At 46.4% G+C, this 288,358-nt stretch overlaps 10 protein-coding genes across 16 annotated transcripts in view; 5 read left to right on the forward strand and 5 right to left on the reverse strand.

The window, feature by feature from the left end:
- Positions 1-15,603, forward strand: part of LOC142557189 (serine/threonine-protein kinase ICK) — a 62,466-nt gene extending 46,863 nt beyond the window's left edge. The window contains exons 3-6 of the mRNA XM_075668870.1: positions 3,413-3,747; positions 5,145-5,484; positions 9,122-9,229; positions 15,468-15,603. Of these exons, the coding sequence (XP_075524985.1) occupies positions 3,413-3,747; positions 5,145-5,484; positions 9,122-9,229; positions 15,468-15,587 (903 nt within the window). The 3' untranslated portion in view covers positions 15,588-15,603. The remainder of the gene's footprint in view (positions 1-3,412; positions 3,748-5,144; positions 5,485-9,121; positions 9,230-15,467) is intronic.
- Positions 15,604-19,314: 3,711 nt separating this feature from the next.
- Positions 19,315-26,613, reverse strand: eIF2Bbeta (eukaryotic translation initiation factor 2B subunit beta). The gene is made up of 4 exons (XM_075668875.1): positions 26,138-26,613; positions 24,062-24,328; positions 20,872-21,045; positions 19,315-19,689 (listed from the first exon to the last, which is right to left on the reverse strand). Exons 1-4 carry the CDS (start codon positions 26,342-26,344, stop codon positions 19,375-19,377), a joined length of 963 nt encoding a protein of 320 aa, XP_075524990.1. The 5' UTR covers positions 26,345-26,613; the 3' UTR covers positions 19,315-19,374.
- Positions 26,614-26,779: 166 nt separating this feature from the next.
- On the forward strand, positions 26,780-51,617 carry LOC142557190 (protein-L-isoaspartate O-methyltransferase domain-containing protein 1-like). 4 transcript variants are annotated; one of them, XM_075668873.1, is made up of 7 exons: positions 26,780-27,309; positions 33,496-33,711; positions 37,046-37,204; positions 41,379-41,588; positions 42,676-42,787; positions 43,054-43,355; positions 50,442-51,617. In XM_075668873.1, exons 2-7 carry the CDS (start codon positions 33,499-33,501, stop codon positions 50,535-50,537), a joined length of 1,092 nt encoding a protein of 363 aa, XP_075524988.1. In that variant the 5' UTR covers positions 26,780-27,309; positions 33,496-33,498; the 3' UTR covers positions 50,538-51,617. The 4 variants fall into 4 exon arrangements, with proteins under 4 accessions (XP_075524988.1, XP_075524987.1, XP_075524989.1 ...); XM_075668872.1 differs by lacking the exon at positions 26,780-27,309 and adding an exon at positions 27,639-27,842 and having other exon boundaries at positions 50,448-51,617; XM_075668874.1 differs by lacking the exons at positions 26,780-27,309; positions 50,442-51,617 and adding exons at positions 27,639-27,842; positions 43,812-44,290.
- Positions 51,618-56,947: 5,330 nt separating this feature from the next.
- LOC142557195 (inositol monophosphatase 3-like) lies at positions 56,948-67,513 on the reverse strand. Its single transcript, XM_075668879.1, has 5 exons — positions 67,193-67,513; positions 66,406-66,565; positions 65,169-65,264; positions 62,352-62,516; positions 56,948-61,377 (listed from the first exon to the last, which is right to left on the reverse strand). The coding sequence occupies exons 1-5, from the start codon at positions 67,511-67,513 to the stop codon at positions 61,127-61,129; spliced, it is 993 nt and encodes a 330-aa protein (XP_075524994.1). The 3' UTR covers positions 56,948-61,126.
- Positions 67,514-68,136: 623 nt separating this feature from the next.
- Positions 68,137-76,399, forward strand: LOC142557193 (uncharacterized). Its single transcript, XM_075668877.1, has 2 exons — positions 68,137-68,608; positions 74,008-76,399. Exon 2 carries the CDS (start codon positions 74,012-74,014, stop codon positions 76,211-76,213), a length of 2,202 nt encoding a protein of 733 aa, XP_075524992.1. The 5' UTR covers positions 68,137-68,608; positions 74,008-74,011; the 3' UTR covers positions 76,214-76,399.
- A 5,273-nt stretch (positions 76,400-81,672) lies between these two features.
- mtTFB1 (mitochondrial transcription factor B1) lies at positions 81,673-93,813 on the forward strand. The gene is made up of 5 exons (XM_075668878.1): positions 81,673-82,227; positions 82,846-82,928; positions 83,942-84,216; positions 86,938-87,091; positions 91,959-93,813. Exons 1-5 carry the CDS (start codon positions 81,925-81,927, stop codon positions 92,140-92,142), a joined length of 999 nt encoding a protein of 332 aa, XP_075524993.1. The 5' UTR covers positions 81,673-81,924; the 3' UTR covers positions 92,143-93,813.
- Positions 93,814-95,544: 1,731 nt separating this feature from the next.
- Positions 95,545-112,550, reverse strand: LOC142557199 (ubiquitin-conjugating enzyme E2 W). 2 transcript variants are annotated; one of them, XM_075668884.1, is made up of 7 exons: positions 112,287-112,550; positions 112,029-112,108; positions 111,847-111,938; positions 111,148-111,250; positions 105,012-105,167; positions 102,586-102,661; positions 95,545-96,185 (listed from the first exon to the last, which is right to left on the reverse strand). In XM_075668884.1, exons 2-7 carry the CDS (start codon positions 112,104-112,106, stop codon positions 96,172-96,174), a joined length of 519 nt encoding a protein of 172 aa, XP_075524999.1. In that variant the 5' UTR covers positions 112,107-112,108; positions 112,287-112,550; the 3' UTR covers positions 95,545-96,171. The 2 variants fall into 2 exon arrangements, with proteins under 2 accessions (XP_075524999.1, XP_075525000.1); XM_075668885.1 differs by lacking the exon at positions 112,029-112,108 and having other exon boundaries at positions 112,287-112,546.
- Positions 112,551-113,382: 832 nt separating this feature from the next.
- cora (erythrocyte membrane protein band 4.1 like coracle) lies at positions 113,383-172,345 on the forward strand. 3 transcript variants are annotated; one of them, XM_075668881.1, is made up of 18 exons: positions 113,383-113,565; positions 119,549-119,717; positions 122,272-122,376; positions 123,702-123,744; positions 123,834-123,909; positions 125,834-125,878; positions 130,085-130,258; positions 131,701-131,941; positions 141,787-141,884; positions 143,354-143,526; positions 144,213-144,397; positions 148,758-148,874; positions 157,777-158,520; positions 160,521-161,108; positions 161,911-162,090; positions 163,269-163,388; positions 167,951-168,149; positions 168,659-172,345. In XM_075668881.1, the coding sequence occupies exons 2-17, from the start codon at positions 119,565-119,567 to the stop codon at positions 168,131-168,133; spliced, it is 3,225 nt and encodes a 1,074-aa protein (XP_075524996.1). In that variant the 5' UTR covers positions 113,383-113,565; positions 119,549-119,564; the 3' UTR covers positions 168,134-168,149; positions 168,659-172,345. The 3 variants fall into 3 exon arrangements, with proteins under 3 accessions (XP_075524996.1, XP_075524995.1, XP_075524997.1); XM_075668880.1 differs by having other exon boundaries at positions 113,384-113,565; positions 163,269-163,541; XM_075668882.1 differs by having other exon boundaries at positions 113,384-113,565; positions 158,410-158,520; positions 163,269-163,541.
- On the reverse strand, positions 172,319-178,911 carry LOC142557197 (splicing regulator SDE2). The gene is made up of 5 exons (XM_075668883.1): positions 178,672-178,911; positions 178,101-178,330; positions 177,257-177,408; positions 174,131-174,241; positions 172,319-172,581 (listed from the first exon to the last, which is right to left on the reverse strand). Exons 1-5 carry the CDS (start codon positions 178,780-178,782, stop codon positions 172,337-172,339), a joined length of 849 nt encoding a protein of 282 aa, XP_075524998.1. The 5' UTR covers positions 178,783-178,911; the 3' UTR covers positions 172,319-172,336.
- Positions 178,912-217,076: 38,165 nt separating this feature from the next.
- On the reverse strand, positions 217,077-259,409 carry Fife (regulating synaptic membrane exocytosis protein fife). Its single transcript, XM_075670101.1, has 14 exons — positions 259,247-259,409; positions 258,317-258,734; positions 254,651-254,764; positions 252,281-252,538; positions 246,364-246,726; positions 243,582-243,798; positions 239,207-239,444; positions 237,438-237,605; positions 233,976-234,382; positions 231,132-231,260; positions 229,734-229,826; positions 228,474-228,569; positions 220,948-221,145; positions 217,077-218,826 (listed from the first exon to the last, which is right to left on the reverse strand). The coding sequence occupies exons 1-14, from the start codon at positions 259,390-259,392 to the stop codon at positions 218,489-218,491; spliced, it is 3,183 nt and encodes a 1,060-aa protein (XP_075526216.1). The 5' UTR covers positions 259,393-259,409; the 3' UTR covers positions 217,077-218,488.
- Positions 259,410-288,358: the final 28,949 nt, after the last annotated feature.

Here is a 288,358-nt window from a genome sequence, read left to right on the forward strand (position 1 = left end):
TTCCCTCCGCTTTGAAGGCCGGTGCTTCTGGAAGGTGGACGTTTCCTACGGGTCCCCCTGGGTGAATAGCCTCGCATGACACTACGATGTGCTGCTTCACACACATGCTTCAATCAAAGAAAACAAACCAATTAATCCGTTAAATATAATTTGCAGTTCCATTTACATATCGGTGTGCTTTGGAGATGCCTGCGAGCCGGCATTATTATATATCCAGCGAGATAGCGGCCGAGTATCCAGGCTGATCCTTCTGCGTATGTTTGCTCTGACTATGGACATCCTACACCTAACTTCTCTCTCTTTCACTCCCCATTCCCCTCCCAACGTGTAGGGTAGCAAACTGGACTCAGTCTGGCTAACCTCCCTACCTTTCCTTCTTCCCTTCTCTATCTCTCTCTCTGCTCCGGTATGATTTTGTCCTCGCTTCAGACATCCAGCTCGGGCCTCAAATAGCAACGCATTGTCCTTTAAGTTACCGCACAGATTTTCCCTCTCAATTTCTTTCTTGTCGCAATTGTAAATCTCATTGAACTTCTTTGTTTCCATCTTTTGCATCCAATTTACCGTCTCTTTCTGTTCCTCTATCTTTTTGGTGACTGCTGGTTGTCTAGTCTATTTACACTTTCAATTACCCTGTATTTAGTTTGCCCATTTTCTTGACTTCCTCACCTCATTCTCCATTCCGTGCAAACGCTTTCGAGGTACAGATGTTTGTATACTTTAGCTGCCCATTTCTTTTCATCCATGTTCCTTAGTGTTTCTATGACTTCAACATGAATCCCTTAAGAAGCACAAAAGCTTTTGTGCTTCTTAAGGACGACGGGCTTGTGCGACCATCTGTGACTATTAATGCAATTTCTGTAAGAACACACATGTCAGTGAACTCACCGCAATTTCCTTCTTTCCTTCCCTCCTCTCTCTCCCTGTTATCTTTGTTTTCCCCCTTTCCCATTCACCCGGTGTAGGGTAGCCAACCGGACGTTATTCTGGTTAATCTCCCTGCCTTCTACTTATCTCTTCCCCTCCTCCTTCCTCAACAAGAATCCCAACCTGTATCACCCTGCACTGCCTAAATTGTCATATTACCGTGGGCCCCCGACGCAGATCTGCCCACCGACCTTTGGTTTTAACTTCCAACCGCCATGGAACGTCTGAACTAAAGCACGGAATTGTATTTGCGAATGCTGGCACCATTACTCCTTTCCGGAATTTCTAGCCCACTTTCATGTACGTTTTTTTTTTTTTTTTTTTTTGTAACCCCAAAGTGTTTTGCGCTGCTCTGTGTGAGAAAGGGTTCTTTCTACGCAGCACAGCTAGAGTACACTCTAGCGCCGCCGTCGGTGACGCCCTCCCGCGGACGATGAGCTTACTAGGGCAATCTGATTGGACGCGGCGCGAGATCCGAAACGTCCCGACTGGAGACGCGCCGTCGCTTGCGATGACACGCCTCGTTCCCGCTCCGCCGACCCTCCGTTCCATCCAAAAAGTAGAGTAGTAGTTCGACTCCTAAGCCTCGCCGTGAGCGACCGACCTCCGGTTGAAGTCATGGTGCCGCACTTCTTGACCGTACATTCTTTCGACCGGTCCGACACGGTTCTTTCCTTCTTTCTTTCTTTCTTTCTTTCTTTCTTTCTTTCTTTCTTTCTTTCTTTCATTTAGAGGACGGGTTTAATCGCCGTACTGTTTCCGGGTTTGGTTGCTGGCGATGCGCCGGCGTGCGGGAGTTGTGCTTGCTGTAGCGATTACCACACTGAATTGGTGTTGCTGCGTGGATAGCTGGAAAAAAAGAGACCAATCAAAGCAAAGCACACCAGGCGCTAAGATCCGAAGGAACACTTTATCGACGTTCGAACGAATGACTACTGCAGAGAGGAGAGCGGCCATTTCTTGTGTAACCTGCTGCATGACCATACGCCATCCGTGAATCACGAAGCCTAATGGGCTCATCATCAGACACGCGAAGTGCTCATCTCGTTGCCAACCAGAATGCCGAATGATACCGTGCTACTGTGTATTGGTTTCTGCCACAGTACATCACATACGCAATTCCGAAGTTGTCTATGCAGGCACATATACAGTGGCTCATGTTGTCTGCTCGGGAAAACAGCAGTCAGTGCATACCTAATGGCCAAAGTTGACTCTCCTTAAGAGAGTCAACTCCTTAGGTCGGAGTAGCATTCACTAACTCCTACCGCTATCGTATTGGAATGGCGGACTCACCAATGTGCGCCAAGTGGGAAGAGACCATCAGTCATCTTCTGTGCCACTGTTCTCGCTTGGATAACCAACGTCAGACACTCCTGTGTGCCTTGAATAGACTGGACGACAGGCCATTTACAGAAGCAAAGATCTTGGGAGCCTGGCCTCACAGTTCATTAGCCCAGAAAGCAGTTCGAGCGCTTCTTCACTACCTGAAAGCAACAGACTTGAGTGCCCGACTATAGACATCCTGTACCTAACTTAGTGCATGTGAAAGTGCGGTATAGACTCATGTTATCCCTCTCTCTCTTTCACTCCCCATTCCCCTCCCCACGTGTAGGGTAGCAAACTGGACTTAGTCTGGTTTTACTGCCTTTCTTTCTTCCCTTCTCTCTCTCTCTCTCTCTCTCTCTCTCTCTGACGGTCCTTCTGGTTTTTATCGTGCGAGATCAGCCAACGTACATCCAAAGTGGGCGAAGTGAGTAATAAAAGCTATCGCTTAAAAAATACCAAAAATGCTCCGTCTGTGCCTTTTTCATAAGTTATTTGATCACCCACTATCACGCAACAAACTTATTTCCCCGCTTCCGTATGTATCGCCTAGACTAGATCACATTGGTAATGTCGGCATTCCATTATGCAGATCCAACGCTTTCTTGCAGTCGTTTGTACCACGCACTTCCAATGAGTGGAATCGCCTTCTCGCCTCGACGGCCACCATCGCAGATCGCCAATTATTCAAGAACGTCATAGCTAGCAACCTTTTTCTTCACATTGTTCAACCTGTACACACAAGCGCCACAGCTAACTTTATATATCTAGGTGACATTTGTTATTTGTCCTTATATCTACATATATATATATATATATATATATATATATATATATATATATATATATATATATATATATATATATATATATATATATATATATAGAGAGAGAGAGAGAGAGAGAGAGAGAGAGAGAGAGAGATTTCTGCTTTATTAACTCCTGTTCGTTGAATTTACCCGTTTTGCTTGTATCCACTCCCATCTATAACGCCGCAATGGCCCTGAGAGCACGCTAAAGAAACAAATAAATAAATAAAATCACAAGTTGTAAATGTCCCGTCCGTGTATACTCATTTAAAACTCCTTGCGTCTGCGTCGACGTACTCTTCTTTCTTTTTTTTTTCAAGTCAATTAGTCCTAAGCGCCTCCACTTCTCGCAGTCTCTGCAAAAGCTGAGCCACGCCAACCTGGTCAAGCTCAAGGAGGTGGTGCGCGAGGACAACACGCTGTACTTCGTGTTCGAGTACATGCGCGAGAACTTGTACCAGCTGATACGCGAGCGGGACGTCCCGTTCCCGGAAGCGGCCATCCGGGCCATCGTGCAGCAGGTGCTGCGCGGCCTGGCCTTCATGCACAAGCACGGCTTCTTCCACCGCGACATCAAGCCCGAGAACCTCCTCTGCATGGGACCGCAGCTCGTCAAGATCGCCGACTTCGGGCTGGCGCGCGAGATCCGCTCGCAGCCGCCGTACACCGACTATGTGTCCACCCGATGGTGAGCCGCTTTTTTGAGCGTGCGTGCGGGTGTGCGTGCCGGCTGCCTGCGCCTAAGAGTTCGCGTACTACGTTACGTCTTTCAATAGATGAAGCGTCAATAGTGACGGCACACTAGGAACGAACAAGGACAGGAAAAGGCACATTAACAAGGAACAAAGACAGGAGCGCCTTGTCCTGTCTTTGTTCCTTCCTAGTGTGCCGTCACTATTGGCGCTTCATCTATTGGAAGCTATGCACCAACTAGCCCCACAACGTGTTTTACTGCAATACGTTACGTCATCGATCAAAAACGTGTTCCCCATCCGTCGCCATTGCCATGAGTGATGCTGGCCAAGACTCCCAGGACTATGTCTCGTACACAAGAATACCCAAGAGGGTGGACGTTGGAACAGCCTTCGCCGTTGCAGTTGACAGTGCGTGTAATGTGGAGGTTGTGGGTTCGCCTCCCACCGGCGGCAGGTTGTTGTTTTATTTTCGTCCACTTTCAATTCACTTTAACTTATCATTTCCGCACTTCAATTAATAACAGCAGCTGATTTCCCCTGTGCTTTTCCTGGCTTTATTACCTGTTGGCTCCATATGCGTGTGGCTAAGAAAAATCGGGCAACTCGGTTTCCCTTCTCGTTCTTAGCCTGGAGGAGGAGTTTTAAGCGACAGTGTCATTTCGCTAATCTCCGCTCCCTTCCGGTATAATGCTTTCGCATTAAAATATGTTCTCTGCCAATGTTCTCGCGCGAGGCCTCGCAGAAAAGCTTACCAAAAAAAAAATTATGTGGCGAAATTAGCGGTAAATGCGAGAGAAAGGCGTCTGCATTATGCATGGATCCGGGACCTCTTCGGGGTCCCGGATCCATGATGTAAAACGCGTTCAAACCATTCTAAAGTGTTGTTCAGGAGCTCACTATATATATATATATATATATATATATATATATAATCTGTGAAAGAGGAAAATTTGGCATCCACCCGAATTGAAGCGCGAAGCCACAGAGGAAATCCATACGGGTTTCTCAGAAAGAAAGCCTCGCAGTTAAATAAATATTCGTCTTGGTGCGGGTCAACTGAGAGGATTTCTGTCTGATAAGCCCGTATGGGTTTCCTTTGTGGCTTCGTGCTATAATTCGGGTGGATGCCAATTCTTTCTTCCTTTGATGCACTTTCGTCCACCTTTCAGGCTTCCGCAGAACTGATTTGCGATATATATACACCTCTACCACGTGACTGGCATCCCACACTCCACACGCACGCACTTTTTTCCCCCACTTCGACGTTCCTACAATGCTCACGCATTAAAGGTCTGTTACGGCCGCTCTTGTGAGTATCGGGTCACTTTTCGACTTAAGTTCCACGCGCGCCCCGTGCAGCACCACGAGCGAAACTCGCGCACTCGCGCAGGTACCGCGCCCCGGAGGTGCTCCTGCGCTCGACGACCTACAGCTCGCCCATCGACCTGTGGGCCGTGGGCTGCATCATCGCCGAGCTGTACACGCTGCAGCCGCTGTTCCCCGGCCGCAACGAGGTGGACCAGCTGTTCCGCATCTGCGCCGTGCTGGGCACGCCGGACCAGCGCGAGTGGCCCGAGGGACACCAGCTGGCCGCGGCGCTGCAACTGCGCTGGCCGCACTTCCCGCAGGGATCGCTGGCCGCCGTGGTGCCCAGCGCCAGCCGCGAGGCGCTCGTCCTCTTGCGGGACCTGCTCCGCTGGAACCCGGCGAGGAGGCCCACCGCGCTGCTGGTACGTAGACGCGCATGCGCCAAGGAGCTAGGCCTCCCGCGGCTATTGAGCGCCTACGCATGTTGCTCTTCTTTTCCTGTTTCCTCCCCTCCTTCCTATTTTCCATTTCTGTGTTGCTGTCACCTCCCTTCTGAAGAGTAGGCAGGCGTTGCGCCCCTTCCGGTGGCAGTTGCCAGCCTTCTCCTCGCTTTCCCTTTCCTGTTAATTGTTTATATGTGTTAAAAACAAATAATAATGGTAATAATGCGGCAGTGACGCTATATACCTTTCGCCGAAAGAAGGACTTGGGAAAATGGGCGGTCAACATTTGTCACGTGGCTGTGGCGGCAAACCGCGGCAGGCCAGATGGTTTACGAATGTGACAAGAAAGAAATCTGGAGGGTATACGGGGATTGACGTCCCGCACCTCCTCCGCGAAAAAATACCACGGGGTGGAATCAGCGAAGCGCTTACGTAAAGATGTGCTTACAGGTTATTTACAAGCCGCGGCAGTGCTTCGTGCGCAGGATGGCTGCCCCAACCAGCGGAGCGTTCTTGTTGCTGTGTTGTTATTGTTGTTGCCTCAAAACAACAACAACATCGTTTTTCCCGCAAAATCGTCTTGTTTGTTGACAGTCAGCGCGTGTTCAGCACCGTTCCCCACTGCTATACGTAACATCATGTACTGCGAAACAAAGGGCAGGGAATGCGTTGCTATTTGAGGCCCCCGAGCTGGCTGCCCGAGCACAAAAGACATACCGGGGCAAATATTCGCAACAAGATGAGGCATGCGTTTGTTGCAGCAAAAGTTCGGAAGCGAGTCGGCACATCGATCGTAATTATTATTATTATTTGTATTGAACACGTATACACATATACACAGTTAACAGGAAAGGGAAAGCGAAGAGCAGGCTGGCAACTGCCACCGGAAGGGGCACAACGCGTGCCTACTCTTCTGAAGGGAGGTGACAGCAGCAAAGCAATGGAAGATAGGAAGGAGGGGAGGAAAAAGGGAAGAGGAAAGGAAGAGCAACAGGACAAATCTAAAGACTAACGTAGAACACTGCAACGGGACCAATCTAAAGACTTAAGTAGAACTCGTAATGGAATGCGAAGGTAATTCACCCAGCGAAACCCGTAGGAGACGCCCTCTTCCCTGAAACGTTGTGATTCGAAGAAGATGGAACGATTAACTGGCCAGCAGTCGAGCTAAGCAAAAGACGTTTAGAGTATTGGTGGGTAAAAAAAATGAAACATGGAAGAGATTGATAGAACTGAAGTCGTAACAGGCGTTGGTGGTAGTAGTATTAAACTTTATTGAACAACAATTAGCAGGCGAAAGTCGTCGTCCTAGGCGAACCGTGTCATCAGTTCACGCAGCTGTTCAATATAGTACAGATGTTCAAGTAGTAGAGAATATAGTAGACGTTTTGATGAATAAAGAAAAGACGAAGGTGAGGTAGCCAAAACGCCAGACTGGGATAGATGTATCAAAACCTGATTAGATCAAACAGGCTAGGTGGTGACTGTTTGTCGCCGCCAGGTTTCAAAGGGGGTCCCAATAAAATATGCAATTATCATGCAGGCAAGCACGGAATAAACTGTAAACAGCTGTGTGGTGGGCATGTTATAAGCATACCTGGAAAACGTTACAACGCTGGCAGACATGGGACTAGAGGAATACACAGATACCGCAGTAGCACGACCGCGCAGCACATCCTTGGCCGTGTCTGTCAGCGGCATCAAGTGGAAACAATTTTATTTGGCGAACTTGTGCCCTCCGTAAGATACCGCTCATCGACGGCGATAGCAACAAGTGTGGTCGGCGGTCGTCGAATCGGATGACGGTCGCTTACGTCTGCACGCTTTCATACACGCGCCATCGAATCTTCCGGATGCGCTCGCGGCGACGAGGTCAATTCTAGAACGTGTCACAATCATCTATCGGCGCACCTGAAAACTGATACACGATACAAACTGACACGCGTAGTCTTTCCGGAAAGTATACGACTCTACGCTCAAGCACCATGGTTATCTATGATATGGTGAACGCGTTCCCGCGCGACTTCAGAAACGTGATTAAAGCCGCGCAGAGAAACAGAGTAAAGCTCGCGTAAAGCTGTGTTCTGTTTTCTGAGACAATGTCATTTTCTCCTGGTTATATGCTTTCTTCTTGTCGAGAGGCATGCCGCCAGTCGATCGCTCATTGCTTAAGCAACAAAGACAGTCTTCTTTCTCATTGCCTATCTCGTGCCATGCGTGGTAAGCAACAATATTCAAGTCAGTACTCGGAGCTCATGCCAGTCAGTCAGTCAGTCAGTAACGAGAGCCGACTGCGAATTCCCGAAAAGGAAGCAGGGATCGCCCAATGTGCGCTTGTAATCCTTCCGTGAAGCTTCCGTTCAGTCGGCGTCACGCGGAAGGTGATCAGCGGCGGGCGATGGAGAAACCCCTCACGTGGTCGGTTCTCTTTTGTGATTGGACGACGCGACCCATATCTCTCGCAGCACTGCGTGGAGTCGGTGGGACGCAGTAATTTACACTTTCCTCGCCGCGCCTAGTTCTTCCGCCTGCGAGTGTCGTCTTCCTCCCACGACACATCATTCATGCAGTGAAGCACCCTTTAAAAAAGTAAAAAAGGATACTATGTCAGAGAAAAAAAAAATCATGAGCCATTCCACTCTGTGAAGGCGGATGACCAGCCAAGCTGTTAAGCAATCGGCACAGAGGTGACGCAGAATTTTGAACAAAGGTACGAACACATTTATTGTCTTGATCGGTAATCATCGTGACGAAAGGTACGCACACACATTTATTTATGCACATTTGCGTGACTATATATATATATATATATATATATATATATATATATATATCCTCTGCATTACGAGAGGGATCAGCCATTGCATTTTTGCTTGCTTAATGGGGTACGAGTCATTGCTGATGATGATAGATTTTTGCTTGACGCAGAACAAGAATGCACGGAAGCCTAGTCACAAACACCTTCACTTTAAACAAAAACAAACAAACAAATGTGACGCCGCGGTGGGTGTGCGTCTACGTTTGTATCCTGCTAGAGGGCTAAGGAAAAAAGGAATGTTGCGTTTCCTTTTGTTAAGACAGGCGAGGCAATGTGTCGAACGGGAACGTGAGAAAAGAAATGACAACCCGTAATCACTGTGATTGTACCTAAGCTACAAACGTAAAAAAAAATCACCTGTAATTGGACGCTAACGATGCTCGCACCACACGGTGTAGATCATACAGTGCAATGTATACTGACGCCGGGCCTCACGCAATTGCAATGATCGCACTCTGCGCTAGCATAAAACATGCAGACAAGCCGCTGTTTGCAGACCGCCGTCCATATAGACGCCATTGATTACGTGTCCCAGCAGTCAGCTGCCACAAATCGCTACTATGACAACACAAAAAAACGTATCGACAGCGAGCTAAACGGGTAACGTCCGTTGTTTTGTCACTCACTACGTGACCAAAAAAAGTAGGGCAGCGAGACGACCTACAGTTCGAAACGTGGCTCGGCCGCTCACCTTTCGCGGTTCGCGCGCGTTTGGCACAGTCGTTTCGTGTTGAACGTTTTAGCGGTTAAATTGCGCTGATCGTGGTATGCTTCGTTTTCTTTCTTTCCCGACAACAGGCACTGCGCTACCCGTACCTGACGGGTACGCCGTCGACCCACTCGCAGTACCCGTCGCCTCACAGTCGCCAGCAGAGCGTCGCCTCGCGCCGGTCACACGTCGGACACGTAAGTAGACCACATGCATGTTCGCGTGACTGCGGCCACGTGCCGGATCGACCGCGGTATCGACCATCCTCGTCGTCGCCGATCAGCACCGCAGCCGAAAGCGGGGCTACGAAACTACGTGAGCATTGATCGGTGCCGCGTAGTCGTGTGAACGTTTTGCTTACTGCTCTGTTTCCCTTCGCACACCTGGTAATGTTTATTATACTCCTGTGTTCTCTGCATGATGAATGGGACGCTGTCATTCAGCGCTGCATCGTCGACACTCGGAGGCCCTGCGCTATGACTGTCGTGTTTACAACGTGATGTTCTCAGTTGCCTTCTTCTATAATTCAACTTTCTTGTGCGTTTTCTATAACGAATGACATCCTCGAAACCAGTTCTGGAACACCACCCTCTGTGTAGTCAGGAGGTGGCACCGGGCACTTGCCTTCCCCCACCCTCAACCCCGAAATTTCTGTGTTAGTCTGCTGCTTTCCCAGCACCCTCTCCCTTCCTCCCCTTCTCCGTCCCAACTGCCCCCCCCCCCCCAAATATGTCTGGATACGCCGCTGCCTTCGTCAGTATTAAGATACTTTGAAAGCATACCAAGCATATTTATTATCATGCTTGGGGAACTGGCGTTCTTGGTGTCTGAGCGTATGCTTTGACTGCAACTAAGTTTCGGGCAAAGCAGGCGCGGATCTAGGATAGCAAGAGAACAGAGCGGGGCTCACCAAACATATAAAAACTAAAACGAATACGGGCCCACTGGACGCTCAGTTTTGCTAGCGCACGAGTGCTCTGACCTAACGATCGATATTTTGCTCGCACATATCCTTCGTTTCTTGCTGCGCAGCACACCAAGGCCAAGTCATGCCCGTGTATTGGAATTGCCTGTGTTATTCCGAGGCATTCGTGCAGTTGAGCAGCAAGCTCGTAGCAAAGACCCTGCAGAAATGCATAAACGCTTCCGCACGTCTCAAACAACTTGCTAAAAACAACGTTGTGTACTCTCAATCCGCCACCCCCTTTTCTAAAAGTAAAGAACGAGAACCAGAAGTATGCATTATTCAAAAAATTGATTTCTTGAGTCATGGAAATTGCTATATATATAATTCAAAGTTCACTGGATAAAACCAGGCGCACCGGTGTTGAATTTGGGAGAGTTAACTCCAGGTTACAGCTGAAAACACCCTCTTCCGAAACGTACTGGGATATTTGTATCGTGATTAAAGTGTTTCCAATGTCATGTACAGGTCGAGACAGTCAGTGTTCACATTCTGTTCGCAGAACCCTCGTTGTAGACAGACACGATGACGGTACACAGGTGGGGAAACGGGATAGCACTAATGTAATGGGGGGTTAGGGGTCTGCGGCCAGACTGCTCGGAGCCAATCCTGCTCGCGTGGAGCATTACAGGCGCTCTACGTTAGGAAGCGGGAATAAATTTCCGGCGAGAATACCGGAATGCCAAGGATGCATATTTAAAGACAGGCAATATGGTGCAGTCAGCCCCCTCCTCTCGCAAAAAAGGGGCATGTATATCAAACAGGTTTGATCCCGGTTGATGTGTTTTAATGTAGTTAGTAAGTTAGTTAGTTATGTAATTAATTATTTATCAGTTAGTTAGTTAGTTAGTTAGTTAGTTAGTTAGTTAGTTAGTTAGTTAGTTAGTTAGTTAGTTAGTTAGTCTAGCGTATCATTAATATGTTAACGTACGCAGTTACTCACCTGCATAAACAACTCGGCGTAAATCCTGTCGTCTGTAAAACGAGTGCACTCGCAGGAGTGGGCTTCTCCTCTTAAAGCATCTTATTGTGAAAAAGCCAGCTTTCACAAATGATTTCCTTTGGGGGGGGGGGGGGGGGGGGGCTCGCCAAAGCCCTTCTGCACGAAAACTGTCGCCCGTAATCAACCTTCAATTGAGCGCCAAGCTCTGCTAAGCCTTTTCGTATTTCTTCCGTCGGCTCTACACATCCTCCAAATGCAAGTGTGGCTTCCCGGCGTGACGTTCAGTAGGTAGACGACATGAGGCGAAGCCAGCTTGTCGTACTGAACGCTGCGGCGAATATTTTTGTTATTTGTTTGTGGCTTATTAACTACAAACCGCCGCGGTAGATTGGTGTCTCTGGCGCATGCGCTGCTGAGCTTGAGGCCACGGGCTCGACACCAGCCGCGGCGGGTTCATTTCGACGGGGGCAAAATGCAAAGACGCCCGTGTTTTTACAAGGACACGAGTGTTAATCACGAGAGCGTTATAAGGACAAGAGAGCGTTATAAGGACACGAGATTCAGGTGCACGCGCTAAGGAACCATAGGTGGTCGAAATTATTCCATCTTCCCCCATTACGGTTTGCCTCGTAATCATGTCGTGCTTTTGGTACGTAAAACTTCGTAATTTAATTATTTTTGATAAAAAATATTCGCAGTTCCGCCCGATAGGCGAAGCAGTGATTGCAATAGCAAATTAATAGATAGTTGTACGAAGTAAGGACAGTAGTTCTATCGGCCGTATAAACTTGTAAACATTCGCTTACTAACTAAATTAACAATGTTAGAATGTGTAAGCGTGACTTAACGAAGACGTAGAAAGAAACAGACAGACAGAGACAGCGCTGTCTTTGTGTGTCGGCTTCTTTCTACGCCCTTGTTCAGTCGCGCTTACACATTCTTTCATGGATTCAAACCAACCAGCCCGTCAACGTATTTTAATTAAATTAACCAGGGCGGTGTCACGCGCGCACAGGTAAGCATGAACACATCTCGCTCGATGAGCGCGGAAACTCGCAGTGAAAATTCTGGAATGAGGAATCGCGGCAGCAGCAAGCGAATTGACCTTCATGCATGTTTCGTTACCGGGGGGGGGGGGTTATCTGCCCCCCCCCCCGCCCCACGAGAACCTTCGGAGAGGGCTCGGGCACCGGAGCCCCCCGTATTCGGCGCCTAGGCTTGAGCACGTGGTCGATCTTTTCCGCTTCTGACAACTTCTCGTCAAAATTGCGACGAAGTGCAAGCACTTCTTCAATGGGGACCACGTAGGACTCAGTTCAAGTTCGAACGCAGCACACAAGATATTTCTGTGCAGCACTTCGGTGGCCAACAGGCTTGCCAGACGAATCCTCGAGCTTCTGTTTGCACACGTCCCAGCTGGCGAGTTTCTTTTCTTGGGTCTCAAACCAGACCCGAGCCGTTCCCGTGAGGTAGAATAGCAGGTTAGGCAGCATGATCCCAGTTGTAGTGTGCGCTCACCCGTTCGTATAGTTGAAGTCAATCGTCAACATCTGTGCTGTCGGTGCCAGAAAACGTTCCTGGGTCACGTGGTGGTTGTGCCAGGATGGCCGTGGGCAGGCTCGACGACGCGCCCGAAGCATTGTCGCCTTGAGCTGGCATTGCAGATGGATACAAGGAGCGCCGGCTGCATAAATTGTCCTTGTGTCTTGAAGAACCCGCAACCTCCACCAAAATGTTACGGGGAGAAGAGGAGAGAGACAAATATACGCGTATTTACAGGTTATATACAATGGTGGAGCGGCATACCAGGCGGCGGGCGAAGTTTTTGTTCCTCTGCACAAATTCCACATAACTCACCGTGGGGTATTGGTCAAGAATTGGGCGGTTCGCAGAAAATTAATAAAAGAAGTTTAGAAGAAAAAAAAGATATTAGGGAAAGATGTATTCTGCTCGGTGTTTAAAGTGGAACAAACCGCGCGTACAGTCTGCTTCGTCTTCATCTGTGCTGGCCTTAGTTTCTGCTCTTGCAGCGCACTATATACGACAATATAAATAAGAATTTCTCACCCTAGCCGCGTGTAAATGAACATAGTGGCGGCGGTTGGCCGGTTGTTCTTATTTATCAACCGCGTGTCCATTAATGTGCACCTACTGTGTGCGTCTGAGATACAACACTAGGGCTTTTTCTTCTTCAGGACGTATTTGACGAGTGCACTTCTTCAACGGTAAGCAACACTTCGTTTGCCGGCCGAAGAAGTATGTTGCAAAGCCAACACAACGCAGTTCAGCGAGCATGCTCAGGTTGAGATTCAAGGCTATATACAAATCCGTTTTGACGTTTTTGATGTGCATGAGGTTCGAGTGTAGACGCAGTCCGCGTTCTGTAGCCGCAACATAGATGAATCAATGTAGTAGGGTACGCGGAATGTTTCCGGTTTCCGTAAGACACGAGCACGAAATTGTGAATGAGAGATTAGCTTACGTTCCTCTGCCATGTGCAAGGTGTTGTAGTGGAGAAACAGAAACAACAGCCTTCACGTTGCTTTTGAAGCGATAGCTATACAGAAACGTCACGACATGTCTGCGAGAACACCGGGTGGGTCGCTCTCCTACAGGGATAGACCGACCTCAAACTCAAAGCACCACTGAGGATAGCCACCACACTGAGGACATACCTCTTTCCGTCGTCAAAGGACAACTTTCTACTTGCGCAAAAAAAAAGAAAAAAACGAAAGAGAGAGAGAGAGAGAGAGAGAGAGAGAGAGAGAGAGAGAGAGAGAGAGAGAGAGAGAGAGAGAGAGAGAGAGGCGCGGCACGTGCAAGGCGTGTCATCAGCTCTAGGCTCCAAAGTCTGGGGAGGAACGTCAGTTGCGGGCACTGTTCGAACTTCGAGGCCTTCGCTGAGGGGCGAGTTGCTCGCCTGCTCGCAACATTGCTCTACGTCAATGTTACGAGGGCCCCTCACCAGGACTGGCCATTTTGAGCTGACAAGCGCAGAGCGTACAATGCGGGCTAACGATCGTGTTAGCAAAGAATTACATCGCTACGTGCCGCGGAAAGGTCTGGAATTTCAATCCGAACGCCGTTTTCCCTTTCCCTCGCGGCGACCGCGCTCCAAGCCGGATGGTGACGTAGTCGTGTCCCTGCGCCTATGTAGTCGTGTCCGCAGTGTGACGTCGCCCGTGGTGATACGTGACTTCGAGAATTATTCAAGGCAATATCTGTTATTTGTGTGATCTGTTGCTTGAATTGACAAATCGAAGTTTAGAGAAATAATAAAGCACACAAACGGAATGTCTGTGTTTCTTTCTTTTTCTTTTTGCTTGTTCCCATGGTCGTGCAGACACGTGCGCAGGTACCGAAACTATGCCATTTTTACCGTGCTCCAGCACGTGATGATGCTCTGCAATCCGCTTGGTCTGCTTCAGTATTTGTGTAGAACTGAATTACACCGCTAGTCATGTGTCCTGCACAGCGCGTAAAATCATGCGCTGTGCGAAACAATCACAACAGCTCGCACGCAACGCCACTAGCGCAGTGCCATAAAAAAAAGTAAGGAGAAAAAAAAATGAAGGCGGGGCCCGTGACACGCATGCGTCGTGCGGTTTTCGAGGTCCGGTGTGGGAGAACGCAGGGAAGGAACTTCGCTTGAGGAGGCGTGACAGGGCGAGTGGAGAGAGTCTCGCTATGCAGTATAGCTCACCTCCTGAAATCATGGGTCCGCGGCACTGAAATATTTCTACCTCGGCTATTAATGAGCCAATTTGAAAAAAAAACTTTGCGGCAGAATCCTCCCTAGAGGACACATAACACCTTCCATCGTATAACCAAAATTTGCTATGGGGCCTGATGAGGGGCCCTTTAAAAAATTATGCGTGACTCTGCTATTGCAAACACCAGAGACCAGTGGAGCTGGGGGAAAGACAGTAAAGTAGTGCCAAACCGCACGCTTAGTCCAACTTTTGCTGGGCTTTCCCCAGCTCCGCTGGTCTATGGTGTTTGCGATAGCAAAGCCACGCAAATCTTTTTTTCCACTGCGAGAAAGAGGACCGCCGAAGCGAGCGTGTGGGTTTTTATCGGAGAGCAATGACGTCACACACCTGTGTCCCCGCCGCGCCGCTCCTTCTCCCCCGCTAGGTACCACTCGCCCTCGGCGCGTCGCTATGCTGCGCGATGCTATTTTTATACTCTGCTTTCACTCTCTCTCAGCTCTCTCCTCCAGCATGGCGAAGCTGCAGACGTCAAGAGAAACCCAGCAAGGTTCTAACAGCTACACTGTAAAAAAGATATTGCACTGCGGCGCTCCCTCGACGGCGCTTTACATCTTTCGGTGCATAGCGACAATTCCCGGACGCAGCCTAGTGAGCGCCTGGACGTACGTGCAGAATTCACAGACGTAGAAAGCGCAGCACTCAACGGACACGATCGTTTCTGTCGCCCACGCGTTGTGTAGTCGCACGTGCTCTTGAGCGTGTAGCGTGTACGTGGTGGCGCACCAACAAGCCGGCGCGTTGCAACCTTCGTGCAGGACCAAGGGTCCGGGGCGGCCCCGCAGCGCGGCGGGGGCCGGCCGCTTTGGGCGCTGTCCGATAAGCCGCTGGCTGTGCGGCCCTCGGCCAGGATGCACGACTTCGGCGCGAGATGGTAGCTGCTGCTCAGTCGGGGACAGGTACGTTTTCATTGTGTAGGGGTGTTTGAACCGCGGAGCTTGATTTCCAAAATCGAATCGAAGATTCGAATAGAGTTTTCTAAGGGTGCGGTGAAATATATATTCTGGCGTTATACGTGCCGAAACAACGATATGATTACGAGGCAGGCAGTAGTTTGGTGGGCTCCGCATTAATCTGGCCACCTGGGGTTCTTTACTGTGCACAAACATTTGTGCTTCAAATAATATATATATATATATATATATATATATATATATATATATATATATATATATATATACAGTGGGCTTTTATTGTCATCTGTACATGTTCATCATCATGTGGGGTTCGCTCGAGAGTGTGATCCATGCTTATGGAGGTGGTCGGTTCGCCACATCTCCAACGCGTAATAAACATCGTGATAACTGCTGCTTCACAATGTGTGTGTGTGTGGGGGGGGGGGAGAGAACAATGTAGGTATAGTGTCGCCCGAAGGACGAAGCAGGCGATAGCAAGGTTTAGCGTTGCGCTGAAGCTGCTAGGAGAGACGGTGCTCTTAGAATTCGCGGGAGCGTCATGTCAGCATGCCACAGCACGCAAGGCATTCGCTGCTGTGCAAGAGCAACAGCGCCCTGGCAGCTATCGGGCATCGCACAACGCTCCCGTAATCAAGAGCACCGGCGTTGCGCGCACGTCACACCTTAATGGTGCGCTACATGAAAACAGTCGGCGTTTGTAGCTTAAAGTGCGTTCCGCTCAGACCGCTGTATGAGCCAACATTAGTTGGTATGCACCTTGGGGCGTCGTGTGTGTGCATAGCTGCACAGCGGAAACGCTAGCGCTCATGTCAGAAGCGGATGGAAGCCGCTCGCTTTCCGAACGCTCGCTTGCGCGCTCGTGATTCGCCCGCAGCGCCGCGCTTTCGTCAGCGGTCGTCGACACGGCGAGGCGGGAACACTGCATATTCAGTGACGTAGAAGGCAAACCGAACTTTCGGAAAGCTAGGTGCTTGGCGATCTCGTTCCAGGCTCCGCCGCAAAACCGACTTAGCGGAGCGTGAAGGTGCGTCCACCATGGCTTCGTCGTCCTCGCAGCCGAACGCGCTGCGCCCGTCATTGGCGACATTTAACCTACCCCCCCCCCCCCATCCACGGGCCGTCGATAGCTTGACAGCACGGCGACGCCGGCAGCGCGAACTCGTCTCGAGGGTACATGTAAATGTCATCGCAATAAAATGACAAATGACAGAACGCATGCGCGATCTGGCAAACGGCATTGGTGACCTGCAGCCGGTAAGCCAACTCGCTGATCCCATGTGATCACACTGATCGCACGGTTATATGTTATAGCACCGCATATTATCAACGGTGCTTGCAGAGTGCATTCGCACTTCATTGTTCATGTGCCACCTATCGGCACGGCGGCTTCAATGGGAGACCCTTTCCTGGCCCGTCGGAGGCATATCACGCTTTTGTTTCTTGCGCCTATGCCCAATCGCGTTATTCCGCCTATGTCTCCATCCACGCTCTCAGCGAATATCGGATATGTAAATACCTTCCGATATTGAAAGATATTTTCGTGCTGGATGCGACCTCATTATAACGAGGTTCAATCTTTCAAGTATAAATGCCATTGCAAGCGATCTTGCAAGCGACAAGTGATGTGATGGATGGCTGACGTATTTTACTGTAAAAAGCAGCATAAAATATTTCTGAGTCTTGCAGTAGGTTCTTATTTTTGCATGTATAAAAATTCGTCTGCTTGTTTCGTGTGACAACCAATAGTACTTGAGTGACGTACATCCAGTTCCGGCTTCGCACTATTGGCTAATCTCTCATAGCACTTCCGGGCGACGAATTCTAGATTTCTAGAACCGAGCGATCGCGCGACAAAACCGCGTGATCTGTTCAAGCAACACCCTGTTTTGTCGCTCCAAGCCGTCGCTCATTGCTGTAGCGCACAAAATCGCTCTCATTGGGTTGTCTTCAAGCTACCTTGTTATAACGAACTAATGGATATAACATTAGGAACCCATACATAAACATTCTCATTTCAATGAAGCAAGATCGTTCCTTATGTGGATACCACAAATATTTTTATTTCTTTAGTTCAGTCTGAAATTTAAGGATATTTTTTCACCGACGAGACAAATGTGGCGGCGCACGATACTGCTGGTCGGTATGACAAATTCTAAACTCCCGCGAGCTGTCGGTTACCTGGCAACCCACCAAACCAGCAGCGCCACCATAGTTTATGCACACAATTTACCACAATCTAACGCAGCTGCCTTCGCACCGTACTCTGTTGACCACCGGCTATCCCCTGCACTCTGGATCACGCTTAGCCTTAATCGAAGGAACGCGTGGCTGCGCCTTGCAGTACAAAGGCATATTTTTGTGGTACATATGTGGTACATTCTGCGCCGTCTGATCGCAGCTGTGATAATCTGCTTGACTGCGATAATTCGCAGTCAAGGGGACGTATTTTACCTACAGCGATCAGTTTAATTTGCCATTATAATCACACGTCGTCATTGGCTCCGACAAAGCAGCGCCGACTGTATCACCATGATCGGGCACTCTGCGCAACAAATGAAATGGATCATTACAATATTATGATCACTGCTTATGCTCTCAGAAGTCACTCGGCTTATTAGCGTCTGTTGCATGTTTTTCCATTGTTTATAAGCATCCGTTGCACACAGCTATGTATGACGCAGCACTCATCCAGCACGCTCACTTAACTCCACGAGAACGACACAAAGCTGAGCTAGTTGGTAAGGATTCATAATGCAAAAAATAAGTGAGGCGTGCAGACAGGACACAAGAATAGAGAAGTGGACATTGGCGTTCGTGTTGTCCACTTCTCTACTCTTGTGTCCTGTCTGCACGCCTCACTTCTTGTTTGCATTACAACTCCGCGAGACGCGTCACGCCTAAAACTGCGGTATCTTCTAAATGTAGCGACAACTGCCAGCAGCGTGCACCAACAGAAAAATATTTTAAAAAGCCTGCGCCACATTAACCGGCCATGTGACGTTAGGCAGCCAACTTGCGAGTTTGGCATATTTTTCAAAGCCGTGACCTCTTTACCTGCATGAACAAGTGGCTAACAGCCAGGCAACTGTGAAAGGCCGGATCCTCATGCGCGGATCTATGTACATTTACGACTGTGTAAGCTATGCTCCTACATTTGTTAATCAGTTGATTACGGGTATGCAACGTGTGCGTGGCCTGCAGTTACTCCTGGTCCAAACGAGGTGGCGCACAAGTTAACGTCCAACCACGTAGCTCAGCGGCGAGATCACAGCATTCCGCTACCTTAAGATCCAGGGGCTTTAGTCACGTGGCCACTTGAGTGCGCACGACAACGGCGAAGATAGATTAGCACTGACAGCTCCATAAGACAGAACAGTCACCTTGTTGACGAAGACACGGCAGAGCGCAGTCTCTTGCATACCCTGACAGCAGTCCGCAGTGGGCTTTGGCATCGGCTTACATAGCGCATTTACTAACTACTTACGCTCCCCTTCCCCGGCACTTAATGTCGGCCGTGAGGGTGGACAAATGTTGTAACGATGCAATGGGTATAACAATGTGCGGCTCCCCTTCAACTTAATTATAGAGACGTATTACGGGACAAGCAAAAGAAGCAAAACGGTGTGGCATTTCGATTTTATAATCCTGTTTTGGACACTCCCCAAGTGAACATATTGTGAGCATGGCCTTTAATAAAGGTGCCCATTTATTTCAACGCGCACTCTCGCTGTATTGTTTATTCCTCCTTTCAGGAAGCAGTCAATGCGTGGTCGTCGGGATGGTAGACCTCGCTGAGCAGCCTGTAGACGTAAGAGGGGGCGTGCCCACCGGCGCTCGTCACCAGCAGCGGAACGAGGTCCGGTGGCACGCAGTCGGAGGCCGGGTTGAGCAGGAGTGCTCCTGACCGCGGCTCCGGCCCGAGGGGCTCCGGAGATCCCAGCTGCTGGTAGGCACTCTCCGAGCAGGGCAGCTGCGGACTCAGCGTGGCCCCTGGCGCGCACACCAGTAGCGGCACCGCACAGTGTCGCGCAGCCAGGGCCAAGGCGTGGCTGCCGCAAGGAGCCTGTTGTGCATAACGCCAACCACGTCGCACCTTAGCGCACTTCGAGGTGTTGGGAACGATCGCCAGGAGAAGAGTACACATAGAGAGAATGGAAGTCGTAATGATGTGTGACTACAGTTGCAGCTTAGGCAATTCTGCAACAGTCCTCATTGGCGGTGCTCTCACCTTTGGTTCAATGTGAGAAAAAGAAAAATGGTGCTCCGACAGGGGGTGAGGGGAAGGCTAATGGGAGAGACAGTGAATGTGCTTTAAATAAGAGTGCCACACAGTCAAGTAAAAGAAGTATGGCAGAGTTGTACATTTCCCACTACATATTATATAGCTAATATGATTCTTTGTATTCTTAACGTACTACAGTATATTCATTGAGAATTTGCAATACACACTCAGGTTGAGGTCACAAAGATACAAAGCAGCCATTGCATTTTAACGAGAATTTGAATTGCAGACTGCGGAGCCATGATTTACTCATGGCTTTCATTTTCAGTTTGATTTATCTATACAACCGCTGTTCTCACAACAGTTCTTCTTTTCCCATGCTGTTTGCACAAGTTTTTTTCTCACTCCTAGAGGCAGCACTTTAAAACTGGCAAATAAGTACCAATCAGGAGGTTCACCTCAGGAGGTTGGAGTCCTAATTTTCATTGGCACCACCGAAAACTACCATACAGTTTGCAGAAGACATTGCTCAGAGAAAGTTGCAAGGAACTGGGCACACATTGGTATTAGTTCACATAGTACATTCTGCGACAGTACATTTGTCACCAAGAGGTAGCCCCGTAGCAGCCCAGATAAAGTTGACACAACAGAAGCACCACCTATTGGTGGCAAATATCTGTTATTAAAATTTAATGTTGATATATACGATGTTATTAAAAAAAGAAGAATCCTATGTTTTCCTGCGCATCATCTTGCTAATTGCAAGATGATACATTTTGCATCTTGCTAACAGCATCTTGCTAATTTTTGTGCTCTCTAAATTACTAAATCGTTTGTTACCTTCGCATCACCCTGTATATTTGAATGGCAAAATCGTATTGGCCCCAAGCTGATGCTCCCTTTTAAGAATTCAGTATAGCGCACATTCTTCAAGGTGAAAGTTCAGGACATAGTTGATAGTTCAGAACCTAGAAGGATGATGCAAGCAGGCCCCCAAGACGACCGCTAATCCAGCAACCTCACCTGAAGGCCTCCGTCCGCCAAGACACAGTCCGTTCCCAGGATCACCTTGCTCACCCGAGGCATTAGAGCCAGGATCGCAGAGTCCGGGACCAGAGTGGTCGCGATGCCCACACGTGCCAAGGACTCCGCGAGCTGCACCCCCTCGCAGCGCGGTCCCCCTTCTGCCACCAGAACCTGTTGCAGAAGAGCACCATATAATCAATGTGTTGAACACAATTCACCGTTACAGCGAGAGCAATATGTTGAGCACGTTTCACTGTACGTTGTGGCCAGCAAAAGAAGCCTGGGTGAACACCCTCAACCGTCTGCAACAGTGCGAGGTGAATGCGTATCTTCGAACTTGTCGCAGTGCCTGCAGGCAAGAGAAACCTACGACGCAACAGGACTGTCACATCAACAGCAAGGCTTGCACATCAATATCAACTCTTTGAAAAGTGAGTGAGTGCACCCACACCCCTGGCAGTGACATTTTGTTTCAATGACAAAAGGTGAGCGACAGAAACCAAGAAATGACTGAGTGCAATGTTAAACATCTGAATGCTTTCTGTATAGATAGAGTGCTGTTATGGCATTCACATGTATGCGTACTACATGGCCTTCTGATCATGAAAGTTATAATAAAAAAAGAAGAGATAGAGCACTTTAAACACCATGTCTATAAGTTGTGTCTGTGTCATGAGTATGGCGGTATTAATAAAAAAGTCATCATTATGGCAGTGCCCACAGCATTGTATAGACTATGATGCAGCACTCTTCTGGATGCTGATGCGAGACATGTTCAAACATTGTCACCAACACTTGCGGACATGTCTATGACTGTGCACAACTTCCCGAGGAAGTTCAAAGGAGACCATACGGACTCGTGTATGTCTTGCGTAATGCCTGTTCCAGGTAGAGTTGTGCCGCTTTTTTAACAGAACTTTTTTCTTTTTTGATAAGTCAGTTCACCATGGTTCTTGTAGCAAAAAGAGAAGCTGTGACTTCCGAGGAATGTTCAGGAAGAAGTGATGCTGCATATCTTCTGTCACGATTATTTCTGTAGAACGATTGTGTGCTATGTGAGGGTTATAATTTTGTAACACTTTAAGAGGACTACAAATGGTCTGACCTCAGAAACCTGACAAACGTTCCAAATGTGCCGAGGAAACCCCCTGAGCACGCTTGGCTATGTATGCGTGTGTGACCCCTGAATGAACATAAAAACTTAACTGAGGAAACAGTAGCACAAGGCCTTATCAAGCATGGATGAAATAAATTGCATAATTGCGAGTGAAGACTATGCATCCACATTAACAAAGTATTGGCAGCGTTTACTACTTCAACGAATACATTTTTGACTGGTCCAAGCATACCACACCACCTTGCCCCGTACATATGTTGATGAAGCTACTACTACTTCATTACGCTGTTTATTATTCCGCTTTTGTATCAGAAACAGAACATGCAGCGATGGCAACAAGCTTCTTGCAACACTTGTGTGATTATACCACCTTATAAAATGTGTGTGGCATTTGGGTGCACTTATTTAAGAACGCGATAAGAGTTCTTGATAGGCCACTCCCACAGGCAATGCCCTAGGCTCAATCCGAAGGCAGTCAGGGATTTTCGGTTACATTTGGTCACCGTGGGGAGGCCAAATAGTACCACTGACCAGCTAACGGCAGCAAAAATGTGAAGACGACCAATGCTAGTGCGAAGGGAGCATCTGGTTTCCTTCATGCAGGGATTCAGTGCATGCTTTCCTGCTAGTTTAAATCTAGTTTCAAGCCTGCTGCTATGCCTCACATTGCTTGTTGCTTTTGCATAGGTTAGGTCTTAAAGCTTCTTACCACTGCAGCATGATTTATTTTGATGAAACAAGCTGTGAATATACAATGTAGAAACACAGGGAAATCTCTCGTACACTAACCTGGAGGCTTGGACGCAATGCCCCAAAAACGCTTGCTGGGAAATCCCTTGCTTTAGTAACTGACAATCGGAGCCCTCGCGTGTCAGGGACTTAAAGCGAGCACAATGAGGGGCCTGCAAACTTCTGGATGCTCTTGTGTACAAATCAGACGGGGCAATGTGATTCTTTTGGACGCCACTGGTGAGATGGCACTCCATATCCAGAGTCAAATGTGTAAAATTAGGGTGTAGACCCCAAAACATTTCGAATACCAGAGTGAGAAAATTTGGCAACATTCATTGCTGGTGCCGTGCGTAAGTGCTCACACACTTTGCATCTATTGCTATGAACAAGGCCCCCAAGTGAGCCCCTCAAAAATTTATTTTGTGTTTTTTTCCATATGGCAGGCAACCACTTACTCTGTACACTGAAGGTGACTTACGTTGAAAAGACCCAAACAAGATGCACCCCTAATTAATTAATTAAACTTAAATTCTGGGATCTTACATGCACGGACAGCAATCTGATTATAAATGGGGGACTTCAGATTAATTCAGACTAAATGCGTGACACTTTTGCTCGTTGATAAGACCAGTGTACTGCCATGTGTTGCGGGGCCACTTTACCAAGTGCTCTGGGTGCGACGCTCACTCTTCTTGGCTATGCCACTTTCTCTCCACACCAACTACCTCTACATATAGCATGGTGCCAAGCATATCACATGACACCGCTTGCGCATGCGTTTTGCCACCACTTGCTGCCTTTGAGAGTGTTGCACCATCATGACCAAGACGATAAGAGAGTGCAGCTTATCCTAGATTGACCCTGCAACACCGAATTACCATTAAATGTATTTTGGCCCACTAATATCTGCCTCCTAGGCCACACACTCCTAAACTAAAGCCCATTTTCCTCTATAAAGATGTTTAATTCATTCCAGAATATTAACGAGAGCACTTTGGAATGTGAAACTTGTCTGTGGCATTCCTCATGCCGTATATTTTACATATCTGGCACTCTTTAGTGACTATAAGCACGCTAATGTGGCCCTTTCGAGGCTGACTGAAAAACCACCTCAAGTCCCCGGTGTGAGTAGCCGTATAATGCTTCGCCTTAATAATTGAAATGATTGACAGTGTTAGAACAAGGGGTTTCCTTGGAGCCAACATTGCAACACGGGACATCCTGACGATAACAAGTCCCCTTGTTGGAATGTTGGCACCACAGACATCGCATTTGACTGCTGCTGACCCCGAAGAGACAAGATGTCAACAAACACTTTGCTTGACACCACATCTTTACCTGAAATGTGCGCTGGTTCTGGGCAGCCCTTTTGAGGAAAGCCTCCACGGTGCGTGATCTCCCCTGAGTAAGAAGCAGGTCTCCGGACTGGATGTGCTCAGGACCCTGGGCGGCCACATTCTCGGCGCTGTGCCGCAGCTCGCGCTCGAGCTCATCAAGACTGTCCAGCAGCTGTTCACGCAGCCCTGGAAGCGGTCGCGTGTAGTCGCTGACCGAGTCGTCACGTGCCGACAGGAGTTTCTGAAGAGAGTCCCTGTCGGCCTCCACCTGCGGGTGGGAGTGTAAAGTTCTTTTTTTTCAGCACCATCACTCTAAATAAATTGACTGCACAATAGGGACCTGTCACAGAGATAATTTATTACACCTATTTTTCTTCAACAGAATCCACCTGATATTTGCAACTTCCATGATCTCTTTTCTACACCTAATTCTCTACTGATCTCAACTGCACCTTTTCTGAATACCCTACCTCTTACTCTAATATGGGTATCACACAGTGCACTTTTGGTAGTGATCAAGCCCTATCAGGGTCGAATTCCTTGGTCATGATTGGCTCCTTTGAGGAACCTGCGGGAGGGAGCCAATCAGGCTCGATCACAATTGAAAGAGACTGTGTGACACCAGTAAAATAGGCCACGGTTTGTCTAATCTATGCATTATGTGCCTGGCCCAACTCTAATTCATTATTTTGATCTGAACTACAATACAGCCCACTTGGTCCACTCCCCTCTTCAAAGCAAAATGAGGATTGCTTTCAGTCTAACATGGGCTTGCTTCTAACAAGGGTAATGAAAACACAGCCTTTTTTAGCTCAGCAAATTCTAGATACACAGATAAAACTGTGTATGCTCCTTTGCATACTTAGAAGGCAATGCTGCGAGAGTTACGCTAACAGTGCAATCGTAGAAGTGTACTCCGCATTTTTTGCAGTTTAGGTCGTTATTTGTGACACTTTTTACAGACTAACTACTTCATAGATTACAACTAGCGGATGTAAGGTCGCAACAAATCACATATTACTTGTGCACCTTCGTGTTTCCAGTACACAATACACTATGCTTTGGTAGCGAGTGCAAGCAGTACGCCATGTCCGTTAGTTGCAAAACCATGATATTCCGCTCATTCAGTAGTAACTAGGTTAAAATCTGCCATACCTTCGCATCACATTTTGGTGCATAAACATATGAGGCCTAATGTTATATCAAAGTACATGGATGCATACTTAGGTCTTTCTTTTATATGTGACGTGCTATATTTTGGTCCGAGCAGTGAAAGAAGTCTCGCTAGCCTTCATGGTGCGGCTCGCTATGTGTGATACGGAGTACTGTGCGTACAGAAGCATGACATGTTCGCACAATTATACACTATCTGAAAAATGTCTTAACATCATAATGAAGTTCCAGGTGACTCCGTTAGGGTGTAGACTAGAACGTGTCTAAACAAGGATAACAGTGAAAACGAAACAATGAATGCAGACAGCATAGCCAGCAGAAAGGCAAGGCACTTGTCCCTTTTTGGGGAGGGAAAGGACGAGACAGTGGTGAAGAATAATGGCCACCGTCTGGCTAGAAAGAAAGGCCGTAGCGCCACTATTTTTGTTAACACGGCAATGCTAGGTGCTCACGAGACCAGCCGAGAACTTGCCAACACTATTACCCGTTCTTGTTTCTTTGCTCCCATTTAGTGTGTTATGAATTGCAATTTCTGTCATTTTTCCCGTCTGCTTTTAAATACAGATGTACCGATTCGCTGCTTCACTTTTTACACAGCTGTGCACTGAAACGTACAGTTGAGACATATCACGCGAGCGAAGCACGGACGCAAAGCAGATTTGAAGTTGCACCCGTCACTGATCCGGTTGTTAGTGTAAACCTACTTCCCACCAAACCTGCGTCTGAATGATCAAGAGTCACGGCTACAAGCTTGCTGCATAATTACTAGCGCTAATTTATAGCTCTGCGGTCCCCTGCTCGGACCTGAACGCAAAGACACCACGAAATCGAAACAGTTCATTGGCACCGGCATTTCAACTTAAGACATAACAGTGGCAGTCGTTTCGACACCGATCATTTGTACCTGGCGACCCCAGTAGGCGCTGGCATACTCGTCGCGAATGAGGCGCAACACACGTCGGACTACGTTGGCACTGGGTGACAGGGGCGCGAGGTTCTTGCCGCGGGCCCTCACGAGGTCCAACAGCTCTTGGGCTTGCTGCCACGGTTCTTCGCGGACTAGCCGCAACAGCTCCGTAAGCGTGAGCCGAGCCTCTGCTTCAGCGTCCATGCTGAGTAGCTATGAGCAGAGAACGCTGTTTTAGAAGTCCCCCCAGCACTCCGTAAAAGCGCCGGCTGATCGGTCTTGTCCTGCCGATCAGGCAATCGACGGTAAACCTCAGTAACTGTCGGCTTTGCGGGCGCACTGTACGGGATGCCAATCGAATGCCGAAAGCAAGTTGAGAGCAATTCACTTTGCGATCACGCCTCGCGACATTTCAATTACATATGGGAACAGCAGATTGCGTAGAAAGCAACAGAAATACTTTTAACTGCTGTACTGGTCTTGGCTAGACTATTATTGGCTTGTGCAGAACAACATAGCCAGCATGGCCAACCATTGCACTGAGCGGCTGCTAGAGATGATGGAAGTGTGGTTTACATAATGCTAATACTTATTGTCAGGTGCTCTGAAACGTTTCATTAATGGTAGTATTTAACCGTGAGCTACTTATTAGTTCTTGTTTTACGCAGTGTAAAAGGTAGGTATGCTTGATAGAACGCTTTCGCTTTTCCTTTGGAAACGCCATCTGCAGGTGTTGTTTTGGGAACGAGCATCTAGTTGAGAGTTGTTTATGGTTGTTTGAAGTTGCACGCGCTGTGTTCTACGCCTACACCTAATAGCGTTATCGGAATGCCTTTCTAAAACGGAACTTGCGGACGCAGAGACGAGGTGTGCGGCGTGGTGAAAAGCTGCTGGACCGGTGCCAAACGATCTCGCGGCGAACTGTTATTCGCCCCCACGCTCGATCGCTGCTGTGTATCTCCAGCTGACTGCACTCCGCCTGTGCCTTCAGCTCAGTGAGTCTTGGAGGGGAAAAGGAGAGGAGAGAGTGCGACAAAAGCCGATATGCTTTCTTGACTTGTTCGGCACGATGGAGGCTTCCGAGGACCAACGGCTGAGCAGCGCGCTGCCTCGACTAGTCGTCAGCTGAGCACCTTAGCAACAGCGGCTGATCTCTACACAACTTTCGGGCAAGTGCTGGTATAAACCTGTGCGCACGCACAGGCCATCCGTCGTCGTGCTTTCGAGGCTTAACTTGCGGAACCGATTGTTTATCAGTTTCCGCTGCGTCGACGTTTCTTTTCTGCATGACGCGTTGCGGAACAAGCGTTAAGAGGCGCAGTTTAGGCACGCGTTTTGCCTTGTAAACTGAATCAAGGGCGCGTTTGTATTCCTGAACCGTAAATCTGCCAGCTTTCCTACCGTGTCCGTAGGTTTATGGTTCTCTTGTTTTTCTTGGGTTCGTTGTCTGTTCGCGCCCACAGCTGTTCCGAAGTTATAGTGTGTCGACGCGTTACTGAAATGCGCAGTGCGTCTTTCGTTCGATTTCCACTTTGCGTTTGGACGGCGTCCCTTATCTGTGCATTTTCTAAACGTCTTCGCATGCTATCTCGGCGCATGTAAAACGTCTCGAGCTGCTATATCCTGTGGTACTATCATCTAATGCTTTATATATATTTTGATGGATACGTTCTTCTTTCTACGATTTGTTAATGACTGGCCGGTACGTATATCGTGCTATGTTCTGTGTCTGTAAAGGTGAAATTGTGCGCTCTTGACAACCTTCACTTCCGTGATCTGTTCTCTGTCGTACTTGGGAAAGTGCAAGATAACAGGATAAAGATATGCGCATATTCGCTGCCAATCGTTGCGGTGCTGAAAATAATTCCAGTGGCGACTGTGATGATAATTCCAGTGATGATAACCGACTATAGTAATTTTGCTTCTGCCCATTTAGGTATGCGTGCTTTTCTGTTAAATGTGTCGTCTAACACCATAAACAAAAAGGACACAGGGGAGATTTTGATCTCACAAGGGAATCCCATTTGGCCTGCTTAGAGGCTGTGCTAAGGTTTATCAAGAGACTTTATGTGTACAGCTGTTACTTCCGTGCGTCTCATAAGCGTCATCAGTGGTCGTATTTGCGTTTGTTGAGTATATGGCATTGTACAGTCTATCAACTATACGCTTGAGCTAGCGTTAGTGCGTGCAGCCATGAAAAGCATGGTATAAGATTTTTGGGGAGGAGGTTTTGCATATTTAGGAAATTGAAACATATTAAGTGTAGTTGTTTGTGCTAAGGAGAGCTCTGAAAAAGAAACTCGCGCATTTATCACTGCGCGACAATCAACACCTTTAGTATTTTTTTTTTTACGTACCAAAAGAGAAATCCGTACATTATTATCGTTTATTTGCACCAGTTTGCATTATAGTGACTGGTGCATGGGCTGCAGGTTTTTTAATATAAGCTGCGGACAAAATATTCATTGCAAGACAGACTAGCGTATTAGATTGTAGAAGTGTCATAAGCAACTATTGAATAAATATTATAGTGTTTAGTTTTTCATTTCTCATTCACTGTCTGTGAAATGACCCAAAGTGGATAGCATGCAAATGAGAAAGCCAATGAGGGGGCACTGTAATATAGCTTAGCTCCCCTGGTGAAAAGCCCTATGCATACCCATGAGTGTTACAATGTTCACTTGCCATATTAAAAAAAAAAAAAAAGCCCGGGAAGTCAAGGAACTGATAAAGTTTGAACGTGTAGCCCATTTCCTTTGTACGTATGGCCTAGATACAGTTACAATAAGTATTGCTGTTTCTCCTTTGATTTCTACTGATTTCTTAGAGAGGAAACTCACTGAGGTGGCACACATTAGGCCTTTGCATTTTGTACGGCCTGCACAAAAGTAACTGGAGCGCAGTTCAGAAAACGGGAGTATGCATGTTGACTGGCAGTCTTGGCTCGCAAGGACTCGCAATGCATTCAAGTATGAGAACATTTGCTGTGGCTTGTGCACTGTCGTACTAATTCACCTGGTTTCCACTTGGTATGAGAAGTGCATTCTGTTGGCTGAGTACCGCATGATGCCTGCTGTGCCATGACAACACAGGAACAAGAAATCTAAAAAGCAAAAAGCATTTGTGATGCCCTTGGTGTTAGTACCAAAGCAGACTAGACTTCAAATGCCTTAGACAACCTTGATGCAATGTCAACACGTATAATTTTAGCACAGATAGTTGATGTTTTTATGCAAAACAGGGTGCCAGTAGGTGGTGAGGCCTTGTTGGTACTCACAGCTGTTTGCTTGTGCAATAAATAACTTGCTTATGCTTGAGCTTATAAACTTTATCTGATTTCAGTTATGCAAGTGTGGCAATGTTATTGAATGAAATTAGAAAGCTAAAGAGGGAGACAGCGATACAAGATACAGCAAAGAGGATACAGATAATATAGAAGATAAGTAGGATTGTTCGAATATTCAAGAACTTCGAATAACGAATCAGATATGGCCCTTTTCGAGGTGGTATTTGAATCCAATAGTCAGTACTGATAAATTCGAAAAATCTTGAGATAGTTAATTCTTATTTAAATATTTGAAGTCACCAACTGTGTGCATTTAAATATAAAACTGGAGCAGAGTGCAATCAATTTCATCACGGCAGCCATAGTAGACATAAAATGCGAGAGTTTACACGTGGACCATACTAGGTGGCTCAGGTAGCCAGACTTATCTGCTCCTAATGCTCCATTTGTGGTTTTAATTAACAACGCTTCATAATGTACAACACACTAACAGAAACATGCTGACATTGTGAACATACTAGAATGTGAAGATTGTTTTATGGTAATTGCAAAAACAGTTGTTCATTATTCGAAAACTATTTGAAAAGTATTCATTATTCCTTAGTAAAAAAAAAAATTCCACATTGCCACCAGGCATTATTGCAGGGGGCGTAGAACAGTGTGAAACAAATCTGCAAAATTTCGCTTCACAACATCTGCCGGTAACGAATTCCATCCTGATATGGTCCTAGGAAAGAAAGAAAATTTTTAAAGATCTCAGCTCTATTCACTTCTGGCGCCGTTCGATTTGTACATGTTTGCTTACCCCTGAAGACAAGGCAAAAGAGCTACACTGTTCTAAATGTGATCTTTAGCTGTTGTACCATGGAATGGAAACAGTAGCCAGCGATTAAAGATGTACGGAGATGAATATTGTACTGGTTTGCTTTGTCTGAACAGGGAAGACACATAGATGTAGAAGGAAGAAGGCGAGCGTAACCGTTAGACGGTCACACATACTTTGAGGACAGTCTATAGCCTACTACTTCTCAGTTACGCAAGGATCTTTCACAGCTTTAAATGTAAAGCATTTCTTGGCACAAGTCTACAAGTGAGTGGAGTCCTGTTGAAACGGGCGTGCCAGCATTAATAACATTGGGCGCAAACTCGCCCTGCAGCTCCTTATTCCCTGCACTAGTGAAGATAGATTAAAAGACATCTGCCAATGGAACAGTGCTTTATCACTGCTATAGACGCTCCATTTTAGATTTATCAAAGGAACATTTGGCAAAAGCTGAAGAGGAAGGACGACAAACAACAAAGGCTTTGCAAGATAGTGTCATGAAAGTGAGATAACTGCACTCTGACTGTTCAACCGCCAGCAGCATTTCAGTAGACCCTTTCTATGTTTACAAAGAGAAGCCCTGCAAGACGTACAATTTAGTTTTGCCCACAGAAATAGCCCAGCAAGTTTAGTTGGCAAGAATGGCACAGGTTTGCATTATTGTTCATTCGCAGCTAATCCTAATTTGCTGAGTCTGTGTGTCTGAGGTATCATGCGTTTTGTTTACTTTGAAATGTGACAGAGAAGTCTCATATATTGAATGCTCTAAAAAAATGCACACTTTTTGGCAACGGTGTGGTCTGGCCCAGTTGGTGCTTGCGGAGGCTCATGTTGTTTGGTGCTAAAACAAACAATAAACCGAGACACAGAAAGAACGCACTCAGTACCTTACATGCTGCACTTTGTGTTCATGATTTTTTATGTTTTAGTGACTTGTCATTTTAGCACTAAATAACATGAGTGTCAACGAACTTCTTTCTTGGAGAAGTGTGCTACAAAGCTATGGGACTGGAAGTCTCATGAGGCTGTAGGTTCACTTCTCACCACAGTGAATGTGAAACCAGTTATAGATGCTGGCAGGTATCCCATGTTCTACAGAACTGTGGTGAGTGTTCATTTCGGCATGTTGCTTGTGTGAAGAGGCTTCCACTGTGTCGCTTTGCTTTTAACAGGGCAAAGGGCTTCATATAAGACACATTCAAGATGGGCACCTTTGTATGAGATTTCCAATAAAAATTTTGTGCTTCGAATTACTGCAGCACATTGCAAGTAGTACAGTGTAGATGATGAAATATTTGCTATTATATTTAAGGCCAATTTGTTTTTGACACTTATGTTGGAACAATATACATAAAGTTCTTATAGTGCCATGGCCGACTGTGTTTCGTGAACCTGTTCACACTGATGTGCTCAGATATTTTTCTTTGTGATTTTTTGTAGCTCCTTTATGTGAAAAGTGGTTATGCCTACGAAAACATGGTACATGTTGCATTTTAAATTTCAAACCTGCCATTGGATACAGCAGAAAAGTACTGTCAGGAAAGGCCACCCCGCATAGGAATGTTTCTTTTTTCTAGAGCAAAGTGTGGTTGAGCTGGTATTTTGCCATGCAGCAACATGTTCCATCTTCAAAAACACAGAAGTATGTAACGTGACATTTCTATAATTCTGACACATAATATTCTTTTATTTTTGTTAGAATAATGCAAGTTTAAAGCAGTACTGACAAGACATTCTTTTTTCCTGTATTTTTTTTCTTTAACTGAAGGTCCTCAACCCCAAAGCCCTGAAAGAAATATTGACAAGCCTTGGAGTGTCCTAAGTAATTTACTCTAGTAACTTTTCTACTAACCAGTTTCTGTTTCATTTCCCATAAGATCTGTGTGTCACAATGTCATGGCGTGGCAGGTGGCCACATGGTAGCAGGACATTGTGACGTTTTGGCAGTCGCTCTGCCTCCTTCGCTCATCTCTTATGCCGCCACTCATTATGAAGCCCAATGTACTTATTGAGCCAGAGTGAGTGCCGAAGAGCCACCGGTATGTTATCTCAGTATTTAGCCATCCTGGTGCTGGAAAAAGTCTCTAAACGTGCTAGGTTGAATCTTGTTTCAGTAAGCAACCTAGTCTTGTTTGACTAATTGACATTTGACTAGGTTCAAGTGGGTGCAGTCAAAATCTATAATTACAGTGGTGGCAACTTCAGGGCTGCATCACCACCTGTCTTTCATTCTTGCCAATCTTCTGGCCTACCAAGCCTCCCCTCTCAACAGTTGCCCTGCCATAAATTATGCACGTCTTTCTTTATTTGCATAGTTTTGCTACCACTTCCGTTAGAGTATGTCATAGTTTGCTTGCTTGCTTGTTTGTTTGTTTGTTTGTTTCAGTCTCCTTTTGTATTTGGCATGTTACTAACATTCACTGTTCACTGTAGGCAAGCAGGACTTGATTAACCTATGGGCTAAGGGGCCTGCAGCCCTGGGCCCACTGAAAAGTGTTTCCTTGATGAAGCCTCTCAACAATTTTAAAAAGCCCCCCTCGCCGGGGCCTCATTGCAAATTTTGGTTATACAAAACAAGTTGTAAAATGTCATCCAGGGAGCATTCTCCTACAAAACATTTTTTGAAAGGGTTTATTAGTAGCTGGAATAGAAGCAAACAGTATGTGGTGTGGCTAGGTCACCTGCTTTTTGTGCACAGAGCTTTCTTGCTCTTCTCAACTAGTGCCCTCACGATCTTCCACTCTTGCCTTCCTCCATATAAGAGCCCAAGGGTTTGCATACTTTCAGTTTGCAGGTGCTTTCTGGCATTCACCTAGATTGTATGCCATGTATGCAGAAGTGCCCATAATAACTAAACAGGTTTGTAGCTCTACAAAATGTAGTTCTCTTTTTGCCAAATGAGTGAGATAGAGCAGTTCATGTTTTTGTGACCATCTTCACGGTTAAGTGATAGCAATGTGCCGGTTAGACAATAAGCATCAGATAACAACCTAACAGAAGAAAAGAAACATGCCTTCTCAAAGCAATCATGTTGCAAACATTGTATCAAGATGCAAGATGGCCTCGTATGTCTGTTTGTAGGCATGCAACCTTTTATCTGAGGATAAACTTGAAATCAGAAGGCAGTACCCATAAACATATGCATACTTGGCATCCTAACTGATCACTATGATTGTCGTCATCATCACTGGAATCCCGAGGCAAGTTTAGCCCCGGGCCCCATAATTTCTTAATCCATCACTGCAGGCTATGGGTGGTGCTGTGAGTGCGGGTGAAGACAATGACGAGCTTGTGGACCACTTGGTCGAGGCCGACTACATCCGTAGTCCAGATGTCGAGAGTGCATTACGCGCCGTCGACCGTGCCCACTACTATGCTGATGGGTGCAAGGAAAATGCCTATAGAGACCTGGCGTGGAAGCAAGGAAATTTACACTTATCAGCACCATGCATCTATTCAGAGGTGTGTCTAGCTTGCAGTGCATTCCGTGTGTCACAAATTTCGTACACTGATCAAAATAAAGCCAGCACTCTCATAAAGTCGAAAGAAACAAACATATTGCTCACGTTACAGAGCTGCTATGGGTTCCTTATTCACATTGAAGAGCAACTTGACAAAGTCTGGTTATTCCTGCGGAAGGTGGTGCAGAGTGGAGGTGTGTATCTCGAGATTACCTCGTGTCAGGTTCACTGTCATGCATCCAATTAACAAGAGTGTGCGTGTATTTCTCAGGAGGATTACTGGTGGGTTTGGTCTGTTGTGCATGTTGTCGATTGGAAGCATAGTGAGTCTGTAAACTGAATGTGAGGTAATCTTCTCAAGATCCCTACTCGGCATGTTTTGTCGACGAAGTCCAACATGGACAGTCGTCTAACTTCGCCATTTCCCTCATTGTTCACAATGGACAGATAGTGAATGGGGCTTTCCTGAAGTGCTCAACACCGTCCAGAGTGGAGCAGGTAGCAGTTGCTATAGCACTCCTAGGTAACAGCAGATCACAAATCTTCACTGATTCGAGATCGGCGGTCAGGGCTCTCGCTTGAGGTTCCATCGCCGAGGAGGCTCACGAGATTCTCAAGAACAAGGTAATCTCTCCGTACACCACCACATGGTTTATGGCATGCCTGGACCCCCAGTTTGACTCCTTGCCCAATCTCAATGACATCGCCCACGCCCAAGCACACACACTAACCCACCGCACGGGAGCAGGATCGAGCTCAAACTTCGGGGTTCTCGAGTTTCAGGACACTCGCACTACTTTTAATGAAATCACTAAGCACTATCACCTGGGTAGAAGGACTTATCCTCCCCCTCATAGCAAACTGGCTAGACCTTTGGCATCCACTTTACCCATGCTTCAGACTAAGTCCTATCCCTACGTGGCCCTTTTCCATACAATCACTCCAGGGGCTTTTAGCTCTACTTGCCCCGACTGTGGGGCTACTAGCAATCTCGCACACATGATCTGGCGATGCCCCTCGTTACAGGGACCCCATCGCATCAGGGAAGAAGAATGGAGCTCTCAGAACTTTCGCGGCAAACTTGGGCTGTCCAGAGAGCCCACGATGCAGTGGTTAGGCTCGGCCTGCCAGTCCCCACGTGGGAGTGGCCCGCAGCTCTGCGCTAGGTCAAAGCTTCTCAGACCTTGTAATTAAAGTTCTATGCCTGTTTGTCTGTCTCAAATATACAGCCGTACTCTGTGTCACCCAACACATAAATATTTGGGCTCTCTTGCGTTGCTCTTCAATATAAACAAAGGACCCGCAGGAACTTCGTAATGTGAATCATATGTGAATTTCTTTCAACCTTAGGCGAGTGGAAGCTTTATTTTGGTCATGCACCGCCCTCATCTGATATGTTTTCATCGAACATCAGACGAGCACTTTGTACTGTCTACTGCAATAGTTTCCTGGATCAGAGGAAATGTTGACTTTCCGAGCAGTTTATGACTGCAACCAGCAAACCTATACAGTGCTTTGCTGCTTGCACACTAGTACAGGTTGAAAATCTGAAAACCATGTTGTGTTTTGAGGCTGTGGAGATATTCAACATTTTCTCAGATCCATGGTCTAAAATATTGTGGTCGACTGTATGTGTCTGTGATGGATGTTTCAGTAAAGACTAATTATGGGAAACGGGGGATCCAAGACAAAACGGGGGGGGGGGGGTACTTTTTGCTGACCATTTCATAGCAGCGTCAAAAGTTGAAGTTTGTGCTATAATTGGCAGTACATCATATAATTAACAAACTTTTGCTAATTAGCTTAAGGTGGCTTGTGGTAATTACAGAATTTGTCTGTCTTTGTGCAAATCGTAACTGCTAGCACCAATCTAGGGAGCCAATCTAGGGAGTTACAGACTCTGAATGTGTGGTAAAATGCATTCTTGTTCTAGTGAAAATTTTTCTCCAGTGCAGGAGCACGTTAGCTAGAGGAACAATCCATTTTTCCGTGCATATGGGTTTGCATTTTTTTTAAAACTGGCACAAGGCAGTTACATTTCTGGATGTCGTAGATCCGCACTACAGTGCACAGGTGGCAACCATTGGACAGTTTTTTGACTACGAGTTAAGTAACATCGAGCAAAAGCTCGCGCATGAGTGCGCACCAATCCTGTCTTGTAGCAAACATTGAGGCAGTGGCTGTTAGCACGTCCTGCCCATCCTATTACTTTTCCTTTGTTGTTGTTGGGCAGTTTTGAATGAGAAAAAGGGGAACAGACGCCCCAATTTTTATTGGTCACAGCCATATAAAGCCACACAATCAGACTTGAAGGTTACCATAAGTGCAGAGCAGAATGGAAGAAAAACTAAGAAAGGAGCAATCAACAAGGCACTGCTGTCTGAGCCGCACCAGCTGAGAGGAAACATTGTGTTGAGGCGTAATGGATAAAGTCTGCTGCCCAAAATCATCTACTTCGAACATCCCTTCTCATCACCACTTGTTAGCCCACATTGCATTTCCCGCCGTTTGTACAATAATCTCGGTTATCAGCATCTCTAAGGTTACACCAATGCTTTTAACACATCTGCATTGCCCTGTGCCATTGTATCATGAAATAATCTACCTTATAATTTAGCGAAAATTCAACATTCTGTAATCTTTAAGAAAATTCTGGATATACAATGGCTCTCAAGCATTAAAAAAATATATTCTTGGCTAGATGTTGCTGTTTATATAGACTCAACAGCTGAATCATTCTTAAAATTGCATAATGTGTTCAGTTTCTGTGTAAATTCTATGTATTTTCTTACAAGGCAAACATTTCTCACTTTCTTTCTCTTTGTTGTATGTAGTTTTGACTGCTTGTAAGTACAAAAGTGCAACTCCCCCCTCACACAATGTTCCAATGTTGAAACTGCAAGAGGTACCTGCGTAAATAAACGATAATGATAATAAATAGACATTTATTGAGCGGACGATTGTGCCATCCTATGGTGGGAGGCCTCCCTTAATCCAGGAAGCCTTGGCGCCAATGTGAAGTAAACAAATAAATAAATATATAAGCAGTGCACTCAATTTATACTAGTCATTGTTAGGTCCTCTTCAAAAGCTTCTTTGGAAGTATGTTCACTGAAAGGCATTTCACTCACTCCTATTCTGTTCTCAGTTTAAAAGAAAGAAACAAAGAAACTTGTTGTAGGGCCACCTTAAGAAAATCGATTTATGCAAACGTGGCGTAAAGTAGTCCTCCTACTTGCTGGCTGTAACAAACTGCCGCAGCTCATGACTTGCACTTGCGTGACATTGCATAGTGTGATGCACCGTGTGCCGCAGAAAGTCTTTGTTTGCCACAGGTCCTGGAGGCACTACAGTTGCGTCCAGGCATGACCTTTCTCAACCTGGGTAGCGGCACAGGATACCTAAGCACCGTGGCTGGTCTGCTGATCGGTTCCCACGGCGTCAACCACGGCGTGGAGCTGCACGAGGACGTCGTGCAGTACGCACAACTCAAGGTACAGGAGTGCACTCAATGAAACATTCTGCATGCGAGGTCCGCCATGACACCAGAGTTGCTTTATCGCCAACGAATGGCGTCACACACCGGATCCCCGGAACGATGGGTTCGCAGCGCTGTAGCCAGCTACCTGGATTGAGTGAGGTTCTCACGTGCTCTCTATTGTCATAAATGGCTCGAATTACGTACTGCAATGTGGATCCTATTGCAGGAGAAATTAAGGGGCAAAATGCGTAGCTGAGGGTTGGTTGCAATGTGTATGCTCATTTAAGCAGACGACAGCGACAAAAACGTGCACTAACCAAAGCTGGCTGTAGTCACTCCGGTCTGCGCCAAACCCATGTAGCATGTTCCCCACTTATTGTCTAACATCGCCATGTTTATTTATTTTAGCCTCGTGCAGTGTAGGAAGAGAAAAAAAGCAGTTAAATGAAAAAAAAAGAAAGGGGAGGGGGAGCGCTTGTGCCCACAAATAACAAACTCGGCAGCAATGATCGTGATAATTGCAGTAGCTGTTGGTGAATCAGAACTGAAGTGGCCCGCGGTCAGCTGCTGTTTATATGTCTGGCCTAAATTTGCCAATCGCCTGTGTACAGCACAGTGAATATTCACGACGGAACTAGAAGCTTTGTGTTGAGGATGCAGTTAGATACGCTGATAACAGAACGCACTGATAGCATCAGTATGTGCAGGCAATGCAAGAACTCTCATTTTAAAACACAAAATGATGAAATGGTGCACCAACGTCAACCACAAAACAAACTAAAGCGAGTATATTGCACGGCAATATTTCTTTATGGTATGTAAAATATCCCAAGTGGGACTTTATGTGAGGGGTAGACGGGTTACGAAATAATTACAAAGCTGCAAAAAATATATATATGTACAAACCAATGAATATACTAAATAAGGATTAGATTTATTGTCATCTTTTTTTTTTACCGTTCTGTTTCTTAATTTCTGTCATTTGGCTTTCAAAAACTGCTCACATGTAGTATTAAGGTTTAAAAATTCTTAGGGTACATCAAGCACTTTCCGAGGGCTAATTTAGATGTACCGTATAGACTGGGTGCGAGGGCTGCACTTTTTTTTTCACAATTCTGGCAAGGCGCAGCCCTTACGGGGGCCAAACATTTTAGTCTGCAGTCGGTTGCAGTCGGCAACTTGTGCACACCCCGGAGTCCTGAACGTACCATTGCATCAGAGTTCAATGCACAGCTCCCGTCATCTAGTGGCAGCACACGGAAGTATATATCAGCGCAAAAAAATTTGCCAACGCATTCACAGCATCGTGGCACCAAACACAATTGCTTCTCTGTTGAAAATTTTCGTCATGATGCAATTGTGGAGGCCCCCTGGGCAGTTATTCTGTAAGAGTCCACCCAGTGGACATGTCCGTTTTGTCTGCTATTGAAGTTCTGATTAGCCATGGCACCTGGCTGACTGTGGACGCGCAGCCCAGCCCAGCCAATCAGAACTTGGGCAGCAGACAAGATGGACATGTCCACTAGGTGGACTCTTACAGAATACATCCCCTGCAGTCCCTGAATAATAAGATAGAGAGATAAATGACGGGCGAGAGGTTCAAACAACGCTGGCAGACCTATAAAAAGAAAACCTGCTTGGCCAGAGACCCTACATGCAAGCACAGGGAAGCTTTCATACCAGTCAAGCTTGAGCACCCAACCCACTTGAGAGGGTTTGGTCACGTGATGCGGACACAGTCTGGCCAGCCATAACAAATTCCTAGATTCAGCACATTTCAGTATAAACCAAATTCCTAAAATTGGGATTGGCACGTTCTTTTTGACATTTTGTGGTAAATATTTAAAACTACAATCCCTAGCATAAATATCAGTACATGCAAGAAAGTGTAATACGCTGGCAAAATGAAATGAAAAATAAATTGCAGGGTTTAACATCCCAAGGCTGCTCACATGCTTTCAGAGATGTTGCAGTGAGGATCCCTGGAGTAATTTCACCACTTGGGTTTCTTGAATATGCACCAAAAGCTTAGTACACAGTGGGTTGTGGGTGGGTATGTGGGTGGGTATGTGGGTGGGTGTGTGGGTGTGTGGGTTGTGCACCACACAAAGATTAACTCGTAACACTCCCCGGACAAGAATGCTTTAACAACGAGGATGCGCATTTTTTCGCTGCCAAAACAACATTTTGCTTAACTTCTGCCAAAAGTTTTTCATTGCTAAGGTGTGCAGCCACGTCACATCAAATTACTCTATCATCCTTGTACTATTTTTGAAAAATGATCCTAGTAAAAAAAAAAGCAAAACTTCATATACGAATTGATGCATTTATAAATGTTTGTCGATGACCTAGCTGGTACATGACTTGGAAAAATGAACAGCGCTAAAAACGGGGCCACACGAAAACAAGACAGCGCACTATCGTGTGCCTTGTTTGAAGGCCAGGCATGTTGCAGCCCAGGTAACAGTGGAAATAGCTGTTGTTTTCCAGCCAGATCTTCTAGCGAGTGGTACAGTCACAGCTACATACAGAAGGAAGCTGGCACTATTTTGCAAGTTGCCTATGACTCAATCACACTTCCAGTGTCGTGGGCATGCTATATTACTCTAGATTTAAAAGTGCAGGAACAGAGCTTTGCGCTAGAACTTCGATAGTATTATATGATGCAAGTTTCACGCACTTTTGGTGACCTGTTGTCTGACTTGTTGGAGGAGATGTTTGTAAGTAACTTGCGATTGTGGTATTGCAGTCATAACGCGACGCATATTGTTATTTGATCACACTCTCGAATTGATGACGCAGACAGTCCAAAGCAGGGCAACTTCCTGTTTAGAAGCCTTTGTGAAAATTACGTCACACATAGTTTATAGTAAAATAAGGGCCAGTAGCTCCAAGAGATTTGAAAGTGTCGTGTCTCCTGGCATCCGTCTATTTTGAAAATTGCCGAGATGTTTAGTTAGAATGGGCTCTCTGCAGCAAGCAGCACGTGTTACAGCAGGGTAGGTGAGCCTCACAGCTAGGTGACTGGCCACGGCCCTCTGGTGTTGAGTGACGGGGCAGTGACGAGACACTCTCCCTATGTCCGTAATTATCCACAAACTTCTTTCTTGACCCCTTTTGTCCATGTCACCCCCCCTCCTTGTATCCATAACCCCACTCCTTTTCTTAAAATTCTTTTCCGTTACTCTAACATTCACCAGATTGTTGAACAGTGCGGTGGTCCCTAACATTCCTATATATTTCTGTTTCTGCGTGGACTTTGAGGCCATTCACCTACCTGCCCTCCCACCTGTTTCTTGTGGTAGTTCCTTAGCTCCCTGGCCCAGCACCCCCATTCTCGACGTATTTTGCCGTGCGTGCAGCGTGGTTGACGATTCTGTCAAGTACCAGAAATGAGAATCTCTTCGACAACACGAAGGCCTGGTGGGGAGCAACAATGCCTCCAATTTTTATGCACGTGCTTGTCCCATCTTTATTTGTGGGTGGAATTTTTAGGGCCGATCCCCCCTTAGCAGTTGTGGTTAAGGCGATCTGGAATGAGGTAGAGGTGCGCCATTAGTGGGGCCGTAATGTTCTGTGCATGGGAGAGGGGATCATCCTCTCCCCTTCTTCGGGCTGCCACTAGTCCTCGCCTTGCTTTCATATTCAAGCTTTTCTCTTCATCCATGTTGCTCCTTTGGAGCCCATCTCCTGACACCTTCTGTTCCATGGGAAGGGGGAGTGGGTAGGTTCTGGTTCCTCCTACCCCCCCCCCCCTGCTATGCCAGTGATGTCACGCAAGCTTTTGTGCATACTGCCCCCATCAGAATACGACCACCGCAGTTGGCAATCTTAAGTTTCAACCTTATGCTCGTCACTCGGCAATATGCAGAATAGATAACAGACATAACGTTCATAGGCACAATGATAGACAGATGACAAACTACAAAGAAATTGGCAAATAAACTGTAATATAGCTAAGAATTGATGTGACAATATTCAACAAAACTAAGCAGTATAAAGAAACACGCATGCACTTACGCACGCACACACACACACACACACACACCCTATAAATGCTACTAATGGGCATTGGCATGCTGCAAACAACTTTTTAAAAATCATGCACCTTTGTAGTTTGGCTAAAGCCTTCGTGCCTACAGTGCGAACAATCACATAATTGTTTTTCTCTCTCTCTTTTTGAACAGGTGTCACAGTTCTTGCGCTCTAGCCAGGCGCTGGAAGAGTACGACTTCTGCGAGCCGTGCTTTGTCGTGGGCAACTGCCTATCACTAGAGACGACTGGCCGCCGCTATGACCGAGTCTACTGTGGGGCCTCTTGTCCCGTTGAGAAAGTGGCCATTCTCACAGCCCTCCTCAAGGTTGGAGGCGTGCTCGTCATGCCCTGCAATGATCAGGTATATCATAGTTATGAAAAATAATTTTGAGTGAGAAAAATTCGCCATACTAGGCACAACACAAAAGTGCTGACAGTTACAAGTTAGAGCATTTATCATACACAGACGATGCATGAAATGTCAGATGCGTGCGCAGAGCCTTCTAATATGTCTTTGAATGCAATAGCATTAAAGGGCCAGTTGTGGTAATGCTAGTAGTGAGAAAAACTCTGTGCACAAGACACACGGAACATATACAAAACGCAAAGCGTTGGCACTTCTTGCTTACAGCATTTATCAGATACAAACGATACGTGACTCGTAAGTAAGTATGTGTACAAAATCCTTTTATGTGCCTTTGCATGAAGGACAGTGAAAGCCTTGTTGAAGCAAAGTTGAAGGAGGCAAAATTGCTTTGTTATATCCATTATTGCACGTGCTGCAGCGTCAATCTCTACGGGGATTTCTAGGGAAATTTTACTTCATTTGTTACATCTATTATTAAATTATATCCAGTTTCGTTATAATGAGGTTTGACTGTACTGTACCACCTCATTTTCGGATTTCACAGGACCGTAAAAAAAATGCCCGAATTAACCAAATGTTGCACTTTCCAAGGATATCACGACATTGGATGCTTACTACATCAACACGCCTTTATTAACTGAAAGCATGGGCAAATCCTGTTTCTATATTGCGCAAGAGCAGTGCGGAAGCTGCGATCTTTTGTCATCTTGTAACTGATCCACACTCACTGTGACAAGTCCTCGCCACCTGCCTCGCAGTGCAGCTGCACCGCAAGGCCCGCGTCTTCATCCGAGACACGCTTTTCGCTGCCGTGAACACGCCCCAATCATTTTTTATCCAGTGCGTTGGTCGGCAGTGGATCGTCAGTCCAGCGCAGTGTAGCCAACGGGTGGGATGCCACAGGGTGGGCCGCGGCGCACTGCACTTGTTTGTTTGCAATGCCTAAATCTGGTGAGAGACTTCCTCTAAAGAGGGGGGGCAGTCTCTTACCTGTTGGCACCACAAAGAAATAAAAACCGAAGTCCAGAAGAGCGGTGGTGGTCTGAGAAATTGAGGTCACTCTTGTTCTTGTCGCTCTCAGCTGGTGCAGGTCAAGCGCACAGCCGAGGACATCTGGGTGGAAAAGAACATCCTTCCCGTGTCGTTTGCCAGCCTCGTGCCTCCACAGAAGGGCTGCCCCGAAGTGGTGCTGCGTGAGTGGCCTTCTGCTCTCTCTCTTACACTGCAGTATGGCCGACTTACATTAAGTCGACCTTGACGGGACCAACGAAATTGGTAAAATTATTCGGCGGGTCGAATTAATCGAGAGGCAGGACAAAAAGAATGCCGAAACAAGGTGCTGGGGCTTCATATGGCAGTAGGTAACTATTCCTCTGTAGTGTTCCTTCAAAAGGTCCCCGCAGGAAGACTCCGCAAAACTAAAATACCATCACGCTTTCTTTTTGGGGGGGGGGGGCAGCCGACTACCAGCCGGGCAGCCTCCAGGAGTTGAGCCGTGGCGTGATCCGGCGCCTTCTCCGTGCCCGGCTGGATCGGGAGAAGCTCCCGAAGCCCCGCCGCCATCTGGCTCCCCCTCGCCTGCGCAGCAGCAGCAGTAGCAACACGGTGGTGCCCTTCAGAGGCACCGGCAGTAGCACCTCCACTGGTGGTGACTCTGGCAGCAGCAGCGGTGATGAACCGCACCGCAAGCGCTCGGCCGGCGGAGAGACTTCGCTCTTGTGGAAACGCGCTGCTCTCGACGATGTTTGCCCACAAGCCATGGTAAGAGGCTCTTTCTTTTCCTTTTCCTCTCAAGTGGCTGGTGCCAATAGCAGGCACGAACAAACGTTTATTGAGTTGGCTGTTTAACTCTTTCTGTACCGCGCCCATTGGGCATCGTTAGCCCGCTAACTATGGTTTGAAATGGCAGTTTCTAGACTTTCTGCGCCGCTCATGGACACACTGCGCTTTCAGACGTGAAGGAGGAGAACTGTTTTTTTCTTTCCTAAGCAGTTCACTTTTTTCCCCCAGGCGGTGACTTTTGAATGCACTATGAAGTTTTCGCGCTCATTAAAGTAAAAAGCAATAATGGCCACCTGCTATCAATTTGAAATGCTGCTTTCGAGACCTTCCGCACTGCTCACGGACACTCTGCGCCATAGGGCGTGAACGAGAACTATATTTTTGTTTTCTTAGCAGTTCATTTTTTCCCCACCAAGCGTTAATTTTTTAACGCAGTCTGAAGTTCGGTGATCATCAAAGCAGAAAGCAAAAATGGCCACCTCTGGGAGCAGCGTGCGCGCTTCAAAAGATCGCAGATCTCGCAATTCCACTGCATTTGCAGCTGGCTGTATCCATGGATCAAGCAGGAGCGAGTCTGAGGATGCTACCTTTTCGTTGGACTTTGAATCTGAGACCGACGATGACACAAGCCACCCAGAACATCAACAGCCACAGCCTGGCACGCCAAACTGTAGTGCTTGCACTTAAATTTTTGTAGTGGGATACCTCCTCAGTGAAAAATTTTGATTTTTTTTGAGGTAGTGCCAATTAGATGGCAACACATTTTGTATATCTCATAATTCTTTTTATTTTTTTTCTTAACAGATACAAGCATGTCTTTATGAACTTTGAACAAACTTTGTTCAATCTTATTCTACGATCTTGATTTTGGCAATTTATCTCTTTCTTTATGACATACATCTCGTTAATAAAACTTATATACGTGAAAAGTGCATTCATTCTGGCTTTTGTTTATGTATTACATAAAATATTGAGTGCAGTAGTTCCTTCAGAAAAAAGGAATCTGGCGTAACGTACAAAAAACACCTATTTTTCCCATGGTAGGGAAAGAGTTAAGTAGCTGCCTGCAGCTACTCAAGTAGCCACACACGTGCTGGTGCCGTTGACTGATGATGCGTCATTGTCGTTTGTCAGCAGCAAAGCTGTGTATATATCGGGAACTACAATTGCAGATTGAATGCCTCCATTTCAAATCCGATATTAAGTTTGATACAGTAAAAGCTGGTTAATTCACAACTTGTTAATTCGAAATTTCATATAATTGGAAGTAGCCGCCGCGTACCGTCCAGCAATGTATTGAAAGCAATATGCAACACATCCCGCTAATTCACCCTGAAATCCGCACCATCACCGATAATTTGAACTCCGCATCATTGTGGTTGGGGAGAGTGCTGACATGTAATGTGACACGTTGGTTACATGCACAAAGCCGCGCGGCCCATGCGGCTTTGCATTTTCCATCTGCGGCCCTTTGTTTAGGCCTGACTGGATAGAGATGTGTTTGCGCCTAGCCAGGGATGGCCAACGCCTCTGTAGCAGGTCTCTTCTCTCCCGTGAGGTTCCGTACAAAGCTCAAGGGCGACAAAATTGTCGCCGTGCACCGCATGTGCTAGCAAAAGCATGCAAGGGTGAGGCGGCGTGCACGAGCGAGGAAGGTGGGGAATATGTGCGCCCTCTCCTGTCGTGCGTGAGGGGGGAGTGCGTTCTTCTCTGGCTGCTGCTGCTTACGGCACAGCCATGCAGGCACCGTATTTGAAAGCAATGCGCGACGTAGCCAAAGTGTGCACCCACGTGGGCCTCATCTTCAAAGCGATCTGCAATGTTTGCGGAGTGTGCGTAGTGCCGCTAGCTTCGTATGCGCTGTGCCCTCTTCATTTCGTTCGCATTGAAGCGAGAGCTGTACGAAGGTCAATTCTCTTGCTGCTACTGTCGCGATTCCCCACTCCAGCATGCGAGCTTCCGCAGTCATCGAGCAAGAAGTGTTCATGTTTACCTGTGCGCGTGTGACACCGTACTTGTTAATTTAGTTAGTAAGTGAATGTTTACAAGATTATACGGCCGATTAAGCTACTATCCTTACTTCGTATAGCTATCTACTAATTGATGCTTTGCTTTTCATGTGAAACTGCGACATATTTTTTTTCTCCACGCCAATGGAGCAAGAGCCACCTTGACATCGGGCACGTCGGACCGCTTTGACCGTGTCCGGTTACGTTGGCTGCGTCATTGCTTCGAAGTATAGACGTTGTTCACACCAATGTGACTTAGCGTGTGTGCGTGCATGCTCACGTCACGTCGGACTATATATATGCACCTTAACCGTGCGATTTGTTTCCCTGACTTTCATTAGTTTGAATTTTGTATAATATGAATTTTTGTAGCATCCCCGCAGAATTTGAATTAACGAGCGTTTACTGTATCTCCTAATATTCTAATGTGGCCAGACGCATGGAGAAACACCAATAGGTTGGCCAGCCACTCTCAGACCAACATTAAACTGTGTTGTTACCTAATCCTGGTTCTGTGGCTGTAGCATTAAGTTGCTTGAGCATGCGATCGCTGGTTTGATTCCCAGCCGTGATGGCCACGATGCTCATGTAGAGTCATGGACAGTTTAAATCCAGCAAATTCTGTTAATTTGATCTTGACAAGATTGACAAAGTTGATTGAACTACCTGGCAGGCCGAATAACAGAAGAGGTGTAAGAAAAAGTCCGAACACGTCACTACTTCGTGCAGAAGTATATTTACTAGATTCTAACGCTCCGCCGAATCTTATATAAAGCAGTATGTACCCGAATCTAACGCGCACCAAATTTTATAACGCGAAAAAAAAAATTTATCATGCCTCTGATTCTGGCAATCACAAATAAGATATACTTCAGGAGGACAGTCTATTGGGCTTGTTGATCTTTGGCCATCCAACAAGTTGATGGGTGCCCATCAGCGCCATCAACTAGCCCAACAGCACCTGTTCATGTCTGTTTTATTGTTTTTGTGTCCGTTTATCCTTTGCGCTGAGCTACCGTAGGTATTTCAAATTAGATGAAAACCTGTAGAATTTACCTTCACAGAATGGAAATTTATTTGCACTTTATCTCCACCATCGATCTCAAACAGCTTTTTTATCGCTGTGTATGGACTATGTGTCCTCCGTGTGATTGAACGTGTTTGACGTTCCACACTTCTTGAACAATTCTGTAAACATCGTGAACAGGACGATGGTCTACACCTAGACAAACCACTACGCCAGTTCATCCTGCGATATCCATGTAAGTCTCCAAAGTGCCGAAAAAAATGTGGTGCGACTCTGTTGCCACTGCCTTAGCATGCCACGTGATCCGTAGGTGAGCACGGTGGGGGCTCCTTCCTGCCTTTTTAAGTCTGATGGAAAAGGATGGTGCATGTCGCTCTGCTTGCTCTGGTTCACAGCCTTGGATTCCTGCACGACTTTCCTTGTCATTCTTGCGGCACACGACATTACAGTAGCCAGCGACGCATCAAAACTTCGCCTTTGGCTCGGGTTTGTTTCAAAAATGGTCCATAGGAGTGAGAAATTTTGTTCGAAATAACTGTTGGTTTCTTTTTGGAGTTTGAATTTGCAGAAGTGTTTCTCTGTTCGAATACATAGGACTTTGCCGAGATCAACAGAGCAGTTCCAAGTTTGCCATCAGTTCCATTTATCAGGATTGCACTGTATTTGTCTTGGGTATAGAAGCCTGTGATCAAGCTTCTAATAAGCCTTTGTTGAAAGTAGTGCTTGTGTGTGTGTCTCGACTTCTGTCTCAGGCTTGTGCACTAAGAACTAGAAGATATGCCACCTTGAAGTACTTGCGTCAGCTAGCCGTGACGTCATTACCGTATTTACCCGACTGTAACGCGACCCCAATTGTAATGCGAGGGTCGACTTTGCGAGGGCGAAACCGGGGGAAAAAAAGAACAGGATTGTAACGCGAGGGTCGACTTTGCAAATGCGCAAAATCAAAGACGCAAAAACGCGAATGTAACGCGAGAAACCGAAACTATAGAACACGAATGTAACGCAGGAAACTATAGGAAAAGTCGAGAGCAGCTTTATTGAAGTACCTGCAAACTATGCCTAATCTTCATCCTCGCTACACTGATGTCGCCGTCGCTGTCGTCATCACAACTGGACTCCTCTTTGTCACTAGTTGTTTCCCACAGCAGATCGTCCTCACTTTCGTCGAGGGCACTTGAAATGGAACATTTCTTAAATGCGTGGTAGACTGTTTCATGAGACAGCCCATACCGAGCAGCTGAAACCCACTGGGCAACAGTAGATGCATTCGGGCGTTTCAGTCTCCCTGCAGGTGTTGAGGTAGATCCACATTCAATCCAGTCCCAATACAGCTGCCGCAAGCGATCCTTGAGCGGCTTGTTCAAGCAAACATCCAAGGGCTAAATAAAGGACGTCATTCCACCCGGTATAACAACCAAATGCGTTCGGTCATGCTGCAGCTTTTCTTTCATGCCGGGTGTGAGGTGACCTCGAAAAGAATCCAGCACCAATGTTAAAAGGCCAGCAATGCACCTGGTCTTTGGTCCCAAATGCTGGAAATCCAATCTATGACAAGTTCCGAGTCCATCCAGCCTTTTTCGTGGCAGCGTACGACAACATTGTTCGAAAATGTTTCTTTCGGGATAGTCTTCCGGCAAAAAATTATGAAGGGAGGGAGCTTGCGACCATCAGCCAAACATGCGAGCATAGCCGTTATCCGATCCTTTTCGTTTCCAGTGCTTCTAATCCAAACTTTGTGTTCACCAGACTTGTGCACTGTCCTAACCATTGGCATATCAAGGTACATGGGGGTTTGGTCCGCATTCCCGATGTGTCCAAGTGGCATGATGGTAGAGCGGCGGAGGTCAATGACATACCACTGAAACGGGAGAAGTTTCAACTCGAAGTCCTCGGGTAGTTTCTGACAAATCGAGGTAGTGCGTCGAAGGGAAAAACACCCTTCGCATGAACTTCCGTATCCAGAAGAACTTTGGCCTAGTTGGTATTTACTGCATATATTACTGGTATTTACTCCTCTTTTTGAGGAGATAAAGATTCTGGGGAAAAGCCATGACCAGACTGCACGTGAACTGATGGAGGCTTATCACATAAAAAGGAAAGGCGAAGACTGTGTTAGCGATACCTCCATTAGGTTGTTTCAATCAGAAATAGATTTTTTTGATAATTGGTTGCCACGCTAAGCTGATGTGTATTCTTGTTTGCTGCGATCTGCGCATGTTCTTTTTGCCTATATATGCCCACGGGCTGCCGTGAATAAAACAGTTGAAAGTTACCGCCCGTGCTGTTTATGCATTCTCTCCCTCGGTCCCCGTCTTTCTTGCGGTCAATATGATATGCAATATATTCTATATCCAGCTGCGTGATGCCTTGAATTGGTTTGGTGCCAAACCCGCGTCTCGTGCAAGTTCATGTGCTTTGCACTGAAACATTTCAATGGTCACACCAAGAAGCCAGGAGCATTGTTCACCAACAAAGTGCGCAAGACGACGCTCCAAATCCGGGAAGTGGCCTTTCTTGGGCCCACGGAAACCTTTTCTATGACTGTTGCAATTGAACAACTCCTGGCGATGCTTCCTCCACCCCCTTATCGTCGATTCGTTGATGTCCAGGCTTCTTGCGGCCGCTGAGTTACCAACTTTTTTGGTGAGTAGAATAGCGTTGCGTTTGAAGCCAGCGGTATACTGAGTGCGAGAGCATGCCATTTTGGATGTAGGCACATTAAGCCGGCAGGAATAGACCAATGTGTCGAAGCACTGAACAGACAATGCGGCTATGAAGTGCTTGAGGAATCAGTGGCGTAGGTCACGTGGTACTATCGTGGAAACGTGTGCCCAGGATGTGCCGCCAGTGCCCCCCCCCTCGAACGGATCGCTACGTCACTAGAATCACCTAGTGGTGAGAAAAAGGCGCGTCCATTTCGCGCGCCAATCGTTCGCCACTCACGCGCGTGTTTGGTCCCTCCAAGGTGACTCGTCGCTGGCGTGCTCTCGTTGTTGTCGTTCGCTGTGTCTTTTTCGCGTTTGCACCGCATTCGCGACTCCCCCTGGCCATGGTTCGCATATTGGTTGACCGCTGAATTTTGTGCGCGCGACTTCGAAGGAGCAGGTCAGTCAACACGCACGTAAATGCGGCACGTTAAGCAAGCTTAATAATGGGTGTTTGGTGCCTTTCTTAGCATTTTTATACCTAGTATTCGAATGTAATGCGGGGGATGACTTTTCACTTCTATTATTGGTAAAAAAACTCGCATTACATTTGAGTAAATACGGTAATTTCTATGGTTAGTGCTTGGGCCTAGTTAATCATTTATCATTGAAGGTGGACTACATTGCATTCTGACAGAACTGAACACTGAACTTGGCAACTTTCAATAGCTTTTACTCAGCCACAGCTGTCCAAATACTGTGACAAAATGTACTTTGGAATCAGTGGCATCACACTGGTTTACCAGCACTGAGGCTTCGTCACACAATTTTTTTTTACGTTTAGCTTCATTTTCTCTTGTAATCAATCTTACACAAAAATTTAAGAAGTTGGGCTTCGAAAGAATACTTCACCAGTCTAGACTGATTAAATGTTTCTCTTTAGTGACCTTTCAGATGATCTGTGTATGATGGCTAGTTTGATTACAGCAGAAACTCCAGATAACAAATATGGATATAACAAATGATCTGTTATAACGAAGCAGATAAAATGTTTCTTGTCTATATTTAGTGGGCAGCGAATATATGCTTATAACGAATATAGAGAATAACTAAAGTTCTTGTTTAAAAAAGAGAATGCCTACCAGGAAGAAACAGTGAAAAATTTAAATTCCCAAGGTTCTAGCATGGGAGCCAAAACGTCTTTTAATTCTTCACTAAATATATATATATTTTTGGGGGGTCGGCATTGTCTTTCTTTTCTCACGCCTCTTTCCGACCAGACGGGATTTTGTCAAACCCTCGATTTCAATGAAGATATTTTCGTGTCAGATCCGAGTTCATTATAACTAGGTTCAACTACACCTTGCCCTTCTTGCCGCAGCAACAGGACCGACCCCCCTTGCTGTGCCAGAGGATCCTCGAGTTGCCCTTGCCACCTCGGCTCAAGACGTACCTGAACTTTGGCCGGCAGCTCTGATTGGCTGCAGGCCTCCGCCGCAGTCGTCCACAGAGCGCGCAGGGGCGCTGTACACGCACAATCGCATGGCGACAGCAGCACGAGTACTTCAAGTCAACGTGACCCATCTCCCGTTTCTATTCGCATGCCAGGGGAGCTAAGTTGTAAAGAGCGGCAAGCACCCCGGTCGTCAGTGCTCGACAAACTTATCCTTGGTGCAACAATGGCCTCTCCTCCAGGGCTGTTGTTCACGCCAATCGGTATGCTCGGAATAGAGGCCTAGCTGTGCAATGGTTTCAAGTCTGCGATGAGAAGTCTGCTTTTCTGTGATGTGTTGAAGACAGAACACACTGTTGTGTTGTGGTCAGTCAGATTGCCTGCTCACGTACGAAGCACATGGACAGTGCTTGGCGAGCATTTTACTGAGGAGTTTTAGCCAGTGGCAGTTTTTTTTAGATGATATGTACGTTGAAGTCCTCTTACTTTACCATTACGAAGGTCTGCGAAAGAACTCGCAGTTTTGTGATGAAAATGTGCGTCGTGGCTTGTTCTGTTTCATGCTTGGCATGCCGCTGTCTTGGAAGTCATGCGGCCTTTGTCCACAATGCAGAATCCACTATGACGAAGAGTGCCGCATTTTCTTGTTTGCAACGTGCACTATAAGTTTAATTCTCCAGTACAAAAGTGGGGTTGCGAGGAGTACTGCTTTTGTGTGTACATGATCCAGGAACTTGGCAGCAGTGCGCTCTACACTGCTGTGAAGCCTCCCTTCAGCACATCAACAGAGAGCAGTGGCGGAAGCAGTAATTCAGAACGACTGTTTCTGGAGCCCTGCGTCGTGCTGAAGATGTGCTGGGTCACTTTTATAATGATTTCAGCATTGTTATACGTGATTGTCTGCGCAGGCTGCTTACACATTTGTTTTGTTTCTTCTCTCTCTCTCTCTCTCTCTCTCATAGTTATATGTATGAGCAGATTATGCTTGCAAAAATAAAGCACACACTTGTGAGAGAACAAAAACGTCATCCCGTTGGACAAATTTAACAACATACAAATTTGTGATACCGATTTCTGTATTTTGTAATTTGAGCATGTACTTCAGGAAGAAAAAAAAAATATTCGTTGTTTCTGTGTGTGTGGGTGTTTTTTTGCTGTGATGACAAGCTTGCAGGTGAAGGATTGCTTTGCAGAGAGAGCCACATCCATGGTTGCCCATTTGCATAGCCACTGTTTGTATTTTCTCTAGTTATCACTTGTGGCGTGTGTTATGTGTTTGTGTCTGAAGCCAGGTTTCTTTCTCACCCCTTTTTTTTTATGTAAAAAAAAAAAGAAGAGACAAGTGTACAGCATGTTGTGGTATAGTGGCTTTTCTGGCTAAGCCACCAAATTCCTGCGCTCAATTCTGCACAGAACTTGAAACTTTCAAGATGGGTTTCGTTTAATGCCATGCTTCAATGCAGTACTTTACTTTTTTGTGTACAGGATAGATCAAAAGGGCGTGTTGTCTGTGGCAATGCCAGGGCCAAAAAAGTAATTTTCTCAGTGACGCGAACAGTGGCATCACCTGCCAAAGGAAAAATGCCCATCGCAAAGATAGGGAAAGGGCAGTTTGTTTCCAGAAATATAAGGCTGCATTAGTGAAAGAATTTGTTTTCTTGTCCATCATGACTGCAGATGACATGCGCCTCTGGGCTTGTGTTCATGAGACTTCACTTGCACAAGTACCGCCCATGATCAGCCATTGCCGTGACAATTGTCTCATCACGTCTGTAGGTATCGTTAGTGACAGGCACCTGAATGCTGCCGGTCACTGACGAAGCACAATTGTGCTAGGAGGATCCCTGTGAACGCGGACGGCGGTTTACTTTAAATGAAACTGTCAAGTACTGCATCCAAACATGGCATTGAACAAAGTCCACCATGAATTGCTCGTCATGTGTGAAATTTAAGCCCGAATGAGCAAACACGAGCCATCAAAACCAAGTTCAGTTATAAGCACGACGTTTGGCACACTTCCCAGCGAAGCTGGTCCCCACTGTGTTGCCACGCTACAGCCAAAGTTGCCGTGTAGCTGCCAAGAAAGGAGTCGCCAGCCCGATGACAATGTGGCACGCCAAGTACAAAACAGAGCACGGGAGACGTGTACTTTGGCCACAAGCTTCACAAGCAGCGTTAGCACGACTGTGACGTAGCCAAAGCAAGCAACTGTGTGTGATCTGTGGCCTGGCCTCCCCCCTATGGCCACAGGAGTTCACCACTTTCTTGCTTGTTCCGAGTTAGTGCCGAGGCATTAATGTGACTACTTGGTGGTCGCTGAGGAGCCTGGGGGCTAACACCCAGTGTAAGTCATAATAAATGGTGGGATATGAAACTATACGTCCCTGTTTTCTTTATAGCGCACATGGAGGTAGTGGTGGAGTACACCTACTTTCGAGGTGTTAACAACTGTGCCACATGTTTCTTGCATGTAAAAGGATGACACTTGTGTACTTTCACATGTAGCAGACCACACTGCAAAAGCTAAGGAAGTGGTGCGGCCATAACCGTTTCGATTTGAGAGTTTCGCGGTGCAATTGTTTTGATCTTCAACAGTTTCTGCCCAATAAGTACTTCATATATGTCACAACCACAATTTTCGGACGTAAGGGTACATCAAATTGCGTATTATTTGCGCACCTTTGTGCCCCGAGTATGCAACATACTGTATTTTGGTTGTAAGTGCAAGCGGAGCGCTGAGCCATCTGGTTGAAGATGCATGTTGTTCCGCTCATCTTGTGGTAAATAGGTTCAGATATATGATGCTTTGCATGTAATAAATACATCATATTTTGCGACACAAAAGTATAAGACATTTATGTTGCATAGGTGGGCCAAGAATAGTTCGATGACAGCCACTCTGGCGTCTCTCATGGCCCATTGTGCAATTTTGGCAAGTAAGAACTTAGCAGGTTAATTGTTAAAAAATGGACAACAATACTGGCAATACAGTGCAAGTATGCACTGTAGTTTTTTCTCGTCTAGCACATATGCTTGATATTAGTGTCTTCTGCAATGTGGAACAAAAGAAACGGGCATTTTCAGAAACCTTTACTTCAACTGTATGCATTTGTAGCATAATTTTAGCCGCAGCTTGAGGCACACTTTTTAGCAGGAAATTGACTCGTTATATTTTAATGAAAACGCACAGCACCAGTGTCAGTCAAAGCTGCTTGTATAATGAATTCGAAAAAAGAAAATTCCACACAGTTCAGAATATCTACGTATTTGAACTTTGGGATGGCAAACTGTTCAATATTGATAATGAATTCATTATAGGCATCCCCTGCTAACCATCGGCTGGCGCTGTACTCCATAGCTGCAGTGGTGCTGGATTAGTTTCGCTTTGATGATTTCTTGCTTGGATCAAACAACATTGATATTTCTGAGGAAACGTTGCTACAAGAAGTGGTGTGCCATTAGAGGAATACACAAGTGAATTCTTCCTCCGTGCTTAAGGGGACACTAAATGGAAACGTTCAGCTGTATTAGTGAAGCATGTTTTGACAATAGCAAAACAGCCACTTGTAAGAGGTTTGGTAAGCCTGAATAGGCGTAAGAACAAAATACGGGTGGCAACACTACTACAAAGTCCCTGTGCCAGCTTGCCATGAGCATGCATGAAGAAAGCAAAACTATAATGGATGCAGCATTTAACGAGACACAATTGAGGTCAAACGAGTCGGCCCAATATGTGATCGTTGCGTCGGAGCGTGCAGTAGGTTTTACTGTTCCTGGTCCATCTGTGCTCTGCAGGCACATCAGCCGAACAACTGTGCATATATAATAAAAATTTGCTGGAAACCAAACATTCTTGGCCCATACGCCGAGACTCTGAGGTCACGTGTCGGGCCGAATTTTTGAGGAAAAAAAAAAGCAAAAGGAATGGCTTCACAGGGAGTTGGCTTGCAAAGGCTAGCAGTGTTACGTGATGTTCCCTCCTAGTTTAATTTCATTTCCTTCCTCCATGAATTCCAACAGCACTTGCTTGGGTCTAGGTAATGGTTTACTGTTAATGAAGGACTAAATTGCATACTAGAGGAACAAAAAACTTCACCTTGCAAGTTTCATTAATTTTATTGATGCCAAAATGGTCCAAAAATACCATATTGCTTTAATTAAAATTCATGCATGTCGTCACATTGATATACCAATTTTTTGGCATAAAATTCAAGAAAGGGAAGTTGACATTCAATTTTTTCAGAATAGTCGCCATCCTTTGGGAAGATGAGTGAAGATATTTTTGAAAAGATACACATCTAAATTGAATTAGCGCTGCTCTTTAGCATTGTGTCTACTTTTCAATTTGTATTTTGCTTTAAATGCAGGTCCTTGAGAAACCCTAGCAAAAGGATGCTATAGGGCAAACCCCAGCAAGCCCTGAATAATTTACATTCCTACTTCCATTAATTCGATTTACAGAATCGACGCGATTGATCGAATCATCCGGCTGGTCGCAAGGTGCAGAAAAAAAAAACATTGGAACACTGCCGATTCATTTGTCAGTATTTGCCCGATTCTAACGCACCCCGAAACAAACGCACCCACTGTCTACGTGCCTAAAGAACGTAGAAATAACATTAAAGCTCCTAAACAAAGTAGAACTCTTAACGCACAACTCTTTAGCAAGAAAAAAACGGGCTAGGACCTAATATGTATTGCACCAATGGCGGCCGGTTTCTCAAAAGTCCGCTTCGCCGCACGGTTTTACAATTTTATGGACACGCCAGACGAATTTTTGCCGTCGCCGTCGCCGTAACGTTCCGCATAAAGTCCGAGGCCGGAAACACCGTCGCCGCGCGTCGTATGCTGTGTGTGCGAGTGAAATCACGCGAGGGAAGCTGACCATCGCGGCTCAATCTGGCGTGCGTACGTAAAGGAAGAAAGCGGAGAGCTGGCGCGCCGTATTCCGCCGCGCGATAGGCCTTGAGGTGGATGGGAGGGCGGCGTTGTGCTCCCGCAGCAGCTGCGCATTTCGCGACCGGGCGCAAAGGGAACAGACGATCGCGGCTCAATCTCGCGCGCTGTACATGGAGAAAAGCGGGGAGGCAGCGCGAGAGGGCGGCTTCGACTCCGCCAACGAGAGCGCACTTTGGACGGCCGCGCGCGCGCTGTATATTGAAAGGGATCTACAGACGGCTCACACCTTTGTGCGCGCTGTGTTCTCGCCGCTCTTGAGTTGAAGCGATGGACCGCACCAAGGTCACTTCGCACGCTGCTGCTGCTGCGCTTGCTCACACCAGTTGCTAACACCAGTGTCCGCACTCGTCGAGTGTGATATATAGGTTCACGTTTGCTTGTGCGCGCTGACACCATGCTTGTTAATTTAGTTAGCAAGCGAATGTTTCCAAGTTTATACGGCCGATAAAACGACTATCCTCACTTTGTATAGTTGTGCACTAATTTGCTATCGCAATCAGTGCTTCGCCTTTCGGCCAAAACTGCGAAGTTTTAAAGTTAGCTCCACCGCAATACACTTACGCTATGCGGTAGAGCACACGAACGCCTCGAAGGCGGCTTTGGTTTCGTATCCGACTGCACCGCGCAGGTAATTTTCTGCCGTCTTTACGAAGACAAAAAAAAAAAAGAAAAACAGGTGCGAGTTAGAATAAATGCCCTAATCAGCCATATTGAGCTACTGTTATTACTTGAATATCTTTCTAGGACAGGCCAAAAATAAGCATTTTCGACATTTTTTAAAAATTATTGACGTATGTTCAACGCATTCACTGTTAGCTAAGCTTCGCCGCGACACACACTGCCCCTAAAGGGGTTGCTATTAAGGTTACCATAGGGGTCAGGCACGTGCATGCTCACTGGTCAAGTTCGAATTATCAAGTGAATTATCAAGAATCGAAATAACGAAAGTTTGGGGAAATGCATGGGCGCCGGCTGGAACTTTCGGTTGGGATCGACTTAACCGAAAATAGAATTAACCGGTGTTAAATTAAAGGGCGTATATTGTACTATAATAGGTTTTCTACGAACCAGTTCTGGTTTCATTTCTCAAGAGGTGTATACATATGTGCCACGACCCAGTATGTGGTCACGTGGGACTGGTACAATATATGCTAAGTTATGGCATTGGCTCATTCCGCTGTCTACAATGCTGTTACTCGTTGTGCAGTACTATGTAGCAGCATTGCACGTTTCTTCAACAACTCCTCTGAGAAGGGATGCAGGCTTTCTTCCACAAAGCTTCACTTTCATTTCCTTTTTTTTTTGGATAATCTAGTACAACTCACATGAAACGATACAAGCTGCAGATAGTTTCTAAGGTCAGATACCAAGGGCTATGCCAGATTTTAATTCCCATAAGTGAGCTCGCACCTGTGCTAAGGAAAGCAGACTAGTGAACAGCAGTGACATTGACTTGCTTAAAGGAAAGGCTGATCCAGTATAAATGGAAACAAAATTTTAATCAAAAGTGACAGCTATACACGCACAGCACAAAGGGGAAGATCACTATAGACACATTATTTATGTACAATATGGCTACAAAGCTACATTTCCGAGATTGGAACTTTCCAAACTGCAGCTCTTTTATGGTGCCCCTAGACTCAAACAAGCATGACAGTCTTCAAGAGCATTTAAAAGTGATGCAAACTCAACCTCATGTGCATTTTGAATTGCCCTTGTTGGGCAGTCTTGAATATCAACAACTGAGTGTCATCCAGTGCTACATTTAACAACGCACCCAGACACCCAGAAACACGTAATTAAAGCTGGAAATATGCAACTACACATATATACAATAAGCTTTAAGTTGTCCAATATGCCTTGACACAGCCTGTCTTATGCATGGATCATTGTTAAAGCACTAAACTTTAAACAAACAAAGGGTACAGTAATACAGATGCAGCTACCTACTGAAACCAAGAAAACTGAGAAGCTGTTAGGCGAGTTCCTATATAGTGTGATCACGTAGCACCGTTGCAGTAGTACACTTTGAGCACTTGGCACTATATGTGTATCGCCAGGCAATATACAACGCTGCACACATAACACCGCACGCAATTACATTTACGTTGAAGTATTCCTGTTATCACAAGAACACCCTTTTGTCAAAAAACAATCGTGTTGTACAGAGTAGCACAAACATTTTAAAAAGGAAGTGAACATAGAGTAACAGTGAAAAACTCACATTCATGCAAGTCGTTTCTGAACACTAAAAAGTTAAAGATTGAATGCTATATAACAGTTGCTGCAAGATTACGTCCTTAGATTCAATTGTGTACATCAAAAGTAACTGGAATACACTGCTGTGATCCAAGTGCATTGGTACATGAGCTTGTATGGGTGTTTCTTTTTTTTAGCATAAACAGAATTTTTCAAAAATTTGCTGTGGCGAGTGGCGCAATTAGGCTCCTGGAGCTGAATCACCCAAACAGGCAGACATTATCTGCAGGAGGAGCCAAATGCATAATCGACTAATTTGCAAAATTTAACTTGTTCACTGATTACTTTAGGGTAAACATCGCAACTGACTTGTCGCTGGTGAGCTTACAAGGCACATCAACTTTGAATTAATTCTGAGGATGGCACCAGTTTAAAGACGAGCATGCCCAAAGTCTACAAAGAAACGCAATGGTGTTCCAGTTTTGTGCCGCCATGTATACAGACGGTGCTTTGTTACAAAAGTTACAGCAGTTCATTTTACCTTCAGCTTCGACTACACTTATCCCAGCTGTTAATGCACCTTGAGAGTTCACCGGGTTCAGTTTGTAAACTGCAATGTGTGCCCTAAATGAATTGGTTAGAAAGTTTATTAGTGAACATTTGGTAATCAGTTGATTATGAATTTCAGTTTCTTGCACAAGTAATTGCAAGAAATTATTAACCCTTGAGTAGTCCAGCTCAAGGGTTAGGATAGTGATATCTGCCAAAGGTGATGTTCAAAAATTTTTTAGCTCTAAAAAAAAGAAAGAAAGAAAGAAAGAACACCATGTGGTATATTGGAAACTGACAGTTCCTGTCATTATGAGCAATAACAGCACTGGTATCGCCATGAATGCACAGAATATGTCTGAAGTTACACAAGATTGAGCAACAACAAATTTTGATGTGTAAGCACCATGCTCCATTCACTTTCAATTTACACAGCCACTCAGCATGTAACTGCAAATATACTAGCTCTTCAAAGCAAAGTGATAATACTAGAACCACTTGTGCGTCAGTACACACTGAATACAGATCTAGCATAATCCAATCAACTCCCTGTGCAGTGAAAGAGTAGAACAAAGCAAGTGGTACAACTAGTTGCATATTCGTTGGATCTAGATGCATCACCTGTTGCTCCTAATGCTTTCTGCCAACCACTGCACCTCAGATGGCATTTCTATTAGTTGACAATAGAAAACAAATTTAGCACACTACAAAAACAAGGAACAGAAGACTTGTGTACGCTACAAAATAGCGCACAGTCACGAGCAAAAGTTTGAGGACCACAGATGCCATGAAAAAATTTTTTTGTTGCAGCCTAGGCATGCAGGCTTTACTCAAGCCTGCTAAGTGTTACAGTCGGCTAAGTGTTATAGTTGGCTAAGTGCTATAGCCTACCTGCACCTGACCGATCAGTGCAATCTATTGAGAAAATTCCAAGTTGCACGGCACAGCTAGAATAAATTTAATTTTTTTTTTATTTGATGCCATGGCCTCTAGACTTTTGCTTGCAATTGAACTTTTAACGTGCATGTGTAGAATACTGTGCACATATGCTCTATAGACTTGTTATTATGCCTGCTGCATATGTAACACTTTAGCATAAACACTACTAAAACGGTCGAAAACGGTGGAATCCCCTCTTACCCACGAACCAAAAGGAACTGGCAAATACACTATTTCATAGATATATGCCATATATATCACATTCACGATCCAAATTAGTACACTTAGGCCTTCTTCCCTTAAACAGGTAATTTAGCACACACTTCCAGACACAAACTGACCATGGTTAGCAAATAAAGCTACCAGAGACTAGACACGAATCCTCTGCTGGAGTCAACTATCAAAGAGGATGTACAAGTTGCGCGAGGCTTGGCTTCACATGGTGAAATTGTCGAAGACACGCTTTCTATTTCTACATCACCCACCGCATGACTAAAATGTGCGCTGACCAGTGTTCAGCGTTGACACGATAACTTCGCTATGCCGGGACAACGGAGCCCTAGGAAATTTCACAGCAAGAGAAAGATAAATGCCTTACGCTAGTCATAGGCACATCCACTTTCAGCATTCATCATCGAATCCCACTGGCAATCCTTTTGATAAATAGTGTTCCCACTGCTCCTTTTTCTTATGGCGAGTTTCTATAAAGAGAGATGCTTTAAGTCACTTTTTGCTTTTGTGTTGCTACGCTGACCTAGCATACAGCTACCGTGATGATCAGTAAGGACATGGTCTCATTACTTCATCAGAGAAGAGAATTCTTTAGAGCAGGCCTCTTTAACTATTACTGAAGGAAAACTAGCTTTTCCCCGCACAGTTCCATGCCTCTGAAAGGCATGTAAAAGAAACTAACGGTAATTAATGCACAGGCTAGACTGGGCTGTATGTTGCTATTACATAAACAAAGATAATAGATCTTCATATAATGATGAGCACTTGATTGTTTTAACATTATTGGAAAAAGAAAATACAGGTCTCTGTTATTGTTTGCTTTTTTTTTTCTTTGCTACCAGCTTACAGTTCCACCACACATATTCAAGTGCACATAAAAGTGTAATGAGAATATCAAGATGTAGTTTCTGTTAAATCTGACTTGTATTGCAACAAACCTTAAGGTTGGTGAGTTATTTCAAGTTCATCACTTGAAAGCGGTACTGCAGATAACACAGAGACAAGGAAAAAGACATCGCATACCAAACTTTTTCTATTAATTGCCTTCTGTATGCGTTGTCTGCTTTGCATCTTTCCAAGGGTGAATTGACTTGCACTGTTGCAACAGCAGCCTCTTATCAGGATCCCAGAAGTAATGCCTACGTCATAACTGCTTCAGAGCTTCTTCTGAAAAACAGATCACCCAACTTGCATTCCAGGTCACCACATCAAGTATTCTGCTCTTTTGGCGTCATGAGTTACCTACAAAAATTGCTCTAGGGGAAACTGACACTGTTATCTGCATGAGCCACAGGTACGGTAGTTCAGCCAGCATGGAAATGCTAGGGTACTAGTACATTGATTTACCTAAACTTCATCTTTCTGGCATCAAATGACTTTGTCACATTGCAAATTGATCATTTTCAATGAAATGCTGAGTCACAAATGCGGTGATTCGCAATGAGTACGCATGTGTCCAGAGACTTATTGCCTTCGTGCACATCACAAAATGTGATTGGTCGGAAATTTAGAAAAATAAAGCATGGTAAATACAGTCAGAAGAACATTCGAAGATGCACGCATGAAGATTGGACAAATCCATCTTTCACCAATCATTCTCATAGTAGCTGAATTATTGCAGCGCCAGATTTCCCTGTACTAATAACCTTTGTAGGAAACTCAATGTCTGTCATTGTCCACCAGCGGCAGTCCAGTCGCCTGACGGCTTGCTTGATGTAATGGTATCCGTGTAGGCCTCAAGCCTTTGCACGAGCCTTGCGCACGGAGTCCAGCATCTGTCCGTGATTGCTCAGGGCGGCCAGGAGGCCTCCTAGATGTACCGGCGTGGCCTCTATGCTGTAGCTCAGCGGCGTGCCATCGAGTGCGGTCATGTGGCCTCCCAGCGATGCGAGAAGGGCATTGCCTGCGCACACGTCCCACTTTTTGATGGCACTGCTGTGCAGGTATGCGTCTGCGTGGCCTTCCACCAACTGTAGCACCTTGTAGCCTGAATAATAGCGAGAGAAGAGTTTCGGAACATGTAAGTGCAGCTTTTTGTCAACGCCATCGCTAAGCAAGGTTGCCAAACTGGCATCAGCAAAAGTTTGCAGGGAATGTGGGTGCTGACCGAACTGTGCGAGATAGGAAAAGCTCACATTTGTAAGAATGAAATGTGAAGCTGGGTGACGTATTTTTTTTTTCTTTTCTTCTTTCACGAACCTGTACCTGAATGCATATGGACAGCCCCAATGTCCAAGTACAGTCCGCCACAAAAGCTTATGGGGCACGGTCTCCACAACAGATGTGAACTTTTGCTGTGTTGAGGCATAGAACTTCTAATTTCATGAATCACAGTGCAGGTTGCAAAATGCTACTAAACGATAAAACATTTGAGTTCAATGACATGTGCCCATGTCAGGAAAAACAGGAATTCAGCATTTTCGCAAATGCCATGTCTCGTAAACTTTTGTAGCCGATTGTACGAGTGCAAGTCGCTTTGCAACCAAATTGTGACATTCAATTTGGCAACAGCCGAATAACTTGAACAACTGACTTGAGAAGGCACTACATCACTAGGCTTTTTGCAGATGTGAGAAGGTTAGAACATTTTTTTTTGTACTAAGCGACTTTACAACAGGAGTAGCTACTATCATAAACTCACTTTCGGGGATACACTCACTTTTACAAGATTTTGTCTGACTCGGCACGGGGCGCATTGGCATCAACGGAATTCCTCCTCGCTGAGTGCCAGGAATGCTGCCACCCATTCGCACCAACACATCCGGTTTTAAAGTTGCACAAGATCTCACGAAAGTGATCATGTCCTTGGAAGTGATCGGGCGGGAATACGACCCCGGAGCAGCACTTCAACCAATTTTCCTTAGTTGTTTTATGATTTTTCACTGTAATGATGTCTTAACTGTGCTATGTAATGAACAAGATACAAGCAAGCTTTCAATAATTCAGTGATAATGCTCTCACCTGCACCCCCAGCCGGCACTACTTTGACTTCTGGCCCAAAGGCCTTCTTGGCCAGGGCTTGCACTTCCCCGGGGTGAGATCGTGACACCACAACCGTACGAGTCTCGGTTGCGTCACCTTGAGCGGGGGAATGGACATTGCTGCCATGGCCAACCCAGCCCCAAGCTGTACAGAAAAGAAACAGCGGCATATGGCGTCAGTTTTATTATGTGTGTAGTTTTATGTATTTCATGAATACGTATATAAAAAGTAAATTCTAAATCTTCATAGCACTCTCCTTCAAATCTCTATGCTACCCATTTCACATTTTAATAGCACTCTATGGTTACAGCAACAGCCTGGCTTAACTAATGCATTTAACTAATCATGTCTCTGTGACACACCTAGTGATAAAACACACTCATTCAACTCAGATTTTGTAGGACCAGTGCTTACACAAAACACAAGGGAAAAGATACACATTGTGCTTACACACAGTACAACGCGCATCTATCTTTTTTTTCTTGCACTTCGTCTAACTACTAGTCTTACCAAATCTGAACTATGCTATACCAATTAGCACAAGCTTCTACATTACTGAAGCTCATTCAAGGGGCTCTGCAACACTTTCTTTCAGGTCACTGTATTCACTCTAGATCTATTCTCAGCATGTTGCAGAACACAGAGAGAAAGAGGAATTATGAAAATTCACTTGCATGAACCCAAGTTATCGATCAGAAAAAATTCTAAATCCAAGCAAAACGAGAGTTACCCTTCACTTAAATTTTTGAGCCTCTAGATGCCCCATTTCAATCTCCCATGACATCATGTGTTAACACAAGTTGGCACACCCCAGCTGCCAAGCCTGCTCTGCCTGTTGATGGCATTCCCATGGCCTCAGAGACTTGGCGCTGAACAGTCTAATCTCGGAGGCCATGGCATCACTTCTATGGCAACAACAGCTTCTGCGAGGCAGCCGTCGGCGCGCCAAAGTGCTCGACATGTAACGTGTCGTTTCCACGGCTGCAACACCTCGCCCGTGGCTATGCGATGCCTAAAATGGTTGTAAAACGCAATGCTGTAACTTTTTTCACAGTACTTGCAAAACCGTGCAAACGAAAATTGCACATTAGATTTTAAGCCAATGATCACAACATCACACCTTGACGTCACGTTCTGTCTACGAAGTACACAGAATTGCTGCATCGAGGCAACGCTGCCGGTGTCGCTCGACAAGCTTTTCCTGGTGCCTTGCAGGGCACCTTTAAAGGTTCAACGCAATGAAATATTAGACTGTGTAAAGTCAGTTTTCAGACACTACAGATACCTATACTGTCTGTATAGGGCTCTGTGCAAAATTCTATGTTTGAAAATGAGTGTACTGCAACGAAGAGCTAGCAAATACAGAACTACCTACTTATAGCGAAACCTCAAAATTGCAAGTCACATACACTATGCGAATTGATGCACATTAATAAACAAATTACAATTCCAGCTCTGCGACTTTGCCAAGCATGCTTTGAATTACTCATTTATAACTAATTTAAGCAAAGTGATATTTCACTGCAGCTGGCATTTTTGGATTGGTAAATTAGTGTAACAAAACAAGCTTCAGACACTTACATGCTAACTACTTCAGCCTCTTCAACTACAATAAAACTGCTAGTTAAGGGGGCCCTGAACTACTGCTTACCCAAGTGGAGAAAGGCATTTGAAGTGAAGATAGGCTATTTCTGAAATACTTTGCCGCAAGAAGTACTTCAATGCGTTCAGTAGAAGTGGAGTTATTGGCATTCAAACACGGCTTCCACTGTGCTCCTCTTCCTTCTTCAATGTGTTGCACTCCAAAGGCTATGACGCAGTGGGGCATGCCCGCAACGCTTCGCCTTCTAAATGTCACCGTGGCACACAGTTTAAATTTCATTTCGGATATCAACATAGACTTCCACCTTTGGTGCCTATGACGCGCTAAACATAAGCCAAACACGGTCGACCTCAGCAAGCTGCAGCGCGCTTAGCCAGTGGACTCGTGGCGACACCCTGTGGCGGCTGCAGTATCTATGCCATATAGCTGACCGCAGCTTGATGTCGGCTATCGCTCAATAGCAGCCATCTAAGGGAATGACGAAATAGTGCGTCCGATGACGAAATAGTATGTCTAGGGGAGAGAGTGGACAGGGTCTCCTGTTGAAAAAAAAGGCGACTTCGTGATCCACTTGCGAGCTCCACACACCACGTACAACAGCAAAACTTGGCTGAGATGTTCATGGCAGCATATGCTACCCGCGGACTATGCTATTTCACCAAGCTCGAGGGGTGGTTCAGGGTCCCTTTAAGTACTTCTAAGCTGTATGACAGTTCGTTTTCTTTTCTCTATATATTTCTGCCTCTCAGTAAAACACCACAGTAAATTTCAATGTCTGAAGTACCTTGTAAACTACTACTTTCTCGGCCCGTACTGCACCAATGTACCGGTTTTATTTATTTATAAAAGAACAGAGTAAGAAGAGATGTCTCATAACTCCATTAAGATTGCCTGTGAGAAGTGATGAATGAACAACATGCACATGATTGATTGATGCTCCCAAAGAGGCAAAATTTATGAATACCCTGTATCCACAACTTTGTGCTTCACAATTTTCCTTAATCATAACAGGACACAACCTTCTGTCTGTGTAAAACAAAATAAGGCAAAAAAGCATCTCCATATGCACACTTCGTTTTAGTGTACAACTAAGGTAACAAAAACATAGCGGATTTGTGAGAGACAGGAGCTTCCCTAATCCAGATCTGAGAAGTGTCAAAAAAGTGCTATAACTGCTGCGGCCAGGTTCATACTTGTCTTATTGAGGAAGGGCTGGTGTATGACGCCAATTACTGGTGAGCCGTGTACAGCCACACAGACCATGGTGGTGACATAGTCAAGCAGGTTTTCTGCAAGAAAGAAAGCAACATTTTTTTTTCTGTCAATTGTGCGACCCTGCATTGAATATTTATTCAAGTACAGTGCGGTTCACTCCTGTGTAGAGTGCGCGGGCAGCCCACTCAGCTGTACGTGGCGAAGGGTGCTGGGTTTGAGACAGTTCACTCAAGAGCATGTCACGATAATGGGCATGCAGACACACTACTGTGAATGTTTTCTGCAACCTGTGCTGCAGAGACCCTACAACTCCCGACCTATCATACTTGATCGGCTGATATTGATACCTCGAAATGCTATATTAAGCTTGGGAAACTTAAAGCAAAAGCATGCAAAAGCTATATAGTACCATTTATGACATGCTAGAGCAAAGTTTCAGTAGTGGATATCTCGGCAAACCAATTAGCATTTAACCAATTACCGAATTAAGTAATTCAAATAAAATTTAATTGATTTTTTTGGTAGAAATGTGCTCTCCATGGCTAGAAACAAGCTCAAGTTGTATTTAGCTTTCCTTGACATGGAATGGTGTTTGGGTTTTGCAGGGTTAAATGCCACAAATTTTACTGTGCATAATAATGTGCTAGCTAGTGCTGCGACTGCTTTGCATTTCTGGCAAAACTGCAACTTCTCTTTCACATATGCAACTTCCCTTCAAGAATGAAATCATCACTTCACCCCATGATCTAAGAGTGATAGCAGCTTGGAACTCTTGCTGTTGGCATGTTTACGATTTGCAGAACTGCATGTTGCAATATCGCTGCTCCAGCAGCTTGCATAGTGCGCTAACCTTCTTGATTTAAAAAAAAAAAAATCACAGTCTGGTGATGATGATGATTGGATTATGAGGCATGCTGTAGTAGGGGATTCCGGATTAATACTGACCCAGTTGGGTTTCTTTAGCATGCACCTAAATCTATGTACATAAGCGCTTTTACATTTCGCCCCAATCGAGACGCTACCAGGATTGAACCTGCAATCTCGAGCTCAGCAGCGCAACACGATAGCCACTGGTCTACCGCGCCACTGATGAGTGCACTTCAGCACGCAGAAGGGCCAACTTAGCCTGTTTCAAGGTTTATGTTCGCCTGTGCACTTAACTACACTTCTGTTTCTTTCTTTCAAGGCACCTGATGCTGCTCTGACTCCACATACCTGTGTACTCCTGAGTAGCGTCTAATGGGTCAATCCACACTGTGATGGCCTCTGCTGGAACAAGGACGTCATCTTTAATCAAGCCTCCCAGAGTACGTGCTCTGGACTGCAAATTAGTGGCTGCATCACGGTCTCCTTGAGTGTGTTCCTCTGAGATGATCTGAAACACAGCAATGTGCTGCTTCAGCGTTTTCTCCTAAAGAGCTATCCGCGCAGCTTTCTCATCAGCCAAAAGTGCCACAATCACTACAAGGGTCCGGTATCATCATGTGGTAACAAGTCTACCTGCTGCTGCAGTGGCTGTACTTGTACACGACACAAACATACAATGACAGTTGTGCCAGAAGAAGGGCAATTCGGCCGATCTTAGGCCAACAAGATTATTTTTCTTGGTGAGCACAAAAACAGATATAGATGCTATATCTTATTTGCTCTAGCGCAATGATGCAGTGTTTTTGCCCAGAGAAAGGAAACTACGAAACTATAGAACACATAACTCGCAGAGCACCAGAGTGCCCTTACCAAGCATGCTGCTCCCGAACCCATTAGTTGAAGGACCTGCATTCCTATAGCCCTTCTTGGCAGGCCCGGCGTCAGACTTTATGAGTAAGTCGAGTTCCACATTTCTTCTTATCTAAAGTTCTGTTTGACTGCACCTGTGGCCTAAACCACAATGCATCTGTTAATGCCTTCGCAAACAAGCAATGCATTCGCAAGCAAGCGGTTAGGCAAACACAGCACACACTGGGGCATGGCGCTATCGAGGTCGTCGCGCCTAAGGGCTCACCGAGAGTCCCGGAAAAGACGCCGACAGACCGCCGTACATGACGCGGTGCGAGCTGAGGTCCCCCGCCGTGAGTGGGTCGTCGGCGCCTTCGCGCGTCTTGCCTTTGCTCTGCTGCGCGAGGCGGTTGGTGAGGCGCACGCGCCGGACTTCGTCACCGCCCGCTTCCGCGGCGGCCACGCCGGCGTCCAGCAGTTGTCGCAGGCTCACCAGAGCGGGCCGCGAAGTCCGTATCCGCGCCACGTATAGCAGCACGAGCAGCGAGACGGCAGCGGCCAGGACGACCACCATCCGGCCGCTACCTCGAAGTGCCAACCAGGCCATGACGGAAGAAGAACGCGCGCACTTTCGCCACTTAGTACGGCAGCAGTACTCGTAGTACTAAGTGGTGGTGTACGGTCACACTCAGACGACGGCGGAGAAGCGGACGCAGCTGTGCGTGACGGCGCGTCGCACGGCGCGTGACGACGATCTGCTGCGTTGGGTCATAGCCGGCGCACGGAGACGCTGAAACCACGTGCTTGCCATAAACACCAGTCTGGCGAGCCGCACCTGCGTGAAATGTCCTCCCCGGCTTGGTGCTATCGGCGGCTTGAGCGAGCTTCACCGCTTCACTTCGAGCAGCTGACAGCCATGACCTTGTTTTTCTGATTTTGTATTGCTCTCCGTAGGTATGGTTCCGAAACTGCAGCGGAGTGCTTTTGCCATAGTCCCATAGTGCACAGAGTCAGCGCGCCTGAAATCAAGTTGTACGTCTGAGACTACGGTACACGTGAGATCACAGCAAGAACTCGAGCTGCTCAAGCATTCACATTCCACAAGCGTATCGCGAGCGGTGCCGACACAGCCGACACCTCTTTCTAGACAGTTGGCGCAGTTGGCGTTCGAGGTCGACTCGCAAAAGACCGAACGAGCCAAGGGCAGTCGAGTCGAGTCGCACGTGCGCGCGTTCTTCAAGCGCTCCCAACGTGCTGTGTACCTCGTGCGCTCGCGTTTCCTTCATGGAAAGTTTTAGAACATCCGCACGCGGCTGCCGTGCTTCCCTCGCTAGTCGCATTTGTGAATCTAGGTTCTGTTTGCACTGCATTCGCTCGCAGTTTTCACTCTCTGTCACACACGGTGACCACAACCCCTGGGCCAGCTGGCACAGACACCAATTAATGCGCGAACTTTGTTCGCAGTATAATTGTGGCACATGCACAGTGAGTCATCAGTTGTGTATTGTCTGCAAGCAGTGGTGATGTAACGCGGTCAGGAGCATGCTCGAGGTGTCGCGTTGATCGGACGTCGCACGAGCTCATAGCGTGAGACTTGGTGCTCGGAGATTCGAACAGGTGCAGCTTTCGTGGCGCTCATCGGTACTGTCGGAAGCCGAACGCCTGTGTGAGTGCCATCTCTGGAAGAATCACCTTCATAAAGGTAACGCTGCTTTTGTTATTTGAGTGATTGCACGAATAATGCAGTTTGTAAAAGTAAGAAAACGTGCAAAAGTAAGCAGATCTTGACCACGTTAGGTTTTTATTATTATTATTGTAAATCTAAGTACACGATTTTTCACATCGCTCCTATCAATGTGCGGTCGGAAATCGACGATGTCGTGCAGCCGAACGAGCCTGCGCGGCTGGCGCTAGACGCGCTCGTGCGTTAGCTATTTCATGACTGAGAACGCAGCGGCAGCGTGTCGGAAATTTCGAACAGTCCCACTCGAGACCTTACGACGAAGTTGGACACGCGTGAAACGCCTCGCTCAAAGTAAACTCGGGGCGCACGCTAACACCGCAGACACGTCCGGCAGAATCTATCGCGCACACCGAACTGAACTCTCAAATCTGCGCGAAATATTAAAAGCCGTTGCTTATGCGCATTGATGCCGTCTGTAACTGCGTTTACAAGAACTTGTGCACTCGAGCCCCATATGCTGCTCCGTTTCGCGTTTCTGGTCGGTATGTTCCATAGAGTAGATTCCTACATAAATTTTAGTTATGTTATCGCACTACTCTTGGTGCTCGTCAGCGTCGCTTCTCGGACAGTCGCTGCTTTCGGGGATATCACTTTCAGTGCGCGCTGATCAGTTGTTTGAGCAAAAGCGGATGAGCTGATTGGCTGGTTCGCCAAAACCGCTCGAATCATACAACGCGCCGTGTACTACGTCGTGCGAAAGCGATCGTATCGCCGAAAGCATTTAAGTAAGAACAATTTTCTTCTTCCTTCATGGCCGAAAGTGATCGCCCATTCACCCTCGCATGCGCTCGTGTTCTAAGCCACGCGTCACGCTACGTTTCGAATATGGTTTTGTTCCGCTCGATTTTTGTTTACAGCCTCCCTCTCCTCCGCGCATGCACGCACAGGTCCCCAAAAAATTCCGGTTAAGTCCTCTGGAACGACAAAAAACTTGGAACGCGATAGCGTTATCGCACCCCGTTCGCACCGCCCACTCATTCGCACGGCATGCTCTTGAGCCACATTAAGACGAAACGTGCGCCTGAGCAAGCGGAACGAACCAAAGAACTCGGTGTCTCGGAGGGAGAAACGATCTACGCGAGCCAAACGTCGTCATCGGCACGGACAGCCGGGCCGCGACGTGCCATGAAGGCGGACGCGATCATGGGGCTGACGCCTTGATGGGATCGTCCTCTATCTCGCTTGGGAGCACCACGCAGACGCATGACTCCTCGCCAGCAGCATGGCACACATCGTAGGAGGGGACGCTTTCCCACCAGACGCGCTCGCAGCGATCACGTCCGAGGAGTCCCGCATCGGACGCTGCACCTAGGAATCGCGCTGTGAACGGAAAGAGGAGCCGTGTCGTCTAAACACAAGGGTACGAGTGACGCACGCCGGAAGTAGGAAGGGGAGAGATCGAGAAAACTTATTAAACGCAAGGGTATTGGGGCAACCTCGCACCGGTCCCCGCACGGCCCCAGTGCGCTCAAACGAGACGAAGGGGAGAAGCGGGCGAGTGGCGCGCCACCTCTCGGGGCAGTGCCGTACATTGCGAGGAGGGGGTCTTCTGTGTTTGCCGCAAGATGGCTCTGCGTGTGCACCAAGCGCAGAAGAAATGTAGCGGAAACGTACTTCGCTACTCATTTAATTGCGACTTCTGTAATTTACATGCTCATAATTACCGATATACGCCGCAGTGTAACTTTCTACGGCACGTTTCTAAGGCAACACCGCATTCACTAGAGGCGCCTTTGTCCCGCTTTGAACGTTCGAACTCATGGCTGTGCGGTAGTGTCTCCGTCTCACCCTCCAAAGACCCTGGTTCGATTCCCACCCAGCCCATCTTGCAAGTTGTTTTTATTTATGATTTGCCTTCCGGGATTTTTCGCTCACGGCCAACGCCGCCGACACCGGCTTTTCTGCGACACGACCTTTTTAACGCTATCGCGTTAAAATTACGATAGCCTTTGAATACATATCATTCTACAGGTGGCACCAATTTTGCAGTGAAGTTACAATATTTTACAAATTTTACTACTAAGTAAAACAAGAGCACTACATGCATGAGCTCGACCAATTGGCTGGATGCATGGAGCAGGTTCCTTACATCTTAACACATCAAAAACATGTACCTATAGTAAACTATGTGACAAAATAATTCTTTTTCCTTCACTCTTAAAAAAGTTTGCACCCTTTGGGGTGTATCTTGTTCCACAATGATAATAGTCATCTGTCTTCCCTGCATTTCCTTTCTTTAACGCTGCGAGCCCGATATTTCCAAGTAAAACACGGCATGTGTCATGGCATGTGCGTTATCAGCGTGACATAGCATTCTCAGCAGGTAAGTAACGAGCACAGCATTTTCAAGAAATAAAAGGCAAGCAAGGCAGATGACAATTATCATTGTGGGACAAATATACACCCTAAAAGGTGCACACCCTAAAGAGTGTTGGTTAATTTGGCTGTCAAAAATGCATTACCCTACGTTTTCCGGGGTCATGAGCACACTACTGCAACAGGGCTGATAGAAGGGTCTATACCATCTGGGGCTTGCCCAAACGATTGTCATTTGTATGTATTGCATACCTTTGCTTTCTTTAACGCTGCATGTCCAGTACTTTTAGTTTATGAACAGCATGCACATATACAAACACCCACTTTTTCCATACTTTACTCTTTCCTCTACTCTCTCTCTTTTTTTCCCCTCTCCTTTTCACATGAAGGATTTATGATTCTCATGGTATAGGTTCAAAGTCAGTGGCGTAGCTAGGTCTGTCGCACCCGGGGCTCATAGGTCTTCTGTCACGTCAAAGTATTGCAAATTATGAGAAGTAAAATGACAAAAGTTTTCAAGTGAATGCTGAAAGAAAATGGATAAAGCAAGTTTCGATTTACGTTTCGCAGCGGAAGCCTACATAGCAAACTGAGTTTGGCTTGTGGTCTCTGACCTTTAGTGTTTTTGGCAATCTGGTCAAGTAGCATTTTTGTCGTTAACACTGCAACCAGTCATGTTTTTCTTGCAACGGGCCCTTTTCCATGTGCTTATGGCACAGAAGTCCATCAGCAGTTTCTTCTTTTCGTTCTTTTTTTTTTTTTGCAAGTTCTGGTCGATTTTTGGCAACAATTTATTTAGTGTTTTTCCAAGCTCCATTTCATACAGCAGCCATTAATTCTTAGAAAGCTTGTTTGAAAACGGGCTCAAAAGAAGTTGAAACATTATTCGTGCAATGTTTTTATTACATATAATAATCTTGTTTTTAAAACTGATTCTTTGTCCCTACTAGTTAGCTGTATCGTTCGGACTAGTGACTAGGACTAGGGCATGACACCTAACTATACAGAAACAAATAGCCCTGCTGTAAATATGTACATGCATTTATTTTTTATTATTCAATGTTTACTGTTAGCTTAAAAAAAAAATTGATATTTGGCCACCTTAAAGCAAAGTCAAAACACCATCAGAGGAAGAGGCAAAGGAGCCCTATAAAAAAAAAAAAAAACTATTTGAGTCATATCTAATAATACCATATATGATCATATGAGGGTTCATATAAAAACCTGTGTGTTTGATGAAGTTCCACATGATAGGAGTGTTTGGGGATCCCATGCAAAAATTTGTATATTAGCATATATCATATGTGGGTATGCTTTCTTATGATATATGATACAGCACGCTGGTGTTGTTGCAGAACATTGTGTTTCCAGCTGCTGTCTAAATACTGAATCTCGCTGCATAAAGCACTGTGTGTGCTATTGCAGCCTGTACATGACTTTTACATTGGGAAAAAGACTGCGCTGACATTAGTCTAACATCTAAAAATAAGTCGTTTTTGTGGCTGTTTGTGGATTTGATCCTGGTCACAGCTGCCATACTCAATGGGGGACAAACACAAAAATGCTTGTGTACTTTAAACAACCCCAGGTAGTAAAAATTGATCCGGAGTCTTTCACTATAGCATGCCTCATAATCAGATTGTTGTTATGGCATGTATAGCCCCAGAATTCTTTAGTCTTTTCTTTTTTATCTTGTCTTGTTATTTGCACCCATGATAGACAGTAAGCATAAAGCAAATATTCTTGTATTGTTCTTGGGAATTGGTAAAAGGTGGGAGACTGAATTTGCCAGCCATTAAAGGACAGCGCTTGTCCTTCGCCATTCCTTTTTCGTCTTTTTCTGTCGGCCGTGCTGTGCACATCGTAATAGGATACCAACTGGCACAGTCTCACACCTTGCTTTAAAGGACAGCTTATGAACAGCAGTGTGCGCTTAGTGAGCCTATCTAATATTGAACTACTACAATAATCTTGTGCCAGTGTACATGGTGATGAAAAAGTGCTGCTGCCGACAGCCCAGAATTTTACAAGATGGTTGTGTCTAGGTTGATCCTGAAACTAGCATGGGCTGTGTGCAGTTTTATTTCCACAAAAATCTTGGGAGATGGGGGTGGGGAGTACTTGTTGTTTCTTCCCCCTGAATTGTCTTTATTTTTTGTGTGTGTGACTATATATTTTCCTAGATTGCCTTTCATCGACTTTGTTCGCTGGAAAATTTTTCCATGTCGAGCTTACCATTATTTTCTTTGATGAATAGTATATCTGGTTCACTAGTTAATGTGGAGATATGTTGTATCATGCACATACTACTACTTGACACTGTTGTTGTGTCCAGTACACAAATTAACTAAATTTTTGAGAAGCCGTCTATGGCACAGCACATTATGACAATGCGGCTGTGCAGGAAGGAAGATAATCCATTTGATATTTAAGCACAAGTGCAGTGAGACTAATCAGGACATTGTGCGAGTACAGCAGAGCCCCAACGAATAATATAAGGAAAAAGAGTTACACATTAGAAATGGCCCTGCATTGCCATTAGAGAACTTACCCTGTTCACCCACCACAGCACAAAGACTGCAAGGACTGCATTTGTACAGCCATATGTTAGTTCTATGGTGAATTTGCTTTAACTGAACTTTGTTGGTTAAAACTGAAATATGGAGAATAGACTGATGTACCTTTTTTTGTTCTTTTCTTTTTCGTTTTAAACTGAAAACGCTGAACCCTGAGTACAGTCCACTGTTAAAGGGAACTTCTGATCACATGGTTCATACTTTGGTGTCAGTAGCGGCATAATCTAATGTTGATTCATTGCACAGGTGACTAAAACGTGCTGTCACTTACAAAATATTTGCAGCTGCTCCGAACTTGTGCATTCCTTCGAATGCAGACCACAGCGTGTCATTGCGTTATATTAACCCCTCAAACTTTGTCATACCAGCCTAGCAGCTAGGTTGCCTGCACTTGTACAATTTCTGGAAACTGTAGAACTGAAACACTGTGTTGGAGGCACTCCTAAATTGTCGCTTTTCTTTCAGAGGCATGGAGCCAGAGGAAAGAGCGCTGTGGTCCTATGCTGTCCACCTCGAAGGCTTGGGACTCTCCCACATGAAAGCTGCCGACCTGGTGCTTGCCTTTCAAACGGCTGGAATTGGGGCTGGAGGACGCATGATTCCGTTTCCCACCGTTTGCACAAACGGCAGTGGTACCCGGGTGTGCCGCATATTTGAGCACCTCACCCTTTGGAATGAACTCCTGTGGTTTGCCATGGCCGAGCTCAGGGAGGTCCAACCAGGCAGATTGGCCTTTCTGTGCCGGCACTTTCTTAGACCCTTGCAGCAGAATTGCCAGGAGCAGCTTGAACGCACATATGCACTGATCCACTGTGTGCTTGCCAAGCATCACTGCGTCATTTCGGTTGTGGTCGATTACGACATGCTCAAAGGCTACCCTACACTATTCAGCGATGCATTGCGACAAAGCACCTCTCTTGAGAAGCTGCGGATCGACACCTCTGGACTGGAGTTTGAGGAGGTCGGCAAGCTCATTGTCGACGTCTGTGCAAACTGTCGCCTCAAGGAGCTGATGTGCAGCGAGATTAGGCTCCTGGAAAGTGGCAATGAAGTACAGGCACGCTTTGCAGACTACTTGAGAAAGTCGACTACCCTGAAGGTACTGAGTGTCATCAACATGTCCTGCCATTCTGACTACAAGGTTGTCATGGGACCTCTGCAGGAGAATTCGACCATTACTAGTCTAACGATTGACAGCGTGTGCATAGAACTCGACAATGGTGCTTCCATGTCTGGGTTTCTTTCTGCTGACTCCGTGCTCACAGAACTGACTGTGGTAAAGCAGACCTGGCGTGCTGTGTGCAACATAGAGCCCTTGTTTAAAAGCTTAAAAAGAAACAGTGTGCTCCGGAAGCTCAGCCTTCAGCGATTTTTGTTTAGCCTGGCTGATGCCAATTTAATGTCAGATACACTAACTGTGAACACCACACTCCAGGAGCTTGACGTCAGTCATACTGAATGGACATTCATAGAACCGTGGCTCGGTGGGGACAGCGAGAACGATTCTGCTGTCAAGAGCGCCAGGTCTGCATGGGGCAAATGGTGGCGTGTTCAGCCATTTGTCAGTGCTTTACAAAGGAGTGTCTCTCTCCAGAGGCTGGAATTTGGACACATCTATTTTTGCGACTATGAATTGCGAAGGCTGCTTATGGCGGTGAAGGAGAGCAACTCATTTCGTCGACTCCATTTCTTACAGCTGAGCTATGCCTGCTTCTACGAATTTGTCGACCTCGTTCGGGAGACGGGCACCTTCGATAAGGTTGCTATCCGGAATTGCTACTCCAATGCCACACTCTTTGTTAAATCTCTGAATAGATGCGAGCGGCTTCCGTTTACAGGAAACCACAGCTTTAGGTCCCTTGACACGAAACGTTTGCGGGAAATATGTACCGCGCTTACATTGCACGACAGCATCACTTCAATTAATCTGCGTACTGACCGGCCTTTTGAACCCTTTGATGAACAATGCGCTACCTCGTTGGCAAAATATGTGTCATCGACAACCACACTGAGGGAGCTGGACGTCACCATTAGTGCCACAGACAAATCTGTCAACAGGATTGTCATTGCTGGTCTCTTGGCAAACAAAAGCCTTGAGAGGCTTGGAATATACAGCTGCTCTCTGTATGACAGCGACGTGCGTGTGTTCACTAAGTGGCTGCAGCAGAGCAAGACCTTGTACTGGCTGTCCGGCTCTTTTGTGCCCGAAGACGTGCGTGTCCTTCTCGTGTCGGAGCTGGTTGGCTGCCTTCGAAGTAGCTACACACTTACATCCTTAGACATCTCGAATCTTGAGAGGAGTCATGCACACTGGCAGGTCATCCAGGGTCAACTATGTCGAAATGCCTCACTGGTTGTACGTGCCACACACTTTGTCACAGGTTCCACGCTAAAGAGGTGTGCAAGTGCATTTGAACTTGTGTCATGGCACCCCTTGGTCTTCTATAGGCTTCTGCAGCTGTCATCAATGTGCGTGGATGAGGTGCAACAGAAGCTAGCACAGAGCAAGAAGCGTCTCTTGATCGACTTTTGGCAGTTGGCTGGTGTTGTAAAAGAAGAGCTCTGCTGCCATGAGCGTGATGATGGCAAGCTTCAGATAGACCAACTAGGCTTTGATGCCTGGATGGCATTGCGCAAGTTTTTGAAAGTGGGTGACATTGCAGATGCTTAGCTCACGCAGAAAAACAAAAATTAATATACGTGACTGTCCTGAGTGTAAATACAGCTTGGTTAAATGAACAACTATTTGTTCCCAATGTATTGAGTGTGTGGCTAAATAACTGTACCGAGTGTGTGCTTAAATGAGCAACTATATGCTCAGCACACAGTCACGCTTGCTGTGTAGTGCAGTTTGTATGCATGTAAAATTTTGATTGTTACATGTATAGAAAATTTGGATAACAGATAATAAACAATTTTGATGAAATGTTAGAGTTGTTCAGACAGCTTTATTGAAGGCATAGCTTGTGACCGCGAGGATGGGGAATTAAACCATAATTTCTTCTGTGAATTAGTAGTTGGCTCACGATTACTGCAAAGAATAGGGCTAAATTTATATGTACTATGTATATACATTTATATATATAAATTTAGGCCTATTCTTTGCACTAATCGGCAGCCAACTATTAACACAGAAGAAATTATTGTTGCACTCTTCATCCTCGGTCACAAGCTATGTCTTCAAATAAACTGTCTGAACAACTCTAACCTGTCATCAAAATCATTTACTATCTGTTACCCAAATTTTCTATACATGGAACAATCAAAATTTTACATGCATAAAAATTGCACTACACACACACACACACACACACACACACACACACACACACACACACACACACACACACACACACACACACACACACACACACACACACACACACACACACACACACACACACACACACACACACACACACACACACACACACACACACACACACACACACACACACACACACACACACACACACACACACACACACACACACACACACACACACACACACACACACACACACACACACACACACACACACACACACACACACACACACACACACACACACACACACACACACACACACACACACACACACACACACACACACACACACACACACACACACACACACACACACACACACACACACACACACACACACACACACACACACACACACACACACACACACACACACACACACACACACACACACACACACACACACACACACACACACACACACACACACACACACACACACACACACACACACACACACACACACACACACACACACACACACACACACACACACACACACACACACACACACACACACACACACACACACACACACACACACACACACACACACACACACACACACACACACACACACACACACACACACACACACACACACACACACACACACACACACACACACACACACACACACACACACACACACACACACACACACACACACACACACACACACACACACACACACACACACACACACACACACACACACACACACACACACACACACACACACACACACACACACACACACACACACACACACACACACACACACACACACACACACACACACACACACACACACACACACACACACACACACACACACACACACACACACACACACACACACACACACACACACACACACACACACACACACACACACACACACACACACACACACACACACACACACACACACACACACACACACACACACACACACACACACACACACACACACACACACACACACACACACACACACACACACACACACACACACACACACACACACACACACACACACATATATATACGCACACTCAAGTGAAGCTAGCTTAGCAGGACTCTTTGAGGAACTATATCAGATATTGTTGGATTGTTTGGAATACCATTGACCTCAGCGAGGTTAGAAGAACTGTGAGGCTTGTACAGTGTTGACTAATGGCCATGTCCTCTGCCATAGAGGACTTCCAGATAAGAAGCAGTATGGAGTAGGATTCTTAATCCATAAGGACATGGCGGTCAACATTGACAAATCCTACAGCATCCATGAGAGGGTAGCCGTAGTCATAATAAAACTTAATGAGAGGTATAGAAAAAAGGTAGTACAAGCCTATGCTCCAAGCACCAGTCACAGTGATGATGAAATAGATCAGTTTTATGAATATGTCGAATTAGCGATGAGAAAAGCGCAAACTCGGCATACTGTCTTAATGGGCGAATTCAATGCAAAAATGGGGAAAAAGCAGGCTGGTGAACAAGCAATTGGCAACTATGGCGTTGACTCTAGGAAAACTAGAGGAGAGATGTTGGTAGAATTCGTGGAAAGCAATAAGCTGCGAATAATGAACACCTTCTTCAGGAAGTGTAGCTACAGATAATGGACCTGGAAAAGTCCTAACGGTGAAACAAGAAATGAAATATATTTCATACTTTCTGCCGATCCCAGCATAGTGGAGGATGTACAAGTGTTAGGTAGGGTAAAGTGCATTGATCATAGGTCAGTGAGGTCTAGGATTCACCTCAATTTGAAGAGAGAAAGAGCAAAATTGGTCAAGGAGAAACAGGCCAACTTAGACGCAGTAAGGGTAGAAGCAGACCAGTTCAGGCTGGTACTTGCAAACAAATATACAGCCTTAAAACAGAAAGACGAAAATGACATAGAGGTAATGAATGAAGCTGTAACTCTGCTGGCTTCAGAAGCAGCAATTGAAGTGGGAAGTAACGCACCAAGCCAATCAATAGGTAAGCTCTCCCAAGTAACGAAGGACCTAATAAAGAAAAAAAGGAGTGTCCAACTCAAGAGATCAGATAAAATTCGTGGAACTGTCAAAACTGGTCAACAAGGCGAAAATAAGGGCTATTCGAAATTATAATGTGAGAAAGACTGAAGAAGCAGAAAAAAATGGATGCAGCCTGAAATCAGTGAGAAGGAAACTTGGCATAGGACAAACCTAGTTGTACGCACTGAAAGATAAGCAGGGTAATATCATCGGCAATCTCGAAGGTATAGTAAAAGCAGCGGAAGAATTCTATACTGACCTGTACAGTGCCCAGAGGAGTCGCCCCATTCGAAGCAGTAATGAACAAGATACAGAAACTCCTCCTATATCTAGCAATGAGGTCAGAAGGGCCTTGCAAGACATGAAACGGGGAAGAGTGACAGGAGAAGATGGAATAACAGTGGATTTAATCAAAGATGGAGGAGACATAATACGTGAAAAACTGGTGGCTCTCTATACGAAGTGTATCGACTTCAAGGGTCCCAGAAAACTGGAAGAATACAAACATTATACTAATCCTCAAAGAGAGAGACATTAAAGAAATGAAAAATTATAGGCCCATTATCTTACTCCTAGTATTATATGAAGTATTCACCAAGATAACTTGCAATAGCATAAGGGCAACGCTGGACTTAAGCCAATTAAGGGAACAGGCTGGCTTCAGGAAGGGATACTCTACAATGGATCACATCCATATAATTAATCAGGTAATTGAGAAATCCACAGAGTACAATCAGCCTCTCTATGTGGGTTTCATAGATTATGAAAAGGCATTTGATTGAGTAGAGATACCAGCAGTCATAGAGGCATTATGTAATCAAGGAGTACAGGAGGTTTACATAAATATCTTGGAAAATATCTACAGAGATTTCATAGCTACCTTAATTCTTCACAAGAAAATTAGAAAAATACCTATAAAGAAAGGGGTCAAACAAGGAGACACGATCTCTCCAATGCTATTCACTGCATGCTTGAAAGAAGTATTCAAGCTATTAACCTGGGAAGCTTAATTAGGATCAAGAATCAACGGTGAGTATCTCGGCAACCTTCGGTTTGCAGATGACATTGTCCTGTTCAGCAACACTGGGGATTAGTTACAACAAATGATTGAGGACCTTAACAGATGGAGTGTAACAGTGGTGTTGATAATATGCAGAAGAACAAATATAATCATGAATAGCTGGGCAAGGGAACAAGAGTTCAGGATCACCGGTCGGCCTCTAGAGTCTGTGAAGGAGTATATATGTTTACCTAGTGAAGTAACCGCAGGGGATCCTGATCATGAGAAAAAAAATTTATAGAATAATAAATATGGGCTGGAGCACATATCACAGGCATTGTCAGATCCTGACTGGAAGCTTACCATTATTATTAAAAAGAAAGGTGTACAATCAGTGCATTCTACCGGTGCTAACATAACGGGCAGAAACATGGAGACTGACAAAGAAGCTCGAGAACAAGTTAAGCACCATGCAAAGAGCGATGGAATGAAGAAGGTTAGGCATAACATTAAGAGATGGGAAGAGAGTGGTGTGGATTAGAGAGCAAAAGGGGATAGCCGATATTCTCATTGACATGAAGAGAAAAAAATAGAGCTGGGCAGGTCGTGTAATACATAGGTTAGATAACTGGTGGACCATTAGGGTTACAGAATGGGTGCCAAGAGGAGGGAAGCGCAGTCGAGGACGACAGAAGACTAGGTGGGGCGATGAAATTAAGAAATGCACAGGCGCTATAGTTAATTGGAATCGGCTGGTGCAAGACAGCAGTAATTGGAGATCGTAGGGAGAGGCCTTTGTCAATAAAAGGATGGTTGCAACAAAGAATGTCGCTGCAGTCAATGCTTCGACAAGGGAACTTACTTTCATCAAAGACACACCTTGCTGAAGGCAAGTCTTGTCTGAACGTAGCTCCGGTGACATTCCTAGTTCTGCCCCTTGCTGCTCACTTTGAGCCTCTACCGCGTTGCAAACGTGTTTTCTTTGGATATGAAAAGGTAATGAACACAGCAGGTGAAGAAAAGCAGCAGTAGAAGTCATGATATCAGAGGCAAGGTTTTTATTAGATTTCATTGATATTTCGAGAAAAGAAAGGAGGCTCGTGATTTAGAACTTTGCTTCCAGGCATACTGTTTATTATTCAAGTTATTCACAAATCGCAAAGGTAAGTTACTCGCCTTTTGTTTATAAACAACCCTTCACCCAAAGAGCTGTCGCCTTAGCAAAGTTAACACCGAAGGCCGGTGGATTGCCGCACCGAAAAGTGGTCAGTGACAGTGCGCATGCGCAGGGTGTGAAGTAGGTGAAGTTAACGCCTCGTAAAGTCTGCTCGAGTTCTTTTGTGAGCACATCTGAGAGCGTTCAGAAAGTCTCCTTAAGCACGGGGAGTAAGACCATATCTGCAACTCGGCCGTGCTAATGACGTAACATTTTAATTAACAACTAGTGTACTTATTAGTGTGTTCTTTTTATCATTCCCTGTTCGTGTCTTTCTGTGGCGCCGTTTCGGAGACATGAATAGTCCACGATACACTTTCTAAATATGCGACATGCAGGTTTGGAACGACGAGTAAAAGCGAAACCTGCACCATGCCTGCCCTCCAAGTAGATATCCTCGCACGCGTAGCAGTCTGTCGCGATGTAACATTTTTGTTATTGTTGTTTATTTTTGATGTTAAATTGAAAAGAAATATTCTCAATGTTTTCTTGCTTTTATTTTCTTCGTGTTCAGGATCTGTCATGCTTCGCTCCCGTTTAGCCTTGTGAAAACATAGCCATGCATAGCCATAACATGGCCATAGTGCCATAGCCGCAGCCGCTTGCGGACGCCAGTTTCGGTGTCGCGAAAAGTTTTTCTCTAATGAGCATGAGCCCGCACAAGACCCGTAGAACTGTATGTCTAATGATGTGACTCGAAGCCCTCAGTAGTCCGTGACCCCTCTGGCAGCGCATTGGCTGATTCGTCTACATTGCAAAGTTTTCTGCCGCTTGCTTTCGTGCCGCTCGAACTTCTCGGGGACGCACCAGGGAGGCAATGCCGGCCGCGCAGAGCGTGCGCATGGTAGGAGCTGCGGCAGCATGTCGACTGCCGCCGATGCCGTCGACGCGCGACCTTCTACGCATGTACGGCATCCGCGCAATGCGCAAGTTGTCCCAAAACTTCCTGCTTGACCCCAAATTGGCCAAGAGGCTGGTGCGCGCTTGCGGCAGCGTGCGCGGTAAGCACGTCATCGAGGTAGGACCCGGGCCTGGGTGTCTCACCAGACCCCTGCTAGAGCGCGGAGCACGGCGGGTCGTGGCCATCGAGAAGGACAATCGATTCGCCCCTACGCTGGATGTGAGTAACCACGTGCTATTCTACCTGCAGCAAGCTGTGGCGGCGTTGGGCGAATGAAGTGCGTGAACTGCATTTACTGAAGGCAGCGCTATCTCGCCGTGAAGTGTTGCTTCTGTTCACTGAATTTGCTGTTGGTGCTGTTCGTACAGTGGCGTTTTACGCGCTTCCGTCCGTGAGCGTAGTTTGTCACTCGCGTCGTGTGGGGTGTTTAGACAATAAGAGCTCGTACAGCATTAATGAGCTTCTCTGCCCCGACTGCCCAGAAGAGCTAATAGGAAAGCAGCGTCGATCAGCTCACCGATGTGCCTGTAATTGCCAACTTGCCGACGAATGATCTATCAGTAATGCTTGCGCATTTATTTAGCTCGTCACGTAACGAGAGAGGGGAAAAAAAAACAAGGTTAATAACATCTGGGCATATAAAAAAATGCCAAACTTGAGCGCTCGCCGTTTGTCCTCTTTTTGTAAGTCCACTTTAGAGTGCTGTTTCCTCTCCGTTACCTGCGTATACATACATCAAAGGAGTTAGCACTCTCTATGGCGAATATATCTGAAAGTGTGATCAGAAACCCTCATTGCTTTTGTATTGTTCTATCGGTGGTTGCTTTTTGTTTGCAGATCCTGTCTGAAGCCAGCGAGGGCCGACTGCAGGTGGTGCTGGGTGACGTCTTTCACCAGCATTTGCAGGAGTTCATACCAGAGTGAGTGAGCGTGATGCGTGATACTGTGTACACACAGAGCTCGCGCTATGAGGAAAGGAAATCACCGAGGAGCTGGCGGCAAAGCGTTTTGTTGAGCTGCGATCCCGATGAGAGAAGTCTTGCCCGATGCTCCAACTCTTCCGCACACTTACCTGTTCGAAGTTGAAGCTCCGAACACAACTCGCTAGAACCTTTCAGGTCTGATTGTTTACTGCAGCTAATGAAATGTCCAAAAACAACACGATTGTGACACTGAAAAGGCAGGCATCATTGATGTGTCTGCCCAACACCGTGACACCATTTTTAAAACCTAGAAGGTCCATACTTCCACTGCATCTCCGCCAATCATGTCCACACACACAGACACGCACGCACGCATACGAAAGCAGCGGCATTAACACAAAGGTAATAAAATTGGTAACTCATCTGTGACTTTCAGTAGAGGAAAAAAAATCCTTGGACGAGTGAGACCTTGTCACTGGAGAAAATGCCTAGACTAGTGAAACTCGTCCTTGGCAAGAAACGGGTTGAAGGCCAACTACAATGAAATTTCGCTTTGGTTACCTTGGTTATGAATCAGTGTAGCACATACTATTGAGGCAATCTTAGCAAAGCGGCAAGGCTGGTAATTGTCTTCTTTTTCTTATTGGCCACCTTTAAACAGCACCTAAACAGGCGATGCATGTACCTGATGGTTAGCGGATTTGACATAGTTGCCAGCACGTCGCGTCCGAGATCTGTCAGCTTGTCATGGGCAGTGCCTATGCCAAGGAGTCATGCATGCCGAGTTGTACGTCACTTCCAGCGAATGGTAAGGGTGGCATTTTCTTACAGTTTCAATATCTGAAATGTCTACTTTTGTGAGCATTTTGCAGTGCATCCGCCTTTATTTCTAACGTAGAATTTTGGACGGAGGCTGTTCCATGACGAAACTGTCTGAAGCTAGGCCTCTTACATGGTCTGAAATTTCGTTCCGATTGGCTTTGAACCTTCTTGCCTTTCATTCCTCTCAGGGAGCTAGGTGTGCCGTGGGACTCGGATGACATACCCGAGGTCTGCCTGGTGGGCAACCTGCCGTTCAGCGTTGCCAGCCCACTTCTGGTGAGCTGGCTCAGGCAGATATCGCTACGCGAGGGCCCCTTCCAGCGTGGGCGTGTGCCTCTCAGCCTGACCTTTCAACTGGAGGTGGCCGAGCGCATTGGTGCCCCTATCCTAGACCCACAGCGCTGCCGTCTCTCCATCCTCTGCCAGAACTACTGCACCACCCAGCACAGGCTTACACTCAATGGTAGGGTGACACGTTCGCTGCCTACAACCCTACACACGCTTACACCCAATAGAAGGGTTACATGTTCCCTTTCTGCTACAGTCTAATGTAAACACTTTATGCCCAATTTGTATCCTAGTGTACCTACTTTATGCCTAGTTCGTACTTTTTACAGTGTAATTGGCAGGATCCCAACTAGCCATTGACTAGGGATCCAGATGTTTGTACAGTCGAACCCACTTATAACAGTATTCAAGTGCCATGAAAATTCCATCTCTATGACTGATAATTGTTATAACCAGGTTGCTTGAAAAAAAAAAGCAAAATAGAGGGATAGCAGAGCTGTTGTGAGAAAACTATAATGGCACTGAGGCCAGTGCCCTTCCCCACCACCTTCCTCCATCTGGCTGCTGATTGTGTTGACTCGTTTAACTGTTTAACTCTGCTTCTTGTGCACACCAATCGTGTGTAACAAGCCACAGCTGTCAGCATTCAACAATGGCGCTGCTGTGACAACTGCTAAGATGGGTCACGAGCGGCAAGTGACATGCGAGCTCCGCAAGGCATGCTTTGTTGGCCTCGAAAGGGGCCTGCTAAAAAATGCAAGAAGGTTGCCGTGGCAGCCTCTCAGATGGAGAAATACAGAAGAAATGTTGGGGCGAGATCGCCACAAGCATCACGCCACATACCTCTCACTGGCCTGCACGAGAACGCCCCATGTGAATGCCCTTGCGACGATCACCTCATCGGTTGGCAGTTCTGATGTTTCCAACGTGTTGTCTGCATGCAGAGACTCTTCGAGTCCTGAAGCATCCTCGTCGACTGTGGACCAAAGTTCAGGCATCACTTTGTCGGTGGGAGCTTTGCAGGCTCCGTACAAGTCGCTGCTGCCTCGGCCAAAGCACGCTTTCCTAAAGTAGTTCTGCACTGTAGAAGCGCTCACTTCAGACCATGCACTGAAGATAAACTGCATGGCCATCAATAAATTGATCTTCGTGTTTGATTGCCCCCTGCTTATCCTCGTGGCCGCGTCCATCAACACGACTAACTTGTTCAGGAAGCAGCGACGATACATAACCTTAAAATTGACAATCACGCTGATGTCCGTGGGCTGCAAGCCTACCGTCGTGTTTGGCAGCAGGAAAAGAACTTCCAAGCTTGAGAGCTTAGGCATGGAGTGATGGGCACTACACTTATCTAGGATGAGTGCCACCTTTCTCTACGCTGATCGAACTCCAAGAGCTACTCACAAAAATGTCCTTGCATTATCCATGCCTTGCAGTTGTGGCAGTAGTGTACCTGTGCCGGCATCCTGGCAGCACTGCGGACGCAGTGTGGATATTTAGGGCACAGCTCTTAAGCACCCGTTCCCGCGTTGAGCGTTGGCATGCCTCGGCGTCAACATCGTCGATGTAATTGAGCGAATGAGCAGAGCGAAGAATAAAATAGCGAATGCAGAGTACAGTGGGGGATGAAAAGTGAGGAGAGTGCGAGGAGGAAAGCGGAGGAGGAGGCTACAGTGAAAGCGTGAGGCAGAAAGTTAAAGAGGAGAAAGCGTGAGAAGAAAGGCATAGTGCCGCTCTGCGGCTATGATGACTATGAGATGACACAAACGAGGCAGAGAAACCACGTGGCCAGGAACAACTTCGATGCAACCAACAAAGATGAACACGAGCAACTTAATCCATTGCAGAACTGCAGAATGAGGAGCCAGCAAGCAATCTGGGAGCAGCACTGTCAGCGCAGTTGGCATGATCCATTCATGTTTCAGAGGGTGGTACGGCATAGAGCTATGTGTGCAGCCCATTCATGTTAAAAGGCTGGAAGGGCAATGGGAGAGAGGTGTGCAAGGCTGGTGATGCTCAGAAGGCTGGAAAACAGGTTCTATTGTATGAGCACGTGGCAGCATTGTAGCGGTGGGGAGGGTGTAGCAGCTTAAATTTCTCTTTTTATTTTTTATTTACAAGGATTTTGCATTCCATTACCTTTCAGCACAGACATCCAGCAGCCAGACATCATTGTTATAACTGATACTGTGGCATGGGGGCATATAGTAAGCAGATTATTTCACCGTAGAAAACATACAAAAGTTCACCATGCAGCAGCTTCTCATTGTCATACCTGATATCGCTATTAGTGGGTTCGACTGTATGCACTTTTGCTTGTTCCTCTGTCCTCTATGAACAGTGATGATGGTGATGCTTGTTGCCTTTAATTGGCCTGTGTCTCAGCCATCTATGATTAAAAAGGTGTGCTCTAGAAAAAATGACTGAAGTTCATTTCTCTATTTCTTTGAGTGCCCATAAATGGGCACAGGGCTTTGGCAATGGTGCAGCTAGCAAAACCTTAGCAAGTTTATGCCATTTCATAAGCTGCTGGTTAGATTAGTGCAATACATTCTGCTGCCCCAGCAGGCTTTGTTGGCATACTTGTGTTGGCTTCCATGGGCAGCTCCTGCAGCTGCCGAGCGGGAGCTTGAAGATCATTGCTCTTACATATATTGAACCCACATATAACGAATTATTGTGTACATCGAACAGTTGTAAAATCTCCTTGAGAACTTTTGTATAAAATTTGTATATATTGAATTACCTGTATATCAAACTTTTTTGTGATCCCCTTCAGATTTGATATGGTATCCAGGTTTGGACTGTACTCTTAAATATATGTCACGACCAAGATATTTTTGTGTCAGATGCAAGTTCGTTGTGATGAAGTCCAGCTGTGTATTTCTCCTTGTAGGAAGTAGCTTTGTGCCGCCCGCAGCAGTGGACGTTGGGCTGGTGCGACTGGTGCCATTGAAGGAGCCGGTCATTCGGCATCCCTTTGACCTGATTGAGAAAGTCATCAACAGCCTCTTTAATGGCCGCCAGAAAGTGCTCACAAACGGTGCAAAGTGAGTAACGGATCTGCATTCCACTTCTTCAGAGAGCGGGTTTCCTAAACCAGTAGGGTGACTGCCTTTGTTGTGACCGGAAGCCAGTGAAAAGGAGCATAATGTGGATGGGTGTCAGCCCTAGATACAGTGTGAAAGGCAGAAAGATGGTAAACTGAGCTTGTTGATACATCCCATCCCTATGATGAATACTTGGGGTCAGCGCAAGAGAACAAGACAAGATTATATACTACACGCGCATAGCTTGTGCTGTATAATGTGCTTGTGTAGCTGGTTGTCTAATATGCGTGCTTTTGCTGCCTAATCTTGTTCCAGTTTTCCGTGCTGTCAAATGCAGCTACACTCCAAGGTAATTGTAATGAAGCTGCATCGGACATGAAAATATCTTTGTTGTATACATCATTCATTGTAACTTTATATGCTGTTGTCAGCAAAAAAGAAAGTTCACCCTTAGGTCTGTGCGAGACCTAAGCATGGTGCCTCTTGACAGACCAGCTAAGGGTCGATTTTGATGTCTCGTCGATTGCCTGCTGTTCTAATGCATGGCACATGAACAATGTTCAAATTTAAGGTACACTTTGCGCCATCATTTATATGTAACTTAGCGGTCGGTGTAATCAGACTAGAATGGCAGATCGGCTTGCCAGCTGTGGGCCGGCCATTGGACATAACACGCACGTGTATTCAGAATGTGCCATTTTAAGTGGCTATTGCTGAGCGACATTTTTACTGCTACTACTACTTTATCCTATAATGCAGAACTGGCTGTATTGCAGTCTTTTGCATCCCGTTTACCCTTCCATAGAACTACATATGTACGCATAGTTGTGCAAGACGAATTATTGGTTATAATGTAGCTGCCGTGAAATCCCGCAGATAAGTGAGGATGCGAGGCAGCAAGCAGGCTTCCCAGTGAGCTGAGCTGGTTGAAGGGAGAGTGGCCAAGGGGAATGCGGAGGAAGAGGAGACGCAGATCCATGGAAAGAAAGAAAAAAAAAATTAATAATGAATAAAAGACGCCGCGCCGAGATTGTTAGTAGTATGCGCTCTGTGAGCGCGCTTAGGTTTCCTAGGTAACAGAGCAGCATCCGCTCCAGCCGCTTGTCGGTGGCGTGCACACCGCAGCAAATGCACGCACGTTATCACTCTTTGGCTCTTCGGTTTTTGTGTGGAAAGTAAATAAAACATTTTAAAACAACAGCTTCACAGAAAAATCGTTTACAAGATTTTGCTGTATGCTGCGCTCTATTGAAAATTATTGGTACCTATTTGAAATTTTATGACGGTCGAGGCTATGGGTGCCTTTTCTGTGCAACGTTGACGTTGTGGTGCTGTCAGTTTAGGCTGCGTTCCGCAGATTAAGTTTGGAGCTTGTTGGCTTTGTGAGCCTTTGCCATTCCTGCCAGCACGAGTACGTAGCAACTTGGGTGTTTGCAGTAGTTGCTGCTACTGACCGCCTGCAAACCCAAATTTCTCAGTTGAGCCCGTGAGCATGATAATTGTCAACAGGTACAAACACGTCAAGGATGAGCTTCCCACAATAACGTGCTGTCTGACACTCCTGCCGGCTAGGTGGGAGTGTCCTTCCTCAGAAAATTTTTGAGGCAGGAGATTCATGAGCCAGTGTAATTTAATAGTGATGTCATTCTATTAGTTAGAAAGCTGTTTCAGGGCCCCTTTAGCATGGGAAAACAGTCAATTTCTTCTTTACTTTGTTACTAGTATTTTTTTACTGGGCCATAGGAAATCAATCAATTTGATTGATAGCTTTTCCATGCGGCGCTAAACATTTACTTCGTTGTTCATTCTACAAGCAACACTATTTACTGTATGGATTAGAGATGGCACCTTTATTTTTAGTCAGATTGTCTATATTTGGCAGGCTGGCAACTGTAGAAAAATAATTGTTTTAAGAAGTGGTTGAAATTGACCTCCACTGTCTGTTGCACTGCCAATATAACCGAACACGAAATGTGTGTTTTGACAGATCTGGCTTAACAATTTTCAAATGACAGCAGTGGTGAAGACTTGACTAGTCTAGTGTTATTGTCATTTTTTGCTCAAACATTAAGATTAGAAGTGGGTGAACGTCAAGTTTTTTGAATGCGAATACAAATAATAAGTGTCCAATATTAAATAGTCGGCCGCAGATGCATTAATTTACAGCAAGAATATTTATTGAAGTATAATTAGCTACTGCGCTTGTACTGACTAGAAAAACAAAAAGCAGCCAACTATCATAAACAATAGGGAAGGTTTCAAACACAAGATCGCGAATTGCAATTAAAAGAACTGCGTGAATAGCTTCTCAACATCTTGAGAGCCTTTCTGCAAACAAGCTTTCCAAGAATGAGCGCCTACTGTATGACTAGCTTTCCAAGAATGCTTAATAAATGGTTGTTGAAAAAAAGATCTGGGCCCGTATTCACGAGAACGTCTTATGCCAGAGTGGTTCGTTAGAGGAAATTCCAGAAAATCCTGATGCTGGACATATCATTAGCTAAGCCAGCTGGCCAATGGCAAAGAGCACTTACACATCAAAAGCTTCGTGAATTCGGCCCCAGAGGTTGCAAAACAGAAAAGAAAAAAGCAGCTCGAAGTCTTGTGCGTCATAGACACACGTAAACAGGCACGTTGCAAGGAAAGCATCACTGGTTGTAACGTAAAAGATAAAACTGATGCATGACTAGACTTCAAGGGACACTAAATTACGTACTACAAGCAATAATCGCTGCTTATCGTGTAGGCTTCCGTTGCGAAACTGAAAACAAAGCTTGCAATACCCATTTTGTTTCTTCATTGCTTTGAAAACATTTGTCGTTGTTTCACTTCTGATAATTTACAATACTTTCTTTAGCGAGCAGAGAACAATAACTCAATTTTATTATATACAGTGGAATCTTGATAAATGGAAATCACTTAACTGGAACTGCCTCTTGAACGGAACACCATCCCCATGGTTGGTTGGTTTTGTATTCATGAAATTGTATTCAGCTTTTTCTCTCAATAAATGGAACTCCTGATAAATGGAACCAATTTCCCTGGTCCCTTGAGGCTCCGTTTAAAGAGAGTACACTGTAGTTGATTCTTGCAGAATATTTGTTTAGTTTGGATATGCAAAAATATTGAATAGTTCATTTGTAAATATGAATAGTTAGTGTGTAATACTTTATTTATATTCGAAACACTGAATATTTGCCCATTCATAATTAAGGTACCTTGAACATTGACACAGTCTGTGTAGTGCATATTGTTCTTGTTTTTTTAACTTATATATACACTGCTATCTTATACAATGTTTCTGCAGGTGGTAAACATATGAAATAAAAAAAAAAATATTACTCAACGCAATTGGTATTGCTCAATACTACACAAGAATAAAGAACAACACAAAGGCAAATGTAGATGTAAACAATCTCATGAATGGAGATGCATTTCATAATTTGACAAGGAATCCTGTGCTACTGTTTGTTCGGACTGGTTGTTCTATTGAAAACGTTGTAGTAATGCCTAGTTCGATTTAATTTATCTTCCTTGTAGCAGTTTGCATTTCTTTTTTTTTTTTAATGCATGTTTCAGCAGTATATGTACAATATCACCACAATACTGTATATACTTGTGTAATAGGCGCGCTACGCAAAAGATGCACACAGAACTTTCTAAAAGAAATCCCCCCAAAAATATATTTAATAGTTATCCATGTATATGTAGCACCCTTGATTTTTGAGAAGGTTGGCAGTGTGGTCTGTTGTGTGGTGCGAGAATTCCGAAGCTTGTTCTTTTAATCGGTGGCAAAGCAAGGCAGCTGTGCTGATTTTTTGGTGCCACCAGGTAGCAAAAGCAGAGCCTCCGAGATTTAGCGGCTGCCTCCGAGACGCTGTGTCGCTGGTCTGTGGGGCGTCACCAGCCAGCAGGTAATGCGCTATGGGAATAGCCAAGAATAGTCGGAGCCAGTACAAGCGAGTACTGTAGTTCAGTAAAGGCAAGCACCACCGAAAATATATACGAAAAGGAATGCTGCGTTTTTCTCCACGTGATGGCCCCACCCCTTATTTTCACCCCAAATCGCGGAAAAAGCCTGCGGCCATTGCACGAGTATATACGGTAAATGCTTTCTGTTGTTTAGAGGTTTCACTCAGACAAGAGCACGGAGTCGATTTGAGCCAGACGTTCTGCAGAAGCTTGGCTAGCAGATCGATCTCTTGAGGCTTTAAAGGGGACACTAAAGAGAAGTGCTTAATTTGACTGATGAAATATTCTATAAAAACTCAATTTTCCTTAATTGCATGGTAAAAACGTTTACTTACTAGAAGAGAAAATGGAGGCTATACTTCCATTTTTAGAACTTCGCGCCAAAACCCCAGGGCTGGTATTTCACTGCGACATCATGGATTCAAAAGTTTTTTTTTTTTCTTTCCCATATGGGCCATTGTGGTGTAGTAAAGGTTCTCGGAACTTTCCAAGCTCTGTCCTTGGTTTCTTTAGGAAGCTGTATAGCCTGGCCTTACCAATAAACACTCGACTAGGCCCGAGCAGACGGCATCAAAGCTTATGACATCACGCCTGTGTTTCGCTTTTGTGTCTTTTCTGGCTTATAAAGTGTCCCCTGAGAGTAAAAGTGGCTTTCTTTGGTATTGCAGAAGGGCAAGTGACTAATAAATCTCAACTTGTTTTTCTATTCACTAAACGTCACCCCCTATTGTAATGCTGTTGTGGTTTATGATAATGCAACACTTGTAAATGGCTTACGGTGAGCTCACTCAGTGTGGCAGTCCGCTCGCCACTTCTGATAAACGTCTTAAAAGTTTGAGAAACGGACTTGACGCGTGGAGTACCGTTTAACGTGTGCCGCCACGTTGTGGTGCAGGAACCTGTTTCCCCGTGACCGCGAAGAATTGGTGCCGCGCCTCGTAAAGTTGGCCGATGTTGATCCCACAACGAGGATCCTCCAGTTGACTGTGGAAGAGATTGGACGCCTGTGCGACGTCTATGAACAGCTTTGCTCGGAGGAGCCCGAACTGCGACGGTACCACTTCAGGCTGGGACGCTGACGGTGCGCGCCCGTAGGAACAAGTGATTCGTGGTGAACGCAGACGAAGAGTTCAGTCATTTGCAGCACTTGTCAAAGTATGTTGCAGCTCGTCTCATTCACCATTGCGTTTACATGTAGCCAGTGGCGTAGCCAGATGGCTACATGTTCATGGCTCCCCCCTAAAGTTTCTGTCAGTATGTGGCCTGCCCAGTCTCCCCTGCCACCCACCACACCCTCCTCGTCCCCGGTCAATTGCACCCACCGGAAAAGAAATTTCTGGCTGCACCACTGCACGCAGTTGTAGCCAGCGGGTCTTATTCAAACGGCAAATTTCGGGGGTTTGATACGGAGCAGCATTTGTTCTATACTGGTTGAGCCAGAGTGGCTGTACATGTTTAATGTGCTATTTTCAATTGCCTCGCTCCACAATGGATTACTCCCTCTCACTCAGCCGTTTAGGCACGGATTCAGCCAAAAGTTCTAGAACGCGCCGTCCTTTTGCTGGCTGCGTGTGAAAACTGCTGGTGTGGTCGAGCATAGAGCAGAATGTTTTCCTCTGGCAGATACGGATTTATGAAATGTGAGTGGAATTCAAGTGCTTGATTGATAACCCCATGTTTTGCTTCATAAACAATCTGTGGATTCACTACAAGATTACTGGAGGGAAGCCTGATGCGGCACTTGTTGGACCACTGTGACGAATCATGGGTAGGTCATAGAGTTTTGTACGATTTGGCATAAATTTGTAGAGAAGGCACATAGTGGCTTCTTTATAGTTTTTTATGGTTAAGATCTGTTTCATGATAGTCTGAAGTTTCTTTATGACAGTTGAGCATTTTACGTTCACTACTTTCACTACGGTAATCACCAATGCATAAATAAATGGCGACACTAGGGAGTGTCTGTGTAGCTAAATTTAAATATTCTTTAACAATCATCGTGGATAATTATTTATAAACAAATATTTTTGTTTGCAATGTTTTTAAGACCATCAGGTGGCTGAAATTAAACTTTGAATGAGACTAATTATTGTCGTGCAGCAAATTTGCGATGATAAATTAGCTGTTAGAAAGCTAAGGTAAGAATTCACAATGCAAAGATGGGGTAAGGTATGCAGACACGTACATACACAAGAAAAGAGAAGCAAACAACACAAACGCCGGCATTCATATTGTCCACTTCTCTTGTATCCATGTCTGCAAGCCTTACCCCTTCTTTGCATTATGAATCCTTACCAACTAGCCCAGCTTTCCGACGTTCCAAGAATTCACAAAATTGTTTGAAGCCAGAAGGACAAAAGTTAGGTAAATTCGTGCACTGCCTGTAATTTGCATGCTTGATGTGCATTTCTCTCGGTTCACAGACACTAGTTCCAAATTTCCCTCTAGTAGTCTTAGCACGAAGCTTTGCGACTGAAGTGATCTGCCTGAAGTGATGTACACTGCGTATAGGTTCCCTCAGTTTTCTTGTGCTCCTGAACTGCTTGTACGACCCTATGCAACAGATGACAGCTGAACGTTTTGTTACGCTGTAGAGACAGTAGCACCAACGAGATAGGAAATGCAAAACGTGACTGGGCCCCTCTGACACATCAGACGTGTTCCTGAAGTGTGTGTCTGTGGAAAGCTTTACTGCAGAAGCGTGAAAATAACGGAAAGAAGTGATGTGATAAAAATTGTTGGACGCTGTTTGTGGCTTGAGATGGTGTTTTTTTCATCCTGTGACATTACAGAACTGACTTCTGTAGAGCATCTGTAGCCACCAGGAGGCTATGCTTAGTCCTTCATTCTGCAACGTCTTCTCTAGTTGGGCAGTGGGAGTCAACCAACTTGCCCACACTGCTCCTTGAGTGTGCATTTGTGCCTGGCTAGACTGACGAGTGCAATCCGTTGAATCCACATGCTAAAGAAGTGCCGACATATTTTCGAAGTTGTAAGAACTCTACCACATGCGTCTTGCTTGTGAAAGGATGGCACTTAGCAAGCATACTAAGGCAAGTGTTGAAGTTAATCTCAAAATGCCGGACCTGGGATCAGTGACATTAACTTAACATTAGCTTAACATTAGCTTAACACCGTGACACAACAAAACTAGGGGCGAAGTTGCTAATAAAAAAAAGTAAACAATGTTGTGAAAGTTTTGTCTGACTGTGCTCGGACGTGGCAGCCACAGGAATCGCAAGAACAAAGTGCGCGAGTGTACACAGACATCCACCTGCTGCATACAACCACATCAGTGGCAGTCTGTCACTTGCTCATGTTAAGGTTGGTCTTCATTTAAAGAGGCCTTGAAACACTTTTAGAACTAATCGCAGAATAACATCACCGTTAAATTACGTTGCCTCATGACTATCCTGCTTGGGACATTTTTTTTATCCTTCGAGCACAAGCGAAGTTAGATGTACTCATCAGACCAATCATCAGCTTCTCTCACCCAATTTACACTAGCGCGCTGGAAGCTACACAGGGGAGGTGGCAAGTACGTGCAGGGGAGCAATGCCCTGCTGGCCCCACCGAACACGAGAAGGCACGTGGCAGCCACGGTGTCTACGCTAAGCTTTCCATCTCTGAGACCACGCACATCAGACGCAGCAATGCACAACTGTTGCGTTAGACTGGCAACGCAAAGGCGAAATGTTTTTTTCTGTCTTGTCAAGATCACGCATACACGTTTTCATTTCCTTTCATTAACTCAAATGAGGAACTATTGTATTACTGATGCTGAATTCTGATGGCAGATCTGGAGTGCTCCTGGAACACAAGTTTCTACTTTCCTTGGAGCAGCTCTGTCCCAAAAGGAGTTTGCGTCCTCGTCCACGATGATACTAACAAAGCGTCAAATTTTTTTAGCAGCGAAATGGTGGTGCCGTCCGTCGCTGTTTAGAGCACAACAGTGCATTTCTTGGCAACACTGGGAGATGGCGCCACCATTTTGTTGCCCTACAATTTGGAATTTTTCATTAACATCATGGCAGACGGCACAACTCAATTTACTCTGAACGACACCGGCAGCACTGCGTTTTATGGCAACAGTGATAGATAGAGCCACCGTACTTTTCACAACAACCAATACTTTTCCATTTTGTTGTAGCCGCAAACGTGTCAAAGTTTATTATGGACGAAACAGACAAGTTCTGCATGCTTGCAACCGAACATATCAAGAAAAAATGAGCAGTTTAGCATGAAATGCCATTTTAGAACTGTTCTGCAGTTGTAAAATGGCATTTGATGCTAAACTGCTAGTTTTTATGAATTTCACTACAAAAAATTAACCCCAACAGACATGGCTGTGGCAATGCTTCCATTAGCCAGTGGACATGGTTGGCATTGGTAAAAAAGCAATACTGGTCGTAAATTAACTATCTTTAAGTCTCTCTACAGGTCGCTGAAATTTTCTTTTGTAAACAGAAAGACCACCGGCATAAAATTGGCATGGTCTTTATTCCTAGACGCCATACATCGCACAACAATGCTTAAAAGGGAAAACACACATGTCCGCGACTGGCGGCACTACTACAACTTGTCTTTCCAACAGGCTTTTCGCTTTCATTTTTTTGTGTTATCTGCACAGGTTTTGTCCGTTCACTGATGGTGGTCACATTGGCTGGCTAGAGCCACCTGACCAGTGAGTCATCGGAGGTCATGGCAACACGAGTCACTAGTAGACAGTGGCTGCCATCCTAAGCTTGCGGTGAAAATAAGAAGAAAAAAAAAAAGAAAGGTTTATTCGTCCAGTGCGGTAGTAGCTGTAGAGGCTGGTTTGGCCCAACCGAGCGCCTCGGGGCCTGCCCCAAGCGAGGCAGCACGTGGAGCTAGCCAGATGCCATTCTTGGAGCCCTGCCACATGGTGCGTCGCCCGTTCCAAGTGAAGAGAGGTGAGGCTTTCTTTGCTGTTCCCGACAGAGCCTGCTTCTGCTGCCTCGGGGGCACAGAGACGTGCTGGACGAGCGATTTATTTCACTGCGGCAGACGGCGGGCACCGACCAAGCGATCAGGGCAGCGTGACTAGAGGAAGTGGCGGTGGTGAGATAGGAGGTGCCCCCCTGGCATCAGACCGAGTCGTCTGCGGCGTGGCAAAGCAGAGGAAAAGAGAGCACTGAGGTTAGCATGTCTTGTTCCAAATGTGGAACATTTCTTCGCATAGGTCTTCCGGGGAAGTGGTTCTGCTCATGCCGTCATTAAAAGAGCACTTTTTTTCACTACCTGGGATTTTTTAAAGCACAATCAACACAAGAATTGAAATTCCAACAGGAAATGACCAATCAAAATGCCTGTTACATGTAATTACATTGGAAGTGTGACATGTAATTACTCTGTAGCCAGTTTCTAAGCGTGTAGTAATCCCAAGTGTACGTTTCTGTGCGTGAATATAAGTCACTGTTACAAATGCATGTGAACCTGCTAGCAGAACAATGCATTGGAGTAGTTGCGGAATCGTTCACGTTAGAATGTATGCTGATAGTACACCACATGAATGTAATTATTTAAATACAGTCAAACCCACTTATAACAATATTAAAGTGCCATGCAAATTCCATTGTTATCACCGGGTTGCATGAAAAAAATCACAATAGGGAGATGGCAGGGCTGTTGCTCAACAATTTTCTCACTGACATTGTTAATCTAATTATAACACTTGAGAAGTTGATTAAATTAGACTAAATTGTGTAATCAGGCATAATGTAAAATAATCTGAGTATCTCCAAGCGAAAGCAAACAACATTAATGTGAGAAAACTATAATGGCAGGGAGGCCAGTGCCCCTCCCCACCACTTTCCTCCATCCGGCTGCCAATTGTCTTCGCTCGTTTAACTGCTTCCTGGGCGCTCTTATTGCGTGTAACAGGCCGCGGCTGTTGGCGTTAAAGAATGACAATGCTACGTATAACAACTGTGAAGCGGGGTCACAGGCTGCGAGCGATATGTGAACTTCGCCTTTTCGCCATTTTTTCTGGATTTCTCAAGCTGACAGGCTGCCGCAGCAACCTTCTCACATATTTTAAAAGGCCCCTTTTTGGGGGCCTTTTGTGGCGAGATCGCCACAGGGCACCTCGCCACATACTTTTCACTGGCTTGCACGAGAAAACCTCATGTCTGTCAGCCTTGCATGCTTTATGCAAAGCTTGCCTACATCCTTCTTGAAGGTAACCAGGTGCTTCGTGGAAGGTTCCTCACGAAAACGAAGCCCCGGAGGGACCAAATCATCTGCCGGGCATCCTTTGAGGCAGCCTGCCCTACCGCGTCATCGCCATCGCTATCCGGTGCAAGCACGTTTGTGACGACCGCTTCATTGGTTGGAAGCACTTAGTTTCCGAATCTATAGCTGTGCGCTTTTATTTCACCGGCAACATCGTGCACTGCTGATGACCAGCGGGCAGATCAGCCATCTTCCGTTTCGGCAGCCAGTCAAATGAGGTTGAGAAACCACATTGCCAGGGACGATTTCAACACAACCAACAAAGACGAACGCAAGCGATTGAAGCTGTTTACAGAACTGTGCTGAATGAGGATCCAGCTAGCAATCTGGGAGCAGTGCAGTTGGCACGGTCCATTCGTGTTTCGGAGAGTGGCGCAGCGTGGAGCTATGGGCACAACCCATTTGTGTTTGGAGGGGTGGAAGGGCGACGGGAGAGAGGCGTGCGGAGAAGGCTGGAAAAGTTGGACCCTCAACTTTTGGTGTTAACTAAGGCAAAGTTAATTAAAGTACAGTTAACTAAAGGGCCCCTCACCAGGCCACATAGCAAATTTAGGTTATACATTAGAATGTGTCCGGGCTACGGCGGCCGCAATTCGAAGGGGGCGAAATGCGAAAACACCCGTGTGCTTAGATTTAGGTGCATGTTAAAGAACCCCAGATGGTCGAAATTTCCGGAGTCCTCCACTACGGCATGCCTCATAATCAGAAAGTGGTTTTGGCACGTAAAACCCCATAAATTAAAAAAAAAATTTGCAAATCGGTTCATTAATTGCCGAGATATAAATAGTTCGGTGCAGCGAACCCACGATTTCAGGACGCGAGCGCCACTGCAAAGCGAGACACTCTCTCCACTTGCCCCATCTAGCCTCCGCAAGGGAAATTCCTTCCCTGCATTCTCCCATATTAGAGCTCAAGAAACACGGGCCCTGCCTTCATTTTTTTTCGGCGCGGTGCACTTCTGCTGATGGCATCGCATGTGAGCTGTTGCGATTGTCTTGTTTTGCATGCTGTGCTACACGTATACTGAGGCAGACACAAGCGGATCACAGAGCATGATCCCATGCTGGAACACAGTAGAAAATGACAGTTTCAGTGTCCTCGCCTGCGACTGCACGACATGGGAACAAGCAGATGAAATGGAAGTACATCTCTCTTGCTGCTGGGCGAAGCAAAACAAAAACATACAGACATTCGGTTTGTGTGTTTTATTATCAAGCAACAGATTACAGAAATAAGAACTGTCTCGAGGTCATGTGTCACTACGAGCAGCATAAACACGTGTATATCACCCTCCGGCTTGGAGCACAGCGGCCGAGAGGGGAAGGGCAAACGGAGTTCGGTTTGAAATTTCAGATCTTTCCATGGCGCATAGCGAAGTAATATTTCGCGGACACGATCGCTAGCGCACACTGTATGCTCTGCACTAGTTAGCTCAAAGTGGCCAGACCTGGCGAGGGGCCCTTTAAGAGTGGAACGTGATAGCATTCAAAGATCCCTGACTGCTTCTGATGCTTTCCGGCAACTGGAGCATATGTAACTGTAATGTTTACTAGGAAATACTGGCCACGAAGGCATGCTCTCTGCTAGAAGCGTGCGCTGCGATGTGGCGGAGGCAAGTGCCATCTGGAGGTATTTCAAGGAACTGGGTGCACCGTGTGGTCTTCAGGATACTTGCGAGCCGACGTGCACAAAAAGCAAACACCGTGGCCGGTCTATGAATGGTAGAAACTCTGGAAAAGGGTTTTTTTTTAGTTTTTGCATAACAGAATTACGTTTTCTAGTCAAATTGCAATCTGACACTATCATCACACAAGTATTTCAGCTTGAGAAATTCAATTATTTCAGTAACTTCCTTGTGCCACATGGAGGGCCTGGGTATGGGTGGTTCGAAAATCTTTTTGCTGAAACCAAGTCGGACGCGGGACAGCGATGCCGGATTTTTTGCAACACCAGGCCCTTAACACTACCACGTTAAAATGAGCGTGCAGCGGTTGTTGTGGCAGCGGGCCATCGTGCAGCAGCTCGAATTTCTTTTTTTTTTCAAGGATTTCGTATTCAATTACCTTTCGGCACGGACACCCAGCAGTTAGACTTCATCATTATAACCGATAATGCGGCATTGTGGCATTGTAGTAAGCAGGTTATTTCGCCATGAAAAACATACCATAGTTGATGGTGCAGCAACTTCTCATTGTTATCACCGATATATTGTTAAAGCCAGTACGGTTATAAGTGCGTCCACCTGTATAAGGCCATTTCTTTTTTTCTTCCCAGAATCGTTAGTCTTGAAGTAGACCCCTGATGTCCTTATATGCAAAGCTGATAGATTCAGTTACTACTTCAACGTGGTGGCAGGAGCTCCAGATTTTAGATGGCAGCGCAAATTTTAGCAACTAATATGCCTTCGCAGGTGATGCAGCACCATATTTTTGTGCACATAACCCACACTGTGAATCTGAAAATGGTAAAGGAGGGGTGCGGGTTCTATGCAAATTTTTGCCTTGAGGTGCAACTTCATGGCAATGCAAATTCTGCCTTATTGATGTGCCTTTGTCGCAGTACTGTCACTGCCACAGAGCTGCTGTTGATTCAGTATTTCAAGCGATTCCTGTCAGTTCTGAATACCAAATAATCCATCAGCTAATTTATATCGGCCTTAGATATATATATATATATATATATATATATGTAGACCCGTATAAACTCATGTAACGGCCACACCCCTAACATGGCAGCCCCAATTTCTTAATGGAGAAGCTATTGCGTGCGATGCACCAATGTTGCACGCACCTTTCGACGAATTTGCGCATGCCACTACTACATAGTGAGAGCTGTGCGTTAACCTCTGATCCGGGGTGTGCACAAGTCGCCGGTTGCATCGACACCATTTTGACCAAAAGGTTCAGTCCCGTGTAATGGCCACACCACGTCAAAATTTTGAAAAAGAAAAAAAGAGAAAAGGTGCAGCCCTTACGTGCACGTGTCTGTAGGGTATTTAAGTTTTCTCTCGTGTCCCCTAACCTAGTAACCTTTCTCATGGCCCCCTTATAATCGAATAAATACAGTAACTACCACCACCGTCAGGATTAACTCGGGCATGAAGCACATGGCTTATCACATGTGAAATTCAGTAGCCCGCACAAGGAGCAATCATGCATGCTGCCCCATGTTGCCAACTAAGGCCCAGTGGTTAAAGTTCTGGTCATGTCTAATTTCAGCAGTACACGCATGCTCAGTTTCATACATAGCAGGCAATGCTACAAACACTCGAATGACTTCTCAAACTGTCCATATTCCCTAGAAAATAAATAGCGTTTCACATGTGAAAAAAGATATAAATAGCATCATCAATCCGACGTAACACGAAGTGCATACTTTTATGTAGCGAAATGCGACATGTTTATTACAAAACGTATCGTAGATCTGAACCTATTTACAACCGAACAAGCGGAGTGACAATTTTGTGTGACCAGTGGCCACAGCTTCTGCTCGTGACCGAAAAAGTATGTCGCACGCAGAGGAGCATCAATGACTGGCAATTTGACGTACCCTTACGCCCACAAGTTGTAGTTGTAATCTACAGAGTACAGCAGAACTCCGCAATAATGACATTCTCGCCAAAACAAAATATTCTCTTGTCCCGGCGAACGTCCATGGGATTCAATGCACTTTGTATGTCTCAACAATGAAACGTCACGAAACTGCAATCCCTCATTAATGAAACCTGCTGGAATATTAGTCCCCACATTATATACCCATGTAACAATGCTAACAGAGTACAGAAAAGTGCTCACATGCACCTTCTGCCGACTTTAATTGCTTGAAATACCGTCGCAGCACACTTGTGAGATACTTGTGAGGCCACTGCCATTTAAATTTGATCATAAACACAGCGAAGCACTGCTGGCACTGGAAACGCTTTGTGCCCACCATCTTGTTTGTCGACCACCCATTTCAAATGTTGCGGCAGCATCACCATCGACCTCTACAGACATGTGACGACTCTTTTCACGTACTGTGCATACTGCGCAGCTTCGTGTGCAGATGGTGCAGAGAAAACGAAGTACAGCGACAGCAAAAACCCACGTCCCGCCAACGTGGATTTGCTTATGGCGCCCAAAATGGAGGCCATGATTCAGAACAGGGGTCGCACATATTTAGTCCTTAAATGTGGTCGTCTGAGAATACACCCCCCCCCCCTCCCCCACCGCCCTTTCTCTTCAATACGTTAGTTTTGGTAATGCCCAACGAGCTTTGCGAGTGCATTCAGTGTCACTGGATGTACATTTGCCACCCGCCGTATTTGCTCAGTGGCTATGGTGTTAGGCTGCTGAGCACGAGGTTGCGGGATCGAATCCCGGCCACGGCGGCCGTATTTCGATGGAGGCGAAATGCGAAAACACCGGTGTACTTAGATTTAGGTGCACATTAAAGAACCCCGGGTGATCGAAATTTCCGGAGTCCTCCACTACGGCATGCCTCATAATCAGAAAGTGGCTTTGGCATGTAAAACCCCATAATTTAATTTTTTTTGCATTTGCCACATGGGGCCATATTCTCGGTCAATCACTTTTGGACACGTCGGCGCATATGGGCGACGACACTCCTGGTGCCATGCCACAACAGCGTGCTTATCACAGGAGGAACGCTGTTGCGTGCATGGAATGCTGCTACTCTCCAACGCAAATCTGTCCGCTGCCGAGTCGTGAGAAATCCCGTGAAAGTGATTGTATCCTTGAGAGTTATTGGGTGAGAATACTGCTACGTGGCATGGCTGTCATAGCTGACCGACGTATGGGGCGCTCTTCGTGCTGTTGCCAATGTGGTTCTGGATAGCCTCGAGCAAGGCTCGCCAAAGTAGGCTAATGCTATCATGACAGTTGACTTTCGTTTTGCAGCGCATTCCCTGTCTTTGCTGTCTCATTGTGCAAGGACAAAATTCTTGCGAAAGGGAGTTTTTTCACTTTCCCCGCCAATTTCGTTATCGATGGGTCAACTGTAGTTATTCTGTACAGTGTGTCGCAGGTAAGGAAACCACCATCAGAGCCATAAGCCCAGAGTGAGACTTGTACGACCGCACTACTTTCGTAACTTCCACATCATTGCTTGTCAAGTTATGAAACGGAGTATGGGCAATTTGGCACTACACTCCTGTGAGGATGCCAGTGCTGTAATGATGACCTGATCCTTTGACTCGACAGCAAAACAGTGTGGCTATTTAGCCACCATGGCAGATACAGACAAAGAAGAGTGGACAGCAGGCTCACCATGGTACCACCACTTGGTCTTCTTGGGGTTCTTGTTGCAGGTCTTTACATAGAGCGAGTTGTCAGGGGGTCGCTTCTGCAAGAAAAAAGAAAACAAGCATTATGCGGCAGTCTGCCTAGAAAATGCCTTGCTTCTGAAATCTCTGACCTCTCCCCCAAGTATACTTTAGCAGAACCGCCACAAACAAAAAAGCAAAGCACTCGTAAGAGTTCAGCTCTTTCTTGGGGCTGCTACATCATATTTGCACATTAGTACTCAAAGTGGAGAGGGGAGTCCACCTGAACAAATAATCAGGCTAAGGAGGTCACGGACAAGTGCAACTACCGTATATTCTCGCATAAGGTTCACACTTTTATTCCTCATAAATTTGGGTCTAACTTTATGTGCTCTGCCTCGTGCATAAATAAAATGTAAATAAATTTGTATCTGCTTTGACAAACCGACATGCTTGCAGCGCTGTACGACCAGTTTGTTGGAAGCCTTTCATTCAGCTTCGTTTACCACTCCATCATTGCTAGCACGCAACTGTGGAGCTGAAGCAGCTTCAATCTGGTGCCCCGCAATCGGACTGCTACAAAATGAAGCTGTACACGGACGCAGACTTGGATGTTGTGCCATGCGTAACGTTGTGCAATGAAATAACTATAGCTTCGCATGCACTGTATGTGTAATCATCATTATCAAAAACATTTATTGGTGCCTGCAAGGTCTTTTGTTGTAGTTTGTCAGAGTCTTCTCAGACACTCTTGGCTGGGTTTAGCAGGAGTGGGGCCCTTTGTCCTTGGCTCCAACGGCCTCAGTTACCCTGCGTGCTCACTGCATGAGACCAATTTCGTCCTCACAGTGGTCGCTGGCCAGCAGTGCCTCCCATTGCTCCGCACTTGGATTTGATTGTGGGGACTGCTGTTATAAATAAGATGGCACTTCCACGTGGTGTGATACAAGGTGGGCTTTTGACCGCACCCCGGGCATTTAGCTGCGTATCTGGTGGGGTACGTTTTACTCAGTAAGTTGGAAGTGTAAGTTGAAGAAAGTTCCTGACTGGAGCTGTCCCCAATCAGTGGCCTCCGCCCTCGTGAGTGATTTATGTGGGGGAGGATATCACACCCTGGTTCCCCTGTAGTGTGCTGATAAAGCCGAGTATTTATTTGGAACAGATGGTAGACTTTCGAGTATAGATTCTTCGGGTGCTCGGACTGTAAACCCTAGAGCTACCCTGTCCACCTCTTCATTCCCCACTATTCCTGCATGTCCCCGGCACCCACAATATCTAGTGTTGAATCGGCTGTGGTTGTGTTGTGTGGTGTGATATGCTGCCAGTCGTTTCAAGGAGTGCATGGAGTGTATGGTGGCTTATACTACCATTCAGGAAATGCCGGCAGGTGTCTTGAGCAATCTTGAGCTTTAACTTCCTGTTGTGCTTCTGGCGCTTCCAACGATTCATTAGACCACGTTTGGCTTCCCAGAGGCGTAGAAGATGCCCGTCTACCTCCAGTATGTCTGCTGTCCATTCTATGTGTTTTGTGCAATACCTTCGAAACTCCGTGAGGATTTGTCACCATTCTTTGAAGGTGGTTATGTTGCCAAGCTGTTTCTCACTTTCTGCTTGAAAAGGAGTCCAATTGGTTATCTTGGCTTGTCCAATTTGTCTTCTCATGACTGCTGCAGCTACTCTCGTATGCAGTATGCAGTGGCTGCTTCCTAGTGTCTCTTGTAGATTTAGCCAGGTGATGTTCTCTCCTCCTACTGTACATGTAAGCACAGCACTAAAGGACAGGTCGTGAAGCATTACGATACAAATTTTGCTGGTGATTAGTCTACGGCAGCAAAAGCATGCAAACAGGAGACTGACACACAGCACGACAAAGCCTTTGTGCACCACATCGACACGGTGCTGTTGAGAGGTGAAGCCATCCTCGTTGTGCCATGCGTAAGGTTGCAAAAGTAAAAACTCCTTAGGTTTTCACACAAAATGTGAATAGAGGAGTGCAGTGCATATCACTCGCCTGCTTTTTGGATGATGTGGGAGCGACAACATAGCTGCAAATTGTGGTAAGCGGTAGTGAGCAGGTGGTACAGCCAGAAAGGGCGACTGCACTAATTACGAGACACCAAGAAATGAACTTTGTGACAATGCCAATGATTAAGTTGACAATCCTCATGCTAAAGGATTATCAACTGTAATCACAACCATCAATACTGTGTAGAGGTGCTGCCGTGTGGCCGCAACTTACGAGGTGCACGCATGGGAAAAGGGAATGGGGCTCACAGACAACTAATTTTTATACGAGCTATGAGGCCTGAATTTACGAGTGCAACCCCTACACAAGTCGAAGATGTCACGGTGGTACTCCTTTACTATTCCATCAAAATGCTACGTTTTCTTTCACTGCCAAAGTGTGCACAGACGAGACAGCTTGCGCACCTTCTCCTTGCAGCTGGAGAGCATGGAGATGATGCTGAGGCAGACCGACTGCACGGACAGGGCGGGAGACCAGTCGTCCGTCAAGATGGACAAGCATATGTGACCATTGCTGTACACATGGGGGTGCACCGGAATGTTGGGCCCCAGGAAGGTCACCTGCAGCAACGGCGACAAAAAAAAAAGGGGGGGGGGGAAGGGGACAGTTGACGACGTGCCAAGATATCGGTTCCACACTTGTCATTTTCTATTCTTTGTAATCCTTTCCATACCTGCCGACACCTGCTATACTACCACATATTGACGGCAGCGTGTTTTCGCTGACATGGAAACTAATTCCGCAGCACATTCTGCTGGTTGAAAGGGCATAATTGCCGCTAAGAAGAAACACACAGTTACGGTTGTCATTTGTTTCCCTCCGTGTTTTGTCTTTCTGGTGATTATGTCCTTTAGTATATAATTTAATAATTTAGTACATCTAAAGTCCCATTGGTCGAGCTGAAACATATACCTGAATTGTTGAGTGCACTGGTTTCACCCATCTGAACCTTCAGTGATAATTAGTCAATTAACTAGCAAATCTGCCAGGGAGAAACAACATTCAGCCTTCTTGGATGCCAACATCTCAAGCCAAGCCCTGTAATGTCAAAACTTATATGGTAGTTTCCAATCAGCCTGGTCCACTGCATAGTTGGATATGCAATGAATTACCATGCAAAGAAATTCCTAAAGGAGTCCTGAAACACTTTTTGAACATAGTAAAAAGAGAATGACGCCGATCTGTAGCAGAGGTTGCTGTGAACATGCGAGCCAAATAATCTTGCACTGCATGCAGCAGGGAATTTACAATCTTGTGACAAAAGTAGTCAACAGTCGCTTGCTCTCGCATCCGCAACATCGTCATCGAAAGCAGTTGGCCCGCCAACGCTATCGGCCAATTTCTTGATCGCGAGAACATTCCCAGTAAAACATAATTACTAACTTAGAGTTGAATAAATGAAACATATGTCTGCAAACTCAAGACAGAAAATTAGTTTCATCTTTGCACTTCGTGTAGCGGTGCCTGCTGCGCATGGCCTCTGCGATGACAGATGTATCTGCTGCAACGAGCCCTTTTGCCGTCTCGACACTCAACTTCTACCCGGGGATCTGCCCTCTTGGCTTCTCCACTGTGTAGCTCCCAGCGCGCTACCAGAGGTGAAAAGAGAGAGAAAGCTGCATATCGCAGCGATAACCACTCACAGTTGAAGAATTAGAAGAATGTTTGCTGCCCGAGATTTGTGGAACAATGTATTTCAATAGTGAGGCCATTCAATGGTTAGCTAGAAAAGTGTTTCGGGGCCTCTTTAAGATACACTCAAACCTTGATGTAACCAACACACATACACTGAATTATCAGGTATCACAAAATAAGGTAAACCTCATACTTGTCAATTTTGTTGCTACAATCACCATGTAGTAGGCTTTTAACAAATACTTCACGTAACAAAGGTGTTTTCGTGTAGAATGTGATCTTCGTTTATATTGGAGTCATGAGTGCCTGTAAACGAGAAATCATAAGTAAAGTTATAGAAAATGTTTTCATTACCCAACTTATATGGCAGTCCTATACAGCTAACATGCACCGTATTTGTAGCTAGAGAATTCATTACATATTATGTGCACTACTACTACTTGTATTGGGGTGACTTTTCCTCCACCTTTGTTTGTTAAGACAAGCTATCTGATGCCATGCTTTCAGAAATACCGAAAACCTGCACCTGTCTCACCGCTTTTATGCTCACCGATGCCAGAATACGATGTAAATTGGGCGCCTTACAGGGCCCCTCACCAAGCCCCATAGGAAAATTTAGTCATGTACACATTGTCAATTGAAGGAGCATTCCACCACAAGAGTTTTTCAAGTTGGTTCGAAACTACAGGAGAATCTAAATTGTGTTGCCATTCTGCCAGGAGGCAAGCTCACTGCCAACTAGGAACAGGTGGCGTCACCACTACAGCCACTCACGTTTACATCCCCGCTCACCATTCAATTCACCCAAACTACCTGTGTTTGACGGAATATCAAACATACTCATCATCATCATCAGCAGCCTGGTTACGCCCACTGCAGGGCAAAGGCCTCTCCCATACTTCAACTACCCCGGTCATGTACTAATTGTGGCCATGTTGTTCCTGCAAACTTCTTAATCTCTGCCGCCCCCTGCTACGCTTCTCTTCCCTTGGAATCCTGTCCGTAACCCTTAAAGACCATCAGTTATCTTCCCTCCTCATTACATGTCCTGCCCATGGCCATTTCTTTTTCTTGATTTCAACTAAGGTGTCATTAACTCGCATTTGTTCCCTCACCCAATCTGCTCTTTTCTTATCCCTTAACGTTACGCCTATCATTCTTCTTTCCATAGCTCGTTCCAGACATACTAAAACTCTCCAATTATTGTCAATGGTTTCTTTACAATTTTCTTTCTTCTAATCTTTGTTTTTGCTGCATGGTGCACTTTCAGCAGTGGTTTTGCATGCTCTTCATTGGATGATTTACCGAAGTCGCATGCCATAATTGGTGACATCACACTCATTCGTCGTGGTAAAGATGCAGCTTTTGGTGTGGTGCCTCTCTGCTGGGAAGTGAGGCTCTCTTGAAAGCAAAGGTGTGCAGGATGCTATTTGAATTTGAGGCTGCGTTCGAGGCACGCAGTGGTGTCACATCTTGCAGACACAATCATCAGAGCATGATCTATGCGCCCTGCTTGTTTATAAGATGCCCAAACCTGATGAGGGGACATTTAAGCACTGTCGCTGTAACTTCGAAGTGATGTGTAAAGGAGAGAGCTTTGATGGATTGCAGTTATTTAATGAATTAGTGCTACATGATTGGCTTAGAAAGAGCATACGAAGTGCACGCAACAATAATACCTGCAAACCTGCTTAGAGGCCACGTGGTGTCAATTTCACTTTGCAGATATCTGCCAGCAGTACACATGAAAATGAGCCCCAGCTTTGGGCTGAAGATTTTTTTTCTTTTCTGCAATGTATTTTTGAATAATATAGAAATATGTATAAAAAGTTCTATTTTGCTGCAATATTTCGTGTGAGTGAAAGCAAAGCAAAATTAAGCGCAAAGTACTTTTTTAAGTTATTGAAATAACAATGCCAGCCATTCTATATGCAGTGACCTTTTTACAGTTCTGCTGATCTTTTCAAACTGCAAAGCAACAAGTAATAAAGGTCAACACAATTTTGTTTGATCATAACAATTACTATGCGAGAATAATAACGGGGACCTGCGTGCACATGACAATTACAACAGAGGAAGGAACCGTCATGTGGTCAGATGTACACGGGCCATCCGGTTCTCTGTATATTTTCGTATGGTTGCAAGAGACGGTTCACATTGTTCAGAGGGAGCTAAATCTAATGCCACCATACATCAAATAGCAAATTTCTGGCGCAAATTTGTTTGAACTTTACTATGAGAACAAAGTTGACACCTGTCACGATAACTCTGGAGGCAGTCCAAAAATGACACACTTGGTTGTATCGCAGTTACTTATACAAATATATATACGCAGGCCGACAATATGGCACTCCCTCTTGTACACTAACGGCATCTAGCATAGCAGGTTATAACAGAGAATTCGCTTGTGAAGACAAGCTACCATAGACTTAATAACATACCAATCATCTGCTGTGCTTGCAACGACACCTTGTGGCACCGGAATTACCTGTAATGTGCTAGAAGCATTCTTGTGTGTTTTTGCACTACTATTTTCTTAAAAAAGTGATGCCAGAAGTATTTTCATGAAGATTACAATGCTGTAGATGCATTCACTGCAGCAAGTAAGCGGGACACAGTCAGTCATTGCAATAGTCGTGTCGCAGGAGCTTGCCACTGTTTACATTTGCCTTTTGGTATTCCAGTATGTCTACTGTACTAAGTGTTCTGTACTACACTTCAACTATTAATGTCTTCACTGCCAAGATAATTTTGATGCCATTGGCTTAAGGGTAAGCTGCGCGCTTAGAAATTGTATGCCGTTTAGAATGTGATTTTGTCACGCAACAATAACTGCCAACAAGCTTGGGTGTATTTCATTTTTTAATTCCCTGCAACAATTGCTTCACTGTCGGAAAAGCTACGAGAAGCTGGGACATGCATGGTGGCTGCAAATAAAAAGGAACGGGTGCACAGTGTTGAACACTGATTATGACTACACTCTTAACAATTTTACAGCTTTTAGGGTGTAACTTTGCCATACAGCAGTTTCCAACCTTTTGAGTGTTCCCTTTCCTTAACACAGTCCACCTGGTACTGTCTTCTCAAGAATGCCATTCGTATTTCAGCAAACCATAGCAATCCAGACAGGAAATTACTGAATTCACTATGGGGAAAAAAAAGATTCTCGATAATTGTTCACTCTAACAAATTTTTACACCTATTGAGGCTTATCTTGAGCCCAAAATGATAATTGCCACCTGTCTTGCTCACCTTTCCTTCAACACTATGTGCATGCTACTTTTGTGTTGAGAACGTATGTTGATGTGCTCATGCCATTTGTGACCTGAAAGTACTGCAAGCACAGAGTAAAAGAAAGGAAATGTACGCAAGATGACGGTTTAATGACCATCTAGCGTGCATTTCTTTACTTAACCATTTCTTTTTTCACACAAACAATAATCTGATTAAGCACTCCAAGGAAAGTTTGCACCCTCTGAGGCACATCTTGTACCCAAACAATAATTGTCGTCTACCTTGTATACTTTCGCTTTCTTTAAAACCGTGTGTGGTACTCCCAAGTCACGAATGGCATGCACTTTATCAGCATGACGCAGCATTTTTGACAGAAAAGCAGTGAATGCAGAGGTTTCAAAATAGAAAAAAGAAGCAAGACAATGACGATTACTGTTTGAGGACAAAATGTTGTCTGGGGATATGAGCTCTAAAAGGTGCAAATTTAGTGTTGTGTGTACTCTTCAAAAAGTTTTCACCCTTTGTGGCATATCTTGTCCCACAACAATAATTGTAATCTGTCTTGCCCGAATTTCCTTTCTTTAACGCTGCAAGCCCAGTACTTCTTAGTCACAAATGGTATGTGCATTATCTGCGTGACATAGCATTGTGCCACCTCCCTACTTAAATTATGTTACTCTAAAAAAAGCATTTGGCATGTATTTTGTCACCAAACAATAATCGTCATATGTCTTGCTCGCACTTTCTTTCCTGGAAACTCTGCTCTCACTACTTTCCTGTCAAGAATGCAATGTCATGCTGATAATATACATGCCAGTCAGGACCTGGAAATGCCATGTGCACAGAGTTATAAAAAGAAAAAGCATGCAAGACAGATGACGATTATTCACTGTAAAAATAGCTACACCCTTTGGGTTGTGTTTTTGTTACACAGCTATAATTGTCATCAATCTTGCATGTCTTTTCTTTCTTTATTGCTATGGGTCCAGTGATTCCACGTCAAGAACGACACGTGCATTATTGGCATGACGCAGCACTCTTGACAGGAAAGCGGTGAGCACATTCTTCAAGAAAGGAAACTAAAGCAAGGCAGATATTATTGTTGTATGACAGAAATACACACCAAAGGGTGCAAACTTTTTTACAGTGTTGTTTGGGGACAAGGTAAGCCCTAAAAGGTGTAGTATGTTTGAAGTGCACACATAAATACTCTCTTTATGCAAACGTGGACCAATGTGAATACAATTTTTTGTGCACAAAAGAAAAAAGTCAGGCACTTGAGCCAGTACGGAGCAGCGTTAGCATTCTTGAACTGAAATAAGTTGAACAATTTCACAGGAACTGGCCAAGCCTATGATTCTCTAACAAACCTATTGTGATTTCTGTGAGCAATCTGCTAGGGTGTATGAAGTAGACAAAACTGACACATTGTATGTTTTAAAAAAATATACCCCCCCCCCCCCCCCTGAAAGCAGCTCTGCAGTTTCAGGTTGCAAGTGTTTGCGCGGTGCAGGAGCAGCTGAGCACCAGATTCTGTTAGCAAATAGACTGTTCTTAAACTCTTCAAGTGAAACAGAAGTATTCAATTCGTGTTAAAAATTTTAAATATTTGCCGTACCTCTAATCGCTTTGCATTATAGCACAAGTTGGCGTTCGAGAACGAGCGCTTACCTCTGGAGAGTCAAATGGATATTTGGAGCTAAACTTGAATAGGAGCTGGAACTTCTCGCCTTCATAAAGCGTGCCCTTGGCACCTTCCATGTCAACGATCCACCTGCAAGATGTGAATCAGCAGAAATGTAGGCACACACAGCATTCATCACAAAACTAAACTGAAGCAGCCACTGAGCCTGAACTAAGCACTGACACAAAGGATAATACATTGCTCCCTGTTCAAAAATATTACCCTATTCCACATCACTATCGGCAAGCTTGAATGCTCGTACTGGGCTGTACAGCACACACCTACCTGTGTCGGACACCTAAATGTTTAAGAAATGTACAACAGGATGCAAAAAGGGTGAATACCAAACTCTAGTAGATTCAGTCCAAACTAATCAGGCAATTGGCATAGACAAGCAGACTAAAAAACAGTCGTGCCTTTTTTATCTCCGATTCACTGACCTTTGTAGCATACCAGGATAGATATGAAAGGTGCTATGACAAAGAATAGAATCCAACGAACCGAATGCCCTGGGTCGTGTGACACAAGGGAAACAGTACTTCCCATCGTAACGGGTGCGCGAGTGACTGTTCAGGCGATGTTGACACCGGAAGCCGCGATTGCGCTGTACCGTGCTCGCCTCAAGGCCCGGCGTATGTAACAGGTAACTCGACGATCTAGCGCGGTAGAGAAGGAGGGGCACCTACTGCGTCAAGTTGGATCCAACGTTGTCCATGTCTACGCTCACACCCGGCGGTGGCTCTTTCTGCATGGAGAGCAGCTCCTTCTGAAGCCTCTTCTGTAAAAGAGTGGCGGCTCCGTTTCAGTCGTGGATTCCTCGTCGTGAAATCGCGGCGGCACAATAAAATGGGGAGGGGGAAGCACCTACTAGAAACAGACAGCCCGCACTGGACGTGGAAGGAGCGTCCATTAGATACTTGCATGCATTTGCTCCGAGAAGCGCCATTTCTGGGCCCCATGGAAAACGCAGAGAATACACGCTCTGTACGTTACGCGGGCCACACGAAACAAACAACCGCGTCCGCTGAACGCCGCTACACCGAAAGCAGGCAGCGAAGGCGATAACGATAGGCGATCTGTTTTCGGATAGTTGCAGCTACGGAGCGGCACAGCTTCAAAAACCAACCTGCATTGACGCCATGGCGTTTTAGCTTGTGGTCGATTGGCCTTTCACTCGGACGGTGAATCCGGTAGCCTAGGCATGGCTACGAGTCCCATCATTCACACCGACCGCTCCTGCGGCGAGGACAAACCATCTAGGAAAGCACGGTTCGGGGCACTCGTCACGGGTGGATCGCAAAGAAACAGTCCCATAGAAATTACTGCAACGAGATGAACAACCTGCGAACCCACGTCGGAGTTGTATTCAGTGCTAGACAAAGTGTCAATCAGCTGTGAGCGCTTACCGTGTATCGAAGAGACAGCTGGCGCCACCTCTGTTATTCAATCTCTCCACGCGCTTCAGCCAGCGCCCTTCGACGGCTACCACCCTAGTACCCGTTACCGCTGCTACATTGGTTGGTTCTTAATTCTATGATGCTACCTGCAGTTGCAGCGGCTTTAGTGGCTGTAGTCCATTGCACTGTTCGTTTTAAATGGCCATTTCACGACCAAAGCGTTAGTTAATAATACTTGTGCCTATCGCTGCTTCCAGCGAGAGCGTTCAGTCATTCAGGCTCACGTTACTTGTTTTGAGTTGTTTCTTCCTTATTTCATACATACATTATGAGTTATGAGCCTCAAGGAGTGAGTTATACTCAACTCCGGCAGAGAATTCCAATACCGAGCTTCCAGCTCCTGTGGATTTCCATGTGGCGCTTTTTACGAGCAGCCGAATATATGGCTGCTTCTACCGACCCTGCTAACATACACATCGTCATGCATGCAGAGCGTTCCTATTTGGGAACGTTCCAGCCATAGAGTTTCTCACTACATCCTCTATGGTTCAAGCCGCTCGGACTTGATATAAAAATGACATCAGTGAATACAGAAAGACATGCTGGTTAAAACTTAATGGTACTAGACATACAAATTGAATTTGTGCGTATACGGGTATGTTGTGCCTGCAAAACAAGAGCGCTGTTCAGGTTCACAGTCCATCGATATAAATTACAAGACAATATCATTCTTCATGACGTTGCTTTTACTTCCCCCACCCTCCGCTGAAGTAACGTGCATCAACAGCGGCCAAGTCCGCGGCGCAAAAGTTCGCTAGGGGCGCTGCCGTCGGTGTTCGGTTCGGCTCTGATGAGCAGGGAGTCGAGGGAGTGTCCACGATTTGGTTCTGTGGTGCGGTGGACGGATTTTCCGAAGATTTGTGTTTTAATCGAGTGCTCGAAAGGAAAATACGAGGGTGCGCCCTCTTGCGAAATAAGCCAAGCCTGTGCCCATCAGCTCATCCTCCGGTAAGTCGCGCGAAAGACGGTGCGTCCCCGTTGCTCCCGTGACAGCGATCCAAAACTTTTCGAATGCACCGAGCTTTTGCACGGAAAAAGAAAGTAACCTATGAGGCTTAGCTTCGCCATGTTGCGATCGGCGACGCCCAAACGCCTTGCTCTCGCTAAAAATTTTCGTTCGCGATCATCCCATTTCGCCTAAAAAATGGTCGATAATTCCTGTCTCCGTCGACCTCGTCCGGAGCGGAGGGTTGGCCAAACCGGAGAGCAGCGTCCTCTCCGTGCTGCGGAGCTACGGACGCTGTCCCGTCACTATGGCCGGTTCGGAACGAAATTAGTAAACATTGCAAGCCGATTGAACATAGGCGGTCCGTTTGACAGCCTACACTTTGGCCACATTCGAGTTCCGCGTGTGTTTGGGCGCGTCTGCGAGCTCTCTGGCGTACGATTGGAGGCAGCGAGCTTTATTGCAAGCGATACGCACTCCGCTACCTGTTTGATCGCGCACATTCCTCAGAGAGAGCCGGGCGGTATGTGCCGCGAACGGGCGGAGGCGCAGGCGACCAGTTTCCCAGCGTGTGTTGTCCGTTGGCGCGTCATCAGCGATTCGAATCACACTCTCGCTGTTGGCCTGCGGTTTTTCGTTACCGACCGCGCTCGGCGTTACTACGATCGCTGCCGCATCAAGATCTTGCGCGCGCATGGCATGTTGCGGTGAGGTGGTGACCCAGAGCTGCCCAGAGGCGTGGCAAAAGCCAGCTTTCGCTTGTTTGTCCGCCTGTAGCCCGGGGGCAGGGACCGTGCCAAGGAAAAAAAAAAGGGGGTCGGGGGGCGCGGCCGTTCAATTTGCGCTCGTCTCAGAAAGTAGAGAAGCGTCTTATTGCGATGTTTTGACCTGCGACGGATGGCGTCGTCCGCGGTGGCTGTGACGCGCCGATAATCGTCTTATCTGCCGCTTGCGTAAACGAGCGCGTCCGTCGATTATTTTATTGCGCGATGGAGCGTGAAAGCGGTTGCGGGCGTTGGACGCGAGACACGATTTCCGTTTGCTGCGCGGGAAGATCGGAATGTCAAGCACTGAAACGCACATGGCAGTGCAAGGTTTCGGAATGCCTCGTTGCGAAGCAGAAGAGCGGTGTTGCGCGCATTTGTGGCGAAACTGTTTTGCAAGAGCCTGACCTCAAATCTGCTGCGTTTGGTATTGTGTAAAAAAAAACGGTGGGACGAGAAAAAAAAGCGAGAAATGAAGCAACATCTGCAGACGCAATAGCGCGTACCGCTTGCACTCTTGGACGCTTGATGGAAAGCTGCGTTTTGACGCATCCGCACAGGCTTCTTCGCGCAGTGTTGTTCATGTGTTCGGACCTAGGATTACTCCTGTGACGATGCCGCATATCAGTAAACGGTTCTGTTGTCTAATGGCGATATGATTGCATTTGGCAACAAGCGTCACACGTATTGTCAACACATTATGTGCATATATCCCTTTGCTTATTCCGTTTGTGTGCTTATAATAGCGAGCAACTGTAAATTAAAGCAGCAAAAAAAAAATTGTTGAGTACGCATACAACTATGCGTATGCCATCTTCATTTTCATTGCACATGCATTCTACATTTCCTCAGTATGTTGAACACAACAATCGTGGTGAACTCAAGGACATGTGCTGTAGCTAAAAGAGTGAAAGTTTTCTTTTGTACTTCGTGTGTGGTAATATCAATCAATCAGTCAATCAAATAAAGCTTTTGTGTGTCTGCTTACGAGAAGGTTGATGTGTGATAGACGGGCTGCTTCTGGTTCTTCAGAGCCCATGCAGTGATATCCTCCTTACTGTTACATTTTTGCAGCACTTAAGAGGTTTTGTTCCCATGGCCTTGCGAGGAAATTATCAGCAAGGTTCTACTGCATTGGCGCATTTACATTATCACTTGAATGTACATGAGGAAGATTTTTACCATGGAGGGAGTCTGGAAACAAGCACTTAGAATTGCTAGTCATCATTTTCAAATCTATAACTGTTGCAGACAAATCCTAGCTGGTTAGTTTGCACCCGGCAGTAAGTAAGGATGAAAATGAGCAACCAGCATTTTTTCCATTCTGTAAGACATAAACAAGGTGCTGAAATAAATGACAGTTTTGGAAAGAGAAACCACAGCTTAATTATTAAGTAGTCTGAACTTTTGTACTTGTACATTTTACTGCTAAGTGGGTCTCGGAAACACACAATCCCATGGGGGCTGGTATTTCTACGACTCGAGAAAAACTGCCATGATAGGACAGCATTTTTTGAACATTCACCATAAGATGCCATTTTTCTCCAACCACAGTTAAAACATTTTAGGTGTACCATGTCAGAAAACTAGTTCATTAATGCTATCTCAACGGGCATTACTGGTGTCTTGAGCAAAGGGAAGGTGCTCATCATCAGTGTGACTGTTATACAGTTTCTGCCCAGGCCTCTTTGCTTATTTCTATTGCTGAAGAAATTTTTTTTTTTGGTTTGGTCTCGCAATAAGTTGATGTCAAAGTTCACGGAACTTGCACCATTGCTGGCACACCGTTGAATTGGGAAGATTTGAGATAAAATGATCCACTGAAGGTTGTTTCACAGCTGCACACCAGTTTCTTGGATGCTGCTGTAGTGTGTCAAGGTGTACCTTTGCAAATTGTTTGCCTCGCCCACATTTTTCTCGTCGCCCATCATTCATCCTCTGCCTCATTTGCTCACCGAGTCCTTTCTTGCTCTTTTTCTGTGTCCGTCCTTGAAAAATTATTGTTCCTCTCGAAGCAGAAGTGTCTCTTGGCCAGGTGCTCCATGAAGTTTCTCGCAAAGTTCATAGCAGAATCCAAAGTACTTTAGCAAACAGAATTCAACACCTGTCTCTGCAGTCTGTGGCGTTGATGCTGGCAAATGTCTGAACCATCGTGCCCTTTCATCTGGACCATCTTCATCTATCCCTAGGTGTCCAGAAGAGATGCTCATTTCTTAAGTTGGATATTCTCCCATGCTTCATCTGAATTCCTGCAGAGTTCCCCCCTATGCATAGATTCCTGGCAAGCACTTTTTCTGCGCATATAGGCACTGCAGATGCTAGAGTCTGCATAATGACTGTTGCTACAAAAGAAACTCGATGTGATTGTTCAGTTTCTGTGGTGTTACGCTTGTAAGCACGACTTTACGGGCTTGAGTGACATAACTTAATGTCTAGGGGAATGTGAAAATACTCTCGCTCTTGGTCTTAGGTGCATGGTAAAGAATCCCGGGTGGTTAAAATTCAACTGAATGGAAACACTTGACCAGTTTGACGTATTCTTTGAGAGCTCTACTTTCCTCTATATCACAATGCTAGGTTATTTATTAAAAGAAAAAAATGGAGGTCGAATTTGTATATAAATTTTTACGCTGAAACCCCAGCACCAGTACGCCAGTCTGATATCACTGCTTTCAAAGTATTTTATCATATTTCGGCTGTGTTGGCTCAGTAAAAGTTTCCGAAACTTGCCATGTTCAATCTTCAGCTCCTTCAGAACACAATGTAGTTAGTTTTTTTTCTGACAAACAATTAACAACGGTCAAAATCCAAGGCGTCGAGGTAAGCTGGTGTGAAAACTTCAAGGGGTCATTGCCACCCATCTTTCATTTTTGCCTCTTTTCTGGTTTACCAAGCCTCTTTTCACAATAAGAGTGACTTTTTTGGCATGGTTGAAGGCTAATTTACTAGTACAGCTTCAAGTAATTTTTCTCCTTAGTGTTCTTTTAAATAACCCAGGTTCTTCAAAAAAATCTGGGCCTGCTTCCCCACCATGGCAACTCTGTCATAGTGTGTGTGTTGCTTTGGGACACTCAAACCCAGATTAGACTAGGATAGTGACAGAGGAATGCTGGGAGAGCCCATGTTATGCTGTGCTTTCTTGGTATCACATTCTCCTCCCTTCACTGGGCATTGGCTTCTGTAGGGAGCGAGGGCTCCAGAGTGATAAGATAAAGCTTGTTCAAGTGCCTGCTGTTTGTACTCATATTCCTAGGACACACAATGAATTTTAGATAAGGTCTTTACGGCAAGGATCAGGTGGAGGCGTTGGTGTATCTGCTTGACCTGGTGTGCGTTGTGTCGGGCTGAAAACAAGTTGATGTCACTCGTATCCTCAGCCTGCTGAGAGAAGTTTATTGACCTCATACTGTTTGAACTGTAGCTGGAATTTTATGCGTGAAATGCGGTAGTGTGCTTTTAGAGGGTGTTGTATAGGATTTGGTCATTAGTGTTTCAAAGCATCAAATCTCTTCACTTACAAGGTCATGAATAAAAATGTTCTTTAATTGCTTTGTTGTTGTTGCGGCGCAACAGTGAGGTGGCGCACTGATGTCCTACCAAGAAATCACAATGAAAAATGAATATTATACCTGTTGGCCAAAAGTAATTTAGTGCCTAAATTGGTGTTTGCTAGTGACAGGAAATGCATAAATAACGGCAGTCTATTAGGGCAAGGTGTGTTATGTGCACATAGCTGTAATGTGTTTAACTAATGCATGGCTGTGTTGCTTTGAGGGACTCTTTTTGTTTGCTATCTCCAAAGTTTTGATTTGTAAAGCAAAATGAAATGGTGCATTTCATTTCTAGTGATATTGCAGAACAAAGAATTTTTCATAATAAATTTGAGGGTGCTTTGGTGGCTACTGGCTTTTGCTGTGGGGTGTTGAACCTTTTACTGGTCGCACTGTAAGTGTGTATGCTGGTAAATATAGGGCCTTGCAGAAAGGGTTTCTATGTTTTACCTGATATTGGTTTTGTTCACTGCGTTGCTAAAATGATGCTGTTATGACGAGGATGTTTGGTAATCTAGTCCCATACAGTAGCACTAGCATAGTGATTGAGCAGTAAGAACACTGTATAGTAAGTGCTTTGCAGACATTTCACGTCACAGCTGAATACTGAAACAACTAGGAAGGGCTTTATAGAAAGAAGTTACCGCAGTTGTTGCTTGTAGGAGATAAAAAGGCATTGTATGTCACAGCAGCGTGGACGGATCTCTTTTCAGCAAATCGGAAAGAAAGCGTAGAATGTGACGAAAACAGATGACCCACTTTTTCACACACACACAAAAATTTCAGCTGGTGTGTTCCATTGGCAAGTAGGCAATATTTGCTTTGGCAAGTTTGGAGGACATCACATCTTGTCTGGCTTGGCACTGCTGTACATGTTGATGCCATGATACAATCAGGCTGCACTATTCAGAATAATCTATAAGAGCAGTTAGCAAAAGGAGTTGTAGCACACCCATGCTCTTTGCACACAGGCACAGAAAAGAGAAAGAGAGAGAAAAATATTGATTTTTTTCCAACACTTCAACTGCATCACCTTTCTGTATACAGCTGGGGATTATGAAGGTGCTAGTGGTGAAGTGTACTGAGGTGCTGCTTTAATATAGAGTATATGCGGGCTATATAAGGTGTGGCCAGAGCACTGGCTGGGTGTCATGTGGTGTCTTCATCCAAGTTTCGCAGGTACTGGTGGTAATTGCCAGCATAATGAAGTAAGTGTTTATGCAACATTACTACTCCTAGACTGGGCAGTGGGACTTATGAATTGCGATAAATGTATTCGGATTCAATTTTATCGTAAACTACATCTTTTCTTGGCACGAAACAAGCATTACCAGGTTTCTGGAATCATATTTAAACAGTCCACGTCGACTTAGTATTTGCCTTTAGTGTCCCTTTAAAGAAAGAAAAAAAGCTTGTACCTATTAGCTGCAGTAAGTTACCTGGAAATGGGTTAGAAGTGCTTCCAGGGACGGCTGTGAATGAAGGGAGAATAAAAAGTCTTCTCCTTTAGCTTAGAAATTGTTTGTATCCAGGGGGAGTATGCTTGGGAAGCAGATGTTGCTACGGGGCTTCAGGCTATGCACGAGTGCACAAGGAAATTAAGTGCAGTGTCGTGTTCTTCGCAAGTTCATCAGTGCTTGCTGACGTGTAACCCTTGTTTTCATTTGCAGACGGGCCATCTGAGCCATGGCTGAGGAGAAGGAGTCGCCTGAGGAGAATGGTCCCGCGGAGTCGAGCCCATCGAGCAAGTCTCGACGGTCAGGGATCCTGCGTGCCCGCTCAACAGCTGCCTGCCGCGTCCACCTGTTGGATGGCTCAGACTACGAATGCCAGCTAGATGTGAGTGTGTCAATATGTGCTTTATTTACCAAAGTACACTGTGTGCAGAGCGCCACATTTGTGCACTTGTGAAAATGACCTTGGAAAACTTGACTATAACAAGGCAATACAGTTATGGCAAATTAGTATTCTGTGCTAAAGAAAAAGAGCACAGAACAAAGGTAATCTTTGTTACGTTGAAGTTAATTTACGCTCTGCTTCCTTTGTTTGCTGTTATGATAGATTATAGATTGACCGTGAGTAAGGAAGGGACCTTGTTGAGAGACGCGATGCCTTCATTGCAGTGTTTTCTTCAGCACATGTACATGTGTGAAAAGAGTAGGTTAGGCAGGGAAGAACGATGACCTTATTTGTGTACTGTACTACCTGCAAACGCAGAATAGTCTTTGCTATAGCACATGTGCTTCACGTTTGTCCTCATGGAAAAAGCCATAGTTAAAGAGTGTAGGTGCGCTAAGTCTTAAATAAATAGTAGCACCAGGTATACATGACTCTTTGTGCTAAACCGCCGGCTTGTCCGTGCTCAAATCTTGCACTGAGGCAGCATTTTGCAGTAAGTTTAGTTTTATACCATGTTTGCAAGCAATAATTGCCCTGTCTCTAGTAGGCATCATCTGCTGCGACGCCACTCAATACATGTCAATTCCACTGCAATGGAATGGTGGCTCCACCTGTCATCACTACAGTGAACCTTGTACTTTCACCATAGCCAAGACAGGTGGCGCTATTGTTCTATTGCAGTGAAATTGACATGTTTTGAACAGAGTTTGGCCAGACATGTACTTCGGATTTATTACAGAAGTAATGCCTGCAGATGTGGTATTAAACCAAACTCACTGCAAATGCTACTTCCATGCCCAATTTGAGCGTGAACGAACTAGTGCTTTAAAGGGGGAGTGATGTGTACATGGCACATTCATTTCTGCAATACTCAGTATATACTGTATTATTGTTTAAACATGATATTTTAAAAATTCACCGACAATTCCCCTATGCGAAATCAGAACACAGCTCTACATGTGTTTTCATTTAGCGGTATGTTGGCTGGCGCGGGCAGTCTGTCTCATGAAGCATGTTGCAAATGGAGCAAAGTGGGGTGCGACTGCCTCACTAACCTAGACATCGCAAGACCAGCGCATGGGTGATGTGTGGGCGCGATTCACAACAGCCGCTGCCAACAGACCTCTCAGATGATCTGCACTACTCTGGCGCTATATTTCATAGCCATCGTAGCCGCACTACGCTTTTCTTCACTCTTTCGCCATACCCTCCTGCGTTTTCCTCCTCATGTCTTTCATCCCCACTGCACCCTTCGTTAGCTTTCATCTTTCGCTGTGCTCGTTCGCTCGGTTATGCCGATGCCAATGCTCGCCGCAGGAATGGGCGCCTAAGCGCTGCGCTATAAAACTTTAGAATGCATATCTGTGTTTATGCTACTCTTAATGTCCTCTCATAGTGATGTTGGCAATGCTGGGGAAATAGATGAACACAGAACAATAAAGATGGGATGATGTTCTCTACATCTTTCAGCATCCTTTATATGTTGCTCTGTGTCACCACAACAAACAATATCTATTTCACTCAGCCTTAGTCCTCTATGTCATATTGTGAAGCAGTATCATGATGCCAAGCAATAACTTGCAGGATGTAATTTTACAAAGAAATCTCTACGTAAATATAGCTGTATGGCATGTTGAGGTCATAACAGTTTTGCTCTGCAGCCACTCCCATGTCAACTCCATTGAAAATCTGGAATTGTGTGCAGAATGTGACTGATTGCTTGCTCCTTGAATTGTGTTTTATTTTGGTTCAACTTGTTTTTTAGTGGCGATTATGCTTCCATTACATCTTTTGGGGCAGCTTCGCTGACACCTTCCTTTGAAAAAGTGACTGAAATATCTTTCATCAGAGAAAAAGGGGGACGGAAGTATTCCAAGTTTGTTGCTTATTCCATCCTGAAAAAGTACCCCTGTTGCCATGTTTGTTGTTATTGCACTGTGAACAGGGAGCATTGCTTTCCATGTAGCAACTATATAATGCGACCTTGTTCCACATTGTGCAGTACCTGAGTGTTGATTTGCCCTGGTTCTTTTCATGTTCGCCAGTCTTTCCTTTGTTGGTCGGAATGGATTTTGTTTTATATGCAGTTGAACCTTGTTACAATGAAGATGAAGCCAACACAAAAGTACCTTTATAAATACAAAAATTTGTTGTTACAAGCATATATATTTGTTATATGGTGATACATGCTGCACCAACGTATTTATTTACTTTGTTGTATCTGATAGTTTGTTATATCTGGTGTTTGTTGTATTAAGGCACGACTGTATTGCTGGTTTGAATCATAAAGCAGAAATTCGAGCTAGGTGGTTATCCATGATTATTTAATAGCGGTGCGTAGAACAAGGGACGAATGTAGAAGGGATACATAGCTCTGCTTTGCATGTGTCTTTTGTGTTCGTCCTCCTTTTACATGCTGTCGTTAGATGATTTTGGACTGTGGGTTTCATTTTGTCGAAGGTAATGTGTACATATGTTCATTTTTGCTGTGCAGCGCAAAGCCCGTGGAGAACAACTCTTTGATCGCGTGTGCGAGTACCTGAACTTGCTTGAGCGGGATTACTTTGGCCTCACCTACAGAGATCATGAGAATACGAGGGTGAGTTAAACAGCACATTCTGGTTCCTTATAGTTCATTATCTGGATAATCTATAAAGGAACTGCTACTTTGCTTTGTTTTACTATTCCTTTAAGCTTTGTGTTCTTTGTTCAGTCATCTAAGCGCTATGCACTTAAGTTCATACTTTCTAAAACAGCATGGCTCACTCAATGATTATGCTAAGTGGAATACTAATGTATTTAGAGGTTAAGGATAGTTATATCAGAATTGTTGCTTGCTGTATGGCTTCAGGTGAATGGATATGACTTCTACTACTGAGATTAACCTGTGCATTTGCGATAGCTGACTAAAGTGTGCAATCCTGACAGTTAATTAGAATAAGTTTGGTAATTGGCTAATTCAATATTCCAAATGTGTGCGTAATGTCAGCCTCTTCAAGTAATGCATATGAGGAGTTAAAATTGTGCCATCTGCGATCAATGTTTCTAAAGGAACTGTTCAAAATAGAAACAAACTAAGATGTTATATTATAATTTTAATATCGCCACAGTGTATATGAAGGTATGACTGAATTAGCAACAATGTTTTGAGTGAATGCAGCCATACCAATGAGTTCTGAACGTCATTTGGATGACCACTTGTACATGAGAAAACAGACATTCTCCCACAGCACTGTGGTTTTTGCCATTGCAGTAGAGAAAAAGAATTGAAGCATGGTTCAAGAAAATGGCACCATTGTCTTTCCTAGTGTATGTAAACTTGCCATGGCTATGATTTAAAACACGGCCGCCTACGTTCCCGCCTAGGGCATCCTGCTCACTCGTACAAGCACTTTGCTCATAGGTGAGGTGTTCTTACTCCTATGTTGCATCAAGGTTGAAGAAAAACTGTTTGCAATTGTTTTCCGCATTTCTTCATCGACTTGAGTGGTACCCTGCCTATCTTTTTTAATTGAGATGAGCTACTCGGTCCAGCAGGTGATGATAATGGAATAAAATTAAAACAAAATGAGCTTATTCGTTATTTGAGCCCTGGGCTACCTTGCCCTGTCCACAATTTCTTAATGTGTTTTGCTACCAAGCGAGGCGTTACAGAGCTTCTACTACTGCAAATAGCTGGTGAGCGCACATACAGATTGCTGCTGAGCTACTATTGCTTCAGGACCAACAGACTGCTCATTTGCATAATTTATTGCTCCCTTATTCAGTGTCTGCAATGTCACTGGTAAGTGAGACTTTCATCAGAACTGCAGGCTTGGTGTTTGGCCCGTGTTTCGCTGAATTAGCCCTGCAGTGCTGCATTTATTTTGCACTCTACAACACATGTGTGGCCTTTATTTCCTTTCGTTTTTTTGCTCTGTTCAGAACTGGGTGAACTTGGAAAAGAGTCTCTCAAAGCAGATGAAACGTAAGTAAAGCTTAGTAAAGTGGAGTGTTGTTATTTCTTTTGTATTGTTTAATTTTTGCGGCATGGTAATTTTATCTCACTCCATGTAGGTCGGCCCTGGGAGATGTCTTTTGAGGTGAAGTTTTACCCTCCTGACCCGTCACAGCTGCAAGAGGACATTACGAGGTGGGCCCAGCAGCTTCAGCTGACTACCATTGTGTTGACGAGTATTTGCTGTTAATTCCCAGTTTTGTCACCGTTTTAATTGAGCACTTAAGGTGCGTAAAACTAGCTTCATTGAGTGGTTAGGGATTCGGCCCTCATTAAGGAGAAGCAGATGATTCTGTGTTGTTGTCCAATCACAACTTACACGCATATTATTTTGTGGCATTGAAGGGTCGATGACCTGCATTTGTTCCAGATGTAATGCAAAGTACTGTATGGTAATTATGGGGAAAAAGGCATTGAATTCATGTGAATACAACTAATGAAGCACTGCAAACAATTCAGAGATAATGTTGTTGTTAAAAGGGCTTATACCCCTGTCACACTGGGCGTTTTAATGTCATTCGAACTGAATGGCATTAGCACCGAATGACTTCCGCAATCGAATGAGTTCGAGAAACTCATTGGGCTTCGCACTCGAAGCGAATGTGTACTCTCAACCCCAGAAACAAAGCAAAACAGGACAGAGCATTTGCAAATCGAAAACTGTACTCGTATAGAAATAATAGGTTTGCATGTCTTAATGGACTTGTTATTTTAAAGAGACAAAATCTGTGCGGCAGGCTGTCACAAAATGTTGTTACTCTCCGGCTCGGTAGCCTCTGGCTGCCGCCCATGCCACCACCACTCTGCTCGTCGGCCATAGAATGTCTAATCACTTCCTCTGATTGTTACGCCTTGCTCGTAATACAAAGTATGTAGCAACTAATCGCTTCAGCTCCTGCAACTTAGCGTCGTCGTCCAGCGTCGCCATGTTGGCCATTTTGTTTGTTTTCAATTTATCGGCTACTCAGGTGGCTAAGGCTTGTTTTGGCTTATAGTGGCCACATAGTCATTTTTAAAATAGAACAACTTTTTTATACGCATTACTAAAATATTTTTTTCAGTGAAGTGACGTCCCAAAAATATATTTAAATGTATGGATTGCTTATGCGAGCATTTTACATCTACCTTGTTCTACTTTAGTTGCCACGTTTTTTTTTTTTTTCCCGGAATGATCGCCGTTGATATCGCCACCGAATGACATTAATTTTTCGAGTGTAGCACCTCTGCAGGCGAATGACATTAAAACTCCCAGTATGACAGGGGTATTAGGCAGCCGAAAAAATTTGACAGATGACAGTGCCTGTAGAATTTGCTTGCCTATTGTCCTAGCACAGATACTTCTGTGTGCAAATGTATTTCTTATATTTGTGTAGTAGCAAGTTGCAAACCACTTTATGCCAAACCTTGATGTAATGAGCTCTGGTACCCCGACTGAAGGTTCCGATCGGCACCTATACATTTCTATTGGCCCAAACTTTATTTTGATCCTAAATTCAGCCTTCGCTGAATAATGTGAACATCACTGGTCAGCACGCATGGACCTGACACTAGTGGTGACCCCAGTTGGGACCCGTCTAGCTGCAGGGTCTGTTTTGGCGGAGCATGGAGGACAGTGAATACATTGAATGCATGCCACTCCTGTTGAAAACGCATATTTTCTGCCTGCCGTAGGAAGAATAAGTGAAAATGGTGGCGCACAATGAGTGATTACAGTATTTATTGTAAGATGTTCCTTCCTTTTCTTTATATATAAAAATGTGCTGAAACGTAAGTTTTCAAGAGGAAATGCGCTCTTTTTTATGATTTTATTTGCGTGAAGTGGGCTACACAGCTGTTTCAACATAGGCCATATCAAAAACTCTATCACCATGTTTAAAAGACTTGAATACTTTGGACTTGAAAATCAAATTGGATTATTTTGACAAACTGACATCTTATTCAAATTCGAGACAGGGATATATGTATTTGTGCACTGCTAGTTATTATCAGAGTTCAGCATCTAATCAGCCACTCGAGCTGCCAACTGGCTACAAGGGTTTCCTTATGTGGCCACTTGCAGGTACCAGCTCTGCCTACAGATACGGGACGACATCCTGTCCGGAAAGTGAGTACATGAGGCGGCACATTTTGTGTGCTGGCGCTGACCCTTTTGATCGGTAGCAGTTGACTCATAAGCAATTGACTTGTCATGTACAAAACCACTGCATTGGTTTTGTGAGGTCTCAAATGTGCTCTTAGGACAAAGGAACAAAACAGAGTAGGGGAAACAAACCCAAGGGCATTTATTGTGCCTTCTATACAGTAAGCCAGCCAGTCGAGTTACATCTAATGGAACCTGCCAGTTGGCATTGAGGAAATCCGACTCACCTCAGCATGATATTGAGAGAATATGTTCGCCCCGTGCCGGACGCCGAGACTCTTTGATTTTCGGAGTTCTGGCAGCCCGCTGGCAGCCAGATGGCAGCCAGCTAGTTCAGGTGCTGATAGGAAGTCACGTGGGCTGGGATCCCAAGACAACCCAAAGCGGCCCGAAGTTTGCAACATTGAATGCTGGGATGGCTGGCCGTGGGATAAAGGCGTACGCTCGCCGTGGTCAGCCCGTTTGTGTGTTGCCAGCTTGAAAATATATATAGTTGCATTTGGGAATACAATAAATTTTGCGAGATATTGCGCGACTCGGCACAGGACGCACACGGGACACCTCACTTTGTACAGCGCAACGGCCTCCGACGCATCGATGCCAAAACGCGTGATTGCACGTAAGTGATAGCGAAAGCAATCGTTCGAGGATGCCTGCTCACAGCGATCACATCAGCCATCAGTAGCATTGATCAGTTAGCATATTGTCATCATTTGACAAGATACGAAAAAGCAGGACATCGGGTACGTCTTATACGCATTAAATTTCGTGCCGACAGGCTTGAATTTGATTTTAGAAAGTTTGTTTTAGCTGATGGCGTTCCTCTTCTGCTCCTGTGCTGAAGGAGCTGGGGCTGCGGTTGGCGCATGAAAGTGCACGCTGCCTGCGACTAGCGAATAGTTTCACACGAGAAGTAGTATTGGTCAATCATGAGAGCAACAAGCTAATGTGCGTGTGGCCATCACCCAACCAGTGCATTCCTTTAACATTAATGGCCTATGGTTAGAACACAGTAGTTTTGAGCTGCCTACCCAAGCATACGACGGAGAGATGGAGTGAACATGGGCTAGCTGTGACACCTTCGCTAACTGCAGAAAAAGGAAATATCGCCACATATACACGAGAGATGTGAAAATAGATACCGCCAGAGAAAGAGGAAACTGAAAGGGCGCTACAACTTGTGTGAAACACGATGCAGATAGCATGAACGCATGATCAAGAATGCGGCGAATTTTTCACGGCTGGGGAGAAGCCGTCACGGGACACACACACAAACAAAAGCTTCAGTTGGTTTGCTGCCGCTTGTATGGCACTGCCTTGCAAGGTGGAACGGTACATTAGAACCTTAGAAAGATAACGCTAGAAGTAATGCAATCTGAAGGCGACCGTAGCCATTTGGCTGAGCGAGGTAAAAGTCCTCAAGTGCCTGCATTGCAATCCGTCAAGTGCCCACAAAGGTGGCGACGAGCGCTCATCGCCTCTTTTTGAGCTTCTGGAGAGTGGCCAGACCGAAATCGTCCTGGCTAGTTCTGGTAGTCTGCGGGTGGTAGCCAGAACTGTCCAGCCCAAGTAAAATAAATGTGCGGCTGAAGTGCGTCGCATGGTGGGTGGAGCAACCAAGAAAAATGAAGGCATTCTGGCTGGCTCTGGCAGCCCATGGGTACACAGAAGGGAGAAATCGAAGCCCACCGTTAGTTAATTCTTTCACTGGGGACGTCTCGTGAATGGTGTATCCCTGCCACCAGGTGGCATTAGCAGCCGAACACACGCCATCTCTTGTACATTTGCGCAACTTCGGAAATGGCACGTGCTACCGAGGGAGCCAGTTTCCAGGAGACATGAGAGTGATGTGGGGAAAACAACATCAGGGGCTGCAAAAGAGTTGAGCGTCGCCATGTTCCCCCAACTTTAAATTGCTACATATTTTCGCGAAACATGCTACAAGGTCTAACATCTACACTATGTTGGTTTGGTTATCAATTATGTGTTGCCTTTAGAACAAACCTTACTCTATGTGTCATTTTTCAGAAAAGCCTTTCTTGTGCAGTGCTATTATGTAGAACACCGAACGCGTTTCACCATTCATTTCGCGAACCAAGACAGTAGAACCTCGTTGGCACGTTCCTGCTGTGTACGTTTTCCCGGCGACAACAATTGCAATCGAGAACATAAAAAAAAATGACCCAATAGAATTATGCTCAATTTTTACCGATTCATGCGTTCCCAGAAGGTGCTATTTTTCGGCACCAAGGTACAGTACGTTGCCAAACTGCGATCGTATGATACATTTTCCGGCCCTGTTTTCCGGCCACTAGATTCCATGTAAACAAGAAAATGCGCAAGACACGTGCAACTGAGAACAGTATATAGCTGCCTGCTACGGCAGCTTCGCCACAATACTCACCCACCCGTCTCACATGAAAATGCCGGCGCGCACTCAATTTCTCATTTCGATACCAGCAAATCTTCTCTGGGGCACAGCAGTCACAGCTGTCACCACCAATCCTATTACGATTAGCATTTTCGCCTATCTGTTTCACAGTACGCGGTGCAGTCGGAAGCATAGTGCATGCTTTTAATAGGCGATAACCGAAACGTGCTGCCGTTCCCTGCCGCAGACTGCAATTGTATACATTTTGCGGCTAGATCTCATGTGAAAAAGAAAAGGACTGAGGTGCGCGCGATTGAGAACAGTATGAGAACAGTATATAGCTGCCCGTCTCACGTGGAAACGATGGGCTGCACAGTTTCTTATTCCGGTACCAGCAAATCTTCGCCTAGGTCGTTGCACGCCGCATTCGCAGCTATCGCCGCCAGACCTATTGTGATAAGCACCTTCACCTATCTGTTTTACAGCGAGTGATAAGTAGTGCCATCGGTAGCGTACTGCATGCTTTTAGTAGGCAATAACCCAAACACGCAACTGTTCCCTGCTGCAGGCCACGCGATGTGGGCATCACGTTTCGCTTCAGTGGCACCCGGCGTTGCTCACCAGCTCGATTTCGTTAGTTTCCCATTGCCCTCTTAAAACACCATGCAACAGGAAAACAACAAAACGCGTCTCGGTCTCGGGACCGGAACTCCGCCCGGTCCTGAGAATGCCCACGCACCAACTATTAAAGTCTCAGTTTCATACTCGATTCTAATGTGCACATCGTATATCAATGAAACTTTCTGGGAAACAGAAAATTTCATCTTAGAATCGAATAATACGGTAATAACAATGATGACGATTCAGTATTATTTTCTTGCATCGATGATAATTGCACAGTTGTAAGTACTACAATCCTAGCGCAAGCCCGAGCTTTCGTTCGCCAGCCAGCAACAGCTCAGTCAGACGTCTTCTCAACAAGCACGTTTCACATCACCTTCGTCATTACAATAACAACAATCAAATACTTCATTGCTACAAAAGTGTTCCAAGTACAAAATAGTATTAGGTTGGCCAGAACCTTAAGGACTTGAGAGGCTGCTTCAGTTGTAAACAACACGTTCGAGACATTTTCTTGGCTTATTAATTGGACATGACACAATCTGAGAAGACAATACGATGGGACAAGACAGCAGAGCACCATACTTGGCGAGCAAAATAAGATGTGAAGGCAAAATAGAAACCCTACAGATATTTCAAAGATTAACTAACGCAGACTTCAGTTATTAACAACGTAATTTAAGTGAGAGGAATGCAGCACCCTAAAAAAAGGATTATACATAAAAGAAGAGAGTCTATCCTGCCTAAAATAACCTGCAAAGCAGGCCTTAAAAGCAATATGCACATTCAATAAAAATATTCTACAAGTTGTCCCTGAATTTATCTGGAGAGCAGCCAGTATGAAACCGAGACTGTAATAGTTGGTGGCCCAATTCCTTCCCCAATCTCAAATCCCACCTTCATATCTTAGATGGCAATGGTGATCAATGCCGAGTCCGCTGTGACTCAGATTCCATCCTTTCTTTTTTTTGCAAGCAAGAACATATTGTTATTTCTCTAGTACCATGAAAATCTGGCGAGGGAAACCTTAAGGTTGTGTGTGCTAAACATTTCTTAAAGCATCCAAAGCTGAGTGCAAGCCACAATCGAGGGTGCGTTCGATTTGAGTGAATCCGGTGTTTCTGATTTGAAATCGTTATGCGATCCTGTTAACACACTACGAATCTAATTTCTTTCAGGCTACCATGCTCATTTGTGACGCACGCGCTGCTGGGGTCGTATCTGGTGCAAGCGGAGCTGGGCGACTTTGACCCAGATGACCACGGTCGCAATTACCTGTCCGAGTTCCGTTTCGCGCCCAACCAGACTCCCGAGCTGGAAGACAAGGTCATGGAGCTTCACAAGCAGCACAAGTGAGTGCCTAAACAGCTAGTGTCTGACTCTGTTATTGGTACCAGCTAGCTTGTTGTGCCTGCTGTGGTGAGCTTTACTAATGTAGCGGGTAACACTCGGCTAGCTGTGTCCTTGAACACGGGCGATCAGGCTTGAGATCTAAAGAGAGGCTGCACTGAAGCCAGATGTATCTGAAAACTACACCCGTTAGATGATGGGCAATTAGTTTCCAGAAGTATTGCCGCAGTTCCTGTGCGATACGGAGTTACAAGCTTTTGTTTGATTTTCTGTTATTCCCTATATGCCTTGTGGCAAATCATCTCGGGGAAGAGGGGGGGAGAGAAGAAGAGCGAGTTAGGGAAGAAGTCTGCAGAAGTGCTATTTCATTTAAATTATTTCTTGCTTGTATTTGCTGGCTTGCGTGGCTGAAGGATGACAAGGATTGGCCACTCAGCTCTGCGTGTAACAAGAATTGAACAAAATGCAGTCAAACCTCGATATAATGAACCTCGATTTAACCAAATTCACGATGTAATAAACGTTTTTGACTTCCCCATCGTAGTTGCATTAAAAACCATGTATTTGTTTTCGCGATTTAACAAAGCGATTTCGTGACACGGTTTCAATACAACGAAGCTTTCGGCCATTTCAGGCATGTACTGCAGCCTGCAGCTTATTAGCTTATCCTGCGTCAAGACAATGTGCGTGGCGCTTACTAAGCAGTTTCAATGGTAAATAGCTAAATGAGTTGGGTATTGTTTGTTTTTCTCAATTTTCTTAAAAAATGCTTTTTTGGCCACTTTACTGCAGAAGCATACGCAGTTGGACTTGTTTGTTCTTGACTTGAGCAGAAACAGTGCAGCATAACAAGGCCGTCTGTCCTTTTCTCACGTCCTGTTATCTTGCGCTGTTTTCGCTCAAGTCACTTTACTAGTCTCTCGGAGTAATATGTCATGATAGAGAACAGCTAGAGCTATAATTATTTTTTGACCATATAGCACAATCTGTATATCAGATATTGCTGTGAGCAGATTTTTAATTTTGTGCCCGAAGATGTTTAAAATTTCATTTTGTTCTTTTCTCTCAGTAGCCACTGTACAAACACTGAACTTTGATAATCTTCAGAATGACTATGGTTTGATTTCAAAACTGCTCCCAGCACTGCATTTGTTGCATATTCTGGTAACCAGCTATGCAATGATATTAGCTTTTCGCTGAGGAGATTATTTTTCCCTACTTTCTCCAGAAACAATAGATTGGCAGCTTTTATCCATCTCCTGAACTAATGGACCTACAGGCAAAATTATTACATATTTGAAATCAGTATAAAAAAATTTAGAAGCCTATTTTCATCACGTTTGGCCATAAAGTACGGGAAATATCTCAACAACCCAAACCTTAAAGCAGTCTTTGGTGTTGCAATTGAACTGCAGGTGGTTTTGAGCGCATTGTGTCCACACAGGGGTCAGACGCCCGCAGAGGCGGAGCTGCACTACCTGGAGAATGCCAAGAAGCTGGCCATGTACGGGGTGGACCTGCACCAGGCGCGGGACTCCGAGGGTGTCGACATCACCCTCGGGGTTTGTGCATCGGGTCTCCTCGTCTACCGTGACCGGCTGCGCATCAACCGCTTTGCCTGGCCCAAGATACTCAAGATCTCCTACAAGCGCAACAATTTCTACATCAAGATACGACCAGGGGAGGTAGGTGTCCGATCCTCCATTTCTTTTCCCCTTTGCTTTTCGCTTTATCTCCATGTAAAACAGTGGTATACTTGAAATGTGCTCTGTGTTGTGCGCGTCATACTTCTTGCTGCCGTTTTGCTTGTTTTGCATCATCGTTCAAGAAGAAAAAAAGAAAAGTAATATTAACAGCACTGTTATGTGACAACCAGGACACTGAAAGCAAGTGTATTTAGTCACCATGCAGGGCTCATTATTTCCAAATGTTTATAGTTAGACAAGAATTTTGTGAACTGGTTAACATCACTGTGGAACCCTGTTGACATCTGTATTTTTCCAATAACCGCATCGCATTTGCATGATCCTGCCAGGAGACCACAGGTTCCTGGCTTCATGGCTGTCCCTAGGTCTAGGGATCCTTCTCTGGGGTTTTGGGAAAAACGTATCAGCAGTGTCCTGCTGTATTAACACCATGGCAAAATATTTAAACTTTATATCCGTCTGTCATTGTCCTCCTCATTTCAATGGCAGTCATCACTCACAACTCAGATTGACAACTGTGGACAGTGTAAGACGAGTGTGCAGCTGGCCTTGTGACCCTTCACCAGTGCTGTTGCTTTTGAGTGATGAATGCCAGCCATCATGATGTATGACATCACTGCTTGCAATAGGTGGGGTGCAGTGGTGTAATTTTGAAGTGTGTGCAAGCCAGGCACGAGCAAGACACATTTGTGTATTTGAGGTCGATGGTCCTTGTGAATCGTCCGCAGCTTGTTATGAAGCACCTATATTCGTCAACACAATGAAAGTCGCTCTTAGGTGAAAATGCTATTTATTTTCCCACTGTTGTTGGCAGCTGTGAAAAGGCGCACTAGTCTGTCAGACCGACACGCCAGCTGAGCAACTTGTGACCAGGTCCAGCGAGTCGGTATTGCGTAATGCTCTCAATCTGATGCTGCATGCTGTCAAATCCTGTTGGCCATTCATCTGTTTGGTGTGGCTGTTGGCGTGAGTACCAAGCACAGAAAATCTTACCATGAGTCTTGCTCTTCATTTGAGTCATTCATTTGACGAGTTTCTTGTGGTGAATAGAGTGGCGATGTTGACCACCACAGTTGTGACTGTGTGCGCTCTCTGCTTGCTGCATGCGGTTGATTGCATTGCAGTCGGAACGTCAATATAACGAACATGGATGCAACAAATTATTGGATGTAAAGAAGTAAATATAAAATGTTTCTTACCAATATCTTTTTTTCCCTTGCATATAATGAATATATGCTTATAGTGAAAATTGGATTTAGTGAAGTTGTTTTTGTGACGAATGCCACTGTTACAGTAGGATCTCATTAATTAAAACTCCAAGGGCACCGGAAATTTATTTGTATAACATGGAGTTCGAACTAAGGGGAGTTCTTTATAACATAGCGGCCAATCAGTTGTGCGGTTCCCTGCGCAAAACCAAAACAGTCACTGGGCTCGCATTGAATGTCTTATCTTTCCTGCATTGGCATGCGACATGTGCCGGAAGAAACATAGGTTCCGTATAAAGTCCAAGTCGCGTGCCGCTTGCTGTGGTTGCGAGAGTGAGCCGATAAGGATGTTGGCTTGACGGCCTGGCGTGCTCATTGTTGGAAACAACGTTATCGAGTGAGCGTTAGGAAGTTCAGTAGGTGAGCACGCGGTTGGGGCTCCTTCCTGCTCCTTGTAAGCTGGACGTTAAGGGAGGCTGTGCGCCGCTCTGCTTGCTTCGGTTTGGTCTTGGCTCCCCGCATGTCATTCCTCGTAATTTTTACGCCACACTACATTACAGTACCTAGCAACACATTGAACCTTTGCCTTTGCCTCGGGTTTTGTCCGAAAAGTGGTGCTTGGGAGTGAGAGATTTGGTTCGAAATAACCGTTGCTTGTTTTTTGGAGCTTGAATTCACGGGAGTTTTTCTCTACTGAAATACATAGGACGTTGCTGGGACCAACTGAGCAGTTCAAGTTATCTGTCTGTTCAAAATGAAGAGATTTAAAATTATTGGGATTCCACTGTATAACGAGGTTTGAATTTGTGTAAACATTTTTTGTGGACCATTTGCCTACTGATGTGCAAAGTGTCACTGTAATGTGGCATTGTAGATAGCCCATATGAAAAGAAAGCAAAATATTGTTATGTAGGAAGACGCCGACGAAAAGCTATATACAGTAAAACCTCGTTAATTTGAAGCCCGTTGGACCGCGGCAAATCATCAAATTAACCGGGTTTTCAAATTATCAAAAATGGATGAAAAACGAGAAATAAACATACAAAACGTGGCTGTATCAACACTGCACCTTTCTTTGACCTGAAAAACGGTCACTTGAAGTAGTCATCGATGTGTGACAGCTTGGCGCGGTAGTTAGCTGCACCGTAGGCTGCGTCCTCCAGTCTGCCTACAGTGCGCAGCAATTCACTGTTACCGCCGCTACACTCCACAAAACTGCGCACAACGTTGAGCGACTCAACGACTGCAGCTAAAGCTGGTGCTCGGGCGGGCTCAACATCGCCTTCACCTTCGTTGGAAGGCCCGTTGTCACATATTTCTCCTTCCAAGTCAACATAAGACGTTTGGACATCAAGTTCCGCGTTCAAATATTCCGCAAAGGTCAATCCATTGCTCTCGTCGCCGTTTTCTTCGTCGAAGTCGGTTATGCGCGCACACATTGACTTGCCTTCATCATCCAATGTGCAGTTGGCATCAGATGCATCCTCGGAACTGTCATCTTGTTGCTTGGAAAAACCGGTGTGCATAAAGGAACGCCTGATCATATCTCCCTCCACCTGCTTCCAGGTGTACACGATTAGGCAAATGGCACCCTGTAGGTCCACGGAATATTGTTTGCCGTTATCATAGCACAACAAGATCCTTTTGAGCAAATGGCAGCGATAAATCTTCCTCGCTTGCAGAATAATGCCTTGGTCCATAGGCTGCGATACAGCTGTAACATTCGGCGGCAGGAAGACAAGCCTAACTGCTGTCAAGTTCTGGATGTCGGCGTGGGCTGGGCAGTTGTCAACAACAAAAACAACTTTGAGTCCCGCGGCAGCAAACTTACGGTCAAGGTGCCTCACGTACTCCTCGAACAGCGCTGCCGTCATCCAAGCCTTTTTGTTACTTCTGTACAGCACGACATCCTTAGGAGGAAGTCATGCGTTCTTGAAGCACTGAGGCTTCTCCACTTTTCCGATGATCAGCAGCCGGAGTTTGTGACTGCCAGACATATTTGCACCAAACAGAACGGTTATTCTGTCCTTGGGTTGTTTTTTTCCCCGTGACTAGTGCATCCTTTGGGGCAAACGTCTTCGTTGGCAGCATTTTATAAAACAATGCGGCTTCGTCGATGTTGTAAACATCGTCCTCCGCGTACTGCTGAAGCAGCGGAGCCAATGTACTCTTTTTCCAATTCTCGACAACATTTGGGTCGACACTCCCGCTTTCACCGCACACTGTCACGAACGTGAGGTTATTTCAGTCTTTAAATCTGGACAACCAGCTGTTGCTGCACTTAAATGCTTCATGGCCCAGCCGCAGTGCAAGCTTATCGGCCTTTTCGCGCAGCAGCGTGCCGTTCACAGGCCGGTGTGCTGCATTTGCATGCTAAAGCCACTTTATCAAGGCGTCTTCAACGTCCGGATACGCAGGAAAACGAATCTTTGTCCGCTTCGTCGAATGTGTCTTCCCGTAGGCCTCGAGGATCTTTGTCTTATTCTTCAATATTGTCAAAAGAGTCGATAAAGGCACCTTGTGCTTTTCCGACAGCTGTGTTTTGGAGCTCGTCCATTTTTCAGCCTCCTCAATTAGGCACACTTTCTGGCAGAAAGTCAGAGTTCTGTACTTCGGCATTTTCTTAACACCAACACCGCATACCGTATTTACACGATTGTAAGTCGACCCCTTTTTTAAAATTTGAAAGTCTGAAGTTGGGGGGTCGACTTACAATCGAAACCAAAACATGGCCCCGCCAAAAAAAAGCGATACCAACGAGAGCTACAATGTAGTTACAATTTTATGTTTGCTCTATGGCCCTACCCGTATCTTTTCGCTATCCCGCGTGTTTGTTCGCTTTTCGGAAGGGTTTTTCAACATTTTTGAGAGTCTTACAGTGCATGCAAAACTCATGGGGGGGGGGGGGTGTCGATAGTTGATGGAAGCGCCGCTGTTCCCATTTGCGGCGGCACCCTCAGAACGGCGGCGCTTGCGGGGAGTATCGGTAGTTCATGGAAGAGCAGTACCGCTTGCGGGTGCATTGGTATTGGTTAAACTTTTTCTTGCGCTCCACTTGACTGCCGGCTACGTGCTACTTCTATGCTTCCCCAATCGTCATGAGTGCTGCAGGCCCACTAATCTTTCGGCACTCGTTCACAGCAGCGTTCAAGAGGGCTGCCATCCTTTACGCCGAAGAAACAAATCACTGCGCAGCGGGCCGCAATTTCGATGTTTCTAAACAGATGGTGCGAGAGTGGCGACTGCAGCGAAGCGAAATTTTCACCCTGTGGCGGCAAGTGAGAAATTTCCCACGTGCCGAAGCCTGGACGCGCTTTCCGGAGCTGTAGGCTAAGCTTGCGGCGTACGTCGCTGAAATGCGTGATCGGTCCCTGCCATTGAAGTGCGACGTGGTCATGAAACAAGCCCGGACCTTCGCCTTAATTTTACGGTTCTGCTCCGCCGTGAGTACAATGAGTGGCTGGCGGCAGAAGACTGCGAAGTTACGCCAACCGGACCTGTCAACAGAGCCTCCCTGACGGCTACGTGTGGTTGGGTGCATTTGGCGTGGGCTGCTGTTCTGCAAGATGTCCTGGTGCGGTCGTTTGCCAAATTTGAAATTTCGCTGGACCACGACGCGCTGTGGGACCGCAGCAACGATGACGATGGCAGCACTAGTGAAGACGAGTCCAGTGACCATGTCAGCTACTAATAAATTTTCGTTATCAAATGCGCCCTCGTTTTTATTTTTTTTTTTCGGTCATGCGATATGGGGGGGTCGACTTACATTCGAGTCGACTTACAATCGTGTAAATACGGTACGTGGTCAAGAGTAACTAGCAGAGCACAGAACACATCTGGTCGTGGCACCGAACAATCAAACCACTACGAGCAATGCCTTCCACAAGCTAGACAAAGAAATGGAAATGGAACCAGAAAAATTTCGACCTAGCGGCACCTGGTTGTTGCTTTGCCAACTAAAGCTAGCCTCCGAAACCAGCTGTATCACTGTGCAAATCGCTGAGGCACAACAAAGCACCGGAAACAGGATGCATGGATGGATGGATGATAGAGGCTCAACCCTTTGAATTGGGTGGCGGCGCGCACCACCTAGCACAGAAAGCTGATTTAAAGTGCTGCCTGGCTGCCACTCCGGCAACTATACTGGCCTCAGAGACTGGCACACTAAATTTTTTGGTAGTGACTACAGTGACGGGGCCCGGTACTTTAACATCTGCGCTATAGTGGCGGGGTCCAGCTCTTTAACCACATTGACATATGACAAAAATATGAACATATATATGGACATGTTGATATAAGAACGATAATCGAGGTCCCATGACTGTGATCGTATACAACGAAAGGTGGAGAACAGCGTTTTTGCGATTTCGCTAAGTTCCATGTTTGGGGCCCTCCTGCATACACAATACATTTTTGCGCATGAATATTTTCTCAGCGATCAGTGATCAAATCTTGATACATCTTGCGGGAAGGTTAGGCTGAAAAGTGGCTTCTTCATAGAGCGTAGTTCGTGGAGAAATGTTTAGGAATTTTTCCCAGAATAAGAAGACAACAAAAGAAATATTACTTAGTGTTTGAAACAATACAAGTTGTTAAGCCTACATGAGAAAATACACAAGCATGACAAAAAAAATTGTGCATGCAGGAGGGCCCCAGACATGGAACTTTGCGAAATCGCAAAAATAGCATGCTCCATTTCTTGTCATATAAAACGTTTTCCCAAGAAAACTAGAGCGTTTCATGCAGAGCTAAGGGTTATTCCTTTGTGTCAACATATTCGCCCATCCCATATAAAATTCTATAGAAAACAAAAAAAATGGTAATGGGACTTTGTTTAACGTAATCTGAACACGCCCATATTGAGAATACTTTGCATAATTTTGAAAATTTCACAATTCCGACAAAACCACACCTTACTTTTTGGCGTAGATGTGACAGACACACATTTAAAGTGCAGCCATTTCAGGCACGCGTCACACCCAATGGCGTTATCATGAACCCTTTTCCGACATGCACTACATGTCCACAAACTATGATTACCGTATTTACACGATTGTAAGTCGACTCGAATGTAAGTCGACCCCCCCATATCGCTTGACCGAAAAAAAAAAAAAAAAACGAGGGCGCATTTGATAACGAAAATTTATTAGTAGCTGACATGGTCACTGGACTACTCGTCTTCACTAGTGCTGCCATCGTCATCGTTGCTGCGGTCCCACAGCGCGTCGTGGTCCAGCGAAATTTCAAATTTGGCAAACGACCGCACCAGGACATCTTGCAGAACAGCAGCCCACGCCAAATGCACCCAATCACACGCAGCTGTCAGGGAGGCTCTTTTGACAGGTCCGGTTGGCGTAATTTCGCAGTCTTCTGCCGCCAGCCACTCGTACTCACGGCGGAGCAGAACCTTAAAATTAAGGCGAAGGTCCGGGCTTGTTTCATGACCACGTCACACTTCACTGGCAGGGACCGATCACGCATTTCAGCGACGCTGCCGCAAGCTTAGCCTACAGCTCCGGAAAGCGTCCAGACTTCGGCACGTGGGAAATTTCTCACTTGCCGCCACAGGGTGAAAATTTCGCTTCGCTGCAGTCGCCACTCTCGCACCACCCGTTTAGAAACGTAGAAATTGCGGACCGCAGCGCAGTGATTTGTTTCTTCGGCGTAAAGGATGGCAGCCCTCTTGAACGCTGCTGGTGAACGAGTGCCGAAAGCTTAGTGGGCCTGCAGCACTCATGACGACTGGGGAAGCATATAAGTAGCACGTAGCCGGCAGTCAAGTGGAGCGCGTCAAAAAGTTGGTCAAACCAATGCCTTTAAACAGAGAAAGAGAAACCCGCGAACGGTGTCTGCTCTTCCATGAACTACCGATGCTCCCCGCAAGCGCCGCCGTTCTAAGCGTGCCGCCGCAAATGGGAATAGCGGCGCTTCCATCAACTATCGACACCCCCCATGAGTATTGCATGCACTGTAAGACTCTCAAAAATGTTGAAAAACCCTTCCGAAAAGCAAACAAACACGCGGGATAGCGAAAAGATACGGGTAGGACCATAGAGCAAACATAAAATTGTAACTACGTTGTAGCTCTCATTGGTATCGCTTTTTTTTTGGCGGGGCCATGTTTTGGTTTCGATTGTAAGTCGACCCCCCAACTTCAGACTTTCAAATTTTAAAAAAGGGGTCGACTTACAATCGTGTAAATACGGTACGCTTCTGAGTAATTGTTGCTGTGAGCGCGGCCCACCCATCATCGGTGAAATAGTTCCGGATTTCACCTATCTCAACTCTGTCGTCCAGAACTGCTGAAGGAACTTTCTCAGGGGCGACTTAATTTCTTTTTCAACAATCTTGTGTCTCCTGATAGCCTTTGGAGACATGGAACAACATACACCCCCCCCCCTCCCCCCAAGAAAAGCACAAAATTTCGGTAAAGCATTACAATCATATTTATTAGCTATAAACCACTGATTTAGGGCCTGTAATCTTGCTTGGTGTTCTTTTCTTTGTAGTTTGATAATTTATGTAACTGGTGATAATTTTTATGCTTGCTGTAAAAAAATTCCTTTTTTTTTTCCTGTTTTTAATGCGCTAATGTGTTGCATTCATCCTCTGCATTGATCCCCCATGCTTGTACCAAATGTGTACTATATTTCGCATCCGGACCCATCCATTAGCCTGCGGCTATTGGGTCCAGCAGTCTTTTGCGTATGCACTGTAACACCTATGATGATGATAAGAAAGAAAGAAAGAAAGAAAGTTTACTGGAATGGAAAGGGAACGGTACAAAGCGCATTAAAAAAAGGCACGGTATACGTTGATGCTTGTGTAGCACCAGACAATGAACACTGTACTGGATTAAGAAAAAGAAGCAGCTGGTAATTGCTCGCTTAGAAGACCAATAAGCATCCAGTGTGATGCTACTTGAGAAATAATGATATTGAAGCTTCGAAGACTTTAGAAGAAAAGAAAAAGAAAACACTGAATCAACGCGACGGCACTGCACAAGTCGCCATATAGACATCGAAGTCCCTAGCTATAACGAAATTATTTTTGAACAGCTCTGATAGTGTACATGCAACAATGGTTGCTTGCGTACAGTCAAATGCTCATATACTGTGGCATAAAGCTCACGGCATGGTGCGAAAACACTCTCGCAGCGAAAGTGAAACATTGTGCGCGGACATGCATGCAGACGCGCAGTCGGTCACTGCGAACCCGTGTGATCGCTGCATTGAAGCTTCATTCCGTGATGCTCCATTTGGTTACACAGATGGCCCACTAGGAGAACATATTTTACATAGTTTACTCTCAGTGATTGCTACCTCTAACGCAAGAAACCAATTCGGGGCAATCGATTGTGGCGGCCGCACGCAGTGTCCCAGCTTACCGTACGTAGTAGGTAAAGAGATAGCGTCTGTAAACCATTCTGTGCCTTCTGTTTGTCCAAGATTATTATTTTAAAGGTAAGGTGCTTCTGTCATTTCAAGAATACTTGCAAAAATGTCCAGGAGAGCTCCCGCGTAGTATGTTTACTTAGTGCCGATAGCCAAACCTATGCGGAACGCGTCGCATTATCCCTCAGACTATGGAAGTGAGGCGCTTCCGACAGATGGTGACTCCGTAAGTCCTCGCCCCCTATACCGACACCGTTACAGTGACGGCCCCGTCGCTACAGTGTTGTCGTTAAAGTGACAGGCCCCATCCCTGTAGTGCTGATGTTAAAGTACGGGGCCCCGTCACTGTAGTCACTACCAAATTTTTGTTGTTGCGGATCACGGAGGCCATAGTTTAAACTGACGTATTATCCGGATTTGGGCACGCTGGCTGTTCAAATTATCCGGCAAAATTTGCATGCAAAACTGTTGGGACCGCCTAAAACCTTTGAATTACGCGGGATTTCGAATAAACCGAGTTCGAATTAACGAGGTTTAACTGTACACTTGGCCAAGAGGGAACAGCCCGCGCTAGCCTCTCCTCGTCGTCGTCTTCACCCTGCTCGCCTCTTTGTCATCGCAAATACTGTTCCGTAGCAATATTTTTGCATCGTGTGGCCCATTGCACAATTGCACCGCACTGGTGTCACTCACTAGCACAACAGTGTTTGTGACGCAGTCGAGCCTTGGTATAACTCAGCCACTTCGTTTCCGTAAAACTTTATTGGATCGGAAAATTTATTTACGGGAAGTTCATTTACCAGAGGTAGAAAAAAGAAAGGTGTTTCCCGAGTCTAAAATCTTGTCAGGGAGCATTTATCAGCAAAATCCCACAAATACAGTAGCCTGAGTGATTAATTTGAAATCAAATGCGCTGTCCGTCATACTGTGTATTACGAGCATAATACATGATAGCATAATGCACGATAGGTCTATCAGAATAGCATAACGGTTTCAAAGGGATTGGAATGGGCAGTAAAGTGCATCCCAAGATTAAATTGATTATTGAGATTAGATTTTCAGGCATAGGACAAGGTTTGCCAATGCAGAAAAGGAGTAATCGAAGATTTTGCGGGGGGGGGGGGGGGGGTGCTTTCGTCCAATAGTGAAATTCAAATTGGCCGAGGATGATGGCCTGTGGATGAATGCACTGATGCTTCTTCTTTCTTTTTTTTTTTCACAGTTCGAGCAATTTGAGAGCACCATAGGGTTCAAGTTGGCCAACCACAAAGCAGCGAAGCGGCTCTGGAAGGTCTGCGTAGAGCATCACACTTTCTTCAGGTGAGCGGCCAATACTAAGGCCACGTGACACTGTTGGACGTGGCAACAGTGCGTTATGAACTTTTGGCATTTACGAACTTTTTAACCTTGACCGTCGTAGCCCAGTGGCTACGGCGTTGTGCTGCTACGCTCGAGGCCGTGGGTTCTACTTCTAACCGAAGTAGCGCACGCTTCGATGGAGGCGAATGCAAGGACGCTTGTGTGTTTGTTAGGGTTAGGTGCACGTTAATTTCTAATGTGCACCAGGTGGATAAAACTAATCCGGAGGCCTCCGCTTTGACATGCCTCTAATTGGATGTTGGTTTTGGTTCATAAAACCCCGGAATTTAATTTAAAAATTTTTTTGTTGTTCCTTTGCATGCTTGTCATACAAGATGTTGGCTACCCACCAAGGCGACTCAGTGGTCATGGCTTTCTGCTGCTGTGCTTGAAGTCATGAGCTTGAATCGAGGCCACAGCAGCCATATTTCAATGAGGGCAGAGTGCAGAATTGCTTGAATGCTTGTGTACTAGGTGCATGTAAAAAAAAAAATCCCAGCTGGTCAAAGCTGTTCCGGTGCCCACCACTGCCGCACCCCTCATAACACACCGTACACAATGTGTTACATGCACAGTGTGTTATGCTAGTTATGTACAGTGTGTTACGTACACACTGTATGTAACACGCTGTACAAATTTAACTTTCTTTCTTTGCACACCTGTTGACTGGGGTGTTACTGGAAGCCATGGCCAAGCACTGCTCACGGTGCCAGACAAGGCACGCTCAATGCAAGCGATGCCTTCTTGACTCTTCTGTTCGTAGAGCGCAGTATTTGTGTGTTGGTTGTCTTCCGGTCCTTGCATTCCGTTTCTAGCGCTGTGTGACGTCAACAAATTATGTACACTCATAGTTTCTAACGCAGTGGCATTAGTCCTTCAGCAGGTACAGTGCAGCCCGCTGTTAATGGGAACACATGAGTGCAGATTACAGGCAAATTTTTCCCTCAGTCAAGTGTACTTTCACCAGGCTTGCAGCAGGCGACTTGTGGTTGGTTGTGCTGGCATCTTTCCAAGCAGCTGTGCGGTTCATTGACACTGCTACAGCCAGCACTTGCAGCTGGGGCACCAGCAAAGTGAGATCCGTGCAATGGAGCATTCCCTCTAACAGTGCACTGCACTGTTTATATAAAGTGGTTCAGAGGACTGGCTGTATTTTCAGCAACCACAAAGTCTCACCATAAGATGTGTTGGTGGCTTTACGGATCAATTTCTGAACGAGATCAGTATTGCAGGGATGGTTATGCAGACCCAGCTTTTCTGAAACAGTTCGGGGAACTGCCCTCTTGATGATGGAAGCTTTACTCGGTGGTTGTAGTATGTGTTTGTGTGAGGACGATGTGGCCTTTTTGGGGTGAAAAAGCATCATTATTTATTTGGCTTAGTGCAAATGAAAAAAAAAAAAACTTCTTTTATTTGTGTTCGTGCAACAGACTCATGTCACCCGAGCCCGCGGTGAAGCCCCGGCTGTTCCTTCCACGGTTTGGCTCCAAGTTCCGGTACTCCGGCCGAACCCAGTACCAGACGAGGCAGGCAAGTGCCCGCATCGACCGTCCGCCGCCCCACTTCGAGCGGACACGCAGCAACAAACGCTTCTCTTCACAAAGTGAGTACCGAAACGCATATAAAATCGAAGGTGCTTATTTTATTTAAAGCCACATTATGAGCTGCTATGTTCTGTGATGTAACTTCAGTGGTCGGGTCATCTAATCTTTGATAGGTTGGTGGTAGAACTTCAGTGGTTGGGTTATCAAATCTCAAATAACCTGGTTGTGAAGTTAATTTTACTAGGTCTTGTTATCGTAAAGAGCAAGATGTTTACAAGGTACAAAAAGGGTGCATGGATTCGTTTGGAACTTTGAAGGCGCACATTTTTACCTACTGAGATGAAGATGCTGTCTGACTTTTAGAGTTGTAATCACGAGCGTGCAACATTATACTTTTTAAGACGTGGCTTTTATTGCCTGCTCATGTGGGACTTGAACTGCAGTTTAAGCAGTGACCGGTAGTAGTGACAGTACTGACGTTACTCTGGTGCCTCAATAACCATAAAAGCTTCAATTCATTGGAAGTTGGATACCACTTCCAGGATTGCCCATTTGTGGCAAACTGGCAAACTGAAACTGTAACTGGAACAGGGGCTTGGCAAGGAGTGCTTTCTTTTTTCACTAGCAGATTTGGATCTGTGAAATCCCCAAGTGCTTGCTCACTGATTCAGTCAGCTGCTCTCGGATCAGCCGGTGGAATTCACCATCAGGGACGCTAAGTGGCACCTTTTCCTTACTGGCGCAGCCCTGACGTACCCACCACGACCGGCAGCCTCGGAGGAGAGCAAACGGCACACGCTGACGGGGGCCCTTCGCCGCTCGCCTAGCGAGGAGACTGCATCGGCCGACGTCCCTCGATTTGCCACCAAGGCCACGCCTGAGCAGTCGGCGAGCCCTACCACCGAGACACCGCCTAAGAAGGAGACAAAGGTGGGTGGTGGCCCTGGCAGTAGTTCCAGGTTGCTTGCTCGCAGCTGACATAGGGAAGAAAAAAATAAATTGCGTAGGTTTCACTGTCATCATCAATGACTCATACCCTCGTGAGCAGTGGCTCATACCTCCTAAGCAAGCAAAAAATGCAGTGACTCATATTTTCGTAAGGTTCAGGGTTACTCACTTTGTGTGAATTAGCTGCGATGACACTACCCCTGTTGTTCTTGTCTGTGATTTCAACGTGGATGCATCGGTACCGAAAAGGGAACGGTTTATGCATTCCGTGTTGCAGACACATCCCTTGCGATGCCAGACCGATACGGCTCAACCATCCAGCGGTGTACGTGTATTGATTTGACATTATCAAAGAATGTGATTGCAGTTGCGAGTGAAATAATGTCCACCGATCAAGACAATAAATGAGTGTGTGTACCTTTCGTCACCTTGACCACCTGTCAAGACAGTAAATGAGTTCGTAACTTTGTTCAAAATTATGTGTCACCCTCGTGTTGTGTGCTAAACAGCTTCACTGGTCAACCACATTGACAGAGTGGAATGGCTCATGATTTTTTGCTGTGTGTTTGAATGGTACAGGTGTTTTGTATGGAACAAAAACTGTGCATACACGTGAATGTAGTACAACTCTACAAATCTAGGTGTCTTGAAAGGAAAGCTTGATAATTACAAAAAAAAAAATTTGTTTTGAACTAGCGATCGAATACGGCCCTACCGCCTTTCCAGGCCATTCATTTACCAAGCTGACTAAGAAGGGGCAACTCAATGGGAAGCTTGAAACATGGGAACATTTACATATTTATTTATTTAATCTATAAATGGGTGTGTAATCACTGTACTTCGTATTGTCAAAATATTTGAAAAAAGAAATTATGTAAGCACTGTACCTACCCTTTCAACCACCCACGTGCTTCTAGCCTTTAAAACACGTGTGTGTGAGGGAGGTTTCAGGCGCAGCCGACAGATGGCACGTGAGAATGCAACATTTAGGGCTTCAGCTTCTCTTCCTCCTCCGCAGACTCGCGCTATCCATATTGGCTGTTGGCATCACGATCATCAGCTCCGGCTTTGTCCGTTGTTTGACTTTGGTGTGCCTTTTGCTTTTTTTCCCCCCCTGAGTTGCCGCTGATTGTCACGATTTTAGCTTGATGGGCAAGCACCCTATAGCTACACAGCTGGGTTTGAGTTGAAAGTCGCAGAGTTTGCTCTAGAACACGGCAAGCATGTGGCAGGCAGAAAATTCTACGTGGATGAGAAGTGGTTTTAACGATGGTGCAATCGGAAGGATACAGTGGGAAGCACAAGCTGCAAAAGGTGTTGTTGTTGTCATCGAGTTTCATGGCGCATAAGGAGCTAAGGCCATGATGTACCAACCACGAGGTATAATGTGTCTAAAAAGTTGGGTAGCAAAAGGTGTGTTTTCCGAGGCCCCCCAAGCCATGCAAGTTTCCTTAACTGGAAGAAGAGTCCCTCTACTATGTGTTGGAAGTGCGGAACAACGGCCCTGTGTTGACGACCACATGGTGCATGTGGAAGCTCGAGCCTTGGCGTGTGCAAAAAAGCATACCGCGCGAAAACTTCCAAGCTAGCGTCGGCTGGGTACAAAGATTTTCGAAAAGGAAGGCCCTCTCCGTCAGATGAAGTGCCGCGCACCAGTACACAGCACCGGCTTGTAGTTGGAGAACTTGGCAAGTGGCGACGATCGAGCATAGTAGGTGATTCAATCCACGATGAACACCTATTGTTTGCTAACTGGTATGTTGTTCTTACATGAAAGAAAAAAAAATATTCCGCATTGCTTGTGGGGGCTGCACCCTGAAAATTGGCCCTCAAATATGAAAAAAAGAGTAATAAGTCCATCAATTACATGCGTTCATACGGTTATTAAGCATACTTCCAACTCCCAAGAGAATTATAGCAAAGAGTTGGGATATACAGATATTACGCAGTGAATAGATAATAGCTGCAAGTTCATTAACAATATTTAAACATGGCTTTGTGAAAAGCAGTCTTAAATTTCTTGGTTGTCGCAGTGAAGATGGGAAGGCAGGCAGTTCATTCATTGCTAATCTCCGGGATTAAATATTTACAGTCGCCGACCGATTTTCCGGACTCCAAAAATTCGGACATGCCCGATTATTCGGTCAGCTTCGCGGCACCGCCATTCTCCCCATAGACCATAATGTGTAACAACTGCCGAAAGTTCGGACACCTTGCAACCTCTCGTCTGATTTTTCGGACACTCCTTTAGCTAACTCGGTCGAGAGCACCATGCACCGACTCTGACCGGTGCATGGTTCGACTTGCTGAACGCCATTTTTGTTTTGAACGGAGCTTCCTTGCTGCCCCACGAAGTGGCGCTACTAGAAATCCCCGCTCATCATCATCGTTTCTGCCTGGTTAGATAGAGCGGCTCTGCAGCAGTTCCGGTTTCAGCTTAGTAAGCCATGTCAAGACAATCCAGCAGCTGATTTGTTTCCTCGCGCAAGACGCTGGGAGCAGGCCGCGTTTTTCGTTTGTGCGACTGGTGTCGGCACGGTGGTGTTTGCTTTGTGTGCTGTGTCGAGGTTTCGGTGATCCAACGCGGCATACGTAAACATCGCGTCAAGGGTCTAATGGCGCCGACAGTGCCTGCGCAGACTGCGCTGGGGAATGCCGGCAAGCGGGTGCCGGGAGGCCTAAGATTTGTCGCCTTCCGATGTGCTCCCTACTGACGCGGAAAATGTTCTGCCGAGACCTGCGCAGTGGTGGCATTGTGATTCTGGACACCGTCTCATTTGACAGTTTTATAGGTGCTGACACTGCTGTATTGACATGCGCAGAACTCGACGACGGCAAGATCATTCGTTAGGTTTCTGCTGCACCGCCGGACGATGAGTCCGAGTCGGAAGATGACGCACCATGTGCTATGCTGCCGTCGCATGTGGAGCGTGTACAAGCAGTGACTGTGCTTTCAGCCGCCAATAGTGACCGTACGACCCTCTCCGAGATTCAGACCTATCTGATTGCGCGTAAACGGAACAGCGTGCAACGGCGCATTCACGATTTCTTCCAAGGCTACTGCCGAGCCCGAATAAGTGCGTGGAAATAAACGATTTCATTTTTTTTTTCTTAATCTGCTTTTTCGGACACCTGTTTATTCGGACATTTTCGCAGTCCCCGTGAGGTCCGAATAAACGGTCGGCGACTGTATTATAAAGTTATTTTCTTTTGGCTAGTTGGCACATCACTGAAGTTATGGCTTGAGTACTATGACACACACATGGGGGAGGAGAAAAAAAAAAGCATCTACAAAGATAACATTAAGCAAATGAGTTTAATGACTGAACAAATGAGTTTAATCACAGCTTGCATGTTTCGATTTGTCAGTTCATTTGTCCTTGCATTGATGTGCCTAATCAACACTCCTACATTTTGAGTGGTCGATCTGTTCACCCTCTTGACGCCATTTTCTGGCTGCCTGGATAGCTGAGCTGGTCGAACAACTGCCCTACTGATGCTGCATTCAATCCCAGACCAGTATGAGATTATACACATTAGCAGTGTGTGCATTCGGGCTAGTCAGTGATCTGTAGCAGTTACTCTTAACATTATAAAGTCAGAGGGCAACATTAAATTACAAACACAAATGGCTTAACACCTCCTGTTAACCAACAAGCACGAATTCTCACAATGTGTGTGTGTTTTTCTTTTCACTAAAATTAGTTATTGCACAAAATTTTTATCAACTGCAAAGCTCTTAAGTGTAATAAGCTGGGCTAGTTAATTTTTTGTTGAAATGCATGTTTCATAGCACAAAATGCTTAGACACAGGCTAAAGACGTAAAGGACAAACGCTAGCATTTGTTCTTGATATCTTTAACCTCTGCCTAAGCTTTTTGCACTAGTAAGCATGCAACACTTTCTTCCTGTAGAACTCATAGGTGTGTTTATTGCAAGTCGATGATGCATTTGTGGACTTCCAATTTATTTTTCTTTCAAAAAAACTGCATCTCCCTTGCGGGTTTTTAGAAAACTCGTTTGCTCATTGACGTCTGGTGTATGCATTAAGTAAACGAATGGTTAAATATGCAAGCACATTCAATGTGTAATGTTGGTTCACACGTAAACTAAGACGAACATTTTAATTTAGCCTTGAGGTTTGTATACAATATGTAAATAGTCTATTTTATCTCCTTAGCTCCTTCCCTGTTCACTGCTCCCATACCCACTCTGCTGACCCCTGTTCATGTGTCAGTCACCGCAGTCAGATATTGTGGCCAGCAGGAATTTTTGTCTCTCTCTCTCTCTCTTTTCTTTTACTGAACTATAAACAGCCAGTTCTTTCTTTCAATGCGTGCAGAGGACTATCCCTGTCGGTGGCGTGGCCGTCATGTTGCCAATGGACATCAAGAAGGACCAGCGCCTCAGCCAAGAGGCAAAGACGCCTGAAGACAGGAGTCCCCTCCATGAAGACGGGGTCAGTAAGCAGCACCCTCTTTCTTTCTGTTTTCTCTGAGTGCCTTCTTTGTGCGTTAATTTTTTATCGTCTTCGTCACCTTTCTTGCGTGGGAATGATGGGTTCTTAGCTGGTGTTGTGGTGGTAGCGTTTTGGTGGGAATAATTTGCACATGAGCACGAATGGCGATTTCTGCAAATGAATTCAGTGCAGTTTGGGTATCGGTGACAGGGAATCCAACGCAAGTTTTCTAGCTTTTGAGTAATCTTGAGATGGTTTCTGGGCACTGTGTGATACTGCTTTGCATTAGGGGACCATTGATTTGCAATTCAATTGGGAAATGATGCTCGTTTTCAAAACAGTTAAACCCACTTATAACAATCCCAGATATGACGATCTATCAGTTATAACGACGACATTTCAATGCACTTACGATTTTCTGACTGTGCCTATTGAAACTGCTTCCAGGTACAACAAAAATTTTTTTTTAGATCGGCGCACTGTTATAACAAACTTTTCGAACTCAATCACAGTAAAAAGAAAAAAGAGGGTGAACGCAAAGTACTGAAGCATGGAATTGCGACCAAAATGGGTGCGCAGCAGCGCGCGTGCCGCCCTAGTCCGACTGCGACTGATGTGGCCTTCAAGACCACCACGCATGCATTCGGAAGCCGTGAAGAAGGTCACTTGCTTTCAAGGCACACCTCCAGAGAGGAGGCACAGAGCATAAACAGCATGGCGCGGGGCGTGCACCGGTGCATACGCTGGTGCGATAAGGGATGTCGCAACTGTGGCACTCTTCTTTTTTTACACAGTTATCCATATAGAACCACGAGCATTACACCTATTTCAAGAATTTGGAACAACCCCCTATGTCCTTCCACCATGGGATCAACGGCAGCTCAAGCATTCCTGTCGTTACTGTCAAAACACGCACGGCCCGAGTCGGCGATAATGCTGCGCCATGTGCTAGCCGCCACGACTTGTTTTAAGGGGTTGGCAGTTACTATGCCATTAACAGGAGATCAGGGTTCAGCAGCATTTCGTTTACGTGTTGCCGATTGGTGATGATAACGGTTCGTGGTAATGTTCTGCCTTTCGAACGGCGAAATTTTTTCAACCAAGGCAACGTAAATAACGTAATTTTACGGTTATTGTGTGGCAAATGCGCAGTCGTAATGCCGAGACCATGACGTCAGGGCCCTTTGCAGAATGACGGCATGCCACGGCAGTTTCCGAAGGGTACGCTTCTAGTCATCTAGAGTGCTTCGCTCTCTTGCGCAGAATACAGTTATGTCCCGCTGGTAGTAAAATATATCGCAGGCTCTTGATAAAAAAATGGCGGCTGTGGGCTTGCAGTTTCAAAATGACAGGTGATCGGAACTGGGCGCTGTTTTGAAAGAGCTATAGTACACTGCCGCATTTCATTCTTTAGATGGACGTTCCTAATGGAAACTTGCAGCTAGGTGCGGGAACACAAAGGGAACAGAAACGACACTGAAAATCTGCATTTTTAAGGGCGAGTCCATATACCGAGTGTTTGAGCAAACACTTTCGAAGTTTTTTTAAGTTGCCTACGGCCGATAGCACAATTCTAGTCTACGAACTGGTCTTCTTGAAGAAGTGGACATTACTTGCACAAGAAATTGAAATGCATAATCGGCTAATAAACAGAAATTCACTATTTAAGTTTGTAGCTAATTACCCTATTCCACATATTGCAGTTTAAAAACGAGAGGAAAGGGGGTTAACCGAGGGGCCCGATTTTTATTAATGATATCGTGAGAAGCCAACAAACAAGCACACCGACGAAAACAAGCAAGGACACGAAGGAAAACACAGGGGAAGTTACTTGTACTTACTCATTTGATTAAGGAAATGATAAATTAACGGCAATGAAAGTGGATGAAAAAACAACTTGCCGCAGGTGAGGAATGATCCCGCGTCTTTGCATTACGCGTGCGATGCTGTAACCGATTGCACGCATAATGTGAAGACGTGGGTTCGTTCCCCACCTGCGGCAAGTTGTTTTTTCATCCACTTTCATTGCTGTTAATTTACCATTTCTTTAATCCAGTTAGTAAGTACAAGTAATCTCCCTTGTGTTTTCCTTGGTGTCTTTGTTTGCTGGCTTCTCACGATATTGCAGTTTACAAATTCTAGCGGGTGAGACTTCAAGGCCTGTCCACTTGAAAAGAATTGTGTGTATGACACCATCTACAAAATATGTGCCATCATCCGTGTGGTAAAAGTACACTGTCGTTCTACTTACTTTCTGAACAACATGTCATTTTATGCATTGAAGCACAAAAGTAACTGGAACGCCACTGCACTTCTCCGCGAAGTTCGGAAATGAATATGTTGAAACTGGTGTCATGTTGAGAATTCGTTCCAAGTGGATCGGCCTGGCGAACTCCCCAGCTAGAATTTGTAAATTGCAATATGTGCCATAAGGTAATTAGTTATAAACTTAATTAGGGAACCATTTATTAATTAGTCGATTAGGAATTTCATTTTAAGTAATGTCTGCCTTCTTGAGTAGGACCAGCTCAAGGACTAGAACTGTGCTGTCTGCCGTGGACAGCTTAAAAAAAAAATTGGAAGTGTTTGTTGAAACATACGGTATAGTGAACTGCTGATATAATGACCTCTTTCCGCGGAAGTACCCAGTTCGTTAAAAAGAGGTTCAACTGTACCAAGTGAGACGTAGCATGAAGTCTAAATTTTCAGCCACTGTTTATGCACCTGCTCTGTGATAGACAGTGATGCTGCGGTTTGTTAACTCTTAGTAACAGAGCAAGTTCAGAGTGAATTGAGCATCTAAGAATGCTGATCGGCAATTTTAGTTGTGTGCGCATTATGCTCAGATAAGTAATATCGTCATCTGTGGGACTCTGTCTAATCTGTCTACAAAAAAAAATTTAAAAAGAAACTGCTCTGGCATATCTGTTGACTCTTTATTTGCAGACTTGCATCCTATCCTATCTTTAGGTAAGTACATGCGCTAGGTTTGGATGGAGGTTTAAGGCATTGAACAGTTGCGCTTGGAAAAAGGACAGTCCAGGCCTGTGTTCTAGATTGATTGCTTTTGGCAAAACATGTTCACTTTTGTGTAGCTGTAGCTCTGGTACAGTTACTCTCTGCTGTCACGAGTTTGTGCAACTCCTGCAGGATGCGCCGCTTGCTTTAATATAACGGAAGGTTGCTTTGACACTTTTTTTGTGAAGGAAAACTCGTAATAGAAAAAATTTATACAAAAGAAATACCGCATATACTTGTGTAATGAATGCACTTTTTCCCTCCAGAAAATTAAGCAGAGTTGAGAGTTGCGTTCATTATGCGGGGTGCATATTATGGGAACTTTTTCAAAACCGCAAAAATCATTTGTAAGACAGTGAGGATTTGAAAAATGCATTAGATAACTTGTCCTTGCAGTAAATATACACGTATACTATTCGCGAACCGTAACATAATCAGAACCACCAGACCTGTCATCCAGGTCACTGGTTGCTTTATCCACATCGTGGTTCCACAACAGCTCGTCCTTGCAGCCGCTTCCAGTCATCTGACGTTATCGCAAGCATCATGTTGAAGCGCTGCTTTTCGGCACTTGTTGTTTTGACAACAACGCTCTTTCCTCGACCATCCTGCTCATAGGCGTGTCAGAGTTTATGGGTGTCTGATCAGCATTTCTGTTTGTGAGCAGATAAATTCTCTGTCCCGCAGCAGGTGTACAACTCGACTTAGGGCCCATCGCACATAGTGAAACCAAAGACAGAATGGAAAGGGAGCAGCAGAAACACAAATTCGACATTACGCCCACTATGCCGAGCAAGTTGTGGCTGTCCCTTCTTCACTTGGACTCGCTGATGCGCTGCGCCCTGCCGCCCATTGCATTGCCTATGACGCCAGAGTAAAGTCCGTAAACTGCGTAGGGTTGCTGTTGCAGAGAGCAGCTGCGGTTTTTTTTTCACTCTTCAGTCTGCGAGGTGCCTTTGCGCCAGCGGCAAGCATTCGGTGTGAACGGGCTGAGCGTTGTTGCGGCTGCTCTTTTTGTCCCCTAGCGACCATGATAATGTGCAGCCTGTTGTTACGGCGTTGTTGCGGCAAGTGTTCTCTCGTTGTGGCTTTGCCATTAGCCTTTCAGTCATCAAACCCGCCGCCCCTACCGGTGTGCCGCCAAGGCATGTCCTACAGCCTGCACAAGTTAGGCATAGAATTTCGTTTACATGATCTTGCCATTTCTCATGTGGCATTACTAAGTATTTCCAACACGGTGATGTCATCGAGAACTGTGCTTGCCTTAAACGCATGCTCGAGAGAAACACTACAGTCTCTCCAAAGAGCTATGGCACGCCCATTCGACTGTGGGACTGCATGAGAGCAAAGTTGAGGGTGCAGTTATCATGTGGGGGAAAACAAAAATCGGAATCTTCGAGAGCAAAGCTGGGGGTGCAATTTTTATCTGAGTGCATTCATTACGCAAGCATGTACAGTAATAATAATCATGACCTCAGCATTTTCTGAAAAACATGACATACCAGTTACTGGCCTTCGCGAACCTTCTAGTATCTATTACCGCTGGCCTAGAGCCTCAGATGAGCGGTAATTGTCTCCCGTAAAAGTACTGACTGTTTGGTAAGTTGTTCTTGCATCCTAACTAGGGCATATTAACGCAAAATGCTGGAACAGACACACACTAAACACACAAGAATGAGCACATATTTGTTGTGTGTTCGTTCCAACACTTTGAACTGATATAGCCGTCTTAAGATGGTCTCCTGGTTGGTTAAAAAAAGAAGTTTGACGAGTTTGCATTTATTTTAACAAGAATAGACTGATAAGTTGCTGTTAAGTGTATAGTACCTTATTTGCATGAATTTAATGTGCACCCCTCTTCAGAAACAATGGGTCCGAAAAATTGCTTGCGCGTTGCAATCAGATACGAAACCAAAACAGTGTTCGGGGTGTAAGCAACAGCCTACCATCAGGCATGGCGTCATTGCCATCACGAGTTGGCGACAGAGCATGTTTTGTTGAAGGTTGCAGTGGGTTTATTTTTTGCAATACTATGATCACTTTTGCAAATATTATCACTTTCACTAGAGTTCGCGTGACTCGTCACTGGCTTAATCACCGTATACGGACGCCAGCATTTCTGGTGCTGTGCCGAGTTCGCTGATTGCTGATTCACATAATATCTCCTACAAATTATTGTAGTATCTCTGAGTGATCACTTGGGAATACCGCCTTTTGTGCTTGGCATCTACAGTCAATGAAAGCACAGATGTTGATGATAACGCACCGCTTTTAATTATGAAAGTTTCCCTTCTCTGAAAATTCTGCATGCCTCATTTTTTTGTTAATAATTTTTCTGATCGTGAATGAGGGGACATACTGTATTTTTGTTTTATAATTTGGGCGCAAGTTACATTCAGGTGCATGTGGCATTCAGGTGCATGTTGCGTTCAAGTGCGCTTATTTAGATTCGGGGTTACATTAGAATCATGCAAACATGGTATATATGCAGTAATGGCCAAACAAAACATATAGCAAGACTGTCTTGCCTGGCTTTTGAGCATGGCTCAACTAAGCGGTGTTGACTTAGCTGCAGTCATCTGTATAACGACGGGTCTTTGTTGATACCACATTTTATATTGTCTATACTGTGTCTCCTATATTGTATAATTACAATATTTCCCATGATCTAAAGAAATGTGCTTATTTTCCTTTATTTACATTGAGGAATTATGAACACTCGGCACTGTCGTAGTGTAAAATTAATACCACGATGCGTGCTTGCAATTTCTTCATGTATGCCTCCGCTATTTCAGTTGTTTGGCTTACGTTGAGAGCGACGTCACCAAAAGCAATCAATGAAGAACACAGCCCTCGCTTTCTTAGGAGCCATGATCTACTTGTATCCATATGTGTGCTTTGTTTTATTTAAACCTTGGAGGTGTCGGGGAGTGCGTCATCAAGCGAATCGCAATTGGTGTGGTGGGACGGCTCGCCCGACGTCTCCGACGTTCCGCCGCATACGAAGTGCCTTTTTCGCTTTCTGAAGATGTGGCTGCAGCTCCCCCACGATGCATGTGGGGCATACAGTGCCCATGCCTCACCGCACTCACTCTAACCAGTCTATTGTTTTTTTTTTACCTCTGGTAGTTTGCATTAACGCAAATGCTTTTAAAAGCTCGTTTGAGAATGCCTGCTGTAATGAAGCCGTGTGGCGACCTGTAATTTACTGCTCATAAGATTACACTGCACGATGCAATGCATGCCGGCGAAAAGGGAAGCACATTTGAGTGGTGGAGTCGTCTCGTGGTAATTCAGGCTCGCACTGACCGACACGTTGCTTGCACGATGTAGTAGTTGCTGAGAGAGAAGTGTCTTTCTTTTATTAACAGTGCGTTGCACTCCTGATGTAGTTGATAGAGTACATTTTTTTTTTTACTTGCATATGGGAGTGAATAATGACTAATTGCCTCAGAGCAGACTTTCAAAGCAATAGCTGTAAGCATATCCTAAATAAGGTGCCGAAGTTTAACATCTTCAGGGAAAAGAGAGAGGCTCTAGCGGCATATTTATTTCCATGATTCGGTTACTGTCAGTACAATTTGCTGGGCACGTTGTCCAGTCAGAGTGAGATATGCGCATGTGCACGGCCCGGGTGTTGGTACTCGGCATACTTAATAGCTGAGCATGTGTTGTGAGGCAAAAGGTGAAACCTTCTTGCGCTTCGTTGACCAAATGATACTTTAAATGCGTGTTTCATCCAACGTAACTCAAGCACTACTTTGCGGCAGTGGTGCAGGACTCCTCATCATATCCCACACACATATTTTGATATGCAGTATGAATTTCAGGACAACATAAGTTATTGCCAACAGTAATTTGGAGAAGATTATTTAGTTACTCAAATATTCGGCATTCACTTTGGCAAAGTGGCTACGAACTAGTGGTTAGAATGCTCAGCTTGCAGCTTTCTGATTCTTAGTTTAGCTCAGCCCCATACTTGATCTTGCTTGTGTTACATTCCGTGCGAAGTACGATGAAGAAAGGAACACAATTGGTGTGATTCCTAACTCGTTAGCTACTGTTTGCAGCAGGAGTTGATGTCAGTGAAATTTACTGACCCTGAGGCAAAATAAACTTGCATTCCTGGCTTTAATCTTTAAATCTACTACTGCTGATAATAGTAATAATTTAATTTAATAATAATAATAATTTTAAGATGTGACAAAGCAAATCTGAAATGTTTCTGGCCAATAGCATGTAATGAATATACGTAGGCGTGTAATGAATATTGTATATATATGGCAGAGGTATTTTGGATGGAATTTTTCCAAGGTTCTGCCAAGAAAAAAAAAAAGACTGTATGGATGTATAGTACCAAGGGCATGATAAGATACCAGCAATTCGGCTTTTATACTTGCAATACTATTGCAGTTTTCCAAGTCAAGAATATCTGAGATTTGGTACGCTCGAGCGTTTTCATCTTTGATTTCATGATAGGCATTGTTTTCCATGCGTGTCAGATGGGTCATGACAGGACCCCTAGTTCCATCATTCTTCATACCTTTCGGTTTTAGTGATGTTGAATCACTCCTGTTGTACACAGATAAGAAAAAGCTGGGGCGCCATCAGCAGAATAAGTTCTTTTCATTCTTTATAGTGCCTTCCACTTTAGCCTTGAATCTGAGTGTCAGCTATAGAGTTACTAGGTCATGGATTGTGCTCTTCAGTCCGATGGATGGTATGCATGTTTGAAGCATTTAATAAATAGTGCGTATATTGAGGAGAGCCAGCAACAAAGTATAAGTGACAGTTCCTGTCCTGCATCATAATTTGGACCCTTGTGCCATTCGGAGCTTGGATTTCCTGCAGGCAATGGGAACGTATTGCTCGCAGTTTTTCACGCTTTGCAGGGCAGTACTTGGTGCACCTAAGAGTTTTACTTGCAGCGATCCGCGCCTAATATTGCATCTTGGACCAGACAGATAATTTGAGACTACATCCGTTTAAACTTATTGTATTATTCTACACGTATGTGCTCCTAACTAGCCTTATTTCATTAACTACATTTGAAGCAGGTGCCCTGTGAACTCAGAATTGCAGAATCTGTCACTGTGTGTTTGTTTAGCTTTGTTTACAGTCTGTGTGTAGAGGTCCTAGAGCATGTTCAGTGCGTCGACTCAGTTCCATTGAATTGCTAATTTACAAAACCATTATGTCAGGGCATTGTTCACCACAGGGAACCATCACGCGCGAGCTGTGCTTTGCAGTTTCAAATGCGGCATTGTGTGCAGATGAGCAAGCACATGCGCGCACTGTGGGTGTTCTTTGCCTCGTGCCGCCTTTTTGCAGATCAGGAGCTAATCTTCTAAGACAGAACTCTGTGAACGTTAGTCTTAAGTCCATGTTAATCCTGCATGTTAAGGTGAGAACTTGGTTCACATAATATAGTTAGTTAAGACTACTGTAGTAGACCCACCCAAGACTATCAAGTGCTACCAGTTCTTCTCAGTCCACATTATCTGGTTAGTTAGGACTATACTAGTAAACCTACCAGGCCTCTTGAGTGCTACCAATTCTCGTGCCTGCCATTGCCTGCCAGGCAGTGCTAATGAGAGCATCTGCTCGACGACCTCTTCTTTTGTATTGTTAGCGAGTGATGTGTTGACGAATGCGATAGCTCTCAGCATTTGCAAATGCAGCACAGGCACGCCTTTGCATGCACGAGCTTCCTGCAGCGTGCCTGCTAACATCCCTTTGTATTCTCTTTCTCTCTCTCTTTCCCTTGCCCCTTCTCTCCACACGCACGCCTTCCTCTCCTAACGTCACCGTGCTGTCTGCATGGCTACCCTGACGGCATTCCAATCCCCCGCACTCCGTGACCGACTCTGACGCAATTGCTCAGGCGTCAAAAGAAGCCCGCCCCGCAAGCGGAGTTGAGCATGCAAGGAAGAGTTTGCCCGCGTCAAAGGCTGCTGAAACTGCGGCCACGAAAACTACACAACCGGTGACGTTGAAAACTGCCGAGGGTAAGGTTTCGCATGGCGGCATCGGGGAGCCAGGCGTCAAAGCAGAGGCAGTAGCCAAGAAAGTGGCGCCAGGAACATCGCCGAAGGAAGAGCCGCACGTCAAGAAGAGCTTGTCGGGCAACGGTGAGACTGACGATGGGGTGCGGGTGATTTGCTTGGAGGACCCCGGCACAGGCCTGGTGCGGGAAGTCTTTGTCACCGATGACCGGGTGCCCGCCAAAGGAGCTTCGTCCAGCCTGAAGGAGGAACGTCAGCTGCGGCCAACCAAGTCGGAGACGCGACTCGAGGGCGGCTTCGCCGAGAAGAGCATCCGCGACCAGGATGTCACGCGGCTGGAGCTTTCGCGCTCTCGTGAGAAGTTAGTGCCGCTTCCGGAGCAGACGCCGCCCGAGGGGGGAACCTACCGCAAAGGGGCGGGCACTGCTGCAGGTGCTGCGGCAGCGCAATTTTGGCCTCCCACAACGGGGAAAGGTGCGGCACCGGCTAAGTCGGGTGGGGACACGATGCAGGAGGACACTGTGGGACCCGCAGACACCAGCACGCCGCGCCCAGCGGGCCGAGCACCAGGTGGCTTCACTGCGAGGCAGTCAGGTCCTTACACCAAGGAGTACACATACCAGGTAAGAAATGTGTATCCCAACATTTCAAAAGTCTGTGCAAGGTTACAAGAACCAAGCCTGCACTGGTGTCTCCAGAGCCTGAGAGGTTTAGCTTGTAACGTATACAAAGCTAGCTTAGTAGCCATGTGTGAATAGCTTGAAGTGAAATTGAAATAGACAGCCATTTTGGACGAATATTTTCTAATCGAATATTGAATAGCTGTTGTGCAGAGAAGTGGCTGCAAATTTGTGTGCGTAGGAACTACTACATGTTGGAATTAATTGTTCTGTGTAAGAATGAAACCACAGTTTAGTATAGCTTGTTAACTAAATGTCAAAGATCAAAATATTAAGTGGTGATTTAGGGGTAAATGTGAGAGAAATGCATTGTCATTACGTCGCACCCCTTTGAGGTATTGGATCCATTATTTAAACTGCATTCACTACATTCTAAAGCGTTGTTCAGGAGCTCATTCGACGCACGTGCTGCCTCTTTGAGGAGCGAACTGCAACAGACGCTGGTCTAGAGTAGTCGCACTATATATGTAGATGTGTATATATATATATATATATATATATATATATATATATATATATATATATATATATATATATATATATATATATATATATATCACACCTTGACCAGGGGGCTGGCTTCCCACACATACATTTTTTCCCACTTTGACACGCCGAGTGCTATACCATTAAAAGAGGTTAATGAATAGCAAAGCATGATGAAACTGCCTTAGTACATGTGGGGAGTTAATGAAAAGAACACTGAGTAAAACAAGGCACAAATAAAAAATTTAGGCCATTGCAATGACTAGAAGAAGCCTAAACATAAGATAGTTCTGCACCACTGCTGTTATTCATATTAGGGGCCTTGTCTTGGTTGCACTCATTAGACATATCAATATTTGTACTATGACCATGGACTGTGCGTGCATGCTTGCATAAGGAACAGTCATAGTGCCCCTTACCAATATTTGTATGCTTCACTGCATAACACAACTCTACTGCGGCGAAGTTGCACATGGATAACCATCAGTACGCTTCAAAATGTCCAATAAAATTTTTTTTTCTAAGCGAATATTGAATACCATTATATTTGAAACTACTATTTGGAAATTTAAATATTTCCACAACACTGAAGTTAGCTTAGCAGTGTTTGTTAGAGATTCATGACAAATCGGGGATTGGGATTTGTTGGCAAAAAAAAAAAAAAAAAAGAAATGCCCTTGGTTTTCAACAACCTCCTGAATGTGAGAGAACAGGGAAGGAATGTGAGCCATGTATGCATAGAATGAGCCGCACTGCTGTGTTTCTAAGGAGTCAACCGACTCAGACGACCTCGTGATGTTGTGGTCATAAAACGTCTTTCTCAAGTTAGAAAAATTGTGATCCAAGGGGCTCAATTTTCGCGTTGCGTGAAGAAAAATTTGATATCTGACAAAAATTTAATCAGCTACATGTCATAGAGAGCAAACATCTGACATTTTTGTAAAACTTCTTTCTCCCTACTACTGCCTTTTGCAGCGGCACTTCTTTACTTTTAGTAACAATAGTGAAAGAGGGTGCAAGGGATACTGCAAAGCACAGGATTGGCATCGAGTGCAACAAAGATGGCTGCACACTGTAAGAAAGGAAGGAAAGATTAGCGAATTCAATTGCTTGACACACGAAGCTCTTCCAACTACAGTTGCCCTCGCCATAAAAGACGTTGAATGTCAGCATAGGCACCTTGTTTGGTTTCTACTTGTTCCTGTTTTTTTATTTCTTGTTTTCCAGCATACACATGTGAGTTATATACTTTGTTGCTTTCAAAGAAAAAAAAGCAGCTGTGAGACAGCACACATCCTGTTTCCAGCATTACTTTCTTCTGTGTCATCTCTTCACACTAATATTTAATGCATGAATTGATTGACTAGAGAAGGCATTTACTGACAGTCTGCGTGAGTGGTGATGCTGGTAAACTCCCACGTGAAATTGGCCCGTGCTTTCGACCCCCCACGTCGCAGGTTCCAGCCGACGACTCCAAGCGTCCGTACAGCCCAACACGTGGCGGTGGTTTCAGCTACAGCCCACCTCCCATGGACACCGCCCCTGGCGGGCAAGCCACGTCGCCGACTGCCCGACCTGGCAGCGGTGACGGAGGAGTGCGCCAGGCCACGGGTTTGGCCTTCACCTACTCACCCACCAGGACGGCGGGCGCGCCAGGGTGGAATGAGGTGTCCGGGCGCAGCCCCACTGGTCGCAGCCCCACTGGTCGCAGCCCCACTGGTCGCAGCCCCACTGGTCGCAGTCCCACTGGCCCCAGTCCCACCGGCCGAAGTCCCACCGGTCCCGGTGCTGCTGCTGTTCCCGTCACAGCCACGCATACGACAACGACAACGACTGTGTCAGGCAAGAGTCTGGACTCACCTTCGTCCGAGTCCTCCGAGAGCAGCCTGGACGAATACAGGGAGGAGCGGCCGTCGCGGCCATCACGGATCCCTACCAAGAAGGACGGCGCCACCCGCCCCAAGGTGGTGGGCGTGGTGCCTTCGCTGGCAGCGAGCCGTTCACCGCCGGGAGGAAAAGCCGGGGAGCCTCATTCGCAGCAAAAGGTAGCTGTGTGCTTCATAGTACGTGGCTGTTCAGGGCTTGATGGAGATTTCGGGAGACTGGACGGATCTAGTATGACTCAAGCAGCTCAGTAGCATGGGCATGACCAGCAGCATTGGTGCTGTTTGATGTGTAATCTAGCTTTTAAGATGGTGTGAGCATCATCTTGATGCCCACAGGCAAAGCCCACAGGCTACACTACGAAGACTAGTAATCATACTTTTATTGGTGCAACTGGCTGCTGCCAGATTGGCAGTCCTAGCATTGTGCACTGTATGAAAACGTATAAGTGACCTGGTGAACGCAGAAATATCAAACTGAAGGCTGCAAAAACAATACAAGAACAGATGGAGAAATAACTATGTTGTAGTATGCAATGAATGCAATGATTATGGCATGAATTATATTAATATAGAATCATCACCATATTTACCTGATTGTTACTCCCGTTCCAAGACTAGAGTTTGATTTTGGACATGCTTTCTATATCAGTTCTTTAAGACTAATTTAAATCATCACAGACATTTCACATGCAACATTCTAAAGGCAAAGAGGAGGAATCTAGTTCCTCATTGCCCTAAGGTAATACTAATAGTAAAAGGCTAGTGTTTTCTGGTCATGGCTATCATAACTATGATGATCCGGTTGCTGGTATTGTGCAAAAGTCGTGCGAGAAAAGCAATAATGGAGGTGCACTAGGATGTCCTGCATACATCAAATGTGTTCAGTTAAGAATTTGGCTCCCAGTTGTTGCACGATGACAGTCCAGTGACCAGGTTCCTGGCGGGATCTTCTTTTTCTTAGGACACCAGCAAGTCACGCATTCCAGGTCTGCCTAGCCAGCAGCAGCAGCCATCCTGGAGCACCGGTGCTGATGCAGGCAGCCGTGGTGCAGAAAAGTCTGGTATCAGACCACCTGGTGCCATATCTCCGTTGCAGTCTAAACCTCTACTGGACTCTCGGAAGGCCACTTCACCCGAACAGGCATGAATAAGCCATTGTCTCCGTCACAGAAAAGGCGTTCATTTTATGTCGTCAATTGCTTGCGGCATGCTGAAAGCTACAAGCCTTGGGCCAGCCAAGAGCTGTTTGCCATGTCTCCACGGGATTGTTTATTTTGACAAGTTTATGTCAATATGCCCTGTCACTTGCCAGTTTGTTCATCATGTTCTTGCCTTCTTAGCTTCAAGGTCCTAGCTCAAAGGTGTGTGGTTCATTTTGTGCGGACCAACCTTGGAAATTTTACACTGTTACGTATCCATTCTCTACAGATTGTACAGCCCAAGCTAAGCGTACAACCCAAATCATGTTGACAAAAGAGTGTTCTAGTTAGTTCAAGTTTGCCATGTGCTTCATTTGTGCATCAATGTGAGAAGGAGCATCAGATTTGTATTTAAAAGGCTTCTCACCAGGTTTGGCCACATTGAACAGACATGCATGGTGTATACAATGCATGCTGACTATTGTGTCCGCAGAGAATTACACCGCGGCATGCCACTAAAACAGCTGATGTATCAAACCAAACACTGTGCGCCCTTCATCTCAAAGGAGCTATGCTTACGGCCAGAGAGTCTAGGTCAGATGCGCCAAAATTCGTCTGCATAATGTTGAGCCCACTTGCCCTCCAAGTTGGCGAGCTGACATGGACGTGGCTTTAACTTCACTGTCTTCCCGATCATATAGTGCTGAAGGTAACATACTCTCGACTTTCAGAGACTCGTAAGGTGAGAGGCAGACCAAGCGTTTGCTTCCCTCTGCCTGCACTCTTCATAGCATCATCCCACTGCATACAATTCTATCAGCCACGGTGGCAGAGTGGATGCGGAAGATTCGCATTTTCGAAACTGCATGAATTTGTATGTCCGGTTGCTGACTCTGAAATTCAACAAACTGAAATGTTTTTTCTCATTGAATTTTCTTTTCCCTATTGCCCACCAATTCGGAAAAACTTAGGGCCCTTTCCATGTAAGAAAAATCTGTTGGCGACAGTTCTTGTTTGCATAAAATGTCAAATTTCAACGAAATGTCAATATAACAACGTTCGAATAGCAACTTTACTGACTTCGTTATGTTGAGGTTTAACTGTAGCATGCAAATGTGGAATGGTGTCAGCGAGCCTGTTTTTAACTTCCTCGCCATTTTGGTTTCCCTCCCCCGTGCAGAGGGCCATCGTGAAGACGGAGGCGCTCAAGTACGATCCGGCGAGCGTGTCCTCGCTGCAGACAAGTAGCACGACGAGTGTGCCCGTGGTGTCGACAGAAACGAGGAAGGTGGCCTATCAGGTGGCTGAGGGGCCGGGGCCAGTGGGCGCACACTTTGCGGCCACCACTGTGACCACCAGTGCGGTGCCGCCCCACGACATTGTGGAACAGGAAGGCGAGGTGGTCAGCTCGCAGACAATCTCCAGCAAGACGCGCACCGTTGAGACTGTCACGGTATGGCAGCATAGCTGCAGCGTTGCTGACATTGGTTTAAATGCTGTATATGAGAACGAGGGCATTAAGGGCGTTGCAGTGCAACCCCCCATACAGTCGACTTCTGTTAAGTCGACCCTGACAAGGCTGCTGAAATTGATGGGTTGGATTAAGCAAAAAAGAAAAAAAAAATGCGAAGACGCATTGATGATTCATTTGTCAATATTTGCCCCGCCTCAGGCATGACCCCCGAATCGAATGCGCACCCACTTTTTACGAGTTGAAAGTAGAAAACTAACTCAAAAGTGACATTAGTGGAAATCAACCGCTGTTGAAGTCAGCACTGCAGTTACCATTGAGCTGATGCGCGTGCGTGATGACCAGCCAAGTTTTAATCATCCAGTGAAGGCTAATTTCAGTATAGAAATAACGAAAATTTGGTCCCATAGAAATGTGTGGGTGCCAGGTGGGACCTTCAGTCGTAAACGAATTAACCGTGGTCGAAATAACGGAAGTCCACTGTATAACTAATGTTCAGGTATAACTGAGTAAACCTAAAATATTTATCGCTGGTATCAACTTGTGACAGAGACAGCTTATAACAATGTTTTTGTGTTGTGTGTGACTCTGTTATAACATGGCTCGACTGTCTTCCGGACACTAAAATTTCACCATGCTGGCATTTTGAGCCAATCGGAGATGACAAGAAAGTGAATTTGACAATATTGTGGAATTTAGCAGTGTCTAAAGTGGCAGCCTCGCAGTAAGAGGACAGAATGGAGCAAAAGTGTGGGTGAATGCAACGCTGGCATGAAAATTGACAAGCATATTGTTGCAGAAGGGCTTAACGTTGAGATCTGAATGAAATTTCTGGGGCGTTTTGGTGTAAGGATACCAGAATAGTAGAGGACAGCTGTGTTCACACCAGCTTGAATAGTCATTGGCTTGTTAATGGCCGAAATGCCCGTAATTATCACTGACGTGACAGTCACAGGCATGTCACTGTTGTCGGAGCTTGTGAAGCCGCTGAACGTGAGTGTTAAAGGGGCCCTGAAACACTTTTCTCTTTAATGAGAGGATGACATCACTATTAAATTATGTCGCCGCAATTTTTATTTTTTATCTTCAAGCACAAGTGAAGTTAAAGGGATACTAAAGTGAAAAATGATTTCGTCTGCATCAGTAAAATACCGTTTTACAACACCAAAAACACCACTCTTACAACGATAAGACGTTTTGTAAGCAAGAAAAAGCGCAAGAACGAAATACGGGTGGCGACGCCTACTTAAGTTCCCGCACCTGGGGGCTGTGACGTCTTGGATTTTGATGGCATCTTCTGGGGCCTACTAATTATATATAGCGGTACAGATTGACTACATTGTGTTCTAAAGGAACCAAATATTAAACATGGCAAGTTTCGGGAACCTTTATTCAGCCAACGCGGCCCAAATGCAAAAACATACTTTGGAATCCCTGACGTCACGCTGACGTACCGTTGCTGGGGGCTCGGCATGAAATTCAAATACTGATACTTGGACCTTCATCTTCTCATCTAATAATCAAACTATCTTTTTTAAATGGCTGCATGCAGGGTTCTCAAACAGTGCTTAGTCTAAACTGATTTATTGTTTCGCTTTAGTGTCCCTTTAAGACGTAGTTATCGAACAGATCAGTGGCTTTCTCCATTCACTTGCGCTAGTGCTCTGGAAGCTACGCAGAGGTGACCACAAAGGTGTGCAAGGAAGCAGTGACCCACTGGCCCACCCAAAGGTTGAATGCAAGACGGCTTTTGGCGGCACCCCATGGCGGACGTGGTATCTATGCTGTGCTTTTCATCTCTGAGGCTACACACAGCAGCTGCGGCGATGCCCAACTGTCATGTTCAAGCCAACAGTACGAAGATGAAAAAATTTTTCTGTCTTTTAACAGCGGAGCTGTTTAAGCTTGAGTTCCAGCCGCACCCGGCGACCGTTCAAGAATTGGCGCAGCTATGCAAAGGGAAGTGGGGAGGAGGAAAGGCTAGGCGAGACACAGAGGCAACAGCTAGGAGCGCGCGTCGTGGCGCAGATGTTTGGATGAGGAGCCGCGTAGTGGGGGATTGGCTGCGCCTAGCGATGACCTATGCTCCGACGTGCACGTGCACTCCTGAAGTTGAGAGACATGGCGTGCGTGGGCGGGATCAGTGTCCGATACACCGATAAGATGGGCAGACCTAGGCAGGTGCTCTCTCCCAAAAAACAAGAGAAGCAACGGCGAAGGAGGTGACGAATGAGAGGCCACGCCGTGCGCGAGGAGGAGAGGCGATGGGCAGCTGTTTCTGTATGGCGTGCCGTTTCGAAAGATGGAATCCACTTGTCCCGAACGCCAGTGGGAGCTTGCGCGAGAATGCGGTCAAGGAATTGTCGGCGCCGCTGATGGTCGCCTTTCCCGCCGCCACTGCTCCCCATACTCCCCAGCACTCCCCATACGTGGGCCTATCCCGAATATAGTACATTACCAGGCCGACCCGCGGCAGAGGTGAAGCAGGCTTTAAAGGGCCCCTCGCCAGGCCCCATAGCAAATTGTGGTTATGCACTGGAAGTTGTTATGTGTCCTCTAGGGAGCGTTCTACGGCAAATATTTTAAAAACCGGCTTATTAATAGCCGAGATAGAAATATTTCGGTGCCGCGAACCCATGATTTCAGGAGGCAAGCTCCACTGCCTCGTCTAGCCTATGCAAGCAAAATTCCTTCCCTGTGTTCTCCTACACCGGACCTCGAAAATCGTGTGATGCATACGTCGCAGGCCCCGCCTTCATTTTCTTTTCTCCTTGCATTTTTTTTTTCAGCACTGCGCTGACGGCGTTGTGCGCGAGCTGTTGTGATTGTTTTGCACTGTGCACGATTTTACACGCTGTCCAGAAGGACACATGACTAGCAGTATAATTCAGTTCTACATGGATACTGAGGCAGACCGAGTGGACATCAAGCTGTGGTCAGCTGCATGGCGTAGATACCGCGGCCGCCATGGTGTGCCACCACAAGTTCACTGGCTAAGCACACTGCAGCTCGTTGAGGGCAACCGCGTTTGGCTTATGTTTAGCGTGCTGTAGGCACCAAAGGCAGAAGTTGTGGCGTCTACTTTGAAATCCAAAATGAAAGTTGGACTGCGCACCACAGTGACATTTAGAAGCCGGAGCATTGTGGGCACGCCCCACTGCGCCGTAGCCTTCACAGTACAAGGCATTGAAGAAGGAACGGGAGCATAGTGGAGGCCATGTTTGATTGCCAATAACTTCGCCTCTGCTGAACGCACTAAAGTACTTTTCGCGGCAAAGCATTTCTGAAATAGCCGATTTTCACTTCGAATGTCTTTCCCCACTTCGATAAAAAGTGGTTCAGGGCCCCCTTTAAGGCTGCGATGGGAAATATAAAAGTGATCGAGATGGTGGGCAACACCAGAATATGATGCGTCTGATGCTGCCAGTGCTATGCATGGTACTCCCTTTGCCCCGCCTGCAGCAGGGAACGGCGGCACATTGGTCATCGCCTTTTAAAAGCGTGCAGTATACTTACAATGGCATTACGGCCCATGCTCCGTGAAACAGACAAATGAAGATGCTTATCACAACAGGTTTGGTGATGATAGTTGTGAATGGGTTGTGTGATGACCCAGGAGGAGATTTTCTGGTGCTGGAATAAGAAACTTGGTGCGCACCGGCGTTTTCACGTGAGATGGGCGGGCTAGTATTGCGGGAAAGCAGCTGCGGCGGGCGCATGCGCCTTCTGCCTTTGTTTAGTTGCATGGGATCTAGCGGCCGGAAAACATATCGTACAATCGCAGTTTGTTGGCCTCCTGAACGTTGGTGCCGAGAGATAGCGTTTCTCGGGAACGTATGAACCAGTAAAAAAAATAAGCGCAGCTGTATTAGGTGATTTTTTGTGTTCTTGATCGCGAACATTGACGTCGAGAAACTGTACAGAACAGGGTCGTAGCAACGAGGTTCTACCGTATTTCTCAATTATTTAACTCAAATGAGCAGTTATTGCATTACTGATAATGTTCTTGCGATCACGAAATCAGCCAATCGCTGTTGTGGGTCGTGCTGCTTGAGATGGTGCTGCATGACGACATTGTGGAAGTGAGAGCAAGCGATTTTTCACTGCTTTTGATGCTAGATTGTAAATTCCCTGCTGCGTGCATTGCAATATTTGGCTGACGTGTTCTCAGGAGCCTTGTGAACAGATCTGGTACATTTTATTACTGTGCTCAAGAAGTGTTTCAGGGCCCCTTTAATGTGTGATGATGGTGACGTGAATGTGTGACGTTGGTGACGTGACAGACACGGGCGGGTGATCCTATGAGAGCTGTCGACATGGCGGCCGGACTGTGGCTCGCAGGGTGAAAGAGTGGTGCACATCTTGCTAAGGCATGTTGGTCCCTGTTGCAGTACAAGATGGAGCGTGATGGGGTTGTCGAGACACGAGTGGAGCAGAAGATCACCATCCAGAGTGACGGCGACCCGATCGACCACGACCGTGCTCTGGCGCAGGCCATCCAGGAGGCGACCATGATGAACCCAGACATGACCGTGGAGAAGATTGAGATACAGCAGCAGTCGCAGGCCAAATGAGATGGCAGCATACTGGGTGAGGCAGCGCCACGTGGCCTGAAAAACTGTGTTTCCTAGCGGGGATGTCGTTTCCACTGCGTCCACCGGTGGTGGACGCTGGTGGATGCCACTGATGCTCAGTTTCCCAGGCTCGGCTGGTTACGCACATTTTCGGTTTTGCGTGTGAGCCCTCCACTTAGGAAAACACGGGGCAGTGTATTTTTCAAACAACCCGTGTTCAACTGGACTTTTTTGATGAATGGATGTCCGCATCCCCAGTCTGTTCCTTTTCTTAACTCGTTGCCGTAGCCAAGTGGTTACGACGTGCTGTTGAGCTCAAAGTCACGCGTTCGATCCTGGCCACAGCTGCTGCATTCTAATGAAAACAATATGAAAATAACACTCGTGCATGGTGCATTGCATGCACATTAAAGAAACCCAGCTGCTCAAAACGAATCCATAGCTCCCCACTACAGTGCACCTCATAATCAGATCATGGTTTTGGCACGTGAAACCCCGGAATTTATTTGCTCCTTCTTTATGCAGCACTGCGGGACAGACCGCCAGGGCCGAACCACCGGTGCTTGCACGGTCCGTCACGCCGGGAGCGTGATGTCGCGGACCTGCACTCGGCTGCTGCCTCTCTTTCTCCGCGACGCCACGGACAGTGTACAGACAGCTTCCATCTCCGCGCGCTCTTTTAATCTCCCGTTTTAGTTCTTTTAGCCCAAACACTGTGAGGTTTATATTACTGGGTGCCTGCTTTACAAATGGCCACAGTATCGAGCTGCATGATGCAAAGCAAAAGAAAAAAAACAAAGCTTAGAGTGCGCGCATGTTATTATAGGCAGCAAAAAAAAGAGACAACATTCCGTTAAAGCCGGCAGGACCGCACAGGACGCTCTATGTGCGGAACTAGCTGCTTTTCCGCAAGAGCCGTCGAGTAAGCAACGAAGCAACTACGTGATCCTGCCCTTTTACGTGTAACAGCTTTTTTTCATAACTGCCCTGCAGCCATAGTTTATTCAGCCTCACGTTCAAAGCTATGAATGAGGCACTTGGGGGATCGACTAAGAAGCCTGCGCGCCAAAGCTTGCACTTCGTCGCACCCCTTGATAAAAGTGGGTGAGGCAGCTCTGTTGAATATTTCAAGGTGGTATTACGAAAAAGAAAGAATGTCAAATATATGGAGTCGTTGGCCACGCGGAAAACAGGCCTTGGGGGGCCACTGGTTTTTTGAAGGTTAGAGCCAACATTGATATAATCAAGTTCATTCCTTCTTTCTTTTATTCATCCGCAGCTCACCAGTGTTAGACGAAAGAATCGGCGTATCACTGTGCGCGATCGTTCACTGCTTGTGCTGCTGTGTTTTAAGCTTGGACGGAACATATGTGTTGTTCAGCAATTGTTGATGAGGAGAGCCTTTTTTTTTTATGAGATACATTTGACTCATACTATGTGCATTTATTTTTTTTATGCCTTTGAGAGATGGGTGGTGTTGTGCGTCAAGTGGTGGGTTTATTTTCTTGCAGCTGTTTGCTTGGCCTTTTTTTTTTTCCATAAAGACGTGGCTTTGTGTAACATCTGCAGGCACGTACGGCAGTGTACGATCGTCTTCCTGTGATGAAACGTCTATGTACGTTTCTGTTCTCCCCACGTGCCGACACTGCAGACTGCCGAGAGATGCGTTGTGTGATTTTGTGCATTGCTTGCATTGATTGACAAGCTTCCAAATGTTATCCTTGCCCATGGAGACATGAAAGTACTATAACTTTAAGGTTTAAACAATGACACTGTTGAGGATGCGCATTTTGGCATCATAACAGGTTATTTCGGATCAGTGAAACCTGTGTCTGTGGTCTCAGCCAATCATTTTAAAGGCACACAACCTTCAGCATGCAATTATTGGCCACATCCGGCATTCCACTAGCAGCTAAAGTCTTTGGCAGCTATGAGATGTGAAAATGAACATATGCGTAAGTGCACCCGACTAAAGATGTGAAAAATTCTTCCATAAAATCCACTGAAGAGGCTGTTTATCATCACATGCAACAGCCTTGTGGTATCGCTGCATCTAACAATTTCAAGATATTGGTCGATTGCACTTCCCACTGGCATTATTTCCACATCTCAGAGGCGTTGAAATTACTGTATTGCGTTGAAGAGTGGAATACCCTCGTCTTCTGAAATACAGTGGAACTCCATTGACATGTTCCTTCGCTGTTGTGTTTTCCCAGCTACTATGTTGCACTTTTGCGGCCCTAAGTTCTACTCACTCCCATGTATTATGTTCCCCTTGGATACATCGCCATTTTGTAATGTTCCTGCATCTTATGTTTGCGTTTAAACACGGTGGTCGCGTAAATTTAGCGGTGCAGCCTGCCGGGATGTTTCAACAAGCGAGCAAGGTTTGCAATAAGCGACCAAAGTTGCACAAGCCAAAAGCTGCACAAGCCAAAAGCTGCACAAGCATATCGGGAGAAAACGTGCACAGAGAAGAAACATGTGTTGGTTAAAACCGCCGAGCACAGGGCTACATTTATTTTGGGGCCAACAAAGACATGCATAATCGCCAGTTATCTTTAGTCACCTTTGCCGCAATAACGCTGTGCTTGCGGTGAAGCTTATCAAGAGTTGAAAGGGGCCATTGTCGCAGAATATTATACGTCCCTTAATATATACTTGCCATCCGTGGTCACAGTATGAGCTACGAGATGTCCAATAGCCGTAATGGCAGCCATTCAGAGCTGTTTCTGGTGTTGCTGTGTTGCAGCTTTCCCTCGCGGTTATGCTTTCGCGGCTGTTTTGTCCCCGCAGTTTCTCGAAAAGCATGTCAAAGGGGTTCTGCTGCATTGGAGAGGTATTTGCTGTCACGGTGAGTGAAATGGTCTGCTTGCGCTTTGATCAAATTGGATTCGCAAGCTGCCACGTAGCATAAGGAAGTATGCCAACAACTTAAGAAAAATGCAAGTTATAACAGATATAAACTAAAGCCGTACATTTTGGACTTGGCAATTGAAATCACTAAATCTCGCCATGCTTTGGTGTGTCTGTACTGCTCACAACATTACTGCAGTAATGTATGGTGAGCACCTGTAATTTCACAGCAGGTTTTAATATTGTTCCATCTTCTGGCCGTTTGTCTCCTAATGTATAATGCAGTCTTCACTGTTTGTGCACTCATCAGCAAGTGCAGTTGCTCATGTTAAGTGCTGACGGAATGCTATGAGCACAGAACAAGAAACACTTAGGAGCAGCAACTTCACATTGGTGTCATCGGAAATGTGCACAAAGGGTATGGTTTGTGGAATTGCTATGCCACAGCTGGTGGTGCTGAATGAAAGGGCACATCGATTGCCATGGAAATTATGGCTTCAGCCACCAGGTGACATCAGTATGTGAAACATTCTGACCTGCCTGAAATATCATTGAGGAAGAAATACCAAGAGGGAGCACGACATTGGGCAGCTAGCCTTGCTAAAGCAGTGTCCTCCGACGCCACCCCCGTTCTCCTGCGGGACCCATCTGTGCATCGAGCCTTGAGAAATGGGCCCCGCAAGGTTTCTCGACCTTTGAAGGCATTGTTAGGCTTGTGGTAGCCCTTAGTGACCCCCCTTACTACCTGCCCTCTTCCCACCACTCTCTCCGCACATTCGGCAGCTAGGTATTACTGCTTACCTATCACATGGTGAGGACCTATTTCCCATGAACCGTTCCATTATAATTTTTTAAGACAAGGCTTCAAAATTGTCACGCGATGCTCCCTCTTAGTCTTTCTTTTCTTCCTCCGCACAGACTATTTCGTGAGTAGAGTTACCAATACCAGATTCTAACCACCAAGTGACATTTAGCAGTGTGCGCTGCAAATATGCTTTGTTTGTCCCCCGGAAACCATGGTTTAACCACCAGGTGGCATTAGCATACAAGGGTCTCCAAGCTGCCCAGTATTTTAAGTGGGGTTATCCAGCTGCACTTGAGTAGAGGTTCTCCTAACTGTTCTTGCACTGTGGCCATGAGTGAGTACAAAGTTGGGCGGTCTCTCAAAGCAAGCCTCGGCCACGATGATAGCTATGCCCATGCGTGGGCGCAACCGTACGTCTGTCCAATGGCCCCCCACGACACTGGAAGGCGGGCTGCACAGACTGCGTGTACCTCTCTCTCCTGGCGTGTATGCAGTAGTCAAGAGGGGAGAGAGACAAAGGAAGAGAACAATAAAGGCAAGCTTTATTTGTCTGTGTTTGGTGGGTGTGGTTCTTCTGCGTGGGGTATCTCTGTCGAGGTTGTGGCGGCGGAGCACTCGGTGCCTTGGACGTTGTCCCGTTTCCCCAGGAGACTGTCTTCGCCATCCCTCGACGACTCCGTCTCTGCTCCAGCAGACGGGAGTTCTTCGCTTGGAGCGTCCTGCTCACTCGAGCTCTCTGTTTTTGCAGGCGCATCTCGATCTTCTGGAGTTGAGTCTGAGTCGCCATCTGCAAAAGCATAATAACAGTCGCATTTTTCTGGCATGCGTTCTAACAGCGCTGGGCTGCGAATTAGCAGAACAGTTTCAAATCTTGGCCGCAGCACTTTTTTTTTTACCTAGGCTGTTCTCACACAAGGATTGTTTTACTTGTACTGTCACGAACAAACGAAGTGCTGACAGATGCATTGAGCCATGCTGCGGATTCCAAACTCATTTGACACACACACATGAATTGCCTCAGTTGAATTTAGTAAACTGTCTAGGATGCTACTTAAGCAAACTATATTGCTACTGTGACTGTACAAGTAATGACACTTTCCTGCCATATTCTGGCTGCCCTTCAAACAGCAACAGCTTACCAACTCCAGAGGCCAGCTGGCATTAATCTTTTTTCGTACGAAGCCAAGTAAAGCTACAGGGGAAATTAAGTGTGTTACTTGGAATGTAGAGGCCATAAGCGTAGAATTTTCTACTAAAATTACTAGAGGTAACCCTTGGCGCTGCAATCGTTTGGCTATCATGGAAATGGATGGATATTTCTGATCTTTGTGTTTGTAACTTTGATTACTGTGTGTTGTCCACTTTTACTGGCCCAAATTTAGAAGCAGTCCCATTTCTCTAAATGCAGAAAGCAATAAGACTCTGAGCACATGCATAATTGCTGCATTTATAATGCAACATTCTGCTAGAAATGAGCGGCTTGCAAAATCGCAAAGCCGTTTGAAGCAAGGAGGATGAAGTTTAGGGAAATCCACGCACACTAACCATCATTCCCCTGCTTGTAGTTCTCATAGACACTACTGGTAATTTTTTGCAGGAATCTCCACGGCCATGAGAGAGTTTAATGCACTGAAACAACAGAGTCTCAGCAGGCCACATGAAAAACATGTGAGTGACGATGGTAACCAACGAGTCGTGCAATGACTTCATTCAGTGTCTACAGTTAAAGCTCACAAAGCCAAAATTACGAAATGCTGCCTCTGAGGTGCTTTTGCAGAACTGAGATAAAATTTACTAGAACATTATCCAGCGATTAAATTTCAGTTGTTGTATGACTGACAGCGAAAACCAGCTTGTAAAATTCCGGCAGCACCCATCTCGTTATGATTGTCGACATTAATGTGATTAGCATTCAAGGACACATGATAGTGCTGAAGAAACCTTTATTAACCACCTGCAGTGGTGGAAGTAGGCAAAGAATGCTAATCTCATTAATGTACTCGTGCATCGCAATGCCTACACCTTCGTATTCCCCACAAGTTTCACTAACTGCTGCTGCCAAGTTAGGCCCGATTGTACTGTAGAATCGGGATTCAGCTGGCTTCGAATGAATTATGGTGCAACGATGTAGGCATCTCCTTTCAGGTGTAAAACTTGTTAATTGTGAGCTAGAAGAGATCCTTCTGACTTGCGATATTATCAATCAGACATGCACCTGTGGAGTGCGCTCGCAACAGGTCAAATAGAGGTTGGAAATAAATAAAAAAGAATGCCAACACCAATGTCGTTGAGTAGAAAACATTTCACGAGGCGATGCCTCGAAAACCCCTTCTCACCAGAAGACTCGTCGCTTGGCACGTCTGGCAGCCACAGGGCAGCTGCGGGTCGTTTCCTCGAGCTGGATTCCCCGCTGGTGGAGGCAGGTCGTTTAGTGCCGGCAGACATCCCTGCAGAAATGGCCATTCCGCCTTTGTAGTGCGTACACATCTACCATGGAGTACTAAAAAAGACTAGACATTTGGCCGAGCGTTGCTTACAATCTGCTCTGCTCGTAGACTGTGCTGGGGCAGCTCGCATATAGCGAGTCTCCTAATGAGAGGCTAGCACTGTACAGTCAGCTTAGCTGCAAAACAGCAAAGAAGGGCAGTAGATGCACCAACAGATAATGCTTAGTCGGCCCTGCGGTGGAGTAAGCAAAGTGCTAATGCCTTCCACTGCTGGTATGAGCATTTTGTACACTAGTGTGTCCCCTGAGCAGCAGTGTGTATTGCAAGCATACGATGGTCCAAACAGAGCCAACAGTAACTGCTCAGCAAGAACTCGATTGGAGCTGCCATATTAAGCACGAAATGCTTTTAGCTCCCATTATTGGCGCCCTTCAAGTGACCTCGAGTCAAAAGCCAGAGCTGTTATTCGGGCACTCAAACGAGAACATCCAAGCAAGTTGCAAGATCATCAAGGCAGCCAGTCAAAACTTAAGAAAATGCGGTCTCTGGCCCCCAACCTTTTGCACATGGCTGTATTACGTATGCTAGTTACTGGCCAAACAAGTTACAAAAAATATTGCTTCCGAGTTCTTCCTAATGCTTGTTCACAATATCACTCCGGCTGTAGCTGTAGTACTTGGCATTTTGTCATTTCCAATAGCAACATTCAAATGGCAGATACAGGGCACCATACATTCACAGTCATCTTTTGGCGCTGAGACAGGGTTGTCTGTGTTCTTTTGAATGCCAGCAGTCCGCGAGTTCTGAGGCGTGGGTTTTGTGTCGCCTCGAGAGATGGCATCACGATGTTTGGTGCTTCCTTCAGGTACTTTTTATCTTCTAGCTGGGCAGTTTGCTCTGTCTCCCTGGCGTCTTTCACTGCCTGTCGTGCCACCTTCAGCCAGTTCTCTTCTACTTGGGCAGCATCCATATGGACCAGTGCACAGTATGGCGTGGTGGAGTGTGCCGTTGCAAACATGCACTACACCCATTTCAAGGGTACATTTGATTCGTCTACACCACCTGAACCAGTTCACGAGGTGCTGCACCCTGCCATTTGTTTCAGCGGTGCAGCAATGGCGCCTGCTGAACCATGACGTTTGTTTCAAGAGGTGCAGAGCTAGTTCATAATATTGCTGCACCTACTCGACTGTCAGTGCGACTTGGTGCAGGCATACAGGTGTGAAGCAGCAGCGAAGTAAACGACGCAGCACACGGGTGCGAGCAACGCTAAAACCTCGCTTACGCACGTCTGACGTGTCTACGCAAGCGTGGTGTGTATTTATGCCCCAGAAGCCGATCATATCTGCAGTTCAGGACCTCTCAAACTTACACATTCCGTGCACATTAGTATGACATAACATCTGCACCGTGTCTGCACCTCTGCATTCGTTTAGAGTGTGTCGCTGGGCCTGCACCTCCAGAATCGAGCTACACAATTTCTGAACTTCTCGTGAATCGCCGTGAACTGGTTCACAGTGGTGCAGGCGAATCAAACGGACCCTATGATTGTGGCTAGTATCATCTTCAACCAATCTGCTTTGCCGTTAGCCATTTCATGCTTACATGTACTCTTGATTATGGGAGAAGCAGCAATGTTTCCTTATATATATATACATATATATATATATAGATATACAGGACGAGCCTAACTCATTTCTTTGCTGCGATACAGTGTACTAAGTAGCTACGCGCAGCTGTGTTTTCCTGCAACTAGTGATAAGTAGCACATTTCCTTTCACACCTCTATGGCAATCACACAATTTCCGAGGGTCGAATGACATTTGTCTTTAGGTTAGCTCATGCAAGTACGTCGGCAACACCTTAAGTGGGTAGGCGACAGATGCTGAACTGTGGACTCGAATTGAAAGAATCCCGAACGTAAGGAATTCCGACCTTGATGGTGAAACACATCGAAGGTGTGCAACTTGGGAAGGAGATTACCTTCCCAAGATTACCTTCCCAAGAGCCAACATCCAGTCGGATGTTGGCTCTTGGGCCGGCTCGCCACGCTCCTGGAGCCACATCACCTACAGAGACCACTCGGAGCACGCGCCTGTTCTCAGCGAGCACATACGTCGCGGCACCCCCGCGGCCACGGCATATACACCATGCAGAAGACGTAGCTACATACAACCGTAGTGTGCATAGCTAGTATAGCACAACACTTGCTATGTGTGCGACAGGGCTGGAGTGTGCGCTCATGCTTTCCATTCTGGCAATGCTATGTGGTGCAGGTGCGCTTTGTCCTGTACCAGCTTGACCAATGGTTAGTAGACACATTCAAACTCCCATTGTGAAGCACTGTCAACGGAGCAATACAAGGCGATGTCTGCCAAGGCGTATAGCCAGGAGCTGCCATTAGTAAGCATGTGCTGGCAGGTGTATATGCGGTCTCCCCTTGTAGTTTTGTGTGGATCGAGGCTAGTTGAGTGTTATAACGAATCAAAATTGGTGACATGACAGCTACGACATCAATAAGCAGGGTGGCCAAAGTTTAATTCCTATGCACACGGCCACGGCTGAGCATGAGCAGACACTAATCGGCTTCCAGAAGTATGTAATTCTTACTGAAATTTTAACTGCCCATTTTAGCTTACTTCAGCCCGTTTAGTAAACTGGGTCAATGAATATACACGGTAACAGTATGAAGAATGCACCGACTCAAACACCTTTCTTGACTGACGTCAGCTAACGGCCAATAGCTGTCATCTATGGGAATCTTCTATATGATGACATATACAAGGTGCCGGTAGCTCCAAAATGGGTGAGGAGGCATTGTTTGAAAAGAGTGTTTGAGGAAAGGGTGATTCGCACTCTGCTTGTGAGCTCTGTGCGCTGCGCACAGCTGCAAAATTTGGCCACGATATGTTCGTAATAGCGTATGCTATTTGTGAGCTGTTTTTTTTTTTTTTTTTTTAACCAAGCCCAAGATGTGATTCAGGACCCTTTTTAAAAGAAAAGCCAGACCCATACCCTGTGTGACAGCATCTTGGATGCGTTCTGGGATCTGTTCGCGAATGCGCTCGTACTCCGGGTCCTCCAGATGGTGCTCTGGTTCACGGTACTCCTTCCGCTGCTTGCGCTGATTTTCCCGCTCGGCTTGCTTGGCCACCCAGCGCTTCAAGCTGAAAGGCAAGAACAAGTTAACCATGCATCAACACTTACATGCACTAAGTCAGCTACTGCTGTGAAAGATTGAACAGTTTACAACAAAACAAGCTCAATCGCCTTGTCCATCAAGATATTCACTGGCATTACACGCAAGGTAGTGACATAGGCTCAAAAGATGGGCCTGATCTGAACAGATGGCAGACATAAACACGATTGAACTTAAACTGACGCATCTAGGTGGCTTGGCTCAGACAGTTAATGTGCCAGACAACTAGCACCTTAAATCCTCATTGAGCTTGGAGTGCGTCAATATTTTGCTGCGCGCTCAATATGCACCGACTCGAGCACGATTGGAAGTGCCCTTGTTACAAAAGCAACAGACTCGCCCGCAAAGGCTCATCCACAGCGGCGACTGACAGCAGTCCTGGAAATGGTGACTATTTAGCTCACCTCAGCCGGATCATACCAGGCTTGCCGGCGTGAGCATCGGTCGCCTTCAGTCGCTTTTTGGTGGCCACTCGCAAATAGTAGAGCGGCCTCCTCAAGTCGCCGGTACACTACAGCGAAACCGCGATAGACGTACGACACGGAAAGCCCTATATCACCGAAAATCTTTCGCACAGGTGACCGCTTGGCCACCGAGTGTCACCGACGACTTAGTTCTTGACGCGGCAAACGTTGTTGAAACGACGAAAGCCCGACTTACCGTGCTTCGTGGTTGATGTCCCGCAGTCTCCTTCCACTGAGATCTCTACACGCTTCGCGATTGGTCGTCTTCTCGATCTGAGCGCCGATGGCCCTTAGCATGGAACCGAAGCCACCTTTGCCTCCGAGGAGGCCACTCACACAGCACGTCAGCCATTGCCCATTGGCCACCGAAGTTTCGACTAGCCGTCGTCCGCCGTAGGCCAGGGTCAGGAACTCGGCCGGTATTCCCTGTCGCAGATACAAACGCGAGATCAACCGACTGTGCCAAGACATCCCTGCTCGAAACCGTAAGCGAAAGGCTTCAACTGGTTTTCAGTTTCGCTTAACTTGATCTCGCTGTGAAGCATCAAAACACTTTTGTAACAAGCGTGTCATCCGGAGTACTTTCGATAGCAATCGAGTCTGATCGGGATAGAATTTCTCAGTCGTGACTGGTACCTTAGAGCAAGCTGCGGGAAGGAGCGCGGTAGAGAATTTCGATTCGGATCAGGCTCAATCGCGATCGAAAGTGGCTTTGTGAAACCGGTATAAAACAGCGATCTAGGACGTCAATGACCAGCATCACTTACCTCAACTCGAGAAACTTCACGGCAGATTTCCTTTACGGGCGCCGCACCGTGATCGTCGCATTCGATGCACATCGTTTTGCGCGAAAGCGGTAGACGCACGAAGATATGCATCTTAACTGGAAGAACAGAGATTCAACCAAAACTCACGATGAACCGACAGCACACCCAGCTGACTGCGTACGTGCCGCGTGCGTACAAGGTACAAGGAAACAAAGCAAAACCGCAAAACAACCGCCACAATGCCACTGCTCGCCTGCTGACGTCACTGGGCAGCGCTAGCGCTGCCTTCTCCCCTGGCGGTTGGTAGCCTTGATAACGTCACTTCTGTTGTTTTTTTCTCTCTCTCTCCTAGAATGGTTCTTTTTTTCTCTCTACATATATGTTTAGATGGGAAAGCGGTGGTATGGACGGTGGTGTGCATCTCGCGCGCGCAAGCAAATTATAGGTGGCAATAGCGCAGCCCACATTTCCCCCGTATAATACATTTGTGAGAATAAGCGTGCAGCGTTTGTACGCGCTGCCGTTTGCCTCGTCCTTGACTATGTCCAAAGTTCGACCACGTCTCCTCCCGGCATACCGCTAAGCTTGTCGCTTTGCCTACGAATATCGTACGGGAGAATCACTGAATTCACCGAAAAAATAGGCGCACACTCCTCATTTACAACTCTAGTTGTGTGCAGTGATGTAAATTTGAGCGCCAAATTGCGCCGTTCCGTTTTGAATTTTCAGGGCTTCGCAAACAAAGTATTCTGCAACTACTTAACTATGGTGTTCTACTTCTATGGTGTTACTTAACTATGGTGTTCTCTACGTTGAAAATGCTCAGTTTCGCGTTCCGTACAGCCCATGCTCAAGTGGCGCCATGTGGCGGCGTCGACGTGAGATGCCACACCCGCGGGCTCTCCATGACCCCCCCCCCCCCCCCTCCTCACTTCTAGTTCACTATAACATAACCTTCATTCACTACACGCGCCACAATGAGTGCGTGAAGATATATTAAAGTTCAGTGGCGTACTAACTATTTTTGGAGGGGGGGTCGCAAGCCATTTCCTCTCTCTCTCTCTCTCTCATAATATATATATATATATATATATATATATATATATATATATATATATATATATATATATATATATATTCATTAAATTCAATAATTTATGGGATTTTACGTGCCAAACCACGATCTGATTATGAGCCACGCCGTAGTCGGGGGCCTCCGGAAATTTGAGGAGGAGGAAGAGGAAAAACTTTATTCGCTCTAATCGGTTAGAAATTAGCGGTGGCAGATGTGGTCGAAAATTTGAACCACCTGGGGTTCTTTAACGTGCACCTAAATCTAAGTACACGGATGTTTTCGCATTTCGCCCCTATCGAAATGGGGCCGCCGTGGCCGGGACTCGATCCCGCGACCTCGGGCTTAGCAGCCCAACACCACTACAGATGTTCGAGCCGGCATGCAGCGCGGGTAGGAGGGCCGGGGGTTAGGTACAGATGCCGCTTTAGCGGCCGCCGACCGATACACGAGTTCTTTAATCTAATGTTTTAATGACGTTGATCTATTGCAAAATATTCGTTGGAGGTTATACCGAAGCTCATGTTCATGACTGGGCGAACCGTACTCCGAGCGGGCCCAGGTGGCACGTACTGCAAAGATTGCCTCCCTTGCGGATTGCCCGATTACCATTGCAGCAAGAAAGGCTGTAAAATGCTTCAGTGAAAGTTATCTTTGTCATTGACAGATCCGGTTATCAATCACCCTCGACGAACCAGTACAGTGTAGTGTTGCCAATGTTTTCTGAAGCGTGTCGCTGAAGCGAGACAAAAAAGGCCACTAATATTCTCTCTAGAATTGTCAAGTAGATTTGAAGAACACTGGTGTTTTGGAACACTCTAACACAAGTTAGCGTGAAGTAAATCATTTACCTAGACGTTTCATATTAATCTATAGAGTGCCCACGCAGGTGAAAAAAAAAAAAAAAAAGAAACAGTGAATTCGCCAGCAGGGTATAGAAGGCTTTAACTTTACGAATGTATTTACTTATAGGGTGGGCGAATATTAAAGGTTTCGAACCCGAATAGTTGGTGTGTAATATTTTATTCCTATTTGAATATGAATGTTTAGGTTTTTTCGAATATCGAAGCTGACCAAATATTTCTCAACAACCGACTGTTAAAGTCACGTTACGGTTCCCCGCCTGCTGAACAAAGTATCGCGAATTATCAGAAGCAAAAGAACCACACAGTTTTTGAAGCAATGCAGAAACAAAATCGGTTTGTTTTCCGTATTGCGGTGGAAGTGTGGCGCTGTTTAACGCTCTTTGGGTTAAATCTTGTGCACATAAATATCCAAGAGTGTGGAGGCGGTAACTGCCGTCGCCGGAGGTTGTGGGTTCGTCTCCCACCGTCAGCAAGCTGTTCTCTTTCCCTCCATTTCTCTTTAGCCTCTAATTTTTACGTTTCAGTCAAAAACTACTACTAATTTATCCTATGCATTTCTTTTTTTCATTATCTGTTGGCTTTATGCGGTTGTGACGTACTAATAATAAATCGGGTCCTTCGTTTCCCCTTCTTGTCGTCAACCTGCTCCTCGTCAACGGCAACCGGTTATTTTTGCTTCTGGTTTGCCAATTAGTCTTTATTGCAGTCTAGTCATGTAGCGGTTTCATCTTTTGCGTTACAACCAGTGATGATTTCCTTGTAACAGACTTTGTATTGGGTGTACGGCGCACAAATACTCCATTAGCTTTTTATTTTCCAGAACTTCTGATATTTTTTTTTCAACAGCGGTTTACTTAGCGTTTTTTGGAAAGCTACTCATACAGCAGCCAGAAGAAAGGGGGTTAACTGAGGGACCAGATTTTTATTAATCGTGTCATGAGAAGCCAACAAACAAAGACACCAAGGAAAACATAGGGTAAATTACTTGTACTTTCTAATTGAATTAAAGAAATCATAAGTTAATGGCAATGAAAGCAGATGAAAAAATAACTTGCCGCAGGTGGGGAACGATCCCATCTTATGTGGTGATTATGAAGGAGGAAAGATACGCTAAGATTCTGCAGCCCATCAGTGAGCACGGCGCAGCGTCGTACCCACGTATTCGCATTACGCGTACGATGCTCTAACCAGTTGAGCTACCGCGGCGTGGTTTTCCCATCCACTTTCTTGGGTATGTATGTGTTACTACTAGAACTAACCGTGGGAGTGTTAGCCAGCGCCACCACTCACAAACCTTGGCATGCCTTGGCGGCGGATGTGGAACATCCTTTCAGCCGCAGGCGTCACGAGTACGTGATCTTTCTGGGTGAAGGCAATTGGTTAATAAAATCGCAAATGCTACCTGAATGCATCAATGTTGCCGGATTCGAGATGTTCGTTATGTAAGAACGACAAGAAAGGGGGTTAATCGAAGGACCCGATTTTTTTATTAATCGTATCATGAGAAGCCAACAAAGACACCAAGGAAAACATAGGGGAGATTACTTGTACTTGCTAAGCGAATTAAATAAATGCTAAATTAATGGTAACGAAAGTGGACGAAGAAACAACTTGCCGCAGACTTTCACTGTGCTTGTGCCAGTTTGCTCGTCCATCTCATACGTGATGACGCGTGGCTACAGGCCAGTCTATAGCATTGTCGGAATGACGCCGACGACTTGTTAAAAATGATAACAACATGACCGCATTTGTGGCGGATAGTTTTTACACTGTACAGTAAGAAGCGAAATGAGCCAAAAAACGGGCTCTAGCCGAGTGCCTGCACACGGGGGCTCCTTATTGTGCTCACATACACTCTTAGGGCGGTGTGGCGTGATTCCTGTGTATATATATATATATATATATATATATATATATATATATATATATATATATATATATATATATATATATATATATATATATATATATATATATATATATATATATCGACGCTCAATCGCCAGCGTGGCCTGGCGCAGCTATACGTCAGGGTACCAGTGCGTGGGTCAGGAGGCGACACGGCCGTTGGGGTGCCCTGCAAGGATTTGCTGACGCCGTCCGGTAGGGGTGCCACGAAATTGGTACCACGGTGGGATATCTTGAACGACGACGGGCGCTAGCCCGTATCGCATCACTTCGCAACACCCGCGACGCGTCCGGCCACGCTCTGTCCGTAGCAATTCGCGTTTCGAGAAGCGCATGCGCTTCTGCCTTCAGATACGCCAGTGTCCAGACAGGTCAGACGCTGAACACCTGCCCCACACAAGGCGAGCAGCCAAATCGCTGACGCGAAATCGAAGCATGCTCCCCCCCCCTAAATACAGTTTTCTCCGCGCGGTAGGTTGTGTTAAGGTGTCGGTGGTTTTGTTCACTTCCAAAGTTTCAGCGCTGAATTCCTTCATGCGCATGCGTAGGCAATCGAGGCGCGTATCGTGATGGTCGAGTTGTATGCGAATTCCTTGTGTCCCGGCCTACCATTTGGCGTACTCCTGTGTCAGACTGTTAGTACCGCAGTATAGTACACTGTTATTAGGGTACTGCTAGTACACTGGAGTTACCAATGCTCAATTCTTATTCGCTTCACTGCCCGTCGGAAGAGTCCCACCGGTATAACGTAAGGATTCCTCTTGATTTATTTTATTCCTTTTATTTCGTTCATCGTTCTCGACCGACCGATTCTAATGATGACATGGGTGGATCGCCGTACCGGCCACGTCTTGTTTTCGCTCGGATCAATTGGAAAAAAAGAATTGAATTACGGGGTTTTACGTGCCAAAACCACTTTCTGATTACGAGGCACGCCCTAGTGGAGGACTCCGGAAATTTGGACCACCTGGAGTTCTTTAACGTGCACATAAATCTAAGTACACGGGTGTTTTCGCATTTCGGCCCCATCGAAATGCGGCCGCCGTGGCCGGGATTCGATCCCGCGACCTCGCGCTCAGCAGCCTTAACACCATAGCCACTGAGCAACCACGGCGGGTGCGGGAAAAAAAAAAAAGAAGTCTTCAAACTATGCCTATGAAGGTGCGATCGACGGTGAGAGCTGGCCTTCACGGTGAAGACAGCGCGAACCTGTGCGCCAGAAATTGTCTGAATCAAGGGAACTAAGTGATTCAATCGACGTTCCTTCAGATTTATTTCACTACGCATTGACAAAGCGTTACCTTTAGTTTATTGGATCGCGCAGCCGGATGATTGTTGAACCGTCGCCACGAAGGGTGTCTTTGACGGAAGCACTGAAGAACAGGAACGAAATGTATGCGCTGCACTAAGCTGTCTTGCGTTTAAAAGGACACTACGCGGGGCAGTGATCAGCTGCGTGAGTCGTGAGCTCACAACGCAATTCCGCTTGAGCCTTGCTTTCTGTGCCCACCTTTCTGTCTCAATTGTACTACGTGGTGTGGCGTTTGAACACCCCCCCCCCCCCCCCTTCCCTGTACATAATCACAATTTTACAGGTCACGTTTTCCGCAGTTCACTTATACTATCGGTTATGAGCATTAGTCTCAAGAGATTATGTGTCTTTCTTTCACCCCAAAAACGTAACAAGATACTTTGCGTATGCATCAAAACAATTTTTAAAAGAAAGCGCTATTTTGTTCCGGTGTCATATAGATTGATGCGACACGTGATCGATGTTTATTGGCGCTGCATGCAGGCCTGCTGGCTCGCTGCCGCTTTAGTGCGCGCGCGAGACCGTTGCGACCTTGCTGGCGCAGTTATGGATTACGTCACGCGACGTCAAGAAGCGCGAAAGTGCGGCCGAGTGATAACGGTTCGCGCACACGTGCAGATTTAATTGTGGCCTCTTGCCATTTCCGGTGGCGACGCGAGTGCGAAGAGCTAACGCTGGCTGCGACCCGCAACACGCCGTATACGTGTCCCTGCCGCTTGGCAAAAGTATAAGCACGTGGCTTTCGAACCTCTCATTGATTTTGGGATTCAGGTTCCGTTCGGCAGCTCTTCCGGATGGACTCGCCTTCCTTCTTCCTTTCTTGCTTGTGTTTGTGTCTTGTGTTGTATCTACAGGGTCTCGAACCCGGCAACATTGATGCATTCAGGTAGCATGTGTGAGTTTATTGACCGGTTGCCTTCACCCAAAAAGGTCACCTACTCGTGACGCCTGCGGCAGAAAGGATGTTCCACATCCGCCGCCAGGGTTTGTGAGTGGTGGCGCTGGCTAATACTCCCAAAGTTAGTTCTTGCAGTAAAAAAAAACATAAATACCCAAGAGAGGGGATGGGAAAACGGCGCCGCGGTAGCTTATATATATATATATATATATATATATATATATATATATATATATATATATATATATATATATATATATATATATATATATATATATATATATATATATATATACGAAGCCTCTTTCTCTGCCACTACAATTCCCTTGGTGCACATCTCCGCGTTCTGCTTGGCGTTTGTGTGTTGCAACAACAGGACAAGGCAGCTCATTTTCATTCCAGATTTGCGGGTATCGGCGACGGCGCACGGAGTGCAAAGGAGACCCTTTTGTGCTCACACTCGTCGCAGACTGGCAAGCCTGCGTCGTACAAAGGGAAGTATGCATGGTTATCGCGAGATTGAAAACGGTGAGCTGAAGAGAACAATGCTCTTGAGAAATGCGTTATGCGAAAAGCCGATGGTATTTAGTTGACATACGATCTCATTCTAGTATGATATCATTCTTTTTAGTGCGATGCATTCTTTACTTTTCACCAGACACTCCGCTGCAGGTAGGTAGGCCTCTGTCTCGCCTCGTTTGGGACCGCGTCAATAATAATAATAAAAAAAAATGCATCTGTGATGATGCAACTTTAATCACGGTCCTCCAGCGGGGGGAGGAGGGGGGGGGGGGTCGCAGCTGCCTGATGCTGTACCCATTAAGTAACCTACGCACTTCTTTTTCTTTCTTGCCCGACTTTGACGCCACATCAAACGCCATCACACATAGACAGACACATTAAAGCAAAGAAGACACGTGGTCAGCCACCCCTTGGCTGACTTTGTCACTTAAAATTCTTTTTTTTAAGGCTGTTCGGGGTTCCTTCCTGGACAGACAATCAGCAAAACGTCCGTGCGCCTTTATCACTTCTACAAGCTTGGGAATACTAACGCAAGAAAGCAGTCGCACTGGACGCTTGGTCATAGTGAAAACCTACCATGCGGGCACGCACTAAACAGTGGAGGTCTGTTAACGTTATTAGATCGAATAGAATACTGTCTTCTGCGGCTAGATACCGGTTTCTTTGTGAGACTAACAACAGTTGTTTCTTTAGCGCTCGTAACATGTAACAAGCACACTGCCTCCTAGCAATGCAGAAAAACATGATCAATTTTCTCTGCTTTATCGCATATGAGACAACGTGTTGCACACGGTGAAAAAAACCTACGTACTTTCGAAAATACCCGCGTAGTTACGCGCCCCGTTGAACTTGCATCTTTTTTGCTCACTTCTGAATATTTTGTCGTTAGCCTCCAATGTGTATGGACCTGTATAATGGCACCGGCATAATCATATAAAAGATCATTGTGTAACTTCTTCAGTTTTGCAGAAAGAAAAGGCGTATTCATTTGAAAAACGTATAATCAGTAAGCCCGCACGCTGGCTTCAATCTCCCTAAAGTACGGGCTTATTGATCCTGGCATACTCTGAGTACTTATTACCTATTCCAGTAATGAACGACTCAATCGCAGCAGACACGTTTTGCGGGAAAACACGTCGCTCACATCGCCGAAAGGACAAGAAGTGATTCAGCGTTTGTCACGGAGACTGGCGTCACAGAATCATAATATCCCTCCCCCCCCTTCCCCCCTTTTTTACGCAGATTCTACCGGTTAGAACTTTCCCGATTAGAGGACCTTGTAGAACATATGTACATTCTCTCGCGAGCAATTGAGCCACTGCGTATAATATGTCCCTATTTGCTTATGGAATTTGTGATTTTCGCGGTGTGTTTGTGTGTGTGAAAATTGGGGTTGTTTGTAGCTACATATACGAGAATCGTTGCTTTTTCTCTCTGCTATTCTTTCCGTCTTTCACTTCTCCTTACCCTTTCCATAATGCAGGTTAGAAAACCGGTATGTTTTCTGGTTAATCTCCCTGCCTTTCGCACCCCGTTTCTCTCTCTCTCTCTCTCATACGGAGATGCCAAGACGTGCTGCTGCCGAAATGTATACCGAGGTATCTGATGGTTTCCAAATATTCAACTGGAGTACATTTACATGGAGCACACTTTTCATCATGCAAAAGTATTGGAATGTTTATTGTTTGGATCTTCAGCTGGTTCCTCAAGCAAATTTCTGCAAACCACTGAATGGCTTTGAGAGCCGCAATTCGCAGGGCACTTAAACTTCCCCGTAATGTGTATGGTGGGCAGGTAGGACCACGTCATCTGCATATTTAAATACACTGGCTTTACTAATTACCGAAAGAAAGGCGTTCATAAATAAATTAAACAACAAAGGTGACAACACTAAACCATGGGGAAAACCTGCTGTGACTGGTTGCATACTACTAATAAGTTCCTTACTGCTCATAACCATCTGTGACCAACCATACAAATAACTATGCAGAACATCATAAAAAGGCCATCTGAAACGCAAGATAATTTTTTTTTCAGCAATAGTTCATGATTTACAGTTCCGAAGGCTTTTGTAATATCTAAAAACAAAGCATAGCTGAACAGGTTCTTTTCGAACGCTGAGTATATTTCATCAGCGAATTCTTCTAACATTAAAACCGCACTACGATTAAGAACACATCCATATTGCTTTGGTGTGACAACAGAACATTTCTGTGGAAAGGATGTCATGTGTTCAAGTAGAAACTTCTGGAATTTGTGACAATATAGGCAAAATAGAAATAGGTCTAATTTTCAACATTATCTTTTTTGACCTCCCTCATGTATCGGCTTAACAATTGCAGTCTTCAGTGTTTCCGGAATGGGTGCGGTAGTTAACAACGACGACGACGACAACAACGATGACGACGACAACAACGATGACGACGACGACAACGACAATGACAACAATAACAATAATTGTTAGGCACAATAAATCTGGTGAATATTGACAAATGGAGGGCCCTTCCACCTTTATTTTTAAATGTCGTCACTGTTTCTGTAGTTCTTGAGAGAAATTTGTAGTTTTTAATTATGATAATAATAATGATGATGATCATAAGAAATGTATGTGTCGCTAGGGACGCAACGCCCTTATTCCTGGCCGTCTTTAGCTTTCGAAGCGCACTGTTGGCGCATGCATCGCATCGCATGTTGCAACAGTTTGCTTCCCTCGCGCTAGAACGCGCCACTTTCCAACATATTTTTTTTTTTCCTGTGACAGCTAGCACTTGGAGGCGCTGTCGGACGTTCCACAGCCATAGCTGCCGGCCCAGGCCACCACCTTAAGGGATTGCTCAGGCTGTAACGTTTTATCGCCGGAGTATACAATAAGTAAGTCGTCGTACCATCGTTGTCGTGCCGTCCGCTTTGTCGTTGTCGTCACATATACACACTCGCGTCGCACACACAGTTGCTTGCTGTGATGATGGTGATTTAAGGGCATCCCCTTTGAAACGGGGCGGTAACAGATAGTCACCTAGCCTGCTTGATTTAATCAGGCATGCTATACATTTCTTTCATTTGGCGTTTTTGGTTACATTTCCTTGACACGAGTATTTTCTTTTTTCCTTCAATATCTACCTTGTACAGCTAGCCATGACTGTCAGATATCCGGCCATATCAAACTCTTCCCTGCTTTTTTTTCACCACTACTCTAAATGTATCTTGCTTATCTCGAGTGTTACCCAGTTGATGCTTCCGTCCACTTTAAACCCAAGCGCTTCTGGAAGGCGAACGTTACCTACGGTTCTCACTGGATGAATCTTTTCGCATTGCATCAGGGTGTGCTCAGTGGTCTCCGGATTTTCGCTGCAGCATACACATGCCTCATCTAGTTCCAAATATTTGCTCTGCTTTGTTTTTGTCCTTAGGCAACCACCTCGAGCGTCAAATAGCAAGGCACTGCCCTTTGTGTTATCTTACAGATTTTCTCTTCTAATTTCTTTCTTCTCATTTTTGTAAATTTCCACGGTCCTTTTCATTTCCATTCTTTGCATCCAATTAACTGTCTCTGTTTCTCTCACTTTCTTTCTGATGACTTTTTGGTTGTCTATTTACAATTTAAGTTTCTCTGTACTATTTGGTCGCCAACTTTCTTAACGTCTTCCTCCATCCTGTGTCCACGCTTTTCAAGTACGGGTACTTGTGCACTTTAGCTGCCCGTTTATTTTCATCCATGTTCCTGAGTCTTTCTTCGAAACTAATTTTGCTCTGCGCTTCTCCAACTTCAAAAGAGGCCCTACCAATATGTCACTCTGCACTGCTTCATTTGCTGTTTTATCTTGGGCTCTTAAAGCCAACCGGCCTACCGATTTTTACTTAACTTCTAACCCCGACAAGATGTCCGATTTTAAACGTAGAAGGTTATTTGCGAACGTTAGCGCTGGCACCATTACTCCTTAACATATTTCACGTACTACCTCATACTTATTGTGGACCCACTATGCTTTATCTTTCACTATTGTGGCATTCCACTTCCCCTTTATTTTCAGATTCTCTTGGTGGGGAGTGCTTGAGTGTCTTTCCCTCGTTTATGCATACGCCGAGGTATTTATATTGCTTGACTAAGGGCACGACTTGCTGCTGAATTGACACCACGTAATTACTCGTCTCTTCATTAAAGGTCGTAATTCCCGATTTCTCTGTGCTAAACTTAAGGCCTAGACTTGGCGCTTCGTTTCCACAAATACTCGCAAGTGTCTGTGATTCTATTTTATTGTCCGCTAGTAGCACGATGTCGTCCGCATACACCAGCGCAGGGAGCTTCTGTTGCACGGTTTGTCCATTGAGAATGTAGTACAAATCAAACCCTAATTCGCTGTTTTCCAGTCGTCTTTCTGTGCCCTTACCATAAGCGTGAACAACAATGGAGACAGAGGACATCCTTGCTTTAGTCCTTGGTGAATTTCCAACTCTTCGTTACCTTTCCGACATTCCCATGCAACCTGTACTCTGTTAATTGTCCCTATGTATCTCCCTCAGCAGCTCCACGAAATCGTCCTCTATGCCTTCTTACTTAAGAATATCCCATAACAATTCCTTGTCTACGTTGCCATATGCTGTTTTAATATCTAAAACGCTATCGATAAACGTATATATTCTGTGCTACCGAACTCCCTATGCTACTGAACTCCCTATGCACTGAGTTAGTACAAACATATCCTCTATGCGTCTGCCTGGCCTGAACCCATTCTGCAGTTGCCTCAGTACATCATTTTTCTCCACTTACTGCGACAGTTCTAATTTTATGGCTTTCATTGCCATTCTATATATCACCGACTTTACCGTAATTGGCTTGTACGAGCTCGTTTTATCCTTATCACTTTTTTCTTCATATATGAGATTCATCTTGCTTTCACGTTATCCAATCCAACCGGAATTTTCTTCGTTCTAATCACTTGCTCTATGGCATTAGTCAGCAGTGCCTTGGTATTTGGACCGAGGTTTTTGATTAGCTGTATTGGGATTTGTAAACGGACACATTGGCGCTGGGCAGGTCATGTAATGCGCAGATTAGATAACAGTTGGACCATTAGGATGACAGAATGAGTGCCAAGAGAAGGGAAGCGCAGTAGAGGACGGCGGAAGACTAGGTGGTGCGACGAAATTTGGAAATTTGCGGGTGCTAGTTGGAATCGGTTGGCACAGGACAGGGGTAATTGGAGATCGCAGGAAGAGGCCTTCGTTCTGCAGTGGGCACAAATAGGCTGCTGCTGCTGCTGCTGATGATGATGATGACATTGCGCCATCTAGTAACACTTTGCGGGACCCCAAGTGATGCTATACAGCCAGCGATCAGCAAAATGTTTCGCATTAATTCTCGCAGGGCGTGGGATCTGTCTTCAGTGTTCGTTCCAACAAAAGACATCACCTTCAGCAGTGATGGTGTCTCCTAGTGTCGCGATTGCAGTCAGGCGTAAACGATAACGCAGCAAAGCGAAAAAATAAAAATAAAGGATGCTTGTTTTAACCAGGACCAACGAGGCAACAGAATATCATCCGTAGAAAACAGCATTTTACTTTCTGTTCGAATTTCGGAAGCTCAGTTCGAATTGTTTGCAGAAATTGTTCGATGTGATTGCTTTGTTTAAGTTCACGTCCCAAGACGTAAGTTTCCTGCAGTACTTAGTACTGTCAACCGTCCATTCCCCCGGAAAGCCACGAGCCCGTTGCCATCGGTCATGTCATGTGAAGGAAGCGAGGGAGCTGGTGAGCGAGTAAGACAGAGCAACGCAGGTCCTGAGAGATATCGAGCTCTCGGCGTTATCAGAACCATGATAAACTGCTCTGAAAAAGGAATCCCGGCCAGTGCCTCTGAGGCTTCTCCCACGGACAGGTGCTTTATTCTCCCGACAATACGCTGCTGGCGGCGTGACGAAAGAAAGCCCGCTCGCCGTTATCGATCAAACAGAAAGCAGCAAGTCGCGGCCCATCGGAATCCATTTTTGTAGATAACGCTCACACACATATACGCGCACGCACAAATACACACACACGCGTGCACACGCACGCACATTCATAAAAGAGAACGTGGAGTAGTGCAGAGTGAACAGTGCGAAGGGTGGGGGGGGGGGGGTATCGATGCAGCGGTGTAGCTATCACTGCAGGCGGCCTCTTTTCAGCAGGACTCCATTTCAATAATTCCGGACAGTACATTGAACGCTACGGGTACCGCCATCCAACCAGAAAAGAGAACCATGAGAAGGGATCTCCACTGTCCGCATCCGATTGCCCGACGGCGAACGAGTGAAAGGTTCGCGGAAGGATTAATGATGTGCAGTGGGCGAACCCCTGTTATTTTGTACGCAATACGAAACCATTAATGACTGGCTGGCCCGATCGAGCTGTACGCTTAGCTGTACGACACGGCATTCGTGAGGCGGAGTATACCCTCGCAAATACTGTGCAGTGAAGGATGCAGGCATTCGCGAACAGGCGCACACTCTGAGAAACAGTAAAAAGAAGAAAGAAAAAAGGAAGCAAGGGCGTGGGAGGGTGATATACCTGTACATAATATATATATATATATATATATATATATATATATATATATATATATATATATATATAGAGAGAGAGAGAGAGAGAGAGAGAGAGTCAATATAGCGCGCTTGAATCTGATCTGGCCTGGCCTGTTAATGAGGTTGAACGTAAATTGTGGGGCGGTGTCGGAAAGCGAAGAGCTGCCCAACTGTGAACACGGAAAAGGCAGCGTGCAATCGACGAATGGCTCGCGTTTGTTTGTAATTTTGCTGCGCGCCTTAATCATGATGCGTAATTCCTGCTGGTCGACCTGCGCTACGGCTTGCGCAACTCGCCTGCACCCACCGCAGTCTTCGTAGTCGCGCTATGTTAGAAAACGCAAGATCATTCCGATGTACCGTAGCGGTCGTTGTGCATTTTACAACACCACTGATGTCGGACGATGAAACCTTCAAGAAATTTTACTTGAATTAGAATTGCGTTCAATTGAGATGTGCTAAGGTGCATATGCGTTCATGACAGACGTAAAAATGCGCAGAGCATTATAAATTTATAATGTCAGTGAGGAACACACGTATGCTTGATAAAGTGTAACTGTGAAGCGCATTAAACAGTCACCGACGCGACGCAGTTCGCTACGAGTTGATAAACTTAAGCGCGCGGCTCTGTAAAAGGCTCTGGAAAACGTGAAGACGGGAAACTGAGTATATATAGCTTTTCGTACAAAGGCGAAAACAAAGACATGACGCTATTGGGGAGATTTTGAGAAGGTTCGGATAAGACAAGGTTATGGGCAACATTAAGATATAAGACGCAATTAGGGACTTGCACCCCCGCCCCACACCCACACGCATAGTGCGCCAGCAAAAACAACCCAGTCATCATCATCATCATCGTCATCATCATAATCAGCCTGGCTACGCCAACTGCAGGGCAAAGGCCTCTCCCATACTTCTGCAACTACCCCGGTCATGCGTTAATTGTGGCCATGTTGTCCCTGGAAACTTCTCAATCTCATCCGTCCACCTAACTTTATGCCGCCCCCTGATACGCTTGCCTTCTCTTGGAATCCACTCCGTAATCCTTAATGACCATCGGTTATCTTCCCTCCTCATTATATATATATATATATATATATATATATATATATATATATATATATATATATATATATATATATATATATATATATATATATATATATATATATATATATATATGTAATGTAATAGGTGGTTAACGCGCGCCGTAACTCAGTTGTGCTAGCGCATGCGCTCTCTTCATCGGCGTTGAAAGTCCGGCCACCGAACACGAAGTTGGGTGACAAAGTCAAAGAAAGCTATTCGCTTGAAAAAGAGAGAGTGCGTAGCGCTGACTGGATTGTTTTTGCTGACACGCTCTGTCCTAAAGGTGACTGACGTGAAAAGGGGCGACCGGATATGTGAAGAACGTCGGGAAGGAGCGTTGCTCTAATATCGTTAAATTAAAATTAAATTATATGCTTTTACGTGCCAAAACCTCGATCTGATTATGGACAACTCCGGAAATGTGGACCACCTGTGGTTCTTTAAAGTCTAACATTGTTGCAGTGGAGAATACTTTCACTGAACGCTTAACTTAACGATGAAATCTCGCGCATGTGTAGTACGTGGGTGCTGTAGGTCGTGTTTCCTCAATTTTTTGAAGACAATTGTCTTCCTTGGCGGGTTTCTGCCACTTTTCCGTATCGTGCATGTTGTTTCTGACGTGTGTTACTCTCCTCCTTCGTGGGCCGATACCGGAGATAGTGAAGTCTGAACATAAGCGCCACTACATGTATGCAGTGTGTTTCAGCTAACTTTAGCCAGAGTTTTTAAAGTATGCCGATGCACTCGAACACGACGCAACGAAATGCATGTTGCTCGCTTTTGTACGTAGTGTGTCGCGCCATTTCTGTATTTTGCTTAATTGCATAATCAGTCACGATTAATTAACCAACTTCGGAAGCAACGAAGTCAGGCAAAAAAAATCCGATTAGAAGCTAGGTTGCAGAGCGCTTTGCAAAACGTCCGATTAGACAGTTTCTAACTTTCTATCTATTAAGCATTAGTGCCTTTCAGCTTACTGCGGAAGCCTGCGAAATAAAAAATAAATGAAAAAACGTAAGACACTTTGTCGAGACTAAAGTGTGAAACGGCGGAAGCCTGACACCATTGCCAATGGCGAGTTGTTGCGTCGGAAACACCACGGAGGCACACAACTCGTATACTGTTATGTGAATGTTTGTTTATTAAATGCCTGCAACGTTGTTTACGCCTACGTCTATCGTTTCTATGTCTTCTGAGTCCGTCATTTCAAAGCTGTCATCTGGGAGGATGTCGGCTTGCAACTCATGGCCGGTGAACTCCTTGTGCTTAGTGGGTCCACATCCAGGATGGCTGCTTTGCAGCGCCGTTTGTGGAGCAGGAGGAGACGCGTCTTCGATGGCGGTGTCGGGGTGTAGTTGGCCATCCTCATGATCCACTTCGCTCGATTTACTTGTACTTGCTCGGCATGCCGCGGCAAGATGGCGGTCACGGCGCTTCCGAGCTTCATTTGCCTTGGTACCCGTAGATGCAGCGAGTCGCTTCAAACGCATTGCCTCTCTCGCGTTGGCCCGTCGCGTCCCTGGACTATGTGGTGTCGGACGCGCGTCGCCGCCCTGATGCATGCGACGTATACGCTCAGCCCCTCTTGAGCGCCGTTTGCGTTCAGCGGCTACCGCACGTAGCGTGTTGGGAGACACTGGTTTGGCAGAGGAGGCATCTTTCCCACACGATACCGCAAAGTAAACTGCCGCCACCGCCGCCACCACACCAGATCCAAGCAGACGGTCGCCACGCGCGCCTAGCGACAGTGACGTCGGGCCACATAGCGCCCAATCGGGAGGCCACCTCAAGCGCCTGACGACAGTGACGTCAGGACACACCGTCGAACACACGGCCGCCACGCGTGCCGATGTGGTGAGTCATCCCGGGCGGCGCCGAACCACCTCGGCACCCGCACTTGAGGACAGTGACGTCACGCACGCGAGCCAATCAGAAGGCGCACACCTGCGCCCAGCGACAGTGACGTCACGACACAGAGGAGACCAATCAGGAGGCCGGAAAGCTGTGACAGTTTCTGCTAACGGCAGATGACCTTGACAATGAGCCATTAAAGGCTTCTGCCTTAAAAAAAATATACCACGTCACATACCCGCTTGCGCGCCGTGATTGCAGCGCTCCCAAAACTGTCCACGTACAAACGAACATAGCACCTAGCAGGACGTGCTGCCGCGCAAAAGGCGACAGGGCAGTGACGAAGGCGGCGGTGCGATTTATGCCAGTGATGTGCTTCCCTCGCGGCGGTTCATGGTAGCGACAAGCAGACGCAGCGCACCCGGCTAAACGCTATGTTCGTTTGTACGCGGAACGCTTGGGAGCAGTGCAATCATGACGCGCAAGCTGGCATGTCACGTGGTGTTTTTTTTTATTTCGAGGGATCCGCAGTAAGCTGAAGAACACTAACACTTAATGCATAGAAAGACAGAAACTGTTTAATCGGACGTTTTGCAAACAGCTCCGCAACTTTCTAATTGGAATGTTTTTCCTAGCTTCGTTGCTTCAGAAGTTGCTTAATTAATCCTGACTAATTATCTAATTAAACAAAATACAAAAAATAGCGCGACACACTACATACAAAAGTGAGCAACATGCATTTGGTCGCGTCGTCTTCGAGTGCATGGGCATACTTTTAAACTCTGGCTAAAGTTAGCGGAAACACCCTGTATATGTCTCTGGGCTTACTGCGTATTTGTCACTGGTTATGTACAACTGCAGAAGCAGCGATGGCGTAGAGATAGAGCATCGGCATCGCGTGCAAGAGGACCGTGGTTCAAATCCCGGTGCCGCGCAATTTTCCTCCGCATTAAAGAAAAAAATCCGCGTGTTGATAAAATTGCATAAACAGGCCTGGTGTGCGGCCTGATCCCGGTGACCAGAACCGGTAACGCACTCTCTCACCAGAGCAGGATTGACCACCCTGGTGCAGTACTTGGCCACAACCTTCTATATGAATACAACAGTCCAACCCCGGCCCTCAGTCCCCAGCAGCTGCGAAGAAACTGACCACGGCGGTGGTCAGACTTGTGATGCAGCAGACGGTGCTAGGGATCTTTGGATCCGGATAGGCCGCCATTGGAACCTGAACTTGGCAACGTTTATCGCTAGAACGTTGTCTAGTGAGGCGAGTCTAGCAGTACTATTGGAGGAATTAGCGGGCATTAAATGGGATATAATAGGGTTCAGTGAGGTTAGGAGGACAGGTGAAGCACACATACATTGCTAAAAAGCGGGCACGTCCTGTGCTACCGGGGCTTAGCGGAGAGACGAGAACTAGGAGTCGGATTTCTGATTAATAAGGATATAGCTGGTAACATACAGACATTCTATAGCATTAACGATAGGGTGGAAGATCTTGTAGTGAAACTTAATGAGAGGAACAAATTGAAGGTCGTGCAGGTCTACGCCCCTACATCCAGTCATGATGACCAGGAAGTCGAAAGCTTCTATGAAGACATGGAATCGGCGATGGGCATAGTCAAAACAAAATACACTGTACTGATGGGCGACTTCAATGCCAGGGTAGGCAAGAAGCAGGCTGGAGACAAGTCTGTGGGGGAATATGGCATAGGTTATAGGAATAGCAGGGCAGAGTTATTAGTATATAGAGTTTGCAGGACGCAATAATTTGCGGATAATGAATACCTTCGTCCGCAAGCGGGATAAACGAAAGTGGACGTGGAGGAGCCCGAATGGCGGGACTAGAAATGAAATAGACTTTATACTCTGCGCTAACCCCGGCATCATACAAGATGTGGACGTGCTCGGCAAGGTGCGACGCAGCGACCGTAGGATGGTAAGATTTCGAATTAGCCTAGACTTGAGGAGGGAACGGAAGAAACTGGTACATAAGAAGCCGATCAATGAGTTAGCGTTAGGAGGGAAAATAGAGGAATTCCGGATCAAGCTACAGAACAGGTATTCGGCTTCAATTCAGGAAGAGGACCTTAGTGTTGAATCAATGAACGACAATCTTATGGGCATCATTAAGGAGTGTGCAATAGAAGTCGGTAGTAACTTCGTTAGAGAGGATACCGGTAAGCTATCGCAGGAGACGAAGGATCTGATCGAGAAACGCCAATGTATGAAAGCCTCTAACCCTACAGCTAGAATAGAACTGGCAGAACTTTCGAAGTTAATCAACAAGCGTAAGACAGCTGACAAAAGGAAGTATAATATGGATTGAATTGAGCATGCTCTCAGGAACAGAGGAAGCCTAAAAGCAGTGAAGAATAAATTAGGAATTGGCAAGAATCAGATGTACGCGTTAAGAGACAAAGCCGGCAATATTATTACTAATATGGATGAGATAGTTCAAGTGGCTGAGGAGTTCTATAGAGATTTGTACAGTACCAGTGGCACCCCCAACGATAATGGAAGAGAGAATAGTCTAGAGGAATTTGACGTCCCACAAGGAACGCCGAAAGAAATAAAGAAGACCTCGGGAGTTATGCAAAGGGGAATGCAGCTGGGGAGGATCAGGTAAGAGCAGATTTATAGAAGGATGGTGGGCAGATTGTTCTAGAAGAACTGGCCACCCTGTATACGCAATGCCTAATGACCTCGAGTGTACCGGAATCTTGGAAGAACGCCACGATAATCTTAATCCATAAGAAAGGGGACGCCAAAGACTTGAAAAATTATAGAACGATCAGGTTACTGTCAGTTGCCTACAAAGTATTTACCAAGGTCACTGCAAATAGAATCAGGAACACCTTAGAATTCTGTCAACCAAAGGACCAGGCGAGATTTCGTAAAGGCTACTCAACAATAGACCATATTCACACTATCAATCAGGTGATAGAGAAATGTGCGAAATATAACCAACCCTCATATATAGCTTTCATTGATTATAACCAACACTACATATATCTTTCAATGATTCCGGCGAATCCTCAGCAGTCTACGGAATCAGGGTTTAGACGAGCCGTATGTAAAAATACTGAAAGATATCTGTAGCGGCTCCACAGCCACCGTGGTCCTCCATAAAGAAAGGAACAAAATCCAAATAAAGAAGAGCGTCAGGCAGGGAGATACGATCTCTTCAATGCTATTAACAGCGTGTTTACAGGAGGTATTCAGAGACCCGGATTGGGAAGAATTGGAGATAAAGAGTTAATGGAGAATACCTTAGTAACTTGCGATTCGCTGATGATATTGCCTTGCTTAGTAACTCAGGGGACCAACTGCAATGCATGCTCACTGACCTGGAGAGGCAAAGCCGAAGGGTGGGTCTAAAATTAATCTGCAGAAAACTAAAGTAATGTTTAACAGTCTCGGAATAGAACAGCAGTTTACGATAGGTAGCGAGGCACTGGAAGTGGTATGGGAATACATCTACTTAGGACAGGTAGTGACTGCGGATCCGGATCGTGAGACTAAAATAATCAGAAGAATAAGAATGGGCTGGGGTGCGCTTGGCAGGCATTCTCAGATCATGAACAGCAGGTTGCCATTATCCCTCAAGAGAAAAGTATATAGCAGCTGTGTCTTACCAGTACTCACGTACGGGGCGGAAACCTGGAAGCTTACGAAAAGGGTTCTACTGAAATTGAGAACGACGCAACGAGCTATGGAAAGAAGAATGATGGGTGTAACGTTAAGGGGGATAAGAAAAGGGCAGATTGGATGAGGGAACAAACGCGAGTTAATGATATCTTAGTTAAAATCAAGAAAAAGAAATGGGGGCATGGGCAGGACATGTAATGAGGAGGGAAGATAACCGATGGTCATTAAGGGTTACGGCCTGGATTCCAAGTGAAGGGAAGCGTAGCAGAGGGCGGCAGAAAGTTATGTGGGCGGATGAGATTAAGAAGTTTGCAGGTACAACATGCCACAATTAGTACATGACCGGGGTAGTTGGGTAAGTATGGGAGAGGCCTTTGCCCTGCAGTGGGCGTAACCAGGCTGATGATGATGATGACTTTAGTAATTTGCGATTCACTGACGATATTGCTTTGCTTAGCAACTTAGGGGACAAATTGCAATGCATGCTCATTGACCTGGACAGGCAAAGCAGTTGGGTGGGTCTAAATATTAATCTGCAGAACACTAATGCTTAACAATCTTGGAAGAGAAGAGCAGTTTACAATAGGTAGCGAGGCACTAGTAGTGGTAAGGAAATACATCTACTTAGGGCAGGTAGTGACCGCGTATCCAGGTCAAGAGACTGAAATAATAAGAAGAATAAGAATGGGCTGGGGTGCGTTTGGCAGGCATTCTCAGATGAATGGCAGGCATTTCCAGATCATGAACCTGCTGTTCATGATCTGTACCAGTACTCACCTTCGGAGCAGAAACCTGGAGGCTTACGAAAAGCGTTCTGCTGAAATTGAGGACGACGCAACGAGCTATGGAAAGAAGAATGATGGGTGTAAAGTTAAGGGGGATAAGAAAAGGGCAGATTGGACGAGGGAACAAACGCGAGTTAATGACATCTTAGCTGAAATCAATAAAAAGAAATGGGCATCGGCAGGGCATGTAATGAGGAGGGAAGATAACCGATGGTCATTAAGGGTTACGGACTGGATTCCAATAGAAGGGAAGCATAGCAGGGGGCGGCAGAAAGTTAGGTGGGCGGATGAGATTAACAAGTTTGCACGGACAACATGGCCACGATTAGCACGTGACCGGGGTAGTTGGAGAAGTATGGGAGAGGCCTTTGCCGTGCAGTGGGCGTAGCCAGGCTGGTGATGATGATGATGATGTACAACTTGGGCAAGTGGGTATGTGATAGCTATGATTAATAATGATCATTATAGAGAAGAAGATTATGATTGCGGTGATGATGACGATCACGGCGACGAGGAAAATGATGATGATAGCTGATGACAAAAAGTTAGTAGGCGATTCAAACGTCTAGTTGACGCCGATCAAGCGTTGCCGCTCCCAGCGACGCTTACAATAAATTATACGGTTCATACACCCCCGACTCGACCAGATAGACATTGTTTTTCGTCGACTCCAAGAAGAGGTTGAATCACCTTTTTCAAGCGAAGCTTGTACTGGCTCACAAGCTTCGGTGGCGTTGTCGTGGTCACGCAAAAAAAAAAGCCAGTTGCTCCTAGAGCAGAGCAGCTGCGGGAAGGGGCCGTTTGATGAGTTGACAGCTGCGCTGGGGCCGGAGCGTGAGTCATTAGCAAGGATTCCAGCTGCATAGGCGCGCGCTCACGCACAACCAATTAGCGCCGTTTCGCTTCCGCTGGGGTGGCAAAGGTTTCGTGCGCTCTGCACCGACTTCGTTTCTGTTCAGTTCATTCTTGAAAAACGGAGGGGACGACCACGAGTTGTGTGTTCCCCCGAGGAACAGGCAGCCTTCGACGAGCGGCGGCGAGAACTGACCGGTGAAAGGGCTCTCCGATCCAGCCATTAGAGCCGCTCGAGCCCAGGAAATCCGACAGCAGCGAAAAGGTTATACCGAGCTGAGGGAGCAGGAGGCTGAAGCAAACCGGCACCGTTACTTGTGGGTTACTTACCCGTGACGAAGATCAGATGCACGCAGGACAAGCTTCACTTATCCCCTTTTTCCGGGAGGGGAAGCGTTGGTCATTTTTAATTACTGCTACTCGCCTGCAATTAATGTTACTATTTCATTGAAAGCCGTATGGCTCCTTCAGTCTTTTGTAATTTCGGTGACTCTTTTTTTTAACGCGATAGCGTTAAGGAGCTCGTGTCGCAGAAAGGCCGGTGTCATTGGCGTCGGTGGCGTTGGCCATGAGCAAAAAATCCCGGAAGGCAATTCATAAATAAAAACAACTTGCAAGATGGGCTGGGTGCGAATCGAACCAGGCTCTCCGGAGACGCTACCACTCAGCCATGAGATCGATGGTTCAAATCGGGACAAAAGCGCCTCTAGTGAATGCGGTGTTGCCTTCGAAACGTGCCGTAGAAAGTTATACTGCGGTGTATATCGGTAATTATGAGCATAAATTACAGAACTCGCAGTTAAACATGTAGCGAAGTACGTTTCCGCTACGTTTCTTGTGCGCTTGGCGCACACGCAGAGCCATCTTGCGGCAAACACAGAAGACCCCCTCCTCGCAATGTACGGCGCTGCCCGGACAGGTGGCGCGCTACGCGCCCGCTTCTCCCCTTCGTCTCGTTTGAGCGCATTGGGGCCGTGCGAGGATGCCCCAAAGTTGTGCTGTGGACTTAGAAGTGTTGTATATGAAAAGTATGTCTTTGTGTGACTACAGAGCATGCCGAACGAATGAGTGGGCGGTGCGAACGGGGTGCGCTAACGCTATCGCGTTCCACTCTTGAAGGCGAAGCTTAAGCGTCGTCCAATTTTTTTTTCGCAACGTTCCACAATACTCTTCCCCCTTTATTGTTATTCCTGTTCAGTAACCCAATGCCTTAATTTTGTAAAATAACTTCGCTCAGTGCTGCACGATTAAGACATCGGGTTTGTAATGCCACGCTTTTCTTTCTTTTTGCGATATCAATTATGCGGTCGCTCGTTGCGCCGTCGGCGTTGTCGTGATATCGACGCTCATATGAGCGCCACACGCGTGGAAAGTTAACGCAGTAAAAGCGAGGCACACAGATGCACTCACGCACTAACCGCCAGGCCTTCGCAAGACTGGCGCGCGTGCAGAAACCGCCGCAGTTGCATTAAATGGCCACACTCACATTATTAACACGCTTGGTTCTAAAAACAAGAGTAAAAGCATAGATACGCACCGTCACTTCGAATGGAGCCAAAAGTACTCCAGAGATGCTTCGTGCACGCCACATTAATGGACCTGCAATATCCTTCTGGCGACATCTACAGTTCTTGATTAAATATTTTATGTATACAAACATGTCTCGAAAGAACCAATAATATTTGTGAAAATATTTGTTTCAGGCACGGGTCCTTTTATGTAGTGTTTGTGACAACAGCTTAGGAAAATAAAAGTGTTACATTTGCCACATTTACTTGCCAGACTTTGCACTCCTTGAGCCACACATTGTCAAACAAACTGGTTCTGACTCCCGTGAAGTGAACAAGACCTCACAGCAATCCGCCTCATTCATGTTCCTGTGCTGCCCTCTGACGCACGCCGCTGGAAACGTTTTGGAAGGGTGCCGGGGATTTCGCCGGTTGATTTGTGTACCTGCGCCCATGTTGAGTGTGCGTCGGTTGTACGTTTCATGGATCGCGATTGATCATTAATGGCTTCTCCCGGGCAGCATGTCGTTCACCCATCGACTGTACTGGGTGAACAGGCCCGAGTGCGCTGTTGCGGTAACAGCGCGGCTGATAAAGGCACGCTGAGCTCCATCTGACGACGCGGCTGCCTCGGAGTTCGTTGTCGCTGATGTCTGTGCTTGCACATCACTTTTTGTATTCCTTTTAGAAATTCACTAAACATTTAGCATATTAAAGAAGCCTTCGAGCGCAGCCTTCCACGTCGCGTTTGTTAAAGCAGTGCCTTTGTTTACATCTACATCTGCAGCTTCAGGTTGATGTTAGCTTTGGATATTGTAGAAACGGCCCATCGCTGATGTGAAATAATCTCAAAACGTAGCGAAACATACATATCGGCACGCATGAGCCGCGTTGTTCCTCCCTGAGACGAGTCGACGAGTCAAATATGAGCGGCCGAGGAACTTAAACAACTACAAACTACAACTACAAAACTACAACTACAAACGAGCAATGCGTGCTCGTTTTCTGCCGTCTGCTCAGCAAGAAGAGCAAGAAGAGCAATAACAGCAGCAGCAGCATGGAGTGGCGGCGGCAGCGGTGCCTGCAGCAACAGCAGCAGTTGCTCGAGAAAGACCATCCATTGTGAAGCAGCGCCGACCCGAGCTTCAGCAAGAAACAAAGGCTCCAACTGGTTTTTCGCGGCGGCGGCGCGCGTTGGGGGGCGAGGGGGAAGAGACACGTCTTCTCCGGCAGCCGTCCGAGCATGGTTCCACTCCGCCGGACGGACGGCTTCTTCTTCTTCACCGAGCAACGAGGAGGAGAGGAAAACCGAAAAACAACCAGACGAAAGGAGGAGCGAGGGAGGCGAGCCCCCCTTGCCGTCGTTGGTTCGGCGGTACCTGCGTACCGAAGACACGCTGCCAGTCGCGAGGCGGTCGACGTGCTTCGCTCGTCCGCGCCAGGCTTCGCCGTCCGGGCAGGCCATGCCTGCTTCCAGCGTGCCTTCTGCTCGGCTCGTGCTCGTCATATGGCCCCTTCATTCCGGGCGACGCTATAATTGTTCTTGACTCCCGGATACGAGGAGCATCGGCGCGTTCTTGTGGATACCCAACCAGGAATGTGTGTCCAGTGTTCTTCCCAAGGCGGTGCGCGATAATCTGGGGGCTCAAGGGTGCGCGAGGTTCGAGATCTCGTATAAGCTCGTGCGCGATCTTCGGGATCTGGCGGTAGTGCTGTGTGCGGTCGTTTCGTGAGTGTCGACTCCTTCTTAGCTGTGGCCACGTCGTCTTCCTTCTCCTCAGTGCAGCCACACTGTGGCGGCTGTTCCGTAGCAATATTACGGGCTGTTACTACTAATTCTCGCTTTTATTTAACTTCATACTTCTGTCCATGTATCGACGAAGCACATGCGTGCGCCGCGCCGAGAGCAATTAGTAGACCTTGAGGGACGCGAAGTGCGTTTGGTGCCAAGAAAGTGACAAAGCCAAGTAGACGCACTTTCACGTTTCGCTCATCGGAGCCTTCTGCCGCAGTTCCGCTGCCGGCGTGTGCGCTGTGCGCGACTCGCAGATAGCGATGCTGCCGAGCAGACCACACCGCGGTGGTACATGCGCTGGCCTGAGCGGATGACAAAAACAAAACAACGACGACAACAACGACGACGACGACAACAACAACGACGACGACGACAACAACAACAAAAAGAGAAAAAGAAAGTGTAGAGAGATCGCGCGGACTACGACACCATCTTGGTTGATGCTTGCCTCTCTGTCCCCTTGTAATTTTGTTAGTAGTCGCAAATAGACATTTTTTTCTCGAAACCGCGTAGTCGTTTCTCTGGGTGCTGACGAACACGGATATAATTTTCCTTTGCTTTCATCTCGCGCATCATCGAGATGCGATGCCTGCGACGCCGTCGGCCGAGCCCCTCATCGCGCCGGATTTCTGAGGCGCCTTCACCACAACGCTGACAACCTTGCTATCGATTTCGATGCTTCGTCTTCGGGCGAAGCTAAAACGTTTTGTTGTTTATTTCCGTTTACGTAACGCGTGGCCGCCTCGCGGATCTATTTTCACAAAAGCTGTCGTTATGTAACGTCCAAGGCTGCGACTCGGAATAAAACGAACGCGCACGCAGGCAACGCTGTGGATCCGAAATCGAATTAGTGTCCTTCAACCTGGTGAAATTTGATCTAAAGCACGAACTTATTGATTTCGTGGAAGAGCCTGCAGCCCTGCTCGCCCGAAAGAGCCAGGACGAACGCATACCACGTTTTGTTTGGTTCTTTTTCATTTAGTTCAGCGATCACGCAGATTAGGTCACTAAAAGCTGCCCTTGGCATACCGGCGTACACGCCAAGTGCGTCGAGCTGCCAGTCGTGAGGCAATTTTGCGTGCATTCGCGGGCGCTGCTTTCACGCTCGGAAAAACAATTTCACGCAGCGCGTATGGAGCAACAGAAAGGTGTAGCGGGCGTTTTTCAGGCGGGCTGGTCCCGGGAGTTGACGCTAGACAGCGAGGCTTCTCATTGTTGTGTGGTTGGGTGTGCGATTATGGGGTTGGCGCTCATGAGCTGGCACGCCCAAGTGGCGTGGTATAGAGCGCGGCTGGTTCATTGCAATCTGGGGATTGTTGCGGGCATTTTGTGTCAGGTAGACGGCGCGTGATATAGTGTGTGCGGTGGGGAAATGTGTTTGTCTGTATAGCTGCCTCCGCGAAACTGCTTCGGCTCGCGTGAGGGGGTCGTGCGGTGGGGGATGTTTCCTACGCTGTATTGGCGGCGAGGAGTTACGGAGTCGCCATCTGTCGGGAGCGCCTCCCTTGCGTAGTATGAGGGATCACGCGGCGTGCTCCCCGTAGGTTTCGCTTACGGCGCTCAATAAAAACACCACGCGGCAGCCCTCCTGGACATTTATGTAGGTACTCTGAAAACGAGGGAAGCTTTTGACTGTCGATATAATAATCTTGGGCAAACTGAAAGCACAGAATCGTTTACAGGCGCTATCTCTTTACCGAATGCGTACAGTGAACGCCACTGCGCGCGGTCGCCGCGATGGAGTCCCGAACCGGCTTCTTGCGTGAAAGGTCGGCAGTCGCTGAACGAAAATTATGTGAAATATGTTCTTATAGTGGGTGGTCTGTATAACCAATAACAGAACGAAGCCTCAATGCGTGTAGCTATCGCACGGGTTCACGGCGACCGACTGCGCATCTGCATGCATGTCCGCGCAAAATGTTTTACTTTCGCTGTGAGCACATTTTCGCACCGTGCCGTGAGCTTTAGGCCGCAGCATTTGAGCATCCATTGTTGCGTGGACGCTATCAGAACTGTTCAAAAATAATTTCGTCATAGAGACTTCGACGTCTACGGCGACTGTGATGTGCCGTCGCGACGATTCAGTTTTTTTTTTGTCTTCTAAATTCTTGGAGATTTCAATATTATTTCTCAAGTTGCGTCGCACTGTATCTTTATCGGTCTTCTCAGCGTGCGATTTCCCCTTGCTCCTTTTTCGTAATGCAGTGCATTAATTCATAACACAAACATGACTGTATGCCATGCCTTTTTTTATGCGCTTCTCACCGCTCCCTTTCCATTCTAGTGAACTTGCCAGAATTTAGTACCAACATGTTCATAGACCTAATAAAGCGTCATGGCAGTATCCGGGCAGCGGGCGCGGGCGAGGGTCTCAGTGCGCGTTTTCTGCTACTCACCCAACATCGCGCAGTCCCGGCGCCGTAGCAGAAATTTTCCTCGCGGGGTGCTTGCTGCATACGTGAGCTGTAGCCTAAGGCTGTCTGCCGGTTATAAATTTCGCCAGCCAAGCTTCACGCAGCTCCTTGTCCTGCGGCTACGTGCGAATAAGGCTGACACCGGGCTCTGTTGCGTACGTCCGGCACTGCGGCACCAAGCAGTAGCCTACCATACTGCACGCCTCCAAAAGCAGCCACTACCTATTATAGTAGTTTCAGATGTTGTCAAGCAGACACCCAAGGCGGTAAAGCCGCACCACTTAATCAGAACCGCGGCGAAGGTGCGACTTTAAACTTTCGTTTTCAGCTCGCTTTGGCGCTTCCGAAGCAGCCGACGCGGCCGCTGTGTCCACGTGATCCCTCATGCCACGTCACGCCGATGGTGGCGCCAGATTTTCCAGTGGTGGAGCTCGTGGCCAATAGTTTGTAGTGTGGAAGTATGGCGTGAGATTGTCTCGCGATCGGTTCCGAACGGTCCACGTCGGGGTTGTCACGCCGTGAGGCTCGGTGAGCGTGCGCTCCAACCGAGGCGTGGGCCCTCGGGTTTCCAGCGAGAGACTAGAGTGTCCGGGTGTCCATACCATTATGGCCGTTTCAGGAAGGGTAGAACTCCTTAATACGGAGATCGCCGTCCGGGAAGTTCTACCAGCTGCGTAGTTACGACATGCTTCGTGCGAGTCGTTTTTAACGTTTTTGTCAGTTTATTGTTCTATTGCTTACTTTATTTCTACTGTTTGACATCGTGTTCAAATGTCGTATTCCTAATGCTGCCTGCAGAGCTTCAATCTGTGCCCTTATTTCTTTTTGTGTGCGGTTTGCCTGTTTCGGGAAAGTGCTTAGTTCTTTTTCGCACCCTGCCATAATCCCTAGGTTGGGATTGCAGTATAAATAAATAAATAAATAAATAAATAAATAAATAAATAAATAAATAAATAAATAAATAAATAAATAAATAAATAAATCGCGACGTGTTTTTTTGGGGAGTACGACGCATGACTATATGGCTGTGACTATATGGCTGCCTCTTCAGCTCCTGTGGTGTCGATGCGGTGCATCGTTGCCGCGGCGATCTCACGGAGAACGTTTAGTCCAGGACACCGACGGCGTGGGCGCCTCCGTCCTTTTACCTGGCCGCCGCGTCCCTGTATCACGTGTCGTGTGAGTTGGCGTACTTCTCCCGTAACGATTCGGCGCGACCACGTTGGCGGCCTCTGTTGCGTTGGGGATGCATGTTCCAGGCTATCGGCATGCGACGTAGACACGCTGACGAATGTTAGCGTGTCTACTTCACAACAAATTCATTGTGAACTTGTTGCGAAGTGCTCGTGCACAATGCTAGCTGTTTTACGGGTGGCCGGGACCTTGTCAGGCTCTTGCCTTTTGTCTTGGCGCCCTCTTTTCGTTGGGAAGAAAATAAACTTTCACTTTCACTTTCAATGCTCCGGGGATATGCGTTCCTTCTGCACCCTCTCGTTGAGTGAAACGGGGTGGCCTGGGTGCCGTGAACAGTGAGCGCTAACTGTTCCCTCTGGCTCACCAGGCGTGCCTCGTCTATCAGTTCGCTTATTGTGTTGTGCATTCCAGGCGTTTTGCGGGGGCCCCTGGCGGAAAATCCAACGCCTGTTTATGCGCTCGTCTTATAAGGGTGCCTAACTTTCGCACGTCGCTGCTCCTAAGGGTAAAGTGAGGGGTGCTGAAGGTCAGTCTGCTGGCAATCAGCGCGTGTACGATCTTGACTATACGTCGACTTTATTTATTTTTATTTATTTATTTCTTCATACTGTCAACCCTCTGCTGAGGGTTCTTACAGGGAGGGTTTAAATACAGGCAGACCATATATACAGGTGCATCAAGTGGCAGCGGAATCGTAAAAATACATGTTTAACAATTTTTCAAATTCACAAACATCACTGGCATCTGCCAGTGACTTCTTTCAGTCCCCGTTGTGTGTTTGAGATGCGATGGCTGGGAATTTGAGAAGTTTGAATATTTAGGTGCATGAATATTGAATTTGAATGTTTGAGAAATGGGTCATTAATTAAGACTAATGTGATTAGGCGGAATGCGAAATATAATAAGCGGAACGTCTCCAAGCGACGGCGAACGTTACCTTGGTTCTGCCCAGCTACGTGGCATTTGGATATTGTAAAATCTTGGTGCATGATAGTTGGGACACCCTATATATCTAAATGAGCGAGCAGGAATGAAAGCGAGGCGCCCGACTATTATTATTATTATAATTATCGGGCGCCTCGTTATAGTATGATTTAACTATAGTTAAATCATAAGAAACCAACAAACAATTAACACCAAAGAGAGCATATATAGGTGTCCTTGGTATTCATTGTTAGCTTCTTATGATTTGACGAATATATATATATATATATATATATATATATATATATATATATATATATATATATATATATATATATATATATATATATATATATATATATATATAGTAGACATAGAGGGAAGGACTCAGACTCCGGCACTCATGGCAACGTTCCATATAGTCCGCATTTATTTCATCGTCAATCATAACGGCGCTTATATAATCTCTTTTTTTTATTATCTCACTCTCGTCCATTGTCTCTTGCTTCAACAAACAGCACGCGTCAGAGATACATATACGCAGTTTACGCCAAGGAAACAGGCGTCGCGATGTTGTAGCATGGGGGCACCGACGAATAAACGCACAATGAAAACCGGTTAGCAGCAACCGCGCTCGTCAGTGACCAATCACCCCGGAAACCGGTTACTAATAAAACCGGCAACCGCGCGCGCGCGCTTCGCGCAGCGTGGTACACGGCAAACAACACCTAGAATGCACGCACAGATGACACGATGATATACACAACAAACGGTAAGTTGCTGCTGGAAAATGTGGGCACAGTTGAGCCGAGCCTTCTCGAACGACTTATTTGCTAGGACCAGACAGTACGGGTTGCGCTCGGATCTCGCGCGGACACAATGGACTACGGTATTTTTATGTTTAGTGCACGGTTTGATAACGATACCGGCCCAGTACGTTAGTGCCGGCCCGTCATGATTAGGCTCGCTGCGTTAAAGTGTTTTAACGTAGTCGGCTGCCATTTTGTTGTAACCCGTTCATCGATAGTTAAATGTCACGAAGCGGATGCACCGAGCAGCTATGCTGTTACTCTGAAAGATTGTTTTGACGTGGCGCGGTGGCTTTTTTTTATTTTAACAGGCAGTAGGACACAACATGCCGTGCCGGTTGGCACTGACACTAATCTCAGGCTATCCTGCGCCGGAAAAGAAAAAAAAATTCCTGGTGAAAATTGAAGGACATCGACTCGCAATCAAAACGTAGGATCCAATAATGCAGGAATCAGTCAAAGTATTAGGAGAAATGAGCTTTACAGCACACGAACTTGCTACAGTTATAATGCTATAAGACCGTGGTTGGTTGTGGCTTTTTTTTTTAAAAAAGAAGAAAATTAAAGAAAACAGTGTCGCAAGCGGGAAAGCGTATAATCCGGGATAGCTACAAGAGCTTCTTATGGGACAAAACTGCCGCACTGAGGGCACGGACATGGTGGTTTTTAGAACAAATCTCCTGCCCCACGTTTTCATTCGTAGACGTTCCCTCCATTGCTGGTAGTATTAGGTTTCATTGGCAGCTATGTTCTCGTACACAATATAGGTCTCGATAAACAACTTCAGAGCTCCATCGTCATGGGGGAGGGGCCTGTACGACGAACCGTCCTCTGTGCTGACGCACCGGGCAAAGCAGTACACATCATCAACAAAATCAAATTTTATGCAAATTAGTGCTACGCGTAAGACCTCGTGTCCGTTAGAGGTGCGAGCACCCGACTGACTGCGGTGAATTTCGAAGACGGTAATGTTTCCGCGAGAAAGGGTCGGCTTCACTGTGCGACATCCAAAGCTAGACACGACACCACACTCAACGAAGAGTTCAGCGGCTTGTGAAGACAAGTTCAGTGTACTCTATGCACACGCACACACGCAAAATATTTAAACAAACAAGGAAGAAAAGAAAAATACCCGCGTTTAACAATCTCGGAACATGTATAGGTATGGAGGATATAATTCGATACAGACGTTTATATGCAAAGAGAGGTTGAAAATACCGTGTGGCTTGTACACGCTTATTGTATATACTTATATATGGAGAGATATATAACCTGTTTGCTCCGCGTCCCTGGTACGCCGTATACTCTGCATTGACCGGCTCGTGTGTATGATGCATGTACATATACAACTGTACAGTGTGTGGAAAAATAAGGATTATTACATGTACAGTGCTCGGTGAACGGAATCACACGGATAAAGGCATCGCGGGACATTTTGCGGGCCGAAAGTGGGCGGTGAATCTCGCTCGCGGGGTGGGGGGGAGGGGGGCGGGGCAAGTGGATGCTTGTCATACCTGCGCCACTTAAGACCAGTTCTATCCCTCGTAAGTCACGTGTGACCGGGGCTGGTTACCCCAAGAGCAAAGCGGCCTTTCACGCTCGACGTGTATCTCTATATTTGCTATGCCTCCAAGCTTTGGGGAGATGATTAGCGGTATCCACGCTGTTTCCATGCTTGTCGTTAGGTGATGGTAAGTAGGGTCGTGCCCACCTGATGGCAGCCGAATGGATTAATGCTTCGATATCTGCACCTAGGAAACTATGAGGCTTACATAACTTTATCGTGGGCGCCATGTTGAGCTCCTGTTAGCGCGTGAAAAAGGTACCCCTTAATCGGATGCACTAAACTCCAGTCTACATCCTCAGTAGCACCGTGGAAGCTGCGAATGGTGCCCCGTTATGGCGTCTGCGACGTCACGGGCAAGCCTTCTACACACGTCAATACATAGTATGCACGTACGTCATTCAACGATACTCCGCGACTTCCGGTTTATAGCAGCGCCATCTCGGGAACCTATAGGCCTATGCGCGCGCTGGCGCGCGCCTGTTGATAAGGTACCCCAAGATGGCGAAAGCAGACGACAGCAGCGGATGTGACGTCACGTGCATACTATGTATATAGTGTTTCCCGATGCATTGCGGGCTGTCGCGCTACGCGAAAGAACTTCCTAACTATTCGACCGCGTGCCACTCCACCAAGTTTTGCTTTCACGCGACCGATGTTGCTTTGAAGCGAAGACGGGAATGTTTTGGTGTTACGTTATTCAGGCGTCGCGAAATCGCCCGCGCACTGCAGCTGCCTACTCCGCCCACTTCCGGCCGTCGCGGCTAACGTCACTTCCGCGCGCACCGCTTACATCATCGCAGGGTGCGCTCCGGCTGGCGTCCGCCGGTGGGGTTCGCAGCGAATCAGGGGCCGCATCTGCGAAAGCTTGAGAACAGCTCCGCGAATGCGGTCCCCGGGTGAGGCATTTGCTGTGTGTTTTATACAGTGTTTGTTTATATAGATATCGACGGACTGTGCAGGGGGGTGTGAGCATGCGCGGATCAACGTCCTTGCTAACCTGCACAGCAAGCGCTGCGAACATTTGTTTTGTCGTCATGTCCGCGCCGCCCAAACAGTAGAGCGAAGGAGGCGAGATGCTGGTTGAGTGACAGGGCGTGAAATGCAGCCAGTTCTTTCGCACGCTCATGCACGCAACCTAAGCTGTTGCTTCTAGTTTTTTTTAAATATACATATATTATTTTGTTGCATAGTGGGAAAACATGCGGAGGGGGCAGCGTCACGCGACAACACGAAACCACGCTAGTTTGCGGCTATTCCAACCAGCCTTTTAGGAACTCGTGCTTGCAGGCTCCGAACTCTCTCTGAAGCTTGCGCGTCGAGATAGCAGCGCTCATCGAGGTTATCGGTTCTCGACGCGTTCTTCGCAGTTTAGGAAAGGTGTGCACACGAAAGAGTTCCTTATACATTACTGGACAGAATAATTGTCAGAATTTCCGGAAAATAACGCGATTCCTTCTGTTTATTGCACATTCGGCATAAAACAAATATTTTGGCAAAAATATATTCAGCAAGAAATTGTGCGTTGTGCTTCTGTGCTAGATCACGTCGTTACATACGCGACTAATTTTACTCAAAAGGACCCCTGTCAGTGTGTGCCTTTCAAGTTGCCACTCGTTTGATTTCGTCAGGAATGTACGTATAAACTCATGATGACTCGTTGCCACAAGATGGTTCTGAACTGAGCTATAGTGAATTGGTTCAAGCGTTCCTATGCTTTAGCAAGCAACTTAGATAGCAAGTAAAAAAAAAAACAGTGGAATACGTTGCTTATATTCTTCGCCGGGAGGCAGGAACAAGCAATATATTCAGAGGCTGAACTAGACGTATTTTTTTAACAGAATATTTGTAGCAATATTTGTATCGCTCTTTAGACTAAAAAAAAAAAAAAACCGCATTGCTTGTGAGTCAAGATCATGACATTACGTCTTTTACAGGAGGCACAAAACGCATTTACATATTCTTCTTTTCTTCTCGTTACTTGTTTTTATATATCTCTCTCATCGGTCTTTTGAATATATACTATTCGGTCGCGCGTCAATGTGGAGGACCTGTCTCTTACGTATCACCTGACTGAACAGAATCGCCTGTGAAACTTGAGCCCACTCTTGACTTGCAGATTACCATGTGCGAAACGCTGCCGTGACGTCACCAACGCTGCCTTAGTAGGATGCATGCAGGAGGGGTATAAAAATGGAGCAACCACATGCGACGTATCTCTGGCCTACATTTTTTTTTTGGGGGGGGGGGGGGAGTGTGCCGACGATGTCATAAAGGCCGAAATGCGAACCATGAGGCGTTCGTTCCAATAGAGGGGACCGTGCGGAACAGCATTTCGGGCGGGTCTGCGGCGTGGTCCTAGCGCAGCGCGAGACAGGCGCGCCAACGCCGAAGATACGCGAAAAAGACGCCTCATGTGGTTTGGCGCCTTCGTCTCAGGCGGGGCCGATCGCCACGTTAAGGAGGCCAGAGAAGTATGTTTGCTCACTACTACCAGACGCACTTCCACCGCCACGCAAGCATACCGAGGATCACAGCCGACCACAGGAAATCGAGCACGATAACGCGGAGATAATGTACATTATATGAGGCGCAAGAGATGGATTGGGAAGCCATGCAGGCAAGCCCCATGTTCAGGTTCTCGTGAGGAGGCAGGAGGGGGTGAGGCAGTGAGTGAGTGTTTGCGTCACGCATCGCCACACCACCACCGACAACAACAACAACGAACAGCGATTGAACTTAGCACACCGAGAGAGCTTTCTGACAAGCCATGAAAATAAAGCTATACAGACTCGCTCTACAGGAGGCACAGGTACTCTTTTTTTTTTCATATTTCTTTTGCCGCTCCCTGCGCTGTGCACCGACCACAAAATAACTCTCAGCTGTGACTGCACAGGAAAAAAATACGCTTTGGTCGCATTTCGCCGTAGACTCTTGTAAGAGTAATCTTTACAGGGCGTGCCAATTTTCACACTCGAAGGTAACAGCCATGCTTGTATTTGAGTTTATTTAATTCTACAGGTAAACGTTGCAGCATGAATCCATGGTTAAGTTCGGTACCAGACGTGGTTTATTATAACGCATAAAACAAGCCATGACGTTGCTGTCACGCCTGAATTACTGCTGCAAATTTTACTTACACTAAGGTTGCATTTACATAAGATTCAAGGTGACCGAAACACCATGACTAACACGGCCTTTATCTTTATTTATGGTAGAAGCACGGTCGTTATATTTGAATGTGAAAACACGCAACGTTATATAGGTTTACCGAGCTTAAAGGTGTACACATACACACTCACGAACATTGTTTTATACCTGTCTGAAAAAGCAAACGTGCGAGCCCCCTTGATGCTGACGTCACAGGTACGAGCCAATGACGTAAAGAGGCACCAGGTTGTAGACAATACTGCTGTATTCCGCAAATCGACGTCCTTCCGGTGGAAAAAAAATAAAGCAATGAACATCGACACTCGTCGATTGGTAACTAGGTGCGACTTAGGCTTATAGACTACACACTTGGGTTGGTCAGCACTTCTTCGCTTGTGCGCGGGTTACCTCCAGCTGTTAGGTGACTGAGGGCGCCACCAGGAAAACGAAGCAGTGTATAGAAATAGCGTCAGAAGCGAGGTGAAAGCACGGGCTGCATATATACCCAATGGAAATGGGCACAACAAACGCTGATGTCGGAGACATGTGTATTGCGAGCTGCGTTTCATTGTGCGGCATGCGTATCTCAAAGAGGAACGCGCACGATTCGAGGGGTTAAGGGAGCAGTTTGAATTATATCTGCATTCCTTTGCCCACTACAATGTTACGGACAAAGAACTGTGTGGGAAGAACGATTAAGGCAGCGATAATGGAGCGATAAGGGAGCATGGGGAGCGAAAAAAGATAACACGACGGGGGAAGAAAAACCCCTGTTTTTCGCGTGTTATTGTAACCATTCAGTGCACACTTTCTATTACTAAATTTCTGCGTGCATTTTTTTTCCGGTTGAACCCATCAGGGCCTGGATTCGCGAAAGACCTCTTAAGTCTGTGACGTCGGTGATTGGCCGTCGCTGCGGCGCGATTTCCTCGTTATCACTCCGATGACTTTCGGGCGAGTGGCAGGTGATCGAACGCCGACCATAATGAGAAAGCGCTCTCGGATAAAGGAAGCCTTGCGAGGAACCGGCCTAGTATTTTTTTGGCTTTAGCCTTGGCACATCGAGTGCTCCGTCAAGCTCCGCCATCCCTTGCGATCTTTGTGGATCGGAGTTCTTTAGTCACACCAGAGTTGCGCGGCCATCCTGTGTTCTCCGCGTGCCAAAAGTTTGACGCGCCTGTTAAAGTAAGATGCTGGAGGCATAACGAATTGCCGCGTCACCAGTCGTAGACGGAGTAAACTAAGTGACGTCGCCGAATTTGATGCCTGTGCCGTGGGAAAGATGCCTTTTTTGAATGCCAGGGGAAGTGAAATGTTAACTCCGACCGTTTCTCGGTGAGGGGGGGGGGGGATCGAGTTTAGCGACTGGCATGATGCAAAAACTCTTGCTATGTGTTAGTTGTAAAGTCGAGCACTACTTGTTCGTCGCACGCCCACGCGGAAGAAAATAGTTGACCGAGGCCTAGCGGGAAACATGGCGTTGTTATATGCACATAGTATAACTGCAGCAATTTATTCCCCTCTTTCATTTCTACACCCTTTGCAGCGACGGCGTGTTATAAGGCGAATATTGCGATAGGCATTGCTTTCTCAGGCGTACAGTGTACAGAGTGCAGCGTCATCGTTCATGAGACTGCGGTACCAATAACTGAAACGAAAAGGCACTGACGTCCGGATTACTCTTTAAAAATAGTGCAGGCAGTATATAGAAAGTCTACACGTGCTTTGTGATAAAGTCTATAGATTAACATACTTGTAGACTTCTCGCTTTATACTTGTTATCAACTATTGTCTGTAGATATTCTGGAACCAATGCTTTTTGGACGCCTGTGAACCACACACAGACCAAAGGAAACTGGACCGTCAACGAACATTGTCGACACTCAACGTGTAAATATTGCACAGGCGAAGGGACAAGACGTCGGGAAGGTAGATCGTTTTACAATGGGCCTGCAGATGGTCTACAGACTGCGAAAATCCACATATGTATGGGCATTTGCTATGTACGCAGCCCGCCCGTCGACGACATTCCAACAGCAGATTTCTGCGGTGGTTGTAACTATATGCAAAGGGAGCCAAAACTGGCGGGCAAGGCAAGGCAAAGGCTGAAATCCAGGACGCGCGCCAACACAGACGTACGACAACGTACATACACACAAACACACATCCAAGTTGGTGGTGAAGTTGCAGAAGGATTAGCGCGCGGTCGCTTTCCCTCCACTCGGCGGCCGGTGAACCGTACGAAGGTGTGAGAGAACGCATTTCGAGGGTGTGAACGGGCGTCGGGTAATGTAGCGCAGACTTGCGTTGTCGCACACACACATAAACACACGAACACTTTGCACGGAGCGCACGCACACGCAGAATCGGTTCAGTCATGCGCGCAACTTGGGCGTCACGTGCAGCCGACTTCGTCACCACGTGTCACGGCGCCGATCTGTCCTTGAAGCACTCGAAGGGCAAAAAAGAAAGAAGGTATTTGCCGCTTTATACAAACAAGACGTGGTTGCCGCTTTATGCTGCCACGTTCTTCGACGAGTTCCGATGGAGAAGAGTCGGTCGATTCCCAACGAAGAGGCAACCGAATCCGACAAGAACTCGAAAGCCTCCGACGACGTAGTTGTCTTCGAAGGCTCGTAAGAGTTTCACGACAGGCTCTCTTACACAAGTGCCGTGATCGACAGGGCGTTTTGACTTTGAATGTGATATAGCAAGTACGGCTTGTTTTTTGGCCAGACGCGAATGTTCTTGGGACAAGTCACCGCCGAGTCGGTGTGCGTTGGCAGCATTGCGAGCCAAATGAGCGGCCGGGCCGCATACGTTTTTGGCGTATTCGAACTACGAGCCGAGGAAAGAAGAAAACGAAAAAGTGGCTCTCAAATTTCCTGCCCATGTTATTATCGGGGTGTTCTTATACTTACTTGAACAGTGCTTGTCGGGAATTTGGAGCACCTATCCTCACCCAACGTCGTAGTTATCACTTATTTGCGCAGAATGATAACGGCTATGCAGTCGCGATAAACTAGGTTAAGTTCATCGAGGCGGTCGCGTTAAAAGTCGCAGAGTTCATGCGTTGTTGCTACGGGCTCACGTCTGTTATTTGCTTATTAAACCGTTATTATTAAAACGCTATTAAAACGCTAGATTCCGCCATCTCTATTCGTTCCACGCGCTGAAACAATAAACAGACGCATCGTTTGCTATACTGCCAGCGCGTTCAAAACATTTTATTCACGTTATTAGGTTAGAAAGAAGCCCGAAAGACAATGCTCTAACGCAAAATTAACTGTTCCCAACAGGTGAATGCTATTACGCGTAAGTTTTTGGAAAGCGTGCCTTTCGAGTGACGCTGTCTCTTTACAACACTATGATTTTTCTTGCAGAACGCGGCTTTCTGCAATTAGTGAACGAATTGTTTTGTAGCCAAACTTTATGATTACTATCATTCTGCAAAGTGAGGTGTAACCAGATGCTTCGGAAAAAGAAAATCGACATAGCAAGGTGCTTACACTACCCTGTAGGCCAGTTCTTAGTTCCGATAGACTTTTCCAGTATCAGTATTTAATTTTCTGATCACACACCGGCAACAAGATTCTCATGCACTCGTCAGTGAGTTGTTGTTTGCGACGAATATCCTTCTTCTCATCGCCATGAAAAAAAAGTAATAATAACATGTGCCTCTTTTTCGTGATCCGTTGCGCACAGTGCAAACCCTGTAATGCATTAATGCTGTGCGGTGAAACGCCCTTACGTTCATGGCCAACTGCCGTCGTCAACGCCTTCCGCCAGCTTCCCTCGCGAGGTCGCGAAATGAGGTGGTCGACTCCTTAAAAGGTTCCAGCCAAATACTGGCAGAGGGTGTTCTGTAAACCCCGCGTCGACGAATTCCAGGTGGGCTAGTTTCGTTTTACGGGCCACAGTGGCGCGAGATCGCTTTCCGAATACCAAGGTGCTGGAGAAACCGATGCAAGCAGCTTACTCTTTACGGACACGCCAAGGAGCGTAAAGAGAGCGAACGTAGTTGACTCTTTCGCTAGCTTCGATTGCGACTGCAGGGAAGCGCCTCCGTGGTGCTTTTTACAGCCTTAAAGTGATACCTCTGCTTGCCGTTTGCTGATGCTGCTGTCGTTTCCCTCTTGGCAATGAAGTCCAGACAGGGAAGCCAGAAATAGCCAGACGGTTCCGCAAATATCCTTTTATAGCCTTTCCGTCAAAGCCTTGGGCGAGCAAGGCGGCTCCTTGGCAACGAAGAGTACGCAGACTCCTTTCGACTTTGAGACTTCGGCAGCTAGCGCAAAAAAAAAAAAAAGACATGACGAATGACTACAAATAGGAAGAGTACGGGACAGCGTGAGGGCACAGTGTGATTCCTGACGACGAAGGTGGGGCCACTGACAGAGTCAAAGCTGAAGTAGAGACGCCCCAGAGCTCTGAACAAGCCAAAGATAAAAAAAAATTAGAGCCGTTTTAGAGTCCTGACCAAATCAACGAGGGAAAAATAGACAATAAATAGTTTTCACGCGAAGTTATGAATTCAGCCTTGCAGCGTGCTGGTAGCCAAATATGGCGGCCACGATGACGTCAGTGTGCCGTAATGTCCCTCGTGCATTGTTTTGCTTTTTGACGACGACCATTTGTCGCCGTTCGTTTTCTTGCTCGTTTACGCATCTTCTCGACATTCTAGTAGCCCAAGATATGATGGCCGCGATGACGTGAATGCAAACCATACATACGTTTCCGTATTTGACTTGGTCGATGTCTGCAACCTTACCTTTACTGCGTTACCCGAATTCTCGTGGAAACCTCGACATTAATTTATTCCCTGCTCCGATACGCTGTCCTACCGCGACAGTCACAGCGTCTGGCTGTCTACAATGCGCCGACCATAGTGCGGCATCACTCTTCCGCTTTAAACCTTGCAGGGAAAACAAACAGACGGCGGACGTCGACGCAGCAGCGGCGCCCTTGGCGCGGCAATTTCCCCGTCTCGTGGCCCTGTCAATCGAAAACCGGGAGACGGCGTCTCTCTCATCACGTGCACGTACACACACAGACACACGCGCTCGCACACACGCGCACAGAGTTGTTCAGTTTCACGGCGAGTCGTCGTCGTCGTCGTCGTCCTCGCCGTTGCCGCGCGGTCCTGACGCAGACGCCGGCCCGGCGGGCGTCTGCAGCGCGTACCAGGCGAGCGTCAGCCGGCTGAGCTCGAGCCGGTCCAGCTGCACCAGGGCCGCGCCCAGCGGCTGGTTGTGGTCGAAGCCGCGGGCGCGCTCCCACACGGTGACGAGCAGCGAGCGACCCAGCACGTCGGCGGCCGTGTACTTGAGCGTCTGGCGGTACTGCGGCTCGCACGAGTGGCGGACGACGCGCGTCTTGCGCTTCTGCATCTGGCGGTCGCCCTCCTTCAGGTACGTCTTCACGTACGTGTCTGCCGAGGGGGGGAAAGAAAAGACAGAGCGGAGAGTGAGACGCGAAGTGGCGCGGGACACCTCGATAAGGCGCGAATCAACGCGTGCACTCGGAGAGAAGTGCACGGGGCTTCTTCCCCGATTGTGTGCAGTCCGTTCCACTGTTAAAAGAGCACGCGCCAACGTACTACGACCATCTTTTGGCTGACACTCTCGCTACAAGTTCCGGCTGATGTCCTCTCAATGAACTGTACAGGAGGCGTAGAGAGGTTCTAGCGTTACCACCCACAAGTAATCAGGTGCTACGCTATAGGCGATTGTGCGCGTTCTGGAGTGAAACATTCGCGCATGCGAAGCACTCATGCGTGCCCTTTAACAGTAGACTACATTGTGCACGTCAATGTCTCTCTTTTACTTAATATACGCAAGCACATTTGGACACCTCTTAAAGCCTCTGGCTACTCCTTTGCTCCGATGAGCAATGAGAAAAAAAAAAGAAACACGTAGACCCCGCAGCCTCAAGTCAAAGGCTGCGTTATCTCCAATGCCATGTGCACCACTCTTCGTCAATATGAAAGAGAACACTTCATTTGTGCTGAAGCAGCGATCCTTGGAAACGTTCAAGTCAGAAGCTCACTCACGGCTATTTCTTATGTTGTTCTCCTGTCCAAGAATCTCGCTCATAGAACTTTCTTTTCCCATTACAGGCATAGAAGATAGAAATCATCTGCTTTAAAGACAAATCCGGCGTTCCCTTTCATATTGGCGAAGACTGTACCTCTTCGCATGGCCTACAGGCTGCAGTCATAAGACCGAACGAATGTTTGCAGGCGCATTGCTTGAGTTCAGTTTCCGCTTAAATGCCGCGGTGCCAAATATGATCACAAAACATGACTTCGTGCTCACTCTAGCCTTTTATTGCAGTGCCTCTGGAATAGACCCGCCGCGTTTCGCATCGACACCGACTGCAAAAGCCGGTGAGTGTCCTGCATGATGCTAACATATTCAAAAATTATGCACGCCCAACACACCTCTTGGAATTTATCTGAAGCGAAGCTCTCGTGAAGCGCTTAATCAACCGCTATAAATGATGCCCATTTAATTCCTACGTCTTTGGCGTAACCGGTGCGTGCGCATGCGCTCTCGAACACCCGTTAAAAAGGACGTTTGGGCGAGTTGGTAAGCCATATTTGAAACAGAACAGCGCGGTTTTGACGGGGACAGCAGGGAAAGACGACACGGACGAGCGCTGTCCGTGTCTCACAGGACGTTTTCAAACAAACGACACGGACAGCCGAGAAAGTTCAAACCGAGAAAGTGAAACCGTCCTTCGACATAAGTTGTGAGACAGCGCTTCAATACACCTCACGGTAATTCTTGAGAAGCGTAGCATCTTGTTCGGCCGAGGGGCGCGGCGCTTTGCTCGACACGGTAGAGCGAAGGAATTGGGATGGGTAACGTGGGGCAGGTAACGTGGCACTGCGAGGACAGGCAGTCATGTATCGACTACGCCTTAGTCTCAGAAACGGTCTACGAACGACTGGAGCAAGTGACGACAGACGAATACGAAAAAAACAAACAAACCTGGGTAATGATCATAAACGTCTAATCTTAATATTGAGACAAACCGAGTACAAATTGTATAGGAAGGCTGAAATTGTAACGAAATGGTGGAAATACACCAATGACTGAAGCAAGGATGTCTTCTGTCTCCATTGTTGTTCACGCTTTATGTTAAGGGCATAGAAAGACGACTGGAAAGCAGTGAATCAGGGTTTCATCTAATGATTAATGGGCAAATGGTGCAACAGAAGGTCCCCGGACTGATGTATGCGGAAGACATATAGTGCTACTAGCGGACAATGCGAGAGATTTACAGACGAATATCCGGGGCAGCGCAGCAAAAAATCTAGGCCTCAAGTTCAGCACAGAGAAATCAGGCATTATGATCTTTAATGAAGAGACGAGTAATTACGTGGTATCAATTCAACAGCAAGTCATGCCCATAGTCAAGCAGTCTAAATACCTCGACGTAGTAGCCAAAATTAATCCGGAGCCCTTCACACACAGCGTCCGTCCTAATCCACAGTGCAGTTTTGGAGCGTTTGACACCATAATTCAACTATTTTTAATCAGCTTACCGGGTGGCGTTCCTCCCGAGCCAAGGGGCAGTCCCCGGGCGCAGACGACTTCAACTTCGAGCTGACCCTTGGTCATGATGAAGCCGAGCTTGAGTTCTCCGAGCCGGGCCAGGTCTCGCCGGGAGTTCTTCTGGCCGGGCCCCACCTCCTGCAGACAGCGGTCCGAGCCGGAGCTGCTGTCACCACCGTCGTTTCCGCCTGCGAGGTGGTGCGCGCGCGCGCGTCACGTCTCTGCGGGTGGATAATCAGCGAGCTATGATTTACTCGTGTGAATCGACAGTGTAGTCGTTGTACTGTGATAGCAACTATATGGACACTCCATGCGCGTTTCTGCCGTCGGCGTCGCCGTGAAGTTCCCTATAAAGTCCAAGGGCGATAAGACCGTCGCAGTGAGCCGTATGCTGTACGTGCGAGTGAAAGCGCGCGAGGGTGAGGCGGCGATCAGGGACAGAAGCGAGGAGGAAGCGCGCCGTCTTCCGTCGCGCGCAAGGCACCGTGGGGAGGGTAGGGAGGCTGGGGGGGCGCTTCATATTTCATATTTCGCGGACTTTCTTTAAACGCCGAAAAAAATCGCCACGCAGCTTGTACGTTGCCATAAAAAGTTGGATCGGTCGTTTCCGAACCCCCTCTACAACACAACGAAACGCGCTTGACCCTAAAGAGAATATTAAAAATGTTGCATAATTCATCTTCGTTAATTGACTACTAAAGCTGAATATAAAAAAAAGGATATTTCAAGGAGCGCCATCGGACGGCAAACCATATGCCGTTGGTTTCATTCAGCTGTGACTAACCACTTCTTTAAAGATCCTCAGCAGAAGTTACGTGAAAAATCCTGTACACATACGCCGCTATCGAGGCATGTAACACGCTATGCAAGGATGCACAATATCGCGAAAGTATATGCAACCCTACACGTTCACTGCCATGCAAACAGCGACACGAAACGACCCTACTTCGGATGCAAGGTGCCCCTCATGTTGAAGTGGGGAAACAAGCAAGCCCAGCCAGCGCCCTGCATTTGTCCCGTTGCGTGCTTATGCCGTTCTCTCTATAGGCGCGCCTTATGCCTTTCCCTTACTACTTCTCTCTCTCTCTCTATCTCCAGGCGCGCATATTGAAAGGGCGGTGCAGACACTTAACGTTCCCTGTGCACAACGACGCGAAACGGCCACCAAACTGGCCTGCTTTAAAAAAAAAATTCAATGTGTCTGTTTAGGAGAGGTTGGAATCGTGGGTGATGCCGGCTTCTCCTTCTCGCTTCGTCAAAACAGTAAATATCGAATATGGCATGCTCAAGCAAGCAAAGCAAAACAAGCAAGAAAGTTGAATATTAAAATAGAACGTAAAATGTCAACTCACGCATGCTAGTTCGCAGAACGTTCGAAGTGTGCACGTGGTATACGTCCGAATGCACGCAGTTTGATCAGCAGGTGACGGCATGTCGCAAAACGTGAAATAAAAGAATAAGGCGTGGTACCGCTGTCACTTGCAGCTCACATCTAGTTCAAGTAAGTGGAAAACGACTTCGGTAAGTGCGAACAGAATTCGGCGGATCAACGGTCTGATGAGCTCCGTACGCGCGTGTTTCACATATGGTTTGCTTCCGTCCCTAATTTAGCGTACGATCCCGACTTTTCAGTAAATGTCGCTTGTTCCGACCCAGTCGGGATGGCCAAATGTCCCGACTTCTGCTTTTTTTTAAATACTGGATAACAAAGAAATAGACCAGGGGTGCTATGCAAGAAGGCCCGAGTTTGGCAGAGTTCGTGACCTCCGCGAGCTCTGACGACACCTTCAGAAGAATGAGCTAACGGTATCAAGACATCAAATTGAACCCTCGGCACACCCCCAATTTCACTTGCTTTTCTAGATTCCCTTTTGTGTTATCATCATTTGGGCGTTACCTCATGAGCGGCCGAAAGAGATGCCACGTGGGTGAAATCCTTCGTGTCTCCTTTCATTTCTTTATCGTTCCACCCAGTGCATTACCTGTTAAGGCAAGTTCGTAAAAAATAAAAATGATCTCCTAACGTATTTGAAAGGAAAGGAAAGGTTTGGCGCGAAGATGCGTTACGGTCTACACTGTTCGCATTCGACGGTGGATAGACAGATAATGTCTTGCCACTTGCCACGCCCCATTAAGGCGTGGCAAGTGGCTTGCCCCGAGCGTGTAGACAGATAGCGTGACATTCGTGGTAATGCGACATTGCGTCGATAACAATTTGCTGCGCTGGCGCGCAACATTGTCCAGTCTCCTGTGTTTGAAACCAGGAAGCGCAGGGCGCGCTCGTTTATTTGTTGTTTATTTTATTGGGGGCCCGCTCCTTTCGGGCGTTCCGCGCCATCGTTGTTCACTGGCTGCTGTCGAGCGAATGCCCGACAATTCGTTCGCGTGTTCGTTTTTTTTTTTTGTGTTCCCTTGCATTCTCGCAAACATATTTTTGTCGTGGTTCTGGTTCTCTTGCAGGCCTTAATTGTGCACAATGCCTCTATCCGTATTAGTAGCCGTGTTAGTGAGGCAATCATGCTGCACCTTTCTTGTAAGTCGCGACATCGATAGGACAAATAAATATCGATCAACTTTAATAATATTTGGGGTTTTACGTGCCAAAACCACTTTCTGATTATGAGGCACGTCGTAGTGGAGGACTCCGGAAATTTTGACCACCTGGGGTTCTTTAACGTGCACCTAAATCTAAGCACACGGGTGTTTTCGCATTTCGCCCCCATCGAAATGCGGCCGCCGTGGCCGGGATTCGATCCCGCGACCCCGTGCTCAGCAGCCTAACACCGTTCAACTTTGCTGTGAGTGCAGAGTGACGGCCCCTGGCACTGACAGGGTCGGTCATCACCGATTGCAACCTCCCACACCCAGCCGGTATCGGTTGCGGCGCTAAATCATTCTATTGTCGCGCCCACCATACGGCGGGGCGGCCAATTCGGAATGTGTAGTACTTAATATCTGGTGCACGTATGGCGTTTAACATCAGACTCGTTAGTTCTCTCGCCCATGTCGTTGAGTGCGCAGGCTAGTAAGACCACTAAAAAAAACACACACACATTTCCAAAGATGCAACGAACCAGAATGACTGAAAGATGTAGCACGAGCAACGTTTTCAAGCATGCTAACAAACAAAGCCCCTAGTCGAGCGCGGAACTGCATGTCCTGCACGTTAAAACATTCACTTTAGAACATAAAGAGCTGTCAGGAACATACCAGGGCCTGCCAAACAGTGCGGCAGTTATTGGTACCAAATGAAAGCATAGGAATCGTGTAGCAATTGTCAGTACAAAGGTTTCCTATTAAAGGTTAGGTTCCGAGTACGCCTAAGAACGAAAAAAAAAAAAAAAAAACGAGCGATCGAACGCAGCGAAGCACTGTTTACTTGTCGAGGGAGAAAGCCCGCAGCCAAAGGAAGTTTCCGGAACCGAGTATTTACGATTTTACAAAAAGTGCATTAGAACAGGACACGGCGGCTTCAGGTGAAGCTAAACTCTGCGTAAATAGTGCCCTTTACGTCAATACCAAGTGACGATAGGAGGGAGGCAGGGTGTCGCGATGGTGGCGCCTCGTGCGGAGGTAACAAGCATCACGGCACGCGGCCTACGCGTTTGTGTTTGCCTGCGCGTGTGATTCGGACTTGACTGAGGTTGACCCGCTGCCCGTATTGAAAGAAACTTCGCTGTTGCAAAGAGCGCGGTCCACTCGAAAGGCAATTTACACTTCACAAAACGCGCGCCCGCATGCAATGTGCACTCACTGTGAAGCCGAGTTCTTTTGTGGGTCGAAAGCCACATAATTTCCGGAGACGCTGTATACTGACCTTTTCGGTTAGCGCAAACAGTCGGCATAATTTCTGCGACACGAGGTGTGTGTATATCGGCGGCACAAATGCTGGCAATGTATACTACCCTGCAAGCATGAACGAAAGCGTAAACAAGCTGCCGAGCGTGACGTCACGAAGTTGCGGCGGCGCTGCTGTCGCATTCCGCATTGGGAAACAAAATTAAACAAACTTTACTGGCTTGACTTTTCTTGTTTAGACCCCCCTCCACCCCCCCCCCCAAAAAAAAATAATAGACGTGGTCAAAATTTCAAAAGGTCACTTTGCGCGCATTGTCGTTCAAAACTGCGAACTGAGAAGAAAAACAGGATTGTCCCGGCGTTCGTCTGCTGCATTCGTCTGTACTATGCCTCTTAGTTCATAAACGCTCCGCTTGTTTGTAGTGCTGGTCGGCTATGCTGCAGCAGGTGCACGACAAAAGCGACATCGATGGTGGAAGCGTGCCTTCGATCTCAGATTTTCGCTGCGAGCTCCCTTCGACTGCAGAATAACCGGATGATTAGACAATGCCGCTTCGTTACGTCGACTCCCTGGCAAACTGCAGAGTTGAGGAGAAAAAGATACTCGCGTGCGAGACTCTTTACAATGAGCGCGTGGTACGAGCAAGACATTTCAAATATATGTGTATACACCGAGGTTCGCGGCAAGATCCTATCGAAAGTTGCGTGTAATTTACAAGTCGCGCCATGCTCAATGTACATTCGCACCTGCCCTATACCGCGACGTTCCGTAAAAAAGATAACACTCAATTTTCTGCGCATTTCTTACGGAAATATGAAACTGAATTCATGCGAAATTCGCGCGCCTTTCATGGAGAGGAAACGGAATGTGCGTGAAATTATATAATTGTAGCATAACATAGATGCTCGAGCTATATGTATGGTATTTAACGTGTTTAGCGACTGTAACAGCGGCGGCGGGGGCGTCATCCTGAGTCGCTTTGTTCAGCAAAAGCTTCCGGTTCTTCTACAGCGATCTGCCTTTTTCCCACTCTACGGGGGCCAGCTGCTGTATTGCACAACACTGCACAAGACGTCTTGCGCGGACCCGAAGATGGTGCAAACAGGGGCGGTGCGGGGCAACCAAAGACTTATATAGGGAGCGTGGACTCGAACTCCAACCCAGACAAATTGGGCACGAAGCATGTATACCGAGTGCGCAGGAACAAGATCCTCGGAAGGAGCGTTTAGTGAAGCAGGAACGTGTTAGACATGCGTTGAAAACTCAAGTGCAAGCTGTCTGGCAAATCTTAGTGGCTCTTACGGAAATTCCATATATGGCCTTTATATGTTTTGTATGTGGGCGTGTAGGGACATCATCGTCATCGTAATCAGCCTATTTTTATCTCTGCTGCTGGGCGAAGGCCACTCCCTGGAATCTCCAGTTACCCCTGTCTTGTGCTGGCTCATTCCAAATTGCACCTGCAAATTTCATAATTTCCTCACCCCACCTAGTTTTCTGCTGTCCTCCACTGCGCTTCCCTTCACTTGGCACTCATTCTCCAACTCTAATGATCCACCGGTTGCCTACCCTACTCACTACACGGCCTGTCCAGCTGCATTTTTTTCTCTTGATGTCGACTACAGTACCGGCTATACCCGTTTGCTCTCTGATCCACACTGCTTTTTTCCTGTCTCTTAACGTTACGCTTAACATTCTTAATTTCATCGCTCTTTGTGTGGTCAACTTGTTCTAGATCTCCTTTGTTACCTTCCGAGTTTCTACCTCATACTTTAGCACCGCTAGAATGCAATGATTGTACACTTTTCAACGACAGTGATAAGCTCCCATTCAGGATTTGGTAATGCCTGCCGCATGCACTCCAATCCATTTTTATTCTTCTCTAAGTTTCCTTCTGAAGATCAGGGTCTTCTTGGGGTAATTGACCTAGATAAACGTACTCCCGTACAGGCTCTAGAGGCTGACTCGCGATCCTGAATTCTTGTTCCCTTACCAGGCTATTGAACATTGCCGTTGCTCTTTTGCATATTAATTTTTAACCAAACTCTTACACTTTCTCGGTTAAGGCCTCCAATAGCAAGCAGGGACATACAAGCACGCAGATAAGCACATACAACCACGCAAATACTATTGGACCACATATTGCCATATGTGACTGTATATACTGTCTTATAATGTCACATAAGAGTCCACTTAAGGTCATATACTGTCAAATATGACTTCAAGTAAGGCATTGTTACATAATGCCTTAAGTATTACCACATATATGGCTATATATGAATGAGAGTGAGGCTTTATATTTTCACATAAGTGTGTAAGAATGGCTCTATTTGGCCTTAAATGTATTCAAAGGCCGATTTGTATATTACCAACTAAGAGCGTTCAGAAGACCGTATGTATCGATATATATGACTCTCTCTAAATAAGCCCTTATATGAGCACAGCATCCCCCCCCCCCCCCCCACTCCCATAGATCTTCTGACGTAAGCCTGCGATGACTGTGTGTGATGTACTACGACACCATATTAATGGGCTGGGCTGCACATGGACATAACTGTAGAGATATTGAGAAAAAAGCTGTTGAAGGAGAACCATATTGGCTTGCCTCGTGGTGCGCCTAGCGTGCCACTCAAAATGGAAACAATGCGAAATACATTGATACGCAGACTGCGCGTCACAGGCGCACAGCGTACACGAAGCAAACCAGAACAATTAACATAATTAACTAATTAAGGTGGCTCGTGGAGAACAGTGGTGTCTCCATGACAGGTTAACAGCGCTTTTACTGAGCGGGACGCAAGGGTCGTGCTAGCCCGTGGACCAAACGCACGTCGTAGCTTACCGCATACGGAAACATTTTAGTAGGGCATATACTACATCGAGCGGCGGTGATTAGTTAGTAGCTCTATCAGTAGGGTGTATGATATGCGACGGAGAGGGAGAGAGAGAGAGGGAGAGTGCTTGTCTGGTGGCACGCCTAACATGGTGTACGCTAGGTGGGAACGATGAGAAATAGAAGGATACACATAGTCCATGCATCGCAGATACACAACGTACACAAGACGCAGCACAACGGGCAACATACAAAATAATGATGGTGTCTTGTTGAGACCAGTGTCTCTGACAAAGGAAGCACAGGCGACGCCAGTCCATGGATCAAGTACATGTTGTCAATTCATAGAGCGTCATTACAGGAGGAGGAGGAAAGGTAGCTAGGGAAAGACAGGGTGGTTAACTAGTGCATAGACCGGCTGGCTACCCTTGAGTTACCATTGCGATTGTCCCGCTACCATAGGAATGAGGGTGACTACACGAATTTGTCTATTTATTTTTGTGCTTGTGACTTCAAACGTTCTTGGGGCGTTGCTTATTCCGCGTTATCTTTCAAATTTGCAAGCCCCTCAAATTTTTTTCTATACGCAGCAAGACAGTTGGTCTCTGCCCGCACAAACCGCCAAATTTGCAGATACCGTAGACGTGTGCCGGAGTTTCCTCTATGGTTATTTTTGTAGGAAACTCTACACGTGTGTCAGCTCGCTGCACACGGAAACATTCTAGTAGTGAATACCTGGATTTAGTAACTCTAGACATGGCCTCCGAGATCCGGCGGCGCACACGGCAGCGCACGCCATCGGATCTCGGAGGCCGCGCCCTAGGGCACATATTTACACGCGCGCTCACGCGTTCACATACAGGACGTCGCGAGCTGCAGCCTACCTTTGCTGAGTGGAACGTGGTTGACCCTCTCGTCCGACTTGAGGCTCACCGTCCGTGAAAGCTTTCGCCTCGGAAGCGACCGCCTCTCGTCCATGGCTACGCGAGGAAGGGGAACGCGGAGTGCATGTGTCACTACAGGGGTGCCTCGACGAGGTGCTCAAACAACGAAACGTGCGCGACTGTTCTATAGACGCAGCGATCGAAAACGTAGCATCCTACGAGAGAAGAACAGTTGTGAAACAGAAATAATAGGGCCGCACGGGACAGGAGTGACAGAACTTGTATTTTTGAAGCGGCCCACAACACTAGCGACACAACTCGTCCAGGCACTGGTCATATCAGGTACAGCACTCGAAATTACGCGTTTAATCGGAGAATACGCTATTGCGAGTTTTTTTTAACAAAGGATAGATGAAGTTGGCACAAGATAGGGGAAATCGTCATCCACCCGACTGGTGACTGGTGGAGGATGACAACCTTCCGTTTCGCGACTTTTGTACCGTATTGCGGGCTTCTGCAGACATGATTTCCTAAGAAATCGGCTCCAACCATCCCGCCATGCATCTACCTTGTGACGAAATTGGGAAATTTGCAGGCATAAGGTGGGGTCAGTCGGTGCAAGAAAGGGGCAATTTGGGATCGAAGGGGGAGAGGCGTTCACCAAGCAGTGGACGTAACCTAGACTGACGTTCATGATGATGTTGATGTCGCTAGAGGTATTCGCCTATCAACAAATTGTCCACTGCTCACCTCTGCGACACATGTAATAGAACGCAATTATTTCGTTGTCCTGCAGGTTTGTGCAGGTTTGATTTTCTTTTTCTTTCTTTTTTTGACCAGCATGCGCGCGAGTCTGTTGTGTGACCAATTCAAACACGAATCCAGTTATACGTCTATTGTCTTTCCGTGCATTTCTCGACTGTTGTGCTTCGTATCTGTCAGCCGGAGTACGTGTAAAATCTGGTATCAATTCGCCATCCTATTCAGTGCACTTTTACTCAACGGAAAACACTTCAGTGAACACTGCGCCTGGATCCGCATACGTATAAGTGTGTCCGTATGCAACATAAAATCAAGAGTTGTGCCGACAGATGGAGTAACACCCTGTGATATAAAGGTTATAAGGAGGTACAAGGTGCCTCAAAAAGGCTAGCTAACATAGTAGAGCAGAAGGAGCAGCTTTTGCGAGCGTCACTTTTTATTCTTACACGTTCTGCATTTTGGTCCGAGAAGTTGAACAGCGCGCTGAGGATCACTCACCTGCGGTGTCCGGAAGATTGACGTTGCGGCGAACCTTGAAACTGGCGCTTTTGGCCCGTTCCGGAGCTTGTGTTGGCGAAGACGCGTACAACTCTGCGAAAAAGGTGAGGGCGAGGGCGAGGTCATATTCGGTAACAAGTCAAATGAAGAAGAAAATAGGCGTGAAGACAAGTGTAATAGATACAGATACAAGCCGACGTTTTTTATGTTTTTTTTTTGAAAGAAATAATAAACGGGACGTACAGCTTTATAGGCTGGCCGCAAACGTATTCTAGTTTACGTAATACCGAAACGCCGTAGACCTGCGCAGACGTGCTCAGCAGCGCCGACGGCGTCACCTTTCGGCGATGACGTCAAATAGAGGATACAGCAACCACGCGTTCTACCTGTTTGCTGAATTAGAATTCAAGCGAGCATAGAACGTGCTGAACTCTGTTTACCTTGAGCAAATTCCTTTTTTAACCCCAAGACTTAGGCAGGCTACTATTAAATACTAGGCCCGTGTTCACGAGTTGTTGCACTAGAACTGGTCGTCAGAGCTGCGAAAAGGATGGGGGGGGGGGGAGGTAAGACAGTGTATTTTGTAAGTTTCCGCCTAGTTGACTGTCGATTTCTGCCGTAGCTGCTTGGCTGGAGCTGTACTAGTGAAAAGGAGATTGGCTGGGGGCGCTTGCCTCCTTCTTGTTCAGCTCCATCAGCGGTGACCGAAACGGACAGTCTGCTAGGAAGACACTTGCAGAACAGACTCCCCCCCCTCTTCCCTCTCCCCCCGCACGTTAGCCAATCGTAATGCTGGACATATAATTAGCGAAGACGGGGGGCCAATGGCAAATAGCTCTTACGAACGAAGAACTTTGTGATTTCGCCATCTGGTACGCAAGTCCTGGCTGCCATCCTCAGCGTTCAATACTAAATAGGCATTCATACCTAACTACGACCGCCTGTGTTTGCGTACATAGGTAACGAATGCGTCCAGCATAGTACACCGCGTAGCAGAGAGTTTTTGGAATGTTTCCACTGCCGAGATTTTATGTGCTGCAGCCTAAATGCACGTTCTTGGGGAGTGTTCCCGGAATGCCGCTGTCGGAATTAGCTGCGCTCAGGAGCCGTCTTTGTCAAAAGAAAAGTGACCCGCCGTGGTTGCTCAGTGGCTATGGTGTTGGGCTGCTGAGCACGAGGTCGCGGGATCGAATCCCGGCCACGGCGGCCGCATTTCGAGGGGGGCGAAATGCGAAAACACCCGTGTGCTTAGATTTAGGTGCACGTTAAAGAACCCCAGGTGGTCAAAATTTCCGGAGTCCTCCACTACGGCGTGCCTCATAATCAGAAAGTGGTTTTGGCACGTAAAACCCCAAATATTATATTATTATTATTATTAAAAGAAAAGTGCCCTCTCACCTGGCAGGCTGTCCTGGGCCAGCAATTGGCGGTTCTTTCCGCCTGCTACGGGTGAGACAGAGTATACGGATGGTGCCGACGACTTCCGTTCAACCGGGTTGCCCTGCCAAGCGTCGTCAGGATGCAGCACTGCAACAAAGTCCGTGAAGCCGAAGGGGAGTGTTGAAAAAGGAGTAACGTCAGCCCCCCGGCTTATGCGCAATTAGGTAATCGCGAGATTAGGGAGAAAGAAATCGGGAGAACAACAATCCTCGACTGGTGGTCAGCATCTGGAGGCTGCGCGAAATTACATTTGCTGATAGTCGCAGGAGCAGGGGAGGGGAGGGGTAATGTTTGTAGAATAAAGATGTTTTAGAGCGAATGCGGTATAGGAACTCCACATTCGTGACGGGCTGCTTCACCATGATCCTCGAAAAGAAAAGGGTGCAGTCACTTTTCTTGCGCAAAGGCTTGCGTGAGCACTCTTCGCAGTGCGAACTGTGTCGTTCAGGTGGTATTGCGGTGCTCCTCCGAGAGAGTAATATCGCTATCGCATGCGTGCTGCTGCTAACGGCACACTTCGATCGCCGGAATGATGACACCTGTATCCGGGACACCTCAGTTTCGCTTAGTAAAACGATAGGATCGATGATCTCCTTCGATTGCATATGGTGGAAGCCTAATCATCACAGTCTGACAACCGCGGGGAAATCTTTCTTTTGACGTACTGGTTCCAACGAAAATCAGCCGTGGTTGAGCAGTTGCCCTGTGTCATTTCGCGTCCGTGTTCATTTTGTGTTCGCTCTCACCGTCCAAATGTGCGCCAACTCGCCCAGTAAAGCCTATTGCTAACGTCGCTGTGTGTTATAGAGCAAGCAAGTGTGCAAGCAAGTGGTTTGTCGAATGGGTGCCGCTGTGCTACAGTTTACCTGCAAAAGAGGGGGGGTGGGGCGAGACTCTCCTTAATAAACAGAGGGTGAGGGGGCTCCCCCCTCCTGACTTTAAGCACTGCTTGGGTCAATGGGTGTGTTCCACTGGCTATGTGCCCGAACTTCGGTATTCGGCACCGGGTATGTTCTATTGCGTGCGTGCCCATTCTAGGCTGATATTACAGAATGGATGAGCCACACTGTGCAGCAATGGGTGCGAAGCCTTAGATGCAATTAGATGTGTGCCGTGTTTCTCCACGTATACATCTCTCATCAATACATCTCTCATCAACATTTTTCCTTCGACGAGCGTCATTCATTGCCTTCGCCTTCGTGACGCAGACAGCCAGTGGCGTAGCTAGAAAGGGGGGAAGGGGGCCAGACTGTGCCTGTGCCCCCCTCCACGAAATGCTTGCGTTAGTATGCGGCCTTCTGCAATAAACTAACGAGCCCCCCCCCCCTTCTTCACCCCCTCTTTTAACTCTCCCCTGGAACTTTTTATACCCTCTCCCCTTCCCTATGCGGAGTAGCATGTCATCGGTCATACGCATGCCGGAAAAAATCTCCGCTATCCGAGAAATAGCTTCTCTCTCTTTCTCTTTCCATTATTTTGTACGTGTGTGTGAGGGGCATTCATGTTCGCTCTCAGCTAATTCCCGAAAGTGAAGTGAAATGTGGGACGAACAGTTTTTTCAGCAAAAGAAATTCGCCAGAGCCTGGCGTCAGTAATGCTGTTCTTGCTCCCAAACTGCATCTCATGCACACGGAAGGTATACGAATAAAGTAGGAATAATAATAATAATAATAATAATAATAATAATAATAATAATAATAATAATAATAATAATAATAATAATAATAATAATAATAATAATAATAATAATAATAATAATAATTAGCCTATCTTTATGTGAACTGCAGGACGAAGGCCTCTTAAAACTTAAACGTGACGCCACGTTATATCTTTCTTGTGTGTTTTGCGTGTATTAAATATACACAACGAATTACCAGCGACACACATCCTGGGCATTAAGCAATAATGTTCAGTTATTCAAAAGATCAATACTGTTTTATTATTCACCTGTCAACAGCAATCTCACTATCACAACAGAGCAAGGTCGTGCTTCCGGTTTTCGTTTCGATGCCTGCAGCACTCCCTGCCAAATGGTCGCTCAAGTTCTTTCAAAAGCCGGCCTTTTCTGTTGTTTTCACTGTAGTGACGATATCTCTGGCCTTAAATATGTCCCGCAGCATGAGCGCGGGCAATGCTGACATTGGGCGATCGGTGTCACTACAAGCAGCTATCACGCTGCGTTAAAGTCGTTCGCGGGCACTCGGAAGAGATCACCTAGCGATCGCCGCGAAAGAACGCCCTCATCAGTCATCCAACGAACGCAACTCGGCAGCCCAATCGCATAGCCTCGACAGCATTGAATCAGTACCGTAGGGTGTATGTTCATGACCGACCAGACGGACGTCCCGGTCAGATACCGACATAACATACAGCAGCTGTTTGTCCAGACGTTCTTTAGGACAATGTAACGACTCTCGTGATGATCGTAGCCGAAAATGACAATAATGGTGGAATGGTTATGACTGATTAGGACGGCATGATGATGATGATGATGATGATGATAGTAGTGGTGATGATGATGACGACGACGACGACGACGGTGTCGCCAAAAGCAGCACGACATCACACACGTTGCTGACACAGGACCGAATCCAGGGTGCACGGATTCGAGGGTACAGGCGGGAATCATAGGCCGAAATATATTTTCTGGATAATTATTTCTTCCAAGGAAACGTTTCGATAATAAACGTACTTACGATGGCTGCGAGAGGCACTACAAGAGTCGGCGCAAAGCACTCCTCGCAGCCATCGAACCGTTGTCGAACTTAAGAACTGTCTCGAACTACAAGGACGGGCACTCACGCATCGAGTCCATGGACGAACTCCGGATGAGGTCGTCGGGTGGCAGTTCCTGAGACTGGCTGCGTCCCGCGCCGCCGGCGCCCTTGGACAGCGGCAGCCATTCGGGGGCGTCCCTGAGGGGCGACCGGTCGAGGGGTAGTTGCACCTCCCCCAGGAAGGCGTTCGTGCCGACGGGCCGGTGGTCCCACACCGTCAGGTCCAGGAACAGGCCCTCCAGCGACTCGAGCGCGCTGAACACGAACGTCTTGTTCCACTCCGGACTGGTCACCGGCTCCGATATGGGCGTCTTCATGGCGGGACCACGTAGGCCCGAGCCGGGCTCGTGCAGTCGCAGCTTGACGTACGAACGCCGTGGAGGTAGACCGCGCGCGCCCAGCACGGTAACCTCCAAGTCGGTGCCGTCGTACCTGAGATCGAGAAGCGGGACGGGGTAAATGTCCGTCAGTATTTTTCGACAGAAGCAAATATCTCAGTTGCGGACTTCTTTGTGGAGCGGCTCGGGACTCCCGGACCAGAAGTGACCACTGCATAAGCAGGGAGCGCTTATGAGGGAGTGGTCCACTCCTTTCAAGCTGCCTTGGACGCTGGTAATGGGGTTGCACTCTGGACATCTTAATCGTTCTCAGAAGGCTGGCATACACAAACAAAACGCGGTTGCACATTCACTCTCATTTTCACCGATCACTTCGAAATATTGGAACCGGCTTCCAGGGCCTGTGGCAAGCATCAGTGGCTCCATATATTTCAAAACTGCACTGCTAACTCTGTTTTGATTAGATGGTCTGTAACCATAGTGCAGTGTTTTCTTTTTAATACATTTTCGCGCATTCTTCAGTAGTTTGCGAATTATTCTGTATTTCTTGTTAATACGTATTGTGTTCTTGTATATTTTTTGTGTATCTTAAAATTGCTTGTGTCTTTTGTATTACTTATCGACAGTGATTGTTTAATCTCATGTTACTATATTACTTTAGGGCTTACCTGTTTCCTTTTATACATGCCTATCTTATCGCTCCTCCTGTCTGTAATACACTCATGTAACGTGAGGACGAAAAAATTTATACGGAAACGCTGACAGGACAATGTTTTCGGAAAGGGAGGCGGTGGAACACTCCCACAATATTTGTCTATTCGAAGGATGGGCTTCCTACTGTTTGCACTTCGGTTAACCTGGGTCTATTAATAATGGATGGATGGATGCAAAACTTTAATAAGGTCCTGAGGTACGCGACTCAGCGCGCTGCGGGCCGCTCCCACGTTGGGACAGTCAGGCCTTGCCCGACCGCCGCATCGTGGGCCCTCTGCACAGCCCATAGTTGCGCCCCGGCATCGGGGCTCTTGATAGCGGAGAGCCACTTGTCCTCATTGATTTGTTCCGTGCCTCGTAACGAGGGGCAACGCCAGATCATATGGTCTCGGCTAGCGATGTCATTGCAGTGCTTGCAAGAACTAGTGGCATAGGTGTCGGGATAAATTTTGTGGAATAAAGCCGGGTTGGGATATGAACCTGTTTGCAACAATCTGAGGGTCAATGCCTGCGCTCTATTTAACTTCTTGTGTGGAAGGGGAAAGTCTCTCCTGCCGAGATAAAGTGTTTTTCTTTTTTGTATTGTATGGTGATAGTAAGCCGTGTGCTTGAGCTTTGCGCTTGAGTGAGGCTTCTTCTCTTGAATGCGTGTAGGATGGTGAGGATGTCCTTGGAGGAGAGTGGAAGCGGCCCTCCCGAACATTAAGATTTCAAAATTTGTTGCTTAGCTTGGTCACGTTTTTTTTTTCTCTAGCAAGCGTGCAGCAGTCTTGCAATGTTACCAGCAACAGGTAGGAGCATCGCTGGGATAGAGCTTAGGCGAGTTGGCAATTTAGCCGGGAGGAATGAAGCGACATGGTCCGCAAAAAGAAAAAGAGAGGATGAAAATTACCAGACAAAGCCAGGCCCTAAGCTGGGTCAAGCTTCGTCGACGATACGAAAAAGTAATAGCGGTCGTACACAAAGTTGCTGTAATTGCTCTACCAGCGCCGGTGGATTGGCCAGGAATAGGCTAACACAAACATAATTGCAGTACATATAAATAAGAAATGAACAAAAAGGAAAATAAGGAAGCTGGACCCAGCGTTACTTCGTCGTCTACTACTTGGAGTGCTCTGTTTACTGCTGCATTTTGCACGAACGACGCAATCACCAACTCGCCCAAGCTACACCTTGATGATTTATGGTCGAGTAAGAACCGTTAGCAGAGGGACATCGAGCGAAAGAGAGTAACAATGGAAGAACAAGAAAGCCTCGGCCCAGAGGAAACGTTTCCTTACGGGTACTTACCTTCGCCCTCGAAACTATGTGTCCTCTGTCGCTTTGTTCTTTTCTATTTTCTTTCCTTCTTCCTATAGCTTCCATTTATTGTGTTTCTAGCCCCTTCTTTCTGAAGAGAAGCTAGGCGTTGTGCCCGTTTCGATGGCTGTTGCCAATTTCTTCCTTCACGTATTTCCCTCTCCGTCCACTCTATATGTGTCTTAAATCCGAATAACAACAACAAGCATTTAAGTGCCTTTGTGGGAACTTTGTCTCCGGGCTTGGGCTTCCCTCGTTTGCTTATATTCTTGATCGATCTATCTGTATCCTGCTGTGACCCGTCTGCCTTGTTTGGGTACATTATATAGAGGCACACGAATACAGTGCCTGACGCCCACCTGAACGGTTCAATGGCACCACGCGTGGTGAAACGCAACGCAGCCACAGTTTCGGAAGGAACATGAAGCAATTGATAGAAAGCGGAGAAAATGACAAGCGAAGCACCAGCTCCACGTCACGTTGGCTTGCGGGGAAGATTAGTGTTAGTATGTTTAATTATTATTTAGTATTAAGTCATTTGTACAATTTATAGAGAGAAAAATAAAAAGAAGAGCAGGCTGGTTTGCAGAGAAGATTATTCTTAGTATTCTAAATTCTTGCTTCCTTTTAAGACATCTATAGAGTTTACAGAGAGAAAAAAAAGAGCGGGCTGCTAACTGGAGGGGTGAGGGGGAGGAGCACTGGAAGGGGCACAACGCCAGGAAGAAGGGGACGGAAGCGTGGAAATGGAAAGTAGGAAACAGCAGGAAAGGGAGTGAAAAAAGCGACGTGGCAGATTACAAAGTCTAAAATAAAACGATAAAAAAGATGCCACAGAAGATGACCCCCCCCCCCCCAAAAAAAAAGAGAAAAGAAAGAACTCGCTGAAAACATTTGAAACGACAATGAAGCTTAGAGAATCTCTTCCTGACGGATGTCCGTAGGGAAGCGTTTGAGCTGGTTTACGAGCATCGAACAATGGCTACAGCTTTCTCCCATCACGCATTTACGAGACCACTCAGTATCGGTGCTGAAAGTGCAAAAAAGGCGCCAGCGGTTTGAAACCAAGGCGAGGCGGGCGAGCAGCTGCCTGTGCCCAGCGTGAAAGCTACACCCTTTCGTAGAAACATGCTCACCACAGGCGGACGCCGAGCTCCCCCTGTACGTGCGCCTTGTTGCAGATCTCGTCGGGCGTCTTCGGCAGCTTGCGGCGAGTGGCCGCCCCTTCGCCGCCGCCCATGGAACAGGTGGACGACTTGCGCGACGGGATGTTGCCCGTGGACGCGCGAAGCTCGCGGTTGCTCCTACGACATTTTTTGCACACGTGGGGGTGCATTTAGTAAATGGCGCCGGCCTTCCGAAGGCGTGCACACTTTTTCAAGGAAGACGACAACAACAATGCCAGGTACACAAGCATCGAACGTGGCCACAACGACCGGATATAGAACTAGCTAACTTGTGCTTAGCAACTGGACGCTGTGCCCACTGCTGTCTGTCCCCAAGTTCTAGTGTATTTCGGCACTGCTAGCGCAGCTGCTTTCCATTTGACCGACCGACCAACCGATTGACCGACCGACCGACCGACCGATTGACCGACCGACCGACCGACCGACCGACCGATTGACCGACCGACCGACCGACCGACCGACCGATTGACCGACCGACCGACCGTCCGACCGACCGACCGATTGACCGACCGACCGACCGACTGACCGACCGTCCGACCGACCGACCGACCGACCGACCGATTGACCGACCGACCGACCGACCGATCGACCGACCGATTGACCGACCGACCGATTGACCGACCGACCGTCCGACCGACCGACCGACCGACCGACCGACCGACCGACCGACCGACCGACCGACCGACCGACCGACCGACCGACCGACCGTCCGACCGACCGACCGATTGACCGACCGACCGACCGTCCGACCGACCGACCGACCGACCGATTGACCGACCGACCGACCGACCGACTGACCGACCGACCGTCCGACCGACCGACCGACCGACCGATTGACCGACCGACCGACCGACCGATCGACCGACCGATTTTAGCATCCTAGAGAATCATAGGGACAACAGGAGACGCCGTAGGTGAAGTCTCTGATTAATTATTTTTTAACACCTTTGTTAAGGAGCTATAGGTTTCAAAGCGTTAACGGTACTTGCCATTTAACCGGTCAAAGACAATGAGACGGGTCAAATTCTCGTACAGGTGTACGCGCAATTTTGGCGCCTCGCACGATATTTCGGTATATATTCATACGCAACTACGCATGCGTGTGTGTTTCCTGTAATGATCGCGCAGCCGAGGTTGGTCTATGGACAAGCATGCAGCCTATTCGATTAAAGCAAGTAAGCGAACGTCCACTAGTGAAGTGATATTTGTACTTTGACAGCACAAATGTCGCTTCGACCTCCTCGGGCCTGACACTGTCCAAGTTCGACGATAAAAGTTACACGGGAGAAGGCAACGATAAAAAAAAAACGAAAAATCGGGCTCGCGTAACATGCGATACAGCGGACGGCTTTACGACCATCTGCTTCCTCGCGTTGCTTTGATTGCGCCCCCGAAGGACGATGCCGGACCGACTGGCGTCGAGGCGTACTTTCCACACGAAAGAGCCCTAGACGACCGAGTGGAAATAAGGCCGGAGGTTGCGTCAGAAAGCAGTAAATCGTTTAACAGTCTTCGGCTCTTATGGTCGACCTGAACGTGGTCATGTCTTCCACTGGGCACCCAGGGAACCGCGTATTACCGCTCCGCAGACGGGCTATGTTCTCTAGACTTCGTTTATGCTCGATGCTTTCTATCACACACATACACACACACACATACATATATATAGCGCGTCTATCCTCTACCGCGCACTTCCAAAGCAACAACAAAAAACTCACATCTTCCTGCCGGTCTCGATGACCAGCTCGACGCTGTGGGGCGACTTGTCGAGGATGGCGCACACTTCCTCGTACGAGCGGTCGACGAGCGAGGTGCCGTTCCACTCGAGGATAACGTCGCCCTGCTTGAGGCCGGCCAGGTCGGCCGACGATCCGGCCAGCACCCAGGCCACCGCGGCGTACAGGTGGCCGTCCGGGGCCTTCTTTCCGCCCATGACCCGCATGCCGAACCCTCGGGCTGCAAGCGGGGTTGCGATACGGGCGAAAGGACAATGGTGCATCCCCGTCTCTACAGCCGTCAGACATCAGTTTATTTACGCATGCTGGCGTACAGAGTGGCGGGGATAGCAGGATAATAGAGGTATAACAGCAGCTTGACCGCTTCCGCCTAGCCGTGAACTAGGCAGCAAACATGGCAAGATGTATTTTACGCGATTGCATCGATACCCCCGTGAACTAGGCAGCAAACGTGTAAAGATTTATTTTACGTGATTGTGGCAATACAGAGGTAAAATTACGGCAACAGGGGACATTTAGGAACCTAGAACAGTGGCAAAAGGGGGAAGAAAATGCGTTCGTGTCGGTCAACACAAATTGCGAGCACTCACAAGAACATTTGCAGGGAATTAGGATACTGATTTGTGCTATTTGATTTAAGTTCGCGACGCGAAAGCAGCGCACATCACCAAAGTGTAAGAAAATAGGTGTGTGGTTATGATTTATACTTCTTTCCGCAGTCAACCGCACACCTATTTATCCGCCCTTCCTTGCATTGCGCTGCATTCACGTCACGAATGTTTGCAGTAATATATCCGCCTGCGCTTTCGCCTGTTAGTTTGCATTTGTTCAGTGTTGTTGCAACGCAGCAAGATAGCGTCTGAAGGCCGTAACTTGGGCGTGCGCGAGATTAACCGTGGTGTTCTCGCGCAGCCAAAAAACAAGGACTGCGTACCCCCGGTTAAAGGATGCGGGACACTTGAAGGCTCACTAAATAGCAGCGATAATTACTTTAGATGTGTAAATAATTCTTTCAAAGCACTGTTTTACTTTCTTTTGAAACTGCTCGTTATTACTGGTGAAATAAGCGCCACGCTTTCCTTACTGAAATTTCGCGCAGAATGTCAGTCAGTATGACGTCACGGATTATTCCAAAGTATTTCTTCGCATTTGGTACACGTTGGCGCAGGAGCGGATCTCGAAACTTCATGTTGCAACTCATTCGTTGGTTAACCTCTAGGTTCCGGCAAGAACTTTTGAAAATTTGCATTCCGAAAATGACATGTTTTTAATCGCTTATGTGGACAACACTTAATATGATTAATAATTTTAGCAGATTCGGAAGTCATATCCGTGGAGGCAGTCCATTCGCAACTTGTGGCTCAAAATACGAGATAACAAGAACAATGCACGTTGACCAGAAGTGCCATAGGTGATAGGGATTCACTTCCGTCGCAACTGCTCGATGCAACAGGTACATATTAGAGCAAGCATTTGTTCCGAAAGAATGGCAAATGCAAAAAAAGTCAAAGTTGTCAAGGGGTGGCTGGGGGGGGGGATGGGAACGTTGCTTTCGTACGATAGATTTCCAAACACGATGCCGGGCAAGCTTCCACGCCACATGCATGTTACCTTGCGGACTTTATTGCCAGTGTTGCTTCGATTCTTGCAGCAGACAATGCACCACCTTGTTGGACGTTATTATCCTGCTGTATAGGGGATAAAGTCCACAAAGTGCAGTGCCGTCATACTTGAGTAAGGCCTGCTTCTGAAGAACGTGCACGCGTGAGGGGGCAGCAACATGCAACAGGCAGCCATCGTTTTAAAATCCTTGCTGGACGAACGGAGTTCGTAGGGGTCTTAGAGGCCAAATAGGGAAATCGCCAGGACGTCAAAATGGACTGGTCGAGGCCGGCCCAATTCGAGAATTTAGAAACAGTGCTCGAAAACGTGGATGAGAGAGACTCGTCATTGGTGCTTTTTTGTTAAAAAAATAGTGCACCCGAGTCGGACTCAATGAAGTTCTAATATGACTGTAGAGCCCACGCCGTCAAAACCTATGATGTCAAGTCCAGCTGGTACTGAGACTTCGCTTCAGGGAGGCATCGTTACGGTCTTTCGTTACCGCGTCTTCCCTGACTTACCAAGGGTCCTCAAGGAGAAACGTGTACTTTTCTATTGGAGAAACGCAATTTACCAGTACAGTTAAGCCTAATAGTCATCTTTAGTATCATCTTACCAGCTGTATTAGCAAATTACCTTTGTACAATAACAAAACGACACACGCGCCCTGAAAGGACGTTCGGCAGGCCAGGAAATGTGAAAAAGAAATATGCGCGATGACGGAGCCCTCAAGTTTCCCCAATGACTTGCCTTGGCGTTAGGATTTTTAACGAATCATTCTACAGTATGCAGTAATACCTTGTTATAACGAAGTTGAATGGGGAGCTGGAATTACTTCGTTATATCTATGATTGCACTTGCTGTGCTATGAATCTCTATAGGGATTTCAAGAGGGATTTCACTTACTTCGATATGTCCATTAGTTCGTTAATACCGTTTCTCTATAACAAAGTTTGACTGTAGTATTCAGTCAAACCTCGAAGAACTTCATTTAATTCTAAATGAGCCAAACATGTAGCAACGTTTCAGAACTTTTCCTGCGCCTAAGCTGTCCAACCACAAAGAAAAGTACACCGAAATCCGTCTCATGTCATACGGATGTGACGACGCTGACATTTCCCCACAAATTCAATAGAGGATGTTAGATACGGGACCTTTTCCTGAGCCTACTTCGATTTCACCAGACCACATCGAGTCGCGTCACATCTAATTAAGGAGCGCAGAAGCACATCTACCACGTTCCCGAGGCGCGACACATCCAAACAAGTTGGCGTCCCCCACCTCGTGCGCCGCATGTGGAGCTGTCCCACTGCTTGACTCTTCCCGAAAGTGTAGCGGGAGCCTGGCACTGTTCCAGGTAACGTGGCTCCCGAGCAAAGCTGCTTTGCGGCTCTGAAAGGTCGCTCGAGAACAAACCGCCTGCCCTGCTGTGCGCTTGCAAGCCGCGAGGCAAGACGACTGCAATGCACCGTGAAGCCCTGGCAGCAACCCTCCCCATCCGCCTTTGTGACGACCGTTGCAGACCAGGAAGGCAATACAGCAGAGAAGTATTCCCTCGGACAGGTGGAGACAATGGAGCGACCCTCTGCGCCGGGTGTGACTTACATTCGCACGGGCGCCTACCATTGGCCGAAAAGGACGCCACTTGAGCGGGCTCGCCGATTGACCGAAAATGACGCCACCTGAGTGGGCTCGCCGATTGGCCGAACGGGACGCGACTTCAAGATAACGAAGGGATTAAAAGCCAGAGACCGGGAGCAGCAAGGGAGAATTCCTTCATTCATCTGTTTCGAGCTTCTTGCCACGGGCCGCAGCGTCCGAGTTGCTGCCGGCCCGTAATGACTTTGTGATTGTTAATTTCTTTGTACTCTCACTGTTAATAATGCAAATAAACCTCCAGTTTTCATCTCAAAGTCCTCCTCAACCTTGGCCAACTCCCGCACCCAACGGCAAAATCCAAAATCTGGGGGACAGCAATTGAGATTGTCCTCCAGAGCCAACAAGGGATGCTTGACAAGTATTTTCTCTTGTAAATAACTTTTTCCTGCCAAATGAATCAAACTAAAGTTTTGAACGAACATTTACCAGTCACACTGATAAACTGTTAATGTCCCTCTAAAAGGAAAGGAGCTGATGCCTCGGTAAATCAAGCACTAACCACCAGATCACGAAGAGGCAATGGCCATCACGCTTGATGAGTCTAAGGAGGCATGCGCTCTGTATTTTATTTTTCTGTCACAGTTGCTGATATCTGTAAGACGGGGTGAGTTTCAGACCAGGCCATTTGCCTCCGCCACAATGGTCATGAGTTTGCAGCTCGAGTTTGCTGCAGGGGATAAGAGCTCGCATTCCTGCAGACTCAGCCGTATACGTTTCGCCGCAGTTTGACGTTTAAGTTTTTTTGCTTTATTGGGTCGCGCACTGTTGTTACATAATCATTACACTCCTATTTAATTACTGTAATGTTCATACTTTCACGTGTATTTCTATATAGAATTATTCTTGCTCATTTCTGTGTAATCTTCAACTACCTGATGTTTCATTAATTACTTCCAATATGTTGATTGTAATTTCGCGCTGTTCTTACCTTCGTTGCTAATCCTACGCTCCATATTTTTATACATGTTATAACAGGAGGTCCCCTGGCAGCTTTTACTTTGGGACCTCCTTTTGTATAAGACTTCCTTTGTAGTTGTAATAATGTCTAATAATGTCGAAATTGAAATTGAAGCGCGGCCTCCCGCAGGGCACTCACTCCTTGCTCCCGTGTCGGCGGGGTCCCTCTGCAGGAGGACCCTCTTGCGCAGGGGCGTGGGCGGCGGTCCCTGAGAGTCGACATCGTCGATGACGATCTTGATGTTGTCCCCCTCGGGAGCCGATGCCCTCCGCTCGGGTTTGCCCAGCTCCTCGCGGGGCAGGTCCAGCGAGTGAGTGCTGCCGGTGCCGTGGGGGGCGCCGGGAAACAGGCACAGCTGCGCATGCGCACGGCAGGTCATGGCTGGCATCTACGGGCAAGCGACGGAATACTCGAGCGAGAGAGACCTCGCAACGCTGTTGCTCATTGTACGGGCAACCGTTACTAGGCTCATTAATGGGCTCAGTAATGGGCTCGTTACCGGTGTGGCGTCGAAACTGCACCGCGAAGTGAGCGATTCCGAGCTGCAAGCTCTTGCGTTACGTCATTTGCTGTGACCGATACAAAGATGTTTACGCCACAGACCGTAAATTCCAACACTTACGTTTCGTCGCCGCTCTAGAGCGAACAAGGGTAGGTCAGTCGAAAGCCAATGGCACAGCCGTCATTGCCCAAATAACGCGGGTTTCTATGCATTCCAGACGCTGTTGCCTCATAAAGAAGCCTTGAGAAAGCGGAATATAGGTGGCTTGTGGCAGTGTCATCGCTTTCGCCATGTAGAAAGACCATAAGTACGACTAAGCCGATCTCCAGAGGCGCCATGAAAACTACACATTTATGAGTTGTCATACTGAGCGGCACAGCTATATGTTGTGCTGATATGACCTACAACTGCTCCAATGTATAGTATAGCGGCTGATGAGAGGAGAGGCTGAGGAAGTCGTTGGCTGCGTAGACGGTCTCAGCCTCGCACGGGTTGCCGGAAGTGGCTCTGACCGAGCACCCTTGTTTTTGCTGGAGCGGCTATACTAATCCGTAGCCGCACGCCATCACGTAAGAGATGGAGGAGCAAACGGGTAAAAGCACAATGAAAGTCTGCGCTGCTAAGCTACATATAGGGTACGCTTTTTTTTAGCTGTGCCAAAATAAAAAAAAAATGCCTGTGGCAAATAGCACAATTGTAATTCTTGATATAAATTACTCGATAGGGCCGTCATTACTTCTACGAGAAGTCGACACGCTTAATTGAATAATTAACATAATTACATTTGCTAAATTCATTGCCTTACGGCACATATATTTCAGTTTACGAAATGTCGCTAGTGAGCTTGCAAGGAATATCTGTTTAGCACGCATTCTGAGGCTGGCACTGGTTTCGATATGTGCAGCGTCAAACTTGCGGTGAAAATGCGCTGTTCCGCGAACATATTTTTCAAAGAAAGCGCTGTTGTATGCATTGAAACACAAAAGTAACTTAACGCCAGTGCATTTCGTCGGACACTTTGGAAGTTAATATTTCGAAACTGGTGCAGTCCTTAGAATTCTTTCCAAGTGGATACTTCTTACGGACTCACCGGTTTACTTCGTAAACTGCAAAAATGTGCGGCAAAGTAAATACATAGTTAATTAGTGTAACCACGCTAACTGTTCAATTAAGCATTTTGATTTGTCGTGGAAGTAAGGGCCAGCTCATCGAGTAATTTAGTTCAAGGGTTAGAATTGTGCTATCTGCTACAGACAATGTTTAAAAACTCGGTACAGCTAATAAAAAAAACATCTTGCGTATGTACGGGGGAAGCCAGTTTCATCCTACGACCTCAAGCGATCATAAACGACACAATGTAGCCAGACGCTCTCACTCGGATATATCAGTACAGGTGGCTATGGGCTTCGCTGCCGATCTCGGGGTCGGCAAGTTGGATCCCGGCCGCATTCCGATGGGAGTATAATGCGGAAGCGCTCGGGTCCATTGGGTGCACGTTGATAAAAAACACGGGTGGTCGAAATTAACCCGTAATATCCCCCACTAGGGCACGACTCAAAATGAGATAATGATATTGGCACATAAAATATCAAAATTAAATAAATAAATAAAGTACATAACCAGACGCCAGGGGCCTTCGTAAGTCTAAGAAAAGAAGAATGCTGGAAGCTTAAAGGGACAAAAGAAAAAGGAAATATTACGTCAAACTAGATTGATAAATCGACCTCCTGTATTAATCGAACTCCTGTAACCCGCCGTGGTTGCTCAGTGGCTATGGTGTTGGGCTGCTGAACACGAGGTCGCGGGATTTAATCCCGGCTACGGCGGCCGCATTTCGATGGGGGCGAAAACACCCGTGTACTTAGATTTAGGTGCACGTTAAAGAACCCCAGGTTGTCGAAATTTCTGGAGTCCTCCACTACGGCGTGCCTCATAATCAGAAAGTGGTTTTGGCACGTAAAACTCCATAATTTATTCGTAGGCTGGACAGAGCTTTTGTAATTGAGAAAAATCACGAAAATAAAAAAAAAATGAAGTGGCGCCATCTTTTGTGGGTACTTTTCACGTGACGTCAGTACTTGTTGATTTACAGAGATCGGCATAGTGGAAGGTCACGTGTGAGATTACGTATACGCGCGCCCTTTCGTTGCGTGCAGTTCAAATTGATAAGCGGCGTAGGGATCTTCCACGGCGATTTTCCACTCTATAAATTTAATGCACCGGTAAACAGAAAACGAAGATAGATTTTTTTAGACAATTAATCTCGCAATCCGATTTGATCCCATATTTCCCTTTCGTGTCTCCTTTAACGTTCGAGAAAACGTCACTCGACGCCGACACCTCTCAGAGCGCGGTGTTCCGTACCGTACTCCGCCAACCGCGGGTTTTTCGCGATTCGACGGGTCACGTGTGCGCTACCTGGTTCTCCGGGATGGGCATGCGCGGCAGGGCGCTGCCCGTGGAGCACCGACGCACTTCCTCGTAGAGGCCCACCGACGGGGGCGGCAGCCCGATGGCGTCCACCGTCACGCTCGGGATGCTGCGGCGCTCGTCCGGCGAGCTCTCCGGGGCCCCGCGGCCTCCTCCGCTCAGGTCGCTCACGTCCGAGCTCTCCGAGCTGTAGCGTGTCAGCACGCCCAGCCGGCCGCCGCTCACCGTGCTGCCCCGGTGCGAAGAGGCCGGGTGCGTCGGCGGAGGCGGGCCGCCGTCCGCCTCCAGGCTGTCCAGCGCCGAGGAGGAGGACGTGTTGCTGCGCCACTCGTTGCCCTCGGAGTCTTCCTCCTGTGAGAGAGAGAGGGGGACGAACGAGAGCGAAAGACGGCCAGAGCCACGGTCAGGGCAGGCTCGTACGCAGCTGATAATGGAGCCAAGGAAATCAGGTCAATCGGCGTGTTGGATGATATGAAAGAATAAAATCGGGGCAACGAAGGATCTTTACAAAATACCTACCTTAAGGAGAGCCGTATTTTGTGAAAATCATTCTCAGGCTCGTACGAAGCTAACAGACAATGGAGCCAAAGCAGTGGGTTCAGAGTCACGGTCAGGGCAGGCTCGTACGAAGCTGACAATGGAGCCAAAGCAGTGGGTTGAGAGTCACGGTCAGCGCAGGCTCGTACGAAGCTAACAGACAATGGAGCCAAAGCAGTGGGTTAAGAGTCACGGTCAGGGCAGGCTCATACGAAGCTAACAGACAATGGAGCCAAAGCAGTGTGTTAACGCGATAGCGTTAAGGAGCTCGTGTCGCAGAAAAGCCGGTGTCGTCGGCGTCGGTGTCGGTGTCGGCGTCCGCGGCGTTGGCCGTGAGCGATAAATCACGGCAGGCACTTCATAAATATTCAGACACAGTCAGGGCAGGCTCGTACGAAGCTAACAGACAATGGAGCCAAGGCAGTGGGTTCAGAAGGTTGGGGCGGCTTGCACGATCATTTAAATCCGAAAATAGTAACGAATTTAAGAACGCATTCCTGTGCGGACTACGCGCTATGTACGGAAAATTTAAGAACGCGTTCTGAAATTTGCTATTATTTTTGTTATTAAATCTTCGTGCAAGCCGCTCCGGGTCTGTCGATGTGAAGGATGGCGCAAAAAAGATTGAAATTGGGGCAAGGAAGGATCTTTAGAAAATGTGGTGATGTAGGAGGGCCGTATTTTGTAAAGATCTGTGTTTTACGCGATTTTTGATGTTTTTGTTAGGAGGTCAGGTCAATCGGCGTGTTGGATGATATGAAAGAATAAAATCGGGGCAACGAAGGATCTTTACAAAATACCTACTTTAAACAGAGCCGTATTTTGTGAAAATCATTCTATTCCCACGCTTTAATTCTTTGTGCTCCGAGACCGGGTCAATCGGCGGGCCGGTTTATATGAAAAGAATGAAATCGGAACAAAGAAAGGTCTTTACAAAATACAGTCCTGGAGGAAGGCCGCATTTTGTAAAGATCTGTTTTTTCCACGATTTTAATCTGTGTTCCGAGATCGGGTCAATGATTGTGCATTTCTTACACAGAATTGGCCGAGCGGAAACCCCTGAATGTGATTGTGGATTTGTAGATGAAGATATATATCACCTCCTTCTAGATTGCCCACATCACGACACACCAAGATGCCGACTTAAATCAGCGCTAAGTAAATTAGACCGCAGACCTTTCAGTTTAAGGAAACTTTTGGGCCCTTGGCCAACAACGGCCTTGCAGAAGAGCGCTTTAAAAGCACTAAAGACTTTTTTTGAAGACAGCGGCATCGTTGGACGTTATTAGTGCTTTCATTGTTCTGTTCATTTGAATGTCACTCTATCTATCCATCTGTTTGGGAATTATGTTATGTTGACTGCTTTGTTGTGACTGTAGGTGCTAATATATTTACACGATGTATATACCACCCGCTGACTTGACAATGTGTTATTAGGCGACGGTATCAATTGTACTCTTGAGGCTTTCGACTACATAGTAGTGGAGACATTTGCCACGTATATTGTATGTACCCGCTGACCCGCTGACTAGAAAATGTGCTATTAGGCGACAGTATCGTTTGTACTTTTGAGACTTTCGACTACATAAGTGTGGAGACATTTGCCATGTATATTGTATGTACCCGCTGACCCGCTGAGTGTTATTAGGCGACAGTGTTATTAGGCGACAGTATCGTTTGTACTTTTTAGACTTTCGACTACATAGGTGTGGAGAAATAGGTGTGCTTGTGTGAAAAGATTATTTGATATGTAACCGTGAACCCTCAATGATGTATGACGGAACCACCCAAGAGATAAGGAGTAGCCGGCGCCTTAAATTGCGCGCCAACATCTCCTTATATCATATCAATAAAAAAAAAAAAAGGCTCCCACCGACAAGAAGTTTTGTGCGTAGAATTTAATGATTTTCGTTATTTTTGTACATTTCAATTAAAATAACAGCCCTTCGGGATTTTCTTGTAGGCAGCTATATGAATAATATGACTTGGATTGTATATTTTTGTGAGCTATATATGAATTGTGTGTTCAACGCCATTACTACCCGAAAAATTACATTCGTGTGTTAGGCGTATAGTAGTGCTTTATAATGCAGTGTACATGAACTGTTAATTAACATTGGTGAATATAGGTCGCTTTTCCTGTTTTTCGCCTTGCTTACATTAATTTTTTTGTACACTTAGTATGTTTGGCTGTTGGGGACTCATATGTGCATATTTCTAAAATGTGTATTGGTATAACCGGCCCTAACGAAGCCTACCTACCTATCGTGGTGCAATTATTAAACAACAAGTAATTTCTTCTATGCTTTCCTTGGCTTCATTTTCTATTGTCTTCAAACTTCTGTGACTAACGAAAATTGTGTCTTTCGGTTTCCCTTTTCGTTCAAGATCAGCGCCGTGGTCACGAATGATTAAGCTCACTTATGTTATTTTATTTATTATACTTTGCAGGCCCAATACAGGATGTTGAGTAAGGGCGGTTACGTCGATTAGTACAAAGCATAGAAGGAAAAGAAACATACAGAAAACAAAACCTAATGTGAAGCTAACTAGGAAACAGTACAGAGTGGCGTAAGTAAATTATACAAGTATTAGAAAGACTGAAATAACAACCAGGAGTAAGCGAGATTAACACTTTATTGTGAATAAAAAATACTAGCACAAGGGAAAAGATCTTAGCACTCCGCATGTAATTGGCACAACGCTTTCAAGAAAATATTGTGATTCGTTAAGCAAGCGACATGGTCCGGAAGACCATTCCAATGTGCAATGGAACGTTTATTTTATGGCTTGAAATTGCAAAAACTGACGCAGGGATCTTTCGACATCGTCACACCTGAAATTTTCTTAGCCTTATTGCAGCATTTTTCAACACTTTTACTCTTTTCGGCCCTTCTCTAGAAAACTGACCTTTTTTCCTGTACTTACGCACAGTACTTCAGTGGTCATACGTACGCCGGCAAAAGTATTCTGTCTCTCTATATTCTCTCTATTTCTTTTAAGCTAGTCACAACAACAGCGACGACAGGTCAGAAGATTAAGGTATGGCGCAAAGAAACGAAATAAAAACAAAATTCCGCGAGAAATACGACACCTCCGTGAACATTTCTGTGAATACTCAGTATAAAACCCGCGTCCTCGTGCCTTACACTTGCTGCGGCGGCTCTGATGATACAGCGTACCTTCCCCTTTGCCTTCTCCTCCGCTCTTCACTGTGTATTCCTGCTTTCTATGTGATCTCTTCCATCAATCTCCGCCTCTGCTCATATTACTACGTATGCTCGTTCTCCTACACGCTTTCTATTTGCCATGCGTCCTCTATACAATTTTCTTTCTTTTTTCACGTCGGTATCAAACCCCATTATATATATCTCTGTGTAGGAGTGCATGCGGGTGGTATCAGCATCAGCTTCAGGCAGCAATGAAGTGTTCGGCGGCGAAGCATATGACAGTATAAATGGGATACATGTAACTGACTGGTCGAAAGGGGTCATTGCCTGCGACGCGGTTCCCTCTTGCGAACCAGTCTTAACACGAAGCAATCCTCACAAAGTGGTCCAGCACTCTGTGCGCTGAACAAGTGGTGCTTTAGGTGTTTAGTATCTTGCGGTAGACTAGATGACGCGTCCGCTGCCACCCTGACGACAGGTGGCGCTCTGCCGAGTCGCACCGCTAGATTCTAATGTTCGCTGTTCTGGTTATGCTACTACACGAGTTGGGAGGTTTCAGGGTTACCTTACAGTCGCACAGATATAACGCGGTAATACGAAGCCACATAGCCGCACTGGATAGGCTCTGTGACTGTAACTCTGCACTGTACGTGACTGACTAGGCACCGTATTTGCATGCGTCATGCACGACGGGAAAATTCTACCCGACGGCATGCGCCTTTCCGGAGGGTCACGTGGTATAGGGCTAAACCCGTATTTTTACTTCGAACGAACTAAGCAAATGCCGTCCTGGACTATGGTATGACATCCAAAAGTCCAGTGTCTCTTTCTTGTGAAATGTGAGCCAATATCGCCCGCATACGAGGCAGACGAAACGCTCGGGCAGCTCCTCGTCGAAAATGTTGAGGTCGGTAAATACCCTGTGTGTTTGATTTAGTTCGTTCGAACTGATTAAAGAAACAGTCGCATGGGGCATATAGAGCAAGTCGACATATTCAGATAGATTACCTGATAAAACGGACGTTGTTTTCAGGACGAAACTCTACGTCTAGGCAGCTAATTAAGAAAGAGTAACTGAATACCGTATTAATTATTCGCCTAAGGGAACATACGCGATAGTAATATTGAAGCCGAGCGTTGGTGAATTCGTGCGTGCTTTGTAAAAAACCTAAAGCTAGCCTCACTTTCGAGATATCACTCCTTAGAGTACGTTATGAAATACACATTGGCGTTCTTAACATCTTTTTTTTCCAAAAGTGTGCGTCAAGCAGTTCGGGACGACCTTAACTGGAACCCCAATTCATTTACTCACCAGGATTCGCGGATGGATATCCCAAAAAGCGGTGCTAGCCTGAAGATTTCGGCCAATCAATCGGGACTCCATTACTGCTCAGCTGCAATTTTGCAATTGAAGCACGTGACCTAACCTGAACAATTAGTGAATATGTTTATTTAGCTACATCTGCAGTGCGATTTGTTGTGCAATCAATGTTCGCCGCTTCAAGTTATCCACCTGGAAAGGCGGAAAAGCCCCTATCCATCACAGGAAACCTTTAAAGAAATCGCGCAGAGACAACAGACAATGATTGTCAACGAAAGCGAATAGCTGAACGCTTCTAGAAAACTGTTCGCCTTATTAAGAAAATTATGTGCTTGAAGGGCGTCTGTTTGCAGCAGTGAGGATATTTGGATGGCGTTTGTCATTTCGTTGCGTGATTGCGTAAAGGGCCGAATCGTTAACCGGCACATCTGCAGCGGTGGCATAGGTGGTTGTACTTATGAGCCGATTCGCCGCATGTGCGTTGCCTCCCGCGGCGTGAGCACCAGCGTGAAAGGCGACTGCCATCCTCCTCTGCCGCCGCCGTAGCCCTCTCCCTCAGCCGCCACAGGGGGGAGAGGGTGGCGGGAGAAGACGAGAGCTGTCCTTCCCGGGCGCACCATCGCTCTACCGCACCATCCAAACCAAAGCTCAAATATCTCAAAGAGCTGTTGTTAGTTAGCGTTCGACTAGGAACGGGCACCGCAACTTGTGCGGGAGCGCGATGCCTTTGTGTGGGCTTCTTTGTATCGCTGGTGAAAGTCCGACCATCACCAAGCACCACACTCTTCTATTCGTTTCCATTCTATGCTATTCGAAGCTATTCGTTTGGAAATTCGCCTTAAAAAGAAAAAAATAAGTCGGGTGGTATAGTACTCACGTCTGCCGCTGTGCGGCTCTTGTGTCTCTGCAGGCGCGACTTGCGGCGCAGGCGGCCCGCCCGGGGCAGGTAGTCGTCCTCGAGCGAAGAGTCCGACGAGGCGTCCCGGTCGGGACCCGCCGCGGGCTTCTGGTAGCTGTGACGTCGCTCGGGAGACGAGGAGCGCAGGCCGTTGCGCTGCCACTCGGTCTGACCCGCGTACGAGCCACGCTTGACGATGGTGCGGGCGCTCGGCGGGGCTAGGCAGCCGCCGTCGACCTGCGACGGGAGGCGCGTTCGTGGCGTTTCGTTGTTGTTGCTGCCATTTAATTTGCTAGTACACTGCAGAACGGAGGCCCCCATCCCAGCGATATCAGCTGGTCCTGTCTTGGACCAGCTGATTCCGACTTGTGCCTCCAATTTCCAAATTTCAGCGCGTTACCTAGGCTATCTGCCGTCCTCGACTACGCTTCTCATGTCCTGGCACTCATCCTGTAACTCTTAATGGACCACAGGATGGATAAGGATAGCGGAAAGCGCGTTTGTTTAATAACTGTAGATTAACGACAAGTCGGGATACATGCAGAGCAACCTTTATCAAGGCAGTTTACCCGCCGCGGTAGCGCAATGACAGCTGCTGAGCACGATGCCTGAGATTCGATTCCCAGCCGAGGCAGCCGCATGTCAATTGGGCGAAATGCAAAAAACAAAAAAAAAAGAAAACAGTCTGGTTTGCTTGTATTTAGGTGCTGCACGTTAAAGGAGATTAAGTCAAAATTAATTCGTAGCCCTCGACTACAGCAGGCCTCACAATCCTTCAGTGTTTCTTTAGGCCGTTCCAACCCTCCAATAACTTTCAAGGTATTTAAGAAATCGACGCTCGCGCCCCCTTCCCTCAATAAAATAAGCATATGTACTATAAAGACACACACCTACTTGGCCTACAGGGTAAATTGTCGTCGAAACAAAGCTAACCAAAGAGGCGTCCAAGTGTACACGCATAAATTAATTGAAGTTTACAAGACAATGCAACACACACACACATACACTCACGCACACGCACACACGCGCACACGATAATTACGTGCACACTTAGTTGACCCTTTATTTTTTTCACCAAGATGCCAGGTGAGCCGATCGCGGAGATAGAAGAGTATATCAGATAGAACAGCTGAAATGTGGTTTGTTGTCCACGATAGTGAAGCTAACTACGCCCGTACCGCTAATTTTAATTACTCTGCACCGCCGAAGCTGCTTTCGAGACACTATTGCCTCGCGCTTTTCCTGCCTATTCCAAGCAAACCAATTCCTTTTCCCAAAAGTGTGCCGTGTGGTGGCTTTGCCTCAACCTACCTATATCTATGGCAATGCACCCTTTACAGGGGTACAGTGTAATGTGAATTTCTGAATATGTTGGCGCTAATTACTCCCATACAGTTCAAGTTACATACTCTGCAACTAATCCTCACTTCTTGTGGGTACCACTGAAGTCGACTTCCAGACACCTTGATCTCGTTCGAGCCTTGCTTAGTCCAAGCGAACTCGCTCCATTTTCCAAAATTGTTCCGTGCGGCGGCTTATCTTCAACATGTCTATATCTACGGCGGTGCACTCTGTCTGCAAGAACATAGTGCAGCATTTAATTTTGTACTACATCGGCTATAATTACACTCATGCCGTTGATTTTACGTAATCTGCGGTAATTATCGGTTCTTGTCTCGTTGAGATCTGTTTTGATACATTTTTCGACTAGCTACGACGCTCTGGAGGCACGAAAGGGCCGATTTTTCTGCAAGTGGTTACGAGATACCCAGATCCCAGATACACCAAACCTGAGTTCAGTCAGCTGAGGCCTTGTCTTCAATACAAACAGACCTATTAGAAGTATGATGCGATGGCATCACTGTGTGAAATCGTCGTCAAACATAACCCGAACAATGATGATACACATCAGGCACATTATCTTAAAATTCACATGCTTTGGAAAAAAAAGTCACGTTAAGCTAGCCCATTTAAGTTGCACAAAGCAAAAATCTGCAGGACCCCGCAAAGGAGAAGCAAAAAGGCTGCGGAGGCATATGCAGGTTAATTATGATGTGCGCAATACAGTGAGGAATACAGCTCGTTGGCATATCGACGGGTTTGGTGAATCTAATCTGCCAGAAGGCACCTTCGAAGTACATCGCTTATTTTTCGTTACAGCTAATGAAATAGTGGAACATATAGCCGACATGGCTACCAAGAGCTCCTGCATTGCTAGACTTTGCCGATGACCTGCATTTGCTCATCTGCACAATTTTTCCATACACAGCCATCAAATTGTCATCTACACCCAATCAGTCATGAGTGGCTTGCCGTACATGCACTTACACAACCCTCTTTCCCAGTTACCTGCATCTGCATTTCGAGACGTAGCGCCTCCTTGAGGGGCTCGCTGAGCATGAAGCTGCCCCTGGGGCCCGTGCTGCAACCCAGGCCTCCGCTGTCCTGTACGATTCGCTCCGTCTGCACAGCGAAGACAGAAAGAGATAGCGGGGGGAGAGGGGATGGGGAGTTAGGGTAAGGTCTATCTTGCACATGGTGGCGTCGATACATGCACGGGCTCTTGCTTGTCCATTACAGCTTCAGGATCAGTTTGACCAACTTACGCTAGTAACGTGCCGATATGCTACGTGACGCCTGGTGAAACTGTGTTTTCTGCGGCGCTGTATTTTGCCGATAGTGGCGCCCTCTAGCATGCACTCGGTATATACGACTGTTGGCCTCCGAAATCTTGGTGCACACTTTTGCGCATCTTTTCTACCTTACTGTGTTTTTCTTTTTTTTTGCTTAATTAGACGTATGACACACAAGATGCACGAGGCAAGCTGTTTACGAACTCAGTGTGGTGCAACTTCTGTTCGCCTTTTATACCTGTACGTTCGTGTGTGCATAGAATTGTGTGTTGTGGAATCTTGGCCCTGGGACGTTGTTTGTTTGCCTTTTATTATTACTACATAGATCATTTTTATATATCGTTAATTTTGTTATGCGAAAAGCTGTAGCCATCATCATTACGAAATTTCATTTCAATAAAATAAAGGACACGGGTCAGCGCAAACATTAAGTATAACATGCCACCAAGAGTAAAACGCTAGCAGCATGCAAATTTCGGAGCCATGCATGACACACGAGACGCTTCAGACATGAAGCTTCACGAGCTAGAGCAAGCACTAAGGCTGCATCAGAAAGCTTCGCGAAGCGATGTTAACATAATTTGTCATGACAAGTAAAATAGAGGAACAATGACCCTTTTCTTTGACTCTCCTCTCAGTGTCGCGTGGCGAACTTTCAGAGGCAAGTCAATGCACATTTCTTAATTGTGAGCGTCAATATGCACGCACGTAAGCGCATTTCAATGCCTGTTAGGCTTTCACAGTCACTAAAATGTGCGCCAGCACTCGGGTGTCTCGGCCTGGAGGGACACTGAGACGAACTGAACCGTAGCTTGCCATTGCTGCAGGTTACGCTAGGGTGCCACGCCGTAATTTTCAATGGTCAGATCGCTGGCGCTTAACACAGGAGAAACGGGGCAAGAATAGCGTAACCACAGTAGATAATAATGAGGGAAAAGTGGACCATACGATGTCTGTCCCGAAAGTTTATGCAGCGAGTGAGCAAAAAAGGGGCAGAGGGTGCAGCACTCCCTCCCTCTGTAATATGGAAACGATCGGGTAGGCCTCTAGAACGAGCGAGACTGCTTGCATGGCAAAGCGGAACATTATACGCGTGCTTTTTCTGCAAGTCATTTTTAGGCTTTATCGAAGTGGAGATCGACAGACAGACGGAACAAATGAACAATATGAAATTTCTTGTTAAATGTCCCAATAATGCTGCAGAAATTCATCAAACGTTGCAAAAGGCCCAGGGGAAAGATGTCTTAAAGGCAAGAACTCTGTTCAATTGTGCTCAAGGTTTTCGAAAAAAAACCGTGTAGACTCCAAGGGCGATGCATGATCAGGACGGCCCTATAGCTCGCGTGAAGATAAAAACATCGATCGTAAGCGCTCTTTCGCGCTTAGTAACTCGCGAATGATTGTTAGAATGATGTCAAAAGCACTTGGCTTGAAAAAGACGTCCGTTCACCGGCTTCTCAATGAAACTTTGGAAATTAAAAAGTCTTGCACCATCTTGGTGCCGAAGCTGCTGACTTCTCAGCAAGAGTTGCGACACAATCAATGTTGTATTGGTTGGAAAACATCAGACGACAGCGATGAATTCTCGCAAAGGATCGTCACCGGCAACGAAACTTGAATTTAGGAATACGACGTCGAGCTGAAGTCGCAGAGCAAGGAGTGGAAAAAGATCAGTCTAAAAAAAAGAAAGCACCGAAAGAACACATAAAAATCTGGCCAGACTTCACACGCACTGGCTGAACATGGCAGCAGTGGTGCTTCGATCTGCCAGTGTAATAAGCAACTAACGACCTCCACCCCCCCCCCCCCTCACATACGATCACACCTTGCCAACCCCAACCTTCCAGGCGGGTACGTTTGTGCACCACTAATTTGTACTTGAAGGTCTAATTGTTGATGAAGCTTTCAAGGTGGATGTTCTGAAGCGTCTGCGAGATCATGGTGTGCGCCGCGTGAGACTAAATTTGTCGAAAGAGGGGCGCTGAATTCTGCACCACGACAATGCCCCTGGGCACTATGCATTGACACCGCATGAGTTTTAGAGCACAGTCCTTATGCGCCCGTTCCTGCGGCGAGTGTCAGCGTTCGCGTAACCGAGCTAACGAGCACAGCAAAGGATAAAAGAGCGAACGCGGAGCGCAGCGGCGGTTGAAAGCCGGCGAGAGTGAAGAGAGCGCGAGGCGGAAAGCGGAGGAGGAGGGTATGGCGAATGCGAGAGAAGAAAAGCGTAGCGCCGCACTAGACAGGCTCTGTGGTGACGACGGCTACGAGATGGTGCCATAGCAGTGCGCGTCGTCTCGGAGGTCTGTCCGCGACTGCTGCTACGAAGCGCACCCACGCGTCACCTACTCGCTGCACATCGCGATCTCCCAATTAGCGAGGCAGTCGCGCCACACTTCGTTCCATATGCAACGGGCTGCACGAGACAGATTGACGGCGCCAGCCAGTATATCGCGAAATGAAAACACGTACAGAAATGCGCTCAATTTTCGCATTAGGGAGTATCGTAATCGTCGGTGCATTGGTGACTTTTTTTTGCACGAAATTTCACCATTGTCCTGAAACACCCTCCCTACTCGCTGTTGGCGCTTCGGAAGCGAAATTTTGCATGTATGTGACGATAATGCAAAAGATAACGGCACGGCTGCTGAAGACCAGGACAGAAGGGGACTCCCAATGGTGCTTTCAGCAACGGAAAAAGAGGGAGAACCAATGTATATTGTCTAATGGCGAATGTCTTGAAGATAACCACATTGTTGTATCAGAAAGTTTGTGAAATGATTTTTTTTAAATGATTACACTAACGTTTGGACAGAGTTCGCATATTGACATTAGTGTTGGATAAGCATTGAATAGTATGGTGGGATATGCCACCACCACATTTCAAAGATAATCCGCTTATCGCCATCGTCATGCAGTCGGGAAGAAATTTCCCTATCGGCGAAACTCCATATGCTACGTGTCCAATAATCCCAAATGAAGATACGGGGATCCGGCATGATAACCCACATAATCCAGTATATCACACGTGGCAAGTTCCATGTGATTATGTGGTTATATGGGACTAACACATTAAAGCCTGCTTGTACCAAAATATCATATGAGACACCATATCGAATAAAAGAACCGATATGCTCTATAACTCCCAGATACGGTATGTGAACATATGGGGATCTAACGTAAAAGTACGTGTGCTCCCATTATAATGTGTGACATGTCCCTTTATGGGGCGTATCTATGTGTATGATGCAGTTCGAGTCGAGGTGGTTCGTCGGTAAATATCAGTGTAACACACAAGGAACGGGCTTTCCCGGAGGAAAGAAAAGGAAAAGCCCATGCCGGCTGGCAAGCAACACCGCTGCGGGGGCACAAGGCCACTCACCATTCGACGCACTGAGGGTACCCTGTGCATTCCGGACCCGGGCGGGGGCCCGAGCCGATCGTGGCTCATGCGTCGCCGGCAGCACGAGCATCGCCACACGGCGTGCTGGGGGTCTCGCGAGTACGACGCGCAGTCGTCGCACACCAGCTGCTTGCAGTCGTCGCACGTGTGGCACGGCTCGCCCGCCTGGATGCCCTTGCGACAGATGCGGCACGGCTTCGACGGAGGTGGCGGAGGAGGGGTCGCCGCAGCGGGCGCGGCGGGGCTGTTGGCCCCGGCCGCGGCGATCGGCACCCCGGCGCCGATCTTGACCGACGCGACCCCTGGGAACACCTTGTCGCAGGTCTTGTCCGGCGTCGACGTGGCCGTCGACGTCGGTTGCGAGGTGGGCGGCGTGAGCGGAGGCGTCTGGGATTTCCTGCGTGGCAGAGGTCGCGTCATATCAGATCTGAGCGACGCGCTGAAGTGATGGCGGCTATAGGATTGCACGGTTGGACTTGTTGGTTCGTCATACTGCATGGCTTAAGCGAAGTGCAAATGGCACCAGTACACAAGAGTCACGCGGGCACACGCAGAAAGCAGTGCTGTATGTGTGTCCGTGCTGCTCCTGTGTCCTGTTGTCGTTCGCTCTACGCTTGACCGCTGTAGCTTTGCTGTGAATAAAAGATGACGCCAACTTGGGGAAGTTGGTGACGGGACCGGAGTATGACTCGCCCTGGAAGTCTCGCATGCCAAGTAAGTAAAGTGTCTAACGTGAGGCCCATGGCCTTACCCAGTCCTCGAAAGAGGTGACCGTCTCCGGTGAAGGGCGCTGTGTGATAAGAACCAGGGGTAATAAGTGGTAACGAATTTCCAGGGACGGGATCTGACGCAGACAGCCTGCAACAGACATCTGGAAGAAGTGCGTGCTGGAGGTGGTTGATCACTTACTTGACAAGCGTCTCGAACTCGTCTTCCTTCTGCCAGACCCTGGCGAGGATGGAACGCTCCTCGGGCGTCAAGTGGCCGAGGTCGGCGCGTGACGCCCGCGGACTTAGGCCGGCCACGGTGGCGCGAAACTTGCTGCCCAGCCGCATGCCGTCCTCGTCCGAGCCGCTCTTCACCATCTGCGCATACGCGGGCCAAGGGCTGTGACGTCACGTGTGGGAAAGGAGGAATTGTCCTGACTGCCGGTATGCAGGCATTTTTCAACCCAGTGCAGCGAATTGAAATTAGCATTCAAGGCGGAGACACAAAGTCGGCTAACGCTCGCTATAAAAGAAAAATCAGAAATTGAGAAATAAAGACAATGGGATATCGAAAAAAAAACATTAGGAGTTTTGCCTGAAGGTGAAGCATTGAATGCTGTAGCAAAATTTAGCGTTTAGCTCTACCCGCTTACACGTTGTTCTAACAATACGCGGAAGCGACATGGTGAGACGCAGCATTTGCGATAGCTGCTACGAAGCAGGAGGTACATCTCCTCGGCAGGTACCAGGCATCTCAATATGCCCACGACGTATAGTACCTACGTCCCAAGCCCACTACACATAGCGCCTCGAATGAGTTCATTTACTTGATTCACATCAAACGTTTTCACTTACGAAAGTGTAGGGCACCAAAGTACTGGATCACAAAGCAATGAATGCACTGTAACGCTTCTTTGAAGACGCTTTCATATATGGCGACTATCTATTTACTGCATCGTGTGTAATAGTGTCTCGTTCGTGCATCTGAAACTTGTGTTCTCCAGACGTCCGCGGAATAAGTTGCAACAGGAACTATTCGAGAAAGACTTTCACTCACGTATAAGTGTCGTTACATGTTCTTCCCTTATTTAAGTATTTCACTATTGCCAGAAATTGTACCCTTTTTCTTCTTTTTCTTCTATATTATTAACCAAGTTAAACGGTGTAGCCGTCGCCAACAAACGCTGATAAGAATTCTTCTATTCAGTTTCATCTCAATAAAAGAACTATGCAGATCCAACCCACATGTTGGAATATGAAAAGCGAAGTTTTCGTGAAGCGGTTAACTAAATGCCATGCAACTCATTAAATCCAGCACAGCATTTGGCACTACAGCGAATTCATGCTCGTAAGTGAAGGCTGTAAGACGCCGGGACCTCCACCACGTGACCCACGTAACTGCATGCTATACACTGCCTCCGGGATTGCCTTTTCTTTTTTTCTACGAAACTGAATCCACGGTCGGCACGCCGACGAAAGCGAGCCGATCCCGGAGATGTTGCAATAGTAAACTGATCTTTCCTCGCTGAAAGACCGACCAGGCGCGTTCGCGCCGTCGTGCTGTCCTGGTATCCATGGCGCATGCGCGAAAGGTTCGCTTTAATAAATGAGTTATGCTCTCGATGACCTACGCTTGTTGCAGGGAGGACATTCAGGCATCATTTGCTTTTATTACTGAGTAATTCTGTAGAAAACAAGGCCAGCAGCTAGGACAGCTGCAATGGTAGTGAAGGTGGTAGTGAACATGGTGGCGTTCTATGTGTTAAGCAATTCTGCTAGACCGTAGCACCCAATCACGCTCAAGCAAAGCTGAAACCGTTCGCAAAGGAAGCTTCGCTTCAGAGGAAACGACTGGTTGGCAAACCAGTCTGGTTGCAAATCTGCGCCAGCGGGAAGTCGGGAAAAGAAAGACACGACAAGAGGCAGACTCGGGTGCGCTCTTGTGTTTGTCTCCGGTTACTTAAGACACTCACCTTCTTGACGAAGGACATAACGTTGTTGGAAATCATGGTGAGATCGTCTAGACGCGTGGGCGTCATGGGACTTGACTCATGCTGGTGTCGCTGGCTTCAGACCTGCCCGCTGCTCCCGTGGCCACTCGTCTCCTGCACAAGAGCCGACAGCAGCGCCACCGTTCTCAAATACTCCTGCGCCCGAGCCACTTTGGCGCCGCGCGCGCTCAGATTAGATAAGACGCAGGCGCCAAGCGTGCATGCGTAACACTCTGTTCTATATACCCACGCTACGGCGTTGTGTATACAGGAACAAATAAGGCTTAGCAACGCGCGCCGCCTTTATTGACAGGAAAGTCCACGACACAGTAACCTTTGCGACGGGAGAGAAAAAAGAAAGGGAAATGGAGCCTAATGTCCCGTGGCTAACAGCGGCTGCGTTTAAGCCTCCCAGTCGTTGAGATGTAGCCCGTTTTTCACGCTTTTGCTTCGCCGCGCTGATAACGACCGTAACAAGGCGTTCCGGGTATTAGCTGAAAATACATTCAAGGGATACAGAGAAGAAGGCGGGAGGTGTTTAAGTTAGAGGAGCGGAACGTTTCTATGTTACGCTTACTCAAGCGTCACCTTCGTTAAACGCGTCGTTATAATCGAATCGATCAAAGCTATAGAATAAGAGCTCAGTATTTCTAACTTGGGGAAGTAGGCGACATTTCGTGTCAAAATGATTGGGCACTTGAATGGCCGAAAAAGAAACAAGTGGCCAAGACTGTGTTATGCAAAGAGAAAGCAGTGCATTCGGGATGGCCAAATTTACTGAGAGATTTTATGCTTTGAGTACTTTTGCTGGCACATTCTCCATTTCGTTCGTGTGCACGCGACAACGCGAGAACGTTTTGCGCCGGCCCCTAACCTGTTCCAGTCGGTTGTCGCGACTTCAGGCTTAGCGCATTCGAGGCTCTTAAATATGGACAGGACTAAGCACTGGACCAGTTTGTAAAATGGTCAGCGAAAACGGAAACCAAGAAAAATAGACGCATGCGCAGAAGGCAAGAAGTACACAGGTACTTCTTGTCTGGATGTTGGGTTAAAAAAGAACAGACGGCCTTACGAGACAGCATGCAGTTGCCTGGCAACAGCGTCTGGAGAGTGCCGCCAATTCTCGCATCGGGAAAGGCGTGCGCCACAAACAAACGGTTTTCGATGAAGCAGAACGCTTCGAGGATCACGCATGGCCGCCTCCAGTCATTCGCACAAGTCCTGGGTTAGTTTCTTGATAACCAACTTTATCGCTTGCTCAAGTCGAGGTGGGATGCTTCCTCATTTGGCTCAAAGCCCTTGCATTGAGACCACTGGGTGATACAGGTGCATTTTAAAGATTGCGATAACAATTATGCGGACCCTAGAAGCGCGTTCGCGCCGTTGTGCTGTCCTGGTATTCACGGCGCGCGCGCTGCGCGCGTGGAGGTTTGAATGGTTACCAGAGGTGCGCATTACGCTTGGCTGAAAAAAAAGAAACTGCAAAACAACGATGACAAGTGGACACATCATCATGCACCGCTTAATCGGCTCTGCCGGAGCCAGGGCAGCGTGCTCAATTCCGCTGCTGGCACGAACTTTGTGTTCACACTCATAAGCGTTTCTGCTGAGGAGCTGTGTGCATGCATCATGCACCATGGTGCCCGCACCTGAATGGAGTTGAACGGACGCTTAACGTCAAGCTCAAGCTATAGTTAACCCTTTCAACGAGCGCTGACATAACTTCGAGTAAAAGTGTCAACTTTCTGCAATGCCAGCTGGTGTAGGTTTATTTTCACAAGTCCAGAATCTTTAACACCAAGACGGAAAAAAAGACAACGCACTTGTCTTGGATGTTCTCAACGCACAAGAAAACACAGCCGAGCGCAATAAAAAGCGTCTTTGTGGCGGTAAAAAGTAAATCCAGTTATAAAGGTTTAGTTTCGTCACGAACTGTCTAAATCTTTAAACATAAATAAACGGAAAAAAATGTATGCGTGCTTCGAATAGATTTTGCTCCGTCGGCATTCCCTGGAACATTCCGAAATTGCGACAACACCGTTCCTCGAAGGCTCTTAGTATATGAAATCGACAAGCGCAACGAACGCGACTGTAACTTCGCAGTAGCATCAGTCGAAGAAAGGGGACGGTTGCGACACATAGCGGTAGATGAGGCTGAGATGACGGGCGGGCGGATCAGAACAACCATCGAAGCTATTCTAGGTAGCGCTCTTCGGCGCGGGTTTGATTGGGAACGATAAACAGTGTCCTCAGTGCCGCGAGCGACGCGTTATTCAAGTTTTGGGTACACAGTTCGTCGTGGGCAAGAGAAAGTTGGCGCGGTACGGAACTGTGCTTGCTGCGAGAGATGCCAGACGATACCGGGATCTGGACAAGATGGCGCGGTGGCACAGCGCGCAATAGAGGTGTGAGACAGACGAAAAAAAAGCGGAGACGTACGGACAGATAAAATAGGCAAATATAGGCGGTAAGCCCTTTGCGAGGTAGGAATTGAAAGTCTGCGCCAACGAAGCGCTCGCTGCCCCAAAAGCTCGACGCAAAGCGGCTATGACGGAAGAACTGGAATTTCTCTCCGTGCTTTCCTGAGAAGTGCAATAATGAAACTAGCGGTGCCGGAGTTGGTTTTTTTCTACTTTGTTTTTTTTTTATACGACGAGAGCGAGGAGACTCGAGGACATTACGCAATCAGAACCAACGCATATCTGCAAGAGACTGCTGTGTTTGCGTAGCCTGAAGTGCCCTCGGCAAAAATTTGTGCCTTTAATATCCCACAGAAAAAAAAATAATCCAATGCTTCCCGAAGGATTGATTTTTCAAGGCCCACGTCTCACTTGCGCAACCACCTTGTGTTTCCCCAAGGGCACGTGCTCTTCAAGGCTTGCGCGCGAACTTCGCTTTTCTTTCTGTGGCGCGTCTCCTCAAAAAGTGGGCGCGTTTTTTCGCCCACTTAGCTTTCTCCAAAGGCTCTCGAGGACATGCGCCATACGGTTTTGACATGCCCTCTGTTTGACAGCTCGCGTTGCGATCTCCCTAATTTCTTAAAGACGGAACGCTTCGTGGGCGACGATCTGAGTTATGTGTGGCATTGCGCTGTTTTGCAGTAATTGGGCACCAGAGTGTGTCCTTGGACGTGAACTGGCGAGAAATGCGTGGACACGTGACTTCGCGTGCATCTGCCACACGTGTTCCCCACCCCGCCAAAGCGTCGTCTGCTAAGTTTCTAACACGTACTCGAAAGCCAGAGCATACGTCTGGATATAGTTTCTTTTTTACGAAGTGCCACATAATTGCGAAAATAAATTTCCGTTGCCTGCGGCGGAGGGTATTGCGTCATTAACCTTCGCTTCGCTCAGGACACTGACCTGGCTGTGTGTCAAATTAATCTTGTCGCATATGAGTGCGCCGTTCATGCCGGGCGATTGCCGACGCTCCTTCAGGACGATCGACCCACCGCAATGACAACACGCATAATTATCATAGGTATCATGTGATAAGCGCTCGCTGTGAGACCTAAACTCACGAAGTTGTGCCTAATGTACTACTTCTAGTGTTTCAAGTGTACCGGAACACTTATGCACGGTAAGACGGAAGGATCACTCGATACACAGGTGCAGTGGTCTTTGGGTATGCCCCGGTAAAGTTTATAGCGCGCGGAATAATTACGGTGTTTGCAATGAATCAATTACGCAAGCGCTCCAACGAGCCATAGACATGAAGCCTGTGAATGGGGGCAAAATTGGAGAGTCACTGCTTGAAGTTAGCTTCGGCAATACATTATCCAACGTGAGTTCGCTGCGAGCGTGCGACAACACTGGACTACGATGTAGCGTAGTCGAATAGGTCGTCTCCAGACCCACGCTCCAGTGGTGGCGCCCTCTAGATAAATAGCCACAGACCTTGTAGGCAATATGCTTTTTCTCGTTGCGCGCGGCGGGAGTGAAAACCGGGGACATGTCACAGACATTGAGTTTTGGACGCCACGTGCTTTAATCACCTTTGCTGTCCGCACTACAGTTTACGTCCACTGTACCGGTCACTGTTTTACATCTCTGTTTTAAGAACGAAAGTTTGGCTTTCCGCCTTTGCAGGGCGGCCCTCCGCTGCAAGCACCTCTGGAGGGGCAAGCGTTTTCTAACACGTTCCCTAGCAACTCTCTCACCGCACTACTGTTTCTGCGGACACTCACACTTTCACCCTACCGCAAGCGGCACTACTTACCTTCTGTACTCTTCATACTTGATTCTTTTTAAATCGTGCACGAAATTCCTGCACGGGAAGCATGAGAAGAAAACTGCCTATGAACTCACTTGCCCGTGCAGCCTTTACACGGCTGCAGATTTGACGTCCAGCCAGCAAGACAAAACAGCATAACGAGGCGAAATTCTAGCTAATCGTACACGCATAAAAAAGTCGCGGAAGAGAGGTGCCCATTTGACCCATGTGAGATTCGACTTCTGCTATACCCTGGCACGCAGAGGTACCGTCGACGAAACATTGATGGTGGACCGACCTGCGCGGCCGTGAACAATATGAACGGAAACACCAAAATTTGCTATTCAAGAGGCTGTGGCAGCTCAACCTAGGCGGCGGTCGCAAAAGTCTTCCACGATACTGACTTGGTGTGCAGTATAAATGCTGCATCGAGCGTAACCACATCTCAGTTTCGTAAATTTCATATTCACCCATTTTGAGTGGTTCTCTGCCTTGAAACGAACTTGCTTTTCCTTCTCGTTATTCTCACGACTTACGACCACACTTGTCAAAATGAGTCAATTGTAGTTTGATTGTCTGCTGCCCGTATAGGCGCCGACAGGCTCTTTTATGTTGCGAAGGAGTAACCGCACAGCCATCAGCTACCGAAGTACAGTTGAAACCCAATTTAACCAAGTATGTGACCAGGCTCTAATTATTTCGTTAAATGGCGAACTTCGTAAGATCGAGGAAGGAATCTTTCGGTCTTTCGAAATCTAAAATTGTAGCTTAGCGACACGCAAATGCTACTGCGCACTGTATTTGCCGCTTATCCAGCCATCTGTCGCATAAACCATGCAATAACAGAAGCAGCCACCACAGACACCACCTATTCGGTGTTGAGTCGGTTGTTCCGTGCATGTGCGCGGCGGTGCAGTCTCGTGAATATAAAGCTACGGATGTGACCGTGGCGCCTAGATGTTTTAAGGCGATAGCTTTAGAGCGCACGCTCGAAGAAGAACCCGTCTGTGTCAAAAGTAGGAAGAAATCACCGCTTTGTTTCACTTATTTATTTCAGGAAAAACATCACTAAATCGAGTTCGGCCAAGTTTGTTTCGTTAATTCGGATTGATAACATCGAACCCTACGGGTACCTGCCGGGAAATGTAAATTTCTTCGTTAGATCGAGAACTTTGTAAGTAGGGTTTCGTTATATCGAGTTCTCACTGTACCTAATTTATACACATTATTCAAAACAATACGTAACAAACAAGAAGAGGCACGCTCTACAAACGGACGCGCCGAAATAACGACGCCCGGCTGCTTTCCGTCCTCGAATCGTTCGTATGTCGCTCCTCGTATTTTCGTTGTCGCCTTTTTCGCCACCAACATAATACGACCGACCCAGCTCCACTCGCTGGCACTAATCTCTCCGCTGCCCACATTAGGCAAATGGCAAAAAGAAAAGCCGGCACGCTAGCTGGAAACGGACAGTGCGACAAAGAGACGGCGGCACATCCTTAGTTCCAGACGACGAAAGGAAACGGCCATTACGGAGACGGAGACAGACAGAGTGCAGGCAGCGAGGTTAACCAGAAGAGAGTACGTATCTCGGAGAGTGCGAGGGCAAGGCAGACGGCCGGCAGGATAAGAGGAGGCCATCACAGAGTACACAATCATGTTTCCCGTCAGGCGTTTAAATTACGGCTCTCTCCACCCCTCCCCTCTCCCCTCCTAGTAGCTACGTGTCACCCCCTTACACCGTGTCATCGGCGTCGTCGGTGTCGTCGCAGCCCCCTCGACAGCTCGCGAGCCTTTGTTCTTCGTGCACCTCACCGTTGCGAGCGAGAACGTTTCTTTCTTTCCCCACCTTCGTTTCCTTTCTCATCTTTTCCGCCCTTTCTCATTCCACCCGTTAGAGGGTAACCAATCAGGCATTTGCTCTACTTAACCTCCCCGTCTTTCTTTTCCCAGTTTCCCACCACACTCTCTCTCTCATTCTCTCTCTCTCTTCGGCTCGCCATTAGCGCGTCTCTGTCCTCGTTGGCCCGCTTGTGCACTTCAAGGGACGTGTGCCTGACCGGTTCCTTTTTTATTTCACTTTCTTTTTTTTTCTTTTTCTTTCTGCTCAGGCGGCGCTACACGGTGCGGTGCGACCGACGTCGACCCAACTGCTGTAATTGTATTACAAGCGCTCTGCTTTTTGCGCTCCTCTCCCTACTCTTCATATTAGTTGCTCTGCGAATCCATTCTTTTGCAGTCTACTCGGAACCAGCCCACCCCGCGGCAGTTCCTCGCATGTGCTGTCGGATAAATAATGGCCAATATAAGTATGTAAGTCTCCTCGCTGCCTTGGCGTTGAACCACACATCCTGCTGCTCAGCCATTAGAAAACCTCACCCACCCCTTCCCACCTCTCTCCCTCTTTTATACTCCCTGTAGCACCGTCACCACCTTTGATCTCGAAGCGGTGTGCAGCATTATTTTACGCTAGTCGCCGTCGTCGTATATTGTGAGGTCACGTCTTCTGGAATCAGCTTCCAAAAATGGATGGATGGATGGATGGATGGATGGATGGATGGATGGATGGATGGATGGATGGACGGATGGACGGATGGACGGATGGACGGATGGACGGACGGACGGACGGACGGACGGACGGACGGACGGACGGACGGACGGACGGACGGACGGATGGATGGATGGACGGATGGACGGATGGACGGACGGACGGATGGATGGATGGATGGATGGATGGATGGATGGATGGACGGACGGACGGACGGATGGAGGGATGGAGGGATGGAGGGACGGACGGACGGACGGACGGACGGACGGGAGTGAAAACAGGAAGGCGAGATAGCCCAGCGAAACAGAATATAAGATTTGTGGTAATTTTGGCCTGCACAAGTGGTGCAGAGGTTACTAGGTACATAGTGTAAGAGAAGGCCCGCTGTTAAGGATAATTTCGAAGGGGTTTTTTTTTTTTGGCTAAAAGCCCGAAACAGGTAAACACTCGAAATTTGGTCGTAGGAGATACATAGCTATCATGTTGATCACGTTGCGCGGTAGTGTGAACCTCGGCTTAGCCAAGTACGCATGGTAATATCATTTCTCTAGCCTTATGTTTTGGTATTGCTGAAATTAGATTATGATGCATACGTTGATAAAGAAATTTCTAATCAGTGTTTAAGTTCTCCACAATTGCGAATATAATGCAAGAGTAATTCATCAAAAACTAGAAAAAAGTTCAACTATGAAGGTTGTGCGCTATACGGTTCGGAAAGGATGCCTTATGCAATAGGTCAAGGTCAACAATACGTCAACAGTCAATAGAACTTACATATGCCAAGGCAAACCAAGTCTTGACGCAGATAGCAAGGTTTTGTGAAGCGCTTCAACTCCTGGTGTTGCCAACTCTTGGACTGTTTAACTCGGTGTTGCCAACCCTTGGAAAATTTCACAAAATCTAGGGATGTAAGGTTCTGTTCGCGAAAAACATTTTATATCTAGCGAACACTTGTGAAGGAAAGAAAAACTGTTGCACTGCAAAAACGTGCACTGCCAGATCATTTAAACTTGAGCGCAGCGAGTTCACTAGCCAAATTTATAAAAAACCAGTTTGGCAATAAATTTAAACTATCCTCTCGGGTTCTATCTACATAGCAAACAAGTTTATCTCTACGAAAAGTACATTGGCAGAGGGAAAAACTGTGTCATGAAAACAAACTAGGGAAATCTAGGGAAGTTCTTTATCGTATATAGGGGAAACTGGCTTCAGAGGTTGGAAGCACTGTTCCAACTATACGCGGCACGGAAGGCAACTCCTGCTTAGAGTCACTCTATGTACAAGCCATATACCTACTCGTGCTGCGCAGAAGGAGCAGTGCCTTGGCAGCTACCAGGCGTCTCACAACGCTTGCGTGATGAGGAGCGCCGCCAGGCGGAGTTGCTGGCGCTGCACCTCGATGGTGCACGGCACCAACGGGAAACCGTCGGCGTTAGTGAGCGCCCAGTGAAATAGTAGATTACGTTAGATCGACGCTTACTGCCCGTTCTACTCAGACCAGTGAATACAAATAGCAGCTTAGCAGGGACGTCATAGTATGCCTAGATAGGAGCCACATATGCATCGGAGGAGCGGTGGAAAGGACAAACATAAGGTCGAGTACAATAAAGTGGCGTTGTTTTATTAAAAAAAGAAACATGGACGCTGTGGGACGCTCTAGGCTCGCGCGTCTAGGGCTAGGTATTCCAGACACAAGTGAGTGCGTTTATCTGTAAAAGCGATGAAGGTAAGGGGAGGCACCGTCAAATTGGGTTGCTGGAGGTGTAGTGCTGGAGCACCGCAACTTAGCGTTGAGGGAGGTTTTTTCGGATGAAAAAAAGAAAATTGTCCAACTCCGTAATTGGATCGTTAAACAAGAAATGCGTTCCTCACAAATTCGTAAGGAATTTTCGCTTAAGCTGACTCTCACAGTGCATGGGATCTAAACGATATACTGAATGTTCCTGCGAAGACTGCCAAAAAAAAATTTAAAGGTGAGTCCTTGAGATGGGTAAAGAAGTTCTTGATATAAATTACTGATACAGGCTGAAGTTATTAGCACGACAAATCGAAATACAATATTGAAGAATTACTAAAATGATATAATAAATTTTCTAACTAATCACATTGCTGCACATATTGCAATTTACAAATTCTTGCCACTGGGTTCGCGTGACGGATCCACTCAAAACGAATTCTCAAGATGACACCAATTATGAGTTACTAATTCCCGAACTTTGCCAAGAAGTACACAGGTGGTCCAGTTAAGGTTGTACTTTTATTTCACGAAACATGTGTTTTGTTACAAAACAAATAAGTTGAAAGGCAGTACTTTCTTACGGCAAGTTTGATTGCGCATATCTCGAAAACGGTGTGGCCTCGAAATTCTTTCCAAGTGCACTCGCCTTATAGTGACCCGCGTTGTCAAATTCGGCACCAAAACGCCATAGCGAGTGGACTTTCACGGCGGGTAGAACGGGCCACGTTTATGCGCATCCGGAATTGTCATCTCCGGCTATAACATTCTGTAGTCTGTTTCTCCTTCTGTTGTCTTCATAGCCCCGAGCACTAGGGCCCTATGTTACGTTTTTTTTTTTTGTCTGTAGACAAACATTCTCCCGAGGTTGTGATCAAATCGCGTCCTAATTCGTGCCTTGACCAGTGGGACGCGTTTGGTTCGTCGACAAACATTGTCTGGGCGCTGCGAGCGACAAAGGAGACACAGTGCTCCAGAGACCCACGGGACTCAATGAGATCGTGTAACTGTCTGTCGGAATGTGTGCGTGTATTCGTCGGTAATAATACGAACTGCGGCGCAAGGCGGAATCTTGAAATGTAAAGGAATGATGAGAACACAGCGAGCGCCCGGCTCTGTTTCCCTTCCTTCTCGGTGTCGCGTTTTGTTGCTCGGTCATTGCATTAGTGCCAAAACTCTCAAATGTAAACGCTATTAATGTCTTCCTCTGTTGGGACATGTGCGCCATGTAATTTTCGACTTAGTTTCGCAACCTGGAGGTAGCTTGTAAAGGCTGCTGACAGACAAGCCTACTTAAGCTTTCATGAAAAAGAAAAAAAAAAGCTTTGCAGTCACCGTTATCACCTCTGCTTTGCCCGCAGTGTTGTGCAGAGTACGCGGTCCCGGCATTAGAACGACTTCGCCAGTTTTTTTTTCTTTTATTGTGCATAATTTCTCTCTTTCCCCGAGTGAAACGACAAATAGGAGTCGGTGCGGATTCTGGCGATATGGTGGTTACGACAGAAAAAAAACGGGGCCGTCTTATTAAGCCAAATAAACGACCAGGATCTGATGTAATCCTGCAGTACATCTTTGCGCCGACGCCCCGGCTTAAAACAAGACAGGGTATGTGTCATGGTATTCGGGCGAACCGAAGGCCACGTAGAGTTGTTTATGCGCTTTCGTAATCTCTGCATTGAACATTTCGTGTGTCTCGCTGATTCAGCGGCTTCAGCGTTCCCTCTCTGGTTGCATCGCTTTTCGTCCGCAGTATTTGGGTTGCGATAAAAGCGGATTTCAAGAACAGGCCAATAAGAAGAAAGAGAGAGCGATCGAACAAGAAAATTGTACGCTGAGGCACCTGTGCACGGTAAAGGGCGGAAACCTATCCGTCGCCTTCCACTGCTGTGACTTCTATTGTGAAGGCGTACGCTTGAGTTCGAGATGGAGAAATTGGCCTTGAGCATCCTTGTTTCTATATTATTATTATTATTATTATTATTATTATTATTATTATTATTATTATTATTATTATTATTATTATTATTATTATTATTATTATTATTATTATTATTATTGCTGTTGTTGTTCCTAGGCATGCTAAATAAGCGATTGATTCATTGTTATTCTTATTACCGTCTAAACATACAAGCATACAAGCGGGCTAGCAATTGCCTCTTAGAAGGGTAATCACACCACACGCCAAGTACGAGCATTACAGACCAGAGTCTATAGTCCCGTGGCCGAGAATTCCAGCTCAGATACGTGAGCCTCATATCGAGTTCAAGAGCGAAGTTTTCGGGAAACAAGAAATCGAAAAGTGCAGTTCCAGCAGGATTAAGGTGCTGGAAACTCGCTCAGCGTCCCGCAGCGTCATCCACGAAAATTTTGGGGCCTTCCAACGGCAAATGCTCAAGTGTTTCGCCGTGTAGTGTCCACAAGTCGGACACGAAGGGCTCAGCACACGTCGTCGTCGGTGAAGCCGACTTGCCGCATTTACGCACCCGGTGCGTAACTTGAGCAAGGTAGGCCTGCTGCGGCGTGTTCGAGCACGGTCCCGAGATAGGTAAGCAGGTCGGGTGAATCCAGCATGGAAGCTGCACCGCACCGATGAGGTGTGTAATCATATTTGGTGGTTGATATAGGGATGATCAGACATGCACCCGACAAATTCGTCTTCGCCCTGCCATCTGCTAGCCGCTTGGTTAGCTGAGATCGTAGAGTGGCTGCCCCGGAAAGGCGGTAGTCCCGGGTTCGAGTCCCGGGCCAGGACGAATTTTTCTTCAACTGCGAGGCTTCCCACTATGGTTTGCCTCAGAATCAGATTGTGGTTTTGGCGCGTAAAACCCCAGAATTTAATTTATTTGTTGAAGATTGATGGCGCGCTCGAGACAATACGCCGTTTTGTTGGGGGCAGCACGGGATGACATCATTTTCTTTTTGTTGCCTGTTAATTTTTAATGATATTCATAACCAACTCGCTGGTCACGTGCTTAAGAGGAAGCATTAGCTCGGGTGCTCCTATCTAAATACATGTAAAAGGATAAATCGTTTTTCTCGGCAAGCACTGCACCAAATTTGACGAGGTTTGTTGCATTTAAAAGAAAACTTAAAGTATAGTGACTGTTGGTTTCGAATTTTCGAGTTAGGTCGTGAACTTTTTTATTAAAAATTGCCAAAAATTGAAAATTTTCAAAAAACGAAACTATCAAGTTTACAACTCTGTAACTCAACAAAGAAAAATGAATCCCGGCCACGGCGGCCGCATTTCGATGGGGGCGAAATGCGAAAACACCCGTGTGCTTAGATTTAGGTGCACGTTAAAGAACCCCAGGTGGCCAAAATTTCCGGAGTCCTCCACTACGGCGTGCCTCATAATCAGAAAGTGGTTTTGGCACGTAAAACCCCAAATATTATTATTATTAACAAAGAAAAATGGTAATACAATTCTGTGAATTGTATCTAATAGCAAATCTAAAGCGGACAAAGTTGATATGCTATACATGAATATAAAATAATTTAGTAATATGAAAATACAGCTTTTGCAGAACCCTTGTAAACAACGTAATAAGTTCACGTAAGATATAAAATGACATATCGAATTCGTCCGCTTTGAATGATCTAATGGATTCCGTTCACAGAATCGCGATATCTGTTTTTTATGCCGAGCTATGAATATTTAAACCTCGTGCTTCAATTTTTTTCAAACTTCCGAATTTTTGAAAATCATTTTAACAATATTCAGGCCCTAAATCGAAATTCCGCTTCCATCAGTCCCTAGAATTTAACTTTCTCTCTCAAATGCAACAAATTTCAGTAAAATCGGTTCAGGGGTTATTTCAGAAAAACGTTTTTGCGTTTTACATGTATTTGAATAGGCCGCGTTGGAGTTGGGCCAGAGCTAAAGCTTCCTCTTAAGAGTACTTATTTAAGCTACGGCTTAAAAAAGAAAAGAAAGGAAAGTTGAGGCAGAATGCGCTTCGTTTTTGCTTCATACTATCAACGACCAACCGTACAACCCTCTTGTCGAGCTCATAGCAGCAGAACGTCTTAATGAGAAGCGAGCAGAATTCTTTTATTTGTGCAGTTTAAAGCCGCGCAGTCTTGCACGGGCGCTACGTGGCCGTAACTCCGCTAGTAGGTTAGCGCAGTCAAGCATCGTCAAGCGCGGGTAAAGTTGTACCAGAGTTGAGACTTGTTTTCAAGCGAAGACGCTGATATTAAACGACGCGTCTTTTAAGACGGATTTGAAGAATGCTGCAACTGGCCAGCGAGGTGAAAGTTCTGTACAACACTAGCTACCTGTTTTGTCACCGCAGGTTTCACGAGCAGAGGTGTATTCCGTACACTGAGATTCTCTTGCGGTGACTGTCGGCGAGAAGCAGTTTGTCATCGCAAGCAGCGCAAGCTTCAACCCCTGTTTCGGCGTTCAAGGGAAACCCCGACAAAGTAGGATGTAGCCATTTCGCGATAATTAATGGCACTCGACCACGTTCTTTCCGTGGCGTCCTTCTTCTGGGAAGCAGTTCCACCTTATTTGCAAGACAGTTTGGTGCAACAACCACTTGCGAGAAAAAGAAAAGTAACGAAAAAAAAAGAAAAAAAGTTATTACGCTCAGATGACTTTGAAAAATGGGAATACAGTGTTGTTTATGTATTTGGATCATAAGGGAACGTCCTGTTCTAATCTCCGTACAAACCATCGTAAGTCAATAATGTGCACAACGCTCAATAGCTTCCTCACTCACTCTCGGTCACTTGCACATAATAATAATAATAATAATAATAATAATAATAATAATAATAATAATAATAATAATAATAATAATAATAATAATAATAATAATAATAATAATAATAATAATAATAATAATAATAATAATAATAATAATAATTGCACAAAGTTACAATGAAACAATGTACAAGTAAGGCCTCCCAAAGCCACATAGGGCTCTAGTGGTAGTGCCTGGCAGGCAGAACTGGGAATTAAGGATGCCGCCCACCTCAGACGACTCCACCGTCAGCTCATTTTACAAAGTTTATTCCTCTTCCTCCTAGAACCGAGAGTGAAGCACTGAGAAGGAGGCAGTAATTTTCTGAGGTTCCTATTAAATGAGAGGTTTTATGCGTGAGAACCTCTTATTTCTTACATTTTTATTTTGTTTTAGTGCGCAAAACTCACTTACCCACTTACTATTCAGTGATTAAATCGCCCACTCTTATTTAACCGCCTTTACTCCTAAAGGACTCACTCACTCTTTCCCGCCAATGACCCCCTCGCTCACTCATTTCCTCTCACTCATCTGTGACTTACTGCCTCTCTATCACATTTGCTCGCTGTTCAATTTCACTCGATCCTTTCGGTCATTCATTTGCTAAATCACTTTTACTCACTCACTCACTCACTCACTCACTCACTCACTCACTCACTCACTCACTCACTCACTCACTCACTCACTCACTCACTCACTCACTCACTCACTCACTCACTCACTCAATCAATCAATCAATCAATCAATCAATCACCTTCATTGACTCTTGGTCGCAGGTCTCTGCACTCGCTGCAGAAGCTCTGCCACGATAAAGGTTAAAGTGCGGTGGTGCACCCTTTACAGGAATGTACTAGTGGACGCAGAAGAGCGATTTGTTACTGGTCAGAAAAGCATTTACACACACTTTATTACATAGTTTAGTTAACCAATCTTAACCAAAATAATGCTATTTGAACTTTTACTTGGAAGGATTGGTTGCACTTTGTAGACGATCACAAGTAAGAAGACAGGACAGGCGCAATTGCGCCTGTCCTGTCTTCTTGCTTGTGATCGTTTACAAAGCGCAACCAATCCTTCCAAATACGATAAACCAACTTGCCCAACAACGCATTCTGTTGAACTTTTACGCATACGTGACGTGCGTTGAGGTAAATTCCGGATGCATTTTACTGTTTCATTTGGTAAGTTCAAAAAACTGGACATCCTCGTTACTACATCAGAAACAAGACCTTTAAACGTTCTTAGCCTCCTAGAAGTAATCCTTAATGAAATTACCAGGCTTGGCACTGTGGATCCTTGCAATATGTGAACATCTGTCGCATAAAGAACAAAGAAAAACAGCGAAAGCAGACCCTTTATTGCGCATCTAACTCTAAGCTAGCAGGTGGGCAATACCTAAGCCATGACACCATACAGTTATGGAGATGTAAGACTTCGTACAGATCGCGAGCTTCTGACTTTCTTGACGTCAGTATACAAAAGAAATAATCGCGTGGTGTTTTTACTAAGTCACCTGTTTCAGGCGGAAAACGGCTAAATCGTATCAGGTATTTGAGTAACCTTTTAGCCATGTGCCTTTTCAGTACAGGCCTTTTATAGTTCTTGATGCGAAAGGGTCAAATGGCCTGTTGAACGAAGAAGCCAGAGCCTGTCGTCTGGAGCAGTGACGCCATGTCAGCAGCGTGCCTCGACAGAGTATCGCAGGCGAAAGGGAGCACCTGCTGCGCGTAATCGCGCCAGGCGTTGCGTGAGGGGAGAGGGCATCGCCGCGCCGCTACGCAACCCTCGCTCTCGCTATCGGAAGCCTGTGTTATCCGCGCGTTTCTTGACCACGCAAGCTCTCGTCTGCGTTTTAAGAGCACCTCGATAAGGCCAAGTCAAAACGCGTCAAGCCTCTCAACACGCTCGCTGGCGCGGGAGGAGTTCGTAGCTCGAGGGACCACTCAGCGGCGTTCAAGTGGACATTAATGCTTTCGCTTTCACAACTCGTAAGAAGTGCTTAGTTGTCGCAGAATTCTTCTTTCTCTCTCTCTCTCTCTCTATTTAGAAAACACCCCATGCACACCTTGTACTGGTGACTACAGGTTTCGTTCCTTTGTAACGGCGGGATGGGGTCGGAATAGAGGCACCGTCGGCAAGACAAGGAAATGCCTTTCATGTTAACTTCACCAGGTTACCACCGATGACGCAGTTTATTCTTCGGCCGAGACAAAACAAGTGCGGCAGCAATAAAGACGGAGAAATGGAGAAATAAGATCCTCAGAAATTATTACAACGAGCAGATTTTCGACGGTAGGTACAGAATCTTGAAAGGTTGGAGAATTCTGTCAATCGCAGCCGCAAATAGAAGCCACCGCATAGCTGCGAAAGCAACGCTGAATCTTTCGAAACACCTTCGTGGTTGAGAGTGCACGAAAAAGCAGTACTGCGAAATAAACCACGTATTGCGGTTATGGGCTGCCACGAGTAATTTAGACTGTCATTGAAAAATCCAAGCTTAAGGAGCGGCTATTCGTTCCTGGTATCTGTCAATTTCAAATTCATAATGGGAGATGCACTGCCGCTAAAACCATTGCTAAAGAAATACCAGGCTCGCTACGGGTTGAAGACATGTATGCGTATATTTTGTGCAAAGCTTTAACAATAAATACGAAAGAGGGACGAGAGAAATTACCTCGATATACATGGCAGACAAGTTCAAGAAACTCCTACAGATTACAGCACACCTAAATCAGAATACTGGAAAATACGTGCTTACCATACCAACAACACGACACAATCATTTCAGTACCGCATTTTCCCCATCCAAAACAATTACTTCAAATAAAATATTAATATTACGTCTATGAATGTAAAGGAAGTAAATAAATAGTATCGTTACGTAAAGCTCCTATTCCTTTAGCTACAATTAAGTGGATGTTCCGATGGTAGTAATAAAATGCATTTTGTTATGGAAATATTTGCGGTCTGAGTTGGTTTTCTACTTGCTCACTTTGTGCACGATGCTTCTAAGTTATCAGTTTGACACTGCAACTGCTTGTTATTACTTAGCTCTATTTTTGTGATTTTACTCTTTGAGTATAATATGTTTCAGTTTATCATTTATTTTTGTTTCGTCTGCTATATATATAATATTTTCTCTTGACTGGAATGTATATCTGGACTTTACACTTACACTTGTTGTTATCTTTTTATTTTTCGTAACTTTTACTAAATACAGGAGGGTAGGAGAGGGTCAGTCAAGCTGTTTACGCAGCTTTCCTCCTCCGTTCCTTCATCGGCGATGGGAAAAAAGTTCCGCTATGTTTCCGTACTGTTTTTCGTCACGAAGCCCACTTTGTTATATAACTGGCAGCGCGTAATGCCGCCTTCTGCAAGCCCAGCCGAGCGTGGGCTTTCGGTTTGTTTCATTGATCTTGTCCACCTTTTTGTTTCATTGATGATTGTCCCATACGTGTAATGACAACACCACGAGACGTTCACGTTTGAGTACAGAGAGCCGTAATATCTGGGCCACCTCGTGGCTGGTGTTGCGTACACGCGCTCTCCAAACAGAGTGTGTGCGAAACCACTTGCTGAGGACGACAGGAGTGCTACGTGTACATTCGGAGCCGACGCGAGCGTAGAGCGAATCAAACTGTGTGCAAACACCACCACCGCCGCCTCACCAGGAGAGTTAAGGTCGAACGCAACCCACGCCCTGACGAAGGTTACGAGTCCTCCCACGGCTCCTTCGTAGCAGCGTATCGTTTGACGTTGAAGTTCCCAAAAAAGGCTTGTTAAGACGACGTCGTGGGCGCGCGCCACTCAAGAGCGATCGGCTCCAGCTCTCTCGAGATCTGAAAAAGAAATAGGCCATGCAGAAAGGGTGCCGCCGGACGAAAAAGGAGACGTTCGCGAAAACCGGTGCCGTGACATTAAATATGTCCGTCCGCCCTTTGCATTTCTTGTCGTGCGGCAGAGCCGCTCTCGCCGCATTACCGTGTTTTTCTTAGGCGAAGGAGAGGCGGTGGTTTGGCCTGTAATTTCCTTTGCTCTTCACTTCCACATCTAGGCACTTTCAACACGGGCGCAGCAGCGCGCCCCTGCTGCAGAGACAGTGCGACGGAGCCGACAGCCGCGCTGCGACGGTAAGCGGTATGCACGCGAAATCAATTATGCCGCGACGCGCTGAGCACTGCCTGCCTGCCTGCCTGCCAGAATCGTGTTTCTTTTTTTTTTTTTTTTTACACAGCGTCACGCGTTTCTGACGCCGCGCGCTTGCGTCGTCGGAGACAAATGAAATGAGGCGAAATAACGGACGTCTCTGCCGGCGAGGCCCTCGGTTCGCCGAATCTCGCGTTCTTTACCCGGAAAAACAAGAGCCGAGCGCCAGGGACGCTTGATGGTCTTCTAACGCGGGCGTTGCCTTCTGCTCCTGTTGTTGTTGTTGCTGTTCAAGGTTGTTGACTGCAAGTTGGAGGTTGCTGCAATCGATAGGCGTTACGGTTTAAATGTCGCAAGTAAGCTTCCGCGTAAGAAAAATGTAGGACTTTAGGTGAGAAGCGAATGGGACAAACGCAAACGTTAAGCGTTTGTTGAGTGTTTTAGCAGAACGTTTACGATAGTTACAGTGCGATGACTGAAATATGCGGCAATGAGGAGGTGAATGCCGCTCCGGTGGGAAGGGATATCGCAGGCGCCTGGAAATCTGACCTGGTCAGTCCTCGTCTAATAGGGGCTGAGAGTATTTCGATTGCACATTCTCAACTCGTCTCTCAAAACGTATAAGTAACAGCCAGGCGAAAAGCACTTCTGTGCTGAGTGTAGCGTCTCTTGCAATATTCAGGCGAGCCCGAATGAAAGTGCGTTTACCGATTCGGATTGCAGTTAAACGATGCATGTGGGCCTTGTTGTATTCAATACTGCGTGGCATGCGTATGCATGGACATACACATTCAGCACCTATTAAAGATGCCTCGTTCTCTTAATGCATTTTGCATTACTCGCAACATTTTGATTCCACATATTTTTATAGCGTGCGTAAATCAAACCAAGCATTCGGAGCGTGGTATTGCGTTTTCGGTAGAATAAATCAAGGACCAACATTGGAAAGAAAGTGAGGAGTAGCGTTGAGCCAGTCGGTATGTTTTGTAAGACCACGACTGAGCGTCATTCATAATTTTACCTATTCGCAAACGGTAGCATTCGGTATTGCTAAACGCGCACCGCAACTACTTATGTAAGCAAGTGCCTTTAAACGAGTGCCTCAATGTCGGCGTCCTCTAATTAGCTGAGAGCTCTTCAAAGGTATTTTCTGAACCACTATAGACAATTGCCAAGATAATGTTGTTTGTGCTACACGACTTTCGACATACCACTCATTAATTTTTTGTCTCATGTTACATGAAACACTATATTCGGTGTTCATTGCTTTATTCCCTAATTCGCCAACTAAGCGCTCTACAATGAAGCTTGCTTCCAAAACTATGTGGTTGATTTCATGCACTTATGGCGTGCTGCTACAATACAGTAAACTACAGAAAATGAAAACGATCACGTTACGCGAGACACCCTGTATACCCTGTATTTATAGCTTTATTTGTATTCGAGAGAAGAGTACGTCACTAGAAGAACGTGTGCGGGAATCGTTTATGCCTACTGTAGCTGTTCTGTCTGAGAGGAATGCTGTTACATAGCCGTGGATGCGTTTGCCGCAGTTCAGGTTGTCTAGTCCAGTGATGATGGCTTCATGACTGACATTGTCAAAAGCCCCCTTGATGTCTAGGGCCATGACAATGCGTTCCTCTCGGGTTGTGACATTCTTGAGAGCTTCCTTGAGTTGAAGGAGCACGTCCTGTGTCGAGAGTTTTGCCCGGAAACCAAACATAGTGTGTGGGCACAAATCTCTCTCTTCCATGTAGTTTTGGAGCTTCTGGGTTGAGATCTGCTCATATAGCTTACCAGGGCAAGATGTAAGTGGTATCGGTCTGAGATTCTCAACCTGCAACTTCTTGCCCGGTTTGCGAATGAGTATTACTTCTGCGTGCTTCCATTCTGCTGGTATGGTCTCCGTCTCCCAGTGGTCATTTATGAATTTTGTGAGTTCTTGAATGGCCTCTTCGCCAAGGTTGCGAATGACAGTGTTTACTAGGCGATCAGCTCCCGGAGCTATATTTTTGGTGCTGTTTCGTATGGCTGAGTTGACCTCTTCATTCGTTATGGGTCTGTCGAATGTGGAGTTTTCATTGCCTTTATACTAACCGTTATAGCTGGGCGGTAGGTGGTTTTCGAAGCATTTCTCTCGTGCTTTTTCAAGCAGCTCAGCTTCCGTACCTTTGAAGATGTGAAGAACTCTCATAAGTGTCTTATTGGTTTCTCTTTTGGACTTTGAGCGATCAACGAATGCTCTCAGAATATTGCAAGTTTGCGCAGTAGTTAATGTACGCTTAATGTAATCAGTTATCTCACCGTTGCTCTTTAGTATAGCCATGATCGCACTTGCCAGAAAATTGGAGAACATCCCGGACATCGGAGATGCAATGTACACAGATGACATTACCATTTGGATCACCAAGGGCTCCTTGGGGGAAAAGGAAGCAAAACTACAAGAAGCCGCCAACTGCGTAGAACAGTATACCAAAGAGAGAGGCCTGCAATGCTCAACGAAGAAATCCGAGCTACTCGAAGTCTGGAGACATAAAATAAATAGGATTGTACCTACGGACAGAAGTCTCCGTCTTAACGTGTATCTCGAGGGCCAGAAAATACCCGAGAAGCCCATGATAAGAGTGCTGGGGATGTGGCTCCAATCTAACGAACGGAGCAACCACACCCAGACGCTCCTCAAAAATACAATGCGACAAATCATCAGAATGATTAAGAGAATCGCCACTCGTCGGACAGGACTGCGGGAACAGGACACTTTGAAACTAGTAAGAAGCTATAGTCATCAGCAGAGTCATGTATAAGTCTCCCGTACCAATGGCTGAATATCCATGAAGAGAAACAAGTGGAAGTAATCATTCGGAAAGCGTGCAAGATGGCCCCGAAACTCCTAATCAGTACGCCTACAGAGAAACTCCTTGCCTTGGGGGTGCACAGTACCTTCCAAGAACATCGAGAAGCGCAGCTCCAGGCACAAAAAGAAAGACTCCTGCAAACACCAACCGCTCGAGCACTCCTGAAACGCTTTGGCTATACCGAATAAATGAAGAGAATGGCAACAACAGCTAACGTACCAGATGAAATCCGCAGGCAGCCCAGAGTGAACACGATACCGAAGAACATGGACCCGAACTTGCGCGAATGCAGGCGGGTAGCACGTGCTCCAGCAAAAACGACGTAATGTACGTAGACGCAGCCACCCAAGATCCTAAACGAGGACGCAGAGTGGCCACGGTCGTCAACGCAAACCATCGCGAAATCGCAAGCGGCTCAATAAGCCAAAGCACCGTGACTTAAGTTGAGGAGCTAGCTGTCGCTCTAGCAGCGGCGGAGCGCTTCAGAGCCGGCAAATCTCCGACAATTATAACTCATTCTCGAGACGCCTGCCATCATTTCCTGAACGGTAGAATAAGCCACCGCTCACTCCGCCTATTCATCGAGACGACAGGTGGCGTAACATACGCCACAACACAGCCACAGCTGATCGAACAGAACATATTGTGTCTGCCGGGACATGCAAGAATAGCGGGAAACGAAGAGGCGCACAGGGTAACTCGAGGACTTGCAATCCGAGTACCCGAGGGACCCACACTTTAAAGTCTACCGTCTGTTCCGAATGAGTACTCGGCTTCATTGGCACACTACAGGGGAACCACGATACGATATCCTCCCACACATAAGTCACTCACGAGGGCAGAGGCCACTGATTGGAGACCAGTTCCAATCAGGCCCTTTCTTCAGCTTTAAATTACCGAGTAAAATGTACCCCACCAGATACGCAGCTAAATGCCCAGGGTGCGCTCAAAAGCCGACCTTGTATCACACCACGTGGGAATGCCAACTTACAGGAGCAGTCCCCAAAATCATAAATCCAAGTGCGGAGCAATGGGAGGCACTGCTGACTAGCGACCGCTGCGAGGACCAAATTGGTCACGTGCAGCGAGCACGCAAGGCAGCTGAGGCCATTGGAGCAATGGACAAAGGGCCCCACTCATGCTAAACCCAGTCAGGAGCGTCCAAGAAGATCCTGACGAACTACACCATAGGATCCTGCAGAGACCAATAAATGTTTTTGATGGTGTTGATAGAGGAACTTGTTCATTGTTGCCCACTATGTAATGTTTACAACAACAACAACAACAACAACAACAAAAAACAGTCGCAGTTTCGCTACAAAGGCGAAGCATCGATTGTTGTCGCAAATTAGTAGACAGCAATACAAAGTAAAGGTGGTAGTTTTATCAGCCGTGCTAATTTGGAAGGATTCGCTTACTAATTAAATTAACAAGCTCGGTGTGACGCGCGCGCAAGCAAAAACCAACCCATCTCTCTTGATGACCGTCCGCACTCGCTGTCAAAACACTGCAGTGAGAAAGCGAGGCAGCAGCAGCGAGCGGATGGACCTTTATGCTGCCTCTCGCTTCAACGCGAACTAAACGGCTACGACACAGCGCACACGAAGCTATCAGCACTCAGCGCACTCAGCGCACTCAGCTCTCATCGCAAATTGCTTTCAAAACAGGGCGCGCGCGGCGGTGCCCTATTTACGCTCAGTTGGGTCGGTTGCCGAACAGAGACAATGTTCTGTTTTCCCCTCGTGATGTGAGCATTGTCCGTGTGCGCAGTACAAAACGAAACTAGTATTATTACTATAAAGCTATGTATACTGTTAGAGAAAATGATATATATATATATATATATATATATATATATATATATATATATATATATATATATATATATATATATATATATATATATAATGTGTGTGTGTGTGTGTGTGTGTGTGTGTGTGTGTGTGTGTGTGTGTGTGTGTGTGTGTGTGTGTGTGTGTGTGTGTGTGTGTGTGCGCACGCGCAAGAAAGAGACAACGAACATTTTGGAAGTAAGACGTGTTTACTTAACATTTTTGGCTGGTGGACCAGCCTTCTTCAGAGTACAGTCAGCGCACTCGGATTTCCTCGCAAATTGCTTTCAAAATAGCTGTGCTGTGACAAGAACTATACAAAATACAAAAACAAGAAACTGTACTCTGACGAAGGCTGGTCCACCAGCCGAGAACGTTAAGTAAACACGTCTCACTCCCACAAGGTTAGTCGACTGTCTTGCATATCTTGCGTCCGGTCCTGCATGCTTGACTTTGAAGAAAGCTCATATATATATATATATATATATATATATATATATATATATATATATATATATATATATATATATATATATATATATATATATATATATGCTAATTGAGTATGCGTTCCGAAAACGTAGGGAGGTTTGTGCCGTGCTCCTCCACGCACGCACCCGTTATCCCCATTCCCTTCTCGACAAGTATTATGAATCGTCTTTCTGTCTCTGACATATCGCTGCGTAAGCGTCTCACTCTGTTCGTTAGCGTGATTTGTCGTTTTGGCATCGCTCGTGAACAGTGCAATGTACAAATGGCTAAAAAAGAAAGAGATACGAGAATAAGGTTTTTACCGTTACGGCGCATAACCGTTAACATTTTCTGAGATTGATTACATGTTGCAATTACTGAAATAAATACAGTTGCATCTTACTTGAATACTTGAATACTTGAATCAATGGGCGAAGCATGGATGATGGTGACTAAATCGACTACACACCAATTTTCGAACCTGAATGTTTCGTGATGGTTCACAGGGGGTAAGCGACGTGACTACCGATAATACGTCATCACTGCAAGCTATTACAAAGCACAGAACATTTCCGTTCCAAGCCTTCTTCGCAGCAAGAACAAATCTATCGCAACCAAACACACGCGCGAGCGATTAGGCATGAAATAAACAACCATATAGCGAATGCATCTAAAAGCGTGACTGAATAAAAAAACATTACGAGCCACTGCTTCAAGTTTTCCACATATAAATGGAGAGGAAAACACGATGATTCTGATTTAATTCATAAGCGGAAACTTTGGACAGCTTGAAATACATTTGTAACCCCGCTTTTAGTACAGCACTGTGTACGCTGCACGCACTGTTTGTACAAGCCGTAATGAGCACCGAAATTGCTTACATGTCCTCTGAAGCTGTGGCCTAAGCTCCGGCTCGTCCACCCAGTCAGCGTCTACGATATCCATCGAAACATGGGTATGGTGAGAATCACTGGGCGTCATGCACATGCATTGTAAACACGGAGGCAGCTGAGGCATGCAATGGACGCGTAATCACGTGATCGGACATGGCGGCGCCCATGGAATCGCCGTGTAAATGGTCTGTAGTCAGTGACAACCTAAGAATAAAATGAATACAGGAAGTCCACTGGCGTTGTCTAAGTATGCGTAAGCACAGAGGCAAATTGCGGTTGGCCCATCCCCAAATTTCAAGATGGCCCACCCCCAAATTTAGTTTACGCCACTTGTAAATACCAGGTTGCCTAACCCCCAAATTTAAGGTTGCCTTCCCCCAAACTTAAGTTGACTCCCCCCCTCCCCCCCCCAAATTTCAAGTTGGCGCACGCCCAAAATTCAGTTGACCCTCCCCTACTATAACATTCCCCAAACATCTTCTATGAAGCCCTATGTATTATGGGTATTCTTTCTGGTCAATTTGATTTTTTGGTTTAAATTGTTTCTTGTCGCTTATTAAACTGCCAGTCATCTACATTTGCCCTATTATAACGACTAAATGTCTCAATTTCGCTGATTACGCATTTTTAAGCAAATATAAATCGGTACACTTTTCTCGTGACGGAGCTCGGGCATTAGGGTACTTTATGTAGATAGTCCAACTCAAAGGCAGCTGGCATAGAAGTGGCAGCCAGTTAGGTTCGCTTATTTCCGTGACGTCAGGTGGCTTTGCGTGTTTAAAACTTTCAAAACCGCGGTTTTCTCCCTGCGGATCTTACTCCGTGTCACTGATATCAGGATGAAATCTGAACGTCTTGGCCAATTGAATCAGTCATCGTGATATCAGCGATTGCCTTGGCAAAGTCATTACGCTGGGGCTGGTATGTGCGAGGATGGAGTTGGAGAAAGATGCGCCTGAATTGTGCCACTGGAGCCAAACGACACATGCGAAAGACTACATCTTGTTGAATACAGCCGCGTCAGTTAATCTAGGGAACTTTGCAAGTATCTTAAAAATATTTCTTGAAACTGTGACCAGGGAAAACCAATTAATAGAAGTTTTAACTTGTCCGCAAACAACGAAAGTCTTTTAGTTCAATACGCCTCCAGTGCGTACTAACAAAAAGCGACAACGCGTCAATGTAGATGAAGTTTTGCACTAACGCGCTCCCAGCAGTATTCTCCGACTCTTAACAGTCTCCTGCGCCACCAATGGCGGCGCTGTGAACGGCGCTCCGGTGACGTCATCCGGGGTACTCGCCTTTGTCGTCTGCTACTTTCCTGCTACATAGCTTCATTTTCATGCGCTTTCCCGCTCTCTGACCGAGTGCTCCACGGCGCTCTCCACTTACGACCCGTATATTCTTCTAGTGTTAATTTTATGAATGCTAGCATCAGGAGGCCAACGAACGTCATACATTTAATGTATCTTCCATAACACCACCCAATGTAGTAGCCCAGAGGCTATGGCGTTGCTTTCATAAACTCGAGGGCGCTGGTTCGACCAGCGGTCGCGGTCGAATTTCTCCCCACATTTGACCATGGGGGAGAAACTCAAGAATGTTCGTGTATAGTTAGATTTATTTGCACGTTATATAGTCCCGGGTGGTCAAAATGAATGCCGAGCCCTACGGCATGCCTACTAATCCCGTCGTGGTCTTGGCACGTAAAATTTCCTAATTTAATTTTTTTAATTTAAAAAATGGCAGTTTCGCCCGAAATGCGAAGCATTGATTGCGACAGTAAATTAGTACACATCTATACGAAGTAACGATAGTAGCTTTACCGGGCCTATACCTGTAAACATTCGCATACTAACTGAATTAACAAGCATGGTGTCACACGCGCACAGCTAAACATGAGCACATCTCACTCAATGACCACCGAAACCCGCTGTCAAAACGCTGGAGTGAGGAGCCGCTGCAGCAGCAGCGAGCAAATTGACCTTCGTGCATCTCTCGCTCCAACGGGAACGAAACGTCGAGAGCACAGTGCATACGAAGCTAACGGCACTGTGCGCACTCTGCAGACATCGCAGATCGCTTTGAAGATGAGGCCCGCGTGGGCGCGCACTTTGGCTGCGTCGCAGATCGTTTTCAAGATAGATAGATAGATAGATAGATAGATAGATAGATAGATAGATAGATAGATAGATAGATAGATAGATAGATAGATAGATAGATAGATAGATAGATAGATAGATAGATAGATAGATAGATAGATAGATAGATAGATAGATAGATAGATAGATTTTATTAAAAGAATAATCAGAAAAACTGCTAATGGTGAAGATACGGCGCCTGCACGGCCGCACCGTAAGCAGCAGCCGCCGGAGAATAACGCCCTCCCCCTCCCCCCCCCCCACCCGCCCCGATCACACCTCACCTCCGTGCCTCGCGCGGAAACCCCTCCTGTCTCGCTCGCGCTCGTGAGACTGAGCCGCGTTCGCCAGCTCATCCTTGCCCGCTTTGACTCACACACACAGCATACGGCTCACGGCGACGGCTATATCGCCCTTGGACTTTATACGGAACCTCACGACGACGGCGACGGCAGAAATGCGCCTTGAGTGTCGACAAGATTGCTTTCGCAATAAAGAAAGAAAAGAGAAAGAAAGAGGTGCGGGGATCGATACCCAGCAGCTTCACCAAATAAATATTACGTGGAAGCACAGTAGGTAAACTACTCACACAGTGTATGTACAAGGGGCAACACGCACTGTCCAATGCGGGAGCCAGCCGACATCAAGCAAGGCACGCCTTCGTCCTCAGATCAGCCGGAGGCCGCTTATGGGTACGTCCCATTAAATCCAAGTGTGGACGTCACCTTCTTCGAGTAGCACGTAGCAATATGTTTGGGACAATTTTACTGGGAGTTACTGAAAGACGTGCCTTCGTGGACTTATTAGAAAAATGCCAGCCATTACAGGCGCACTCACGGCATGTGTCACTAATTCTGACACAACAACGCGAATGCGCCAATGTGAATGACATTTCGCGGCAAACAAATCGCCAAAAACACCGCATTACAGGCACATTGCGGTAAGTAGGTGATATTACGATTTTATTTTAACACACGAGCTAGATTTAAACTTCTTTTATTGCTAAAGGGCGAAGCGTCGTAATCCCTGATGTCTTCTGATGACTTCCGACATTTACAATTCCCTTAAAGCACGAGAAAACGCATATCACGGCAATGCGAGGCACTATTGTCAAGGTTCCGCTGTTGCGTTCTGCGACAAAATTTTTATCCTCGTTTATCTGGTTTCACTATACCTAACCTCTATGCTTCTTGTAACGAAGCAACAACAATCTAACAGTTCTTTCTTTCCTTCCGCCTGCTCTTCTGCCTCCACAGAATGTTTGTCGTGCTCCTTACTAATAATTTAGGCCTAACTTTATCGACGTCAAACGTATTGTCCTTTGTTTCGTGTCAATCAGCCACCGACCACACATCTCTCATGGCTGATCGGCAGAAGTTCATTGAAACGTCCGGAAAGTAACGTTGTTAGGCGTACCAATTGACTGTTGTACCTAGATTTTATATATATATATATATATATATATATATATATATATATATAAATATATATACACAGCGAGCGCGCGCGCTTGTGTGTGTGCGTACTCGCCGTGGTTGCTTAGTGGCTATGGTGTTGTGCTGCTAAGCACGAGGTCGCGGGATCGAATCCTGGCCGTGGCGGCCGCATTTCGATGAAGGCGATGTGAAAACATCCGCGTACTTGAAATTTGGGCGCAGGTTAAAGAACCCCAGGTGCTCTAAATTATTCCGGAGCCCCCCCCCCCCCCTTTTTTTTTCTTTATTGCGAAAGCATTATAT

This window comes from Dermacentor variabilis, chromosome 9 (genome assembly GCF_050947875.1).
Source record: "Dermacentor variabilis isolate Ectoservices chromosome 9, ASM5094787v1, whole genome shotgun sequence".
NCBI classification, from domain to species: domain Eukaryota; kingdom Metazoa; phylum Arthropoda; class Arachnida; order Ixodida; family Ixodidae; genus Dermacentor; species Dermacentor variabilis.

What these genes read in the sequence shown, in the direction of transcription:
- eIF2Bbeta (XM_075668875.1), bottom strand. Translation starts at nt 26,344, where the DNA reads ATGGACGCTGAAGCAGAGGCTCGGCTCACGCTTACGGAGCTGTTGCGG. An exon ending in AGAACCAGCGCACATTTCAG is followed by an intron (nt 21,046 to 24,061) that starts GTAAAGATGTGG and finishes CTTCTGCAACAG; the next exon opens with GTTCTGGTGGCAGAAGGGGG. An exon ending in TGGCGGACGGAGGCCTTCAG is followed by an intron (nt 19,690 to 20,871) that starts GTGAGGTTGCTG and finishes TATGCACAACAG; the next exon opens with GCTCCTTGCGGCAGCCACGC.
- Fife (XM_075670101.1), bottom strand. Translation starts at nt 259,392, where the DNA reads ATGCGGCTGGGCAGCAAGTTTCGCGCCACCGTGGCCGGCCTAAGTCCG. An exon ending in TACCCTCAGTGCGTCGAATG is followed by an intron (nt 254,765 to 258,316) that starts GTGAGTGGCCTT and finishes TTCGCTGTGCAG; the next exon opens with ACGGAGCGAATCGTACAGGA. An exon ending in TGCCCATCCCGGAGAACCAG is followed by an intron (nt 243,799 to 246,363) that starts GTAGCGCACACG and finishes GCGCATGCGCAG; the next exon opens with CTGTGCCTGTTTCCCGGCGC.
- mtTFB1 (XM_075668878.1), top strand. Translation starts at nt 81,925, where the DNA reads ATGCCGGCCGCGCAGAGCGTGCGCATGGTAGGAGCTGCGGCAGCATGT. An exon ending in TTGCAGGAGTTCATACCAGA is followed by an intron (nt 82,929 to 83,941) that starts GTGAGTGAGCGT and finishes CATTCCTCTCAG; the next exon opens with GGAGCTAGGTGTGCCGTGGG. An exon ending in GTGCTCACAAACGGTGCAAA is followed by an intron (nt 87,092 to 91,958) that starts GTGAGTAACGGA and finishes GTTGTGGTGCAG; the next exon opens with GAACCTGTTTCCCCGTGACC.
- LOC142557190 (XM_075668871.1), top strand. Translation starts at nt 27,801, where the DNA reads ATGGATACGTTCTTCTTTCTACGATTTGTTAATGACTGGCCG. An exon ending in TGCAGTACGCACAACTCAAG is followed by an intron (nt 37,205 to 41,378) that starts GTACAGGAGTGC and finishes CTTTTTGAACAG; the next exon opens with GTGTCACAGTTCTTGCGCTC. An exon ending in CTGCCCCGAAGTGGTGCTGC is followed by an intron (nt 42,788 to 43,053) that starts GTGAGTGGCCTT and finishes GGGGGGGGGCAG; the next exon opens with CCGACTACCAGCCGGGCAGC.
- LOC142557193 (XM_075668877.1), top strand. Translation starts at nt 74,012, where the DNA reads ATGGAGCCAGAGGAAAGAGCGCTGTGGTCCTATGCTGTCCACCTCGAA.
- LOC142557195 (XM_075668879.1), bottom strand. Translation starts at nt 67,513, where the DNA reads ATGGCCTGGTTGGCACTTCGAGGTAGCGGCCGGATGGTGGTCGTCCTG. An exon ending in CGCTACTCAGGAGTACACAG is followed by an intron (nt 65,265 to 66,405) that starts GTATGTGGAGTC and finishes TCTTTCTTGCAG; the next exon opens with AAAACCTGCTTGACTATGTC. An exon ending in GCCCTTCCTCAATAAGACAA is followed by an intron (nt 62,517 to 65,168) that starts GTATGAACCTGG and finishes TTTTCTGTACAG; the next exon opens with CTTGGGGCTGGGTTGGCCAT.
- LOC142557197 (XM_075668883.1), bottom strand. Translation starts at nt 178,782, where the DNA reads ATGCATATCTTCGTGCGTCTACCGCTTTCGCGCAAAACGATGTGCATC. An exon ending in CCAAGATGCTGTCACACAGG is followed by an intron (nt 174,242 to 177,256) that starts GTATGGGTCTGG and finishes CCATTTCTGCAG; the next exon opens with GGATGTCTGCCGGCACTAAA. An exon ending in GCCAAGCGACGAGTCTTCTG is followed by an intron (nt 172,582 to 174,130) that starts GTGAGAAGGGGT and finishes ATGCTTTTGCAG; the next exon opens with ATGGCGACTCAGACTCAACT.
- LOC142557199 (XM_075668884.1), bottom strand. Translation starts at nt 112,106, where the DNA reads ATGGCGCTTCTCGGAGCAAATGCATGCAAGTATCTAATGGACGCTCCT. An exon ending in GTTGGATCCAACTTGACGCA is followed by an intron (nt 111,251 to 111,846) that starts GTAGGTGCCCCT and finishes CACATCTTGCAG; the next exon opens with GTGGATCGTTGACATGGAAG. An exon ending in TCTCCAGCTGCAAGGAGAAG is followed by an intron (nt 102,662 to 105,011) that starts GTGCGCAAGCTG and finishes TTTTTCTTGCAG; the next exon opens with AAGCGACCCCCTGACAACTC.
- cora (XM_075668880.1), top strand. Translation starts at nt 119,565, where the DNA reads ATGGCTGAGGAGAAGGAGTCGCCTGAGGAGAATGGTCCCGCGGAGTCG. An exon ending in ACTACGAATGCCAGCTAGAT is followed by an intron (nt 119,718 to 122,271) that starts GTGAGTGTGTCA and finishes TTTGCTGTGCAG; the next exon opens with CGCAAAGCCCGTGGAGAACA. An exon ending in CCAAGGAGTACACATACCAG is followed by an intron (nt 158,521 to 160,520) that starts GTAAGAAATGTG and finishes CCCACGTCGCAG; the next exon opens with GTTCCAGCCGACGACTCCAA.